This window comes from Rana temporaria, chromosome 8, assembly GCF_905171775.1.
Source record: "Rana temporaria chromosome 8, aRanTem1.1, whole genome shotgun sequence".
Classification (NCBI taxonomy): Eukaryota; Metazoa; Chordata; class Amphibia; order Anura; family Ranidae; genus Rana; species Rana temporaria.
In genome coordinates, this window is record NC_053496.1 from 52,955,976 (window position 1) to 53,244,333 (window position 288,358).

Here is a 288,358-nt window from a genome sequence, read left to right on the forward strand (position 1 = left end):
CCGCCTAATTCAACTTTGGATCAGGGGGGCGTGTTTTATGCAAAACTACTGTGACCCGACGTGATTGACGTTTTTTTGGAATGTGGAATTTCCCAGTGTGCATTGCTCCAAAGTACGCCGCAAGGACGTCATTGGTTTCGACGTGAACGTAAATGACGTCCAGCCCCATTCACGGACGACTTACGCAAACGACGTAACTTTTTCAAATTTTGACGCGGGAACGACGGCCATACTTAACATTGTTGCGCCGCACTTATGCCACCATATAGCCGGGGCAACATTACGCCGGGAAAAGCCTAACGTAAACGTCGTAACTTTACTGCGTCGGCCGAGCGTACATTCGGGAATTCGTGTATCTAGCTAATTTGCATACTCGACGCGGAATTCGACGGAAGCGCCACCTAGCGGTCAAAAAAAAATGCAGTTTAGATCCGACGGCGTAAGAGACTTACGCCTGTCGGATCTAATGGATATCTATGCGTAACTGATTCTAAGAATCAGTCACATAGATACGACGGGTCAGATTAGGACTTACGACGGCGTACATGGCGCTGCGCCGTCGTAAGTCCTTTGAGAATCTGGGCCTATGTGTTTTTCTGGTGAATAGCCATAAAACATTCCAGAAATACAATGGGGAAGATTCAGAAAGAGATACGACGGCGTATCTCCCGATACGCCGTCGTATCTCTGAGATCCGACGGTCGGATCTATGCGACTGATTCATAAGAATCAGTTACGCATAGATCTCCCTTAGATCCGACAGGTGTAAGTGACTTACACCGTCGGATTTTAGGCTGCAATCTCCCGCCGGCCACTAGGTGGCGCTTCGTTTTTTTACGCGACGAATATGCAAATTCCGATTTCCGCCGATTCAGAAACGAACGCCCGCCCGTTGCTTTTTTTTTACGTCGTTTGCGTTCGGCTTTTTCCGGCGTATACTTACCCCTGCTATATGTGGCGTATCCAATGTTAAGTATGGCCGTCGTTCCGGCGCCGAGTTTTGAATTTTTACGTTGTTTGCGTAAGTCGGTCGCGAATACGGATGGACGTAATTTACGTTCACGCCGAAACCAATGACGTCCTAGCGACGTCATTGGGAGCAATGCACGCCGGGAAAATTCACGGACGGCGCATGCGCATTTAAATCGGCGCGGGGACGCGCCTGATTTAAATACTACACTCCCCCTAGCCGCGGAATTTGAATTCCGCCGGGGGAGTTAAGATCTGCCGACGCAAGTTTCGAGGTAAGTGCTTTCTGAATACTGCACTAGCCTCTCAAATTTGCGCCGGCGGATCGTAAATCAGATAGATTACGCGGATCTAAAGATCCGCTAATCTATCTGAATCTAGCCCAATGTGTAATTAACAAAGGACACAACCTCCTTGAGGGGGGGAAACAAAAAAAAAATGTTGTTGTGATAACTTGATGAAAAGAAAAAAAAAAAAAACACAACACCTGAATAAAAAAGGAGATGTGGAGTAAAGAAAATTATTAGGGAGATCTGGCTTTTTAAAAAAAAAAAACATTGTTCATGAGATCACAAGCAAAAAGTACAAGACGTCAATATGTGAGAACTCTGTCTAAATACCATCAGCAAAACAACGTCTTTATTCTAGCAATAGAACGAAGAAAAAAATGCGCTACAATAAACGAGGCACTAATTTTAAAAATGTAGAATGTGCCATCTCCATAACGAACGCTAGTTTTACCAGAACGAGCGCTCCCGTCCCCTAATTTAGTCTGAGCATGCATTGATTTTTAACCGATGGACGTGCCTACAGACAATCGTTTTTTTTCTATCGGTTAGTTAACCATCAGATAATTTCAGAACAAGTTCCTAGTTTTTTAACCGATGGTTAAAAAAGCGATGTGGCCCACACACGATCGGTTAGTCTGATGAAAACGGTCCATCAGTGTTATACTCTTCTAAACTGTGCTACTGTTTTTTTACTGTTTTTAACTTTGGCCTTAGTACATGCCCCCCCATGGCAGTGCCTGACTTCCCATGCCCTTTGTTTGCAAGTAGCCCTGTAAATGGCCCAAATTGAATAATAAAGTTACCCCCTATAGACTTTATTAGGGATCACTGTAAAGTTCTCAAAACTTGCTCGAAGTTTGCAACCTGAACCCAGGCATGTTGGCTCATCCCCAGGTTTGAAGCCATTGGATCAGGATGACAGGCAGGCAACTGCCATTCTAGGCAGGAAAGGTTGCACATTGCAGCCTGCATATTCATTTCATACAATGAAGGAAGTCATAAAGCAGTATGTGCAGGGGACAATTCTACAGCTTGGATAAATGTGGTTGCCACAACCCCCACCCCCCCTTGTTTAGGACCAAAATAAGTTTCATAATTTCTTTAGAAGGCTCCACGTAACAAATTTCCTTTTCTATGTAAAGTTGAGCAAAGTGTAGAAGATGTTTGCAAAGGCTTCTGTGAAAAAAAATACAGTTGGGGATTACGTCAAACCCCAAGGTAGATAACTTTGGAGATATTACACTATATTGTCAAAAGTATTGGGACACCTGCCTTTACACGCACATGAAATTTAATGGCATCCCAGTCTTAGTCCGTAGGGTTCTCAACTTTCCCTCTCGGAAAATGTGGGTCATATGAGATACTCCAAACTGTAGCCACTTGGAGCCATAGGGTAATTTTCCCAGTTCCGGGTAGCAATTGTTATCCCATATGGGACTATACTTAGTGAATCCCTGCACCCCCTGCATAGTTCTGACCTTATTTCAAATTTTTTGCATAAGTACATAGGTAGGGAATAACTTATTAGACTTACTAAAACGCAGGGCCTCAAGACCATCCGCCACCCCCGACCCCGTGTTGAATCGAAGGAGCGCAGGCGTGGAATCCAACAGATTCAGAAGCACCTCCGGCTGGGGATGTACTGCCCTCACAATGTGTTGTAACTGTGCGGCTAAGTAATAAAGCCAGGGATTGGGCAGCGCCAGTCCTCCAGCATCTTTTGGGCGCTGCAACTGCTCCAGTTTTATCCTGGCCGGTTTTGACTGCCAGAGAAGGGACCGAAAAATCGAGTTTATAATGCAAAATTTACACAGGGGGATGACCATCGGGGTGTTGTGAAGGACATAGAGCAATTGTGGCATCATAATCATTTTGATAAGGTTTGCGCGACCCGCAAGGGACAGCTTGAGTTTACTCCAAACTTTAACACTATCCCGACATCGGTTAATCAAGGGGGTCAAATTGAGTCCAATATAATCTAGAGGCCTGGGGGGTCACCTGTATACCCAAATACCTAAAGGAATTTGCAAGCGGAATATCCCATAAGGTCTCAACCGTAGGGTTCAATATTGAGTTGGCCCTCCCTTTGCAGCTATAAAAGTTTTAACTCTTCTGGGAAAGCTGTCCACAAGGTTCTTTCAGAAGCACATTTGTGAGGTCAGGCACTGATGTTGGACGAGAAGGCCTGGCTCACAGTCAACGCTCTAATTCATCCCAAAGGTGTTCTATCGGGTTGAGGTAAGGACTCTGTGCAGGCCAGTCAAGTTCCTCCACCCCAAACTCACTCATTCATGTCTTTATGGACCTTGCTTTGTGCACTGGTGCGCAGTCATGTTGGAACAGGAAAGAGCCACCCCCAAACTGTTCCCACAAAGTCAGAAGCATGAAATTGTCCAAATGTCTTAGTATGCTGACGCCTTAAAAGTTCCCTTCACTGGAACCAAGGGGCCAAGTCCAACCCCTGAAACATAAACCCACACCATAATCCCAAGTAACCCACTATCATCACTGTATTGTTGTAGGAACTGTAAGTCTCAGGAATGGAAGCTTGGCACTTACAGCAGTGTTTGGGATGAACGAAGCATATAGTTTCACCAAATGCAGAACCACCCACACATGGAACACTCATCATTAAAGCTGAAGAAGATTTTGCCTTCCTTGGTTCCTCCCTACCTCCCATCAACCTACAGGCAGGTGCAGTCTATATTCTCCACTGCAGGTGGCGTTCGACTGCAGCGGAAAATCAGATGGGGAAGGAAATTTAGAGGAGCTTAGTTACTCTATGGTTTGCTTAGTCAGAGGGAGGCAGCTATTCATTTGGATGCTGACTCCATGTGACTTTGACCACCATCTTGGGTGAGGGCAGAGCCTAATTCCGGCTCTGGCTCCCTGTTTAAGGGCGCGCATTTCTGCAAGTGGCAGTGTATGGACAGGATACCCTCCTATCAGAGACAGCGATTAGCGTCAGGGAAAGGTTCAGGAGAAGTAGGGAACAGTGGCCGCTGGTGCTCAAATTTTTTGGGGGGCGCAAACAAACTGAAAAAAAAAAATAATCAATTGCAGCCACTGTGCCATCAAACGCAGCTAATGTAACCATCAATTGTTGCCAGTGTGCCCATCAATTGCTGCCACTGTGCTCATCAATTGCTGCCAGTGTGTCCCATCAATTGCTGCCAGTGTGCCCCATCAATTGCTGCCATGTGCCCCATCAATTGCTGCCAGTGTGCCCATCAATTGCTGCCAGTGTGTCCCATCAATTGCTGCCAGTGTGTCCCATCAATTGCTGCCAGTGTGCCCCATCAATTGCTGCCAGTGTGCCCCATTACTGCCAGTGTGCCCCATCAATTGCAGCCAGTGTGCCCCATCAAATGCTGGCACTTACCTGTCTCAGGTCAAGGCGCTGTACTCCACGCTCCCTCCGAGTCCTCAGTGTCTTCTCCTGTCCTGTTCCCATCTTCTGCTATGAGTGGACATCTGATAGGCGTCCAATCACAGCAACTGTCACTTCCGCCAATCAGGTGACAGACCCGGTGCACCTGATTGGCTGAGAGGCGGGTCAGTGTTGGGGAAGCGATTTATTCGCTTCTCTAACACAACACTGTGTAAACAGCGAATTTACAGCATTGCGCCCACTGTTTACCAATTTAGAAGCCTATTACAGCCTACGGCTCTAATCAGGACGCCTATTAGAGCCGACGACTCTAATCAGGCACTTCCAAAAACACCCCCGCTGCTGTAATTCAGATGCCCGATGCCTGACAAGGGGCCGGACACCCGAATAAGGGGCGGCAGCAGCGACAATAGATAGATTTATGCAATGCATGAATCTATCTATTGGTGATAGAGCGGTGCAGGAGAGAGGGGGCGGCGCTCCTGCGTCCTCTATGGACGCACCGCTACTGGTAATGAAAGTGCAGGAACACGCCATCCTTCCTGGAAGCCTCCTATTTGGGTACGGACCGGCCAGGCCACATTCCGCTTTTTGAGATAGATGCTGACAGCACCTCTCAGTCATCAATCTACTACCTCATCGATGGTACAACTTGTGAGTGTTCCCGGTCAGGTTCCCTTCCCGCTGGGTCTGTTGTGCATTGCTGGACTTCTGTTACATTGTATTCCTGTTACTGCTCTTGGAGTGTGTTTTCTGGAAAAGAAATTGCCTCATATTATATAATCTTGTCCAGGCAAACTAACAAAGATTAGTGTACAAAGAAATGTTTTTACCCTACACTGGTAATAATGTGTATTTTACAACAACTTTTACATCTAAATTCTATTTTTGGACAGTGTAAAATGTAAAAATAAATTATCTTAAAAGCTAAACTCCAGTCTTGCACAGTTACATACAGTGATGATAGTGGGGGCCAGGATAAACAGGTACAACTTATGTAGGAGGATTTGTTTAATCTCTGTGCATCACCTGGGGCCACTGAGTATATAAAAGGGTTACAACTATTTTAAATTTGAATTGAAGGGAATTTTTTTTTTAAATGTGAGTATTTAAACACTATTGCAGCCCTCATAAATTCCACTCACGTGCTCATATTTTGCGAGTGGATTATGAGGGCTGGCGAGCGTGGGCTGCCTGGGAGCGAGGGGGGCGAGCACCGCCGGATGGCGAGTTGTATGGGGGTCCTTCTCCCAGTGCTCGCGGCGGGGAAGAGAGAGGAGAAAGCCGGCTGAATGATTCAGAGTGCGGTCACACACAGCCCCGCCCCCTGGTCCCGAAGAATTAGATAGACAGATCACATGTCCAATCCCGGGACGAGTGACGTGTGTCAAAGGGGAGCGGGCTGTATGTGTCGCCGAGCAGTGGGAACACAGCAATTGAAATCAAAGCTGTTCCAGTGATGTCCCTGGGTGCTCTTATCATACGGCCAGCAATGCTCATCCTCTCCTCTGCTCCCCTGCATGATGGACACAGATAGCCAGTATGATGGACACGGGTAGGCAGCATGATGGACACAAACAGGCTGCATTGATGGACATGGGCAGGCTACATTGGTGGACACAGGTAGGTTGCATTGGTGGACACGAGTGAGGCTGCATTGGTGGACAAAGGTGAGGCTGCACTGATGGATACGGGTGAGGCTGCATTGATGAGCACAGATAAAGTTGCTTAATTCTGCAGAAAACATTTAAATGTAATTTCATGAGATAATTTATGAGGGCGTGTTTAGGGTTGGAATTAGGGGCGGAGCAGGGTAGGCAGCATGATGGACATGGGCAGGCTGCAGTGGTGGACACGGGCGAGGCTGCATTGGTGGACACGGGTAGGCTGCATTGGTGGACACGGGTAGGCTGCATTGGTGGACACGGGTAGGCTGCATTGGTGGAAATGGGCAAGGCTGCATTGGTGGAAATGGGCGAGGCTGCATTGGTGGACACAGGTAGGCTGCATTGGTGGACACGTGTAGGCTGCATTGGTGGACACGGGTAGGCTGCATTGGTGGACATGGGTAGGCTGCATTGGTGGACACGGGTAGGCTGCATTGGTGGACACGTGTAGGCTGCATTGGTGGAAATGGGCGAGGCTGCATTGGTGGACACAGGTAGGCTGCATTGGTGGACACGGGTAGGCTGCATTGGTGGACATGGGTAGGCTGCATTGGTGGACACGGGTAGGCTGCATTGGTGGACAGGCTGCATTGGTGGACACGGGTAGGCTGCATTGGTGGAAATGGGCAAGGCTGCATTGGTGGAAATGGGCAAGGCTGCATTGGTGGAAATGGGCGAGGCTGCATTGGTGGACACAGGTAGGCTGCATTGGTGGACACGTGTAGGCTGCATTGGTGGACACGTGTAGGCTGTATTGGTGGACACGGGTAGGCTGCATTGGTGGACAGGCTGCATTGGTGGACACGGGTAGGCTGCATTGGTGGACACAGGTAGGCTGCATTGGTGGACACGGGTAGGCTGCATTGGTGGAAATGGGCAAGGCTGCATTGGTGGAAATGGGCAAGGCTGCATTGGTGGAAATGGGCGAGGCTGCATTGGTGGACACAGGTAGGCTGCATTGGTGGACACGTGTAGGCTGCATTGGTTGACACGGGTAGGCTGCATTGGTGGACACAGGTAGGCTGCATTGGTGGACAGGCTGCATTGGTGGACACGGGCAGGCTGCATTGGTGGACACGGGTAGGCTGCATTGGTGGACACGGGTAGGCTGCATTGGTGGACACGGGTAGGCTGCATTGGTTGACACGGGTAGGCTGCATTGGTTGACACGGGTAGGCTGCATTGGTGGACACGGGTAGGCTGCATTGGTGGACACGGGTAGGCTGCATTGGTGGACACGGGTAGGCTGCATTGGTGGACACGGGTAGGCTGCATTGGTGGACACGGGTAGGCTGCATTGGTGGACACGGGTAGGCTGCATTGGTGGACACAGGTAGGCTGCATTGGTGGACACAGGTAGGCTGCATTGGTGGACACAGGTAGGCTGCATTGGTTGACACGGGTAGGCTGCATTGATGAGCATGGATAAAAATGCTTAACTCTGCGTAAAACATTTAAGTGTAATTTCATGAGATAATTTATGAGGGCGTGTTTAGGGGCGGAATTAAGGGAGGGGCAGGGTAGGGCAACTGGTGGCGAGTAACCCTTGAGGCCTGGCTAGTAGCTCAGGACTTGAAATTTTGAGCCCAGCACTATCGTCTATTATATCTTTTGGTCATGTACCAAGCTCGAAAAAAGTTTGGCAAATTGTACAAAAATGTACGGAACGTTCCATTCCTAACAATCCAGGCTTTTTTCTTCCCCATGCTTCCTATATCCTAAAAAAAAAAAATCAACAAGAAATGCGTTACCCGCCATCTCCTTGACGCTGCCAAAACATGTATTCCTCTCCGTTGGAAAAACCCACAGCTTCCGACCATTGAACTTTGGCTTCAAAAGGCAGAGGAAACAAAATGGAAGACCTTATCCTATCGGCACCAACATGAAAGATACACCAAAACGTGGACCTTGTGGAATAGGTTTGTCTTCTCTGGCGAGGGACAGGCACTCGTTATCCATGACACCGCTGACTGAATCTATCTCAGTTTTCTCATTATGAGATGTATGAAGTCAGACAGAATTGACTACATATCCTTCAGGACATTATCACACTCCAGACTCCACACTCCCTCACCCCCCTCACTCCCTCACCCCCCTCACCCCCCTTACCCCCCTTACCCCCCCTACCCACCTCACTCCCTCACTCCCCTTACCCCCCCTACCCCCTTTACCCACCCTACCCACCCCACTTCCCTTCACCTGCCCTTTCCCCCCACACTTTCTCCTTTCTCTCTTTTACCTTTCTCTCTTTGCACCAAAAAAAAGAAGAGTATTTAACCACTTGCCTACTGGGCACTTTTACCCCCTTCCTGCCCAAGCCAATTTTCAGCACTGTCACATTTGAATGATAATTACACGGCCATGCTACACTGTACCCACACAGATTTTGTATCATTTTTATTCACACAAATAGAGCTTTCTTTTGGTGGTATGCTGGAGTTTTTATTTTTTGCTAAACAAACGAAAAAAGACCGACATTTTGAAAGAAATTCATAGTTTGTTATAAAATTTTGAAAACAGGTCATTTTTCTCCTTCACTGATGGGCACTGATAGGCTGCACTGATGAGGTGGTGCTGATTGGCACAGATCGGTGGCACTGATGAGGCGGCACCGATTGGCACTGATCAGTGGCACTGATAGGTGGCACTGATGGGCACTGATGGACACTGAGTGAGTGAAAAACTTATATAGCGCTGCACATGCGAACTAAATCGCCTCTGGGCGCTCGTTTGTCCATTTCTCCTTTGAACTCAAAAGAGATGGGTGACACTGATGGGCACTGATGAGACTGCACTGATAGGCATCACTGATATGTGGTACTGATGGTCACCGATAAGTAGCACTGAAGGGCACTAATAGGCAGCACTGATGGGTGGCACTAATGGGCACTGATAGGTGGACATGATGAACACAGATAGATTGCACTGATGAGCACTGATAGGCAGCACCGATGAGGAGGCACTGATGGGGACTGATTGGCAGTACTGATGAGCACTGTTGAGGCTGTACTAATAGGCGGCACTGATAGGTGATACTGATGGCCACTGATGAGGCAACACTGTTGGGCACTAATAGGCGACACTGATGGACACTAATAGGTGACACTGATGGGCACTGATGCTGCATTGATAGGCAGCACTGATAGGTGGTACTGATGGTCACTGATAAGCAGCACTGAAGGGCACTAATAGACAGCACTGATGGGTGGCACTGATAGGTGGCACTGATGGCCAATAATAGGTGGACATGATGAACACAGATAGATGGCACTGATAGGCAGCACCAATGAGGAGGCACTGATGGGGACTGATTGGCAGCACTGATGAGCGCTGATTGGCAGCACTGGTGGGCACTGGTGGGACTGCACTGATAATCAGGACACTGAAAATCAGTTCCCTGGTTATCAGTGTCGATGTCCCTTTAATACAAGCAGGTTATTGACCAATAACCAGCTTGTATTGACACCGGTGATCAGCTCTCATTGGACACAGCTGATCACGTAGTAAAGGACCGCTGTGATTGGCCCTTTACCCCGATCTGTGATCACATAAGTGTGATTATGGGAGAACGTCACTAGACGCCCTCCTGGCAAAGTAAGCCCACGCTGTAGCGGTCATTTGGCTATAACGCGGGCGGCAACAGGTTAAAGTAACAAAGGCAACATTCTTTTCTTTACATTTTGGATAGAGTGAAGGTGGATTAGAATCCCTGTCAGCTTTTTATTGCTGTCTGTACCCCTGTTAGGAAGATTCACCCTCTATAATTGTCCTGTTTACCATTATCACTGAAAGTGAAAGAGAAAGTGAAGGAAAATCCCAAATTGTGGGTTGTCACCTGAACATTACCTGTAGAAGGGACACTAGTGCTGGGGACCCTGGTGACAATCAAGGGATTTTCTCGCACGTTCTGCTTTGGCTATAGGGCAGGAAGTGAAGGGATATGGGGGAATATTTTTGTTATATTTTACATTTAAATCACTGCTTTATACACAGACTTTGGGCTAGATTCAGCAAGAAGATACGGCGGCGTATCTCCAGATACGCCAGATACGCCGCCGAAATTTCAAATCTGCGCCGTTTTCGGCATAGAATATGCAAATGATCTAGGTACGCCGATTCACAAACGTACGTACGCCCGGCGCAATGTTTTTACGTCATTTACGTTAGGCTTTTTCAGCGTAAGGTTACTCCTGCTATTAGGAGGCGCAGCCAATGTTAAGTATGGACGTCGTTCCCGCTTCGAAATTTGAATTTTTTACGTAGTTTGCGTAAGTCGTTCGCGAATAGGGCTGGACGTAATTTACATTCACGTCGAAACCAATACGTCGTTGCGGCGTACTTGGGAGCAATGCACACTGGGATATGTACATGGATGGCGCATGCACCATTCGTAAAAAACGTCAATCACGTCAGGTCATCACATATTAACATAAAACACGCCCCCCCTTCCACATTTGAATTAGGTGGGCTTACGCCGGCCCCATTTACGTTACGCCGCCGCAACTTACAGAGCAAGTGCTTTGTGAATACTGCACTTGCTCCTGTAAGTTGCGGCGGCGTAGCGTAAATAACATACGCTACGCCCGCACAATTGTACGTCCCCCTACCTGAATCTAGCCCTTTGTTTTTTTTACACAGACATTCTTTTTAAATATGATACAAGAGCGCTTGATACAAGTGTTGCACATGTTTAAAGATCCTCTGACATTTGTTTGGCTATCCCAGCCATGATTTCCTGTAATGCTGGGATACATAATAGCTAGTGTAATGTTTTCTTACCCACACATAGAAAGCTCTGTTCTTTTATTTCATTTATGGTTTGTTACACAGTGGTTTTCATTCTGTTATTCACACTTTTAGCTTATTTGCAACAACAACTTTTTGTATGGTAGATGTGAGTACTAGTGGTTTTTGGTTTATTATATGCCCTTTTGTCCGCAATTTAACCCTTTACATGCAACAGTTATTTGATCATTTATTATTATTTTTTTTATTATTATTATTGTATACCATATAATATTCAGTATTTATATACACGATGGCCCGGATTCACAAAGCACTTGCGCCGACATATCTCAAGATACGCCGCAAAAGTGCAAATGTGCGCCGTCGTATCTGTGCGCCGGACCCACAAACTAAGATACGCCTAAAAACAGGCTTCATCCCGCCGACGTAACTTGCCTACGCCGGCGTAGCGTGGGCGCATATTTAGGCTGGACGCATGTGGCGCTCCCATTGATTTTCTATTCAAATATGCAAATGAGGGAAATACGGCGATTCACGAACGTACGTGCGCCCGACGCAGGCTACGCGATGTACGTGTAAGTTGTACGTCCGGCGTAAAGTTAAGCCCCATAAAGGAGGTGTAACCCAGCAGCAGACATGCAAAGGTCTGCACCAGGGAACACAAGCCGGCGTATTTTACGGGGTTTACGTTGGACGTGTGTGTGGCTGGGCGTAGGTTACGTTCACGCCGTAGGCAGTGATCCAGCGTATTTTAGGCAGTTGTTCCGACGTGGTTATGAGCATGCGCAGAGGGATGCGTCCTCGTCTCGGCGCATGCGCAGTTGGTGATACTTATCTGTCTGGCGCTCGGCACATCATTTGCATGGGGTCATGCCTCATTTGCATGGCTCACGCCCACTTCCACCTACGCCGACTTTTGCCCACTTACACCGACTTACGCCTTCGAAACCCAGCACAGTTTTGGCATCACTGGCTTTGTGAATTCCATGCTTGCCTCTCTGCGCTGCGTCGGCGTAGCGTATATTATTTGCTCTACGCTGGAGTAATGTGCGCCTGCTGTCTGTGAATCCGGGCCTATGTATTGACACAAGTTTTTTTTTGTTTTTTTTTTATGATCATTTTTGGTTTTAATTTCTATTACTCATTTTGACCCTTTTACATGCAACAGTTCCTTTTATTTCATTTGTTTTATTTAATCTTTTTATTTATTTTTATTTTTACCTATGGTTTGTTTTACATTAGAATACCGTATACTATGAGATTATATATATATATATATATATATATATATATATATATATATATATATATATATACACATATACACACACAAGTTTTATTTATCATTATAATTTTTGTTTTACATTTTTTACTCATGTTGAATTGTGTCTGTTTTGTAGTCCTGATGAACGATGAGTTTTTTGCCCCAGAAATGCGTGGCTGCATAGGTGTGTGCAGCCTATTGCATTAGGGTGTGCACCCCCAAGAAATAGGGCAATGGTCAGTGTCGGTAGAGAAGTGGACAATGTCAAAAGGTGTCAGTTAATTTTTTATATTTTTTTATTATTACTTTTTTACAATTTTATAATTTTTTTACAATATTATTTAAATGTTTAACATTTTTTTTTGGAGACCCATGGGGGCCTAGGTGAAATATCAGGGGTCTAAACAGACCCCTGATGTCTCGCTTTTGAGACAGAGAAAGGGACTGAGGACAGATATTCCCAAGTTCCTTTATCTGCAGCCAAGTAGCAGGGGGAATCTGCCCAGCACAGGGTCATTAGGGTGTGCCCAAGCACACCTGGCACACCCTGTGCGCACGCCTATGGTTGGCTGTTTTCATGTGACGATATTATGACCCAATAAAGTCACTTTGTGTCATTTCATGGTTTGGCGTCCATTTGTATACGACAAGGATTTATTGCTGTCTGTGTCCCACCTAATGAGATTCATGTTCTGTACCTGTCCTAGTAATTCTTGTCACCAGGACTGAGAGTGATCGAATGTCTTAAATTTCAGTTGTCACAAGAACAAGAATACAGAGGAACCATTCCAATGGGGACAGACACCTGTTCCAGTAAGAACTGTCTAAGCGCATATTTCCTAGAGGGAGCATTTCCACAACAGGACACAGTCAGCAAAAGATGATCATAAATATCTAATGCCACGTACACACGACCGTTTTTCGTGTTCTAAAAAATTACGTTTTTTTTTTATGTCATTAAAAAAGATTGTGTGTGGCAGTGGTCATCAGCCTTGTCCTCAGGGCCCACTAACAGGCCAGGTTTGCAAAATAACTGAAATACATGACAGGTGATATAATTTGCTGCTCAGTGATTGCAGTATTCTAGACTGCATCTCCCCAAGGTAATGCAAAAAACCTGGCCTGTGGGTCCTGAGGACAGGGTTGATGACCGCTGGTGTGTGGGTTCCAAAGCATTTTTCACGACGTAAAAAATGGGCATTAAACATTTCAAACATGCTCTTTTTTTTCACTACGTTTTTAACATTGTCATTTTTAAGGTTGTAAAAAATGGTCGTGTGTGGGCTTTAACGACGTGAAAAAAACGTGCATGCTCAGAAGCAAGTTATGAGACGGGAGCGCTCGTTCTGGTAAAACTAGCGTTTGTAATGGAGTAAGCACATTCTTCACGCTGTAACAGACTGAAAAGCGCAAATTGTCTTTTACTAACATGAAATCAGCGGCCCCAAGGGTGGCGCCATCCAAATGGAACTTCCCCTTTATAGTGCCGTCGTACGTGTTGTACATCACCGCGCTTTGCTAGAGCATTTTTTTTCACGATCGTGTGTAGGCAAGACTGTTTTAATGATCGGGTTGAACAAAAATTTCGTTTTTTTCTAGACCCTTAAAAATGTCATTTTTTAGAACCCGGAAAACGGTCGTGTGTACGCGGCATTACTCCAACATTTAAAAAACATTTTTGGCTAATATATATATATATATATATATATATATATATATATATATATAGAGAGAGAGAGAGAGAGAGAGAGAGAGAGAGAGAGAGAGAGAGAGAGAGAGAGAGAGAGAGAGAGAGAGAATGGGCCAGATTCACAGAGGAGATACGACAGCGTATCTCCTGAAACGCCGTCGTATCTCCTGTCGTATCTATGCGGCTGATTCATAGAATCAGTTCCGCATAGATAGCCCTAAGATCCGACAGGTGTAATTGACTTACATCGTCGGATCTTAGGATGCAATACTTCGGCTGCCGCTGGGGGGAGTTTGCGTCGTATTCCAGCGTCGGGTATGCAAATTAGCAGTTACGGCGATCCACAAAGGTTTTTCCCGTCGTTACATCGGCGCAAGTCTTTTTTTCCCGTCGCAAAGTTAGATGTGCTTTAACATGGTGTAAAATTACTCCACCATGTTAAAGTATGCCCGTCGTTCCCACGTCGCTTTTGAATTATTTTTTTTTCCGGTGTAAGTACGTTACGCACGTCGCGATTCACAAACACGTCGGGCCGCCGTAAGTTCGCGCAAAGCACGTCGGAAAAATTGCGAACGGAGCATGCGCAGAATGTCCGGCGCGGGAACGCACCTAATTTAAATGGTACCCGCCCCATTTGGATTGGGCGGGCTTGCGCCGGACGACTTTACGCTACACCGCCGCAAGTTTCCAGGTAAGTGCTTTGAGGATCAGGCACTTACACTGAAAACTTGCGGCGGTGTAACGTAAACGGGTTACGTTACACGGCCGTAAATTTTCGTGAATCTGGCCCACTGCTCTTTATGGCTGATCCCACGTCAAATTAGGTATCTAAATTAGCTACATTCAAGCCTGAACTACCATATTTGTTTTTGATAAGAAACCAGATTGGGATGAAAGCCCCAGATACTGCTTTCATATTTCTGTCCTCAGTTTTCTTTTATGGGAAAGTGGAAATATTGGACATCCTACTGTTGACTTATTTTATAAGCTGCAAGTTCTGAATTAGTCATGGCTGCTGCCTGGTGAGTTACTTAGCCCCCGTTCACACCTAGGCGTATATACGCCTGTAGTGCGACGCCGCTGCAGCCCCAAGACGCCAGAGGGATGATTTAACATGCACCTCTATGGAGATGGTTCACATCTCCACACCGAACGCTGAATGCCGTACGCCTGCCGCCTGAAAAAAAGTCCCGGACCTTTTTTTCAGGCGGCTTTCGGCGTTCGGCATAGGAGATGTAAACCATCTCCATAGAGGGGGTGAAGGCTGCATTCACAATCGCGGCGTTTTGTCGCTGCAAATCGCGGTACAAAACGCCGCTATTTGTCGCCGCAATTCGCGGGACAAAACGCCGCGATTTTGTACGCCGAGGTGTGAATGCAGCCTTACTAATCACTCAGGAAAAATATGCAGCCATTGAGGCATCTGGAAATCTGATATTCACATTTTTGGTAGGTAAATGACCTCAGGTGGACAGCTGGACCTGCTCTTGTTCAGCCCAGGGGCTCATCTCAAAGAAAGTCAATCTATTCCTCCATTCATGCTAACAGCATAGAGGGGGAATCTCCACCGTTGGCTATTGTATTCAAGCACCTGTGGCTATGTAAATACCTGAACAGTAACTACATCTGAGAGGTTGCAGTTGCTGTTCATCTGAAAAATGTTCCACCTGCCTCAGTCAATTTTCAAACTAAGGCTGGCCATACATTATACAATTTTCTTCTATAGATTTCCTTCAGATTTGCCAAAACCATATAATATGAGGTCAAATCTAAGCACTTGCAATGTGTGTGTAATCAGGCAGGCCCTTGTACTACACAGTTGAAGATAAATCTAAAGAAAATTGAATAAGAAAATTGTAGGGTGTATGGCCAGCTTAACTTTTGTCAAGGAGGGTGATTCTTGCAGAGCCATCCATGGCTTGAATTTCAACTGGTTTGGCAAAAAACAGGCATAGGTTGAGCTGTTTATGGCCAGCCTGCATAGCAAAACTAAAGATGCCCATACGCCAGTAGAATTAAATTCAAATGTTCATGTACTTTTTTTTAAACATTCGTCATCTTGCTTCGTCTATTTTGGTTCTAAAAATTTCATCCAGACATATTAAATAGTTTTCTTTTGTGCTTAGAACATGCACATCACAACATGAGTCTTTTCCTCATAAAAAATGAAAATAATTTTCAAAGTTGCATTTTGTTTCTTTGAGAAAAACTTCCATTCTGCTCCTTCGAAATTTCTTATCATAAGGCATACCTTCCAATTTTTTGAGATGGGAATGAGGAACACCTATTAGCAAATGTATGCAGGCATAGGACACACCCTCTGCCACGCCCCCTTAACCACTTAACCCCCAGACCATTTTGTTGCTAAATGACCGGGCCACTTTTTACGATTTGGCACTGTCACTTTAAATGACAATTGCGCGGTTGAGCAATGTGGCTCCCAAACAAAATTGACGTCCTTTTTTTCCCCACAAATAGAGCTTTCTTTTGGTGATATTTGATCACCTCTGCGGTTTTTATTTTTTGCGCTATAAACAAAAATATAGTGACAATTTTGAAAAAAATGCAATAAGCGTTTATTGATTGGTTTGCACAAAAGTTATAGCATCTACAAAATAGGGGATAGTTTTATAGCATTTTTATTAATATATTTTTTTTTTTTACTAGTAATGACGGCGATCAGCGATTTTTATCGTGACTGCGACATTATGGCGGACACATCAGACACTTTGGACACATTTTTGGGACCATTGTAATTTTTACAGCGATCAGCGCTATAAAAATGCACGGATTACTGTGAAAATGGCACCGACTAGGAGCCGTGTAGAGCTGACTGCACAGGCGCCGTATAGAGCCGACTCGCAGTTCGGCTACTTTCGGAAACTCGTGACGCGCCTTATCCGCCGAGGGGAAGTTTTTCTCAAGACGTCAATCATCTGGGCGAAGTCCCACATGACACTGCGCCTCTGCATAGGAACGCCTACTCCCGCGGGAGTGTGTACCCGGAAGCCGGGTGGAAAATAGCAATAATACGGTAGGTACAGCAAAAAAACAAAAAACAAACAGCATACTGTAAATGTTGGAAGTATGCAGAATGTAATGTTATATACATGTTTTTAGGGTGAACCTCCGCTTTAAGATAAACAACGTTGTCTTTTTTAACAATTTTGGCTGAGGTGCTGGAAATTTTTTAACAATTTTTTTGTATTGCTATTTGTAATTTTGTATTAAAGTTCCCTTATCTTAGACCCCTTTCACACTGAGGAGTTTTTCAGGTGGTACAGCGCTAAAAATAGCGCTGCTATACCGCCTGAAAAACTCCTGCCCAGCAACCTCAATGTGAAAGCCGGAGGGAAAAAAATCTCCTGCTAGCAGCATCTTTGGAGTGGTGAGAGGAGCGGTATGTATACCGCTCCTTCCCATTTAAAACTATGGGAAACCGCAGCAATACCGCCCGCAATGCGCCTCTGTAGAGGCGCATTACGGGCGGTATTAACCCTTTATCGGCCTCTAGCGGGGGTGAATACCGCACCGCTAGCGTCCGAATCCCGCGGAAAAATCGACGCTATAGCGCCGCTATACCGTGGCTCCCGCCCCAGTGTGGAAGGGGCCTTAAGCGGCAAGGTTCTTAGTAATCCCTTTTAGGCGAGGTACTTCCCCACCTTGTTCTTTTTAAACATAATTATGATTGCTCTATTGTCCTAGAGCTCACACCTTCAAAAAACAGCAACGGCAGTCCCCATTTCTTGGTCCTTACAAGTAAGGATGAGCTCTGGCGTGTTCGCATAGTACACGTGCAGAGCCCGCCAGGAAGTGTGCACGGCACTGCGCTAATCACAGTCAGGGAGACATTGTCCCTATGCTCAGCTGCAGGGATCGTGAAATGTCTCCCTGGCTGTGATTAGCGCAGCGCCGTGCACACTTCCTGGCGGGCTCTGCACGTGTACTATGCGAACACGCCAGAGCTCATCCTTACTTACAAGTTACATTTACTATATCAATTCCTATCATTTTTCTTTACTAGTTTCATTCCTATCAACTCACCCCCTCTCACCTTTCCATCATGTCTCTGCATCCTTACTGATGTTTAACAAGACAACCTCTTTGTCTGCTGGCGCCGGAGCTTACAAGAGTGTTGACTTTGCACTTTAATTGCTGTTTTATCTCTCTTGCAGAGTAAGCACTTTCCCCATTCCTAGGATGGGCCAAACCATCTACTACCACTATGGACACTCACCACAGTCCGTGCTGGGCAGCATTAAACCTCATCGCCCTTGCTATCTATTCAAATCATCTGCAAAGCTTCACTGTGAATATGTGACAAATATTGCCAGAAAGATCACACATTGCTAATACAATCACTAAAAGCAATTAGATCATTATGCATGACACCTGCTCCATTTTATTAGTGACGTGTAACAGTAATTAGAATACTTATCACACAGTGTAATGAATTGAGAAATACTTCTCCATGTGCAATGATGACTAACAGATTACCTAGCCATCCAGTCTGTGGACTGCAATGTTTTCCTATCAGTTCCTCCGCCTCTTAATGTATCAACATAAATGGATTTCTTATTGCCCCCTGCAGATATACTCAGTGTAATAGCTGTTTCAGATTAGGCTGTAATGACAGCAGGTGTGCCAGACATGGGCAGAGGAGTTGATAGGCTAAGGCCTGGTTTACACCTATGCATTTTTTAGTGCGTTTTCAGTTTTGCAAAAACACACTACAGTCCGTTTAACATGGTTTCCTAAGGGTCATGCTCACATCTATGCATTTTACGGAAACGACCAGGGACTTTGTTCTGGTTTTTGGTTCTATAGACTTCAATGGATCAAAAGCGTGTATTGAGAAACGCAAAATGCACCTGGAATATGCAAACTGCAACCTGCATGGGTGTGAATCAGGCCTTAGGGTAAGACAATGAAGAGGCTCCCAATGGTGCAATCTCTCTCTCTGTTTCTAATAGGGTTGATTAATGAAGTAGTAACTGTTCACTGTGCAATCTGTATGTTCACTAAGCTTAGTGAAGAGGATACATTTGTAAAAAAAAAAAAAAGCTTAGTAAAGAGGAAGCTATGTTCACTTGGATCATCCGATCATGTGCAAACAAAATCTTGTTTTTTTATATCCACGGCACATAACTGCGTATACAATATGAAACTTATCTACTATCATTCATTTTGAAAAGTGAACATAAACCTTTTAAACTGAACATTCAAGCTCATGCCACGTACACACAACCGTTTTCAATGTCATGGAAAAAAACAAAGTTTTTCTTAACGTGATTCTTGTCAAGCCTGCCTTGCATACACACGATCGCGAAAAGAAATCCTCGAGCAAAGCACAGTGACGTACAACACGTACAACGACACTATAAAGGGGAAGTTCCATTTCGGATTGCGCCACCCTTCGGGCTGCTTTTGCTGATTTCGTGTCAGTAAAAGTTTAGTGAGAGACGTACGCCTGACGGATCTAGCCGAGATGCCGTCGTATCTTGTTTTGAGGATTCAAAACAAAGATACGACGCAGGAATTTGGAAATTACGCCGGCGTATCAATAGATACGCCGGCGTAATTTCTTTGTGGATCTGCCCCCATATATTTATATTCTGAAAAAGATGCTTAAAATAACCCTAACTACCAAAGCACCGCCCAGCGCTTCAGGTAAAACAATTCAGGTCTATGAGCAAAAACGTGTATATATATATATATATATATATACACAATGTCCAAAATTCTAATCATGTACAATACTGACTTGTAAAATTATAAAATAGCAGCCACTTAAGAGAATAAAATATATAAAAGACAATATTAAAAACACTCAAAATGTATAGAGTCCTCAATAATAATGTAGCAGCGCTTTAGTCAAACACTAAGTTTGACATAACTTCCATAAATTGTTCATATATAGGGAAATGGGTGATGTAGAGAAGTACAGTAGTGTGGGCTATGGTAATCAGTCTTAATCCGCACACCTTCCACCAAAACTTCACCGCGTGAGGGGGTCTCCCCTCTAGGGGATGCTTTAACCAAAATTCTGAATAAGATGTGCCTTAATCACACTGATCATCCACGGCTGTACTTTCCACTCAGTTAGTAATCACACTTATGCAAAGGGTTCAGCAATCATATGTGGAAAAAATAGATTGTCCGCATAGTATATTATTGCAAACCCCGGAACCCCTTACAAATCAAGCGTACCAAAAGACAATATTTCTCAAGCAAAATGAAGTGTGAGCGTAATCCCCTGGTTACCGCGGTAAACAGGGAAAGCTGTCTGTGTACGTCAGCGGTTGGTGTTACTTCCAGGTTCACCTGCAGCCCGTGGAGCGCACGTGTCACTTTTTCCGGTTAAGCCACCGAGATCACGTTCCTGATGTGTTTCCTCACTTCCTGACTTCACCCTCATGACTAAAGCACTGCTACATTATTACTGAGGACTATACATTTTTTGTGTTTTTAACATTGTCTTTTATATACATATATTTATAGCTGCAAAAAGAGTGCTAGCACTTTCCAGGAAGACCACAATGCTCTCCCTCTAACAATTATTCAATTTTATGTCTCGTAGGATGTTTTTTGAAATATTGGATGCACAACAAATCAAAGTGAATTAATACGACAACATCTGGTCCCCATAGAGGTAGCTTTTCTTTCCACCAACCTTCTATAGAAATTCCTTTACACTGCAAATTGATTATATTATATGACCCTATGTTGTACTGAGGAACGAGGCCTCTGTCCCCTACATTTTCCCTTAATTTCTTCTGCTATAATTTCTTTCAACATTCACTTGCCGAAGTGAACAATCTCCTAGTCCTCCCCTCAACTTGTATGTAGTTAGACCCTAACTAGCTCCAACTTACCTTTCCTTATTCACATTCCAGGCCCATGCACACTCTGTAGCAAATCCACCATTAAGTGTCTCTGACACGTATTGCACGGTGGCCACTTTCCACTCATTTTCCCACCTTCCTTTTCCCCCACTTTCTTTTTTATTTACCCCCCGTTTGTCACGTTTTGTCTTTTTTCTGTTTGGTGCACAGCATTTTTAGTGTGGCGAGTAGGGTGCTGGTCCTCGGGCCTGCTCTGAAAGTCTTGGGAGTGGGTGGACATGGCATTCTGCCTTAGTTCACCTGCTCTCATGGGGTCTCCCTTCGGGGGAGCCTCACCGAGGAGGGTTCTGTTCCGGCAGTCCCTCCAAGGATGTTGGGTCCTTGTGGCTTCAGCTGCTTGGGCCAAGGTGGGTCCAAATGGCTTCGGCTGTATTGATCACAGATTACTCTTTTCCCTGCCAGGAGCCTAACGCCCGGGGGATCAGAGCTGGGTCCTTTTCGGAGGACTATTTGACGATGCACCCGTCACAGTTTTTTGTGTTTCACTCTTTATGTGTGTGCATATTTTTTCCTGCACCGGGTGAAGTTTTTGGGTTGTGTTTTGCACGCCACAGGCTTTTCAATAGAAAAAAAATAATTAAGTGTCTCTGACTGATATCCTTACTGTACTCCCTTCCACCCTGTGACCTGACCAGACAGACTGAACAATCTACTAGTTGGCAACTTTTTTGAGTCAGGTCTAAGAATATGTTGGCTCCGCAACCTATTGTAACCCAAGCTAATGCATTGTAATTTTACTGGTTTGATTGTAACTCTGTTATAATAAAAAAAAAATCTATTGAACACAATAAAAAAAGGTCTGAGCAAAAGTTGGAAATTTGACTTTTACTTTCCTAAGTGAGCAGCCTTTACTAAGTGAACAACTCCATTGTATCAATTATCACGTAACTGGCGTCCGCTTGGAACCTCCAAATCAATATGAAGTTGTCAGCTATCTTGGTGTCTGCTGGTTTATCTGGGGACACCTGCTATACAAATGTACCTAGATGCTCAGGAAACAATTCTATCTATGATTGTATTCTTTGACCCACACGCCAAAGCTTACTAAACACAAGGGACACTGTAGAGGGAAATAAGTTATAGGATTTCCATTGCATTTCCTGATTGAAAAACAACAGGATATTGATTTCCTCACCACAAATAAAATCGCCTGCTGAACTCACTTAATAGATTACCCATTGGCTGAGCTTGTGTTTGCTCTGGGCTTTATAGAAGCCATCTCAATTTAATTATCCTTATCATAGGGAATAATGCACTGTTTTATAAAGCAATGAATATCTCCTGTAAACAGAAAAGCAATCAAAAGTCTCCAATAAAACTAAGGAAAAACAGCTAGCAATAATTGGATTGGCAGCAACCAATAGGGCTGTTTAATTTGACTTTGAGTTTTTATTTTTATCATGCCAGATATATTGAACTACCTAGTGTATCAAACAAAGCCAGTCGTTTTAGTAATCCTTACATGACAGTGGCTTGTAACCCAAACTATATTATATATACATGCACAATATCATTGGCCAAGTCTTGTGCTTGAAGGTAAAACAACTTTTTATTAAAAGATACCTTAATACATATTAATGCATGATATGGGCCATCTCATTTTCAGTCTGTGCACTTATTTCGGTCCTTGGAAGAGGAAGCTAACTTACTGATCCATGTTAAAGTTGTTATCATATACAACAAAGAAAGAAAATTCCACTAAACGTGATTTTTCTGGCTTCACGTTATCCCCTGATTCCAAAAACCTGCTAACCCCCATGAATGCTGACCCAGTGGTTTTGGTAGGAACAAGCCACTCCTAAATATGCTTTGTATATATTTACAGTCTTAACCTAATTGCCTTACCAGATGTGACCTACTTGTTGGGGCCTCCCCTGCTGCAAATTCACTTACCTAAATTACCATATTCCTGGAGCACAGTCCAACACAAAGGGTGTGAACGTGTCACCTACCTGATGGGAGATTGACATGACAAGGTTGGCCTCTCTTGTATCTCCTGCCCAAGCACCCCTAGAAGTGGAACAGATGGTGTTAAGGGACAAGAGGAACACAAGTGCTGGAAGATGTTGATTGTAGAACCTTGCACTGGAGATGCCGACCAGGAAAATCAAGCTGTGTATACAGCCAAAAATGTCAATCAAAGAATGAGCAAAACCATGAGGAAAAGCAGCAGAAGTTAAAGGGGAAATCTGGTTGGGCTGCAGGATCTAGATGGCAGGATCCTCTAGTTGATCCAAACAGACAGGTAGAAGGAATGTGCATAGACAACGGTAGCTAGTTCTAGAGATGTCCAGAACTGGCACTAGATGACTCTGTGTAAAAGAATTAGAGACAGTAGCGAAGTCACAGAACAAGCTGGGGTCAGCAACAAGCAGTGCAGTACAAAGTCACTGAATCAAGGTCATAACAAAAAAATGTACTGCGCTAATTCAACAAATGGTCAAGCGGCAACTAAAATGTTATACATCACTAATAATAATCAAGTAAAAAAAAGCTGCGCTAATGTGAACTTTATGTGAAATTAGTGACCATAGGTGCTAGATAAAATCATAAATATACAAAATTGAAGTGCTAAACTTCTAGGAGACCTCAATCATATAGTGACAAAAAATAAGAAAATTTGATATCTCCAAAAATAAATTGAGAACTTGAAAAGTAAATGGATCTCAGTCCGTGTAAAAAGAATGAAGATGAAGGTAAAAAAGGCAATCCTTGATAATAACACTAACGATGATGTTATAAACAACAAAGAAAAATGTCCGTATAGACTAAAACATCCCCGGTGTACGAATGAATCCACAGCATTCAGAAAGGAGTGATAACAGGAAAGTGCCTCCACCTGAGTAACACACTGCCACTTACCAGATGGATGTGATCTCTTGGTTATAGGAGATCAGTTAGCACATATGGCTATTATCCCAGCCTGGGGTCTCTGTTTAATGAGATATGTGCCTCAACTTGCATGGATGATGTCTCATACAGCGCAACGATTCAGGATACACCACATAGGACAAAATAAACTAGCATAGCATAAAACCCTTTAAAATTCAATGAGTATCATAAAAATGCGCACTTACATTAGAGCAGTAAAATACTGGCATATAAGAACAATCGAGCTGGCCGGCTCATCGATTAGGCAGCCTGTATCTTCCGGGTCTAGCGCACAACGCGGTGACGTCAGAACGTCACTTCTCCCAACGTTTCATCACTAGAGGGACGCGGTCACGGGATACGAATCAAGGTCATGCACGAAGCCAAGGTCAGGAACTAGTCAGCAACAGTATAGAACAGGATCCAAAATTAGGTCAGGGAGATCTAAGTCGGTAGCAGGAATCATGTGCAGGTTACAAGACAGAACTTAAACTTTCTAATATACGTAGTCTGGTGCCAATACTGACAGTGGGCATGCACACTGGTCCACACACACATTGTGAAGCACATTCTATGTGTTTCCATCACCTTTTGTTGCATTCCCTATAATATAAAATGCATTTGAAAAAATCCAACACAGAAAGCTGTTGAGCAGACCAGAGAACTTAAAGTAATACTAAAGCTTTGTTTTTGTATTTATTTTCTAAAATAACAAACATGTTATACTTACCTGCTCTGTGCAATGGTTTTGCACAGAGCAGCCCGGATCTTCCTCTTCATGGGTCCTACGGCAGCGCTTCTGCCTCCGGCTGGGTGCCCCACAGCAAGCAGTTTGCTCTGGGGGCACCCAAGTAGTCGTGCTCCCTAGGCAAGGCTTTGTGTTTCCATTCACACATGTAAAGGAAGTGTCACCAGCACACCAAGATCTCAAAATTTGGGTCCAAAATTGTAATTGCATTGTATCAAAAAATAAAAGTGAAGTTTCGGAGCCACACAGGACCCCTTGATCATGTCACATGCCTGATATAGGGGTCCTGTGTGACTCCAAAACATTGCTTTCTCTGTTTTGACTGGATGTTAGTGATCATAACAGAAATTCAGTGTAAGAAATACACAGGAGAAAATGCAAGTTGACAAGGGGAGTATAGAGGCAGGCAGAGAGTCTACTGACATCATTACTCCACCCACCGAGCTTTGGACAACAGACCCACTCAGCACTGACAGGCTGACCCCCCCCCCCCCCCTTTTCAACCTCTGCATCAATGCTGGCAGCACTCATACGTCTATTTCCCAAAGACAACCTCTGTATATGATGCTGAGCACGTGCATACAACTTCTTTGGTCAATCGTGGCGAGGCCTGTTCTGAGTGGAACCTGTCCTGTTAAACCGTGCTGCAACTCAGATTCATGGCCTTGGCAATCTTCTTATAGCCTAGGCCATCTTTATGTAAGGCAACATTTTTTTTTTTCAAATCCTCAGAGAGTTCTTTGCCATGAGGTGCCATGTCGAATATCCAGTGACCAGTATGAGAGAGTGAGAGGGATAACACCAAATTTAACACACCTGAGACCTTGTAACATGAATGAGTCACAATACACCGGGGAGGGAAATGGCTAAATGGCTAATCAGGCCCAATTTGGACATTTTCACTTCGGGGTGTACTCACTTTTGTTGCCAGCGGTTTAGACAGTAATGGCTGGGTGTTGAGTTATTTTGAGGGGACAGCAAATTTACACTGTTATACAAGCTGTACATTCACTACTGTAGAAAAGCGTAATTTCTTCAGTGCTGTCACATGAAAAGATATAATAAAATATTTACAAAAATGTGAGGGGTGTACTCACTTTTGTGAGACACTGAATATATATATATATATATATATATATATATATATATATATATATATATATATATATATATATATATATATATATATATAGTGATGTTAACACAGGAGAGGCACAGAGCGGCAAGGGGACATAACATATATATACACGTATATATATATATTTATACAGTACTGTGCAAAAGTTTTAGGCAGGTGTGAAGTAAGAATACTTTCAAAAATATTTTTTTTTATTGTTTATCTTTATCAATTTACAAAATGCAGAGTGAGAGAACAGAAGAAAAATCTATATCAAATCTATATTTGGTGTGACTACCCTTTGGTTTCAAACCAGCATCCGTCCCTACACTTGCACATTTTATACACTTGCACAAAGTCAGGGATTTTGTAGGATTGTAGGAGTTTGTAGGAACAGCCAAACTCTGCTATTAAGGTGAGGTTGTGGAAGACAGTTTCATGTCACAGGTCATACCCCATGGAAAGTCTGAGCACAGCAACAAGACACATGTGGCTAGATTCAGGTACAGCGGTGCATCTTTCAGGCGGCGTAGCGTATCGTATTTACGCTATGCTGCCGTAAGTCAGAGAGGCAAGTGCTGTATTCACAAAGCACTTGCCTCCTTAGAAACGGCAGCGTAGCGTAAATGGGGCAGGCGTAAGCGCACCTAATTCAAATGAGAATGAGGGGGCGTGTTTTATGTAAAAGGATGGTGACCCGACGTGATTGATGTTTTTTTACGAACGGCGCATGCGCCGTCCGTGTACATATCCCAGTGTGCATTGCTCCAAAGTACGCCGCAAGGACGTATTGGTTTCGACGTGAACGTAAATTACGTCCAGCCCCATTCACGGACGACTTACGCAAACAATGTAAAATTTTCAAATTTTGACGCGGGAACGACGGCCATACTTAACATTGACTAGGCCAGCTATTTGTTCGACTAATTTCATGCCGGAAAAAGCCATGGGCGCACGTACGTTTCTGAATCGGCGTATCTAGTCATTTGCATATTCTACGCCGAACTCAACGGAAGCGCCACCTAGCGGCCAGCGTAAATATTGCACCCTAAGATACGACGGCGTAGGAGACTTACGCCGCTCGTATCTTAGCCTAATTTAAGCGTATCTGGTTTCCAGAATACGCTTAAATTTAGGACGGCGTAGATTCAGAGTTACGACGGCATATCTACTGATACGCCGGCGTAAAGCTTTCTGAATCCAGCTAATGGTAGTTATACTGCATCAGCAAGGTCTCTCCCAGGCAAAGATTTCAAAGCAGACCGGTGTTTCAAGATGTGTTGTTCAAGCTCTTTTAAAGAAGCACAAAGAAACGGGCAACATTAAGAACCCTAGATGCAGTGGTTGGCCAAGGAAACGGAAAATTGTATACTCACCTTTCCGTAATTTTCCTTTCCTGACGCATCTTCATGGCAGCACACAATGGGGTTGTGACTCCGCCCCCACAACCTGACAGGATTGGTTACCTATAAATTTGAAGAGGGAACACCCCGCACCATTCTCTGTATATATCATCATTAAACAGCAGGGTGGGATCTGTGTGCTGCCATGAAGATGCGTCAGGAAAGGAAAATTACGGAAAGGTGAGTATACAATTTTCCGTTTTCCTGACGCATTCATGGCAGCACACAATGGGAAATAACTCGCCAGTCGGGAGGGTTTAATGCAATAGTATTTATTTCCTAGTGAGCGGAAGAATTGGCCCTGATGATGGATCTACCAAAGTCGGCTGTAGACAAAAGAGCAGCGTCCACTCTATAGTGGGATATAAACGTATGCCTGGAAGACCAGGTTGCTGCCCTGCAGACGGATTCTGATGAGACACCACAATATGCTGCCCAGGATGTTGCCACTGCCCTGGTCGAGTGCGCTCTGATGCCCTCCGGAACTGTAAGTTGTTGAACGGAGTAGGCCTTCTCGATAGTTTTGACTAGCCAGGAGGCGATGGTACGAGAAGTAGCTGCTTGGCCGCGTCTGGCTCCGTGTGGAATGATCAGGAGAGCCTCTGTCTTTCGAAGGTGAGTGGTAGCCGAAAGGTAGCTGGATATAGTAGTCTTAATGTCCAAGGCGTGGGGTTCGCCGTTCTCGTCCGTAAGGTGTGGAAGGACAATATCCTGGTTGTAGTGGAAGGCCGAAGCAACCTTTGGTAGGAAACGGTCTGAAGGCCTTAGTACCACTCTGTCGGATAGGAAGACTAAGTAGGGCTCCTTGGCCATCAGAGCCTGGATCTCTGACACCCTTCTGGCTGAAGAAATAGCGATGAGGAAGGATAATTTCAGAGTCAAGTCCCACAGGGAAATGGAGTCAAACGGAAAAAAGGGTGGTAAGGAGAGAGCTTCTAGAACCACCGAAAGGTCCCATGTAGGAAAGGATGGTCTTCTGGGGGGTCTGATCTTCAGACAAGCTCTCATGAATTGAATAACCAGAGGGTGAATAGCCCATCTAGTGCCTGTTTTGGCGGACAGGGCGGATATCTGTACCTTGAGGGTACTTGAATTAAGTCCCTTATCAACGCCCGACTGCAGGAACTCCAGAATTTGGGATGGAGCTGGAGAGACAGGATCCCAGCCTTTTAATTGTGCCATCAGGAAGAATCTTTCCCAAACCCTAGTGTAGGTGGTATTTGTGGAATTTTTCCTGGCTTGCATCAGTGTCGTTATCACCTCTTGGGAGCAACCTTGTTCTCTCAGCCTAATCCTCTCAACCTCCATGCTGTTAGGTGCAGTCTGTCCGGGGCCGGATGGAGGAACTGGCCTTGATATAGGAGATCTGCTGAGAACGGCAGGTGGATTGGAGGCCGGGTGTTGAGCTGCAAGAGGGTCGTGAACCACGGCCTCCTCGGCCAGAATGGCACCACCATGATTACTGTGACTGAGGATCTCCGGAGCCTGGCTAGGAACCTCGCTATTAGAGGAGTTGGGGGAAAGATGTACCCCAGGTTGAAGTCCCACGGGTGTACTAGGCAGTCCGTCCCCTCGGCTGACCGAAAGGGAGCTCTGGAGAGGAACCTCGGGCATTTGGCATTCGCTGGTGTTGCTGCCAAGTCGACCTCTGGGATGCCCCATGCCTTCGTTAGGAGGGAGAATGCCCGGTGGTTCAGAGACCACTCGTTGTTCGAGAGCGATTCCCGGCTCAGATAGTCGGCTAGCACATTCTGCGCTGCCGGGACATATACTGCATTCAGGTCCAGAAGGTGTACCTGAGCCCACTCCACTATGGGACGAACTTCTTCCGACAGCGTGCGACTCCGGGTACCCCCCTGTCTTCGAATATAGGCCACCGCGACCTTGTTGTCTATCCGGAGAAGGACACTCTTCCCTCGTAGTAGAGGTGCGAAGGCCAAGAGGGCTTGGAAGGCTGCTCGTAGCTCCAATACGTTGGAGACTACACCCTGGGCTGGAAAGTGCCAACCTCTCTGACTGGCGTCCGTAGTCACTATTTCCGGACTTGGAGGGACTATAGGCCTGAATCTTCTGAGGTTGGGGTGGTGAGTCCACCACCAAAGTGAGTGCTTCACCCAGTCGGGAATACGGATGGACTGGGACATTGAGGTCCCGTTCCACTGTCTGAGGAATGCGTTCTGCAACGTTCTCATGTGCCACTGGGACCACTGCACCATGGGTATGGTTGATGCCATGGAGCCCAGCATGCTCAGGCAGGTTCTGGCCGACGGACGTCTGGACGACATTAGGTTTTGTACTTTCTGTACCAAAGGTACCACCTTCTCTGACGGGAGCTGTACCCTGTTCCGCTTGGTATCCAGTTCTGCTCCCAGGAATATCATGACCTGTGAAGGTTGCAGGCTGCTCTTCCGCCAGTTGATCAACCAGCCAAAGTTCTGGAGGGTAGATATTAGGGTCTCCCGCTGGAGGAGCAGAGTCTCCCGATCTTCTGCCAATAGGAGAATGTCGTCTAGGTAGTGGTGCACCCGTAGCCCCTTTTCCCTGAGGAGTGCAATGAGGGGAAGGAGAACCTTCGTGAACGTTCTGGGTGCCGAGGAGATGCCAAATGGTAAACATCGGAACTGGAAGTGGCACTTGTTGATGGAGAAACGGAGAAATTTCTGGAAGGCTGGATGGATTGGCACATGGAGATAGGCGTCCGACAAATCTACGGACAGCATCCAGTCTCCCAGATTCACTGCCAGAAGGATGGACTGGAGGCTCTCCATCTTGAAGGCCTCTATTCTGATGCTTGCGTTGAGCCGCTTGAGGTCCAGAACGGGCCGAAGATCCCCCGACTTCTTTCGCACCAAGAATAGAGGGGAATAAAATCCCCTGCCCCTTAGGTGCGGAGGAACCTCTATGACTGCCTCCTTCTGAATTAACTCCGAGACGTACTGCAGGAGCAGTTTCCTCTTGTCCGGGGAAGAAGGAACCTTGGTAGGACGAAAGAAACTTCCTGGAAATGACATAAAATTCCACTTGTGGCCATATCTGATCGTGGAGAGTGTCCACGGGTCCCTTATGTGCTCTGCCCAAATTCGTGCAAAACTCCTGAGCCTGGCGCCCACCTGAGCTGGGTGGGCAGGCGAGCTTTCAAAAGGACTTCTGCTGGTCTCCGGCGGTGAAGGCCTTGGATTTCTGGACCCTCGCAAAGGAAGGACGAGTCGACCTCCAATCCCTTCTGAAATCCTTGCCCGGGTTCTGCCCCCAGCGGTAGGATCTAGTATCCCTGTACCTGTCCGGCAGATTGCGCCTGAAGGCAGGGCCCTTCTGAGGCTTGGGCTTTCTGTCGGAGGGAATAAGTCCAGACTTTCCTCCAGTGACTTTAGAAATTGCTGAGTCCAGTTTCGCACCGAACAAGAGGGTACAGCTTTGCCAGCTTATTGGACAGGCTGGGCCGCTTGTCCGGCTTTTCCCATTCGTCCTTAATGAGATCCTCCAGTTCCTCAATGAATGGAAATAGCTCAGGATCTTTTCTTAATTCAGGGAAGTATTTCCCAAGTTTTTGGGGCTCTTCTATGGTTTCCTCCCAGCCGATAGCCTCCTTAACAGAGCGGGCAAAGGGCTCCACTAAGCTGAAATCAAATCCTGATGTTGGCTCGCGTTCTCCGAAGTCAGAGTGGGTCTCTGCTAGTTGGGCATACGAGCCGTGCGCAGATGAAGGACCCGGAATAGGGTTAGTAGGCATGGCCGTGGTCTCCATGATTGATTCCCGTACCGACTCTCTTAAGATATCCGTGGCCATTCTGGCGTCAGCTTCCTTCTCTCTGGTTGCCTCGGCAAAACAGGAGCGACAGGCTAATTTTCCTGGCAATGCAGCAGCACCGCACACCCAGCAAGCATTTGCTGCAGGACGGGTCTGAAAATGCTCGCGGTGAACTGACGGTGACCGTCTGCGGTGAGACCGGCTATTAGAGACTGTACAGGAGGGACTTCCAGACAGGAGAGGCCTGAACCTGCTGGGGCGATTGCGGTAAGAGGCAAATCTTCTTGTAACGTCCAGTCTTGTCAGGTGAGGATAAAAAAGAGAATGGTGCGGGGTGTTCCCTCTTCAAATTTATAGGTAACCAATCCTGTCAGGTTGTGGGGGCGGAGTCACAACCCCATTGTGTGCTGCCATGAATGCGTCAGGAAAACATAATGCAGCAGATGAAAGACATGGCATGCTTACTTTCAGAAAAAGTCTAGCAGTGCCATTAGCACAAAACAGGCAGAAACCAATGGGACCCAGGTACACCCATCTACTGTCCAGAGAAGTCTGGCCAGAAGTGGTCTTTGTGGAAAAATTGCGCCCAAAAAGCCATAACTCCAACGTGCAAACAAGGCTAAGCTACTCAACTATGTGTGAAAACATAGGAACTGGGGAGCATAAAAATGTCAGCATGTGCTCTGGACTGATGAATACAAATTTGGCTGTAGCAGGAGGCAATTTGGGTACAATAATCAGTGTCTTCAGGCAACAGTGAAGCAAGGTGGCTTCCCACAAATAGAGCTTTCTTTTGGTGGTATTTGATCACCTCTGCGGTTTTTATTTTTTGCGCTATAAACAAAAAAAGAGTGTAAATTTTGAAAAAAGTTACGTTTTTTACATTTTGCTATAATAAATATCCCCCAAAAATATATAAAAAACAAATGTTTTCCTCAGTTTAAGCCTATATGTATTCTTCTACATATTTTTGGTAAAAAAAATCGAAATACGCGTTTATTGATTGGTTTGCGCAAAAGTTATAGCGTCTACCAAATTGGGTATAAATTTATGGCATTTTTTTTTATAATTTGTTTTATAAGTATCGGCGGTGATCTGCAATTTTTATCGTGACTGCGACATTATGGCGGACACATCGGACACTTTTGATGCTATTTTCGGGACCATTGGGATTTATACAGTGATCAGTGCTATACAAATACACTGATTATTGTGTAAATGACACTGGCAGGGAAGGGGTTAACACTAGGGGGCGATGAAGGGGTTAAGTGTGTCCTAGGTAGTGATTCTAACTGATGACATGACAGAGATCACTGCTCCCAATGACAGGGAGCAGTAGATCTCTGTCCTGTCACTAGGCAGAACAGGGAAATGCCATGTTTATATATGCATCTCCCTGTTCTGCCTCTCCGTGACACAATCGCGGGCCTCCAGCAAACATCGAGTTCGCAGGGCCCACAGGCACGGTCGCAGAGAGCGCGGCTTCTTAAAGGGAACGTACAGGTATGTCCATTTGCTCACCGCTGCTATTGTGCTGACATATATTGGCGTGCAGCGGTCGGCAAGTGGTTAAAAGATTTTTATTGTTTCACTTTAAGCATCATTAACCACTTAACAACCGAGGACGTCATATGACATCCTCGAGTTTGTGCTGTGATATCTGAATGATGCCTGCAGCTACAGGCATCATTCAGATATCACCGTCTTCAGCCGCCGATTCTCTGCACGATAAGAATGATCAAAGCGGCAGTTCCACCGCTTGATCGTTCTTATAGGCAGCGGGAGGGGACGTCCCCCCCTCCCGCCGCCATCCGGTGCTTCTCCGGGCTCTCCCATGCCACGGGAGCCCGGAGAGCGAATCTGCTGGCGCTGGCTGGGAACCATAGAGATGACTGGTGACCAAATGGTCACCAGTCATCTCTATAACTGTTGGAGGCCCGGGTGCGCAGTGTTTTGACGTTACGCCCAGTACCCGGAAGTAAACAAAGCCGCAATCGCGGCTGTCGGCATGAGATCTGTGAATTTTTTTTCACGTTCTCATGCTCGTAAGTCTGGAGGAGAGATGTGGGGTCTTATTGACCCCACATCTCTCCATAAAGAGGACCTGTCACACTTTTTCCTATCACAAGGGATGTTTACATTCCTTGTAATTGGAATAAAAGTGATCAAAAAAAAAAAAAAAAGTGTAAAAAAAAAAAAATGAAGTAAAATAAAAATAAAATAATTTTTTATTTTTTTTTAAACGCCCCTGTCCCCGGTAGCTCACGCGCAGAAGCGAACACGCATGCAAGTCCCGCCCACATATGTAAACGCTGTTCAAACCCCACATGTGAGGTATCGTCGCGTGCGTTAGAGCGTGTGCAACAATTCTAGCACTAGACCTCCTCTATAAGTCTAAAATAGAAACCTGTAAAAAAAATTAAAGCGTCGCCTATGGAGATTTTTAAGTACCGAAGTTTGGCGCCATTCCATGAGTGTGCGCAATTTTAAAGCGTGAGATGTTAGGTATTTACTCTGCGTAACATCATCTTTCACATTATACAAAAAAATTGGGCTAACTTTACTGTTTTGTTATTTTTTAATTCATGAAACCGTTTTTTTTCCCCAAAAAAAGGCGTTTGAAAAATTATTGCGCAAAAACCGTGCAAGAAAAAAAGTTGTAATGACCGCCATTTTATTCCCTAGGGTGTCTGCTAAAAAAAAAATATATAATGTTTGGGGGTTCTGATTAATTTTCTAGCAAAGAAATTGTGATTTTTACATGAAGGAGAGAAGTGACAAAATAGGCCTGGTGGTCAAGTGGTTAAAATCACTGCTCCTGAAAAAACAATTGTTTTTAAAAAAAATGTTTGCAAATGTTTTCCCCCAGGAGAGTACTTGGGCCCCCATATCTCCTTTTTATGGCCAATTACTTGCATTTAAGCCTTCAAAATGGGCACTTTTGATTTTTCCTGTTCGGCTCCCATCATGGGCTTCCGCTCCATAGGGCAAGGGAGGGCGCTTGCCCCCCCCTAGAAACCAGTGCCATGATCCTCGGGGAGAAAAACAGCAGGCAGGAATCAAGGTGGCGGCACGGCGAATCCAATTAGAGCCGCTTTCTCTCTTCTAGCTCCAGCTGACAGAGAGGGTGAGGGGGGCGATCGGGGGAGATATACAGTACAGCCAGCTCGCGGCTCTCCTCTCCCTGTCACAGCTCCGCTGCCGAGTTCTCTGGTAAATGGAGCAGCTGCGCTGTGACAGGGAGAGGAGAGACGCGGGCTGGCTGTACTGTATATCTCCTCCGATCGCCCCCCTCACCCTCTCTGTCAGCTGGAGCTAGAAGAGAGAGAGAGCGGCTCTAATTGGATTTGCCGTGCCGCCGCCTTGCTTCCTGCTTTCCTCGCCATGATTGGCCACAGCAGAGGGCCAATCAGAAGATTCTGGGGACTGGGGGCATCATGGGAAATGTAGTCCCTTAAGAGTGGCGGCCCCAGCGTGTCCACAGACACCATGCTAAGGCCCCCAGCATGCAAGCACTCTGCTGGGGGGGGGGGGGTCACAAGAGGAGAAAACAGAATACTGTGATCATGCTGAGGGAAGCCAGAGAGAGAGCCACGCTGTACCCGCACCAACCAGAGAGCCACGCTGTACCTGCACCAACCAGAGAGCCACGCTGTACCTGCACCAACCAGAGAGCCACGCTGTACCTGCACCAACCAGAGAGCCACGCTGTATCTGCACCAACCAGAGAGCCACGCTGTACCCGTACCAACCAGAGAGCCACGCTGTACCCGTACCAATGACTAAGCCCCTCCCCTTAATGACATTGTCAAAAAGGGACTGAGCATGGATGACCTTAAAATGATTCCCCCCCTGAAAAAAGTTCAGCGGACGCCCATGGCTCCCATAGACTTCAATGGGGTTCGGCGTTCAGAATTAGAACTTTTCCCCTGTTTAGGAGTTCTGCTGGGAATCGAACAGGGCGGTGTTCAGCCCATCGCTAATCCTATCTAATTTGGTCCTAGTATGCTTGCATTTGAGGTAGAATTATTGGACTGTAAGCTCCTTGAGGACAGGGACTGATGTCAATGTGCAGTATGTAAATGCTGTGTAAATTGATAGCGCTATATAAATAAATGTAATAAATAATAACTAAATACATGAGCAGATTTTTTTTTTACTGTACAGTGAAGCCAAGTGTTCTCTATAAGCCCAGATCACAAGCACTGAAGTAGGACAAGCCTGATCCAAATTCTACTCCAATGGCTCCCTCTGGCTCCACTTTTATTTGCTCTGGTAAAACAGCATGGTCCTCATTGCAATAAAATAGGTGGTTTGTTCCATACAATGCTGTTTATGATTTTAATCAAGGCAATGTTTACGTTAAGGTGCTCAGGATTTTATGTACGATTATAAACAGCGCTGTCCCCACATGTTCGTGATTGAGCGGGACATAAAAAAAAACGAGATTTGGCCTTAAATATAAATTGAGATTTATGTGGAAAGTGATCCTCACACAGGCCAACAAATTGCATTTGTCTGGCAAACAAAGCACATTTAAGTTAGTCCAGCTTTACAATACTCACAACTGCTGTGTAAACTAAGAACAAAGCTGTGATTATTCAACATGCGGATAAATAGACGTGGGACAGCAGGACTGCTAATAGCACAGAGTGGGGTAGATTCAGATAGAATTTACGCCGGCGTATCCATAGATACGCCGCGTAAATTCAAATCTGCGCCGGCGTATCTACTTTCTGTATTCAGAAAGCTAGATACGCCGACATTAGCCTAAGATACCACTGGCATAAGTCTCTTACGCCGTCGTATCTTAGGGTGCATTCTCACGCTGGCCGCTAGGTGGCACTCCCGTAGTTTTCAGCGTAGAGTATGCAAATTACCTACTTACGCCGATTCACAAACGTATGTGCGCCCGGCGGTAGTTTTTTACGTCGTTTGCGTAAGCCGTTTTCGTCGTAACGTTGCTCCTGCTATTAGGAGGCGCAGCCAATGTTAAGTATGGACGTCGTTCCCGCGTCGAAATTTGAAAATTTTACGTTGTTTTCGTAACTCGTCCGTGAATGGGGCTGGACGCCATTTACCTTCATGTCGAAACCAATGACGTCCTTGCGACGTCATTTAGCGCAATGCACGTCGGGAAATTTTAGGGACGGCGCATGCGCAGTACGTTCGGCGCGGGAACGCGCCTAATTTAAATGATCCACGCCCCCTACCCGGATCATTTGAATTAGGCAGGCTTGCGCCGGGGGATTTACGCTACGCCGCCGCAACTTTACAGGCAAGTGATTTGTGAATCAAGCACTTGCCCGTAAAACTTGTGGCTGGCGTAACGTAAATGTCATACGTTACGCCACCGTAGATTTGCCCGATTCTACGTGAATCTGGGCCATTGTTATTTAGATGGATTTGAAGGTCCACTCCACTCCAATGCCCCGTACACACGATCGGAATTTACGTCAGGATAAACTCAGACGGATTTTTCTGACGGAATTCCGTTCAAGCCGTCTTGCATACACACTGTCACACCAAATTCCGACCGTCCAAAACGCGGTGTCGTACAACACCAAGAGCCGAGAAAAATGAAGTTCGATGCTTCCGACTTGATTCTGAGCATGCGTGTTTTTTTCTCCGTCGGAGTTCCATACGGACCATAGGAATGTCCTATAGAAATTTCTTTCATCGGAAAAAAAGAGATGTTCTCTTTCTAAGTCCGTCGGAATTTCCGATGAAAAAAACTCAGATGGGGCACACACATGGTCGAAATATCCGATGAAAAAATTCCATCTGACTTTTTCCATCGGAAATTCCAATCGTGTGTACAAGGCATTACTCTACTTTTCATAAGAACACCACAGACTTTGTCCAGATGAACAGTATTCATATTCAAACCTCCAATATCAGTGAAGGCGAACCTTGGCACCCCAGATGTTTTGGAACTACATTTCCCATGATGCTCATGCACTCTGTAGTTTAGTGGAGCATTATGGGAAATGTAGTTCCAAAACATCTGGGGTGCCAAGGTTCGCCATCACTGTCCTATATTTTCCCATATGGGCCAGAATTACTAAGGGCCCATTCTCACTTTTGCATTGCGGTAACGTGCAGAAATGCATCTTATTGTCATTTTGAACGACACTCTGATGCACCTTCCTGGCAGAGCAGTGTGCTGCCACAAATGGTCCATGCATCTTTTTTGGCTCATTTCGGTGTGCTGGACTAGCTTATTCATTTTGAATCAGATACCTTAAAGTGTTATTAAACCCACATCATTAAAAACTATCAACAAATGTTGTATTACATGCTGTTCATGCTCACTCGGTCACTATCCACTTAAGCCCCGGACCAATATGCAGCCTAAAGACCCAAGGGGTTTTTACAGTTCGGGACTGCGTCGATTTAACAGACAATTGCGCGCTCGTGCGACGTGGCTCCCAAACAAAATTGGCGTCCTTTTTTTCCCACAAATAGACCTTTTTTTTGGTGGTATTTGATCACCTCTGCGGTTTTTATTTTTTGCGCTATAAACAAAAATAGAGCGCCAATTTTGAAAAAAATGAAATATTTTTTACTTTTTGCTATAATAAATATCCCCCAAAAACATATATAAAAATTTTTTTTTTCCTCAGTTTAGGCCGATACGTATTCTTCTACCTATTTTTGGTAAAAAAAATCGCAATAATCGTTTATCGGTTGGTTTGCGCAAAATTTATAGCGTTTACAAAATAGGGGATAGTTTTATTGCATTTTTATTTATTTTATTTTTTTTACTACTAATGGCGGCGATCAGCGATTTTTTTCGTGACTGCGACATTATGGCGGACACTTCGGACAATTTTGACACATTTTTGGGACCATTGTCATTTTCACAGCAAAAAATGCATTTAAATTGCATTCTTTATTGTGAAAATGACAGTTGCAGTTTGGGAGTTAAACACAGGGGGCGCTGTAACATTTAGGGTTCACTTTGTGTGTGTTTACAACTGTAGGGGGGTGTGGCTGTAGGACTGACATCATCGATCGAGTCTCCCTAATAAAAGGGATCACACGGCTCTCCCCGTTCTTCAGCTCCGGGGAGCGATCGCGACGAATAGCGAATAAACGAATAGCCGCGCCGTCGTCCCGGATCGCTCCCCAAGGCTTACCGACCGCCGCATGTACTGGGTACGTGCATGTGCCTGTCCGTGCCATTCTGCTGACGTATATTTACATGAGGAGGTCGGCAAGTGGCTATGGCCTTCCTTTTCTGTATTCTGCAAAAACCTGGTTGATCCTACTGTTCCCCATCTCCCCCTTCTGTCCATGTCCCCACTGCAATTGGGGATTTTGCAGAGCAGTGTTTTCAGCTAGTGCACATGCTCAGTTTTGAGTGTATTTTCTACCCTGAGCATTTCCTCCCAAACACATCTGAGCAGCCCATGTGACTATAGAGTCACACATGTGGGTGTGTACACAGTGGTAAATGACAGCTCACTCCCTCCCTCCTCCTTAATGCCCACTAACCAGCTAAACACAATGGAGGCAGGATATTACATGTAGATTGATGGAGGCTTCACCTCCCTCTTATTTTAAGAAACAGGCTGGAGGGGCGTGACACAACCTGTGACTGACAGAAAGCTGCCTGCACCATGTTATTGCCAAAAAATAATTAAGATTTCATTTAAAATAAATATTTGTATGACAACATAAAACAGTTTATTTGGTAATATTTATTTATTTTTACTCTGTATCCCGAAGGCAATTTTTTTTTATTTTGAACATGTGACCAGTAGTAGCAGAAGCTCCTCCTGCTTATGTTTCTCTGCAGACAGGCTGGGAAAGAGCTGGGTCATGTGAGCGCTGTATATCGATTCCGAAAAACGTTCTTAGATTTTTATTATTAAAATAATGACAGTACCATAATCCACATATTGAAAGAGAAGCAACAATGTAAATGAAAGCAGAGTTCCACCCTGAATTTTTTTTTTCAGAATCAGACTCCTCTAAACCTATAAAAATTTTTTGGAGGAAAACATTTTTTTTTACTTACCAGAATCGCCCTGTTGCTAATTGGTGACTCCTAATCTGCCACTTCCTGGTTCGCGGAGCTCTTGGTCACTTCCTCCATCGCCTGTGCTCCTGGGAAATGATGCGTCATCATTTCCCAGGAGTCTGTGGGCAGTACTGTGATCAAAAATCACGTTATTTCCTGACAGGAAATGACGCGATTTAGGGCGGGTCAAGCGATGAGATGTGTTTATCTATGTTGCCATAACAATGGGGCGGGACCTTACTCCGTCGCCGCACCGCTGTTATGGCAACTTTAGAAACAATTGGCACTACGGCCACCGGTGAATCGCGCATGCGCGAGATCAAGAGGTGCATGCTGGTTACCCAGCAATCCAAAGGCACAGCTCAAGGGGCAGTTCCTCCTACGCCTTTTCTCCTGGCAGCTGGGATTTACTGGTAGTGCACAGCATGTGTAACTCCTAAAAACTAAAATTACTTCACACACATTTTACTTTGTTTGCATCTTGAGAATAGGAATTCTGAAGATGTAAGCAATCCCATAATGACTCGGCAACCGGGGCTATAATCTGGTTATTTCCCGCTTGATCACTGCAACTCTCTCCTCACTGGCCTACCCTTACATCAGCTATCCCAACTTCAGTCTATTATGAATGCTGATGCTAGACTGATACACAATTTTCAAGTCTTGCCACAGATTCTCAATTGGATTTAGGTCTGGACTTTGACTGGGCCATTCCAACACATGAAAATGCTTTGATCTAAACCATTTCATTGTATCTCTGGTTATATGTTTAGGGTCGTTGTCCTGCTGGAAGGTGAAACTCCACCCCAGTCTCAAGTCTTTTGCAGACTCTAACGGATTTTCTTCTAAGATTGCCCTGTATTTGGCTCCATCCATCTTCCCATCAACTCTGACCAGCTTCTCTGTCCCTCCTGAAGAAAAGCATCCCTACAACATGATGTTTTATGGTGTGTTCAGGGTGATGTGCAGTGTTAGTTTTCTGCCGCACATAGCGTTTTGCTTTTAGGCCAAAAATTTCCATTTTGGTCTCACCCTCTTCCACATGTTTGCTGTGTCCCCCACATGGCTTCTCACAAACTGAAAACAGAACTTTTTATGGCTTTCTTTCAACAATGGCTTTTTTCTTGTCACTTTTCCATAAAGGCCAGATTTGTGGAGTGCAAGAATAAAGCCCTGTACACACGATCGTTTTGTCTGCTGAAAATGGACTGATGAACCGTTTTCATGTGTGTGGGCCCCATCGGTTTGTTTTCCATCGGTGAAAAAAAAAATAGAACATGTTTTAAAATCTTCCTATGGAGAAAAAAACGATAGAAAAAAACGATCGTCTGTGTGGAAGTCCATCAGTCAAAAATCCACGCATGCTCAGAATCAAGTCGAGGCATGCTCTGAAGCATTGAACTTAATTTTTCTCAGCACGTCATAGTGTTTTACGTCACCGCGTTGGACACCGTCGGATTTTTGACCGATGGTGTGTAGGCAAGGCTGATGAAAGTCAGCTTCATCGGATATACAACGAAAAAATCCATTGGATTAGATTCCATCAGATATCCGATCGTGTGTACAGGGCATAATAGTTGTCCTGTGGACAGATTCTCCCACCTGTGGATCTTTGCAGCTCCACCAAAGTTACCATGGGCCTCTTGGCTGCTTCTCTGAATAATTCTCTCCTTGCCCGGCCTGTGAGTTTTAGTTAAGGGTATCACAGTATAGGGGGCTGAATACAAATGCACGCCACACTTTTCACAAAATTGAAAACCATTTATAATTTTCTTTCCACTTCACAATTATGTGCTACGTTGTGTTGGTCTATCATATAAAATCCCCAAAAAATGTATTTACGTTTTTGGTTGTAACATGACAACATTTGGAAAATTTCAAGGGGTATGAATACTTTTTCAAGGCATCCTGTATAATCCTGTATATTAATAATAATATTTCCGGGTCAACTCCCAAAAGTTCCCAACTATGATGTTGGGTAAACATTGTCATCCTAGGACAGAGAGTGTGTTACTTGTAAGATCACCTAGCAAAAGGCAGAAAAGAGAAAAAGCAATGGAGCCACCGCAGTATAATACTTTTTTGATTAGATATAGGTAGATTCAGAAAGAGTTAGGCCGGCTTATCAGTAGATAAGCCGACCTAACTCAGAATCTACGCCGACTTATGTTTAAGTGTATTCTCAAACAGAGATACGCTTAAACATATCTAAGATAAGACGGCTTGCGCCGTCCTATCTTAGGTTGCAATATTGAGGCTGGCCGCTAGGTGGTGCTTCCATTGCGGTCGGCGTAGAATATGTAAATTAGTAGATACGCCGATTCACGAATGTACGCCCGGCCGCCGCAGTACATTTACGCCGTTTCCTTAGGCATTATCAGGCCTAAAGTTATTCCATCTAATAGATGGAATAGTAATGTTAAAGTATGGCCGCCGTTCCCGCTTCGAAATTCAAAATTTTTACGTTGTTTGTGTAAGTCGTCCGTGAATAGGGATTTACGTCCACGTCGAAATCAATAGGCCCGTGCGGCGTACTTAGCCGCAATGCACACTAGGAAATGTAGGCGCCCGGCGCATGCGCAGTTAAAAAAAAAACTTCAAAAACTTAAGGTCAAGCCCCATTAACATAAAACACGCCCCCTTACACACATTTGAATTAGGCGCCCTTACGCCCGCCCGCTTTAGGCTACGCCGCCGTAACTTAGCAGGCAAGTACTTTGAGAATCAAGTACTTGCCTAGCTGACTTACGGCGGCGTAGCCTAAACACGCTAAGCTACGCCGCCGCAACTTTGCACCATTCTCTCTGAATCTAGCTATTACTCTTTAAGAGATCACTGCAGCAAAACCAAGGTGAGAGAATGGGGAAAAAAGAGGAGGAGTCAGTGGCTTTACGGACAACAGAGAAAAGTCCCCAACGGAAAACATGTTTGTGGTTTAAAAAAAAAAAAAAAACAGAAGACAGACTCCCGAATGAAAGTGAGGATTCTGTTTTCATGAAGCATGTAGTGCAAGCTGTGGAAGCCTTTAGGCAGTTGAAACCTTGGGGCCCCCTTGGCAGGTTTCTGGAGGTTTATTGTACATGCGCTATAGTGGGATACCTTTGAATTAAGAAGTGTGCACACACTAGATGGAGATGACCATAACTACTGTATATTACATGGTCCTAAGTTGCATCAAATTTTTTTTACAAACGAGCACCTGAAAGAAGATGAGCTTTTATGAGACAAACTGTAATGTGAACATGATGTCTGGTTTATGTACTTTAAAGTTGTTTTTGAAAATAGATATTTGCCAGAACACCATGGATCGACACAAAGTAGCGTCCAAATGCATAGTTTATTACATGATCACAACATAAGAACGTTGCAATGTTTCGGAGTCACGCAGGACCCCTTCGTCAGGCATGTCTGACGAAGGGGTCCTGCGTGACTCCAAAACGTTGCACTCTTCTTACGTTGTGATCATGCAATAAACAATCTGTTTGGATGCTACTTTGTGTCGATCCATGGTGTGCTGGCAAATATCTATTTTGTGACTTAAACCAGTATCCAGCTGGTTGTTGCTGCAGATAGAGAAAGGGACTCACCATTCAAGGTCGAAATGATGAACCTCTTCACCGAGTCTGAAGACACGGGTGCTGGCAATGCATGTAGTAATGCAAAAATTAAGGGGGATGTCTGGACAGCCGCACTCCCAAAGAATATTGCTTTATTGTAAAAACAAAATCACAGGATAAATGCCGCAGCAAACAGGATACCATCTGACGCGTTGCTCGATGTCAGTCATAGCTTGATGATTAAGCACTAAGTTTTAGTGTGAAACGCGTGGGCTTGTATCCTGTTTGCTGTGGCACGTATCCTGTGATTTTATTATTACAATAAAGCAATATTCTTTGGGAGTGTGGCTGTCCAGACATCCGCCTTCATTTTTGGTTGTTGCTGCAGCACCAAAACTTTGAGAACTTATCCAGGAACGTGTTCGATGGGAATATGAAGTATTAAGTTGTTTTTGGGTACATTATTTTAATCACCTGCCGACTGCTCACAGTAATTATACATGAACATCAGCTGTGCATGGGATCGCAGCACGCCGCTCCTGTGCCCGCCGTTTCCACCTAACACAGCGGATTAATGTTACCGGTACCCTGCCGCCATGAGTGCCCGGGGTTTCCTTTCATGACTGCTTGCTTAGTGTTGTGAAGCTGTGATTGGCTCACAGCTATCACATGGTACCTGGCCACCTGTACCATGTGATTAGCCAATCACAGCATGTCAACAGTAACTAAGCTGACATTAATTTGAACCCATTCATAACAGCGAAAACAACTGCTTAAATTAGCGAAATTCACTGTAATAAGCAACAACAGTGTAAAAAATATGGGCCAGATCCACAAAGACAAAGAAGTTACGTTGGCATATCTATTGATACGCCGCGTAACTTCCAGGATGCGCCGGCGTATCTTTGTTTTGTATTCACAAAACAAGATACGCCTGAATGTGGGCTAGATCCGACTGACGTACATCTTAGTACGCCGTCGGATCTTAGGTGCATATTTACGCTGGCCGCTAGGTGGCGCTTCCGTTGATTTCCGCGTAGAGTATGAAAATTAGCTAGATACGCCGACTCTCAGAACGTACGTCCGCCCGGCGCATTTTTTTATGTCGTTTACGTAAGGCTTTTTTTGGCGTAACGTTACCCCTGGCTCTATGAGGCGTACGCAATGTTAAGTATGGACGTCGGGACAGCGTAAAATTTTCCGTCGTTTACGTAATTTGCGTAAAACGTTCACGAATAGGGCTTTGCGTAAATTACGTTCACGTCGAAAGCATTGACTATTTGCGACGTGATTTCGAGCATGCGCACTGGGATACCCCCACGGACGGCGCATGCGCCGTTAAAAAAAAACGTAATTTACGTGGGGTCAAGATGAATTAACATAAAACACGCCCACATCTTAGTCATTTGAATTTCGCGCCCTTACGCCGGCACATTTACACTACGCCGCTGTAACTTACCGCGCAAATTCTTTCTGGATATGGAAACTACGCTGTAAGTTACGGCGGCGTAGTGTATCTGAGATACGCTACGCCTGCCTAAAGATAGGCAGATCTTTGTGGATCTGGCCCAATATATCCCTGATAATCGTAGTACAGTGTCATGGTGACACTAAAGTATTCCGATGACAGGATGTAAAACAAAAAAGAAAGTAAAAAAAAAAAAAAATTATTAAATTCTTTTTTGTTTGGCATACTGTCACTATTCTGTATTCTTGATCGCCATTATGGCGGACATATCGGACACTTTTGATGCTATTTTGTGACCATTGTCATTTGTACAGCGATCAGTGCTATAAAAAATCACTGATTACTGTGTAAATGACACTGGCAGGGAAGGGGTTAACCACTAGGGGGCGAGGAAGGGGTTGAGTGTGTCCTAGGGAGTGATTCTAACTGTGGGGGGGCTGGGCTACCAGTGATGCAACAGTGATCACTGCTCCCGATGACAGGGAGAAGTAGATCAGTGTCCTGTCACAAGGCAGAACTGGGAAATGCCTTGTTTACATAGGCATCTACTTGTTCTGCAGCTCCGTGACACGATCACGGGACACCACGGAGCTAGTGGCAGGTACGTTGCTTTGCACAGCCGTGCCATTCTGCCGAAGTATAAGTACAGGCGATGGTCGGCAAGTGGTTAAGAAAGCTGCATTGTAATTTTCTTTCAAGATCAAATCATTATGGGCTCTTAAACGGCGTGGGGTCCATAGGCGGGTGCCTACTCTGCCTATTTGGTAATCTGCCAATGGGAACAAGTAGTTCAAATTTCCTTTTAAAGGTAGAACTAGAAAATAAAGGGTTGGGAAATACTGTACAGCTATATCCAACCAAGCATGGCAGAAACCAATCATGACGTGCAAAGTGCAATTTATATCAACCATAATGTTTCAGCTAACTGCAGACAAATGAGTGAGAGATGATTTCTGATTGGTTGATATGGGTCAATGCACTTCATTTATTGCTTTTGCCTTTATTCAAGTTATTATTCTAAATTCCAAAGGTACTTACAAGCAGAACTATCTGGTAGATCAAGTTATTTCAGAGCCAACCACCTAATAACCGGGACGTTACATGGGATGAAAATAACCCCCCACCGACAAACATCAAGTAGGTGTGCTAAAAACTTAATAGCAATGTGACCTCATCCACCCATACATATACTGACTGTATAGTGATTGTTGTCACTGCAACAACAGATCTTAAAGCGTCCGATGTACACCTACGGCGGTTTGCGCAGCCATGCCAAAATGATGTCCCTTTCCCCCCCACAAATAGAGCTTTCTTTTGGTGGTATTTGATCACCTCTGCGGTTTTTATTTTTTGCGTTATAAACAAAAAATGATCGACAATTTTGAAAAAAATATATATATATTTTTAACTTTGTGCTATAACACATATTCAATGAAATAAATGAAAATATCGAATTTCTTCATCAATTTGGGCCAATATGTATTCTGCTACATGTTTTTGGTAAAAACAAATCTCAATAAGTTGATTTGCACAAAACGTTATCTGGTCTACAAACTATGGGATAGATTTATGGACTTTTCTAGTTCTTTTTACTAGTAATGGTAGTGATCAGGACTGCGACATTGTGGTGGACAAATCGGACACTAAAGCCCTGTACACACGGTAGGACTTTTGGCCAACCAACTTCAAAATCTGCAAGTTTTCTAATTTGTCTGACTGTGTGTACGCTCCATCGGACCAACTTTTTCGGGTTTCATCCAACAAAAAGTTGGGTCTGCAAACGGACCAACTTTTCGGCAACAAAAGTCCGATGGTGCTTTGTGTGACTGTGTGTACAGCAATCCAACCAACTTTTGGACAAAGTGCAAATACAAATGCTGAAAACCAATGTTAAAAGCAACAAACAATAGCAGAAGTTAACCAAAGGGTGGCGGTAAAGAGCAGAAAAGAGCAAAAAAAAACCTGTGATGTTAGGAAACTTTTAGAAAAGTTTGCAGAAAAGTCTGACTGTGTGTATGCTATGGGTGTGGCAGGACAAATCAATTAGGACAAAAATCCAAGGGAAATTTTGTTGGATGTCCTACCGTGTGTATGAGCCTTAAGTGACACTTTTTGAGGACCAGTGACACCAATACAGTGATCAGTGCTTTAAAATCGCATTATCACTGTACTAATGACACTGGCAGGGAAGGGGTTAACATCAGGGGCAATCAAAGTTGTTCCCTGGGAGTGCTTTCTTACTGTGTGGGGGATGGCTTAACTGAAGAAAGACAGAGATCCTTGTTCCTGCTTAGCAGAAACACAAGGGGCCAGATCCACAAAGATCTGCCTATCTTTAGGCAGGCGTAGCGTATCTCAGATACACTACGCCGCCGTAACTTAGAGCGTAGTTTCCGTATCCAAAAAGAATTTGCGCCGTAAGTTACGGAGGAGTAGTGTAAATGTGTTGGCGTAAGGGCGTGAAATTCAAATGACTAAGATGTGGGCGTGTTTTATGTTAATTCATCTTGACCCCACGTAAATGACGTTTTTTTTGAACGGCGCATGCGCCGTCCGTGGGGGTATCCCAGTGTGCATGCTCGAAATCACGTCAATGCTTTTGACGTGAACGTAATTTACGCAAAGCCCTATTCGCGAACGTTTTACGCAAACGACGGAAAATTCGACGCTGTCCCGACGTCCATACTTAAAATTGCGTACGCCTCATAGAGCCAGGGGTAACGTTACGCCGAAAAAAGCCTTACGTAAACGACGTAAAAAAATGCGCCGGGCAGACATACGTTCTGAGAATCGGCGTATCTAGCTAATTTGCATACTCAATGCGGAAATCAACGGAAGCGCCACCTAGCGGCCAGCGTAAATATGCACCTAAGATCCGACGGCGTACTAAGACGTACGTCAGTCGGATCTAGCCCACATTCAGGCGTATCTTGTTTTGTGGATAGAAAACAAAGATACGCCGGCGCATCCTAGAAGTTACGCGGCGTATCAATAGATACGCCAACGTAACTTCTTTGTGGATCTGGCCCATGATCTCCGCCTTTCTTACTAGATAAACGGCGATCTGTCTTGCGAGAGGATCTAGACAATAATGTCAGGATAAACCCAGATTCCTGACCACCCGCTGGCTCAGCCTCTCAGCATGCCAATGAGAGTGTGAGCCAGCCACTCTCGCCCCGTCCACAGTCGAGCGCTCCAGTGAGGGAGGGGCAAAGCAGAGTATTGACAGTCATCACCGCTCTCTGCTCTGATCAGACCCAATAACTAAGCAGTTATGTGATTGCTTGGTCCTTGCGCTTAGAGGCAGCGAGGGAACAGCTGCAGGATCTGACCAATGCTGTATCAGGTAGGTGTGTGTGTGTGTGTGTGTGTGTGTGTGTTTTTTACAACCCCTCCCTTCATTTTAAATAAAAAAAAACTGTTGCTGCAACTTCTCAAACATCTCCCACAGCTTGTATAAGTCCCTGTAACTGTCACTTTCAGTGAACAGTTTGGTATGTATGTAAATATAGGTAAAAATAAATAAAAGGCAGGTGAAAAACCAAAAATATTGTATTCTATATACTACATGTATACAATCAGAGCACAATATTTTTTTGCAAACGGTCCCTTAAAGTGAGCTAAACCTTCCAATACTGACTGTTATCTCTTTTACAATAAAAACCCTTCTCGCTCTGACGTTTTTCATTTCGGGACAAAATTGCATTTTAACAGTGTTGAAACAAAATGTAAATAACTGCCTCTAATTTAATCTGCTGAATTAAACAAACTTCTCTAGAGCAAACGAGTTTACACCTGTGAAAAGCCTCTAATTTCACCACTCTTTAGGTAAATAATGTTTGTCATTATACTAAAGTTACACTAACACAATTAGGAAAGTGTTAATTGCCCAATTAAATGAACAAATCATTTAGTGATTATGCATGATGGTTAAAGAACAAGATGCTGCCACCTACTGGCCATTTGTGAATGCAATAAATCTGGGGGGGGGGGGGGGGGGGGGGGGGAGTACTGCAGTTACTTTAGGCCCAACAGTCAGCCCTCAGGGCCCCTGCAGACATTAATCTGTCTTTCTTATTGCCCTGTTTTATCAGTGATTTCCAGCAGTCTCGTGTAATATGTCTCCAGTGTCTAATAACTCCTATAGCATGTTCAGTCTCCAACAGTCATCTACAGCATGTCCGCAGTCTCTGACCATCTATTGTATCATGTCCGCAGTCTCTGTCCATCTCTTGTATCATATCTGCAGCCTCTGACCATCTCTTGTATCATGTCCGCAGTCTTCGACCATCCCTTGTATCATATCCGCAATCTCTGACCATCCCTTGTATCATATCCGCAATCTCTGACCATCCCTTGTATCATGTCCGCAGTCTCTGACCATCTCTTGTATCATGTCTGCAGTCTCTAACCATCCCTTGTATCATGTCCGCAGTCTCTGACCATCCCTTGTATCATGTCTGTGTCTCTGGCCAGCTCTTGTATCATGCCCGCAGTCTCTGACCATCCCTTGTATCATGACCACCTAAAAGCAAATAGACTGTGCACTTGGAAAGTACAGTTGCATTCATTTTCTTTGCAGAATAAATTAGATGAAGCTACAGTTTGTAAAAAAATACCCAATCGTGATTGGATGCTGGAAATCAACTAAGCTCTAGGGAAAAGGCATGCAACTGCACTAGCAAAGTACACCGTCTCTTTGCCTTTAGTAAATCAATCCCAAAGTGTGGGTAAAATGAATTTGTAAGGCTCGATTCAGATCTTTCCAGTCCCATTTGTTAAAGTGGTTGTAAACCCTGATAGGCTTCAGGTGATACACAGAGTTGAAACAAATTCTACGTGAGTTGTACCTCTATAGCTGTCTTTCCCCTACATCCATTCAAAATGAAGAATTTACACAGGATCTTTCAGTGCTGAAAAGCAGGGGGCACGAGAGCTAAAATTACATCAGTTAGGAGAGCTCTGAGAGCTGATTGGAAGGAAGGGAAACACCCCACCCCCCTTCACACAGCTCACAGGAACAGAGCTGAGGCTGTCAATCTGCTGGAGGTCCCTCCCATGTCACCATTTTTCTCTTGGTGTCAGGAAAACTGGTCAGAAGTGACTCATGCTTATAGCAGAGGAACGAAGTAGCAGACAGAAATTACACTTAGTGTTCTGGATTGAGATAAGCACACAATATAGAGGGATATGCTTTGTTCATATTTCATATCTTAGGTTTACAACTACTTTAACCACTTAACGCCCGCCGCACGCCTATTTACGTCCACAGAATGGCACGTACAGGCAGATGGGCGTATATATACGTCCCTGCCTTCTAGCGGGTCGGGGGTCCGATCGGGACCCCCTCCGCTGCGTGCGGCATACCTTGGGGAGCGATCTGGGACGACGGCGCGGCTATTCGTTTATAGCCGCTCCGTCGCGATCGCTCTTTGGAGCTGAAGAACGGGGAGAGCCGTATGTAAACACGGCTTCCACGTGCTTCACTGTGGCGGCTGCATCGATCGAGTGATCCCTTTTATAGGGAGACTTGATCGATGACGTCAGACCTACAGTCACACCCCCCTACAGTTGTAAACACACACTAGGTGAACCCTAACTCCTACAGCGCCCCCTGTGGTTAACTCCCAAACTGCAACTGTCATTTTCACAATAAACAATGCAATTTAAATGCATTTTTTGCTGTGAAAATGATAATGGGTCCAAAAATGTGTAAAAATTGTCCGAAGTGTCTGCCATAATGTCGCAATCACGGAAAAAAATCGCTGATCGCCGCCAATAGTAGTAAAAAATTTTTTTTTTTATAAAAATGCAATAAAACTATCCCCTATTTTGTAAACGCTATAAATTTTGCGCAAACCAATCAATAAACGCTTATTGCGATTTTTTTTACCAAAAATATGTAGAAGAATACGTATCGGCCTAAACTGAGGGAAAAAAATGTTCTATATGTTTTTGGGGGATATTTATTATAGCAAAAAGTAAAAAATATTGCATTTTTTTCAAAATTGTCGCTCTATTTTTGTTTATAGCGCAAAAAATAAAAACCGCAGACGTGATCAAATACCACCAAAAGAAATCTCTATTTGTGGGGGAAGAAAGGACGCCAATTTTGTTTGGGAGCCACGTCGCACGACCGCGCAAGTGTCTGTTAAAGCGACGCAGTGCCGAATCGCAAAACCTGGCCTGGGCATTTAGCAACAAAATGGTCCGGGGCTTAAGTGGTTAAGGTAGCCTGTTTATTTAAATAGACTGCCAACACACCACAATGGACCAGAAAATGCACAGGCGGCATTTTTTTTCTTGCAGCGCACTAAAACACAAGGTATACATTGTTTTTAAATCAGCGTATATATGAAAGCTGTTATACTGAAAAAAAAAAAAAAATCACATACAGCCAAGCCTACTTTTACTTTTTTTTTTGTATTGTAGTTAAAATGTATGTATATGGAAATCCCCTTTAAGACAGTTGGTATCAAAGGGGTTGGCAAAGGGGATTCCTGTTAGAGGATTTCCCCTCAGCAAAAACTTGACAGTTCTAATTCTTGAAAAAGAAAAAGATTTAACTTGACACACATTTATATGCAATGTGAGCTGGTTTTAGAACAGTAAAAGATAAGCGGCAGGCTCCTGAGATCTTCTATCCACCTATTAGCATGTTCTTTGCTAGCGTACAGTATGCATTTTTTTTATATGAGTGGGTTTCCAGAGTCACACAATTTCCAGTGCAACGTTGGAAGATGACTTTGGTGCGACTTTGGTCTGCATTTACATTCTCTGGATCAAAGTCGCATTAAAAGTCGGCCCCAAGTAGTGCAGGAACCTTTTCTAAAGTCGCAGCGACGTCTGTAATGTCTGTAGGAATGGCGCTTAAGGAACATAGAATATCCTGTAACTTAGGGTCTCACAAGCCGGATCCCAAGTCACAGAAGTGTAAAAAAAAAAAAACTGAATACAGTAGGTGTGTTACCGGCCAGGTCACCAGATAAACACGGGGGGGGGGGCCTAAAGTAAATAAAACTGATGCAGCAACCACATCTAATGACTGGCAAGCTGTAATAAAATACATTTTTGGTTTTGGGTCTAGAACCGCTTTAAAAAAAAAAAAAAAAAAAAGTGTTTGGTCATGTATACCAGTAGGGACTGGCCAGAGAGGGATCACATATATTGCAATGTATGCCAAGAATCCCCATTTCTATAAGCAAGAGTTTGCCATGAATAGGTTAATCTGCATCAGCACCTCTTTAGTATCTCACGTGTTAGTTTTTTTTAATATAAATATAAATATATATATATATATATATATATATATATATATATATATATATATATATATATATATATATATATATATATATATATATATATACATACATATATATATACACACACACACACACACACACACATAAATATATTTCTACTGCATGGTGCAGATTAGAAATTAAAAAGGGCAGGGATGCCTGAGAATGTCTTTGCGGATGCAACGCGTAAGGGGCGGAGCTTCACTGACATAATCATGCTAGTACTGCCATCCTCTGACCGATGATCTCGGCAGGCAGGGTCAGATGGCTTCATAACATTGGGTGGATGAGTATCATACCAAGCTACATGGATGAGATTACCCTTTTAAAAGCCGCTTGTTTATGCTGTCCTGTAATTGTAGCGTTGTGAATATGATTAGTAAATAAAACGAAGGGCACGATTTGGCCGTGTTTTTTTTTTGTTTGTTACAGTTATAGACGCAAGGTTCCTTTTATCCCTTTCTGGCACTGCTCCATCATGATGCCTGATTATATTGAGGAATGTAACTTGTTTTTCTACTAATGCCGCACACACTCAACCGTTTTTCATGTCATGGAAAAAAACAAATTTTTTTCCTCAACGCGATTCCTCTCAAGCCTGCCTTGCATACACACGATCATGATAAAAAATGCTCTAGCAAAGCGCGGTGAAGTACGACGGCACTATAAAGGGGAAGTTCCATTTAAATGACGCTACCCTTTGGGCTGATTATGCAAATTTCCCTTCTCATACTTGCTGAGCATGCGCATTTTTTTGCCCCGTCGTTAAAGCCTAGACACGACCGTTTTTCACGGCGTGAAAAAATAGAGCAGGTTCTTAATTTTTAATGGCCATTTTTCGTGTTGAGAAAAATGCTCCGGAGCCTACACATGACCGTTTTTAACGACCAATTTAAAAAATGGCACTTTTCTCGTCATGAAAAACGGTCGTGTGTACACGGCATAAGACTTCCTGTAATGAAAGCTGTTCCGATTTAAAGCATTTGTTACCCAAACACTTCATATTCCTGATATGTGCCTGCTGTACCATGTACTTGTATGAGAAAGTACTGGGTTAATGCCATGTTTTCGTGCAGGGGGAGACGAGTATGACACTCCACACCAGGGAGAAAGCCTCCCATTACTGTGTGTAGTTACAGACAGAAGAACAGGAAGTGAGGATTTCTCAGAAGAAATAAGGACATTTAAAAGCAAAATGGAAGGATGAGGTAAGTGAAGGAGGACTGCACTAAGGTAAAGGAAGCTTTTTAGGGGAAACAAAATTGTACCTTTACAACTCCTTTAACACCATGTGCTCTGATTTGTTAAAGAATGAATTAAATTGTCCTCCCCAGCCTGCAAATAGCATGATGCAACATGGACTAACTTTGTGTTGCCCAAAGCAAAAGCCAGCATAACATCAGTATAATCAGGTTTGGCGTTAGTGTACTTCTAATGTTGCAGGCTTGTAGCTTTTCACCTTGTACATGTTAAGGCGGTTGGCGTTATAATTTAAAAAAGGAGAATTCCACCTTTTGCAAAAAAAAGGATTTTTGTACTCACCGTAAAATCCATTTCTCCGAGTTCATAGACGGACACAGCCTTCATTGACCTTAGGGTTGCTTCTTCCTACCAGGAGATTTAGAAGCATAACCCTAAGGTCAATGAAGGCTGTGTCCGTCTATGAACGAAAGAGAAATAACCAATTTTGCAAAAAGATGAAAAGGCAAAGATTTAATATTTTGTTTTTGCATTTGAGCCTGCAAAGCATTGCAACTGCAATCAGTTGACCACGGGTGCAATACTCTGGCTCCTGCAGACTCTTCCTCCAGCTTGGCTACAAAGCATTGATGGACTACAAGTGCAGTAATATCACCACACTGGTGCTCCATTGAGAACTGCAGTCCCTCCGTGGTGGTGATGGCACTTGAAGTTTTTCTCATGCAGAGATTCCTGTGAATGAATGGTGTGGCATTGTGGAGCTAGCAGGGGATGACAAAAAAAAATAAATCAAAAAAATCAAACACGCAATCTTGTAAGTGGAGGGGGGGCTGTGCAATTCAGGATATTCATGATGCATCCCAAATAAAAAGGTAGAACATCAAAAATAGCCTAAAAGGTGAAGTAGGCTTTTAAATGTAGACAGTAAACGGTACACACGATAAAAGAAAACCTTGCTATTTATTTATTAAGAACACAAATATTTATCGCTGAACTGTTTGAGCTGCCAAAAGTGAACGAGCTTGTAGGTTTAATGTTAAAACATATATATATAAAAAAATACAGTTATATAAACAAAGTTCTAAAATAACCCGCATATGAAACGACATACGAAGACGGAAATATATAGAACATTCTTCCACGGGAATGTCATACACTATTTACACAGAATGTCCCAATTCTCAGTTCTGGATCCTCAGAGGAAGCTTGGATTTTGGGAGAACTGGTTCTCCATCTTCTGACACTTTGGTTCTTTCCAAGAGGCTCCCATTTGCTTTGTTCTCTTTTTCCTTCCTAGGTCCTTTCTTTTGCTATTTTACAAAGTGATGAAAAAAAAAAAAAGTCAGTTTTTTAATTTTCTTCACATCGCACAAACATATCCTATAGCATTTTAGAGTACTGAACCTCCCACAACAGTCTGGGATGCTGAAAGAGTTAACAGTCCAATAGTTTTTACACATACCGTATTTATCGGCGTATACCGCTCACATTTTTGCCCTAAAAAAATCAGGACAAAATCGTGGTTGCGAGGTATACGCCGATACCCGCGCCGAGTTTTGAATACTGCGCCGACATATACCGAGCGCAGTACACTCGGGCAGTCTCGGCTCCTTCCGCGCTCACGTCCTGGACGTACAGGACGTCAGCGCGGGTAGCCGAGCATTGCCGACAATACACGAGTGTACTGCGCTCTGTATATGTCGGCGCAGTATTCAAAACTCGGCGCGGGAAACGAGCGGGGAGGACGCGAGGACGCCGGACCCGACGAAGAGGACACCCGAAGCCGCAGAAGGACGCCGGACCCGACGAAGAGGACACCCGAAGCCGCAGAAGGACGCCGGACCCGACGAAGAGGACACCCGAAGCCGCAGAAGGACGCCGGACCCGACGAAGAGGACACCCGAAGCCGCAGAAGGACGCCGGACCCGACGAAGAGGACACCCGAAGCCGCAGACGGACGCCGGACCCGACGAAGAGGACACCCGAAGCCGCAGACGAACGCCGGACCCGACGAGGCCGCCGCGCAAGACACCAAAACTGTAAGTACAAAAAAAACGTTTTTCCCCACAGGATTGGGGGCAACTTTAGGGGTGCGCGGTATACGCGGGAGCGCGTTATACCACGATAAATAGGGTATATCATATATATACTGAGCAAATTTATAAACAAACACTTTTGTGTTTTCCCCATTTATCATGTTCACACATCTGTCTAAATAAATCGGTGTTGGTGAGCACTTCTCCTTTGCAAAGATAATCCATCCACCTCATAGGTGTGGCATATAAAGATGCTGATTAGACAGCATGATTATTGTACGTGTGCTTTAGGCTGGCCACAATAAAAGACCACACTCTAAAATATGTATTTGGGGGGGGGGGGGGGGGGCCAAAAACCAATCAGTATCTGGGGCCCATCTCCTTTGCATAGAGTTGATCAGTTTTACCTCTGAGCGGTAAACTTTCTTACTTGAAATCTTTTGTTTAGGCCGACTCTTTCAAATTCTGTTAGAAATTACCAATTGTCTTTACCTGGAAAAAGGGAACACCTCCATTTCGTTGGCAGAGAACATTCACATCAACAATGGATTTCTCACTCACAATGCTGTCATCAATAGTCACTGGTTCTTCTTCCAGGGAATCCTTATCCAAAAAAAAAATAATAATATGGAGAAAGAGTTTAAAAGCGTTACTAAACCCAGTAAGGCTGGGTTCACACTACGGTTTTCCCGTCCGTCAGTCGCATACGATTTATATGAAAAACCGTATGAGGCTGAAACGGACGGGAACGTATGGAACCGCACATATGTGCGTTTTCCATTGACATTAATGTTAAAGGAAAACGTATGCGGTTGCCATACTGTTTTAAAAACGACCGCAAAACCGTGGTTGAACACGGTTTTGCGTACGTTTAAAAAACGTTTTGCCAGCAAATCGTACGCACCCGGATGCATCTGAGTGCATACGATTTGCAATGCATTGTCTATCTATACTTTTTCCCGTCCGTGCCCATACGTTTTCAATACTGAAATCGTATGCGGCTGACGGACGGGAAAACCGTAGTGTGAACCCAGCCTAATACGTCAGCAGAATGGCACAGGCAGGCAAAAAAGCATAGACGTACGTCCCTTTGAAATTCCCGCCTAGCAGGCGCGCGCCCCCAGGTTCTGTAAATTCGATGTTCTCTGGGGGCCCGCGATTGCAGTAAGGAGAGGCAGAATGGGGAGACCATGTAAACAAGGCATTCCCCTGTTCTGCCTAGCAACATGACATGGTTCTACTGCTCCCCGTCATCGGGAGCAGTGATAACTCATGTTGTAGTGAGCCCACCCTCTACAGTTAGAACACATCCAGGGAAGACACTAAGGGCCCTTTCACACAGACGTGTTAGTGTACGGGCTCCGCTTTGCTCAGCAGGGAACACTCCGTTGGGGTACGTCATCGCACAATTGTCAAATAAAGTGGCGCAGTGCCAAATTGCAAAAAATTCTGTGTCGGGAAGGGGGGTAGAACCTTCCGGGGCTGAAGTAGGTAAAAAATTTATTGGCTAACTTTTTTTGTGTGTCTGTTTTACCTGGTTTTCTATTGTTATTCTCACTTCCTATATATCCCGCCGCAGCGATACACGTCACTTAGAGTGATTTGGGCCCTCCTACTTCCCCCTTTTGGGACCGGTGTGTCCCAGAAGACTGCGGGACCACTCAGCAAGCGCAGCGTGACTCATGCAGTAGGAAATCAACCTGAAGGCTTCACTGTCGGTTTCCCTTGGTTGCAATGCCGGCGCTTGCACCCGAAGCTGATGGACAAATGGGCTTGGGGTGCCCACATTATGGGAACCCTGGGACAGGCAAGTGTCCTAATAAAAGTCAGCAGCTATAGCATTTGTAGCTGCTGACTTTTAATATTTTTTGTACAGGCTGGAACTCCGCTTTAACTCAGTAATAACCCAGTTGCATCAATAAAAAAATATTAGAGAACTGCAATAGTACTCATACTGGTCAAGGTGGACAAAATATCCCTACCTAGGAGTTTAAAGCTGTAGTGAACCTTTGAAGAAATAAAAAATAAAATAAAAAAGGCGCAATACTAGCACATTAACCACTTTAATACAGGGCATTTTTACCCCCTTCCTACCCAGGCCAATCAGCGCCGTCACACTTTGAATGGCAACTGTGCGGTCATGTACCCAAATTCAATTTGCTCCCCCCCAATAGAGCTTTCTTTTAGTGGCAATTTATCACCTCTGTGGTTATTTTTTGCGCTAAACAAAAAGGGCAACAAGTTTGAAAAACTTTTTGCTATAGTAAATATCCCAATTTAAAATAAATAAATATAGAATTTTTTTCCCTCAGTTTAGGCCAATATGTATTGTACTTCTTTTTATATTATTACCAAAAATAAGTACATCAGTGCTATAAAAATGCACTGATTACTGTGTAAATGTGACTGGCAGGGAAGGGGTTAAACACTAGGGAGCGATCAAGGGGTGAATTTTGTGTCCTATGGAGTGATTCTAACTGTAGGCGGCAGGGACTCAAGGTGAGGAGACCGATCGGTGTTCCAGTAGGTTACACACCATCGGTCTCCTCTCACCTGACAGGACACAGATCCACGGTCCTGCTGTGTCAATGGGCAATCGTGGGTGCCGGCGGACATTGTGGCCGCTGGGCACGCGCACCGGCTCCCGAGCAACGCGGCGGGCATGCACCCTAGACAGCTGGGAAGCCCAGGACATCATATGACGCCCGCCCAGGATGGTAAGCGGTTAAGAACATACCTTGAAATGAAGCCCTCCAGCGGTGCGCTGACAGCGCTTTCATCCCCCCCCCTCCAGGTTCACAGGCTCCGGCTGCTTGAATGGCTGTGCTGTGATGCCACGGCACAGAGTTTTGAAGGAACAGCATGAGTAAGCTCTTCCTTCATAGCGCATGCGCCAGTGATGTCACCTGCTGTCAAAACAAATATTTCCTAAACGATGCACGTTTAGGAGATATTCGTTCTACATACAGGTAAGCTTTATCACAAAGGCAGAGTTTACTACCACTTTAAATTAGTCAGTCTGATGAGCTTAATATCAGCTTCCAAGAGGCCCTTAGCAGTTATGTAGCTCCTCACCTGATCCACAGGCTCCTCTGCTATGGACAGCACGCTGGTGATTGCATCCTGGATCTCCTCTTGTTTCTTTTTGTGCTGCTCCAGTAGAACCTGCCTGGGTGCCGTCTTTATGAGCACAGACGGGTATATGTATTCCTTTCTCTGGGGTGTTGTACCTGGAATCACATAAATTGGTCACCAGTGCATAAAAACTGCTCAGTCCATTAAACCTCCTATAAGAACGATGATTCAGTGTTTGAAGTCAGATACTGATCAGCTCATTGAACTAGTAGTCTTTAGTATTACACAAGGCCAGGCATCCAAAAGTCTTCACTTTCCTAAAGGCATTGCAGCTCCAGAGGCACTATGTCTAATCTGCACAATGCTTTGTTTTCCTGGCACATTGTCCATTCTAAAATAGGATAGGTGTCTGTAAGATCAGGTGTACAGAACAGAGGTACCTTAACCTACGATTTGCCAGGCCACATCTGACAAGGAGCCCACCTCTTAAGAATGTCTACTGCACCGACTGGGCAGTGCCTTCATAGTTGAAGCATACTTACCGTATTTATCGGCGTATATCGCGCACTATTTTCCCCTTAAAATAAGGGGAAAATCGTGGGTGCGCGATATACGCCGATAGCCGCTTCCCACGCTCAGTTTTAAATCCTGCGCCGACATATACCGAATGCAGTACACTCGGGTACATTCGGCCAGGCTCGGCTTCGCTCGTGCTCACGCATAAACGTCACAGAGCGTGAGTGCGAGCGACGCCGAATGTACCCGAGGCGTTCGAACTGAGCGCGGGAAGCAGGGACTCGACTTGAGGCGCGCGCTGGAGAAGCCGGGAGGACACAATCGAGGCCGCAGACGGACGCCGGACCGGACGATGGATGCTGGGAAGACACCAAACTGTAAGTAATGAAATCATATAACTTTTTTTTACAGGAATTTCGGGGGCAACTTTAGGGGTGCGCGGTATACGAGGGAGCGCGTTATACCGCGATAAATACGGTAAATATAAAAATAAACTTGTGTTTCTAAAAATGTTGGAAAAAGTGACGAGGGATCAGAACTGCCAGGGTGTCAATGTTGTGTATGTCCTCTTTTTGTCTTGGTGACCTCTCACTTGGACTGAAGGGGAGGAGAAATCAACAATGTAAAATTGTCACCAGAACAGAAATCGCAGGGAAATTTACCAAATGGGGACACTTGTGGAAATAACTGTCGAATGCCTTCTGGGCATTCACCGCCTGATGCATGAGGCTCCGGCATTTAACAGTGGTAGGAGGGCCACAACTAAACTGTGTGCATTCCAGACATTTATCCCTGGGCACACGCTGTCCTAAACAGATAGCGCTTGGTGCATCGCCCAGGCCTACCCAGCTGCAGCAGCTGTCAGTCTCAGAGTAGGAGTCTGCCAGCAGCGTGGATGGATGGTGTGCCTGTGCCCTCCAGCTTTAGCTAAAATACCAGAGCCTCGTGCACATTAGACGGGATTGATCTCATTTTTAGGCAAGCTTTACAGAAGGTCCTCATTTATAATCCAACCTGGCCCTGCCAAATATTACAGGCCTACAAGTGGCCTTTGCCATTAAAATCTGGGTTTCAATTTTACACCCAAGACTTACACTATTGCAACACACGGGCAATCTTTTTATTTTACTCCTTATTAACCCCTTAACGCCCGCCACGCAACTATATACGTCCGCAAAATGGCACGGACAGGCAGAAAGGTGTATATATACACGTCCTTGCCTTCTAGCGGGTGGGGGATCCGATCGGGACCCCCCAGCTGCGTGCGGTGGGCGGATTCCCTCGGGGAGCGATCCGGGACGACGGCGCGGCTATTCGTTTATAGCCGCTCCGTCGCGATCGCTCCCCGGAGCTGAAGAACGGGGAGAGCTGTATGTAAACACGGCTTCCCCGTGCTTCACTGTGGCGGCTGCATCGATCGAGTGATCCTTTTTATAAGGGAGACTCGATCGATGACGTCAGTCCTACAGCCACACCCCCCTACAGTTGTAAACACACACTAGGTGAACCCCAACTCCTACAGCGCCCCCTGTGGTTAACTCCCAAACTGCAACTGTCATTTTCACAACAAACAATGCAATTTAAATGCATTTTTTGCTGTGAAAATGCCAATGGTCCCAAAAATGTGTCAAAATTGTCCGAAGTGTCCGCCATAATGTCGCAGTCACGAAAAAAAAAACGCTGATCGCCGCCAATAGTAGTAAAAAAAAAAAAAAAAAAAAAAAATGCAATAAAACTATCCCCTATTTTGTAAACGCTATAAATTTTGCGCAAACCAATCGATAAACGCTTATTGCGATTTTCTTTACCAAAAATAGGTAGAAGAATACGTATCGGCCTAAACTGAGGAAATTTTTTTTTATATATGTTTTTGGGGGATATTTATTATAGCAAAAAGTAAAAAATATTGCATTTTTTTTCAAAATTGTCGCTCTATTTTTGTTTATAGCGCAAAAAATAAAAACCGCAGAGGTGATCAAATACCACCAAAAGAAAGCTCTATTTGTGAGGAAAAAAGGACGCCAATTTTGTTTGGGAGCCACGTCGTACGACCGCGCAATTGTCTGTTAAAGTGACGCAGTGCCAAATCGCAAAACCTGGCCTGGGCATTTAGCTGCAAAATGGTCCGGGGCTTAAGTGGTTAATAGCATCTAATATTTTATCTAGGGGAAGCTGAATCAAATGCTGAACTGGAAAAGCTTCCAAATACTGTACATTTTGGTCAGCCATCAGTAGGATGTCAGAAAAGAGCAAACATGGAGATTCCCAATGGTTACTGTGCCGCTTGCTTAATATTACAAGAATGCTTATGGAGATTTATGACAGAAAAATCTGCAGACACAGAAAAGGTGCAATGTTGTGCTTACACCTTCTATACCAGTGGTCTACAGCCCTTTGCTTGCCTTTATCTGGCCCATGAGGCATGATTCCTGCCACTGACACCAACAATGGGCATCATCATGGGGTGCTATTCCTACCACTGACACCAACTACTTCTCCCTCCAATATCAAAGATGGGTCATTGTTTATTCCCACTGGACACAATCCAGGCCCTCTAGATTCTGAGAGCATGAAAAGCACACTGGCCCTTTGTTTAGAAAACTTAGAGACGCCTGTCCTATACTAGCCTAAATTCTGCCATTATCTAGCTATGGAGTGCTTTGTCTCAGGACAAAATGGTACTGCAAAGATGAACCATAGGGGTTTCAAACAATTCCCGCTCTACACGCCTGCTGTGAGATAGAACTATGCGATCAACCGTATATTCACATCTCAGCTGCTGCAATATACACCCCAGTGGTATTTAAAGCGACTCTAAAGCATTAGAGCCCTTTCACACTGGTGCGTTTTTGCGGTAAAAATAGCGCTATTAAAGTGCTCATAAAACGCCACCTCCATTGAAATTAATTGAAAACGCTGTAAAATCGCAAGTAAAATAGCGGTGTTTTGCCGCTATTTTAACGCTCCGCTATAGGCGTTTCCAGTGTGAAAGTGCTCTTAAGGTTTTTTTTTACCTTAAAGTGGAGTTCCACCCATAAATATAACATTACATCAGTAGTTTTAAAAAAATGTCATTAGTCCTTTACGAATTCTTTTTTTTTTTTTTAGATGTCTTTAAAAAGTGTTGTTGCTAGGCAGAATAGTTAATCTTCCCACTTCCTGCACCTAGGTGCTTAATGCTTCCTAACCTACACCGCACAGACTCCTGGGAATGTAGTGGGTGTAACTTTCCAGGAGTCTGTGCACTCCCCAGTCTCAAAGAATCATGTGACTTGGACAGCACAGGTGCTGAAACCTAATCTGACACTGCTTGTGCAGCACTGAGCATGTGCGAGATCTGCAAGGCTGAAATCCAGGAAGTCATGCAGTCTGGCTTCATGATGCCCACACTTAAGATGGCCCCAGTCAATTTCTATTTTATAAAGTGTCTAAATGCTGTAACAACCTAACAAAACGGACCTAAGTTTACAGACTAACTTTACTAGAATACATTAAGCTTGTGTATTACAGGCGTATTTATATTTAAAAAGTGAAATTGTGGCCGGAACTCCGCTTTAATGCAATTAATTCTAGTGACAAGGGAGCGGGCCAAGTCCCACTGTCTGTTAATGGACGCAGCAGCGGGTCTTTGGAGCGAGACCACATGAGTGCCCCTATGGCTTCCTATTGGGGGCAACAGCAAGAGGTGTGGAAGCGGGAGACCCGTGAAGACAACAGGGCTTCTATGTGCAATTCTATTGCACAAAGCAGGCAATAGACATGTTTGTTATTTAAAAAAGAAAAAAAAAATTGCTTTATAATCACATTAAGCTAATCGGCTACATGTTTTACCACATACCATAACATATGACAAATAGAAATAATCTGCATTAAATGCCACTTGGCAGTGCTATAAATTTGTGCATCAACACAAAAGCATAAAAAAAAAAAAAGTGTGTGTGTGTATATATCCCAAACTCAAAAAAAAAATTCTGTGTTGAAATAAAATACAATTATTGTAATAGTGTGTATGAATTGCAATAATTGTATTTTAACACTGATATCTTTGGGGGAATATATATATATATATATATATATATATATATATATATATATATATATATATATATATATATATATATATATATATATATATAATAAAAATAATAATATCTCTTCCTCTCATTTTTATTTTTGCTAGTGCAAGCACATGAATTTACTTTTATATCGACCTCTTGCTATCCCATATACAGCAGCACTAGGACTTGAAGGTCAGGACAAGGAACATGCCGATAGTTTACAAATATACTTATTTAAGCTACCACCAAATCATGATAGAATAAAAAAATGCATAAAATTCTACCTTGCAGTGCTATAAATTTGTGGATTAACACCAAAGAGAGATAATTATATATATTATATTAGTATCTACACATCAAGTGTAGCTCGCAGTTTATAAAAAGTGCTCAGACAGTACCAGCAGGTCAAGAAAAATAAAGATAAAAAAATAAAAATGCCAAAATATAAAAATGATAATAAATAATCTCACCAGTGGGAATATCGTTCCTGAGCTCTTGTGTAATGTAGGAGTGAACTTTACTTATTCCATCCTGTGCTTGTTCACAGAGTTCCAGCTTCTGCTCCACAATGGTCTGCTTGTCATCATTAACTCGTTCCACCAATTTTAATAAATCCTTCTCCGCCAAGCCGTGCTGCTGGTTCACCATCCCTGTAACACTCTCCGTCGAAGATCCACAGAAGCTTCCCACATCCTACACATTACAAAAACAGTTCTATCTTAGCACAATACCCAGTTTTGAGCAATTCAAAATTATTATTTAAAGGGGTTGTAAAGGTAATTTTTTTTCCTAAAGATCTTCCTTTACCTTAGTGCAGTCCTCCTTCACTTACCTTATCCTTCCATTTTGCTTTTAAATGTCCTTATTTCTTCTGAGAAATCCTCACTTCCTGTTCTTCTGTCTGTAACTACACACAGTAATGCAAGGCTTTCTCCATGGTGTGGAGTGTTGTGCTCGCCCCCTCCCTTGGACTACAGGAGAGTCAGGACGCTCTCCACGTTGCAGATAGAGAAAGGAGCTGTGTGTTAGTGGGCATCCTGACTCTCCTAGTCCAAGGGAGGGGGCGAGCATGACACTCCACCCCAGGGAGAAAGCCTTGCATTACTGTGTGTAGTTACAGACAGAAGAACAGGAAGTGAGGATTTCTCAGAAGAAATAAGGACATTTAAAAGCAAAATGGAAGGATGAGGTAAGTGAAGGAGAACTGCACTAAGGTAAAGGAAGCTGTTTAAGAAAAATAAATTGTACCTTTACAACCCCTTTAAATGTCTGGCTTACTCTTACCATTATAATATAGGAACATTTTGTGTGCCTTACTGTATGACGTGCACTCGATTGTGTCATCAGCTTTGATTGCCAAATTAAGTTTGCATTTGACATCCATTTCAGGCACTACTGAGAACATTCAGAATTCTGACAGGTGCAATCTACCCAGTTTCAGCTGCTTTTGCATCCCCATAGACTTTCAGCCCCCAGTTCACACCGAATCAGACTTTGAAATCGCATTTCAAAGTTACGCGTTAGTGCGACTTAGGCTGACATCTTTGCAACTTCATGCACAGATGTCTATGCAAGTCGCACCTGAAAATAAGCGAAAATAGTGCAGGAAATGTTTTCAAAATGGTGCTACATCGCAAAGTCGGCATCGCACTGATTTGAACAGTTCCATTACCAATAATAGGGTCTGGCTTGTCATGCGATTTGGACCTGTCAAATTGCATGACAAGTCGCATATAAAGATGGAGATGTGTGATCCCACACATCTCATTCAAAGTCCCAAGCCCCTCTTTTTGTTAAATGACAGTTGTGTTCCAGTCAGTGCAAGAACAGATTAATTTTCTTTGGAACCATGCACAGTTGCACCAGCTTTAGTAAAAATGGGCCTTCCGTGTTTTTTTTTCCGCCAACCAGGGTCCAGACTTGTAGGCCACGCCCAACCTGCCCTTCTGCACCCTGTCCAACAGAAGCATGTAAAAGGGACAGGGTATAGGAAAAGCGGGCACATTTTACCCCGATGCACTACATGTAACCAAGGCCCCTTTCACACTGGGGCGGGATGTGCGGTGGCGGTATAGCGGTGCTATACCGTCTGAATTGCTGTCGAATACAGCCGCAATTCCACCGCTAGTGGTGCAGTAATAACCCCACTAACCGCCGAAAAGGGGTTAATACCGCCCGCAATACGACTCTGCAGAGGCGGTATTACTGCAGTGCCCATTGCTTTTAATGGGAAGGAGCGGTAAAACACAACGCTCCAAAGATGCTGCTGGCAGGACTTTTGGAGCGGTCCCCGCCAGCGCATCGCCTCAGTGTGAAAGCTTTCGGCTTTTACATTGAGACTGCAGGGAAGGAGTTTTTCAGGCGGCATTTAGGAGCCATTTTTAGCGCTAAACCGCCTGAAAAACTCCTCAGTGTGCAAGGGGCCTAAATCAGTTGCATTTAAAATAAGTTGGCCATGACTGAACATAGTTCTCAGACATACATCCAGTAAATATTCTATGTTTGATACAAAAACTTACCTTTTGGAAACCTTGAAGCTGTATCTTGGCAAGCTGCAAATAGACTTCCTGTTGTTCAGTGGCAGAAGCGATTTTCTTGGTGGCAACCTCGCACCACTCTTCTGTGTCGTGTGATATGGCATCAATACTCGAGCGGAGCTTCTCACACTGTCTGATGGACTCCTCTACACTGCTTAGGTTTGATCCTGCCTGCTGCCGAATCTCACCTTCTATGTCTGCACACTTATCCACAAATTTATTGTGGTGGGTGGACGTTTTTTCAATGGCGTCAGATGTAACGCTGCAAGAAGAACAATGGTTAACGAACATATGAAAGTAGACCTAGGACGGGTACAGCTCTGGGATGGTTTCCATGTTTCTACAATAAAGTGTCACTAAACCCAGGACCCTGTATTTACTATATCTGGTCTCTCACGGTACACAGATGGAGATGCAATCATTTTAATAAATATAAACTGTCTCAGCCGTATATAGCAGCCTTGTGATTTCTATCAGTGACCAGCCCAGCACCAGGTAAATCTTGTATGACCCCTGACCCTCTGTCTGGACAGTGCTGATTGGCCCTGTGCACCCTCAAAAAAAAACGTACAGTAAAACCTTGGTTTGAGAGTGTTTTGCAAGACAAGCAAAATGTTTTAATACATTTTGCCTTGATATACAAGCGATGTCTTGACATAAGAGTAGCGTCATGTCACAACTGAGTATAAAAAAGACGAGAGGAGCCTCTAAGTATAGCAATATGGTTACATTTAATGAAGGTACAACATTTAGCAACTTATTGCTACACTTAGAGGTGCCTCTCTTTTATACCCTGTAAAAAAATGCTTTGATATACAAGTGCTTTGGATTACAAGCATGTTTCTGGAACCAATTATACCCGCTAACCAAGGTTTTACTATAGGGGGAAAACCTCTCTAGCAATACACACCAAACTGAGTATGTGAAGCTTATACCCCCCCAAAGGCTCTGTTCTATCAGCAGATGGATTGGAAGAAAAATGAAATCAGAGAAGACAGGATCAAACAGCCTTTTTTCACAATGCAGAGGATTAACCCCTTAGGTTTCACAGAGAGTATAACAAACAGGTTTTACTGCATATACAGACTGATTTTTTGGTTGTGGGTTCAGTAACACTTAAAAAAAGAAGAGTAACGTTTAACCACTTGAGATCCGCGCTATAGACAAAAGACGTCCACAGCGCGGCTCTCTTCAGACGTCCTTTTATGTGCATTACCCGCACGCGCCACTGGGGGGCGCGCGGCGGGTAACCACTGTCCCGACGCATCGCCGAAGAGCCGATGCGTGTACCTGGCGGCCGCGATGTCCGCCGGGTACACGCGATCGTCGGTGACACGGCAGGTGACAGCAAGGACGTGAAGCTCTGTGTGTAAACACAGAGCTCCACGTGCTGTCAGAGGAGAGGAGACCGATCTGTGTCCCTTGTACATAGGGACACAACATCGGTTACCTCCCCCAGTCACCCCCCTTCCCCCACACAGTTAGAACACACCCAGGATACACATTTAACCCCCTTCCTAGTGTTAACCCCTTCACTGCCAGTCACATTTATACAGTAATGTATTTTTATCAGGGCTGTGGAGTCGGTAGATAAATGTTCCGACTCCTCAGTTTTATGTACTTCCGACTCCGACTCCGATGTATTAATATGCGAATGTATTTTATACATTCCTTGAGGGAAAGAAACGCAACCTACCACAGGACTACTACTTTTGGTGCACACCGACGCTTCGTTGAGGCTGGTTGTGACGAACACAGTGTGCCTCGTCATTTTCTGGAGCACCACGACCGGTCTACGGAGGGCCTACGGGTATGGGTCATTGAATCCATACCTAGGGGCCTCTCTGAGGCTGAGCGTTTCTCCAGACTGTGCGAACGCGAGACCTTCTGGATATTTACCCTTGATTGTCTCTCTCCTCTCGGCCTCAACGAAGAATTAGATGTCAATGCCATCCTTTAAATATCCAAATATACATATTCCTTACATCTTTACCACATATCTACACGCGTATGTGGATGCATGCATATGTGTGTTTATGTATGCAGCCCTACATACACGCGCATTCTCCTTTTTCTTTCCCCCCCCCCCTCCCTATATTCCCCTATACTCTATTACTTATCAGTTTCCATTTACATCTGGGCCTGATATACTCAATGATTGTTCCTACTTGTCCTTGTATTGTATTTTGATGCGATCAATCCTTATTTCTTTTATTATTATTTTTATTTTTATTTCTATTTTTATCATCTGTATTTTTATATTTACATTCAATATCTGCCTCATCATAGCCTTGTGGTTCTATTGCCACTGCCCGAAGTATCACCCCTTAGTAGTATTCCCATTATAATATCATTTTAAATTAAGGCACCGTTTATATATCCTTACTTTGGTGGCCCTCTAGTGTCCAAAACTTGTAATACGTTTTCCACTTTTTAATCATGTTTCCCCCACTATATGTATACACAGTCACTTTGACTATACATATGTAGATAATCATTTAATATCCACCCTCCTCAGATTATACCTTTCCATTTGTATTATATACACATATATATATATAAGTCTTGTCCCGCTGTCAGTTTTAATCAAGTAATTCGATTCACTTTCGTTTGCTCGGTATCCCTGTATGCCCATTGGTCGGCACTGATCACATGACTGTTTAAAATATGAGCCCTGTCTTCCATTCACTACACTTGAAAAAGGAGCGCGCTGGTCTTTTCCGTGCGCCGGCTCTGAAACGCGTTGTGGTCCCCCTCAGCCACCGTCCGACCTGACGTCACGCAACAGCTGACGAATCCATTGCCCAGCAGCGGCACAACAACCAGGACTCAGCCGTCTCTCTCCCCGGCTCTCTCCGGCTGCCCAGCTCTGACGCTTTGCGGACTGTCTGCTACAGATGCACGCCAGCCTCCACGACTGCACCATATTATTATGATGTAAGTGCTGGATATATATTTTTATGTTTTAAATTAAAAGCAGTATACTCAGAGGCGCTTCCCTCTTTTTGTCTTTCTCTTGCATACACCGAGCTGACTTCGCTCCTGGATAGCAGCCCTGAACTACTGCCTTCAACCACATCAGTTCCTCATTTTTATCAACTACAACCTCTTTAGGCATTTATGCTGGGACTGAACCTATCATGGATTTTTGAATATCACCAGTCACACTGTATATCCCCAATGTGTTTTGTGATTTTTATCTCAAACTAATCAATCAACTTTATTATCATTATTTTTATTATCACTTTTATTTTTATTTATTGTTAACCCTTTAGTTGATTGTTCTGTGCAAGCACCCTGAGCGCTGCACTCCACCCATTTTTTTCTACCACAGGACTACTGGCTGGGAAGCCAACAGTCTACTGTATTGCACAGTTTAAGCAAAAGACAAACACAATGAAAACAATCAAGTGGCTGGATAGTAGCAGCAGGCATAAACATCAGGAACAGGATCTTTACCAGTTCAAAAATACAAACCACATTATTTGGTTGTGTTAGAACAAAAACAAAGCTCATCTATAATGAACCAAAAACAAAATCTGTAAAACCTAGAAATGGTTTATATTAATCTTGAAATGTAGTTCTAGGCTTAGCAAATGCAAATCAATTCAATGTAGAGTTCTAAGGAAGAGAATTGCCTCTGCCAGATCCTCTTTCATAGAGGCTCTTAAGTCAGACTTTATTATTTTTAGGGCTGAAAATAATCTTTCGACACTGACTTGGGTGGGTGGCATTGCAGTAACTATTCTGGCCACATCACTAACGATCTCTGGATAAACAAGGATGGCTTCTTCAACAGTAAGTTTTGATGAGCGATCATACTTTTCAACTTCTTTTAGTGCTTTATAAAACTCCTGTTGGAATTTTTTTATTTGGACACTTACTGGTTCTCTAACATGCGTTCCCTGTAAAAGCAGAACACAACACTATGGAAAGTATAAGTATTGCAGCTCCTAATTGTGCGTTGCGTGCCATATAGTGAAGCACATGAAAAGCATGCTTCGTCACGGTCACTTAACGTGTTCGTTTTGCGGTTACGTGAGGCACTGCATGCATTGGTCTCTATTCTTACAGTAGAGAAGTCATTAATTATAACTTTTTGTGAATTGGGACATTTAAACTTGCTTTTTTTTTTTTATTCCAATCTAAATTTAGTAGGAGTCGGAGCATTGTTTGCCGACTCCGACTCCAGGTACCCAAAATTTCCCCCGACTCCGACTCCACAGCCCTGATTTTTATAGCACCAATCGCTGTATAAAATGTGAATGGTCCCAAATTTGTGTCAAAAGTGTCCGATACGTCCGCGGCAATACCGCAGTCTCAATTAAAAAAAAAAAAAAAAAAAAAAAAAAAATCGCAGATCGCCGCCATTACTAGTAAAAAAAAAAAAAAAAAAATCATAACTCTGTTCCCCATTTTGCAGGCGCTATAACTTTTGCGCAAACCAGTCGCTTATTGCGATTTTTTTTTTATATATACTTTTTAATTTGTCGCTCTTTTTTTGTTTATTGCGCAAAAAATAACCGCAGAGGTGATCAAATACCACCAAAATAAAGCTCTATTTGTGGGGAAAAAAGAACGTCAATTTTGTTTGGGGGCCACGTCGCACGGCCGCGCAAATGTCAGTTAAAGCGACGCAGTGCCGGAAGCTGAAATTTCGCCTGGGCACGAAGGGGGTTTATGTGCCCAGTAAGCAAGTGGTTAAAACTTAGAAGTGCTTCACAGAAGTCAACAAGTTTGGTAAAAAGGCAAAAGCGCTAATGTTTTCCACTAACGAACTACTTCACTGCTGTCCAATCAAAAGTCATCACCACTATGCAGCCTATTCATTAATTAGTCAGCAATAAAGATTGATTTTTAGAAAAGCTACAATCTTACAATTCATTCAGCCTTTCTGTTCTAGTGAGCAGACAAACTTTTTTTCTTGAAAGATTTACATATTCATTATATATTTAATTTAATTGGAGTATGTAAAAACCACACCCCAAAAAAAAACAACACATACTTATCCATATCTTCCCGCAGTAAGCCTGTAGTTCTTCGCAACCTTTCTTCTTTATTCAGAAGTCCTTGGAAGGTGTGAGCAAATAGGTTCAACTGATTTTGCATGGAACTCATAAGCTTATTTACTTCCTGCAAATAATAATAAAAAAAAAATATGATGACATCAACTACAGTACTAGAGTTTCAAAACAGCATAGAGTTTCCTTTCAGACAACCAGACAGAAATGATGGCACTAGTGGAGCGTGCATACTGTCCTGAATAATAAAGAATTTTACCGATCATTTATCTAAAAAACTGTTAGGCCCATTTCACATGTGCGGACCGTATGTCTGCATTTTCATCCATCTGTTTGTGTATGAAAACAGGACATACATTGGTCCCTATGTGATTGCGGGTGTCAGCGGATGAACATCCGCTGACACCCGTAATCAACCGCCTCCGCAAAGATCCGATTTTGCGGACGGAAGAAAATACTATTTTTTCTTCCGTCTGCGGATCGGATCGAACACGGACACACAGTCCGTGTTCATCCGATCCCCCCATAGGGAAGAGCGTTGAAAAGACAGGGCGGTCCCTGCACAGTGTGCGGGGACCGCCCTGTCATCCGCCGGCTCAGCAGGGATATACGGAGCGATCCCCGCCGAGCTGACGGACACACGGAGGCGGATCATTACTGATCCGCCCCGTGTGAAAGGGCCCTTATAGGAGTCGTAAAGTCTCAAGGTTTATCACCTTAATGCATTCTATGGTGCAGCTGCCCCCCAGAGCCCCCCCTTTTACTTACCTGAATCCGATCATTCCAGCAAAGAAAACAAGCCCAGCAGCTCCAGCCGCTGTCTCGGGTCCTCATTGGATAGATTGATAGCAGCAGGAGCCATTGTCTCCAGCATCCATCAAATCTAGTGACACAGGAACCGGGCGGGACCGAGTCCTGCTATCTGTGTCAATGGACGCGGCAGGACTTGGGAGCGCACCTGCACGTGTGCACCCAGGTAAAGCGGCTCTCCATAGGGGCACTTGACGTGGAGGAGGAGCCAGGAGCGCCGCCAGGGGACCCCAGAAACGGAGGATCGAGGCTGCTCTGTAAAAAAAAAAAAAAAAAACTTCCACAGAGCAGGTAAGAATAACATACCGTATTTATCGGCGTATACCGCGCACGTTTTTCCACTTAAAATAAGGGGGAAGTCGTGGGTGCGCGATATACGCCGATAACCGCGCTCAGTTTGAATGCCTGCGCCGACATATACAGAGTGCAGTACACTCGGCTACATTCAGCCAGGCTCGGCTTGGCTTCGTGTTCACGCATAAATGTCACAGAGCGTGAACACGATCGAAGACGAGCCTGGCCGAATGTAGCCGAGTGTACTGCACAACGGTATATGTCGGCGCAGGCATTCAAACTGAGCGCAGGAAGCGGCGATTCGACGGGTAACAGCGTGGGAGGACACCACCGAAGCCGCAGACGGACGCCGGACCCGACACCACCGAAGCCGCAGACGGACGCCAGACCCGACGAATCCGCCGATGGACGCCACGCAAGACACCAAACTGTAAGTACTAAAATGCTTTTTTTTTTTTTAACAGGAATGCGGGTCCACATTAGGGGTGTGTGCTATACGCCGGAGCGCGCAATACCCCAATAAATACGGTAGTTAGAAAGAAAAAAACACCACAACTTTACAATCACTTTAAAGCGGCGTTACGACTTAAATTATTATTTTTAAAGTCAGCAGCTACAAATACTGCAGCTGGTGACTGGGGGAATGCATTAAGGTAAAAATCACGAAGGTTTACAACCCCTTTACTTGACACAATGGTGTTCACTGAAAAAAAAAACAAAAAAAAAACCCATGAGTGAAAACATGTCTGGGGCTTTACCTCGGAATGCATAGTCTGAGCAGACTGGATCTCCTCTCGCAAACACTGAGAATCAGACTGAATACTGGACAGGGCTGATGTGGAATCCAGACGCAACTTGTGCAGCATCATAGAATGGTCAGTGAAAAATTGTCTCATTTCTTCTTTATGGGCACCAACCTAAAAGAAAAAAAAATTCAATATAAGATAAAATATCACACAACACTCAGCAAGATTACAGCACAAATGATTCTTCATGCTATGAACCAAGCATCAATCCTTTACATTGTTGCTCACTCCTGCTGTATCCCACAGCAAACATTTACCAACTTCAAATTTAGAGGAGCTAGACTGAAACAAATGCTTGGGATTGATGGGATACAGTCAATAGAAGCCGATCTCTCTACCAGCACCAAAGAAGGCATTTACAGCCAGTGGGCCAGATTCAGGTACAAACAAGCATATCTGTGCGGCGGCGTAACGTATCCGATTTACGTTACGCCCCCGCTAGTTTTTCAGGCAAGTGCTTTATTCACAAAGCACTTGCCTGTAAAGTTGCGGCGGCGTAGCGTAAATCACCCGGCAGAATTTAAATTCGGCGGGTAGGAGACGTGTATCATTTAAATGAAGCGCGTGCGCCGTCCCTAAAATATCTTAGTGTGCATTGCTCCAAATGACGTCGCAAGGACGTCATTGGTTTCGAAGTGAAAGTAAATGACGTCCAGCCCCATTCACGGACGATTTGCGCAAACGACGTAACTTTTTAAAATTTTGACGCGGGAACGACGGCCATACTTAACATTGGCTGCGCCTCATATAGCAGGGGCAACTTTACGCAGGGAAAAGCCTAACGTAAACGTTGTAACTTTACTGCGTCGGCCGCGCGTACGTTTGGGAATTTGCGTATCTAGCTAATTTGCATACTCAACGGGGAAATCGATGGAAGCGCCACCTAGCGGGCAAAAAAAAAATTGCAGTTTAGATCCGACGGCGTAAGAGACTTACGCCAGTCGGATCTAATGGATATCTATGCGTAACTGATTCTAAGAATCAGTCGCATAGATACAACGGCCCAGATTAGGACTTGCGACGGCATACATGGCGCTGCGCCGTCGTAAGTCCTTTGTGAATCTGGGCCAGTATGAATAACTGGCTGGAATTCACCCTAGAAGAAAATAATAAAAAAATAAAATAAAAGTCAACAGGTACAAATACTGTAGTTGCTGACTTAAAGCGGTGTTCCAGCTTTTTTTTTTAAGCTGCCGAATTTTACCAAGAACACTTACCTGTCCAGGGAGCCCACAATGTCGGCACCCGAGGCCGAACAGTGCCTCGGATGCTGCCGCCACCATCTTCGCTAGCGCTGCTTCACTTCCCAGTTTCCCTACTGCGCATGCGCAAGTGGCGCTGCACAATCCAAATGCTCCCTCCTGTCTTCTTTCTCCCAGAAGACAGCAGGGAGGACAGGAAGTGGCATAGATTATCTGCAGATATCTATGCCCGGAAGTGGGTGCAAATAGCGGTCTTAGACAGGTATCTGCACCCCCTCCCCCCTGGAAGGTGCCAAAAGTGACACCGGAGGGTTCGGAAAAGCAGAGGTTCACTTTTTGTGAGAACCTCAGCTTTAAACGGCAACCAACAGAAATGCATGAAATGGAAACTGAATACAGACTTTTCCCTGTCATTTGTGTGCAGTTTGCCTTTTTATCAAACTGCTACAGTGAAAATTGACTCTTATGATTAGTCAGCATAAAACATTACATCGTTTTATAGTAGGTGAGGTTGGGGGGAGGAAAAAAAAAAAAAAAAAGTCCAACCTATGTGTGTGAATATATGTCAATATTACATTGTATATCCCTGTATGTTGTGGTCGTTCAGGTGCTTATCTAATAATTTCTTGAAGCCATCGATTGTCCCCGCTGAAACCACCGCCTGTGGAAGGGAATTCCACATCCTTGTCACTCTTACAGTAAAGAACCCTCTACGCAGTTGAAGGTTAAACCTCTTTTCTTCTAATTTTAATGAGTGGCCACGTGTTTTGTTAAACTCCCTTCCGCAAAAAGTTTTATCCCCATTGCGGGGTCACTAGTATGGTATTTCACATTTTCAGAAAAGACAAAGTCTGGGAAGAACCTCTGGGGCCAAGCAGTTCCTCAGATGGCGACTAATAAAGACTGTCTATGAACATTTTAAAAAGGAACAAATCTTGTAGTAATACCGTATATACTTGAGTATAAGCCGAGTTTTCAGCCCTTTTTTTAGGGCTGAAAATACCCCGCTCGGCTTATACTCGAGTCAGTGTACCTGAAGGGCCGAGAGCGTCCATTGTTTAAAAGTTGCGGCTTCCTCCTGGTCCCTTCCGTGATAGGCTTTTCCCCGCAGACACTGTGTTCAGTGTTTCGCCAATCACAGATGTCTTCTCATCCTCGTTGCCCAGCAGACACTGTGTTCAGTGTTCCGCCAATCACGGACGTCTTTTCATCCTCGGACAAGAGAACGTCCGTGATAGGCGGAACACTGAACACAGTGTCTGCTGGGAAACAGAGTCCGAGGATGAGAAGACATCTGTGATAGGCTGCTGGGAAACGCCAATCACGGAACGGGACCAAGAGACTGCGACTTTTAAACAATGAATGGATGCCCGCAGCCTGTAAAAATTTCAGGTACACTGACTCGGGCATAGTGAGGTGGCAATGGGCACAGTGAGGCGTGCAAATGGGCATTGTTGACCCTGCTTACAGTGGCTGCTGCATTCTCACCCTAGCCCTAGTAAATACGTTTTCCCAGTTTTTTGGGGTAAAATTAGGTACCTCGGCTTATACGGTAATGGTTAGAGGTGGAAATGAACTTGCCTTGTCTGCAACACCAAAGAAATTTTGCAAGCATTGATTCAAGTTAGAATTGAGATTCAAAACCGAGGTAACAACTGGCAGCAAGTCTGCTGTGAGGGCGTTCTGTAGTGTTGAACGGAGTTCAGCCTGACAGGGGAAACAAAAATAAGTTAAAGAGAAAAAAGGACACCAGCGAGGCAGCAATAAATCACACAATGAAAACAGAGAGAGAGTAACGGATCAATGAATTCTAGTAATACGGCATTAAAGTAGGTTTGGCTTCATTTGAACGGATATCTACTGGAGAACCTTCACATTAGCACAGCTTACATTCTCTATACATGACCAGTAGTAGTATTTTGACTCAAAAGATTGTAGTTGTGTATGCATAGGAAATTACTAAAAAATATGTGTTATCAGAGGAAAACTGAATAAAACATTAACAGCGCTTTTTGGTCACTACCGTGACTCATGAGTTCAAAAAAATCTCATAACCTAAATGGGCTGATAAAAAAGCTCTCAGGGTCAAAACACTTGTTTGGCAGCTCCTATCAGTCTCTTTACATGAACAGCTCAGTCAAAAAACCAAACTGTGTGTGTGATGAAGTGTCAATTCACATATCACTGCTGAAGCAGAAAATGTAGATAAAATCTTCTCCAAGCACTACAGGACTGTATGCTTCACACTGCTATCCTTCCCCTATAGGTAATGTACTCACCAGATATTAGGTGAAAGACAGCATAATAAATACTGGATCTCAGCTCGTCTCCTCAAAGAACTGGATGAATGTCAGCTGTGATGGGATCCTGGTGTTGAATCACTCTGCTACAGCTTGTCTCTCTGCAGTTGTAAAGAGGTGTTTCCCGGGTAGTAACAAACTTTGAATCTGCCCACGATACCAAATTCACACTGACTGTGGATGAGTTTTATGATGAAAATGGGAAGAAGTTGGAGACTATTCAGGGAGACAGTGTCTTTCCGGTCCTCTTATTGCCACTGGGTTGTGATGGTGTGGAGCATACACACTAGTGATTGTAAAGGATGTGGAACCCCATTCTCCATTGAGGAGGTTGGAATGCAGGACAAGCAAGCAGGAAATCCCTGCCCCCCACCTACGGTGCTGGACCACAGCAATATGTACCTATAACAAGGCAGGACAAGTATTATAAAGAATGGAGAATGGGGTTCCACATCCTTTACAATCACTAGTGTGTATGCTCCACACCATCACAACCCAGTGGCAATAAGAGGACCGGAAAGACACTGTCTCCCTGAATAGTCTCCAACTTCTTCCCATTTTCATCATAAAACTCATCCACAGTCAGTGTGAATTTGGTATCGTGGGCAGATTCAAAGTTTGTTACTACCCGGGAAACACCTCTTTACAACTGCAGAGAGACAAGCTGTAGCAGAGTGATTCAACACCAGGATCCCATCACAGCTGACATTCATCCAGTTCTTTGAGGAGACGAGCTGAGATCCAGTATTTATTATGCTGTCTTTCACCTAATATCTGGTGAGTACATTACCTATAGGGGAAGGATAGCAGTGTGAAGCATACAGTCCTGTAGTGCTTGGAGAAGATTTTATCTACATTTTCTGCTTCAGCAGTGATATGTGAATTGACACTTCATCACACACACAGTTTGGTTTTTTGACTGAGCTGTTCATGTAAAGAGACTGATAGGAGCTGCCAAACAAGTGTTTTGACCCTGAGAGCTTTTTTATCAGCCCATTTAGGTTATGAGATTTTTTTGAACTCATGAGTCACGGTAGTGACCAAAAAGCGCTGTTAATGTTTTATTCAGTTTTCCTCTGATAACACATATTTTTTAGTAATTGTTGATTTTATAATAGCTGCTATATACCTTATAAACATTGTTACATTTGATTACACCATTGAGCGCTGGGATTAGAGTGATTTTAGGATTATATCTGATATTTTTTGTATATGCATAGGAAATGTTTTACATTTGGCTAGAGCAGGGGTGGCCAACCAGTGGCCCGGGGGCCACATGTGGCCCGCGGAGCCCTCTGATGTGGCCCGTGACCTCCTGCTCTGGAATGGTGGGTTGGCAAGCCCAGATTGCAGGTTGCCGGCCCGCCATACCACAGCATCCGTGTTGTGAATGAAGCTGGTGGTAGAGGAAGAAAGTGGCTGTGGAGCAGAGTCCAAAGGCTGATGCTTACTCTACAGCGCTGGATTTTGCCATAGGTGGTGTCTATGGCAAAGTTCAGCTAACCCGCAAGATAGACACAGGTGCACTACGCGGTGTGGGTAAACTGCAGCACATCAGTGTGAAAGCAGTATTGGGCCCTTTTCACATGATCAGCCCGACCAAATGGGACCCTCAATTCACCTCTATAAAGAAACAGATGTTTGTTTACGCCCGCCTACCTCCAATCCGAAAAACAGAAGGGAATTTGTCCCCTTTCATCTGGGCGGATCAGAGGGCCTATAGAGTAGCAGTAACCTGTCATCCGCCCGCTCCGCTCATTGTGGCCCTTGACTGGTTACCAAGTTTCTTAAGTGGCCCTCGCTCTATAAAAAAATTGGGCACCCCTGGGCTAGAGTATGGAATACTTTGTAAAAATGTTATTGCATAGTGTACCCATGGGGTAAATCCACCCTCTCATTTTTACTGTAGAGTGTACCCAAAGGGTAGAATCACCCTCTATTTTTTGGTATTGTCTTTAAATCTTCCAAATGAGCACTTGTTCTGGCGACAACTGGTTAAGAGATATTTTCTCTTGCATCTTCAGGTTACAAGAAAAAAAAGAAGAAAAAAAAAAAAAAAAGACAGACCAGATTTTTAAATGCCATCAAAATCCAAAGATCCATTTAGATGGAATGTTTTTGGGTGGCTACGCTTTAAATACCTTCTAGACACATTTTGAAGGAATACCCTTTTGATGCTAGAGTCGGTAAAACTACTTTTCTTCTTCTAACTTACCATTCGTTTTTGCAGATCTTCCCTTGCTTGAGATGACAGACCCTCCTGCTTTAATATTTCTTCGGTACTCTGAGTCACTTGTCTTGACACCGTTTCAGCAATAGTAGCAAAGGATGTGGACACAGCGGAGGTGGTGGCATTTGATGCTGAAGACAGTGCAGCCAAGTGAGTATCTGCCAGAAAACAAATTTAAAGTACAAAAATTATAGAATTTTCTGTTCATCGGAGCAACTGCCATCAATCATCTAAAATGGTTTTTAACCACTTGAGACCCGCGCTATTGACAAAAGACATCAACAGCGCGGTTCTCAGGTGCCAAGTGGACGTCTTTTGAAAGCATTATCCGTGCGCGCCACTGGGGGGCGCGCGGCGGGCAACCACTGTGCCGCCGCATTGCTGGGGAGACGATGCGTGTACCTGACGGCCGCGATGTCCGCCTGGTACACGCGATCGTCGGTGACAGCAGGGACGTGGAGCTCTGTGTGTAAACACAGAGCTCCACGAGCTGTTAGAGAGGAGACCGATCTGTGTCTCTTGTACATAGGGACACAGCATCGGTCACCTCCCCCAGTCACCCCCCTCCCCCCACACAGTTAGAACACACCCAGGCTACACATTTAACCCCTTCCTCACCCCCTAGTGTTAACCCCTTCCCTGCCAGTCACATGTATACAGTAATTAGTGCATTTTTATAGCACTGATCGCTGTATAAATGTGAATGGTCCCAAAATTGTGTCAAAAGTGTCAGATACGTCCGTCGCAATATCGCAGTCCCAATAAAAGTCGCAGATCGCCGCCATTACTAGTAAAAAAAAAAAAAAAAAAAAAAAAAGAAAAAAAAAAAACAATTCTGTTCCCCATTTTCTAGGCGCTATAACTTTTGCGCAAACCAGTCGCTTATTGAGTTTTTTTTTTCACAAATACGTCGAAAAATACGTATCGGCCTTAACTGAGAAAAAAAAAATATATTTTTTTTTTTTAAATGGGATATTTATTATAGCAACAAGTAAAAAAAAATTTTTTTTTTTTTAAATCGTCGCTCTTTTTTTGTTTATAGCGCAAACAATAAAAACCGCAGAGGTGATCAAATACCACCCAAATAAAACTCTATTTGTGGGAAAAAAAGGACGTCAATTTTGTTTGGGAGCCACGTCGCACGACCGCGCAAATGTCAGTTAAAGCGACGCAGTGCCGGAAGCTGAAATTTCGCCTGGGAACGAAGGGGGTTTATGTGCCCAGTAAGCAAGTGGTTAAACAACATTTTAGTTTTGTCATTTTCAATATGCACGACATTTTATTTAAAACACATACACACCTAGGCAGATTCTTACCTACAGAGCAGATATAGAAATCCTGCATCCCCTGATGCTTTACACTGCAATCTTCCACAGATTTCTGAATCCTTTGAAACCTTTTATTCATCTGCTCTGCAAAGCTTTCATGGACCAGAGCATTATGTTGATCTACGGCCTTTTTGCGATCCAATTTGGCATGGAGGCCAGAAACATGTTCAGTGGATTCCTGGACTGTGACCAGCAACTAGAAGACGGAAGAAAAAAAAAAATGTTCCAATAAGTTTTAATGGATTTCAGCCTTGTGTACATTTTAATGTTTTCACTTAGGTTAGACCCCCTGTCACTTTTTATAGCGGTCTGTGCCTCCATTAGGGAAATTCACTCTTTACCTTTTATTGTTATCCATACGGCAATTTTTTTTTAAATTTTCTGTTGCATCTGAAGAACATGAAGGGAAGTTTTCCCAAATAGTAGACAAACTCAAAAAATTTAAAATACTCCATTAAAAAATAAAAATAAAAATAACCCCCACAAAAAAATTAAGTTGCTATACACTAGGGCCAGATCCACAAACCAATTACGCCGGCTTATCTATGGATACGCCGCGTAATTTCAAAGTTACCCCGTCGTATCTTTGTTTTGTATACACAAAACAAGATACGACTGAATGAGGGATCGATCCGACAGGCGTACGTCTTAGTACGCCGTCGGATCGTAGGTGCATATTTACGCTGGCCGCTAGGTGGCGTTTCCGTCGAATTCCGCGTCGAATATGCAAATTAGCTAGATACGGCGATCCACGAACGTACGTCCCAGCGCATTTTTTTACGTCGTTTCCGTAAGGCTTTTTTCGGCGTATAGTTACCCCTGCTATAGGAGGCGTATCCTATGTTAAGTATGGCCGTCGTTCCCGCGTCGAATTTTAAAATTGTTACGTCGTTTGCGTAAGTCGTTTGCAAATAGGGCTTTGCGTAGAATTACGTCACCATCGTAAGCATTGGCTTGTTCCGGTTAAATTTCGAGCATGCGCACTGGGATACCCCCACGGACGGCGCATGCGCAGTTGAAAAAAAACGTCATTTACATCAAGTCAAGTATTTACATAAAACACGCCCCCATCACATACATTTGAATTGCGCGCCCTTACGCCGCCTAAGTTACGCTACGCCGCCGTAAGTTACGGCGGAAATTCTTTCAGGATACAACAAAAAAAAAAAAGTTACGGCGGCGTAGCGTATCAGAGATACGCTACGCCGGACGGAGGAATGCGCCGCGCTACGTGGATCTGCCTCTAAACCTTGTTCCATGTTTGACATTTCAAAAACACATTAGAACTAAAGCGTTAGTAAACTGCTACCAAAAAAATAATCGGGCACCAGGTATTTGAAGTCATAATGTGCTAGTACGCATCGCATACTAGCACCTTACGATGGACTTGCCTGAAAACGAAGCCCTTCAGCGGCACTCTCACCGCTGAAGGAGCTTCTATCTTTGACCGGTCAACTTTGTGGACTTTGCATGGGAGTTGCCGTTAATGGTACTTTATGGTAAGCTTTATTCTAAGCATACAGACAGATAAAAATATATCTCCTGAACGTGCACCGTTTAGGAGAGATTCACGTGTTTTGCAGCCAGTGACGTCACCATTTCATGCGCTCTGCTCTAAATTGGAGTTAAGACTGAATATGCTGTACATCCAAATGCTGTGACGGCGATTCCCATGCGCATGTTTGCAGGCGTCACCGTCATACCTTGTTAGCAGTATTATGAAGATTCTTCTCTGTGGACTCCAGAGCGGTCACCACAAACTCCTCCTCGGAAAGACGCAACTTAGATTCCTGTAGGTTCTTGTGGGTTTCCTCCAGCTCCTTCTCCTTATACTGCAGAACCGTGCTACACTCCTCCAACTCCTTCTTACTCTCTGAGAACAGCTCAGTCGCCTGTCAAAGAATAAAGTCGGTAAATATGCTGTAGGTTAGTTGGAGCATCACACAGAAAAACTTCAACATTCTAAAAATCTCAAAAACTTAAGTCATAGTCATGATTTGTTATTAGAACTAAAATATATATATATATATATATATATATATATATAAATATATATATATATATATATATATATACACACACACACACACACACATTAGGGCTGTGCAAATGAACTTTTAATTAATCGATTAATCTTTAATTTTTTTGATCGATCAAAATCTTTTGATTGGTACTCACCTCTCCGCCGGCTTCTGGGCCTTCAGGGAGTTCCCTCGGAGATCCAGTAACGTCACGGACACCGGTGGGGCTTGCCGTGTCCATCTGAAGGACTCCTTTGCCGTGCCTTCATATCTGCATGCCAGCGGGACCTTACTATCTGCCACACACAAGGGCTGTTACACTTCCCTCTATCAACCTGGGATTCTACAGCCATCCACTGGGAGATGTGATAGTTCCCTTCATGGGACATCTACATGCCTATGGACTGATGTTAACCTCTCCTCATCTGGATTCAGCAGTGGTATCGTTGTACACATTTTTATACCAGTATCATACTTAGCTACATGTTTTTATGACTGCTTTTGGTACCGTTTGGTATAACTCGCACCATTTTTACAGTTTATGTAGCTACATCGATTTTATCTCCAGTGCAATATTTATTTGGTTACCTACTTGAAGACTATAAAAGTTTTAATGCTATTCCCATCGAGCGCTGCCTTTGTGTGTTTTTTGTATCCTGCTATCCATTTTTTCAGTGGTTGGTAGCTGCACTGGCAATCAGCCTGCAAGGAGATCAGCTAAAGGTAGTTGGATCTGTATGTGCATTATAATTAATCGAAATTAGTCGATTAATTGATTAAAAAAAAAACGATTAATCGAACAGAAAAATTTTGATCAGTAACAGCCCTAATATATATATATATAAAAAATTAAAATACACACAGCCTGACTAGCCTTAGAAAGAACAGCGATATTCGTAACTGCGCAGTAGAACTTTGGCAGATAACAAGTTTGTACTTTTTTCAAGTAAATGGATTGCAGCATTTGTCCCGTCTCTTGACCTTATTTTTTTATATATATCAATAATACAGAGCATGTTTCAGTATTGAAATGCTTTCCATAATTATAGTGCAGCTGCAACAACCATATAAAATCAGGTGCTTTAACAAGCTTCATTGAATACAATGGAGACAGACAACCATACCACTCCTACGCGTTTCACCTCACACAGGGACCCAATTGTAGACTTGAGAATAGAGAAGGGTGAATACATTTGTATGCATGCTCTAGCAGCGCCAATGTTTTTTTTTAAGTTATAGAACACATGCACGTTATCAATGAATTTTTGCGGTAGTAATTTTTGGGGGGGGGGGGGTTTAAGAATTGTATTGTCAATATTGAAAATACAAAGGGCCCACAAAAGGCACTTTGAAGTAAACTCATCACGACAAATACAGAGGTGCCGCAAGAGTTGAAGATTTTTCCCAATCTTGTATGTGCGACACCATTGGTAGTGGACATTCTGTTTGGTGTGGGATCACAAGTTGGACTTTTTTCTGGACACATTTATCTACACTTATTTACACTCCAAATGTATGCAGAGTGAACTTTTTTCACTAGTGGGTATTTTCATTGTCTACATCGGGGATATGCAATTAGCGGGCCTCCAGCTGTTGCAGAACTACAATTCCCATGAGGCATAGCAAGACTCTGACAGCCACAAGCATGACACCAGAGTCAGAGGCATGATGGGACTTGTAGTTTTGCAACAGCTGGAGGTCCGCTAATTGCATATCCTTGGTCTACATTAAAGCAGTGTTTCCCAACTCCAGTCCTCAAGGCACACCAACAGGTCATGTTTTCAGGCTTTCCATTATTTTGCACAGGTGATTTGATCAGTTTCACTGCCTTAGTGATTACCACAGCCGTTTCATCTGAGGGAAATCCTGAAAACATGACCTGTTGGTGTGCCTTGAGGACTGGAGTTGGGAAACACTGCATTAAAGGATGTGATTGGTTGTGTATTGGTGCCCGTTTACTAGAGCAACACCTTTATTTACATAAAATTATCAAATTTTTGCAGGGAAATAAGAATAAAAATACCCTCTTCAGCTCCTCCTCCATGGCGGCAATCTTTTCCATATAGTCAGTGATTTGTTCTTCTTGATTTACTATTTTCACTTGAAGCTCTCTGTTAAAAAAAAAAAAAAAAAAATTGTCAGCATATGCATTCTCATTTATATAACCCAAGTATTTTTAAAGCTGAATGCATGGATTCCAAACTCAATCTTTAAAATGGAAGTAAACCCTCCATACACCCAGTGAAGTGAACAGCCTCAGATAATACACAAGGATGAACCAAATTTCCCTACATAGGTTTTATATGTATATCTGCTGTCTTCACATTTATATACGGTTTAGAAAGTTCAGATCTGTTAGGAGATTTTCTCTTCCTGTTTAACACAGAGTGTGATGTCTGGGCATACAGCCAAGATAGCCAAAATTGATGATTGAAGAAAAAGGCACACACCCCCATTTTTCAGATAGGCAGAGACTCTCAGAGGTGTTTTGTTAACAGGGCCAGCTCCCTGCTAATCTATTTTAGCAACCTCCGACAGAAATTTCAGGCTGCTTTGATCTGGTGTGTGTATATGTATATATATGTATATAGATATAGATATATATATATATATATATATATATATATATATATATATATAGATATAGATAGATAGATAGATAGATAGATAGATAGATAGATAGATATATATATAATCTATCTATCTATCTCCATATAAATATTTTTTTCACACTTTTTTTCTGTCACATTTTAAAAAGGTAAAAAATGCTTTAAAACTTATTTACAAATGTCCACAATGAAATGCAGCCACCTAGTGATTACCTAGATGCTGGTCTGGTGGTGGGTTCACATCAATGCACGCTGTTTCAATGATACAAGCAGTTTCTCTGAAATGATTATGAGCAAGCCAGCTCATTCTACACTACATATGAACATTACTTTCCAACAAGGAAAATAGCCTATGTGTGAGCCGAGTGTTAAACGCTTGTAAAATCTAAACACATACTCATAGTTTTCACTGGAGAGGTAGACTCCATTCTTCTCTCTGGCTACAGCAAGGTCCCTCTTTAACCGTTCAATCTCCTCTGTGTATTCCTAAAAAGAAATGCATACGGTCAATACAGCAATGGTCATGGCACAGATGGTTCCAACACGGCAGTATGTCAAATGGGAGACATTACCTTGATCAGTGCCCGTTTGGTCAGTTTCTGGTTAACTTCAGGCTTGTTCATGATGCTCTTCGCTCGGTTGGCATATTCCAAAGTGCTCACCGTTTCCTGCAATAATGCACAATTATTTACATATTGTCCTTTGTGGGGAAATACCAATCTTTTTCGCATTTCTATATTTTACCCAACCCCAATTATAGGCCTGTTTTGGTGTGAAAACCTTGCGAGACACATTTCCTGTGGGCCCCCTGCTCCCCCTTTCCCGTGGGCCCCCTGCTCCCCTGTGGGCTCTTTCCCTGTGGGCCCACTGCTCCCCTTCCCTGTGGGCCCACTGCTCCCCTTCCCTGTGGGCCCACTGCTCCCCTTCCCTATGGGCCCACTGCTCCCCTTCCCTGTGGGCTCTTTCCCTGTGGGCCCCCTGCTCCCCCTTCCCTGTGGGCCCCCTGCTCCCCCTTCCCTGTGGGCCCCCTGCTCCCCCTTCCCTGTGGGCCCCCTGCTCCCCCTTCCCTGTGGGCCCCCTGCTCCCCCTTCCCTGTGGGCCCCCTGCTCCCCCTTCCCTGGATTACATTGTTGGCTGTACATTCACTACTTCCAACTGCGACACGCAGCTCGGGCCCAATTTTCTGACCCTCCAACTTTAGCCATGGACCATTTTGGGGATCTTTTCTCTCAGGAGTCCTTTTCCAAACCTCTATTTCTTCCTCTACCTCAGCCTATTGAGTGTAGACTCCACTAGGATGAATAGACTATGGGAGAGGTATAGAGCGGACCTGCCTGATCTTGACAGAGGACTGTTTAGAAGATCGTACTCGATTTACTATTTCCTCCAGTGGCAGGTTAATTAAAAGAGGAACCGCAGTCTGCTCACATAATTTGTAATGAAAACATCTTTGCCATTTTGAAGCTTCCCTCCAACCACTTTGCATATTTTACATATAATGCGATTCCGTACTTGCCAAATACGCCTTTTTAAAGAGTATTGTTGCAATACTTTGTCACACCGTATTTGCGCAGTGGTCTTACAAGCGCACTTTTTTGGGGAAAAAAAAATTTTTTTAATTAAAAAGATAAAACAGTAAAGTTAGCCCAATTTTTTTTTTATATTTTGAGAGTAAATTGATACCCAATATGTAACGCTTCAAAATTGCGTCTGCTCGTGGAATGGCGACAAACTTTTACCCTTTAAAATCTCCATAAGCGGCGTTTAAAAAAAATTCTACAGGTTGCATGTTTTGATTTAGAGGTTTAGGGCTAGAATTATTGCTCTTGCTCTACCAATCGCGGCGATACCTCACGTGTGGTACTGCTTTCATATGCGGGCGCAACTCACGTATGCATTCGCTTCAGCGCGTGAGCTCGGCGGGACTGGGTGCGTTCCTGGCTTTTAACGCGGAGGTTCCATAAAAAAAAAACTTTTAATAATGACACTTACCTGTCCTAGCCGCCAGCGATGTCAGCCCCCGCCGATCCTGGCAGCTCCTAGCGCCGCCATCCACAGTAAGGTAAACAGGCAGTGAAGCTGCTTTCTGGGACACACACAGTTCCCAGAATGCAGCGCACCCCATTCACAAGAAGACACCGAGTGTAGGAGGAGGAAGAGAATCCACCGGAGGATGAAGAGGCAGATTTGGCACTTCCGCATAGCAACAGCTATTTAGGGCAAGTAAAAAAAAAAATCCCATTTTTTTTTTTTTTGGTGGAAATTTTTTTTTTCAGGTGAAACCTCCACGTTAACTTTTTTAGCTGGATCCTAAATTCCAAGCAAATTTATCAAGCCCTGGTTTGGATGCTCTGGTGTATATTTGATGCATTTAGATCAGAGGTGTCAAACACAAGGCCCGCGGGCCGAATCCGGCCCTCCAGGCCATTTCATGTGGCCCTCGCACCTCTCCTGCAGCTGCAGGAGAGCTTCAGCCCTCCTTTGGTCCTCCTCCAGATCCTTCATTTCTGCATTCAAGCAATGCATCCAGCTTCTTCCCAGCAGCAGCATAAGGAAAGGGGGGTGCATTGTGATGTAAGGGAGAGTGGGGGACTCAACTTCTGGTGGTGGGGTGGCTCTTGACATCTAAGATATGGGGAGAGGAATGCGCTGGACATCTAATCTTACAGATACAACCAGCCCTTTTGAGGGCAATTATAATGTTCATGCGGCCTACGATAAAATTGAGTTTGACACCCCTGATTTAGATGCTCTCTAGTGTATTTGTAATGCATTTAGATGCTCTGTGGCAAATATTCAATGCGTTTAAATTCACTGTGGCGTATATTCGATGCGTTTAGATGCACTCTGGTGTAGATTTGATGCACGCTGGTGTATTTCCAATGTGTTTAGATGTTCTCTAGTATATTTTTGATGCATTTAGATGCACGCTGGTAGGTATTTGAGGCATTAAAAATACACCAGAAAGCATCTAAATGCATCACATACCAGCGTGCATCTAAATGCATCAAAAATACACCAAAGTGCATGTAAATGCATAAAAATACACTAGAGAACATCTAAACACATTAGAAATACACCAGTGTGCATCTAAAGGCATCAAATATATTTCAGTGTGCATCTGAAGGCATCAAATATATACCAGTGTGCATCTAAATGCATCAAAAATACACCAGAGTGCATCTAAAAGCATAAAAGATACAGGAGAGCATCTAAACGCATTAAAAATACACCAGAGTGCATCTAAACGCGTTAAGATGCTCTCCTGTATATTTTATGCGTTTAGATGAATTCTGGTATATTTATTTTGATGCTTTTATATGCACTTTGGTGTATTTTCCAGACTGCCCCCATTGTTTGACAAGCGCTGTTTAAGAGCTGTCCAGGGGTGGCTCGGTTCTGGATAGAGGGGTTCGGGTTTATTAACTTCCATCTGCAGCTAACCCTCCCAATTTCCCCCACTTTGGCTTTGTTGGGCATTTGAAATGATGAAGACCCAGATGTATGAAACTCAAACTTATTTGTTATATTATGCCAAGAGAAAGATCATACCTAAATGGAAAGTGGAAAATGTCAATTAAACGCTGTAATTCTGCTGTACAAGTTGACTTATATTGTTCGGAATTGCCCTAAAACGTTTTTATAGGGTATGGCAGCCATGGGCGGCCTAGTGGTGGAGCTATTTTCCACCTGATTATCTTGCCCATGGGGCCGAGTGGCTGTGCTGCCTATCTTGCTCTTGGGGCCTTGATTTAGCATTAGTATAGGACTGGGTAACTTCTGTACATTCCAAACATTGTACTGTTAATATTGTTATTATATGCACCGTTACTATACTGTTAGATGTATTTTAGCTCTGTTCCAAAAAAGGAACATTCTGATTTGTAAAATAATGCACAATTTGAGACCATATATTGCTTAACAAACACTCCTAAACACAATATAAAAAGTGATCTACCCCAGAGATGTCACGCTACCAGTCAAAATAAAACGGGGGAGGGGGATAAGGGTACATTGGTGCAGTACAGTTGTGCTCATAAGTTTACATACCCCGACAGAATTTATGATTTCTTGGCCCTTTTTTCAGAGAATATGAATGTAAGACAAATTTTTGTGTTATCACTCATGGTTAGTGTTTGGCTGGAGCCATTTATCAATCAACTGTGTTGTTTACTCTTTTTAAAATCATAACAGCAGAAACTACCCAAATGACCCTGATCAAAAGTTTACATACCCTAGCGATTTTGGCCTGATAAAAAGCACACAAGTTGACACAAAGGGGTTGTAAAGGTTGATTTATTTTTAAATGGGTTCCTTTAAGCTAGTGCATTGTTGGTTCACTTACCTTTTCCTTTGATTTCCCTTCTAAATGTTTTTTTCCTTTGTCGGAATTTCTCACTTGCTGTTCCTCCTCAGTAAGCTTTCCCCCATCATTCGAGCCGTTCTGGCTGGGGGTTAGTCAGCCAGAACAGCTTACTGAGGAGGAACAGGGAGTAAGAAATCCGACAAAGGAAAAAAACATTTAGAAGGGAAATCGAAAGAAAAAGGTTAATGCACTAGCTTAAAGGAACCCCCATTTAGAGAAAAAAAAAACTAACCTTTGCAACCCCTTTAAAAAGGTAACCATCGTCACCTGTGATCTGTTTGCATGTAATTAGTGTGTGTAAAAGGTCAGGGAGTTTCTGGACTCCTGACAGACCTTTGCATCTTTCATCCAGTGCTGCACTGATGTTTCTGGATTCTGAGTCTTGAGGAAAGCAAAAAATTGTCAAAGGAGCTGCAGAAAAGAGCAGTTGAACTGTATAAAACACGAAAGAGGGACAAAAAAATATATCCAAGGAAGTGAGAATGCCAATCAGCAGTGTTTAAACTCTAATAAAGAAGTGGAATAATGAGGGGTTCTGTTTAAACCAAACCACGGTCAGGTAGACTAACTAAAATTTCAGCCACAACTACCAAGAAAATTGTTCGGGATACAAAGAAAAGCCCACAAATAACTTCAGGTGAAAAAAAGTTTCAAGATGCACAATAAGGAGGCACTTGAAGAAAGATAAGCTGCATGGCCGAGTCGCCAGAAAAAAAAAAAGCCACTACTATGCAAATGCCACAAAGTATTCCACTTACAATATGCCAAACAGCACAGAGACAAGCCTCAAACCTTCTGGCACAAAGTCATTTGGAGTGATAAGACCAAAATGTAGCTTTTTGGCCACAACCATAAACACTGCATTTGGAGAGGAGTCAACAAGGCCTATGATGAAAGGTATGGAGGTGAAACGCTGATGTTTTGGGGGATGTGTGAACTACAAAGGCACAGGAAATGTGGTCAAAATTGATGGCAAGATGAATGCAGTATGTTATGAAAAAATACTGGAGGAACATTTGCATTCATCAGCCAGGAAGCTGCACATGGGACGTACTTGGACATTCCAACATGACGACAATGATCCAAAACACAAGGCCAAGTCCACCTGTCATTGGCTACAGCAGAATAAAGTGAAGGTTCTGGAGTGTCCATCTCAGTCTCCTGACCTCAATATCATTGAAAGACAGCCCAAGAATTTACAGGAACTGGAGGCTTTTTGCCAAGAGGAATGGGCAGCTTTACCATCTGAGAAGATAAAGAGCCTCATCCACAAATGCCACAAAAGACTTCAGGCTGTCACTGATGTTAAAGGGGGCAATACAAGGTATTAATAACTTGGGTGTGTAAACTTTTGATCAGGGTCATTGGGGTAGTTTATGTTGCCATTATGACTTAAAAAGAATTAACACAGTTGATTTATAATAAATGGCTTTAGGCAAACACTAACCATAAGTGAAAGAAAAGTTTTTGTGTTATCATTCATATTATCTGAAAAATGGCCAAGAAATAAAATTCTGCAAGGGTGTGTAAACTTATGAGCACAACTGTATATCCATGGTAGAATAGAATGGGCAAACCATATTTACCTCCAGGTTAATAGAGGCTGGAGAGACTGTGGCAATGATGGATGTTTTTGTTCTTCCTCCCAGAGAGTCCTGTAGGATCCTTGTGAGTTTAGACTCTCTGTATGGGATATGTGGCGCTCGCTCTACCAGGGCTGTGATCACTCTGCCCAAAGTCAACAAGGACTGATTGATATTGCCAGCTTCACGGGCTCTCTTGTCTACAGCTCCAGAGCGACCGATGTTCTCACTTCCAGCCAAATCGACCTGCAAAGATATGCATACAGAATAAGATGAATGGGTTCTCTTTACTGGTTCTATACAGGGTATCATCGAAGGGTGCAACAGACTGGACTTCTTGCAATAACTGAACAGTAGAGAGGATGCAATTTTTTCTGACGCATTGTCCTGCATCTCTTTGGATAATGAAAAGAAAAAAATTGAACAGATCATTGATCATCTCAACATACAGCACAAGATAACAAAAAAGTAAAGGTTATATATTTGCAAACAAAAAGTTTTCCTGGCTCATCAACAAGCACAATGAACACAAGTGTAAGGAGCATTCTTTCCACACGAATGTATCAGGAGACTAGAAAGTATTTCAAGAAGAGGTAAAGCAAACAATATGACACTCCTAGAAGAGGAAAGGGCTTTGACATAGAAAAGGAGGAAGGGGGCTGTGCCAAGGAGCCGATTTTCTGAATAAAAGGCTAAGTTCACCTTTTGGGGGGGGGGGGGGGGGGGGGTTTTGCAGGTAAAAAAAAATCTAAATGTGCATTTTTTTTTTTAAGGAGCTTCCAGAGAATTGCACCCGAGATCAGCAGGTGGAATGTTAGGTTCCTGCAGACTCTGATGCCTCATACAAACGATCGGTTCATCCGATGAAAATGGTCTGATGGATTTTTTCATCAGATATCCGATGATGCTGACTTTCATCAGTCTTGCCTACACACCATCAGTTAAAAAAACGATCGTGTAAGAAAGCGGTGACTTGAAACACAACGGCGTGCTGAGAAAAATTAAGTTCAATGCATCCGAGCATGCGTCGACTTGATTCTGAGCATGCGTTGAATTTTAACCGATGGATTTCCCCACGGACGCTCGTTTTTTTAACCATCAGATTGTTTTAAAACAGGTTCTACGTTTTTTCACAGATGGGGGGAAAAAAAAACGATGGGGCCCACACACGATCGGTTTGTTTGATGAAAACGGTCAGACCGTTTTCATCAGACGAATCGATCGTGTGTACACGGTATTAGGTTAGCTGTCCATAGCTCCGATACAGGCAGATCAATGCTCACCCACACACAGTTCAATAAAAACTACAAGCCATCAGCCACAATGGAACCTGTAAATGAATGACATGGAGCCCCACACATTTGCATTGTTTACAAATTGTGACAGTGTGGGGGGGGGGGGTCCACAGTTTGTTCTAACAGGGAAGATACAGATTATGAAACAGGTTACACGTTCACCCTAAAAACGAGTGGAACATGAAGAATGTGTCAAAAAGTTGAACTCATCCTTTAATTAAATTTGCTAGTAAAATGATTTATGGAATGGAAAAACAACACAACCAAGCATATAAAAGCATTTGATTTCTATGACAGATAAATGGCTATCCAATATTTCCTCGTAGCGCGGTAAATTGATTAAGAACAACCCCAGTACACAGATTCATCAAAAAAAAAAAGCTTACCAAATTCAGCTTGCCAATTTTGACCAGCTCTTCTCCATCATTAGTGGTTTCTTTCATGTGGATTGTGATTGAAAACACAGAGTGAGAACGACTGAAAAAAAGAAACAATATACATGTGTTTTCTGTAAAATCAAAGTGCAACCAAAAATGACCAGAAATAATCTTAAAATTAAAATAATGACAGCCTAGCGAATATGGAATATGAGGAGAAAAGAGAAGGGTGAACTTGGGCTTTAACAAATGCTTGTATTTACCTGGAGTAGGCATTCATCAGAGTGGATGCAGTGGTCCTCTTGGCTGCGCCCCTCTCCAAGATGTGATAAACTTCATCCTTGTTGTGAACGGTTACTTCCTCCAGGCCTTTGATTATAACTCCTCTCTGTAATACAGAGGACATAAGATTTGCTTCAATACTGGGCACTCAGCACTGATATGCCTTCAAAAGGATTACACAACGCATGCGCAACTTCTCATCAAATCCCCCCCCCCCCCAAAATATATATATATATATAAAAAAAACAAAAAAAAAAACAAACTGTACAGTACACCCTGTCACAATTTTTTCCCAAATTCATTATTCCAAGATGTTACTCTTTAGCATGTGCTGGTTTATGATACAAGACCTGGCTTAAAATGAGAGTAAACGCCCATCTCTAACTTGTACCTATAAGGCAAGCTTATAATAAGGCTTACCTATAGGTATGGTAAATATCTCCTAAACATGCACAGTTTAGAAGATATTTACTGTATATGCAGCTGATGCCATCCCTGGCGCATGCACTCTTAAGAAACGGCCACCCGGTCTTTCCTTCATAGTCCCGTGCCGTAAACTGCGGCTCCCCGCGCATGCACAGGAGTAACGTCATTACGGCTCTGGCCAGTCACACAGCCAGAGTCCGCAGACCCGGAAGGAAGACCAGGTGAAGATGGAAGCGGCCTCCATCCATGACAGTGCATTGGTGGAGGGCTTCGCTTTCAGGTAAGTTTCACACATTGTGCTAGTATGCGATGCATACTAGCACATTATGACATTTCCTTTTAGGTCAGAAAAAAAAAAAAAATGGCCCAGTGGTTTACTACCGCTTTAAAAAGTGCCTAAGGTAATAGTAAGCCGTTTGCCCAGCATCTGTGCTAGCCTTATCAATCCCAGTAACATCTGGAGACTAGGTTAAATATGTAACAATGGAGCTCAGTTTTTCCAGAGGTTGAGATTAGGTCCAAACCCTCCCCCAACACCAAGTCCTGAACCCATTCTTCAGCTGTTAAATGTCACATCTCTAAAGTCAGCAGAGATTCTGACCTTAAACACCTGAATGGCAGGGGAACTTAATCTTGGAGAAATTTGAAGTCCTATGCACAGCCTGGGCAGACGATTCAAGGGAATATACAGGGACCAAGACTGACACAGCTGTGTCAGAAGAACCCCGTGAACCTGTCAGAAGTGCCGATAAAGATTGATATATAAAATGTTGAGAACAAATAGTCTAGGTTGTAAAGAACTCAACGGATGACGTGTACATTGAAAATCACATCACCTTATTTCGAGGATCATCAAACATCTGCAGTCTTTCGGAAACATCTGGTGATGGGCTTAGAAGATCAAAGAGCTCCTCATTGTAGATTTCCAGCAGAGACACTTTCACTGAAAACTCTGTGCCGTTCTCTGAAAGCTTCTCAAAGATCTGATGAAGGGTTCGAGGGATAATGCCTGCCAGAGGGTCCTGGGGAGAAGGAAAGAACAGAGATATTATATATATATATATATATATATATATATAAACAATGCATCAAGTCAACATTTTATGAAGACAGAGTGGCAGGAGAAAATAGATTGTGGCTTTTGTCCAGAGTAAAAAAGACTTATACCAACAATATACAGGATATGTTAGAATGGCAGACAAAGGAGCTGTGGTGGCTCAACGCGATTGGCACTGCGCTGACAAGCCATTCACCTCTGCAGCTAGAGGTTCGGATCCCGGTCTCCGCTTCATGTTAATTGAGTTTGGTGGTCTCAGCCCGGCTCCCGGTGGGTGTGCTATGCAAGGTAAGCCTGTGCTTAGTACGCCCACCCCCCTCCCACAAAAACCACCACACCTACACACGCACTCTAAATTGGGTTAACACACTCACATTGACCACGCGGTCTCTAAAAAAGAGGCGAAGGACTAATGGGGCTGGTTGAGCGGGCTAATCCTCTCACTCCCTTATAGGGAGTCCCTCTGCCCCGTTGGGCTTCAAAGCGGAGCAGGTAGGGCGGGCTGTGTGGGAGGACCCCCTCACACACCCGCCATTGCCACCCGGGGCATGGAGAAAGGTGGCAGATTGCCTCTGGGGGAGGCCTGCCTACTCCCAACTCCTGCAGTCCGGCTCCTCTCTCGAGTACACGCACAAAAATACACTTAAAAAAAAAAAAAGAAGGAAAAAAAAAAAAAAAAATAAAAAAAAAAAGAAGAATGGCAGACAAAGGAAGATCTCACCGAAGGCTGCAACTTCCTTCAAAACTTAAATTTCCCACCTGGGTGGGCACTCTGGCGCGCCACACAGCAACCAAAACCCTTATAGGTCTATTGCCATTTTATGCTCAGAAGGCAATACTTCTAAAATGGATGCAACCTGAGGAACATGCTTTACATTTTGGAAGGCCCTGGTTAATTCCTCTATACAAAGCCACATACCTCTCGTGGATGCCCAGCTAAGTTTGACAAGTGTGGAATATTTGGTTAGAGTCCCTTGCCACTAATGTCACTCAATAGATATAGAGAGCTCCTAGCCTAGTACTCGTATGCCCTCTTCCAGGTTTATCCATCCCTTATCGATTGAGTAGCATTTAAACCGTTTTACTAAGGTATCATTCTTCTTATGTGAATGAGTAGTGCGTGTTCAGGGTTGGATCTGATTGTGTTTGATCACAAACCTGTAATTAGTTATTTTTTCTTAAGTTTTTTATGCTTTGTAGCCTTCTGAGCCGGGGAAAACCCAGAGGCTAGGTTTTGTAAATTGTTCTTTACTTAAAAAAAAGAAAAAAAAAAAAGAAAGAATTTACAAGAAAATAAAATATATTATATATATATATATATATATATATATATATATATATATATATATATATATATATATATATATATTTTCTTGTAAATTCTCTCTTTTTTTTTTTTTTAAGTAAAGAACACAATTTACAAAACCTAGATATATATATATATATATAAATAAAAGAGGTTGTGTAAGGCTCGGTATCAATGTAACACCTTTGTAAATTGATTCTAGCATGTGTAGTGTGCAATACATTGAGACAAGTTTTTTTCGTTTTTGAATATCTCCCTCTAGTGGCCATTTTAAAATATACAGCTGATCAAAACTAAGGAGGCACAGACGTACTAATATATATATATAGTACGTCTGTGCCTCCTTCGTTTTGATCAGCTGTATATTTTAAAATGGCCACTAGAGGGAGATATTCAAAAACGAAAAAAACTTGTCTCAATGTATTGCACACTACACATGCTAGAATCAATTTACAAAGGTGTTACATTGATACCGAGCCTTACACAACCTCTCATTTCTAAAGGCTTCACCACAAATGTGCATAACATGCTTTGCAAGTAGTTTTTTCCCCCCCTTTCCCCTGTTATTTAAACAGCTTTAAAAAGATAACTCACAAAGAATGCACAGGTTAATTTATCACACCTCTTAAATAAAACTAACATTAGCCAGGTGAAAGCTAACCTTCAATAGGTCGCTACTGGTAAATACAGGGAATTGAGCCATTTTAGTATTAATAAAATAAAAACATTTCAGAAACAACTAAAGCCCAACTCCAGGCAACTAAACAAAAATGATCCATTGCAGTGGAGTTGTGCCCACACTGCAAGGGTTAATTGCTCATTTAGGTCTAAAAAAATATATATACTTAACCACTTCCATACAGGGCACTTACACACCTTCCCGCCCAAGCCAATTTTCAGCGCTGTCGCAATTTGAATGACAATTGCGCGGTCATGCTACACGGTATCCAAATGAAATTTTTATCATTCCCTCAAATAGAGCTTTCTTTTGGTGGTATTTGATCACCTCTGCGATTTAATTTTTTTGCGCAACAACTAAAAAACTGACATACATTTTTGAAAAAAAAAAAACATGTTTTTATTTTTTATCTGTACATTTTTTTGTAAATAAGTAAGTTTTCTTCTTCAATTATGGGCACTGATATGGCGGCACTGATGGGCACCCATAGGCGGCACTGATGGGCACCCATAGGCGGCACTGATGGGCACCCATAGGCGGCACTGATGGGCACCCATAGGCGGCACTGATGGGCACCCAAAGGCGGGCACTAAGGTGGCCCCCGGATGGACACTGGGTGGCACTGATGGTATTGCTGGGCACAGTCAGTGCCCATTTGTGGGCACTGATTGGCATGATTGCATTAAAAACATTTTTTTTTTTTTAAATCTATTTGTCCTCTATTGAGCACTGGGGGGGGGGCACTCCCTGGTGGTCCAGTGTGGGGATCCGAGGGGGGGGGGCTGCACTGATAAACAATCAGCGCGAACCCCCCGTCAGGAGAGCCGCTGCTCGGCTCTCCTCTACTCGCGTCTGTCTTCCGGTTTACATCGTGATTGGACATGGCTGATCACGTGGTAAAGAGCCTCCGCCGGAGGCTCTTTACCGAGATCGGAGATGCAGGGTGTCAGACTGACACCCCGCATCACTGATCGCCGCGCTGCGCGCCGGCATGAAATCCTGCAGGACGTCAAGAGACGTCCAGTCAGGATTTCACAACCACTTCCCGGACGTCAATCTCCTATTGACCAGGCGGGAAGTGGTTAACCGATTCTCCGTTTCTCCTCATGGCTAGATCAGTCCCCATAATGTCTCCTCTTGCACATTCCAGCGTTATAGGGTCCTGACATCAAGACCAGTCCTGCATTGGATGCGTTGCTGCCGAGGCACAGACCACCGCCAGAGCAGATCGCCCAATAGTGTTTCTCCTCTACCCTAGAGGAAACAAGCAGATAACCCTTGCAGCCACACTGCAGGGGATAATTTAACATCTTCCCCCAGACCTGAGCTCTAAAAGGCCAATTTTCCAAAGTAATGCACCAAAATTTAAAATCTTGACTAAAACCAAAAATTCAGGATGCAACTGTCTGAAAACCGAAATGGACAGGTTTTTTTTAATAAATATTTTTTTTATAAATAAAAAATGGTATTGTATTCAAACTTTTTAATACCATGAAAAGTTTATTTTTGGCCATTATGGGCACCTTTTCAGCCAAAAGGCCTCTTTCACGCTAAGCAGTTTTTTAAAATCGCTTTTTCATTAAAAAGGTAAAAGAAAAAGGCATGTCTTTAAATTGATCCATTGTGCATCTGTTGCGGCGTTAAAAATCCTGTTTGCCGCATATTTGGTAAAAAAAAAAAAAAAAAGGCACCTCCCCATTAAAATGGCGGCAAAAATGCACTAAACGTGCATGTTGTGTTTAAGTCGCATAACCTATGACAAATGCACAAAAATAATGCAGTAGAATCGCGTGCCATTATCAGCACAAAGCCGATAGCCGTATTTTCAGCTGATAATTTTCATGTTGGTCAAAAGGAGAAAACCCATCATGATTTATGCAGTCAGAATAACTCATCCACCTTGGTGTACTTTTTCATTGCTTCCACCAATCTATAAAATATTACTAGGAATTTTATTATGGACATCCAATATATATTCCAGGGTGCACAGTGCCTACGACTAGAAACCAGCCGAGCATGCAGGGTAAACATACCTGTTCCCATGTAAACTCCCCTTCTGATGACCTCTCCCCTTCCATAGTAAATGTTTTCCCGGTACCAGTTTGACCATAGCTAGAGAAAAGAGGCCATGAATTATTCATCAGTCACAGCGTATCTATTTTTTATTATCAATTAATATTTCATATGAGTTTAGTGCAAGAAAAATAAATACTACATGCCAAAAAGACACTCACGCAAAAATGGTGCAATTATAACCCATTATAACTTCATCCAGGATGGGGCACACAACACTTCTGTACACTTCAATTTGCTTAGCAGATGGACCAAATACCTGTAGAAAATAAAAGGTTTGGGTCAGATCGTTATCTGTGCAATATACCATTTTTTTTTGTTATATTATTTACACACAAAAGAAATTGATAGTATAGGGGTGTGTGTGTAGATAGATAATTACTTACCATATCAAACATGTAGTTCTTTTTCCCCAGTTTGTCATTTATCCCTCCCGTCCGCACCGACACGTCTTTTCTCACAGAATCAAATTCCAGCACAGAATGGGAGTTTGCCTTCCGCTCCATCTGATTGAAAGGTCTGTAGGAGGAATAAAAAAATAAAGGGTTATAATGTTTTTTTTTTTATAGCATTTTATTTCATTTCAAAAGTCACCCAATTGTCCTACTATAAAGTGTATCCCCCACACAGAACTTTAGTAGGGAAACGTTATACCCTCTATCAGATTATATTACTCTCTGTGGCCCTGTTGGAAACTTGACATGTCTCCAGCAGATGTATACACATTAACCACTTCAATATAGGGTATTTTCACCCCGTTCCTGCCCAGGCCAATTTTTAGTTTTCAGCGCTGTCGCACTTTGAATGACAATTGCGCGGTCATGCAACACTGTACCCCACAAATAGAGATTTCTTTTGGTGGTATTTGACCACCTCTGTGGTTCTTTTTTGCACTATAAACAAAAGAAGAGCGGCAAGTTTGAAATAAAAAAAAAATCCTCAGTTAAGGCCGATATGTATTCTACATTGTTAATCTCTCCCGGAGGTAACTTCTGGGTACTGCGGCTCCGGCGCTGTGATTGGCAGGAGCCGCGATGACGTCACTCCGCGCATGTGCACGATAGGGAAGAAACTGCATGGAGTTTCTTTTCTTCCCAGCACATGCACCATTTGTATTAGCGGCGGACTACAAGTGAAATATCTCCTAAACGGTGCACGTTTAGGAGATATTTCTACTACCCTATAGGCAAGCCTTATTCTAGGCTTACCTATAGGTGAAAGTCCAAAAATAGGGTTTACAACCCCTTTAAATCAATTATTGGTCATAATGCAGTTACATTGATTGGAATAGTGGAGCACCAAACCAAAGATACAGGCGAGTCAGCATTTTTTATCCTAATCATTGATCAACTTTGCCAGGTCCTCCATGTTGCAGATAATGTTATTTACATCCGCCTTGGACAGTGGGGGGTGAATGGTTTCCAGACTTTTAGAACTGCCATCATAGCAGCATTAGTCAGATGTAGGAGTAGCGACTTTTTATATTTGTCAGGGTCCTAGGTCACCAATAGAAACCTCTTAGGGCTCATTTACACTTGCTTCAACTTATAAAAACAAACATCAAAGCACCTACGGCTTCAACATCCTTTTTTAATGTGTTTTTGATGCTTCCTGATAAGGTAGAGTAGGGTGTCGCTGCCGACTTCCCTAGGCACATTGCTCCAAGTGGACTTACCCTTTAAGTGGGTTTCATCGTACATTAAAGCGGGAGTTCACCCTAAAAAATTTTTTTTAACATTAGATTCATGCTCATTTTGTCAAGGGGAATCGGGTAGTTTTTTTTTTTTAAAACGAAGCAGTACTTACCGTTTTAGAGAGCGATCTTCTCAGCCGCTTCCGGGTATGGTCTTCGGGACTGGGCGTTCCAATTTGATTGACAGTCTTCCGACGGTCGCGTCTATCGCGTCACGAGTAGCTGAAAGAAGCCGAACGTCGGCGCGGCTCTATACGGCGCCTGCGCACCGACGTTCGGCTACTTTCGGAAAATCGTGACGCGATAGAGGCGACCGTCGGAAGCCCGTCAATCAAATAGGAATGCCCAGTCCCGCATGCTATACCCGGAAGCGGCAGCGAAGATGTATCTCTAAAACGGTAAGTACTGCTTCGATTTTAAAAATACCACCCGATTCCCCTTGACAAAATTAGCATCAATCTAATGTTAAAAATTGTCATTTCTGGGTGAACCTCCACTTTAAGTACTTGGGTATCCTTTTGCCCTGCAGGTTGGAGGAGATCCAAATTTCTCTCCCCTTTTTACAGCTATAAAGAAAGAACTTCAGGACTGGCAGCACGGCCTGTTTTCCTGGTTTGGATGCTGCAGCATAGATAAAATAAACAGCATGCCCTGGTTGCTTTATCACTTTCAGTTGACCCCGCCCCCCCCCCCCCCCCCTGACTAACCCAATCTTTCCAGCGACTTCTGAAATTAATAGGCAGCATGGCTTTGCCGAACGCAAACCCTAGATTCCAGGAATTTAAAGTGGTTGAGCGATCACAGGTGCAACATTCTCTTACTAATGGCCGGTGGAAGACTAGGGCCAGGTCAATTAATGATTTGTTGCCTAGAGGTTCTCCTGTTCTGGCAGAAACTACAGCTAGCTCATTTTATAGGATCTCAGCCTTGGAGGCAATTGACCCCTTTGAATTACTGTGAATACAGTGCGTCATGCGATATCCCAGACTTGCCAACTGTTGCTATCTCAACCTCCAGACTTTAGGTCTCCATACAGATAGATACAAAAATTCCATCTGTGCCAGATATCAAGTTGGGATTTAAGGTGCTAACCCGATGGTACCATACACCGGAGAGGATACATAGGATGTTCCCCCAGAGCTCAGACCATTTGTTTGAGGTGTGGGGAGGACATTGGTTGGTTCATTTCTCCACATCTTCTGGTCCTGTCTCCTTAAATCCTCCTGGAGGGAGGTCCATCACATAGTCCATAAGTTCACCGACAGAAAGCTACCATGGACTCCCGAGTTCTTTCTTCTGCATCACCACAAGATTTATAGGGTATCCATATTGCCTCGCCTGCCTACAGCGGCGAAAAAGCTGCATCCCGCTGTTCTGGAAGCAGACGCCGCCACCATCTGTCGCCGGTTGGTTGAAAAAAGTGTCAGACATTAATGCAATGAAGGACTTGGTGGCCACAGAGAAGGGCCTTTGTGAGAAAATTCTCACAAAATGGTTCTATTGGCACGGATTTATCTATTCCTGAGGAGTACGCGGAACTGGTGGCTAATTTCCCTGGTTGTGAGCCATCTCATAAGGTTTCATCCCGGACATGGTTCGGTGAATGGATGGTGGCATCGGGCAAGATTTACTAAAACTGAGTGCCACATTTGGTGCATCTGTAGCACATTATGAGACTTTGCCTTAGAACGAAGCCCTCTAACGCCATGCTGTCACTGCTGACATTTACCACCGGTCTTCCTTCCGGGTTCACGTCCTCCAGCTACATGAGTGGCCGGGGGCACGATGACGTCACTGCTGCGCATGGGTGCAGGAGTTGTCGTTTACGGCACGACCTCCGACGGTCCAGACCTTTAGGCAAGTATGCGTTGGTAATGTCACTGGCTGTATGCATTCTGAATATCTCCTAAACTGTGCAAGTTTAGGAGATATTCACAGAACCTACAGCTAAGCCTTACTATAGGGCTTGCCTGTAGGTACAAATGGTAGAACAGACTTTTCTACCACTTTTTGAGAAAAAAATCCTGGAAGCTGATTGGTTTCTATGCAGAGCTGCACCAGATTTCGCACCCTCCAGAGTTTTAGTATATTAACCCCATTAGGGGCGAAACAACTAATCGATTATGAAATTAATCGATTGCAATTTTCATAATCGATTAATCGGCCTGTAACATAATGGGGTTAAAAAAACTAAAATTAGCCCTTTATAGTACAAAAAAGCAAATCGCTACTGTAAATATTACTTTCACTGTCCCACAGTAAAAAAAATGAACCCTTACAGTAGCGATTATTTGCTCTTTTTGTACTTATTTTTGTTTTTTTAACCCCATTATGTTACTAAACATCTCAGGCCTGGGTTCAAGCCTCTGTTTTTTTGGTGCTTTTTGCAGAAACACACTACAGTTCATTTACATGTTTTCCTATGGGTCACGTTTACATCCAGGATTTTTTTTCAGCTGCTGCGTATTTGGAAAGGGCAAGGACTTTTTAACGCAAAACGGTGCGATTTTGTTTTTTTTAGTTCAATATACTTCAATGGAGAAGCTGCAGAAAAGCATGCAATGTGTTTTTGCGGCAATTTGTGTTTTGTAATCTGCTCAACAACAAATTGGGCCTTTTTAAGGCCATTATCCGATTAATCAAAACAATAATCGGCCAACTAATCGATTATGAAAATAATCGTTAGTTGCAGCCCTAAACCCTGTTGTTACCATGAGAGAAGCATCAGACCCAGGATAACAGTAAAAACCAGAGAGCGATTCTAATCTCTTCCTACGCTAAGAAGGTCAGGCTTGACGTACACGAAAACTAGTCAGAATATGTGATAGCTAAGGATGAGCCAAGGTTCAGCCTGACCCCCTGCGCAAAACAGTCACTTGATAGCTGCCTGCCAGCCCAATCAGCTGCGGACATGCATGCCATAGAGAACAAAGGATCAATGATGATGGTGACATTGTCCCAATATGGCCCAAACCATAGCCTATCCCTAGATGATCAGCGATTTCTATAACTTACCTGCATCTCACAACCACCTGGATGTTCTTCCCCTTTTCTTCCTTCTTGCTGTACATGGTCGAAGGCTGGGAAGACATTGTCACTCACGTGTGACCTAAAACACAGAAGGGGAAATAAATACATGATGTTTTTTGGACAATTAGACCTTTGTTATGTTCAGAAAACTGATTAGGACATATAATATATATGTATATAAAATAAAATGTAAATCACTAGTTAAAAGCCTCAAATTAAATCAACTTGATTTAAATTCATAATTTTTAAAGAGCAACCGTCATCTCTGTCCTGCAACAGCTCCTCCTCTGACCCGCTATTGATGCACCGACAGTCCCATTCACTTTAATTAAATTAAATGAGTTTACCAAAAATGTAAATCTTGCTAAATATACAGCCTTACGCTACATAACTAAGCTCCATTTCATGCTGAACAAAATGAGTAACGTTACCTATCTTAAAGCGTAGTTCCACCCAAAAAAGGAACTTCTGCTTTTCAGATCCCTCCCCCCCTCCAGAGTCACATTTGGCACCTTTCAGGGAGGGAGGGGGGTGCAGATACCCAAGACAGGTATTTGCACCCACTTCCGGGAATACACTACTGCGGCAGGCACACCCCTACCCGCTGCCTTCTGGGAAACGCACTGTTTCCAGGAGAGAGCCGGACCAGTGACTGCTCGCTGCCCTACTCGCGCAGTAGGGAACCGGGCAGTGAAGCCGCAACGCTTCACTTCCTGATTCCCTCACTGAGGATGGTGGCGGGTGCAGCCGAGGACGTCCTCAGCTGCTGACATTGCGGACGCGCTGTACAGGTAAGTGTCCATATTTTAAAAGTCAGCAGCTGCAGTATTTGTAGCTGCTGGCTTTTAAAAAAAAAAAAAATTGCCGCTTTCAATAGAAAAACTATCTTTAGATAGATTTTTACTCCAAAAGCATTTTATTACAATATATTTGAAAAAATAAACAAAAAATAATTGATTTTTACACATTTTCAACTGCCCATCCAAACCTGACATTTACTCAGCTCTGCCAAACAGGACAGCCCTGTCCAGAAGATGACCTGTTCTTTCCCTGCTGCAGCTTCTCTTTCACTTGCAGGTCTCTTTTCCACCTTGCAACTGGACAGTGAAATGGGAAGCAGCAGACCAATGAGTTTATCTTTGTCACCCTGAACTCTCCGGCCACATGTGGTATTGCATGCAATAAATGTCAATGCGGAACAAATTATCTTAGTTTCCATTGACTTCTACTTCTTCTTCGCTTTGATATGCGAGTGCTTTGGATTACAAGCATTCTCCTGGAATGGATTATGCTTGTAATCCAAGGTTCCACTGTATTAGCTTTTTAGTATGAAGGTTCAGTATTGCCTCTGGGGGTAAGAGAGACCTTAGGACACATGGGGGGTGCTTGGTTTTCAATGGTTCAGCAGACAGACTTGTCTTGTGAGGAGAACAGTAAAGCACAACCACTGTGTAGCAATACAAGAACTGCACCAATACACTTACACCCAACTTAAATTACAAAAGGCATTTTACATCATTTTCTTCTACAAACATGGAAATAGATTTAATTAACACCAGGGGAAGCAATGGCAGCACCTGCTTTCTGTTATATTTAAAGGGCGCATTTTCTAGCAAGTCAATTCCTGAAATGGTTGACCTTTATGGAATGTAAACAGGAGAACGTATACTGGCACAAGATGTATACACAGTAATGTCTTGTATATGAGGCTGAGACTTCTGTGCTCTTTTAGAAAGTTTGACCCAAATGCCAGAATTGAGGTACAGAACATATTGTACATAGTTTCTACACTCTGTTTAGAACAGGGATATGCAATTAGCGGACCTCCAGCTGTTGCAAAACTACAAGTCCCATCATGCCTCTGGCTCCGGGTGTCATGCTTTTGGCTGTCAGAGTCTTGCTATGCCTCATGGGACTTGAAGTTCTGCAACAGCTGGAGGTCCACTAATTGAATATCCCTGGTTTAGAAAATGTATGCATTATCTTTATTTCAATGTATTAAAAGCGTGAACCTGTGCCCAGGGCGTGGACTTAAAGGCTTTGTTCACATGTGAGGCTAGGGGGGTGGTAAAACTAGGTGGTTAAAGGGGTGGTTCCCCTAAAAATAAAGTTTTGACATTGCATTTGCTATAATAATTACAGTTAGAATCGGCTGGTTTTATGTAAAAAATACCTCCGTACGTAGCGTTTGTATTATTCGTTCCCACCGCCACTTCCGGGTACGATGCTGGCGGTGGGCGTTCCTTATTGATGGACAGGCATCCGACCGACGCATCCATCGCGTCACGAGATGCCGAAAGAAGCCGAACGTCGTTGCGCATGCGCCGTATAGAGCCGCACCGACGTTCGGCTTCTTTCGGCATCTCGTGACGCGATGGATGCGTCGGTCGGATGCCTGTCCATCAATTAGGAACGCCCACCGCCAGCATCGTACCCGGAAGTGGCGGTGGGAACGAATAATACAAACGCTACGTACAGAGGTATTATTTACATATAACCAGCCGATTCTAACTAATTATTATAGCAAATGCAATGTCAAAACTTTATTTTTAGGGGAACCACCGCTTTAAGCCAGTTTTACCTCCCCTCAACCACGTGCCTGAACCTGGGCATGCAGTCACCCAGCGCTGTTCACATGCCACACCAAAATTAAACAGCATGCCGCATTTGGCGGGCGTGACCGCCACCGAACAGGGCCAGCGCAAGTCGTAACCAAATGCAAAGCATGCGAGTAGCATTTACAGGGTTAAATCAGGTGGTGAAGAGGGCACACCACCTGTCAAATGCCCTCTGAATAGCGATCCAACACATATTGCTCTTCAGAGGGCACTGCATGTATGAAAGTATCCTCAAGGTGCAAATTACAAGAAAGTCCTTGCCGTGTTCCTTTTGCGCTGCAAGGGTTAAATGCAGTTTACCCGCCTTACAACTGGCCAACACATGTGGGGGGCAAACGAGCGGTACAGCATTAAAGCCCACTGGAAAGTCAATGGTTCTGTACTTGATTGCACTCACTGCACACTCCTAGAATAGAGTCTGAGCTCTGAAAGACTTGGGGCCATATTCTCAGAAGAGTTACGACGGTGTATCTCATGAAACTCCGTCGTATCTCTGTTTTTTGACCCGCGTATCTATGCGAGTGATTCCTAGAATCATTTTCGCATAGATACACTGTCGGATCTTAAATGTAATTCGCCGCCGGCCGCTAGGTGGCGCTTACGTTCAGGTCTCATTTGTTTATGCAAATGAGCCCGATACGCCGATTCCCGAACGAAATCGCGTTGCGTAAGGTTACCCCTGCTATATGAGAGGTAACCTTACGGCAGTCCCATGTATGCCATGTTAAGTATCGCGTCGGGTGCGCGTCGTCTTTTCCCGACGGGTACGTCGTTTTCGTAAGTCGTTCTTGAATACGACTTTACGTCAATGACGCACACGTCGGCGTCATTCACGTTTTCTGCCGAGAACTGGAGCATGCGCACTGGGCTATTTTTAGCCCGGCGCATGCGCAGTTCGATCGGAACGGGGGCGCGCTTAATTTAAATATAAGCCACCCCCTTTGAAATACGCGGGGATACGCCGGGCCTTTTACACTACGCCTCCGCAAACTACGGAGCAAGTGTTTGGGGAATACAGCACTTGCTCCAGTAAGTTGCGGTGGCGTAGTGTACATAGCTTACGCGAGGCCGCCGCAGATTATTGGAGAATCTGGCCCTTGGTCCCTGCTAATGACAAGTAACTGGCTCCCAAATATGTGATCGGTGTGCCAGAACATCATGGTAGTCACGTGATTGGCCGATTTCCTCCCTTGCCCCACCATCGTCCAGAACTGGGTGGATGCTGGGGCAGACAGGAAGGGGTTAAGCGACGGAGAGAGCAAGGCCTAACCCCCTACAACGTGATGGCCAAGTGTACAGTCTCAATGAAGTTTACATTTCAATAAACCTGTATCTGGATTTTTAGTATCACTGGCAGGGAACAACAGGGAGCAGGCCACCCTGCAGCACCGCTTTTCTTCTACAATGCCCTGCAGCTCCCAAACACGGGCCTGTCTACAAAGACCAACCACATTTTATGTATGCCAGACCTGAGCCGCCTACGCTTCCACAAGCCACTTCTGGTTAGTGAGCTCACCTATTAACGATGGGTCAATATTAAGGCATGAAAGGGGTGGGGGGTCTAGAATGAGTGACCATGGAAGCTGGTGCATATCTGAGTCCATAGCGAGGACTCTAGAAGAAGCACAATCCGGTATGTAGGAACCAGGAAGTGATAGTAACTTTCACTGGTCATGTTTTTTGTCTTTGTCTGAATTTCTCACTTCCGGTTTCTACTCAGTAAGTTGTTCTGGCTGACTAACCCCCAGCCAAAACGGCCCGGATGATGGGGGCAAGCTTACTGAGGAGAAACCTGGAAGTGAAAAATTCAGACAAAGAAAAAAATAATTTAGAAGGGAAATCAAAAGAAAAAAGGTACCGTATTTATCGGCGTATAACGCGCACTTTTTTGCCCTGAAAATCAGGGCAAAATCGTAGGTGCGTGATATACACCGATACCCGCGCCAAATTGGAATACTGCGCCGGCATATACCGAGCGCAGTACACTCGTGTATAGTTGGGCAGTCTCGGCTCCTCTCCCGCTGACGTCCTGGACGTACAGGACGTCAGCGCGAGAGTAGCCGAGCCTGCCCAACTATACACGAGTGTACTGCGCTCGGTATATGCCGGCGCAGTATTCAAACTCTGCGCGGGAAAGCGGGAAACGAGCGTGGAGGACGCCGGACCCGACGAAGAGGACACCCGAAGACGCAGACGGACCCGGCGAGGCCGCCGATGGACGCCGTGCAAGACACCAAACTAAGTACAAAAATCTTTTTTCCACAGGAATTTCGGGGCAAATTTAGGGGTGCGAGCTATACGTGGGAGCGCGCTATACCCCAATAAATACCGTAAGTGAACCAACAATGCACTAGGAACCCATTTAGAAAACTAACCGTTACAACCCCTTTAATCTGTGTGTATAAGAGAGATAGATATATAGATATATCTATCTATTCACACACCGTATATGACACATCTAGGTAGGGGTGCAACAGATCAAAAAAACTCGCTGTTCGGATCGTTCCTCGGATCAGAGCCACGGATCGGATAATTTTTCGGATTACCACCATATTTAGTCCCCACTGCAATGGCCACAACTCCCCCACTGCAATGGCCACATCTCTCCAGTCAGCGCCGCTCTGGGAAGCTCACCTAGGCCACCGCCGGGTGTACCAAGATGGCCGCCGCTCCGGAGCTAGGCCGAAACCGCAGCCTTTCCTATGGGCTCAATTTGCGGATCGCGTGGTGTGCCGATCGGCGGAATTGAACCGTTCGGATCAATGACGATCCGTTGCACCCCTACATCTAGGGAGTATACAGAGATAAAACAAAAATTACTTGATCCCCTGCAGATTTTGTAAGTTTGCCCACTTACAAAGAAATGAAGGGTCTATCATTTTTATCATAGGTGTATTTTAAATAATAGAGAAAGAATATCAACCAAAAATCCAGAAAGAAAACAGAACAAATTTTTTTTTATATAAATTGAGTTGCAGTTTAGTGAGTAAAATAAGTATTTGATCGCCAACTAAAACATGACTTAGTACTTGGTGGCGAAATCCCTTGTTGGCAAGCACAGAGGTCCGGCGTTTCTTGTAGTTGGTTTACCAGGTTTGCACACATCTCCGGAGAGATTTGGGTCCACGCTTCTTTTTGGAACTACCATTTCATTCTCTAAGGTTTCTGCTTTGAGAAAATATATATTTTAGGGGTTCAACGTAATCTTGAGGCCCAATTTTTTTTTTTTAAGCATTAGTGCAAAAAAAAAAAAAAAAAAAGCAAAAACGGCTCTGGCAGTGAAAAGGTTAAAGCAAAACTAAACCTTCCTATCCCTTAGAGCAGGGGTCCTCAAACTTTTTAAACAGGGGGCCGGTTCACTGTCCCTCAGACCGTTAGAGGGCCGGACTATAAAAAAAACTATGATCAATTTCCTATGCACACTGCACATATGTTATTTTGAAGTGAAAAAAACAAAATGGGAACAAATACAATATTTAAAATGAATAAGAACAATGCAAGCTCCCCAATCATCATTACATCATCATCATCATTAAAAAATCATCAGCTCCACCATCATCATCATTACAAAATCATCATTACAAAATCATCAGCTCCGCCATCATCATCATTACAAAATCATCATTACAAAATCATCATTACAAAATTATCAGCTCCGCCATCATCATCATTACAAAATCATCAGCTCCATCATCATCATCATTACAAAATCATCAGCTCCGCCATCATCATCATTACAAAATCATCAGCTCCGCCATCATCATCATCATTAAAAAATCACGCGGGCCGTAGTTTGAGGACCCCTGGTTTAAACCCCCCCCCCGCCCACCATCATTATCGTAAGCCAGGCCCCCCCCCCCCTTCATCATCATTAAAAACCCATCAGCTCCCCTCACCATCGCAAGCCAGCCCCCCCACCCCCCATCATCATTATTAAAATAATCTTTAGCTCCCCTCACAATATAGCCACCCCCCCCCCCCCATCATCATTAAAAATAAACTTTAGCTCCCCTCACAATCGCAAGTCACCCCCCCCCCCCATCATCATCATTATCATTAAAAATAAGCCAGCCCCCCCCCCCCATTGTAAGCACCTCACAGCCTCCTTACTGTTTTGTGCTGTGTCAGTCTGGCTGTCACGATGCTCCCCCACTGTTCTGGCACGCTGTGTTAAATGTCCCGCCCTCCTCCTCCTCCTAGACTAGCTTGTGTGACAGACAGCACGCTGGCTCTATCACACGAGCTAGTCTTCTAGGAGGAGGAGGAGGGCGGGACATTTAACACAGCGCGCCGGAACTGTTAACGCTGTGTCACGGAGATCTCCGTGACACAGCGGGATTGCTGTGTAACCGGTCGGCATTGCCTGTCAGGGACGGGCGGGCCGGTTTAAAGTCCCCCGCGGGCCGCATGTGGCCCGCAGTTTGAGGACCCCTGCCTTAGAGCCCTCTCACACTGTGGCAGTAAAGCGCCGTTTTTTTAGCAGCGCTTTACGGCCGATAGTGGGGCACTTTTAACCCCTGCTAGCGGCCGAAAAAGGATTTAAAAGTGCCCACATTTGCCGCTGCCATTGAGTTCAATTTTTTTTTTTAAAGCGGTTCTCCACCCTAAAGTGGAGTCCCGCTGATCGGAACCCTCCCCCCCTCCGGTGTCACATTTGACACCTTTCAGGGGGGAGGGGGTGCAGATACCTGTCTAAAGACAGGTATTTGCACCCACTTCCGGCCAGACGCTACGGGCAAAAGACGGGCATTCCGTCACATCCCGTCTGTCGCCCGTTGTGTGCTGGGAACACTCGGCTCCCAGCACACAGCGGGAGCCAATCGGCTGGCGCGGCGCGACTCGCGCCGTAGGGAACCGGGCAGTGAAGCCGCAGCGCTTCACTTCCTGGTTCCCTGAGCGTGGATGGCGGGGGGAGCAGCAGAGTGACGAGCGATCGCTGCGGACGGCGCTGGACTCCAGGACAGGTAAGTGTCCTAATATTAAAAGTCAGCAGCTGCAGTATTTGTAGCTGCTGGCTTTTAATATTATTTTCCCGTGGCACATCCGCTTTAAGTCCTGCCTGCCCACCACTGCAGTGTGAAAGCCCTCAGGCTTTCACACTGGAGAAACAGGAGAGGCGATTTGCAGGCATTATTTTTAGCGCTGTAGCGCCTGTAAAGCACCTCAGTGTCTCGCAGCCAAGGAAGCTGCCATCTTGGCCTCTGTTTAATCTACAGTTGCCATGGTGCTGCACATGTGATCATCTATAACACCAGCCATTGGATGATTTGCACAGTTCAGTGAGAGCACAAGCAACTGTGACAGTCAATTATAGCAGGATTTGAATGTACCGTATTTATCGGCGTATACCGCGCACTTTTTTGCCCTGAAAATCAGGGCAAAATCGTGGGTGCGCGGTATACGCCGATACCCGCGCCGAGTTTGGAATACTGCGCCGACATATACCGAGCGCAGTACACTCGGGTATAGTCGGGCAGTCTCGGCTCCTTCCGCGCTCACGTCCTGGACGTACAGGACGTCAGCGCGAGAGTTGCCGAGCATTGCCGACAATACACGAGTGTACTGCGCTCTGTATATGTCGGCGCAGTATTCAAACTCGGCGCGGGAAACGAGTGGGGAGGACGCCGGACCCGACGAAGAGGACACCCGAAGCCGCAGACGGACGCCGGACCCGACAAAGAGGACACCCGAAGCCGCAGATGGACGCCGGACCCGACAAAGAGGACACCCGAAGCCGCAGACGGACGCCGGACCTGACGAGGCCGCCGCGCAAGACACCAAAACTGTAAGTACAAAAAAAAACTTTTTTTACCACAGGATTCGGGGCAACTTTAGGGGTGCGCGGTATACGCGGGAGCACGTTATACCGCGATAAATACGGTAACTGTTTTGGGAAACCCTTAGGCTGTCGTCACACTGGTGCGATGATAGACAGCACATGCGATTTGCACTGCTGTGCAGATCACATGCAATGTCTGAGCGATGCAAATTCAGCCATACAGATTGTATGGCTGAATACACATTGCATTTGCACCAAAATGGTGCAGGACCCTCTTTTTGGTCTGCACTGGAATCGGATCGGATCGCATGGGTGTTTATACCCATATAATCCGATTCCTGCATCATTTGACAGTTCGCAGTGCTTTATGCAAACTAATCTGGTCATTAACTTTCCATTGACACCCGCAGTGGTTCACATAGGGCAGTGTGAACTGCCTTTGTGTCCTTTGCGATACGAGAACCAGCACTAGAATAGCGCTGGTTCCCGCATCACGCTAGTGTGAACAGGCACCCTAAAGTGGGAGTAAACTCCCAGACATGACTTATCTATAGGGAAGTAGGCCTACCTATAGGTACAGTAAATATCTTCTAAACTTAGCCCGTTTAGGAGACATTTACTTTTGACGCAGCCAGTGACATCACTCGCGCATGCGCTCAGGAGGAACAGCACACCGTGCTGGTCCCCGAAAAGTGTCATTTGGCGTCAGATATGTCCGCCGCAATCCAGCTAAAAAACTAAAATACATATAGCTAGATTCAGGATGGCGAGCGCATAGTTGCGGCGGCGTAGCGTATGGCATTTACACTACGCCGCCGTAAGTTAGCGAGGCAAGTACATGATTCACAAAGTACTTGCCTGCTAAGTTACGGCGGCGTAGTGTAAATCGGGCGGGCGTAAGCGCGCATAATTCAAATTTAGTTGAGGGGGTGTGTTTTATGGTAATGGGGGGGTGACCTTACGTGATTGACGTAATTTACGAACGGCGCATGCGCCGTCCGTGTACATATCCCAGTGTGCATTGCGGCAAAGTACGCCGCACGGTCCTATTGGTTTCAACGTGGACGTAAATCGCTATTCACGGACGAATTACGCAAACAACGTAAAATTTTCGAATTTCGACGCGGGAACGGCGACCATACTTAACTAATGTTAAGTATGGTCGCCGTTCCCGCGTCGAAATTCGAAAATTTTACGTTGTTTGCGTAAAACTAGGCCTAAAACTATTCCAGCTATTTGATGGAATAATTTTAGGCCTGATAATGCGTTACGTAAACGGCGTATCTGTACGGCGTCGGCCGGGCTTACGTTCGTGAATAGGCGTATCTAGTGATTTACATATTCTACGCCGACCGCAATGGAAGCGCCACCTAGCGGTCTGCCTAAAGATTACACTTTAGGATACGACGGTGTAAGACACTTACGCCGCTCGTATCTGAGCCCAATTTAAGCGTATCTGGTTACCAGAATACGCTTAAATTAGCGCCGGCGCAAATAAAGACTTAGGCTGGCGTATCTACTGATACGCCAGCCTAAGTCTTTCTGAATCTAGCTAATAAAAATCACAGATTGTCAACATTACCAGTAAAAAAAAAAAAAAAAATCAAAGTCCCTAAATTGATCACATAGTTTGTAGACATGATAACTTTTGCGCAATCAATATACGAAGGCTGCATCGTACAAAACCTCTTCAGCAATCCACATTACAGATTTCTTCCCACTTATTTTCTTATCCACCACCATCAGCTGTGGGATCCCAGCACCCCCCCCCCCCCCAAACTTCTGGCTAGATAGCGCTCCTTGTACCCTCCCCATGTACAAGGGCACAGAAGAGGGGGGTCAGCTTTCCAGAATTATGCGTTAATGCAGACATCAGCAATGCCAGCCAGAAGCACGCCACCACACAACGGTGTCACCATGGCGATGAAGCCACCCAAGGAAAGGGGACATTTTTAGACACGCATGGCCCAGCAACTACAGAACTGCAAATACATACATGGTGAACTTCAAGTAGATCTATAGGCAAATGTTCTTTGTCACTTTGGATGGAGTAAGGGAAGGTTATAACACCCATCAGATTTTTGTTTTTTCCGCCATCCATGTCCCATTGCAGAGATTCACTTCCTGTCCCATAGCCAAACAGGAAGTGAGAGAAAATCCCTGCAAATTAAAGGGAATTCCTGGGGGGTGACCAGACAAAGTGTCCCGATTGGAGGATTTCCCCTCTATTACTTTTCAGGGACAATGTGAGATTTTCTCTTGATGATAATGGTGATCAGGAGAAATAGAGAGGGTGAATCTCCCTAATGTGGACACAGACAGCAATAAAAACTGACAGGGGTTCTAATCCACCTAAACACTCAAATAAATAAAGTTTGCCTTGTTATATTTCATGCTTTGCCCGAGTAGGGCCAAACATGACCAGAGAATGGCCCCCCAGCAACTGATGTGCATGGTTACAGATCTCTTTCAGAGGGGAGGAAAGGACAGCTGGAAGGGGGAGCAATCCTTCAATCTCATCATAGGACACAGGCAGCAAAACCTGGCAGAGGGTCTGACCCCCCAATACACACACAACTACAATCACACAGGTGGGTTGTCTTTGGCTACAACAAATGATATCGATATAAAACCCATCAGCACAATAGGGACGGGTGTGATCCATCCGCTGCTGTGTGACCTCAGTCCCGGGACACTCCTCTGTCCCGGTGATCCTCCCTCCCCTTATACGTGATCGTACCCTGGGCCTCCCTTACCTGGTGTCGCTGTGCCGGGATCGGAGCCGCCTGGGTAGCCGGGGACGTTGTACAGATTACAGCAGCGCTCTACACACGGCACATTTGAAAATTGCGCTTCCGATTGGTACAGCCAATCACGTTTCGGGAAAATCCGCGAGCTCTAATTGGCTACACCACTGGAACCTTCTTTGTTATTGGACAAAGCTATGACAGCAGGGCGAGTAGAGGCGGAACAGCAGACAAATAACTGCGGATTGGCTGGACCTTAAAGCACGTGATAACATTTAAAACTCCAGACGCTGCAGCGTATGGGAGGCGGGGTGATGATGTCACACGTAGGGTCTGTGTATGATTGGCTCTGCATTCCTCATATTTACAATGGACCTTTATTTCTTCCGTGTTGGCTCGTTGGGCGTTCTGTCTATTTATGTAGATTGGATACATAGAGAGGAATGTACAGGGGCAGATGTGCATTGCAACCAATCGGCTTTTACCTTTCAAAGCCAAACTGAAGATAGAAGCTGATTGGTTACAATGCACAGACGCTCCAGTTCTGATACATTCCCCATAGAAGAGTCTTATTTCTAAAACTCCTAGATCTACCGTATTTATCGGGGTATTGCGCGCTCCGGCGTATAGCGCGCAGCCCTAAAGTGGACCAGCATTCCTGTAAAAAAACATTTTAGTACTTACAGTTTTGGTGTCTTGCGCGGCATCCATCGGCGGCCTTGTCGGGTCCGGCGTCCGTCTGCGGCTTCGGTGGTGTCCTACTCGTCGGGTCCGGCGTCCTTCTGCAGTGTCCTCCCCGCTCGATCCCCGCGCTGAGTTTGAACCACTGCGCCGGCATATACCGAGCGCAGTACACTTGTGTATAGTCGGGCAGGCTCGGCTCCTCTCGCGGTCACGTCCTGTGTGTCCTGTACTTCCAGGACGTGACGCAAGAGGAGCCGAGCCTGCCCGACCATACCCGAGTGTACTGCGCTCGGTATATGCCGGCGCAGTAGTTCAAACTCGGCGCGGCAAAAATTTCAGGGCAAAAAAGTGCGCGGTATACGCCGATAAATACGGTAATCACCTTAAAGTGAACCCTCCACCCTGACAATACTGTAGCTGCTGACTTTTAAAGCGGAGGTCCACCCGAAATCTTTTTTTTAAAAGCCAGCAGCTACAAATACTGCAGCTGCTGACTTTTTAAAAAATGGACACTTACCTGTCCAGGGTGCCCACGATGTCAGCAGCCAAAGCCAAGCAATCTCTCGTCTCTCGGCTGCCCCCGCCGCCATCCTTGGCGAGGGAATCAGGAAGTGAAGCGTTGCGGCTTCACTGCCCGGTTCCCTACTGCGCATGCCAGAGCCGCGCTGTGCACCCTCACTGGTCCCCGCTGTCTCCTGGGACCAGTGTGTTTCCCAGAAGAGAGCGGGGGGTGACACGAAGGGGCGTGACTCCCGCGGGAGTCTATATCCAGAAGTGGGTGCAAATACCTGTAGGTGGTTAGAGGCTGTGTGGACATAGTATAGGAGGTGGTCAGAGGCTGTGCGGACATAGTATAGGAGGTGGTCAGAGGCTGTGCAGACATAGTATAGGAGGTGGTCAGAGGCTGTGTGGACATAGTATAGGAGGTGGTCAGAGGCTGTGCGGACATAGTATAGGAGGTGGTCAGAGGCTGTGCGGACATAGTATAGGAGGTGGTCAGAGGCTGTGTGGACATAGTATAGGAGGTGGTCAGAGGCTGTGCGGACATAGTATAGGAGGTGGTCAGAGGCTGTGCGGACATAGTATAGGAGGTGGTCAGAGGCTGTGCGGACATGGTATAGGAGGTGGTCAGAGGCTGTTTGGACATAGTATAGGAGGTGGTCAGAGGCTGTGTGGACATGGTATAGGAGGTGGTCAGAGGCTGTGCGGACATAGTATAGGAGGTGGTCAGAGGCTGTGCGGACATAGTATAGGAGGTGGTCAGAGGCTGTGCAGACATAGTATAGGAGGTGGTCAGAGGCTGTGCGGACATAGTATAGGAGGTGGTCAGAGGCTGTGCGGACATAGTATAGGAGGTGGTCAGAGGCTGTGCGGACATAGTATAGGAGGTGGTCGGAGGCTGTGCGGACATAGTATAGGAGGTGGTCAGAGGCTGTGCGGACATGGTATAGGAGGTGGTCAGAGGATGTGCGGACATAGTATAGGAGGTGGTCAGAGGCTGTGCGGACATAGTATAGGAGGTGGTCAGAGGATGTGCGGACATAGTATAGGAGGTGGTCAGAGGCTGTGCGGACATGGTATAGGAGGTGGTCAGAGGCTGTGCGGACATAGTATAGGAGGTGGTCAGAGGATGTGCGGACATGGTATAGGAGGTGGTCAGAGGCTGTGCAGACATAGTATAGGAGGTGGTCAGAGGCTGTGCGGACATAGTATAGGAGGTGGTCACAAGGGCTGTGCGGACATAGTATAGGAGGTGGTCAGAGGCTGTGCGGACATAGTATAGGAGGTGGTCAGAGGCTGTGCGGACATAGTATAGGAGGTGGTCAGAGGCTGTGCGGACATAGTATAGGAGGTGGTCAGAGGATGTGCGGACATAGTATAGGAGGTGGTCAGAGGCTGTGCGGACATAGTATAGGAGGTGGTCAGAGGCTGTGCGGACATAGTATAGGAGGTGGTCAGAGGCTGTGTGGACATGGTATCAGAGATGTCAGAGGCTGTGCGGACATAGTATAGGAGGTGGTCAGAGGCTGTGCGGACATGGTATCAGAGATGTCAGAGGCTGCGTGGACATGCTATCAGAACCATTTTTAAGGCAGGGCAAAGGGGGCAGCTGCGCTGGGCCCCATCATTGTTGTGGGGCCGAGAGCAGCTGCCTCACACATATCCCAGTTTAAATTCCCTTATCCCTTAAAGTTTTAGTCCCATGCTGTGCCCCGATATCTCAGTGTAAAATTCTATGGCTGCTGCCCCGCTCTGCATATCCCTCGTGGTGAACTATAAACATCCCACCCGGGAACTAAGGGGGCTGTATCCATGTGGATCAGATGGTAGACAGCAGGTTGCAATGGGATTGTTAGTCTCCAATGGGTAAGGGGGTCCTAGATGGCCCATAAAAGGTACTAAATGTGTAAATATTGTATCTTTTAACTTAAATGGATTGTAAAGGTAAACGTTTTTTCACCTTAATGCATCCTATGCATTAAAGGAGTTGTAAAGGAAACATTTTTTTTTTTTGCTGAAATGACTGTTTACAGGGTATAGAGACATAATAATTACCTGATTCCTTTTAAAAATAGATAAAAATCAATCATATAATGTACCTGCAGTTTCTAGTTTCATTTTTGCATGTTGTTTCATGCTTCTGTGATGTACAGAGCCACAGAGCCAATACAGGGCAGTGATGGTTTGGAAAATGAAACTGATTGGTGCTGAGGGGTTTTAGACACACAGTAATCACACCTCCTTAATTAGTGACCACAGAGAGAAAGCTCCCAGTACTGTGGTTATCAGGAAACAGACAACCAGGAAGTGTGGAGATCAGAAAAGAATTACAGCAACTTGAGAGCAAAAACGAACAATGAGGACATGAAAACAGCACTGCATTAAGGTAAAGGAAGCTTTTAAGATAAAAAAAATTCCTTTACTAACCCTTTAAGGTGAAAAAACTTTAGGCAATACCACCCCCCCGGCCCCCCGTTATACTTACCTGGCCCCTCGAAAGTCCCGCCCTCGGCCCTGACATCCTCTTCGCTGCTCAGCCTGGCCGTTGATTGGCTACAGCAGATGGATTGAAAGCAGGGCAGCCATCGGCTTGCGCTGCTGTCAATCACATCCAATGACGTGGCGCGTATGAATGTGTGGAGTACTTGCCGGGAGGACCAGAGACAGCCGCCGAGGGACCCCAGAAGATGAGGATCGGGGCCACTCTGTACAAAACGAGCTGCACAGTGGAGGTAAGTATAACATGTTTGTTATTTTTAGAAAAAAATACATTTTCTTTACAAACCCTTTAATTCAAGTATGATGTAATATAAAATGACCTATGTGCAGACAGATTTCCAGTCAGTCCCAAGACCAAAAGAGAGAAACATTAAGGCCGGGTTCACACCTATGCGAATTGGTTGCGGCTTAAACCGCATCCAATTCGCACAATATTATAAAATACATTTGAATGAGGCTGGTTCACATATGTGCGATGCATTCGCACTGCGCATTGCCGAAAAAACGTGTGCGTTTTCTAGGCATTACGGTGCGGCTCAGGTGCAAATTCAGGACCGTTATCTTCTATGGGCATGCATCTGATTCGCATATGTGTTCATTTCTCTTCAGGATTTCTCTTATTCAGCTCAATACACTTCCCCCCTCCCTAACGGAAAAGTTCCTTTAAGGACTGCGCAGGCGCAAACTTGCCGACGGAAATCTCCGAACCTCGGCTGGCATCCAGGGCGACGTGGATTTCGAGGAAAGTGGCCAGTCGGCCTTCGGTCCTCGCTTCGCTCGGCCTCCTGGCTCTTTTTTTAACATCCTCCAATCCACGGGGATGTTAAAGAATGAGCCTGGATGCCGGGCGAGGTCCGAAGATTTCCGTCGGCAAGTTTGCGCCTGCGCAGTCCTTGAAGGAACTTTCCCGTTAGGGGAACCTTAAGGACAAGTCACCGGAACTTCAGCTTTCCTCCTCCTTTCCCCGCACCTGACCCAATCAGAGAAAGCAGTGTGCTTCGCACATAAGGGATCAGGCTGTAAAGGCTTCACTGCCGGTTTCCCTTATTGGAGATGGCGGTATGAATATTGAAAAATCGGCTTGGGTGAAGACACGGCTGGATTCCTGGACAGGTAAGTGTCCTAATATTAAAAGTCAGCTGCACATTTACGTCGGCAGAATGGCATGGCTGGGCATGTACAGGTACTTCCTGTGCTAGTGCCCAGCCGTGGGTGGCGGGCGCACGCCCGCGACCCGGTCCGAAGCTCCGGGACCGCGGGACCCGATCGCCGCTGGAGTCCCGCGATCGGTCCCCGGAGCTGAAGAAGGGGGAGAGCTGTGTGTAAACACAGCTTCCCCGTTCTTCACTGTGGCGGCGTCATCGATCGTGTGATCCCTTTTATAGGGAGACATAATCGATGACGTCACACCCCCCTACAGTTCGAAACACATATTAGGTGATACATAACCCCTTCAGCACCCCCTTGTGGTTAACTCCCAAACTGCAAACTGCAATTTTTTGCTGTGAAAATGACAATGGTCCCAAAAATGTGTCAAAATTGTCCGAAGTGTCCGCCATAATGTTGCAGTCACGAAAAAAAATGCTGATCGCCGCTATTAGTAGTAAAAAAAAAAATTTATAAATATGCAATAAAACTAACCCCTATTTTGTAAACGGTAAACGCTTATTGCGATTTTTTTTACCAAAAATAGTTAGAAGAATACGTATCGGCCTAAACTGAGGAACATTTTTTTTATATATATGTTTTTGGGGGATATTTATTATAGCAAAAAGTAAAAAATATTGCATTTTTTTCAAAATTGTAGCTCTATTTTTGTTTATAGCACAAAAAATTAAAACTGCAGAGGTGCTTAAATACCACCAAAAGAAAGCTCTATTTGTGGGGAAAAAAGGACGCCAATTTTGTTTGGGAGCCACGTCGTACGACCGCGCAATTGTCAGTTAAAGCGACGCAGTGCCGAATCGCAAAAACTGGCCGGGGCCTTTAGCTGCCTAAAGGTCCGGGTCTTAAAGTGGAGGTTCACCCTATAAAAAATTTCTAACAGTACATCCAGCACCGTGCTGCATATAAAATATCACTGACCTTTATTTATTTTTTTCCATAGATATTGTTTAGCCGTGGAATTGGCATTTTAAACGACGGCGCACGCAGCGCGTCACGACTTCCCGAAGGAAGCTCGGCTCTATTCGGCGCCTGCGCACCGGCGCCGAATAGAGCCGAGCCGACCCGAGCTTCTTTCGGGAAGTCGTGACGCGCTGTGTGCGCCGTCGTTTAGCATGCCAATTGATTGGCATGTCAATAGGAACGCCCACTCCCGCGGGATTCCCTACCCGGAAGCCGCGGTGAGTTCTATGGCTAAACGATATCTACAGAGGAAAAAAAAAATAGGTCAGTGTCATTTGATTTGCAGAACTGGGCTGGATATAATGTTAGACATTTTTTTATAGGGTGAACCTCCACTTTAAGTGGTTAAAGACACGTTGGATTGGAGTGCGGCTGTCCTGATCATCTTTTGTTCTTTAGTAAACTCTTCACATTCGATCTGAGATCAGCATGCAAAAATAAAAAAAAGACGATCGTTTGTCTGATAATCTCATTGTATGTACCAGACATTAGCCCAATGTTACCCGAGGCACAGGCTACAGATCCTGCTGCATCCAACCCTTTCAGGATAGTTGGATATCTGGTCGTCCCCCGCTGGACTTAGTGGTTTGATCTGCCAATCCCTACATTACTACTGAGTCCTGTAAGGAGATGGGGTCAAGGGGATGTACCAAATTGTACAGCAGGGGGTGCAGGAGACTGACCCTTCCAGGTGTGTCAGTTTTGGCAATTTGTCTTTAGTTTTTATTTATTTACAACACTGATTTTTATTATAAAAGCTGCGGTTATCCGATGATCACATGCTGGTCTGTGGCTCTGAAAATCCAGAAGCCAGAGAGCACCAGGCACCTAGCATTGTCTGGAGGAGGACAGCGATGACAAGTCCATTTTCCTCAGTTCAGGGTGAAATCAAATCATTCCTCATGCAGAGTGACTAATCAGCAACCAGTTTCTCAAGCTCCATCCACTCTCTGCTTCTTATCAAAGACCCAGGCGTGGGGAGAGGCAGCAGACTGGCAGAATTCCAGCACTGTCATTCAGTATAACCGAGCAGGTACGCTCTAATGTTGGAAAACAGATGCGGCCTACTTTAGGCCTCAAGCGGCGACGTTTCCTGCTGTGCGCTAGCGTGTACCACCTAGGTGTCGCGGGCGGCTTGATAGGAAAGGTCGGGGACTGGGTCGGAGTTGAGTTAGCGGAGCAGGTGACTAAAGGGTGAGTAGAAGTAGTAGGCTAGCTGGAGGCCGGGCCTGTGTGGCGTCTAGGAGGCGGGCTACATAGACCAGGAAGGGAGGGGAGGATTTCCATAGGCCGCTCCCTCCTCGAGTGTTTGCGGTGCCGGGCCATGTTGCAGGGCTCACGCCGTCTCGCCAGCTGCCTTTGGGGGATCCGTTCAGTCTCAGCAGGGTAAGAAGGTGGGTGACCGCGGCCCGCAAGTGTACCCTTCATCTCCTTCCCCCCGACACCACACACCCGGCCCGGTACGTTCCTCCACATCGCCCCGACACTCGGCACAAGTCGTGTGTGAGTCAGCAGCCTGTCTGCTCTGGGGTGGAATGGTCCAAGGACAGCCCGAGCTTCTCCTCCTCTGTCCTTGGAATGTTCCTCTGATGGACAGGCGTACGTTATGTGTGTCTGAGGTGTCATTCCCAGCAGACATATTGTCCTAATGTCCTGGGCCTTCCTCATGGGGAATGGCAGTCTCTGAGGTGATAATAGGGGGCCTGTCGTCTCTTCTCTATAGTAGTTGTTGTTGTTGTGGTATTCTTGCGTTTGCTCATGTATATCGAGGGTAGAGCAACCCATTCATTTCAATTTGCTGGGAAATGCAGGGAAAGAAGTTCCTGGATTGAAAGCGATATATACATACTACACTGAATCACATAGGGGCTGCGGCACCACGCACGTGCGCATATTTACGCTGTAGTTGATAATGCATGGGGTGCGATTAAAGTGCTAGTAAAGTCTTGTTTTTTATTTTGACATACAGGTAAGCTTATAATAAAATGTTACCGTAGGTAAAATAATATTTATCGGTGTATACTGCGCACTCTTTTCCCCTTAAAATCAGGGGGAAATCGTGGGTGCGCGATATACGCCGATTCCCCGCTGTCTCCGACATTGTCCGAGCTGAGTGTACTGCGCGCTCGGCCCGCAGCCATGCGAGACGAGCTGAGTGCGCAGGAAATCCGGCTCTGCACAGCGTGCCAAATTCGAACACCCGACGCTGCAACCCCTTGGACGGACCCCGGGGCAAAGGCCGCAGACGGACCCCATGCAAGGCCGCAGACGGACCCCGTGCAAGGCCGCAGACGGACCCCGTGCAAGGCCGCAGACGGACCCCGTGCAAGGCCGCAGACGGACCCCGTGCAAGGCCGCAGACGGACCCCGTGCAAGGCCGCAGACGGACCCCGGGGCAAAGGCCGCAGACGGACCCCGTGCAAGGCCGCAGACGGACCCCGGGGCAAAGGCTGCAGACGGACGCCGGGCAAGACATCCAAAATGTAAGTTTTTTTTTTTCCCTAAACTTCCCTCCTCAGCTTGGGGTGCGTGCTATACGCCGGCGTGCGGTATATGCCGATAAGTACGGTATATCTCCTAAACACGCGCAGTTTAGGAGATATTTTAGTGGGCAGCAGCCAGTGATGTCACTGGCGCATGCATTCTGAAGGAATGGTATAACCCCGCCGTTCCTTCGGAACCGTGTGCTGGGGGTGAGATTTCTGCTCGGCTAATCAAACGGATGGAGTCCCCTGATCCTGGAAAGACCGGGTGACTATGGAAGACTCTGCCAAGGGGACAGTGCGCTCTCCCGCAAGGAAGACCTGGTGAAGATGGAAGCCTCTGTGGCGGTGACGGCACGCCCTCCTGAAAGGAAGACCAGGTGAAGATGAAAGCCTCTGCGGCGGTGACGGCGCACCGCTGGAGGGATTCATTTTAAGGTAAGTCTTTCATGATGTGCTGGTATGCAAAACATACTAGCACTAGTGGTAGGGTGACCAGACAGACATCCCCAGTTTCAGGGGACAGTCCCCTAATTGAGGACACTGTCCCCGGACCAACTCTGTCCCTGGTTTTGTCCCCAGATTGGATTTAAATGGGGCAGGGGCAATTTCAAAGACAGTCGGTGCAGAATTAAAATAAATAAATTTGAATTCCACCCGCTCCGCTGTGCCTACTAGCTTAGGGGGTGTGTCTTTTCCATTATGTGTGCCCCTTTCTGATGATCATGTGCTGGTCGGAGTGGAGGGAATATTTCTTCAGTTCCGGGCTCATGCTCATTCAGCTTTGCTTGCATGTTGTTCTGCCTTGGCTCAAATCCTGGCCAGCCACCTGCCTATCTCCTTGCCTTCCCTGGCGGAGTGATCTTCCTCTGCTCTCCATCCAGTAGTAGCCGGGGCCCGGTGAGTAAGACTTGAGAGGCTGTGAGGCGGGCGGCGACGGGCAGAGAGTCGCTGATTGCCGTCATTACTAGTAAAGAAAAAATATGTCCCCATATTTCATTTAAAAAATCTGGTTAACTAGTGGTGCACTGAATAGAAATTTTGGTGGCGAAGATAAATTCTAGATGTACTTGGCCGGAACTGAAACCAAAAATGACAGCTTTTATATATAAAAATTAAGGCTGAGCTCAGGCGTATTCGCAAAGTCCATGTGCAGGAAGTCGGCACTGTGCTACGTTAATCACAAGCAGTAAGACATTGTCCCAATGCGTGGCTGCAGAGATCGGGAAATGTCTCGCTGCCTCTGATAGCGCAGCGACGACCTTCTGGCGGGCTCTGCATGTGGACTTTGCGAACACCCTGGAGCTCATCCTTAATAAAAAAAATTTATATATATATATTCCATGCAAGTCTTCACACTGGTCCATTGCGATTCCCTGGTGTTAAAAATGTTGCTGCATTTTTTTGTTTATTTAAAAAAAAATGCACCTCCCTGTTGAAATGCATTGAAAACACATCACTAACGCACTAGTGTTTTTTGATGCATTTTTTTCTTTGAGTCACATGACCTATGAAAAGTGCACCATCAGCACAGTAAAATCGCATGCATTTTCAGCACCATTATCTGCACTTTTTGTCTATCGGCAAAATGCCGAAAACACAATTTTTAACCAATATGTTTTGGCGCATCTCTAACTAGCACATTATGATGTTTTTCTTTTTTTTTTCTCCCCAAACCCCCCCCCCCCGGCTTTCCATTTACTACCACTTTAAGAATGAATGGCCCTCCTGAGCATCTACTATAGTGCAGCTCTTTTCTCTGTGGGTAAGGAATTTTCATAATTTTGCCTGCGTTCTCCACCTGCAGAGATGCAATTTAGCCTTAGGCAAGGTTCTTGCTATACTGGTTTCCTGGCGGCCATGTTTGCATGGGCACATCAGCCTACTTCTTTATAGAGGAAGTAACCTTCCTGTACAATCTTTGACCTATAGGTATGCCTTATTATAGGCTTACCTATAGGTATTGAAAATATCTCCTAAACCTGTACAGTTTAAAAGATATTTCCAGTGCATGCAGCCAGTGGTATCACTGGCGCATGTGCTCTGAAAGAACGACTCGCGCGTGCTGTGCCTTCCGACCCCGTGCTGCGAAACGGTGGCTCCCGCGAGTGACGTCATCGTGGCTTTTGACAATCGCAGCGCCGGAGCCCGTAAAACTCTGGGTAAGCTGATGGCTGTGGAACATGACAGGTTTGTGTAGGGACAGCTACAGTAGCTTCATTTTAAGCTAAGTATTTCATAATCGGCTTGTATGCAATGCATACAAGCTCATTATGCATTTGTGTTTTTTTTATTTTTTTTAGAGCTTTACAACCTCCTTTTTAAATTATATAAACGGGCCTCCTTCTGTCAGCAGATCCACAGCCCAACTACTCCTTCAGTATACAACCTCCTTTTCAGTAAGTGCTGTCACTGGAGATGGCAGTCTCCGTAATCATGGTGTATATACGAGAATAAACACAACCTCATAGCATAACTGTTGGGTATGTTTTTTTTTTTTTGTTTTGTTTTTTTTTTCCCGAAAGATTCCCCCCCCCAAGAGTTATATGAATTTGACTGTTTGTAAGTGTATCTCTTGGGGGGTCCTTTGGGAATAAAAATAACTTGCCCAACAGTTATGCTATGAGATTGTGTTTTTTCTTATATATATATATATATATATATATATTCTCTTCATCATGACCCCACTGATGGTGAGATTGTTTCCCAAATACAGTGGTGAACTCTGGTGTGTTAAGACTAGAATCCAAAAGCACATGTGTGAGCCCACCAGGGAACAGTCATGTGTACATCCTCTACAGCCGGGATGTTCCCCGCCCCGCAGCTGCATATGTATATAGCTAGGGGGAATGCCCCAGCCGCAGACGCTTTGCTCAGCACAAGTTGCCTGGCGGACTCGCACACGGGTTTGGATCCTGCTCCAAGCAGGTAAGCTCTCTTTCTGTTAACAAGAACACTGTAAAGGGAACAAGCCAGATAGAAAGCATTTTTGATGTGATGGATATAAAAGCAATAGTTGATCCTTTCGCATTAGATTAATAAAGTCCTGGGGCCATGTTTATTTGCTGTGTGTATGTACAATATTTATACGCTAATCAGGAACATGACAGATGCTATTTTCCCCCCATTGCTGTATATTGGCAGACACCAGGACTCTGACAGCTAGATATCATTTTACTGACTATGCGATCATTACAAAGACCAAAAGCATTCATTAATATTGCATTATCCAAATATCACGTTTTTTTTTTTTTGTTTTGTTTTGTTTTTCTGTAAAGTATTAAAGGTACGTTTGTTTGGGAATAATGAAACACAAGGACTTGCTCTGTATTGCGTTTGTTGACATTAGAAGTTGTCACTTGTAGTTGTGACTCAACATCACAACATGAACCTGTAGACTGCACACCGCAATGATGAGCAAGCCTGACCTTTGAGATATTGGGTTACATGATCCAGCAGTGCTTCTAGTATTGTATACACTAATCTTTCTGGCCATGAAACGCTGAAGTGCAATTTGTTCTTTCATTACACCTTCGCATATTCCATATTAATGTGTCTCGGTTAAATATTTAAAGGATAATGCCGATAAACCTGAACAAATGCAAAAGTAAATGTAATTTTATTTCGATTTTTGCTCCAGGGGAGTAAAACGCTGCTTAACCACTTAAAGCGGAGGTTCACCCTAAAAACATGTATTTAACATTTCATTCAGCATAATTCCAACATTTACACTATGCTTTTTTTTTTTTTTTTTTTTTTGCTGTCTTATTGTTTTCCACCTGGCTTCCAGGTTCTCACTCCCGCGGGAGTAGGCGTTACTATGCAGAGGCTAGATGATTGACGCCTTGTTAAAAAATCTCCCCCCCCCCCCCCCCCCCCAGCGCATAAGGCGCGTCGCCAGTTTTCTGAAAGTAGCCGAACTGCTAGTCGGCTCTATACAGCGCCTGCCGTGTAATGCTGACTGCGCAGGTGCCGTATAGAGCCGGCTACTTTCAGAAAACTGGTGACGCGCCTTATGCGCCAGAAGGAATTTTTTCACAAGGCGTCAATCATCTAGCTTTCTTTTGGTGGTATTTGATCACCTGCGGTTTTTATTTTTTGCGCTCTAAACAAAAATAGAGCGTCAATTTTGAAAAAAAAACTTTTTTTTTTGCTATAATAAATATCCCCAAAAAAGATATAAAAAAAACACATTTTTTTTCTCAGTTTAGGCCGATACATATTCTTCTTCCTATTTTTGGTAAAAAAAAAAATCACAATAAGCCTTTATTGATTGGTTTGCGCAAAATTTATAGCGTTTACAAAATAGATAGTTTTTTTTTTTTTGGTACTACTAATGGCGCCGATAAGCTTTTTTTTTTTTTTTTTTTTTTTTTTTTTTTTTTTTTTTTTTTTTTTTTTCGTGACCACGACATTATGGCGGACACATCGGACTATTTTGACACATTTTTGGGACCATTGTCATTTTCACAGCAACAAATGCTATAAAAATGCATTGTTTACTGTGAAAATGACAATTGCAGTTTGGGAGTTAACCACTAGGGGGCGCTGAATGGGTTAAGTGTGACCTCATATGTGTTAATAACTGTAGGGGGGCTGAACGTGTGACGTCATTGATCGTGTTTCCCAATAACAGGGAACAGACGATCAATGACAGTGCCACAACGAAGAACAGGGAAGGTGTGTTTACATACGCCTCTCCCCGTTCTTCAGCTCCGGAGGACCGATCGCGGGACACCGGCGGCTATCGGGTCCTGCGGCGCTTCGGAGCTGGTCGCGTGCACACGCCGGCGACCCCATGGCTGGGCTTAAAGGGCCACGTACAGGTACGTGCCCAGCCGTGCCACTCTGCTGACGTATATCGGCGTGAAGGGGTCCTTAAGTGGTTAAAAAATGCTTCTGAGCCGTGGTTCACACTGTTGCGATTTGACATGGCAAATCTGCGTCATTTGCCGGCAATGGCACCATCCTAATCTGCGGCGCTGCACCGACTACTTTTTGCGATTTCTGCCCGCGATTTATATTGACATCTGCACAGATGTCTCTGTAATCGCGGCTGAAATCGGGACCGACAAGCAGGAGTGAACTCGCATGGCTTCATTCCCGCAGCGCAGTGTGAACCTGGGCTAAAGCAGTTTTGAATGCGTGTTTTATGTGGGGTTATGCATGTTTGGCGTTCATGCATTATATTGGGCAGAAAATGATTTTATTCTAGCCATTAGAATGGTTTCATTTGCAAACGTGCCTAAACACATAAGCTAACATAGATGGGTATTTAACGGCAGAAAGAAAAAACTAAAATGAAAAAGATAGGCCTCTTTCACACTAGGTGGACTCTGTCTCCGCGGGAGATCTCTTCGTGGATCTCCGCTGAGCCGGCGGATGACAAGTCCCTCTCTGCTCACTGAGCGGGGAGGGGCTTGTGCAGCGCCGCTGTCTCCTATGGAGAGATCTGATGAAAAACGGACAGCATGTCCGTTTTTCATCAGATCTCATCCGATCCACCATGGACGGATGGCAACGTATTGCCATCCATCTGTGTTTTTATCAGGTCGGATGTCAGTGGACATGTCTCCGCTGACATCCGACACTCCATAGAGATGTATGGAGCAGCCGTTCAGGTCCCACTGTGTGAAAGGGGCCTTAGAGTAGTCAGTCTGCCTGCCTATGTGTGTGTATCTATCTATCTATCTTTGTTTTTCCCAAGCATGATTGAACCTATTTACTGTTGACTGTCTCTACTTCTAATGGTAACTTATTCCAATCCTCAACTAGCCTTTCAGTAAATAATACTTTTTAAGATAGTTTAAGGTCCTCCTGTCCCCGTGTTCGTGATTTTTCAATATGAAAAAAACTGCCCTCCTGAACCTTATTTCATATATATTGATGTATTTAAAGGTTTATCAGGTCTCTCATTTTCCTCCAGACTGTACATATTAAGTTCTTGAAGTTGCTCCTCATATGTTTTTATCCCCCAAACTAGGGTTGTCCAGATACCGATACTCGTACTCGCGCAAATACCCCCGATACCTAAATAGAATACTTCCCCCCCCCCCCCCTTTCCCCCCCGCCGCTGCCGCCGCATCGTGCCTCCGCATCGAGGGACATGGCTGCATATGTGAGGGACATGGCTAGAGGGACATGGCTGCATATGTGAGGGACATGGCTGCATATGTGAGGGACATGGCTGCATATGTGAGGGACATGGCTGCATATGTGAGGGACATGGCTGCATATGTGAGGGACATGGCTGCATATGTGAGGGACATGGCTGCATATGTGAGGGACATGGCTGCATATGTGAGGGACATGGCTGCATATGTGAGGGACATGGCTGCATATGTGAGGGACATGGCTGCATATGTGAGGGACATGGCTGCATATGTGAGGGACATGGCTGCATATGTGAGGGACATGGCTGCATATGTGAGGGACATGGCTAGAGGGACATTGCTGCATATGTGAGGGACATGGTTAGAGGGACATGGCTGCATATGTGAGGGACATGGCTGCATATGTGAGGGACATGGCTAGAGGGACATGGCTGCATATGTGAGGGACATGGCTAGAGGGACATGGCTGCATATGTGAGGGACATGGCTAGAGGGACATTGCTGCATATGTGAGGGACATGGCTAGAGGGACATTGCTGCATATGTGAGGGACATGGCTGCATATGTGAGGGACATGGCTAGAGGGACATTGCTGCATATGTGAGGGACATTGCTGCATATGTGAGGGACATTGCTGCATATGTGAGGGACATTGCTGCATATGTGAGGGACATGGCTGCATATGTGAGGGACATGGCTGCATATGTGAGGGACATGGCTGCATATGTGGGGGACATGGCTGCATATGTGGGGGACATGGCTGCATATGTGGGGGACATGGCTGCATTTGGGGACAGATTTAAAAAAAGTATCGGTATTCGGTATCGGCGACTACTTGAAAAAAAGTATCGGTACTTGTACTCGGTCCTAAAAAAGTGGTATCGGGACAACCCTACCCCAAACTTTTCACCATTTTTGTTACCAGTCTCTGGATTTGTTCTATCAATATCTTCTGTAAGTGAGGTCTCCAGAACTGGGCACAGTATTCTAAATGAGGCCTCCTGCTGGTTATCCCTCTAGTGATGTACCCATTCTATTCTATTCACCCCCACTGCCTGGTCACACCGTTTGCTCATTTTGCAATCATCTGAAATAAGCACCCCCCCCCCATCCTTTTTCTACTGCACCCCCAATATTGCATTTGTAATTCTTTTTCCCTAGGTGCATTATTTTCCATTTAGAAATATTGAGCTGCAGTCTCCACTGCTTTGACCAATCTTCCAGCAATGCCAAGTCATGTTTGCCCATACATCTAAAGAACATGCAGCTGGACTGTACACAAGTAAAGCTTAAATCCCCAGTCAGTCAGTGTGCATTAGTTTTACATGGGGGGGCGGTGCATGAATTTGACCCACAGAGAACTGTCAACTAGCTTGTGTGGCCGGGTTGCAGTTACAAAACCTGTTCTGAGAGAATATTGAGGCCGCAAATCTTCCAAAAATGCTATGTCTTACTGATCCATCACATGCAGTTCTTTGTGTGTCTGACACCTGCTGAATGCTCTTCCCAGGTTACGGACTAATCGCACTAAGCCAAAGGCCTCATTCACATGGGTGGCCAGGCATGGTAAAACCAGGTGGTTGGGCCGAAGTTTGACAGAGGGCTGGCAGGAATCCATGTAAATGAGGCCAAAGTATGACCGTCAACTTGCATTTTTGGGCTTGTTTAAACCAGCAGCTGCTGGTATGTTGTGTCGGGAGCAGTGTTAATGCGCTTAAAATGGTGCATTTCACTATTAACCACTATTAAAGCGGATGTCCGCTCAAAAAAAAAATATTAAAAGCCAGCAGCTACAAATACTGCAGCTGCTGACTTTTAATATTAGGACACTTACCTGTCCTGGAGTCCAGCGCCGATCGCAGCAGAGGACGAGCGATCGCTTGTCACCCTGCTGCTCCCCCCTCCATCCACGGTGAGGGAACCAGGAAGTGAAGCGATCCGGCTTCACTGCCCGGTTCCCTACGGCGCATGCGCGAGTCGCGCTGCACCCGCCGATTGGCTCCCGCTATGTGCTGGGAGCCGAGTGTTCCCAGAGCACAACGGGGGACGGACGGGATGTCAGAAAAAACTCGTCTTTTGCCCATGACATGTGGTCGGAAGTGGGTGCAAATTTTCCTGTCTTTAGACAGGTATCTGCACCCCCCTCCCCCCTGAAAGGTGTCAAATGTGACACCGGAGGGGGGGAGGGTGCCGATAAGCGCAACTTCACTTTAGGGTGGAGATCCGCTTTAAGTGGTTGTGTACACCCCCCCCCCCCTACATATTCGTAGTGAAGTGACTCATCTCTGCATCACATGAGGCCAAAAAAATATAAAAAAATCCTTCTGCATAAGTTGTACCTGTTTATCTACAGTGTTCTTATTTCTAAATCGGTTCAGAATTTATAAACCTTGTCTGAGCTGTCAAGAAAGAGACAGAGAACTGATGTTACTCTTCAGAGCTCAGTGAGGAGAGCTCTAGAAGCTGATAGGAGGGAAGGGGCACACCCTCCTTCACTTGGCACACAGAAACAGAGCTGATGCTGTCAATCAGCTGGAGGGGTCCCTCCCCTGTCACCCTTTTTCTCTTTGTGTCAGAGGACTGGGGCAGCAGACAGAAATGACACTTGGTGCTCTTAATTGAAATGGATGCACACTATAAAGGGATATGCTTTGTTCATATTTCATGTCTGGGGTTTACAACCACTTTAAGTTGTCATCACTAAAACAGTGGTATGAAGCACTGTATCAGAACACTGCTACATCATCGCATGCTGCGGTGAAAAGAATTTATAGCGTGTGTTTTTATATATAAAAAAAAAAATAATCCATTAAACGCTAAAAAAACGTTGTTCACCCGTGTTTTTTTTTTAAACGCTAACACGGTAAAACGCTATTGCAAAAACGTTGAAAAACTCGCTGCAAAGCTACTGCCGTTTTTAAAACGTTATTTTAACATTCAGTGTGCATGAGGCCTAAAGCTCAGCTGTGGGATAAGCAAATATTTTCAAACTAAAAGAGTCATGTGTATGTTTGCTTGAATCATGGTGTGCTTTGTGTACTTTTTCCCCAATTTTTGCAGTAATCTCGTGTGAAACTTTGTGCAGAAAGTTGCTGTAGTAAAGACCAGTCACTGCTGCTCACTCTCCTTTTGTGGGGTGACTGGTCTTGCCCCTGCCCCCCCCTTGTTTTCTGGAGGCAGCCTGTAGTGGGTGGAACCTGCCGTGCCCCTCCCACTGCTCTCAGGTTATGTGCAGCACTGGGATGTGGCTGCAACTTTCGAAAATAATTGGGTTGAAAGCCATCTGGTGTACACCAGTAGTAGTAGTAGGTGTAGAAGCATTAGGTATCCCCCCCCCCCCCCCAAAAGTTGCCAAATGTGGCAGCGGAGGCAGACCTGCATGGCTTTCCCTTTTTGGGTGCAGATTTAAATTAGACTTTTTAAATATCATGAATTTAAATGAATATGAATTTTATTTCTGACACCTTTTTGGCCGACAGACTGCTTTCATACTGGGCAAGAAAAATGTGTCCCTCTTCGAATTCTATGTATGACTTCACACTGGTCTGTTGCGCTTCTGTTGCATTCTTAAAGCGGGAGTTCACCCGAAAATCTATTTTTAACATTAGATTGAGGCTCATTTTTGGAAGCAGAATCGTGTGTTTTTTTTTTTTTTTTTTTTTTTTTTTTTTAAATCGAAGCAGTACTTACCGTTTTAGAGAGCGATCTTCTCCGCCGTTTCCGGGTATGGTCTTCAGGACTGGGCGTTCCTATTTGACAGGCTTCCGACGGTCGCATACATCGCGTCACGAGTAGCCGAAAGTCGGTGCGGCTCTATACGGCGCCTGCGCACCGACGTTCGGCTACTTTGGGAAAATCGTGACGTGCTGTATGCGACCGTCGGAAGCCTGTCAATCAAATAGGAACGCCCATACCCGGAAGCGGCGGAGAACATCGCTCTCTAAAACGGTAAGTACTGCTTTGATTTTTAAAAAAAACACCCGATTCCCCTTGACAAAATGAGCCTCAATCTAAAGTTAAAAATTGAGTTTTTGGGTGAACCTCCACTTTAAAAATCATGCTGGCTGTGTTTTTGTTGCATATTTTTATTCTTTTTTTTTTTTTATTTATTTTTTGCCAAAACACTGATAACCCTTTTTTGTCGATTTTCAGTGAATCCCTAATTTTTTTTAAATAAGTTTGCTCCTGGAGTTCAGCTTTAAATGTGATACTATCCAAGCTAATCAAATGGTTCTTCACATTGACTTGTAGTTTGCAAGATCCCACATAAACTCCCAAATGAACTGCTCCTGTAGGCTTCGTCTTCTAGTTTACTACATCATAACTTTTCTTCTTTTATCACTAACTAAAAATATTCTTGGCGGCACAGCCATGCCATGTTATATACTTGCTATAAACTACATTTTATTTTTCAGTTTGAAATTGATATTATTTAGTTCATAGCTGCCTTCTCGCTTATTGCCCAAACTGAACATCTGATCCTGTGTGTGGATACACGGCTTGTTGACTCTCGTAGTGTCATGCGATACTCCAGGGTGGATTCTGATGTTACTGTTGGACTTGAACTCTGTGTTTGGCGTTTTTCCAGACTATGCTGCAAAGTATTTCTCTCCACTTAGGATGATTATTGTGGTCGGAGATATAAATGCCCTGAAATGACTTATTGCTTTGATTCTGTGGCAGCCTCAGTGTATGCAATCACAGGCAATTGTACAGAAATTAAATTAGAAAGCAGAATTTATTCAGCCTCACCCAGAATGTTTGCCTTTGTTTCTTGGGGTGGAGCAGGGATCGGCTGTGTCCTCCTCCACAGTATCATCTATGCTTTCCAAAAGCTTCTATCCCACCATGACAGGATTAGAAAATCTTAATGTGTGTGTGTGTGTGTGTGTGTGTGTTTGTTTTTTTTTTTTTTTTTTATTTATCGAATCTATCTATCCAAAATGATAAAGGTTTCATTTTAGGCCAAATGATCTTTTAAAGCTAAACTTAAAGCAGAGGTTCACCCTAAAAATCAACTTTCTACCATGCCATCCAGCATACTACCGTCAGCTAAAGTATGCCTTTTTTTTTTGTGCTCTACTCAGTTTAATCCATTAGTTCCGTTTCTGACTCCCGCGGGGAATAGGCGTTCCTATGCAGAGGGGAACATGATTGACGGCCGGCTATGGCGCGTCACGCTTCCCGAAAATAGCCGGAGTAGGACTCGGCGCTATACGGCGCCTGTGCACAGACTAGGAGCTGACTGCACAGGTGCCGTGAAGAGCCAAGTCCTATTCCGGCTATTTTTGGGAAGCGTGACGCGCCATAGCCATCAATCGTGTTCCCCTCTTCATAGGAACGCCTACACCCCGCGGGAGTCTGAATGGATTAAACTGTCAGTACAGCAAAAAAAATAAATAAAGGCATACTGTTGCTAACGCTAGTATGCTGGATGCATTGGTAGACAAAATTATTTATTTATTTTTAGGGTGAACCCCCGCTTTAAGACTAAATACATAGCTGTAATGCGTCTTAGGGGTTGATTTACTTAGGCCGGCCATACACAGTTCGAATCTCCGCCGGTTCAGCAGGAAGAGGCCAAGATTTGAACCATTAATGGGCAGGCTAAATGTACCACGTTGTACCACGTTGCCTGCCTGATTCTCTTGCAATTGGCGCTAACAGCTGCTGTAGCCACTAGCCTTCCCCCATCCTGCATTGTCTGTGTTAATGGGGGGGAATTCATGGCAATTTCTTTCCTGCAACTGCAGAAAAAAAAAAAACTTGCGGTGTAAATAGCCTGCCTAAAACGTGTGAGTGAAAAATCGTATGCAGCTATGCATGGTAGCCAATTGTCTTCTACCTTCAGCTTGTTTGACCCCCCCCCCCCCCCCCCCCCCCCTCCACAGGCTTAGCTGCAAATGGAGTCCACCAGTGCAGCTCTGTCATGGCTGCCCTGGCGCCTCCATCTTCATCTGGTCTACCTTCCAGGTTCGAGGGCTCCGGCTGTTTAAATCACCGGAGCCACGATGATGTTCAACCATGGCAGGGCTCTCTGCATTCTACTGCAGGGCATACTGTATTCCCTGGAATGCAGAGCATCACTGCGCAGGTGACATCAGCTGTTGCCAATGTGACTATCTACTAAATGGTGTATTAGGTGATATTCATTGTACCTATAGGTAAGCGTGATTATAAGCTAACCTAGGGGTACAAGAAGTGCCTTTACTACTACTTTAAGCTTTGACAAACAAACTGGAAGCTGATTGGTTTCTATGCACGGCTGCAGAAGATTTTACTCTCTCCAATTTTAGTAAATCCATCCCATAGCCTTACAGCTTTACCTGGCAATGGAATTTCTCTATTGAGCCAGTATTTTCACATACAGCCAGGACTCATATTCCACGGTACAGATTTTCCACTCTTTGGAGCATTAACCAACCAAGACATCATGCTGACTGTTGGTTGATTAGTCTGGTGGGGCTGAGAGGTGATGAATGTGACATGTCATCTGACTCTTTGCAGAGTGGTAGGGCTAGGGAATCCCAAAACGGGCTGAATACATCCTTTTTGTTGGTGTTGGGGGCTCATTCACATTAATGTGTAGATGTAATGAAGTGTAAGGGCCCGTTCACACTGTGCACAGGTGTATGTTTCGTAGTGCAACGGATCACAGTGCTTCAGTGTTTAAATTTTTATCTATTTAAACTTTAATGTCCATTAAAAGTGTTACTAAACCCACAACCATAAAATCAGTCTGTATATGCATGCTTGTTATACTCATTGTGGAACCTAAGGGGTTAATTCTCTGCATTGAGTAAAATGGCTGTTTATTTGATCCTGTCTTCTCTGATCCTTCCACCGTCCCCAAGTCATTTCTGGATAGTACAAAGGCTTGGGGACAAGCTGTATGTTTGTTTTTTAGGATGGTGCATGTGATCAGCAAAGGGCCAGTAAGCACTTTCCAGACGAACTCCCCTTATGAGCTTTAACCAGACACTGATAGAAGTCGCAAGACTGCTCGAGCTGCTGATGAGAGAGGGCATTTAGCAGTTTATATTTACTAAAACCATTGCGTTTCTGTGTACTGTGGGAGACCAGATATAGTGAATGCAGGGTCTTGGGTTTAACTCTGTGTGGGATCATGTTGCAATGCCACATATCAAATTGCATCATATTGTATTTGCAGGATGGGTTAAAGCGGAGGTTCACCCATGGAGAACACATTTTCCCCTTCGCTTCATGCTCGTTTTGTCTAGGGGAATCGGCTATTTGTTTTAAAATATGATCCGTACTTACCCGTTTATGAGATGCATCTTCTCCGTCGCTTCTGGGTATGGGCTGCGGGACTGGGCGTTCCTTCTTGATTGACAGTCTTCCAAAAGGATTCCGACGGTCGCATCCATCGCGTCACGATTTTCCGAAAGAAGCTGAACGTCGGTGCGCAGGCGCAGCATAGAGCCGCACCGACGTTCGGCTTCTTTCGGCTACGAGTGACGCGATGGATGCGACCGTCGGAAGACTGTCAATCAAGAAGAAACGCCCGCTCCCGAAGACCCATACCCGGAAGCGACGGAGAAGATGCATCTCGAAAACGGGTAAGTACGGATAATATTTTAAAACAAATAGCCGATTCCCCTAGACAAAACGAGCATGAAGCTAAGGGGAAAAGATAAAAAAAAACACAAATGGGTGAACTCCCGCTTTAACTACAGTACATGTAGTTCCATGTGACAAGTTTTGTGAAGAGTTTTGTTGCCTGTAGCAATCCGTCAAGACCAATCTAGATCGATATCCTTTTGTTTATTCATATGAGGAACATCATAATCTTTGGGGAATGTAATTTGTTTTATTTTTTTCAGTTGTGCAATACATACTGTATGTCCATAATAGATTTGTTGACTGTACAGGGAGTTTCCAGTAAACCCAGTTGATCTGTACCACGCTTACCAAAAGTCTTCATCTTCAATCTTCTTGTTAACAAGTATAAATTGGTCATTTTGAGTGTAATTGAGTAGAAACATTTGCTGACTGGAGCAATACTGGGTGTAACATAGTAGTAATAAGAGAGTACTGGTACAGTGGAACCTTGGATTATGAGCATAATCCATTCCAGGAGAATGCTTGTAATCCAAAGCACTCGCACATGAAAGCGAGTTTCCCCATAGTCAATGGAAATGCATTGACTTCTATGGCATGCAATACCACACTTGGCCAGAGGTGGAGGGTGCGGGAGAGCCTCAAATACTCAGACAGCTTGGCTAATCTCGGAAAGGCTTTGAAACGCTCGGGAACAGAGTGTTTCTGAAGAGCTCCAAACCGTACCGGCGGTACTGCACACCCCATTTGCATGAATTCTGCTAGACAACACTCGCAAACTCAGGATTTTTTTTTAAAGTTGCTTGTTTTTCAAAACGTTTGTTAACCGCGTTACTCGTAAACCAAGGTCCCACTGTGTTTACACTTTAAACTTCTGTAGACATGTGCCACTTGGCTCCCTTAGCGTGGTCTCAGGGCATTTCTCCAAGACTTTAGACTTGCAAGCATTTGCTGAGTTGTTTCTTCAAACACCTAAAGATGTGTGTGTGTGTGTGTGTGTCCCAGCTTCTCTCCCAAAGTGTGCTGGCATACAGGAACCCTCCTCCAACTGGGTAAATGGGTTTACATCTGTCCACTTTGGGGGGTGAGCTGCAAAGCTTATAGCGTGGTGCCATATGGGAACCTTATTCCAATTAAGTAGACCGGTGTTCCCTCTGTTCAGCTTGGTGGTAACTTAAGTGGCAAAGCTTTGTATGTTGGTCCCATAGTCTCTAAAATCAGTGGTGGACTTGCATGCTGAAGAAAGTCTCCAGCAAACTGTCATAGAAGAAAATAAATTGTGTAGCGCTACTTAGAATTATGCAAAGAATAAAATGAGTCCATAGAAGAAAATAAAAAATAAATGCAAAAAATCCCAAAAGGCACTGTTCACAGTGAAATGAGAAGTGAAAATGTATCAACAATCCACTGTCTTCCAGTGTGTATTCAATCTTCCAAAGTGCTCAAAGAACCAGCCACCATGTGAAATCGTCACTCGCCAGATCAAAGGACTGTCATTGCAGAAACGCCTGATGCATGTCGACTCTGTCTGGAGTGCGTGCAACGATCTTCAATCATCTGCATTCAATGGCACCTTCAGATGAACTCCAAGTAGAGCAATTAAAGCTCACCATGAGCCTGAAATAATTCCCAATAGTGCAGTATTTTATTAAAATGTATTCAAAACCAGGGTGGAATTTATTTAAATCACTAGTTAAAAGGCTCAATTTATATCCATTGTATTTATTTTTTAAACAGTTAAAAGAATATCTTTATTTTAAAAGCATACAAACCATACATTTGAGGTATCTCTGCGATCGTTGGAGCGAGAGCAATAATTCTAGCCCTATACCAGCTCTGTAACTCAAAATATGCAACATGTAGAATTTTTATAAACGTCGCCTATGGAGATTTTTAAGGGTAAAAGTTTGACGCCATTCCGCAAGCGGGCGCAATTTTGAGGCGTGACATGTTGGGTATCAATTTACTCGGAGGAGTAACATTATCTCATAAGATAAAAAATTGGGCTAACTTTACTGTTTTGCTTTTATTAATTCAAAATAGTGATTTTTTTTCCCCCCAAAAAAGGTGCGCTTATAAGACTGCTGCGCAAATACAGTGTGACAAAGTATTGCAATGACCGCCATTTTATTCTCTATGGTGTTAGAAAAAAAATGTATAATGTTTGGGGGTTCTAAGCAATTTTCTAGCAAAAAAAATAGTTTTTAACTTGTAAACACAGAGTCTGAAAAACAGGCTCAGTCCTTAAAGCGGAGTTCTACCCAAAAGTGGAACTTCCGCTTAATCCACTCCTCGCCCCCTTACATGCCACATTTGGCATGTATTTTTTTTTTTGGGGGGGGGGGGGGGGAGTCGGGGCTTCAGGAGGAGTGGGACTTCCTGTCCCACTTCCTCCTTCCACCGAGGGGCTGCTAAGGCGAATGGCCTTATCGCCTTTCTGCAGCCCCTCCTTGTAGGCGATCGCCTGGGACACATGACAGGTCCCAGGCGATCGCCTGTCCAATTGCATGGTGCAAGCGCAGTGAAGCTTGCGCATGCGCAGTGGGTGCCCGGCCGTGAAACCGAAAACTGTCACGGCTGGGTGCCCACACTTGGAATGGAGACGCCAGCCAGAGAGGGGGGGAGAGGAGCGGAGCCGTGAAGCAGGTGAGTGTCTGTTTATTAAAAGCCAGCAGCTACACTTTTTGTAGCTGCTTACTTTTAATAAACCTAAAAACTGACTGGAACACCCCTTTAAGTGGTTAAAGTGCATCTGTCATCTCTATACTGCAGCAGTAGCTCCTCCTCTGACCTGCTGTTAACTCAGACAGTCCCATTCATTATTATTTATTTTATTTAAAAAAAATTTGTAGCCTCTGTGTGCATGGAGCCTTAAACAGACCTTTTCCCATAATTATTACCCTTTAGCTCCATTTGGATGGCTGCCTTTCCATCAAGAAACAACTTTCCCTCCCCTCGACTCTGTATGTTCCTTTATGCTGATGCCCCATTGGTTGGAATAGCTTGGCTCTTGATTGGAGGGCTTGCTACATAAGTTGGCCCCCTTTAATGCAAATCCTGGTGACTATTCTGGGCAGGAGATTTAATTGGATTTTCCCGGGAAGTTAAGTATTGGTTACGGGTTGGCTTCCCGTCATTGCATATGCCAGCACAGGATCCTTTTGAAGTAAGTATGTTTAAAACAATGAGGTTTGGCTCTCCATTGTTTACAAGCCTAGGCGCCTTTTTGAATGCCTTCCATAGATGCAAGCTAAATTAAATGTATTCATAATTACAATATTTTACAGCTGCCCATAAGGCAACAGGCTCATCGATGGGTTGCTACAAATGTACTGTAGGGTCAGCACTGAACTTGTATTTCCTTCCTATGCCACCTTAAAGCGGGGGTTCACCCTTAGAGGGCACTTTTCCCCCTTAGATTCCTGCTCGTTTTTACTAGGGGAATCGGCTATTTATTTTAAAATATGTGCAGTACTTACCCGTTTACGAGATCCTCTCCGTCGCTTCCGGGTATGGGCTTCGGGAATGGGCGTTCCTTCTTGATTGACAGGCTTCCGAGAGGCTTCCGACGGTCGCATCCATCGCGTCACGATTTTCCGAAAGAAGCCGAACGTCGGTGCGCAGGCGCAGTATAGAGCCGCACCGACGTTCGGCTTCTTTCGGCTACGAGTGACGCGATGGATGCGACCGTCGGAAGCCTCTCGGAAGGCTGTCAATCAAGAAGGAACGCCCGCTCCCGAAGACCCATACCCGGGAAGCGACGGAAGAAGATGCAGCTCGAAAACGGGTAAGTACTGCTCATATTTTAATACAAATAGCCGATTCCCCTAGACCGAACGAGCAGGAAGCTAAGGGGAGAAATTTTTTTTTTTTACAAATGGGTGAACTCCCGCTTTAAGATGGATCAATGCAATGCACGGGCTATTTATGAAAAGACACATTGAGAGCAAATTAATTTATTGTCTATAGTAACCAGTGTTTTTTCATCCCTTATTGTTTGTAAAAGTAAACAAGGAAGGTGACTGGTTATTTGCTTTTACTCTTCTGCCTACTCTTTCGCTACCTTTTCACCAATAGCTTTACATGTCAGCTGTTTTATACAATTGTAGTAGTACTACCACATTCAAAACAAGAGAAATCCCTTTCTAACAGGCTTCTGCTGGCAGCGTTTCATTCACTTTTTTTTCTTATGAATGAGTGGAGCTCGCTGGAAACCTAACAAAGAACGAGCTGATGTGTAATGTAGGCCCTTAATCTGCACTGTAGTCTTGGATTTTTTTTCTAAACTCTTTGGTGTGTGTGTGTGTGTGTGTGTGTGTTGATTTTTTTTTTTTTTTTTTTTTCTTTCCAGATAAGGTATTTTGTTCTATTTTTATCCTTGCCTCATATTTACCAGACCAATTTTATTACAGATTTCACACCTACAACAAGATGAATACTCTTATGGTCCAGCGAGTCACTAATGACATTGTCAAGTCTCATGAAGATAAGCGGGAATATCGGGGCGTTGAATTATCCAACGGAATAAAAGCAGTCCTGATAAGCGATCCCACAACTGACAAATCTTCAGCGGCTCTCGATGTTTACGTTGGTATGTTTGCATTGCAAATGATTTTGGAGGCTCCCACAGGCAGCATTACTAATGTATTTCTCAGCAAATCTTCATTCATTTTTACTCTTGCTGGTTCTTTAGTCTTTGTGATTGTACTTTGTTGTTTAAAGGTTACTGTTTGTATGTGAAAAAAAAAAAAAGATATATTTTAACCCAACAGGACATACGCATCCTACCAGAACTTTCGTAAGCTCCTGTAGTTAGCTGGTAAAGCTGCTTCTGTTGTATTGAAATGCCAAACATTGTCACTTTTCTGCTGGACTACAGAACACACCCAAGTCTCCACACCTTCATATTGTGGTGTTGTTGTCGAGAGGCAACAACACTGCAGTAGAGGCAGTAATTGTCAGCCTTTTGGAAGAAGATGGGCACACAATTGTGTGTGTGTGTGTGTGTGTGTGTGTGTGTGTGTGTATCTCTCTATCTCGGAGGCAATTTTGACACGGATTGGAGTAGTACAGGAACCTTTTCTGAAGTCGGAGCGACTTCAGTAGTGTGTATTAAGATGGCTCCATTCACTTCCATTGATTTTTCTCAACCACACGACTTGGGGCAACTTCAAGTCGGATCCCAGGTCACCCCAGTGTGAACCGGTTCTTACACTTTGAGGGTTATTTAGTGTGCATGTTTATCTTGATTAGATGCTGGCTTTTGAAAGGTTCTAGCCACCTACTAATATTTTACTTATGTCTAGACACTGGTGGGCTAAATCACCATTGTATTCAGGCATCCTCAAAGTCTCCAGAAGGAAGATCTTCCTATTGGGGACCTTGCTTTGGAAACATGTAGCTCAGGGGTCTCCATACTAAAAGAAAAAAAAGGCCCATTTTTTGTTCAGAATTTAGGGGGCTGTTCTGTTCCCACATGAAGGCGATTGAAGGTATAACTGATAATAGCTGTGTGACTTCTTACCTTCGTATCCAAGCAGTGGGGCAGACAGGACCGGCAGATGTTCAGGTTAGATGGATCCAGACTCAGACATGAAGATGAAATCAGCGTGGGTTTATTCAATCCAGATAAGACAACAAACGGTGATACAATACTGTTCTGTAGTAGTGGTATCAATGCTGACTTGTTAGAATATGTCCTGAGGCTAGCTGCTGTGGCTGCAGAGCTGCTGCTGAGCTGCTGCTAACTACTGCTGACTTCTGCTGACTTCTGCGTGTGGTCAAAAACTGATGCCTTCTCTAGCCCAAAAATGTGGAGTGTCTAGTCACACAGCCATGAGGAGATACTGAAAATGGCTGCTCCCAGTGAAGAGACCTGCCCAGCAAGAGTCCACGCCTCTGAATACAAAAAACTTTACTAACAAGAACAGGGACGTGTGGCATGCAAATTCTGGCCAGCAGATGGCAGCAGTGAAAGAAATGCATGAAAACAAACATGGAGAAATAAAAATTAAGAATGCAATGTACAAATAACTATAAGGGGAACAGCACACTCCCCGTCTGAAATTTACGTAAGGAGATTTCACTATGACGAATGTCCATAAAAATATAATACAACCTGTAACAAAGAACATGTGAAATTCAATAAACATGACATAGTGGGTTGGCTGACCCATAGCGGGTAAAACTGTGAAGTTCGAGTTCAGTCCTTTTTCATCCTTCAGGAACGTTCTCGATGGGTAATATTAGAATGAGTTCGTTAATCGGCCTTGCAAAAGTTTTAAGCTCACCCTTCCTGAAGATCTTCAGCTCCACCTTTCGGACCTTGCCATCCTTGCTAGGAAGAACCTTTGTAATTAGTCCCATAGGCCAGGTGATCCTTTCGGTTTGTTGCTCCTTCATTAATACGAGGTCTCCTTCTTTCAAGTTTGGTTTTTGATGTTGCCATTTCCTCCTTCCTTGAAGAATATTGAGATACTCTTTACGCCATCTGTTCCAGAAGTAATCTGCCAGGTGTTGTACACGTTTCCAGTGTTTTTGGTAGATATTCCCATGGGTAAATTCTCCACTAGGCGTGAGCATATTGTCCGTTTTTTGGGTAAGTAGAATAGCCGGAGACAGTATGGCTGGTGTTTCAGGATCCATAGATACTGGCACAAGGGGTCTTGAATTGATGATAGCTGAAACTTCAGCGAGAAGAGTGACGAGAGTCTCGTGCGTAAGTCTTGAAGAGTTTACATCCATCAACATAGAATTTAAGATGTTGCGTGAGATCCCGATCATTCTCTCCCAGGAACCCCCCATGTGGGAACTATGAGGAGGATTAAAAATCCAGGTGCAACCTTTCTCCGCCAACTGATCTTGGATAGGCTTAGTGTCGATGTTCAGTTCTCTACAGGCGCCGATGAAGTTACTTCCCTGGTCTGACCTCAACTGTTTCACTGGTCCTCTGATGGCGAAGAACCGTCTTAAGGCATTAATGAGGCTGGATGTGTCCATAGATTCTATCACCTCTATATGAACGGCTCGCACACTCATGCAAGTAAATAGCACGGCCCAACGTTTACTGTTTGCGTGACCACCACGGGTTCTACGTGCGGACACCATCCATGTTCCAAAGACGTCTAGGCCAGTGTGGGTGAAGGGCGGCTCTGTGCATAGTCTATCCGCGGGCAAGTCGGCCATTTGTTGGTGTAGCTGTTTTCCTCTGGCTTTACGACAGTGCACACAGTCATGCAGTAGTTGGGCTACACGTTTCTTCATACCTATAATCCAAAGACCCGCAGACCTTAACTTGCCCTCAGTGATTTGTCTGCCCTGGTGTTCAGTCTTTTTGTGGTAATGTCTGATCAGCAACGTGGTGATATGATGTTTGCTGGGAATAATGACAGGATTTTGCTCCGCAACTCCTAGGTGGGCTTGATTCAAACGACCACCGACTCTGAGCAGGCCAAAACTGTCCATAATTGGGTTTAAGTTTGCAAGGGGACTTTTTATAGGAATTTGCTGTCTGTTGTTCAAGCACTTCCATTCTACGTTAAATTCCTGCTGCTGGACATGACGTATTATGAGAGACTCGCTATGAGAAATGTCCTCAGCAGAGAATGGTTTATGACAGACGTGCCAACCGTGACAATCTTTATCTTCTTGAGTGTTGTGATAACATCTGGCGATGTGCACTAACCTTGCAATGGTTCTGACAAGTCTCATCCAACTGGAGAAATGTTCAAAACGATGACAGTCAAGCCTGGAGGTCTGCTTTGTTTCAGTGACTAATGCGCTAACTTCGGCGCGGATTTCTGGATCATTATCCGGATCCTGGATGCTGTAAACTTCCTGTTCACATTTGTCTGCCCGTCCTAGCAGAAACTCTGGGCCTGTAAGCCAAGTAGATTTAGCAAAGGAACCCACAGACGTAGGCCTGGTGGCGCGATCTTCTGGATTAAGTTCGGATGGTACGACAATGTGTTCTCTCATCTCAGGCTTGCTGTTCATGGTACGCTGAAGATAGTTAGATCTGGATAGCGCTTGCTCCTGATTGTCTGGGAGTCTTACCCTGGTGGTTCCGTAGGGTAATGGAGAAACGCAGTGATTGGTTTCGTCTTTAAAAAACTCTCTGTCTTCTACCGATAAGGCTACCTTATCATCATCCTTGGTTGTGCGAAAGACTGATCTCCCCAAGTCGTCAGCAAAGAGGGGAGAAATGATGTCAGGTGGTTGTACGGGGTCTGGAGACTTCTCTTTCACTTCATAGTGATGAGGACACGGCTTAATGCAAGTTGTGCGTCCGTCTCCACGCACGTACGTTTTGAAGGAGTCGATTTCTGGTTGATCCAGGTATACATTTCCTATGACTACCCATCCCAGGTCCAGCCTCTGGGCAAATGGCGCGTAGTCAGGACCATTACACTGTTGGCGCACCTTGTGCACCCTTAGATTGTCTCTGCCAAGCAGGAGTAGAATCTCAGCATTGTTGTCCATAGGTGGGATAACGTTGGCTAGGTGCCTTAGGTGCGGTTGGTGAAACGCAGCTTCTGGGGTAGGAATCTCATCCCTATGGTTGGGTATTTGATCGCATTCAATCAGTGTTGGTAGGGGTATTTCGGTATTCCCACTGATGGGGGAAGCAATGAATCCTTGCGCCCTCCTGCCGCTAGTCTCAATGCGGCCTGAGTAGGTGTTTAAGATGTAGGGTTCTGATGGTCCCTTTATCCCAAAGGCTTCAAAGAATTTAGGTCCTGCTAGGGACCGGTTGCTTTGGTCATCGATGATGGCATACATTTTTACTGCCTTTTCTGGTAGTCCCTCTGGATAGACCTTGATTAGGCATATTCGGGCACAACATTTCTCACCCTGGCCCTCGCCACATACTTCCAAACATGAGCAGGAAACAGCGGCGGCTGCGTTAGCGTGGTTCTGGGGCTCCCCGCCATGACTTGGAGCGGGACTGGTGGCGACGGCAGCTGGTGAGTCTCTGGGCAGTGGAACTGGGTGCATAGCCGAGGCATGTCTTTCACTATGACACTCCTCACACTTGATGATGGATTTACAGTCCTTAGCCATGTGCTCCAATGAAGCGCAGCATCTGAAACATACCCCAAGCTCGCTGAGGAACTTTTTGCGCTCCTGTATGGGTTTGGATCTAAACCCTCTGCATTTGTTCAGTGAGTGTGGTTCTTTATGAATGGGACATTCACGATTGAAGGACTTGTCTCCTGATGAGGTATTGTACTGTTTACCCGTGGGTGCTGCAGAAGATGGTAGGTTAGTCTTTCTAACACTCACGCTGCTCTTAAAGTCTCTGTGTTTATGCATGGCACTCTCATACCTTGGTGATGGTGTCGCTGGAGCTGTAGTGTTGAACTCCAGGAAATCGAGGCTGGGGTCATTCCTCATCTGGGACTGTTCTTCAATGAATCTGCAGAAATGAATAAATGGGGGAAAGGTGATGTCATGCACCCTTTTGTACCTTGAGACTGATGCTGCCCACTTTTCTTGCAGACTGTATGGTAGTTTCACAACAATTGGGTTCACTCCATGGGCTGTATCCAGGTAGCATAGCCCGATCAGACGAGGGTCTCTTTTGGCAAGCTCTAGTTCCATGAGCAGGTCACTCAAATCCTGAAGCTTATGGACGTCCTTAAGATTGATCTTTGGAATGTTCTGCAATCTCTTAAATAGGGCCTTCTCTATTGCTTCTGCACTGCCGAAGGTACGTTCGAGTCTCTGCCAGGCGGCAGCGAGACCTGCTTCTGCTTGTCCCACATAGACAGTTCTGAGGCTCTTGATGCGATTTGTGGAGCTTGGACCCAGCCATGAGATCATGAGGTTGAGCTCCTTCTCTGCGTCTAGTTTGAGGTTGGCAATGGTGGCCTTGAAAGTTGCCTTCCAAGCTCTGTAGCTCTCTGCACGGTCATCAAATTTTGAGAGACTTGTGTTAATTAGCTCTCTGATCGCCATAATCCTGGCCAACTCAGACATATCTGATTTCTCACTGCTTGTTGCCACGACAACCTGTGGTGCCGCCGGGGCGTGTAGGCTTTGCGGCGTGAAAGGGTGAGATGCATCCAGGTAGAATGATTCTGCTGCAGGGTTGAGCTGTGATCTAGTCTCTGTAGATCGTGAGGACTGCTGCTTGAGCTGTGGAGGTAGGCCAGGAAACGCCTGATGACCCTTTTTGTAGTTTTGTAATAACTGTCCTTGAGAAGGCACATCTGGGTGAACACCATCAGGTTGCTCGGGTGCTGTAAATGGCACTGTAGGTGGAGATGACTTTGAGGTTTCGGCGTTGTCGGCTTGGACAGTACTGCATACTGGGGTTGATGCAGATAATTGTTTCAGTACATAGTCGCTGGTGCGGTCAGCTGAATCTTCTACCTCCTGTGGTAGCGAGCAGACTGGATCAAGACCTTGGCTTAATGCTTGCTCAAGTAGTCTTACTTTAGCTAATGCAACTTCCTCTTCCATCTCTGATTCAAGAATCTTTATTCGAGCCTCTGCTTCTGCGTCTGCCCTCTTGGCCTCTGCTTCTGCCCTCTTGGCCTCTGATTCTGCTTTTGCCAGAGCTTCTTTTTCAGTGAAGGAACGTCTGGCTTTGGATTGCTCTGCATTTATGCGGGCCTCTAGTAGTCTGTCGCTTAGGGTTGAGCTTCTTGAGCACGATGATCTGTATGACCGAGAGGAATGTTTGGATGAATTTGATCTGTGTGATCTAGTTTCTTGCAAATGGGAGATGCGGAGTTCCGCTTTATCTTTAGCAAGCAGCACCATGGTGTCTCTTTGTCTATAGATTCTGCCTTGCTCAGTTCTGAAAGGGCTTCATCATTATTAACGTTTTTTAGAAAGGTTATATACCTTGTGAACAGTCTCTTGTATCCTTCATGAGCTGTGTTCAGCCGCCTGATGCCAACTTGTAAGCTTGAGGTATCACCAGAGGATTTAAGTCCTGACATGAGGGAGGAAACTCGCTCCCATAGCTCTTCCAGGTTATCGCATAGCTCATCTTTTGTGGTTTGATAGTTTTCCCTGACCTTTATTGTCGGTTTGAGGGAGCGTCTTGGTCGCACGACTTGGTCTGCTGGAAGTGTGGGTTCTGCTTCCTGTACTTCTTGGTGATCAGTATCAGGCTGCATTAGCTCTGTTTCATCACTGGGGAACTGTGCAAGGTCCTTTTTGTCCATTTTGATTTAAGGTGCGCTGTCTCTTTAAGAAAATAAACTTTTGAATTGAGGGCTGAAAATTGCAGTGCGGCTGTGCTGGGGCACTCTGGCAAGGATCCTCAGGTGTTTTAAGTGATTTGCGGGGGTTTAGGTTAGAGTGGGACCCCGTGTGCGTTAACAGTTCTGCTATGCGAGCAAAGGTTGATATGGGATATAGAAAACGGCTTGATGAGTTGTGGAGGGCTTTCAGGCAACAGTAAAGATACTGTGGACATGCGGTGCTTGCCCTTAGACTTGTGAAACATGCACTGTAGCCGGGCAGATTCGCTGCAGATAGGCCTGTTGCAGGGCGATTCCTTAGTGTGGTAACTCTGAGGGAATCTGTGACTGGGGTGTGGACATTAAGGCAGTTTTTGACTGTTCTGTTCCCACATGAAGGCGATTGAAGGTATAACTGATAATAGCTGTGTGACTTCTTACCTTCGTATCCAAGCAGTGGGGCAGACAGGATCGGCAGATGTTCAGGTTAGATGGATCCAGACTCAGACATGAAGATGAAATCAGCGTGGGTTTATTCAATCCAGATAAGACAACAAACGGTGATACAATACTGTTCTGTAGTAGTGGTATCAATGCTGACTTGTTAGAATATGTCCTGAGGCTAGCTGCTGTGGCTGCAGAGCTGCTGCTGAGCTGCTGCTAACTACTGCTGACTTCTGCTGACTTCTGCGTGTGGTCAAAAACTGATGCCTTCTCTAGCCCAAAAATGTGGAGTGTCTAGTCACACAGCCATGAGGAGATACTGAAAATGGCTGCTCCCAGTGAAGAGACCTGCCCAGCAAGAGTCCACGCCTCTGAATACAAAAAACTTTACTAACAAGAACAGGGACGTGTGGCATGCAAATTCTGGCCAGCAGATGGCAGCAGTGAAAGAAATGCATGAAAACAAACATGGAGAAATAAAAATTAAGAATGCAATGTACAAATAACTATAAGGGGAACAGCACAGGGGCTGTATTGTGACCAGTGGAAGTAGAAAATGACCCCAAATCAGTGGGAGTGAATAATACATCAGGCTTGATGGTCGGTGGAAGTAAAAAAAAAAATATTTTGCACCTGTGGTCAACAGGAGGAGCAATAGTTCTGCACCATTAGTATTGGTGAGAAGATTAATGTCCCATTGTTGGTGTCAATGGGAGAAATGGTGCCCCTGTCATTTGTGTCCGTGGGAGAAGTGGTGCGGCGCGAGGAGGGGTGCCCCTTTCGTCGGTACTGGCGCAAGGAGGGGTGCCCTAAGAGCCGGATAAGGGCAAGCAACGAGATGCATCCAGCCCAGTATGAAGACCACTGATATATCTCAAACATTCACAAGCTCCATAAGTCCTGAGACACTCTAATATGGAAGCTCTATCAACTTTCTAGTGATGTTGAAAACCCCCTGCTACCAGTCATGGAAAAAAGATAAATAATTTTAACTTTGATACATTTCTCCCTTTTTACTAGTAGTAGAAGTAGTGCTGTGTTAAAAATACCTCTGGACAGATCTTGCATGTCTGTTTTTTAAGACAAAGAAAAACCCTGTAGCAGGTGTTCTATTACATTTTAAGCAAATGTATGCAAAACTCAGTTGGCTGGGTGAAATCTATACCAATGTAAGCAGTTGCAAACGGATACTGACAGAAGGCAGCAGAGTTTACAACAACCAGATTTTAAAATAAATTAAATACTTTGCCAATAAAACCTAGCACTGTTGTGTTTAAGTGACTGTTATGTAACTGCTCATTAAGATGTTTGCACATCCAGTCTGATCTTAAACCAATGATGGACAGCTTCAGCTGTTGTGGAATCTAAGTCCCATACTCATTCAAGACTGACAGCCACATGCATGACTCCCAGAGTCATGATGGTATTTGTAGTCTCACCATGGCTGGGATACTGAGGTTGCTTACCCCTGCCTTTATAAGCATGGCTGTCTGATAAGTAAAAAGATGCCATGGTCTCAGATGTGTAAAACGCTACAATGGTATTTGGACTCTGTTCCCACTTCTTGACCCTTACCATTAACGTGCCACTTTGATGGGCAGCCTCTTTAACCAATACCAAGGCACAGTTGGTGTCCATTTTTATAGGGCAATAAGCACAGGTCTGCTTTAAACCAATGATGGATTTTTACATGCCCCTAGTGCAAGTACCCGGGGTTTGACTTAAAACCAGCCCGTTGTAACCAACTGTAAAGTTAGAACCTGAACTGAGAAAGAGAGGGGCAGCACTTGGAATCGGTTAGATGTTTTGTATGCTTATGTGCGGAGAGATGAACACACACTTGTGCGACTTGGACCCCAAAACCACATGGCAAGTCGCACCCCGTGTTTCCTAATGAGTACTGTTTATACCATTTCATATTTGTGCGACCTAAAGTAGTTTCTGCACTTTGGTTCAACTTTGATGTGACTGAAAAGTAAATGAAACCAACATTAAGGTGTCCACCCTTGTCCATACCAGGCCCTTCGAGTCTTGCATGAATTTTTAAGGGAAACCCCATACCTAATGCATTGAGACCCCCCCACGAAGCATCTTGGCCGGTGGTTGCGTGGGTCTGCGGATCCACCATCCGACCCTTCTTAAATAACCAAGGGGCCGGGCCACCCACTGAGGTAACAACTGAGGCCCTTCCACAAGGTGACAAGGTGTGTGTTTTTTTTTGGGGGTGGTGAGCAGAGCTCGCTCGTCTTAAACAAACCCGGGGTACCCTTTTTCCTAATCGATATACAGCGGTCGCATGACCTAGCTCTTTCCCAGCCTGTCTACAGGGAAACATAAGCAGGAGGAGCTTCTTAGTTCTCTGCTGCTGGTCACATTTTCAAAATATATAAAAAATAAAACATTTGAAATAGAGCCTGAATAACAGGTAGGTGAATCGACCATTACTCTACATGTAATATTTTGCCCCTTTTGTGTTTAGCTGGTTTGTGTGATGCACTATCGTTTACCACTGTGTATACACACATATGTATTACTCAATAGACACAGGGGCTGCTCAGATGTGATGGGTAAGCATGTGTAGAGTTGTCACCACAGCTGCAAAATCTGTAGCTGACTTGGGGATATGAACAGAAGACAGAGATTAGCAACATCAACCAGGTGTTTTGCAGAATACAGAAAACAAATCTCAGTGAGCATAAACCGCATGTAATGCACCATTTATTGATGGTTATAATTTTTTATTATGTTATGTTGATGTTTAGTGACATATTAACCACATCTGTATTATTTGACAGAGCTGTGGAAATCTCATTAGATGGAGGAAAAAAAAAACTGTTCAAATGTATATAGTTTTTTTTTGCTTGGAGTTCAACCTTAAGCTGTAAATGGACAACATCCATGATCTTATGTATTTTATTCAACAGGGTACTTGTCTGATCCTGACAACATCCCGGGTCTTGCCCACTTCTGTGAACACATGCTGTTCTTGGGTACAGAGAAGTACCCCAAAGAAAATGAGTATACCCAGTTCCTCAGTGAGCATGCAGGGAGTGCCAATGCCTTTACTAGCGGAGAACATACAAACTACTATTTTGATGTGTCTCATGAGCACCTTGAGGGAGCCTTAGACAGGTAAGTGACTGCAGACTAAACTTCTTTTTGCTAGACTTTTTTTTAAAGACATTCCTGGTATAACTTGTCTCTATGTGACTGTCGAAACAACAGTCTTCCAATGTACTGGGTGTCCCCAGCTCACACTTATTATGGGCCCATATCTGCTTCCAGCGCACCTACTGATAATGGAAATGTGCAGCCCAGAATCATGTTGCCATCTGCTCCTTGAGTCTATCCTGTCATTGAAGTCATCTTTAGCTTTGTTAAAGTACACACACACACACACACCAACCACAGCTTATAAATCATATCTATACATTTAAAATATTGCTACTATATACCTTTTTGGATGATCTGTATACCACGGTTACATGATCAACTGCACAGTTTCTCCAGTGCTGAGAGTACAGGAAGGAGATTTTCACTACTGCTTGTATAAGTGCCCACATGTGTGATGTCAATATCATGTGACCTGGCTAGCTCGGAGCACAAGAAACTGTTCTCTCCAGCATAAAAGACATAACTGAGCAGGTGCAGGTTAGCTACTCTGCCTGTGTAAGCTGGCTTTCCCCAAATTGACAGTGCAGGAGGGGGAGGATCTATGCATATAGGATAAAACTGCCTTTTTACACAATGAGGATTAACCCCTTAAGAAGGGGGGAGACTTACCTAAGTTTGCATATTCATACTTGGGTGGATGCAGCATCAGACACCAATGCTGCATTTGTCCCCCAGCATCTCTGCACTGAGAACCGAGCCACCGATGGCTCGGTTCTCTCACCTCGCCAAGTGGAGAGCTACTGACTGTAGGTCAGCATCTCTCCTGCTCTGCTCCTCTGCGCTCATTGGAGCGTTGAGCTGTGGATGGGCGGGGAGCAGCCATCTCAGCAGGGAGTTGAGAGTCTGAGACTGCCATCATTCCAGGCAGCTGGCAGATCCAGACTTCTTAAGTCGGAAGAACGCGCTGCCTGGACTGATCCTGGTGACGTCTGCGTACTACAGACCTGTGACCCATAGGAGAAGCCCAGCCTAAAAAGCTCAGGCTGGACTTCTCTAAGTTCCACAGGGACTTTGACCAAAAGCACCCAGATATTTTCTGAGGGATTGCAGAGGCCACAAGCCCACTCTTGCATCCTCTTTAACAGGATCTGAGCCATCAGTCTCCTAGCCACTAGTGTAATCTTTAAAAATTGCTGTCACTGATCTTCAGTAAAATTGGTGACCTAATTGTTGTATGTTGGGTGACTGGATTCAGTTATCTTGGTTATATTTACATCTATAGTCCTACTCTACAGGTTTTCTCAGTTTTTCCAGACTCCTTTGTTTGATGAGAACTGTAAGGATCGTGAAGTAAACGCTGTGGATTCTGAACATGAGAAGAACGTGATGAATGATGCCTGGAGGCTTGCCCAGCTGGAGAAAGTCACAGGGAACCCCAAACATCCCTTCAGTAAATTTGGAACAGGTAGGTAGTGTCCTGATGGCCTCTCATTGCTTTCTCATCCTAACCTGCTGTAGCTTCTTGTGCAAACAATCCAGTAACCTAGAAGGATGTGCATTGGGGATATACTGTATACACATTTGTTTTCAGGGGATTGTAATTTTAAAAGGGGTGGAGCAAAAACGACAACAGGTCTTTATCGCTTTTGGTGATGGTTTGTAAGTAGTTTTTTATTTTTTTATTTTTTGGGGGTTGTAAAAGGACACAGTTGCCCTATGGTAGTAAAGCTGGGTACAAGGAACTGATTGCAACGGCACAGGATAATCCCTTCAAATATAAGTGCACCTGGTCCTGTTGGAGCCATTTCCAAACTACTCCAGAATATCAGACTTGTGGTAGACCTTCCCTAACTGACTACTTGAATGAGAGCTCTTGATCTTGGAATAATTCGTCTGTCCACCCACTGTCTTTTCAACTCCCCAAGCTTTACCACCTTTCTGGTGCCATATTTTAACACCCATGTTGCATTTTAACAAAAATATAAAAGCCATTTGGTACACATTTCTAATGCAGGTTTTAATGCAGTCTCGTGCTTTTTGGTACAATTTTTATATACAAAAAACATGTGAGAACATAAACATGTGAGAACATATAAAGTAACCTTGTAAAGCTGTATGTTGGCGACACCATCAAGTAACAAAATACCTGGAGAACTCCAACTAGCTTACCACTCTTTCTTTTCAATTCTGCAGTCCTACCTATGTACTGGAAATCAAGGGGAGGGACTGTCTTGTTCTGACTGGGATGTAGATATGTCATTTGGAAAGTATAAAACTTGACAGTCCTGTTGTATAGACATGCCCAATACTACAGTCGTGGGTATTTTTGTAGTGATCTGTGCTTTAACTTTTTCAGCACATTTTTCCTCTAAATCTTTCTTTCTATTGCGTTCATGGACGGACACAGCAGCATATTGACCTTAGGGTATTATCCTCTTCCTAGGAGATTGACTAGGCAGAAAAACAGCATGTTAAGTGTTAAACACTCCTCACAGTACAGTACCTCCCAGGGGGCAGTTCCCCCGGGTACATCCCCCACTCTCTGCATTGCAGCCTCAGTTTTTTTTTTCTGCCTGGCAAAGGAGAATGACATGGCTCCTCTGGGCCCATGTGGTCTGGGGATTTTTTTGCAGTTTTCTTGCTTTTTCTTTTTTGCTTTTTTCTGCATTTTTGGATCCTGAGATCTTCGATCAACTGCCGACTGGGTGACAGGCTGGATCCTTGATCCTTGTAGTCCCCCAGTTCGGCCATTGAGCGTGTGCCGGCCTATTGGCTATGCACTGGGCCATCCACGACATACCCCATTGCTCCAGGGGTGGCCGGTGAGCTATACGCTACAGGGCACACATATGACTGGGCTCTATGTCCGTGTCGCAGTGTACCGGGCCGACAGCCAGGCCGTAACTGCGCGGACATTGGTTCTGTCCGGGATGCCTCAAGCCGGTGGTCGCAGGACGGGTGAGTAACAGTCCCCTTGCTTTGACAGGGTGGTGCAGCTGGGCAATCCTGGGGAGGTCGATTTGGGGGTCCGCTTTGCTTTCCTCTCCCTCCTTTCCCCATGCTCTGGGTGGTGGGGTCGGCTGTGAGGTGAGGGTCCGCCTGGGGGGCTCCATCCTGTGGCTGGGGGCTGTGTCTGCTTCTGGGGGTGCTGTTTTGCTGCCGTATGTGCAGTGGGGGCCTGCCGCTGTGTATGGTGTTTTTTTTATTACAATCGCGGCCGCCATTTTGGTAGTGCTGGGCCCTTTATTGAAGATCGGCGGCCATTTTCTTGTAGCCCACATGCTCCGTTTGCATGTCGGTGGCCATTTTCGAATTTGTTTTTTGCCTCGCTCTGGGGCAGACAGCAGCGGTACAGGCCTGGTCAGGTGGTGAGTCCTATGGGGGGTCCCCTGTTCTCTGCTGCGGCCGAAAGGGTGGCCTGTTGGTCTTGCCTTCCAATGGTGGCAAAAGGGTGGGTCAACATGGCGTCCGAACCGGATGCTTCTCCCCAGACATGCCGGAGTTAACCCTTAGTGCCCCTGTACCTGCTGCCTCTGTGGATGCTATGACGGCAGTCCTAGAGGTGTTTGTTGCCAGAATAGAAGCGGTGCATGGTCAGAGGGGGGGTAAAAAGCACCCCCGCCTTCTGGGGATGCCTCTGACACGGAATTGGGCCCAGCTACTGCTCCCGGCCCTGGTTCCGAGGTGTCAAAGGATGCAGGCCCAGTCCACACGGACAGTGAGGATGACTCTGCATCAGGGTCGGTGCATGATAGGGCGCTGGTGGGAGCTCTTATCACTGCGGTGCGGGATACTCAGAAAATGGAGGATTCGGCGGAGATATCAAAGATGTCGGTCCCTTTTGGGTTCCGCAAGCCGGCCCGCACTGCAAAAGTGTGTCCTTGTGTTCCTTATCTGGAAACATTTTTGTACAAGGAATGGGATCGGCCGCAAAATATTTTTTCTGTTCCAAAATGCTTTGCGGTCCGTTAATCTTTTTGAGGAGGATTTCCTGAAGAAATGGACCTCTCCTCAGTCAGTGGACCCCCCCTGTGTCCAGACAGAACAAAGCTACCACGTTACCTGTGGAGGGGGCTCCCGCTTTGAAGGACCCCGCAGGTAGGAGAGCTGAGGCTGTGGCCCGCTCCATGTTCACGGTGGTGGGGTCGGCGGTGAGACCGGTCTTGGCCGGGGCTCTCGTGTCTCAGACACTTACTGAACGGGTGAAGTTGTTGCTTCAGGAGTTGGAGGAGCATCAAGTCCCTCCGGACTGTGTGGCGCTGGCCGACCAGTTGGTGCAGGGCCTAAAATGCGTCTGTGAGTCAGCCCTGGATACGCTTCCCTTGCTCTCCAGGGCCTCGGCCTACGCGGTGGTGTTGCGCCGCCTTATCTGGCTGAAGTGTTGGTCCGCGGACCAGTCTTCTAAGAAGGCCTTGGTGGACTTGCCCTTTACGGGTGAAAGGCTTTTTGGGGCTTCTCTAGATGACATTATAAAAGATGCCACGGGAGGTAAGAGCACTCTGCTACCACAATCTGGTAAAGGTAAGGAGCCTCGTCGTAGGCAGGGGCCCTCCTTTACCGCCCCAAGCGTTTTTTTTTTTGTCCGCTCGGGGCTGCAGGTAAACGTTCCCAGGGCGCGAAGGCGCCCGCTAAGGGCAGAAGCGCTCCCAGTTACGCAAGCCCAACAAGCCTGTGGAAAAACCTGCTTCCGCAAGACCAAGAATACATAATTTCTCTTATCGTCCATGGACGGACACGGCTCCTTAAATCTTGACAAGTGGGTTATGTTCCTGTTCACAGGAGAGGACTAGGCAGAAACATGTTGGATAATACATATTACTTTTAGCAGAGTTGAACAGCCCTGCCCAGAGGGCGGTCCCTCCGGACACAACCCTCCTCCCTGCAGTATGCAGCCTCAGTTTTTCTGCCTAGCAAAGGAGAAGGACATATGGCTCCCTTTTTGGGCCCAGCGCCCTGAGGAAATTTAAATTTTATTTTCTTCTGAAGAATTTTCTATCAACTGTCGGCTGAGAGACAGGCTGGATGTTCTAGATCCTTGTAGTCTCCTCAGTCTGGCCAGCGAGCGTGAGCACACCTTTGCAAAGAGGCTGGGTCTGCCACGACATACCCCAGCCGGTGAGCTTTGGCTCCAGGGTCCACATATGACTGGGCTGTGGTGTTGTCTCCGTCACAGTGGACTGGGCCGACAGCTACTCCTACGTGGTGTAGGTCTGTCAGGAATGCGTCGGTGGGTCCTCGCATGGACGGGTAAGTACAATCCTTCCCGCTTCGGCAGGTCGGTATGGCTGGGCATTCCTGGGGTTCGAGGGTTCTCCTGTCCTCCCTTCCCTGCTCTCTGTAATTTTTTTTACCTCTGCTGTTCATTGCTGCCGGGGTGGACCTGTGGGGCGGCTTGTCGGTCTGTCCTGCTGGGGCAGTGTGGGACTTGCTAAGCTGTGGGGTAATTTTACCTTGGTGCTGAGATCCCGACTCTTCGGTCCTGGAAGTCGTTTCTTCCCTTCAAGTGGACGGTGATTACAGCGGACACCAGCCTCACGGGTTGAGGGGGGCGTCTGGGGGGGGGTCCAGACGGCCCAGGGTCGCTGGACTCGTGCGGAATCCTGTCTACCAATCGATGTCCTAGAATTCTGTGCGATCTGGCTATGCCTCTCCTCATGGTCGAGGAGGTTGCAAGGTCGCCCGATCTGTATTCAGCCGGACAGCGCCACGGCCGTGGCTTAGGTCTACCATCAGGTAAACTGGCAGGCAGACTACCTGAGTCGCTAGATGCTGGACCAGGGCGACTGTTTTTTTCACTCAGAGATGTTTCAACTCCCTTGCAGGAGGTGAGGTTTACAGGGCATGGATCTCCTGGCCGCTCGTCTCAACCGCATGGTGCCGAAGTTTGTGGCCAGGTCTGGTATTCCTGTTAAGACGCGTCGGTGGCCCTGTGGGGTCAGTATCGGCTACTTTATGTCTTTCTTCCATTGTAGTTGCTTGGTAGTGTCCTTGGTACGCCATCTCGGGCGCCTGTTGGCGGATGTACCCTGGTGGTTGCCAAGGCGGGAGGTCCTTCTGTCTCAAGGTCCCATACTTCATTCTGTTGTACAGTCGCTAGCTTGCATGGCTTTTGGTGACCAGGTTTTTAGAGGACCGGGGTCTGTCCGACTCGGTCATCTCAACCATGCTGAGGGCACGGTAGTCTTCCAGAAAGATCTACCATCGTACCTGGAAGGTCTAGATCTTTTTGTGCGAAAAGATGGGGTGACGTCCACGGACGTACTGTGTCCAGGGTCCTGCTGTTTTTCCAACTTGGAGTGGATCTGTAAACTGTCTTATGCACCGTTAGGGGGCAGTTTTCAGCCTTGGCTGTGCTTTTTTTTAGTGACCATTCTCTGGTGGGTACCTTTTGTGCAGGGGGGTTCGTCATATACAGAATGAAAAAAATATGTAAGTGCAGCGCAATGAAAGTCCATATAAAAGTAACTGAAGATGACACCCAGTGATACAGCAAAAACTCTTCAAACGAAAGTGATGTAACCTCCACCAACAAGAGAAATTCTTCCTAACCAGATGGGATGGACCATTGCGTTAACTGGTCAAAACAGCTTGGTCTCAGCATAGGAGAGAAGATGCGGATGGATCCAGCAGAGTGGTAAGTAATCCGATCTGATATGAAAAAACAGAAAACACGATCTCAGTGTAGACTGTTGGTATTTTATTCCAAGGGTCAAAAAGTTCACTATACAGCAAAAATCCTGGACTGGACAATAGGCACAGGGAAATCCACTGGAGGACAACCGTCTGGTATAGCGAATGAGAATAAAACCATGAAAAGCATGGCATGTAGCCGTGGTGTACAGCCGCAAACGGCAATGGAAAGGACGTGGGTGACATCACAAAGCAGGGGAGGAGCTTTGTGACATCACCCACGTCCTTTCCATTGCATTTGCGGCTGTACACCACGGCTGGATTGTCCAGTCCAGGATTTTTGCTGTATAGTGAACTTTTTGACCCTTGGAATAAAATACCAACAGTCTACACTGAGATCGTGTTTTCTGTTTTTTCATATCTGATCGGATTATTTACCACTCTGCTGGATCCATCCGCATCTTCTCTCCTATGCTGTGACCAAGCAGTTTTGACCAGTTAACGCAATGGTCCATCCCATCTGGTAAGGAATCCTTTCTCTTGTTGGTGGAGGTTACATCACTTTCATTTGAAGAGTTTTTGCTGTATCACTGGGTGTCATTTTCAGTCACTTTTATATGGACTTTCATTGCGCTGCACTTACATATTTTTTACATTTGAGGTCGTGATTACCTTTTTTTTTTTTTTTTTTTTTTTTTTTTTTTGTGTTCAGCTTGCAATATTTTTAGTTTAACTGTATTATTTGTGCGCTGATTGTTGCTTTTATTGTTAGTCATATACTGATCCACCTCCCCCCCCCCCCCCCCATGAGTTTTGACTCTGTTCCTTTTGGTTCTTCAGGGACCTTCCTTTTGAAAACATCGGAGAGATTCCTCTCTTGGCATTATCTCAGTAGGTGGCCATTACTTCTGTCAGAAGTCTTTCTGGGTTGGCGGCCTTGTCTTGCAAATCGCCATACTGGATCCTCCATAAGGATTGGGCGGTGTCCTGGATGAGGACATTGTACTTCCATCCTTATGTACTCTGCCAACATCCTAGAGAGGTTTGCGCTTTGCGGGTGTACCTGCCTACTACGGCTCGGTTTCGGAGATCTGACGCACTTTTTGTGTCGGTGTCTGGTCTGCAAAAGGGCCTGGCGGTCTCATCAGCCACCATTTCTCGGTGGATCAGGCAGACTGTCGTACAGGCCCATGCTCTTAGGGGGCGGGCGCCCCCTTTTCCGGTCATGGCACTTTCGACCAGGGCAAATGGTGCTTCCTGGGCTTTCCGACATCTTGCGTTTTTATCTGTCTCACAGGTGTGCAAGGCTGCTACTTGGTCGTCCGTTAAATTTTTTATTTTTTTTCCAAGTTTTACAAGGTTGATGTGCACCTTATGATGCTTCTTTCGGCCGCAAGGTTTTGCAGGCGGCTGGTTTAAGTTGCAACTCCTCTGTTGAGGAGCTCTGCTAGTTTGGGGTGAAGTTAAAATTGGTTTTACTAATACTGTTCCCACCCCTCGTTTTTGACACTGCTTGGGGACGTCCTACTTGTGAAGATTTAAGGAGCTGTGTCCATCCATGGACGATAAGAGAAAATAGGATTTTTTTTTTACTCTGCAGGGAGGAGGGTTATGTCCGGAGGGACCGACCCCTGGGCGGGGCTGTTCAACTCTGTTAAAGTAACATGTATTATCTAATGTTTCTTGCCTAGTCCTCTCCTGTGAACAGGAACATAACCCACTTGTCAAGATTTAAGGAGCTGTCTCTGTCCATGGACGACAGAGAAAATGATTTTTCGTTGAGTACAAAAAATCGTATGTTTTGTTTTTTGTCTTTTTTTTTTTTTTTTGTCTATTTAACTATTTTTGTTTCTTTCCAGGTAATAAGATCACTCTTGAAACAAGGCCTACACAGGATGGCATGGATGTCCGTGAAGAACTGCTAAAATTTCACTCTTCTAATTACTCATCAAACCTCATGTCTATCTGTGTGCTGGGCAGAGGTAAGAGTTTCCTTTCACACATGTTTGCGTTTTGAAATTCTATTGACTGTATTTATTGCAATTATGTCTTGAAGCAGAGGTCCACCCCAAAAAAAATAAAAAATTAAAAGCCAGCAGCTACACATACTACAGCTGCTGGCTTTTAATAATGGGAAATTTACCTGTCCTGGAGTCCAGCGATGTCGGCACCACAGCTGATGTTTTCATCAGCTGTCAGATGCTGCCGCCGCCATTGCAGGTAAGGGGACCCGACAGTGTAGCCTTGCGGCTTCACACCGGGAACCCTACTGCATGTGCGCAAGGCTCCGCTCCTCTCTCCTACTGGCGATGATGTCATAGGCTGCAGCACGGACTCCCAGAAGTGGGAACAGGGTACCTGTCCCCCCCACAATGGGTCGTGGATGGGTATTTCAGCATGACAATGACCCAAAACACATGGCCAAGGCAACAAAAGTGGCTCAAGAAGCACATTGAGGTCCTAGAGTGGCCTAGACAGTCTCCAGATCTTAATCTCATAGAAAATATGTGGAGGGAGATAAAGGTTTGCGTTTCCAAATGTCAGCCTAGAAACCTTAAAGTGGTTGTAAACCCTTTCAAACCACTTTTCACTACAGATAAGCCTATAATGAGGCTTAACTGTAGCTACCATGTTTATTTCCTAAACCTGCAAGGTTTAGGACATATCCCCTGTATCGGCATGTTCCAACATCATCGGCACATGCGCACTGAAGCAACGGCGATCAGGCTGATAACAGAGCTGCTAAGTAGGAGAAAGCTATAAAACTCGTACGTTGAAGAGAGATGAGAAAACACTGCAGAGGTATGTGCCCAGCTCAAATTTCATGAATCGGGTTTAAATCCCCTTTAAAGTGGTTGTATACCCTCATGGTATACTTGCACCTACAGGTAAGCCTACATTAAGGCTTGCCTGTAGGTCTTTGCAATATCTCCTTGGATATCTATCTCCAATATCTCTTATTTGCAGAAAAGCGGGCGCCGATGTCTACGGCACATGCGCGCTATAGACAACGGTGCAGGCGCACTGAGCGCGGCGGCTCCTGAATGGGAGCCTGCCAGAAATGTGCGCAAATGCGCGGGGATCGTGCTGCTCCGCGCACATGCGCGGAAGTGATGTCATCGCAGCTCCGGCCAATCACAGAGCCGTAGCGACGGAGGATGTGTCCGAGGACCGCTGCGGGGGCTTCGATCTAAGGTAAGTAATTGATTATGAGCTAGTATACTAGTCCTACTAGCTCATTATGCCTTTGCCGTGGAGGTTTTTATTTTTTTAAGGGTATACAACCGCTTTAAGTGATCTGAAAGTACAGGTTTTGGCCTTATCCATTCTTTAAGAGCTTTGGCTTCGCTCTTCCTTTTTTGTTTTCTTGTTTCTCACTGCCCTGCAGAAACCAATCTTTGAACCCACCAGTGATGTTCCATTAGATGGCCTTTCCTGCAAAGCGACCTTTTGTTTTCACATCTGTCATATGTCTCTGAGATGGTGGCTTTTTAATGTAAAGAGTCTTGCCTCATATTTCACAAAACAAAGGTGGTCTTTCACCTAAGACCGTCCTTCCTTCCCAAGGTGGCGGTATCTGTCTTCCACCCTTAAAGGGGTTGTAAAGGTTCATTTTTTATTTTCTAAATAGGTTCCTTTAAGCTAGTGCATGGTTGGTTCACTTACATTTTCCTTAAATTTCCCTTCTAAATGTTTTTTTTCTTTGTTTTCTTTGTCTGAATTTCTCACTTCCTGTTCCTCCTCAGTAAGGTGTTCAGTAAGCTGTTCTAAATGACTTTCCACCGTTTGGATAATGGTGGAAAGCTTACCGAGGAGAAACAGGAAGTGAGAAATTCAAACAAGGAAAAAAAACATTTAGAAGGAAAATCTAAGGTAAAGGTAAGTGAACCAACAGTGCACTAGCTTAAAGGAACCTATTTAGAAAATTAAAGACGAACCTTTACAACCCCTTTTAAATAAGGGCATAGTCCTACCATCCTTATGCTCTTGCTACAAAGAGTCTCTTGTCATTGCCTAGACATAGTCGGAGCCATTAGTCTGCCTCAAAGCTACAGCTTCGATGAGACAGATGGATTACGCATTTGTCTGGTCATTAGGACCTCACAATGGACACCCTGCTTCTAATTTGTCTATTGCAGGAGTATTGAATTAAAATACATGGAGGTCCGATTAGTAAAATTTTCTTGCAGCCGAGGTCCGCATCGCAGTTTTGTGCAATTACTCTGATTCTTTACATCACAGCCCAGGTGTGCAGACACGACACACCATTCGTTTGAATGGACTGCTGTGCCTGCGTTTTCTGCTGGGAAAAGGTCCTGGCATCTTTTTAAAAATGCAGCCACATGGAAACTGCAATATGCGTTTGTAACATGCAATTTCCATGTGCAGAGAATTGCACCTTGCATTTTAGTGCATTTAAGGCCCCTTTCAGACAGACGGCAGTTTTACCGCAATTAAAAGCATGTACTTTTTCAGTGAAATTCCACGCTCTGGGCACGGCGATTAGCTGCATTTGTACTTTTTTTTTTTTTTTTTTTTTTTCTCACGCTGCTATCCGCAGTTGACACAAAAGACTGCCATTATCTGCGGTTAAGTGCATATAGCTGCGCTAAATCGCACCTGGACGCATTCAATTCTATTTTTTCTATTCGCACCAAACCGCATGCAACGAAATGGCAGCTAAACGTTGTGTGTGAATGGGGCCATAGGAAAGCATTGTGTGCTTTTAGCTGCGGTAGAAAACTAGAAAATCCGCAGCTAAAAGCACCATTCTATCCGTCCATGTGAAAGGGACCTAAGAGTCAATGGTACCCCTTCACGGTTTCTGTGCAGCACCTCATTTTGTGCGCAGCTGCTTGTCCCCTTCACATCTTCCTCACCACACCCCACACAGTATTACCCCCCCTTCACATATCCCCCCCTCCCCCCCACACACAGTATTGCTCCATCACATATTCCCCCACACAATATTGCCCCTTTTACATGACCCCCATCACATATCTCCCCACACACTATTGCCCTATCACATATCCCCCCTCACAGTATTGCCCCATCACATATCTCCCCCCCCCCCCCCCTCACATTATTGCCCCATCTCACACACACACACACACACACACACACACACACACACACACAGTATTGATCCCTTTACATGACCCCCCTCACACACACACAGCACTGCCCCCGCTCCCCATCCTTAACATTTCCATCCACGTTCCTCCCTTCCCTCTCCACTCCTACCAGCAGGAGGCGGGACAATCATGAACTAAAAGCGTGGGAGCTGCCGGGTTGACTTTTCGTCGAACTGGTGATTGGCTGCTAGGACCGCCTCCTATCAGCCAATCACCTCCCGTCTAACATGACAGGCAGCTACCTCTCTGGTCCCGCCCCCAGTCCAGAATTATTCCACCTCCCGCCGTCCGCTCCTCTACTCTGATAATAATTGGAGGAGGCTGGGGACGAAAGCGGCGACTAAATGGCGCGGTCCGGAAAGAGCAGCAGCTTGGGCCGGACGCCGACCGCGGGCCGCCATTTAGTGATGCCCGGTCTATTGCAAGGTAGATAATACATTAGATTGCTAGAGTTTGCACGCTTCAGGACCAATCTCCCCCCACACACATTTTAAAGCCAAGCTTAATGATGGTGGCTTTTCTGCACATAGAAGTAGTTGTCCTCTTGGCATTTGGAACAGTTCCATAAGACACATGATGCCAAATAGCGAATGGCTTTTTTTAGCGTGTTGGGTACATGTTATTGTTGCTGGGACACATCCACTTGAAGTGTTTCGTTTTTATCCAGTTCATCTGTTAAAGAGCTGCAGGAATATGGATAAATGCTTCAATATACTTGTGCCCAATTGGCATCACAAAAAAATTTTTTTTTTTAGTCTGACACTACTTATTAGGTCTTATGCCCACAGACGTTTTTACAACCACTTTTATGAGAGTTTTTTGTAGCTTAAAAATGGCTCTCCATGTTGGCCTATGCCCTCATGTCCACCATGACGTTTTTGAGCTGTAAATGACATAGCTGTTTTTGAGCTGCAAAAAAGAAAAACGGTACCAGTGCGTTCTGAAGCTCCAGCGTTAGAGCTGTAAAGACGTCGGATGTCGGCGAAGGGTGTTTTAAATACAATTTAACAAGGCTTAACGCTGTGTTAAGCCTCATCCGGCGTTTCTTTCTCTATTCAAAACCAATGGTTTTCCCCCCAGGATCCATACCAGACCCTTATCCGAGCACACAGCCCGGCAGGTCAGGAAAGGGAGCGAGCATCCCCCCTCCTAGACAAGCCACGTGCCCTCAACATGGAGGGGGGGGGTTGGGGCATGGGGGGCACTGCACCCACCCCAAAGCACCTTGTCCCCATGTTGATGAGGACAAGGTCCTCTTCCCGACAACACTGGTCGTTGGTTGTCGGGGTCTGCCAGCGGGGCAAAGCAGAGGAGCCCGGCAGAAGATGCCGGAAAAGTCGGAAGAAGACCCCCCGGAGCTGCCTAATAAATTACTTTAAAAACCTGTCTAGTGTGTGTGTGTTTTTTTATTTACACTTTTTTACGCTTTTTTTGTTAAGGGCACTTGGCTTGGTATGGTCTAGGAGGGGGGGGGGGCGCTCGCGCTCCCCCTTTCCTGAGCTGCGTGCTCGGATAAGGGTCTGGTGTGGATCCTGGGGGAACCCCACACTTTATTTTTATTTTTTTAATTTTTTTTTTTTGTGGGGGGTTCCTCTTAAGATCCATACCAGACCGAAGGGTCTGGTATCATCCTGGGTGGGGGGGGGGGGGGGGACCTCACGCTTTTTTTTTTTTTTTTTTTCTTCCCCCCCGCGAGCTTCCCCCTCAAGACTCTCGGCACACGAGTCGCCCCGCATGTCGGATCATCTTGATCCGACTTCTAGTGCGACCTCTATTCTAATCAATGGGCTCCCATAGGGAACCATTGATTTTGAATAGAGCAAAAAATACGCAGCTGAAAGCTAGCGCGGCGAAACGTGCATTGAATTCAATGCAAAACGCGGAAAAAATTGTGTTGCTTTTTTCCCGCCGTTTGTGCTAGCTTTACAGATCGTGTTTTTTTTTTTTTTTTTTTTTTTTTTTTAAACGTCTGTGGGCATGTAGCCTTATAGTCGCGCTTCCTTTTTCTGTTAAATATGCCTATGCACCAGAATTGGACCCAGTGCACCTGTGAACCTACAGACCTTGTCTATCGCAACACTTCCTCTGCAATGTACTGTAAGTCTGGGTGAGGACAGTTGTGATGGGGGTGGCTGTTTATCAGTATTACCAGCATTAGGACAGGTAGCATTATTCACAAAACAAAAAATTGTATTTTGAAAGGCTTTCAAAAACTGTTAATCATAAGGTAAGTTGTAGGACAAAAATAGAATTGTGTAAATGTAATATTTATTGGTTTTAACACTGTAAAATGTAAAACCAAGGAATAGCCGAGAGCCATAAGTGAGAACACTTTGGGACTGTTTTGCATCTCAATGATGGCAGGGAGGGCTGACAAAGTTCACATCCCATAGTAAGTATGTAATGGAGTGATCCACCTAGCACTTCCTGTGCAGTTCTGGTGCCCAAATGGAAGGGACGTCACGCAGTCTGCCTTCTTTGGAAAATTTTAGAAATGGTTCAAACCTGTCTGCTGAGGCTCACTGGCATTTATTATTATTATGTGACTTCCTGTAATATATATATATATATATATATATATATATATGTATGTATGTATGTATATGTATATATATATATATATATATATATATATATATATATATATATATATATATATATATATATACACAGAGCTTTTTTTTCTCAGAAAATAGGTGCAGGAACTCAACCACGACCCTGTTCAGATTTCACAAACAGTAGAAGGGTCTTAAAGGGGCATTAAATACCAGGATTGCATTACATACATAGTGCAGAGTTCAGGGGGGTTACACACAGAGTGCAGAGCTGTCACTTATAAACACAGAAACCAGACTTCTATGTTTACAAGTGATTGTGGTGAGAAGGCACCAAAGGGTCTGAGCCAGAGGTGGTGGAACTGAGTTCCCCCTGGAAAAAAAGCCGTGTGTGTGTGTGTGTGTGTGTGTGTGTGTGTGTATATAATTAAAAAAAAAGTATGAGTCGACAGCTTACACAGTCTGCAGGAGTCCTGCAAGGCACCCACAATCTGCTGATCAGTGGTGCAATGCTTTTTAGTCTCCTAGTTAAAATATATATATATGGGGCTGGTGGGGAGACGTCACGCACCCTCTATTGTGATGTCCAGGGGAGCCAGACTGTCGTACTTTTTCAGGGGTAACCCTGGTTCGTGAAAGTTAGCTTATACAAAGGTAGGACCTAATCCACCATGACTTTCCATCAGGACACCGCAAGAAGAACAGTGGAAGTTTGTTTACAATTTCTTTCTTCACATAAGAGGTAAGATATGAGCAATTTAGTATGGTGTGGTTGTTGAGCATTGTTATGTATTCCCAAAAGGGCTAATTCAGAAACCGGCTTAGACTTTTAAAGCCTAAGATTAATCGTATCAAAGACATCCTACCAGAAGGCAGTGAGTCTAGGGCAATACCAGAAAATGTGAAGATAGGAACCCAGGCGAAGGCAACATTGTAGTTCCAGATACGTGCACTTTATCCTTTTATTAAGTTACTGCCCTGTTACAAAAAGTCTTTTTTTATGCTTGTCTTCATAAGGTATTTGCGTTTCTATCAAAGGAAAACATTCGTTAGCAGTTCTATTAAAATTAAATCATGTTTATCTTCTGCTTCATAGAAACTCTGGATGAATTGACCGATTTGCTGGTAAAGCTGTTTGCAGAAGTAAAGAATAAAAATGTTCCTGTCCCAGAGTTTCCTGAAAATCCCTTCACACAGCAATACCTCAAGGTAAGAGACCTCGCTACTAATATGGTGTTAAAGTGATTGTAAAGTCTAGTTTAAAAAAAAAACGTTATACTTGCCGCCTCTGTTGCAGTGGTTTTGCACAGAACAGCACCTCCTCTATCTTGATGGGCTAACTGACTTTGACAGAAGCAGGAGCCAATGGCGCCACTGCTGTGTCTCGGCCAATCGGGAGCGAGAATGCCAGGCAGCTGGGGGACTCGTAGACAGCGCTGGATAGAGAATGGGGTTTAGGCAAGTATTAGGGAGTGCTGAAGAGGCTGCTACACACAAGGATTTTTATCTGAATGCATAGACTGCATTCAGATAAAAAAAACTTTTGCCATTACAACTCCTATAAAGATGGGAAGGAAAATTCAGCATATAAGAAACTATATATAAAAAATGGTAAAATACTGCTGAGTTTTGTTTAGCTCATACCAATGGTCAGTTTTTTTTTTTAGTACAGTACAATATCTCAATGTAGCCTATACCTTTTTATTATCTAAAATGTTAATTCTATTTAGCCAGCTAATGGTGGAGGAATCTGCAGATCTTTTATAATTCATTAACAAAGTAATGCAAATGTACTAGATGCAATACATCTTTTTGATATTTTTTTTGTATGGGTGTTCAGGAATAACTAGTTAAACTTAAATTAAAGTAACAGGTCACTAAGGCTACTTTCACACTGAGTCGCTTTACACGTGCTAAAAATGATGCCTGTAAAGCGCCTCATCACTCCAGTGTGAAAGACAGAGGGCGGTGTGCTGGCAGGTCGCTAAAAAAAGTTCTGCAAGCAGCATCTTTGAGGCACCTTTTACCCTTCTTTTTTGCCCGCTAGCGGGGATAAAAAGTGCCACATAAACGACGGTTTAATAGTGACGCTTCATCGCTGACGCCCCCAGCACCCTAGTGTGAAAGTGCCCTAACTGGAAGTTGTTGGATGAGAATTACCCTACAAGTCTACTACAGCAGACACCAATGAAAGAGCCATGTTTGCCTGCATGGGGATGCAGAAGTGTTCCAGGCAGTCCTATTCATGTAATTTGGGATGCAGCTGCTGCACATACACAGCTGCTTCTCCCAATTTGACAGCTGATGAAATTTTCCCCCCTGCTCGCTGGAGAATAAAGAATTTGTGTCTGCCTGATCTTTAGGCTACATTCACACCTGAGCGTAGCGGTTTTGTCGCGCGTATTCAGACGTGTTCGCGCGTATGCATACAGCATTGTCCGATGTTTTTGAGCTTCGACGTTTTTTATTTTAGCCAATAGGATCATATTTTTCATCATTTGTTGCTATGGTTTTTAGATTTTTTTTTTTTTTTTTTTTATATACATCTTCTTCCTGGATGAATATTCTATTTCACAGAACAGATTAAAGCGACAAAACGCCTGTAGAAACGCTCGTTGTTGCGCTTGAATCGAGCGTTTCCATTAGTTTCTATGGGAATACAAACGTTCAAAAATGCCCAAATCGGCCCGATTTCGCGCGAAAAAGGGGTCTAGAACTTGTTTGAGCTTCAGGTGTTCGGCTTCAGACGTTTTGGAGTGGAGATGTGAACCATCTCTATTGAGAATAATGGATTTTTTCCCCTCTAGTGTTTTGGAGCTTCAGGCTACAAAACGCTCAGGTGTGAATGCACACTTAAAGTATATAAACCCTCATCTTGTAAAACAATTTTGTGTGTATGTGTCATTGTGTGAAACAGCTGTAGAACATTGTGTTTCACTGCCTGAGGTCCATCCGCCACTGTGCTTCATTGTCGCGGCTGGTTTTGTAAGTCTATTTCAGCAGCTTTCTTTATTTTTATTACACGTGAGTTTACTATGGCTGTCCGCCCGCCATTTTTTCTGTGACGATCAGATATGTTATAATGTCTAGTGTTTTTCATTATTCTTGCCTGATAGCATGGTGTTTTTAACAAATCATAAATACTACTCTATGGTCGCTATCCTATTTTAACTTTTGCGCTTGAGGTAATAATCATGGTGGCGGACATTTGATTCATACTTTTGAACAAAGATTGTCTATCCGTTTGGTGGAAAATGTATGGAGTGTGAGGTCTTTGAGGGCGCTTTTCAGGTGCTATTTTTTGTGTTATAGCGCTTGCAAAGCGCCTCAGTGTGAAAGGGGTCCAAGGATCGCAAACTGCGGTAAAGATCAACTGTCGATCTGTTTAATGTCCTCCCTCATTTTGCAAAAAGGTGGTGCTCCATTTTAATTAATGGAAATACAATTTCCCATTTTTTATTTATCTTGTAGAAAATGTACAAAATCGTGCCTATTAAGGATATCAGAAACCTCTACGTTACATTCCCAATTCCTGACCTCCAGAAATATTACAAATCCAATCCTGGTCACTACCTCGGACATCTCATTGGCCATGAAGGGCCTGGAAGTCTTCTTTCTGAATTGAAATCTAAAGGTAAGTTTTTGTTTAGAGTATATGCAATAATTGGGTAGCACTGGCTTTGCACATACAATAGCGAACTCCTAAAGCTTCCATTAGTGCATGTGATGTGCTGTCAGTCTGACACACCACATCTCTGATCGAGGTAAGGAGCCTCTTTACCATGTGATCAGCTGTGTCCAATCACAGCTGATAACAGTGTAAATGGGAAGAGCCATTTATTGGCTTTTCCTCCACTAGTACTTGCCAAAAGTGTCTAAAGGAGTGCCAATCGGCTCTCCTGACGGGGGTCTGTGCTGATTATCAGTGCAGCCTGCCCACCCAGGACCACCAGCGATGCCAATCAATGCCCAATATGGAGGGCACGAAGTGGGGAAAGTGCCCTGTATTAAAGTGGGTAAAATGGTGCATGCACTATTTTTGCTGCAGTTTTATTTCAGCCCATTGAAAATTAATGGGCTCAAATTGTACTGCATAGAAACGCAGAGTGCGATTTCAGGTGTGAACCGGCCCGAAGAACAAAGAGGTAAAAGGGAAAAGCCAAGGTGAGGAAGAGATCACAAAGAGTGATATACACTATTTTTGCATTCTACTATATTATTTATTTTAGACAGTTTCAGCCATGTTTGTATCGTCTTTCTCTTGATCACCTGTATTGGCCACATTTTGATCATTCTGTTTGCTTCCAGGATGGGTTAACACTTTGGTTGGAGGCCAGAAGGAAGGTGCTAAGGGATTCATGTTCTTCATTGTAAATGTGGATCTGACTGAAGAGGGCTTGTGTGAGTATCAGTTGTTAATTGGTGAGATGACAAATGTACATTTGGGATAGTTGGTAAAGCTTTTTTTTTTTTCCTTACATTTTTTAGGCAGTTTTAGATTGTGTTCTTCTTGTATCAAAAAACTACATAACTATACTTTGCTGGTAATTCGATCTGTATGCCACACATTCTACAACTCCATTGAAAATGACTGAACATTTCACAGTCTGATCACTTATTTATCAGTTTGACCTCGGCAGAATTGATAAAAAATTATAACACGTTTTGTCCCTTCAGTTCAAAGTCAGATTGAAGCATATAGAGACCTTCACTCTTATGTTTTTTAAAAAAACGGTTATCATGGCCTAAGCATGGGCTGATTATGAAGGCAATAATGGAAGAAGGGGGTGGATTTGCTGAAGTTGATGATATGGGGAAGAAGAGGTAAATTAGCCATATATTTTACACTTCTACCTTCCTTCCTTTTTTTTTTTTTTTTAAGATTTGCCTTCAACTTTGTAGTGCAAGGGCCTGCCTAATTGCATACAAATTGAAAGTGTTTTAGGTTTGACCTCCATTTTATATAGTTTTGGTAAAGGCAAATGAAAATTGTACAAGATAATTGTATAATTTATGGTCAACCTTAATGTTGATTGAATATTAACGGTGGGAATTGAGAACTGATAGTAGAAAAAGAAAAAAAACTCTTGGTGTGGAAGGAATTGCAGAAAATGGATACTAAAACAGATTTTAGGTGCTTATGTTGGTGGCATTTTAAGTAAACGTACATCTACAAAAAGTGTGTGTGTATCTATCTATCTATCTATCTATCTTGGACTGGTTTTATATTTGTGTTTTTAATATACTGAAACAGTTATTGTTGTGTTTTTTTTTCCCAGTACACGTTGAAGACATTATTTTGCACATGTTTCAGTACATGCATATGCTGAGATCCTCAGGACCCCAAGAATGGGTATTTCAGGAATGCAAGGTGAGCACTGCCCCCCTCTATATTTGTTGGCCATTTATTGACTTTCTTGTCGGAATAGAATAGATACAGGAGACACTGTCTACCTTTTTTGTAGTCCCTGTCTTCATAATAGTATTGATTTTGTGTACCAGGACTTAAGTGTTGTGTGTTTGTTTTTTTCTTCTTTTTTTTTTTTTATTGGTAATGGGAATTGGGCTTGTTACCAACTGCATGCTCACTCAGAATAGCTAGGATCAGGTTAAAAACACATTTTTAAAAGAAAAAAAAATCAAATCTGGAGGCTTCCATATTTTCCTCTCTGGTTCACTTGCAAGATTATTTCAGTATTTGGTATTTGCTTAAAATGTTGTTGTAATGTTTTTATATAAATTCATAGTTCAGTTCAGGGTATTGTGACACAAATGTCCTTAATGACCTTTCCCTGTGCAAATCTGTTTCTATAGATAAGACTGAAAAACAATTGTTGCAGTGTTTGCTTTGGACTTTGCTGATCCACCTGTTTTATAAATTAAAAAAATACGATTTCTCTTCCATTCATGGATGGACACAGCAGCCTTTGACTGTAGGGTTATATCCGCTTCCTTCCAGGAGAGTTAGGCAGAAATAAAGCACTTAAAGTGTTAACAACTTTTCTTCAGTGCAGCTCCTCCCAGGGGTCATGGTTCCCCAGGTATAACCCACACCCTGCTCTAGCGGCCTCAGTTTTTCTCTGCCTAACGTCAGGAGATGACAGGCCCTCTAGAGTCCTGTACTCTGGAGATTTTTGTTTTGTTCCTGCATTTTTGAATCCTGAGATTCTTCTATCAACTGCCGACTGTGTCTTGACTCTTGTAGTCCCCCCATGTTCGGCCATCGAGCGTGTGCCGGCCCTCAGCTCAGCTTTGGGTCATCTACGACAGGCCCTATTGCTCCAGGGGCGGCCGGGGAAACTTCTTGTTCCAGGGCACACATATGACCAGTCTCTATGGCTTTGGTACAGTGTGTCTGGCCAACACCCATGCCGTTAGTGGACGTTTAGTTCTGTCTGGGATACCTCCAGCCGGTGGTCGCAGGACGGGTAAGTATGGCCCCTTGCTCAGGTAAGGTGGTATGGCTGGAATTTTCCCCTGGGAGGTCGACTGAGGGTTCACCCTGCTTTCCTCTCTCCCTTATTTCCTCTCCCTCCTTCCCCTTTTGGGTAATTGGCTGTGAGGGGGGGCCTTCTGGGGTTCTTAATTACCACAAGACAGGTGTGTGTATAGCGGGGTGTGTGTGTGTGTGTTTTACTTACAGGTTGTGTGGCCTGCGCTGGGTGCTGTGTCACTGGGTGTTTTAAACTGCGCAACGGCCGCCATTTTGCCGTGGTCGCGGTTTATATGGCTCGGCGGCCATTTTCTTGTAGTCCTACAAGGACCGATCTTCCGACTCAGGGTCCGATATTCCACCCTGCTTTACAGTCGCTGGCTTTAACGGCGTGGCTGTTGAAAGCCAGGTGTTGAAGGACTATCAGGCTCGGTGGTTTCTACCATGCTGCGTGCACGGAAGCCTACTTCTAGGAGAATTTACCATTGTACGTGGAAGGCCTACATCTCTGTGTGAGGAGATGAAGTGGCACCCCCGTACATACGTGGTGTCCCTAATTCTGCTGTTTCTACAGCGGGGAGTGGAACAGGCTCTCGCCTTGAGTACGGTCAAGAGTCAGATTTCTGCTCTGGCTGTTTACTTTCAGCGTCCCTTGGCAGCACACTCCTCGATACGCACGTTTGTGCAGGGGGTCTGGCATGTGGCCCCTCCGGTGCTCCCTCCACTGCCCCCATTACAGGTAGTGCATAATTATTAGGCAAGTTGTATTTTTGAGGATTAATTTTATTATTGAACAACAACCATGTTCTCAATGAACCCAAAAAACTCATTAATATCAAAGCTGAATATTTTTGGAAGTAGTTTTTAGTTTGTTTTTAGTTTTAGCTATTTTAGGGGGATATCTGTGTGTGCAGGTGACTATTACTGTGCATAATTATTAGGCAACTTAACAAAAAACAAATATATACCCATTTCAATTATTTATTTTTACCAGTGAAACCAATATAACATCTCAACATTCACAAATATACATTTCTGACATTCAAAAACAAAACAAAAACAAATCGGTGACCAATATAGCCACCTTTCTTTGCAAGGACACTCAAAAGCCTGCCATCCATGGATTCTGTCAGTGTTTTGATCTGTTCACCATCAACATTGCGTGCAGCAGCAACCACAGCCTCCCAGACACTGTTCAGAGAGGTGTACTGTTTTCCCTCCTTGTAAATCTCACATTTGATGATGGACCACAGGTTCTCAATGCGGTTCAGATCAGGTGAACAAGGAGGCCATGTCATTAGTTTTTCTTCTTTTATACCCTTTCTTGCCAGCCACGCTGTGGAGTACTTGGACGCGTGTGATGGAGCATTGTCCTGCATGAAAATCATGTTTTTCTTGAAGGATGCAGACTTCTTCCTGTACCACTGCTTGAAGAAGGTGTCTTCCAGAAACTGGCAGTAGGACTGGGAGTTGAGCTTGACTCCATCCTCAACCCGAAAAGGCCCCACAAGCTCATCTTTGATGATACCAGCCCAAACCAGTACTCCACCTCCACCTTGCTGGCGTCTGAGTCGGACTGGAGCTCTCTGCCCTTTACCAATCCAGCCACGGGCCCATCCATCTGGCCCATCAAGACTCGCTCTCATTTCATCAGTCCATAAAACCTCAGAGAAATCAGTCTTGAGATATTTCTTGGCCCAGTCTTGACGTTTCAGCTTGTGTGTCTTGTTCAGTGGTGGTCGTGTTTCAGCCTTTCTTACCTTGGCCATGTCTCTGAGTATTGCACACCTTGTGCTTTTGGGCACTCCAGTGATGTTGCAGCTCTGAAATATGGCCAAACTGGTGGCAAGTGGCATCTTGGCAGCTGCACGCTTGACTTTTCTCAGTTCATGGGCAGTTATTTTGCGCCTTGGTTTTTCCACACGCTTCTTGCGACCCTGTTGACTTTTTTGAATGAAACGCTTGATTGTTCGATGATCACGCTTCAGAAGCTTTGCAATTTTAAGAGTGCTGCATCCCTCTGCAAGATATCTCACTATTTTTGACTTTTCTGAGCCTGTCAAGTCCTTCTTTTGACCCATTTTGCCAAAGGAAAGGAAGTTGCCTAATAATTATGCACACCTGATATAGGGTGTTGATGTCATTAGACCACACCCCTTCTCATTACAGAGATGCACATCACCTAATATGCTTAATTGGTAGTGGGCTTTCGAGCCTATACAGCTTGGAGTAAGACAACATGCATAAAGAGGATGATGTGGTCAAAATACTCATTTGCCTAATAATTCTGCACTCCCTGTAGACTTGAATTTGGTCCTCTCAGTGCTTCAACAGGCTCCTTTTTGAGGACATTCGGAAGATCCCCTTGTTGACTCTGTCACAGAAGGTGTTTTTTCTGGTAGCAATTACCTCGATCAGACAGGTGTCTGAACTGGCGGCCTTGTCCTGCAAGGCCCCCTACTTGGTCATCCATAAGGATAAGGTGGTGCTGTGTCCGCAGCCTTCTTTTCTCCCAAAGGTCGTTTCGGCTTTTCACATTAATGAGGACATTGTTCTTCCATCCTTCTGTCCTCAGCCGAAGAACCAGAAGGAGGCCACTTTACATTCCCTGGATGTGGTTCGGGCCCTTTGAGTGTACTTATCGGCGACGGCTCCGTTCCGGAAGTCGGACTCACTGTTCGTGTCGGCTGGTCCTAAGAAAGGTCTGGCAGTATCGTCGGCCACCATTTCTAGGTGGATCCAACAGGTTGTGCTTCAGGCCTATGCCCTGAAGGGGCGGGCGCCTCCTTTTCGGGTCACGGTGCGTTCGACCAGGGCGATCGGTGCCTCTTGGGCTTTCCGACATCAAGCCTCTGTGTTGCAGGTGTGTTAGGCGGAGACCTGGTCGTCGGTCCACACTTTTTCAAAGTTTTACAAGGTGGATGTGAGTGCATCTTCTGATGCCTCCTTCAGCCGCAGGGTGTTACAGGCGGCAATTTAAGGTTGGAGTTCCTCCGTTGAGTAACTCCGGTTTTGTTTGGGGTGAAGCTTGGTTTGCTGTGTTGTTTTCCCACCCCTCAAATTTTTTGACACTGCTTAGGGACGTCCCTACAGTCAAAGGATGCTGTGTCCGTCTATGAACGGAAGAGAAAATAGGATTTTTGTACTCACCGTAAAATCCATTTCTCTAAGTTCATGGGCGGACACAGCACCCACCCCTCCTTTGTTTGTACTGCTTGTTACAAACTGAGGCTGCTAGAGCAGGGTGTGGGTTATACCCGGGGGAACCACGCCCCCTGGGAGGAGCTGTACTGAAGAAAAGTTGTTTACACTTTAAGTGCTGTATTTTTGCCCAACTCTCCTGGAAGGAAGCAGATATAACCCTACAGTCCAAGGCTGCTGTATCCGTCCATGAACTTAGAGAAAATGGATTTTACGGTGAGTACAAAAATCCTATTTTATCATGGATGGATAGTGGTTCAGTAGACAGAACTGAGGCCTTTGGTGCAGATATTTCATTTTCAGATTGAGAAAAATGTACTACATTTTCCTAAAAGCACTAAAAACTGCTTTTAAATCTAGTCCTGGTTCTTGTTAATATGGCATTATAGTTGTTTTGTTGTTCAACTAGTCTAATGAATGTTCACCCCTGCCATTTAAAGGGACCCCAACCATTTCCAGGCTGCAATCTGTAGGTTAACGTTGCACAGTGCAGAAGAAATATTAATGGACAGCTGTACCCCTCTACTTGTAAAAAAAAAAAAAAAAAAAAAGATTTTAATGAATGGAACACCTGGTCTTATACACTTTTTTATTTTTTTTTTTTTTTCTTTCGATTAATTTTTCTTAACTGTTTCCAGCATTTTTCACCTTGCTGGGTTGTCTTCGGCATGGGTTCTGCGGCCTGTTTCCTTTTCAAACTGCGTCGCTGTCATTTTCTGTAAAGTACATTGCAATATGGCTACCTGGAAGTGTTCTGTAAACTGTGTACAGAACGTATTGGTGCATAGAATGCATGAAGGTTAAACCTTGAGCCTTTACAACCACTCTATAGATTTGTTTGTTTGCAGCAGGGGAGGGGTGTGAGTAAAAACAGACAGCCAGCATCAAAAAGCCAGGAATTTTATGTAATCCTTTTTTTTTTTTTTTTTCTTAGGACTTAAATGCAGTTGCCTTTCGGTTTAAAGACAAGGAGCCTCCACGTGGGTACACATCAAAGCTTGCTGGATTGTTGCATGTAAGTGTATACACGCGGTGTGTTTTGTGTTGGCATTAAAGTAATCCTATATTGAGAAGCCCTCACTAGCTGCAGTTGCTGTCCCGCTCTTGAAAATGCTAATGCTCATCCACTGACTACCAACAAATCTGCAGATCAGCAAGGAGTTCTAACTTCATTGACTGCATTTTTCATTACTTGTAAAACTCCAAAGAGACACTTTTTTTTGTTACCGAATTCCAATAAGTGGTGCCTTTATTCTCACTGTTCTTTGGTCCCTAAGGCCTCATTTGCACTGGTGTATGGGAACTTTTTATCCACAGAATTGTTTTCTATGTGCCCTGTCCACACCACAATGCTGGTATTTCTGAGTTTTTCTGCACTCGATAGCACCACATGCCATGGCATAGAAGCACAACTTACAATGGTGCTGTGCAGTGATATGAAGTGTCACTATATGACACTTTCGGTAAAGTTGGGGGGGGGGGGAAACGAGTTTCAGTGCATTCCACTGCTCATATTGCACTGCTCCCTGCCGCCACTAGCCTGCATGGTAAAATGCTATGTTTTTGTGTACAGGCTAGTAGTGGTAATATAGCCTAAATCAATTTTGTCAACTTGCATAAAATTAAAACCAAAAACTTCCTGCCTGTTGAAAATATTTCATACTTGCACATTAGCACTGCCTCTGATCTTAAATGTCTGAAAGATACTGCTGCTGAAGAATCGTCTTTACCTGCACCCTTCCAGGCAGCTTATACTTTCAGATTTTTTTGGCAGTGGTATTTCTTCAAGACATTCTAGGTCAATTACAATGGTAAGTACATTGAATATAAAAAGTCTTCACACCCCTGTTTAAAATGTCAGGTTGCTGTGATGTAAAATAATGACGCAGATGAATAATTTTTAGAACTTTTTCCACCTTTTTAATGTGACCTATAAACTGTAACTCCGTTGAACAACAAACTAAAATCTTTTAGGTGGAGAAAGGAAAAATGAAAAACTAAAATATGGTTGTAAAGTGTGCACACCCTTAACCAGCCTGCCCGCCACCCACGAGTGGGTGCAATTTTTGAAGAATGACATATTTGCTATCAATTTACTTGGCGTAACAAATTGGGCTAACTTTACTGTTTTCTTATACTTATTTTTTTTTTATTTAATTTACCATGTCCTGCCACTCAAATCAAATATAAGGTTTAGGTCCTTTTCGCATTGGTTTATATAAGAAAGTTTTGCGTTCGGCTCAGTGAAAGAGGTATACGCTGCAGATATGTCCCCTTAGAAGACCCCTAGTTTGGCATGATATTTCAAAATTCGTAACTGTAAGGTGCACTACTAGTAAATTTGAGTTTAGATCTGGCAAAGGGTGCAATTTGATTGTATTCCTAAAGTGTTGTAAGGAGTCTCCATTGGTCTCTTTTTAAGATAGCCAATTCTCAACAGCCCCTTTTTTTAAGCCACCACTGAAATGATCTCGATACCAGGCCAGATGGGTTACAAAAGATGGAAGCTAATGGTGTGCGTAATGATGATAAAGAGTTGCTGTGACGTGCTCTATCCTCAACTGCTAAAGAATGTTAAAGAGGGACAAAGTATAGGAGGACGTAGTGGGCTAGGAAGCCATATCCTATGGCAAAAGGATGGCAAAGTGCCTCAATAGAAACCCAAAGGGGAGTCGTGCCTTGGCAGTAGTGAATTGGGCAATATAAGCTGCTTGAAAATTAGCCTGTAGGTTGTGAAGACCAAGCCCATCCCTTGGTTTTGGAGTACATAATGTCCGTTTCTGCATCTGGGGTCTCTTGTTACCCCATATGGTGTCCAGTTCTTGGTAATGTCATGTTTGTGTTAAAAAAATTTCACTTGATGACTGGCTTCACTTTGTTCCATGGTATATCTAATGCCTTGGAAATTCTTTTGTAACCTCTCCTGACTGATATATTTTTTTTAACAATGAGATCCCTCTGATTCTTTTGTAAGTTCTCTGTGGACCATGGCTTTTGTTGTAGGATGCGACTAAGAAAATGTCAGGAAAGACCTACTAGAACAGCTGAACTTTATTTTGGGTTCTTCAGAGGCACTTTAAATGACAGGTGTGTACTGACTCTTGTGATTGCTTAGTTCTGAGCACATCACACAGCTACATCTCCAGTTATAAGAAGATGTGCACACGTATATGCAACCTTATTATTATTATTATTATTATTATTATTATTATTAATAAAATAAAAAATGTATTTCCCTCACCTAAAAGATTTCAATTGATTTGTAGTTTATAGGTTACATTAAAATAGAACAAATTCTCAAATGATCTTTGTTTTGGGGCCCTTTCACACCAGTGGACTGTATGTCTGTCTGTATTTCATCGATCCGTTTTTGGATGAAATGCATGCATGCATACATACAAACATACATACATACATCCCTATGGGATAGCGGTTGTCAGCGATCTCATCGGTGTCCGCTATGCTCCAATTCTGCAGAAGGAGGAAAATCCTATTTTTTCCCATCGGTCTGCAGAGCGGATCGGATGAACACGGACAGACCGTCTGTGTTCATCCGATTTCCTGTGTGCAGGTACCACCCTGTCATCTGTCGGATCAGTGGGGATCGATGGAGTGATCCCCGCTGAGCATTACATTAAAGAAATATAGAAACCGTGCAGCGCAAAACTATAAATGAATAATACACTAGTATTATAAATATGAATAAATGTTTGTGGAGTCCAATAAAACAAAGTCCAACGTGCCAAAATTTGGAGAATCTTCACCACGTGATATCAAACACCAAACTTGGTGATCCCTCCACCGATTAAAGATGGGTACTCTCACCTTCGCATATGGACCACTGAACTAACAAATGGTCAAATGAGCAGGTATCGCAAAATAACCAGGAAACAGGCTGATGACTCAGATCCTCATAAGGCAACCAAAACTCGTGGACCGGAACATGAAAAAAAAGTAATCACAAAACTAAGTGCTCTCTGTTAACTTAGGTGATTTATTACAGGCTTAAAATAGTCAGGCTACTCACATTTAGCCAGACCAAAAACGGCATTAGGAAGTACAATCATAAAGATGTCAAGGACGGCAGGCGAGCGACGTAGTAATATTAGTTACATTAAAGAAACCTGACATTTTAGGGGTGTGAAGACTTTTTATAACCATTGTATTGGGTCACATTCACACCTTCCATTTGGCCCAAGGGCCTGAACAGACGAGAACCCCACCTGGAGGTCTTGGTGATTAACTGCAGGAGGTAGCCCCATTGAAAGCGGTGGGGGCTGCCACCACTAACTGCAGTTGCTAGCATGTAATCGCTATGCAAGAATCTCCAGCAAGTGATCGGCTGTCGCCTGCAGGTAATTAATGGGACTGCTCAATGGGGTTGTCGCATGCACACACTGTCATGCCAAAATGCAGGTGTGAATGTAGTCTCAAGAAAGGGCAACGTCTTTGAAATGTTGCAACCCAGACTGGATTATAAAATTGTTTACTTTTATCAGTCTTGTGGCCAACACTGCCCTCTTGTGTACTTGTAATGCTTCTACAGTGTCGCGCAGAGCGAGAGTGAATGGTCTTGAAAAGTTTTTTTTATACATTTGTCATCGCCCACAATATTTTACATTTTGGAAAAACATATGGGCATGAGATATTTCAGGTATACCGATCAATGTGCAGATCAGGAGCAGTGTAAAATAATTTCAGGTAGACTTAAGCTGGCCATACACTGATAGAAATTTGACCAATTTGGAAAGGACCGCACAAATTTCAATCTGTGTTTTGATGGTTTGATCGATTTTCTAATGAAGGGACAAGCTGGGAAACTTTTCTTGAGCTACAAATGCGGCCACTGAATTGCTGTATTCTGACAGCTGCAGGTGCCACTTGTCTCAGAATACAGTGTCCTTGTAGGTGGATTCCTCCTAATTGTGTATGGCCACCTTTTACTACAAGATTGTTTCCTGATTCTGAAATCAATCCTGCCTTTTTGTGAATGACAAAATCAGACGCAATTGTTCATAAGTCCCAAATTACATTTTTTTTTTTTTTTTTTTTCCCCATACAAACCAGCCTTTCCTTGATCAAGATCTTGCTCTAACACAATACATTTTGCGAAACATTTAAATGAATACGCTTACACAGCATGTAATATGCCATATTAAAATTCACATAAGCACAGTTTACGGTTAAAATTACCACTTTATTTGCAGCCTTTGTAAATTCTTAGTGGGACTCAGTAGTTGGCAGGCTACAGGTCTAAAAACCTTTGAGATTCAAAATATTTGGTATAATTTTTGGCTTATTTTTTATAAAAAATTTGCCTAAACAGACATTTGTTAAAAAAAAAAAAAGCAAGAATTTAACCCAAACCTCATTAGCATTTTTACTATTTTGATCTTTGCTTTATTTTCTTTTTGAAGTATTACCCCATAGAAGAGGTTCTGGCAGCGGAGTATCTACTGGAAGAATTTCGGCCAGATTTAATACAAATGGTGCTTGATAAGCTTACGCCAGACAATGTCAGGTAAGGTCACTTCTTTGATGTTTACAATGGTTTACAATGCTGTATGCAAAATCTTTGATGGGATGCTTTCCTGAAAGATCTGCCAAATATTTCACACCATCTTCTTGGTGTACACAATCTGTTAAACATTGGTATGAAAAAAGGGAGGTCGTTTAAAACTTTCTTTAAAAATAATGAAATAAAATCTTTGCAGAGCTTATGCACATAACTGTAAGAAGTGTACAAATGTAAAAGAATGTACTTTCTTGAACCTTTTTATAAAAGCTCATAGAAAGCTATCTCTACACCACCACATTGGCCCATAATTTTACTTTATAAGTCTGATGTGATTATGCATTTTAGGAATGGCTCTTTCATGAATTATGTAGTTCAATAAAAATATATACATTTTTAATTATTGGGTGCCTACAAAGTCCATGCTTTTTCTGCGTTCCCTTTTCCAGTCTGTCACCTAATAGTACCACCCTGCAGAATTGTAATGTTCATATTTCTTCTTATAACTGATATGAAGAGTTCCGTAGGATTTAAAGACTTGCATTTTTTCTAACTGAAAAAAAAAACTGGTGTGAAAGTGTCCTTATGCTGAATTCCAAGCATATTTAAAAGACTAAAATTATTGCAGCTGCCAATTCATTGCTAATGTAGTTTTTTAGTTCAAGGAGTGTGAATACCCGAATTTGACCTGGTATCCTGCAATCCTCCTTAAGACAAGTTCAGTATGTATTTATTTTTTTAAGAATCATACTTATCTAGGTGGATACAGCATCAGTCCCATGTCAGTTCTAAGACTGAGAACTGAGCGATCAAACACTGCTGATTTCTAATTTCTCAGAGCTCTGTTAGCAGAGAGCTGGTGACTGTCAGACACCAGCTCTCTGCGCACCCCCCACACTCACTGGAGCACTGGGCTTGTGGAGGGGGCAGGAGCGGCTGGCTCAGGCTCTACCAAGTGCCTGTACAGTGGTGTTGGCGGATCCCGACTATATTGCAATCTTGCCCCAGCCTGAACTGGCTGTGACGTTGGCTGATTGCGTGCTTTAGCCCACTGTCTGCTGAAAAGAAATTGCATGAATGCAGAACGACCTGCACTCCTGTGATTCACAGGAGCAGAACATCCACACAAGCTTTGTCTGTACTTTGCCTTTAAAGCTGAGCTCATACTGGGAAAAGGAGACCCAGCTTAAAGAGCAATATGCTGACAGAGAGGAGAGAGCAATGCATTGATATCATTAGTCTGCTGCTTTTTTCTCTGTCCAGTAAGAGGCTAGGGGAATGGGGGGATAAGGCCTGCATTTGTTTACCTACAGCAAATAAATATTAGATCTACCCTGCCAGACAGGACGGTGCTGTGTGACAGATGTAAATCTAAAACTGAATGACGCCACAGTCCTTAACCAGGGTGATGGGTTAAGGATTAATGGAAAGTTTAGTAAATTACTACTAAAAAAGTTTCTTGCTGATTTAATTTTCTGAACCTTAAAGACTCCACATTACCCCTATACCCAGTCCATTTTTCCTAGTTACTAATGCCTTGTACACACAATGAGATTATCGGACAAATGATCATCCCCCCTTTTTTTTTTTTTTTTTTTGCATGCTAATCTCGTGTTGAAAAGTGTGTTTTTTTTTTTTTTTTTTACTAAAAATGCAGTTGTTGTTTTTAGCGAAGCGTGACACAATCCACCGTTCTAACGCTGCTAATGTGAATGAGCCCCAGTAGTGTGGTTTCATTGCAGGAATACTGGGACAAAACATACATATGATGCAAATAATGTGACATATGGTAGCTGCGCTGTGGGGGAGGGAATGGGAAGGTGGAAGTGAAAAGGGAATGCAAAGTAAAGGGATTGTGGGTGAACTTAAACAGTGAAATAAAAAACATTAAGGTATCTGATGATACTACAAGGAACAATACAGATGAAAGTGAACAAACACCTATAATCCTGTAAAGATTTAACAGTGAAAATACTAAATAAAATGGCTACTACATATACAAACACCAAAAATGGCATAAAATAAGTGGGGGGGGGGGGGGGGGGGGGGAGAGAAAAAATGTGCAAAAACTATCAAAAATCACACATGGGATAAAGTCCTGTCCATAAATAATGATCAAATCTAGCAGTCCAGTAATACCTCCACAGAACAGTGTCTAGATAAAACACCTCCACCAAAATTGCAATGTGCACAAATGAAATCTTCGATGGAGATTGTATCCAGCATGTCCGTCCAGGTATGCAGGGACCACGGTGTGACAGCGAAGGAAGCTGGGCAGATCCGTGCCGTGGCAGGAGTGGATGATGGAGAGCAGCGTGAGGTGCAGCACCATGGCTGGCATGTGACGTCACTGGAAAGCAGGGCACACAATGGGGTTTATTTACAAAAGGCAAATCCACATTGCACTACAAGTTTCCCTCTGTTATTTAATAAATTATTCGTATATTTGTTGCTAATCTGGGCTATCATTAAGTAAGCTGTGTCTGGTCTTCGGTATCATGGCGGTGGCGCCATTTTGTTGTGGAACATTATAGCCAATGATGTAGACCCCTAGATGTTATAAAGACTCCGGTGTCATGGCATCGGTGACATTTTACTGATGACGCGTTGCTCGCGAAATGCATAGAAATTGACACATCACGTCTAAACACTGGAGCTGTGTGTTCACAAGTTGGAAAAGCTGAGACGCATGCCGGGTATCGTATCGCTCTTGGTGACGAGCCCGGCCGCTGCCTCCTCTTAAGCTGCGTGTGTACCTGCCTGGCTCATTGTAGTGGAGCCGTTTTGAACTTTCCAGATTGAAGAACCTGTATTGGAACATACATATTTATTATGAAGAGCAGTTTCTATTGAATTCACCGGGAATTGATCCTGTTTTGGGAGAGGTCGCAATTGAAAGGATTCTTAAAGAACCCTTTACATGCCTGATGGTCATTTATGGGAAGAGAAAAAAAGGGGTGTTGCCTGCGCGTATGTAAAGTAGGTATAAGGAAGGAAAAAAGTGAATAGCAGACTGCTGCCCCCCCTAAAACATGTTGTCCGAGGAAAACATAAAAGGTGTGTAAGGAGAGCAGCCTACTCTGTTTGACCCGCTGTGGAATTTAAAGAAAACGTTGGGATAATCGAGTGCCTGGAGATCTAAGCTGAGGAGCGCCTGGTGGAAAGTCTTACCCACGCTTGTTACCCCTGCAGGGGTGTTCAACTCTGGTGAGTGGGGACACATAAGGGGGAGCACCGGAGCCACAGCGACTGCACTCTAAAGTATTTGTCTGTTCACCCAGCAAGTCACCATGATGACACCCACCGAATGAACTTTATACCTGCTACCGTATATTTTTAATTTTATTTTTATATATATATATCTATCTTTTTATTAATTCACAGCTGCAAGTTGGAAGGACTATTTTTCCTACCTTATTTGAATTTATGTCAGATTATGCACATTTGATTGATTTATTACACGTTTGCATCCAGTGTGGATGATAGAAGTATTTTTACTATGTATAACATATCTTTACCTCACTGAATGGTTTATGTATACACTTAATACACCACTGCTTACGGCTTGCCACTAGCCAACTGGTCACACTTTGAGTGCACTTATATATATATATTTTTTATTTTAATACTTTTGGCATCACATTTATTTAGGTATTTTTAATACCGCTATCTAGTGGACAGAAAGTACTACTACACTACTAGGCAATTCGTTTGGTCATTTACTTTGTTTATTTTGCTGACCCTCGCTATCTAGCGTAGGATTGTCCACATGATGGTCATTTATGGCCTTATATATTCGGTGAGCGCATTTGATTTGGGTGAAGCACTTTAATATGCACGTTGCACTTTCTGAAAGCACGGTGGTTGGAGAATATACTTTTGGAACACGGCACCTTTATTGCTAATTGTATATCTGCATTTATTTGGACTTTTTGTTTATCAATTACTTGGTTATTATATGGACATTATTTTACACTTGTTGCTAGTGGTGCAACGGATCACCGTTGATCTGTGATCCGAACGGGGAACACACTGTGATCTGCGGATTGACGCCGCGGTCATAACATAAGGAAAGGCCGTGGCTTCGGCCTAGCTCCGGAGCCGTGTCCATCTTGGTACCCCCGGCGGCGGCCCTCCTCTCTGTTTACACCCACAGAGGAGGAGGAGCCCGCACTCCTGGGACGCACACACCGCTGGGAGTCATACTGATGGGGGGGGGGGGTGTCTGTACTACTAGGGGCTGCCTGTGCTACTGGAGGGTGTCTGTACTACTGCAGGGGTTACTGTCTGTACTACATGGGTGTCTGTAGTGAGAGAGGGGGTGTATGTACTACTGGGGGGTGTCTGCACTGAGAGGGGGGTGTCTGTACTGAGAGGGGGTGTACTGTTGGGGAGGGTCTGCACTGATGCAGTGTCTGCACCTAGGGAGGGGGGACTATAGTTGGTGGGGGGGAGTGTCGTGTTTATTTTTTTTTTGCACCAGGTGACACCAACCCTAGTGACACCACTGCAGTGGGGGAGATGTGGATATTAGTGGGGAGATGCGGATATTACAGTGGGGGGGGGGGGGGGGGGTGAATATTACAGTGGGGGAGAATTTTTTTATTTTTTTGCGTATCTGAAAAATAATCCGATCTGACTCTGATCTGAGGAACGATCCGAACCGTGAGTTTTTTGATCCGTTGCACCCCTACTTGTTGCGCTCTTTTCATTATTTATTCAATGTAGAGCTTTTGACTAGTGGATCAAACCTGTCTAAACGTATATCATTATTGACAGGCTAGTGTTGGCTATGTCTGGAGTGCTTTCATATTAATAGAATGCACAATTCAATGATTGTAGGAAAAATAAAGAAACGCATATTAAAACAAAAACAATGAATTTTTGTTTTTGTCTCTAGTGCTCTTTACTTTACTAGGTGCCACTTTTATTTTTGAGGGTTGGAGCTCTCCTATAAGTGACTTTGGGTTTGTCACAGGGTAGATTTTATTTACATTAAGTCGATTATTAATCATGATTTTAAATGGCTAGTAAAAAGTCTTGAATTAAATCAACTTGATTTAAATCATAATTTGTAAAGAGCAACTGTCATCTCTGCTCCTCCTCTGACTTGCTGTTGGCTCACCGACCATCACGGTTCACTTTAATGGGACAGCTGGTGAGGGACGTGGATGCCCGCTAATAGGTGCTGCTTTGATGGATCTGAAATGACAGGTGCTCTTTAAGTGTATGGACTCATAATTGCTGGTAGTTAGAATCTTTAATATTTGCAAACAAAATTAAGATTTCCTATTTATAATAAACTGTCAGGTTATTAAATATTCCCTATCTGGGTCTCTATTGCAGCCTGCTGCCATTTTGCTCCTCATGGGAGGAATAAAGCACTTTAAGCTGAGTGCAGAATGATCACAAGGTTTATAAGCTGCTTAAAAGATTTCACTTTCATTTTTACTACTTGCCCTTCCTCCTCACACTTGGAGCCTGGTACAGATGTATTTCTCTTCAAACAATCATACAGACTGTAGTGTATGTATATTTGCAAATCAATGGGATAAAGGAATGTTCCTGAACTTTCTTTACTCAAGGTTACCGGTAAAGTGTGTGTGTGTGTGTGTGTGTGTGTGTGTGTTTTTGTGACTGCATCAATTTGTTGAATGAGTTTACCAAAAATTTCAATATTGCAGAATATACCGCCTCATGCTACATCACTAGGCTCAATTTCATGCTGTATAAACTAAATTATTAATGTATCTTAAATGGAAAACTATCTTTTTAAAATACATTTGATAAAAATCAAAAACTCAGATTAAAAAATAAAATAAAAATCTTATTAAAAAAAAAAAAAAATTGTACCCATCCTGGTTTGTCACAAATAACTGGATTTGAGTGTGGATGATCCTTTTGGAGCATATTCCAATGTTTATATGTTTTTTTTTTTTTTTTTCTTCTTGACAACGATACCTAGTAATCGGCCAAATGGATCTTGTGTTTTTTTGGGGTTGTTTACCAGGAAGGAAAGCAGTATAGGCCAGATCTGTTAAATTTTTGGGGGATTCCTTGTGCAAAAATGTATTCTTTTAAATGCCTGCTTTTGAGAGACCTAATCGGTCCCTCTTGTGCAGTTCTGTCTTAGATGACAAAATATGTGTGTGGTGTGTTTTTTACCCACTGCGGTTGATGGCGGCAGTTTATAATGTAGATGAGAACTTTCCGAACGAGGGATGTTGGGTGGAAGGCACTTGACAAGTCGGTCCACTGACCAAATTTTGGGTGGTTTTTCAGGAAACTGATAAAATTCAGTGTATCGCCAGCGTTGCTGTGGGCTGTGCATTTTTGAGACGCCTACAATAGAGAATGGACATGCCTATGCGATGGCATACCTGACGCCCTAACATTTAAAAGGTCTTTAAATTTCCTATTTTGAACTCCTCTTTAATGCATTTGGCATCTTTACAAGGCAAACACTTTGAGCAGCCGTTAAATGCGGATAAAGTATAAATCAGCGGTTCCTTCAGAACAGTCTCAGAATGTATCTTTTAAAATGAGTCTTTAGAATTTGCACTGATGAATATGCACAGGATGGAGACAAATGAGGAATGATCACAGTTTGGAAAATGCTTTTAATAAGTGCATCCAGTGGCTGTGAGGATTTTTCTCCTGCGCTCCTTTGATAAACGGCTCCTGCAAACTTCTCAGCTGTTTGGTTATTGAATGTTTGTTCAGCTCCTCACCAGCTGGTACAGAAATTCTGTGAAGCAGTGATGTATGAAAAGCTCTGCATTTCATGCCTTTGTCACAAATTTGCAATGGACAGAAAAACATCTAAAGCTATATAGACTGACAGCTGTGTTATGCAGAGTTAATGTGACTAGGCAGATTTGTACTGTTCCAAAGCTAAAGTGAGTATTAAAAGGTACAGCCCACTCATCGTTTTCAGATAAACTTCCGCAGGGAACATGGCCTGTAATTAAGAGGTCATTTTTATGCAGATTCAGTTTAAGACTTTGGAGACGCTGCAAGTCATTGTGAAGATGCAATGCAAGTAAAAAGGAGCAAAATAAGGCTTGAACGCACCCTCCTTCACTCGGCTCACACAGGTCTGTTCTCCACCCATTACCTACGTGCCGATCAACAGTTTCCATCACTCCTTGGGATGCAAAACGGATGGCTGGGGGACATCCTGGATCTTGCCTTTTGAAAATTGACAAGAATTATTTAGTGCACAATCTGGTAGTTCTCTCTGCCCTGACGAAAAACGTGTCTGTCTATGCCATCTGCATAGGGTATACTATACACAATCTAGTTTGAATTGTATGCGTGGTATACCCACCCCTACCAGTCATAAATGTGAATGCGGGAGGGGTGATTTCTTACATATGGTTTAGAGCTGTAATAGGATCCATCCCTTTTTGGTTACAGGTTACAGCATTTGTAGCACACTTTTTTTTTTTTGATCTCCCCAACGTCTGCTGTCCTGAGTGGTTCCTTCTTGGTATCATTTTGAAGATCTGGAAGCCTCCACTGTAACCAAATATTTCCTCCGCCTGTTTTACTATGCCAGGAAAACTATTGTTCTACACTGGACCCATACAACGATCTTGCATATTGATTAATGGAAAAAGCTTAAAGTGGAGGTTCACCCTAAAAACTATTTTTTAAGGTTGGAGGCATATAGCACGTAGTAAGGGCATATACTTTTTGGCAGTTTTTTTTTTTTTTTTTTTTCTCCGTACTTACCTTTATCTTCTGATTTGGTCCAGGGCTTCCGCATTCTGATGACTCCGGGACTGGGCGTTCCTATCTCTGCCTCAGGGTTCCGATTACTGCAGGACTGGGCGTTCCTATCCTTCGGTTCGATGATTGACCGCTTGTGAAACAGGTGACCTGTCGCACAACGCGCCTCACCAGATTTCCCGAAATAGCCGAGCTGCGAGTCGGCACTATACGGCGCCTGCGCCCGCCGTGTAGAGCTGACTGCGCAGGCGCGGTATAGTCCCAACTTGCAGCTCGGCTATTTCCCGACATCTGGTGACTCGCGTTGTGCGACAGGTCACCTGTTTCACAAGCCGTCAATCATCCAACGGAAGGATAGGAACGCCCAGTCCTGCAGTCATCGGAACCCGGACGCCCTGGACAAAAACAGAATATAAAGGTATGTACAGAGGAAAAACAACGCCGAATGTAAATGCCCTTACTATGCTGGCTCTAAATTTTTTTTTTTTTTTTTTTTTTTTTTTTTTTTTTGGTGAACCCCCGCTTTAATATTCAGGCCCTGCCTCTTAGCATATGAAGCAAGGTCCATGGCTTGATACTGAGGATACCAGCAACCCTATATTGGCTTTTGATTTTTCAGTGAAGATAATGTTTCATGGAGTGTTGAGTATAATTTATCCCAGAGACTGAATTTGTATAAGCTGTAGTATCCAAGTAGGGTTATACCTGTTTGTGATTCTGAACATGCAGGTGGGTTTCTGCATTGTTTAAAGTTCTGTTGTGATTTTTTATTTATTTTTTCCTAAAAGTTTTGTTCTTTTCCGTTGTGCTTCAAAAATCAGACAAGGTATTTAGGATCCTAACATGGGTCAGGTCCCGTCTGACATGTACTGTATTGTTCAGTGGGGGTACATTCCCTTGGGTACTCTCTGTATCATTCTCCTAACTTTGTATTGTTGTAACTACATTATATAATTGTACACTTGCTTATGTTTGCATATATTCAATAAAGAACCATTTAAAAAAAAAAGCAAGATTGAACAAACCCTCTTAAAGAGTTTGTAAAGTCAGAAGTTTTTTTATCTTGATGCATCAAGATAAAAAGCCCTCTGTGCAGCAGCCACCCTAATACTTACCCGAGTCCTGTTTCTGTCCAGCAATGTCCACGTGTGTCTCGGAGGGACGAGACACTCGTGGACATTGCTGGACAGAGACAGGGCTCAGACACTGGCTGAACCATGGCAGGGTGCCGCTGGCTGGCTGACTGACAGTAGCTGGAGCCAATCAGAAAGGGGGTGGGACCAAACTGTAGCTCCACATCTGAATGGACACAAGGAAGCTGCAGCTTGGTTTAGGTGCCCCCATAGCAGGTTGCTTGCTGTGGCGGCACTCAACAAGAGGGAGGGGCCAGGAGCGTTGGTGTCACCTGGTTCGGTAAAACCTGGTGTCACACTTCCCCCGCACTAGCCTGCTACAGTGATCTGTCCTGCTGCTGCAGGACAGTCGGTACATGGCTGGCTTTAGTAGTATTTCAGCTGCTCCTGGGAGTTCAGTGCAGCGGCCGGACAGGAGCCCTTTCACTTCTAAATACAGAAGCCTGGCTTCTTTGTGCTAAAGTTATGATTCTGCTCAATCAGCCTTGTATTATAAAATTTGTTTTCTGACCAGACACTGCTAGACATGGAACTCTCTCATCCTTTTGATCCTCAAGTAGTACCATATGCAAAACACATTTTTACCCTTTTTAATACTTTCACATCTTCAGCCGGTTGGTCAACTGTTTGCTTGATTGATTTAAGATTGTGGGGTTCCTCCCATGTGGGGTTTATCCACATGGGAGGAATTGTCCGTGGAGTTATCCACAAGCAGTGATTCTCTTCCAGGCCTTAAGCATCAGATTGATTCTCTAGTTCCTTCCTTTGGTCATTGTCTGCTCTTTTTGAATTTTTGGGCTTGACCTCATCAGATCTCCATTTTGGAGTTCATCCTTTTAGATGGCCCCAAGGGGCAGTTCCCCTGTTCTGTCTTATCAGACCTCTGGGAGTTTTGCTCTCCGCTGCTCTGCATTTAGATGTCTCAACAGTATCTGAATCCATGTGCCCTTTAATGAACGTACAAAAAGACTTTTACCATAAAATCCTATTTTGTTGCTTTTGCGTTTCTACATTGTGCACCGTTTTTTTTGGATTGCTATATTGGTTTACAATAAACATTTGATGAAAGAAATTAAATGCTTCATTTGTCAGCCTAAACCATTTCCCATTTGCCTTCCATGTATTTTTAAACCTACCAGAAGGCTTGCGCAAAGATTACATCTCCATGCTGTACTCTTCCAGCTTTGTACGCCTCTTTCTGTAGATTTGTGTTTAGTAAGCAGCGAACATCAGCTGAAAAGACAGCACTAAGTGCCCATATGCTGCGTTATTTCCACCTTGCACCATAAAAAGGAGTTTTATGCTCTCTCCTGTGCTTGCTGCAAGCAGAAGCTTGTTTACGATTGCAGAAAAACGGCCCCAGAGACAGAAGGAGCACTATTATCTGTAAAGTCATTTTGGATTGGGTTCTGCCTGCCATCTGTAGAGGCACAGGCCGAATGCTGATGAGACACACTGCAGAATTGTGCTGAGAAGTGTCTCATTTACACACATACATACTTTCTGTTCCTCGTCTTTCCTGACATCCTTAACCTTGATGCTTTGCTTTTTGACAAAAACAGGGAAATGTGCACTGGTTTTTATGGAGAATGGTGGGAGGGGGCACTCAAGACTATTCTGCATTCTAGTAACACATGCTGAAACGTTAATGACTTGTTTACACCAAGCTAATTTTTGTTAAGCCAAAGATAGCAATAAACATGATTGCTAGCAGAATGACTGTGCTGAAACATATTGCATGGTACACCTGTTTAGTAGATGGGGCGGGGGGAGCTGAGCGTTTTGATAAAACTAGTCCTGCTACAGTGCCATGTACTTTAACTCCGACATTAAGTTCCTGTCTAAAATTCTAGCTTTGAGGCTACAAGATCACATTGTTAAATTGATTCATCCGGATCAAACTGGATTTATGAAAGGCTGAGAGGCCAGAGATAATACAATACGGGCCCTTCATGTGTTTCATTGGATACATAAAGGCCCAAATCAAACTCCGGCAGTGGTGATCTCAATAGACGCTGAAAGAGCTTTTGATGGGGTAGGATGGGGATTTATGGTCTGAGTTCTGAGGGAGAGAATGATGGGATGGGTGATGGCATTGTATGCAGAACCCAGAGCAAGGGTCGAAGTTAATGGTAGATTATCAGACCATTTCGAAATAAGGAATGGGACTAGGCAGGGGTGCCCACTGTCCCCATTATTGTTTGCTATGGTATTGGAACCATTTCTGTGTATGATTAGAGGGAATAGGGGGATTAAAGGGATAGCTATAGGATCAATGGAACCTAAGATATCTGCATATGCGGACGATCTATTGTATCTTTCCTCACCTCAAGAGTCTGACAGAGTTGATGAGAGAGATGGACAGGTTTGGTTGTATCTCTAATTTTAAAATAAATATAGAGAAATCGGTGTTGATGCCGAATCAGGTGCCCTTGGATGAGGAAAAAGCTGCAAAGATCCTTTCCCTTCGTGTGGCGTTCAGACTCTATATTTTATCTGGGAACACATATAGCCCCAGATGTCAAACGCCTATACGAGTTGAATTATGTACCCCTGCTCTCATCAATACTAAGAGATTTACAGAAATGGAGAAGCCATACATTGGACGTGGTTTGGGACAGTAAGTGCCCTTAAAATGAGTGTAATTCCAAGGCTTATCTATGTCCTGTATGCTATCCCTATAACTCTCCCACAAATATTTTTCAAACAAATAAGGAAAGCTTTTAGGACTTTTGTCTGGGGGGGGATAAACATCCCAGGCTGGCATATGATATCTTGAAAAGATCAAAGAGGGGAGGGGGGGGGGTAGGTCTCCCAGATAAGGCACTTTATTATAGAGCCATGGCCCTGGTCCGCATTATGAATTGGCGACACGATTCGAAGGGTAAAATATGGGTATCCCTGGAGAAAACGTTGGCAGGAAGGGACTTGGCGGAAGCACCTTGGGTTCCCCGACTGCATATACGGGGTTGTCGGAATATGTTTCACCATTAACTATAACAACGGCGCCGAATAGAGCCGAGCCGACCTGAGCTTCTTTCAGGAAGTCGTGACGCACTGTGTGCGCCGTCGTTTAACATGTCAATCAATTGGCATGACAATAGGAATGCCCACTCCCGCGGGATTCCCTACCCCGAAGCCGCGGTGAATTCCACGGCTAAACGATGTCTACGGCAAAGAAAAAAAAAAGGTCTGTGTCATTTTATATGCAGGACTGGGCTGGATGTAGTGTTAGAAATTTTTTATAGGGTGAACCTCCACTTTAAATGCATTTTTCGCTGTGAAAATGGTCCCAAAAATGTGTCAATTGTCCGAAGTGTCCGCCATAATGTCGCAGTCACGAAAAAAATCGCTGATCGCCGCCATTAGTAGTAAAAAAATGTTTTTTTATAAAAATGCAATAGAACTATCCTCTATTTTGTAAATGCTATAAATTTTGCGTAAACCAACCGATAAACGCTTATTGCGATGATTTTTTTTTTTTTTTTTTTTACCAAAAATAGGTAGAATACGTATCGGCCTAAACTGGGGACATTTTTTTTTTATATATATATTTTTGGGGGATATTTATCGAAAAAAGTTTTTTCAAAACTGTCGCTCTATTTATTTTTGTTTTATAGCGCAAAAAATAAAACCGCAGAGGTGATCAAATATCACCAAAAGAAAGCTCTATTTGTAGGGAAAAAAGGACGTCAATTTTGTTTGGGAGCCACGTCGCACGACCGCGCAATTGTCAGTTAAAGCGACGCAGTGCCAAATCGCAAAGCCTGGTCTTTTAGCTGCATTTTGGTCCGGGGCTTAAGTGGTTAAAATCGGATACAGCAAACAAAAGCTGTTGACAATTTATGTTTTTTTTTGGGGTTTTTTTTCTCACTCCCGTGCGCTGCCATATTTGCTGTGATATTAACCACTTGAGATCCGCGCTATAGACGAAATACGTCCGCAGCGCGGCTCTCAAGTGCCAAGTGGCCGTTTAAAAACGGCCTTTATGTGCTTTACCCGCGCGCGCCACTGGGTGGCGCGCGGCGGGTAAAAACTGTCCCGACGCATCGCCGAAGACCCGATGCGTGTACCTGGCGGCCGCGATGTCCGCCGGGTACACGCGATCGTCGGTGACACGGCAGGTGACAGCAGGGACGTGGAGCTCTGTGTGTAAACACAGAGCTCCACGTGCTGTCAGAGGAGAGGAGACCGATCTGTGTCTCTTGTACATAGAGACACAGCATCGGTCCCCTCCCCCAGTCACCCCCCTCCCCCCACACAGTTATAACACACCCAGGCTACACATTTAACCCCTTCCTCACCCCCTAGTGTTAACCCCTTCACTGCCAGTCACATTTATACAGTAATTCGTGCATTTTTATAGCACCGATCGCCGTATAAATGTGAATGGCGCCAAATTTGTGTCAAAAGTGTCCGATACGTCCGCCGCAATATCCCAGTCCCAATAAAAATCGCAGATCGCCGCCATTACTAGTAAAAAAAAAAAATAATAAAAAAAATCATAATTCTGTTCCCCATTTTGTAGGCGCTATAACTTTTGCGCAAACCAGTCACTTATTGCGATTTTTTTTTTTTTTTTTTTTTACAAAAATACGTCAAAATACGTATCGGCCTTAACTGAGAAAAAAAATAGTTTTTTAAAAAAAAATTGGGATATTTATTATAGCAACAAGTAAAAAAAATATATATTTTTTTTAAATTGTTGCTCTTTTTTTGTTTATAGCGCAAAAAATAAAAACCGCAGAGGTGATCAAATACCACCAAAAGAAAGCTCTATTTGTGGGGAAAAAAGGACGCCAATTTTGTTTGGGAGCCACGTTGCACGACCGCGCAATTGTCAGTTAAAGCGACGCAGTGCCGGACGCTGAGATTTCGCCTGGGAACGAAGGGGGTTTATGTGCCCAGTAAGCAAATGGTTAAGAGGCTGCCCAATGTTCAGGCTCTCAGTGACGCCCCACTAGATGCTCCCCTTACTCTTTTACTGAATGAAATGCTTTGCCTCCTAGGCTGTGTGTGTATATTCTAGGAGACAAAGGGAGGCATTCGCCAATCCTAATTATGTGCAAGGCAGGATAATTTTATAAAAAAAAGTAACCCAAGAATGAAACTAGACCCCCTAATCTAGCCAGAGGACGGGTGGAGAAGAACTTTGATGAATTGGAGAGAGAAGATCTGCTTTAAGCACCCAGAATCCATCTCTAACTGAAATTCATTTTAGGTGGACTTGCCCTTTTTGAAACTGCATTAGAGTGCAAAGAATCCTTTTATCTTAATCTTTTATAGCATCCAAGTCTAAAGGCATCTTTGCTAATATCTGATAAATATGTCTAGATATTTTTACAGCTGATATAATTTCTACCTTCTGCGGACAGTTGACTTTATGTGAAAAATGACAAAGTGTGTGGGTAGTGTGTGTGTGTTTTTTTTTTTTTTTTTTTTTTTTACACTTTAGTTATTAGTTTCTGCAAGTTTTGACATTTTGTGCTAATGACTATTTTGCTATAAAAGTACCACTGTGAATTGCAGAGTTTGTTAAAATTAATGATGTGACCTTTCTGAATCGTAAGCCTGCGTTTAGGAGCCTCATTAAAAGGAGCCGGTTTAATGGCAACTTGTATTCCAGTTACGTAGCGGAACCATTTTAAGAAGAGAATACTCCAGAGGTGGTGTGGATACACAAAGCAAATAATGCATACTACATTTAATTGCCAAATATTATTTAACTTGTTTCACTCTATACTTTTTGTTCCTGATATATCTTTAATATGGTCACCTTTTTCATGTTTTTTTTTTTTTTCTCTCCATGGACCTTCTTTTTTTTTTTTAGCAGTTACAATGCTAAAGTCCAGCCATTAAGAGACCATGGCTGTCATAGTGAATCATATTTTTCATGTGCTGCCATACCAAATTTCAATAGCGGGCAACTTTACAGATGATATTCAGCCTTTAGTGCCAGTTAAATTCCAGATTTGTAGATGGGGCACCCAGTTGGAGGTATTGTGTGGGAAAAGTCTCTGACAAATAGAATTTCTTGAAAATTCCAATATTGTTTCTTTTAATGGTTTAGTTTCAGCTCGTGTTTGTTGCTGCCGATTTTAAATAGTTCACTCTCACCTAATTCTACTAATGTTGTGCTTTTCAGGGTGGCAGTTGTATCCAAGTCTTATGCCAGCCAGACTGACAAGACAGAAGAGTGGTACGGTACACAGTACAAAGATGAGGACATCCCTGCAGACGTTATTGATGTAAGAAGATTCAATTGCTTACAAAAACAGCAAGTAGTGGAAACTGGCTGATTCAAAGTAAAACAAATTTGTATTTGTGCTTAAGTCGGAAATCGCCAAACTATAATGCGCACAGATATAGATACACATATATATATATATATATATATATATATATATATATATATATCTATATATCTATCTATCTCTATGTATATATTCTATATTTTTTAAATAAATTATATGTGTGTCTATTAGGGCCAAAGGGTGACAAAGAAAATGATGTTAAGAATGTGGCTTGGAATACTTAAAATGAAACCGTAATATTTATCCACAAGAAATATACAAAAACTATTCCCAGTTTGTTTGATTCTGAGCTATACATGTTGATTCAAAGAACTGGTCACCTTGGCCACTGGAGCCGGACAGTCTGCTTCTGTGAATTCCTGCTATTGTCAGTTTTTTAATAAGGTGCCCTGTGTTTATACTTATGATAATGTGGCTTGTGTCTTCTGAGCTAGAAGACAGCAAGGCTGACCTGAAAGCTCAAACCTCAGCTGCTTTAAGTGACTAGTTTAATTTTAGCTAGTGTACTGATGGAAGCACTATAGCAGGGTGCGACGGGGTTCCGTGGCAAAAAAATGTCTCCACCTCTCTCTCTCTGTCTCCACCTCTCTCTCTCTGTCTCCACCTCTCTCTCTCTGTCTCCACCTCTCTCTCTCTGTCTCCACCTCTCTGTGTCTCTCTCCCTCTCTCTGTCTCCACCTCTCTGTGTCTCTCTCTCTCTCTCTCTCTCTCTCTCTCTGTCTCTGTCTCTGTCTCTGTCTCTGTCTCTGTCTCTGTCTCTGTCTCTGTCTCTCTCTCTCTCCGTCTCTCTCTCTCTCTCTCTCCGTCTCTCTCTCTCTCTCTCTCCGTCTCTCTCTCTCTCTCTCTCCGTCTCTCTCTCTCTCTCTCTCTCCGTCTCTCTCTCTCTCTCTCTCCGTCTCTCTCTCTCTCTCTCTCTGTCTCTGTCTCTGTCTCTCTCTGTCTCCAACTCATTCTAGCTTATGGTAGATGCTATATCATTAAAGGAGCTGAACTGGGAAAACGTTGGTGATTATGGCTTGCAGCTAGTCAAAACACAACATCCAACATTAGAATATTGTGAAACGGTTTAGTATTTTAGACTCATGGTGTCACACTCCTAGTTGGCTAATTGACTCAAACACCCGTAAAGGTTTACTGAGCCTTTAAAAGGTCTCTGTTTGGTTCTGTAGGTTACACAATCGTGGGGGAAGACTGCTGACTTTTCAGTTGTCCAGAAGACAGTCATTGACATCCTCCACAAGGAGGGTAGGTCAAAAAAAGTCATTGCTAAAGAAGTTGGCTGTTTAGAATGCTGTATCCAAGCATATTAATAGAAAGTTGAGTTGAACGAAAAAGTGTGGTAGAACAAGGTGCACAAGCAACAGGGATAACCACAGCCTTGAGATGACTGTGACGCAAAGGCCATTCAAGAATTTGGGGGAGATTCACAAGGAGTGGACTACGGCTGGTTTCAGCGCTTCAAAAGCCACCACACATAGACTTATCCAGGCTACATCTTTCACATTCCTTGTGTCAAGCCACTTCTGAACCAGAGACCACGCCAGAAGCGTCTTACCTGGGCTATGGAGAAAAGGGACTGGACTGTTGCGCATTGGACCAAAGTTCTCCAAGTACATTTTTGCCTTTTAATTTGGAATTCAAGGTCCCGGAGTCTGGATAAAGAGTGGAGAGGCACAGAATCCAAGTTGTGTGAGGTCCAGTGTGAAGTTTACATTCAGTGATGATTTGGGGAGCCATGTCATCTGCTGGTGTTGAGTCACTGTGTTTTATCAAGTCCAAAGTCAGCGCAGCCCTCTACCAGGAGATTGTAGAGCACATCATGCTTCCCTCTGCTGACCAGTTTATGGAGATGCTGATTTTATTTTTCAGCTGGACTTGGCACCTGCCCACACTGCCAAAAGTACCAATACCTGGTTTAATGATCATGGCCACCTGTGTTGAGGCAGCCATTTGGTTGAAAATCAGTCTTTGCTTCCTAATGTCAGAGCTTGTCCCCTGATCACTGGTGATCTGATAAACGCAAGGGGAATAGTGAGAAGCAGAATCGCAGAATGAATAAATCAGAATTTGGGATATCTTGTACTGCTGTTTCCCCTCCAGTAAGAAGTAATTTTGTGTAGCCTCACCAAATGAAACTCCAAATCCCTTGGCTCAAGCAGTAGCAGCAGTTAATTAGATTCTCTCACAAAGCAGATATACAAGAAGGAATTCTAGTCACAAGGTAGATTTTTGTCACTGGCTGTGATTGATAGCAGCAGTAGCCAATGAGGAGAGCCTCTGCTCTTGTGCACACCGCAGGATCGAGATCAGGCTCAGGTAAGTATGAGCAGGGATTATCGGTGGAACTACATACAGAAGGCTTTTATATCTTGATGCATACTTTTTTATAGAATGCATTAAGGAAAAAAAAGACTTCTGCCTTTTTAGAACCCATTTAAAGGGGTTGTAAAGGAAACACATTTTTCCCCCTAAATAGCTTCCTTTACCTTAGTGCAGTCCTCCTTCACTTACCTCATCATTTGATTTTGCTTTTAAATGTCCTTATTTCTTCTGAGAAATTCTCACTTCCTGTTCTGTCTATAACTCCACACAGTAATGCGAGGCTTTCTCCCCGGTGTGCAGAAAGCCTCTTGAGGGGGAGGGGGCAAGCAGGAGTGTCAGGACGCCCACTAACACACAGCTCCTTTCTCTATCTGCAAAGTAGAGAGTGTCCTGACTTGCCTGCTTGCCCCCTCCCCCCTCAAGAGGCTTTCTCCACACCAGGAAGAAAGCCTTGCATTACAGTGTGGAGTCAGACAGAAGAACAGGAAGTGAGGTAAGTGGAAGGATGAGGTAAAGGAAGCCATTTAGGGGGGAAAAATCCTTTACAACCCCTTTAAGCACAATATATACTTCTCTAGATGTTCCCTGTAAACCAGCAAACCTTTTACTTTTGAGTTCAGGTCCACTTTAACTCCTGTTACATTTTTAAAACTCTCAGGGTGAGTTTTCTGCCCTTAGGTACCCAGGTAAGCAGCCCTACTGCTGCGATTACAAGGGTCTCTCTCTCTCTCTTTCTCTCTTTCTCTCTTTCTCTCTTTCTCTCTTTCTCTCTTTCTCTCTTTCTCTCTTTCTCTCTTTCTCTCTTTCTCTCTCTCTCTCTTTCTCTCTCTTTCTCTTTTTCTCTCTTTCTTTCTCTTTCTCTCTTTCTTTCTCTCTTTCTCTCTTTCTCTCTTTCTCTCTCTTAGAAAATGGCAAAGCTTGTTCCTAGGGGCTGTCAAAAATTAAAAGGTAATGACTTGTTCCCAGGATCCCGTAGCTGTCATGGAAATTTAAAGGTACACTTGCCAGTATATATAGTAGAGTGGTGCATGGGATGAGTGTGAGATAATTATAACCCCACAAAGGTACCATCCCATAAAGAACATATACCAAACTAGAACAAAATTGAGTGGGGTCTAATACATGCACAAATCAAGGAGATTTAAAAGAACAGGTAAGCACAATTTTTTTCTATACATTTAAGTAGTTGGGTTAAAAACATTTGAGACAAAATTGGTTAAAATCACAGTGGCAATCAGGTTGTCCTGGCCGAACAATCTCAAAAAATTACCCCCCCCCCCTGCCCCCTTCTTTCTTCCTCGGATTCTTCAGCCTGGACAACCTGATTTTAACCAGTTTTGTCTCTAACTTTTTTTTTAACCTAACAACTGCTACATTTTGCTTACTTTTTCTTTTTTAAATCTCCTTGATTTGTGCATTTATTAAACCCTGCACAGCAGGTATTTTATAGTTTAAAAAAGTAATGCACATTGATGGAATCTAATTTCTGATTGGTTGCTATGGGATACTACTAGCACATTGTTGCTTCTCAGTCCGTGTTAATAAATAAGACTGGTGTATTGCGATCTATCCATCTATCGTCTCTCTGCATTAACATAACCTGCTTACAATTCATTTGTGTTTTTTTTTTTTTTTTTTTTTTTTTGACTGTTCTTGGTCTTCACTCCATGTTGGAACACACATGTGCATTGCCTGTCTGTCCCCAAGCCTGCCGCACATAAAAAAGATTAACTGTAATCCATCAATTATTTGTGACGTTTCTGAGTCAGATTTTAAAACGCATGCAAAATAAAGTTGTTTGCATGTAGCAGCAACCTGCTAGGTTTTGTTTTCTATTCTCTGTGTAACTTGCACTGTGAGTAGAAACCCAGAGTTTTTTTAATTCTTTGGGACACATCCACTCTTCGCAATTCATCACCACTGTAGCTTGTATTAAGCACAGGACCTTAAGGGCCCTTTCAGACGTGAGGACCGTATGTCTGCGTTTTCATCCATCCGCTGCGGATGAAAACGGGACATACATTGGTCCCTATGTGATTGCCGTAATCACCCGCCTCCGCACTGATCCGATTTTTCGGACAGATTTTTCTTCCATCTGCGGATCGGATGAACACGGGACACACGGTCCGTGTTCATCCGATCCCCCATAGGGGAGAGCGGAGAAAAGACAGGGCGGTCCCTGCACAGTGTGCGGGGACCGCCCTGTTGGCTGCCAGCTCAGCGGGGATTTTACGGAGGATCCCCATTGAGCTTTTGCGGACACACGAAGCAGATCATTACTGATCCACCCGTGTGAAAGGGCCTTATTATGTGTCTAAACAAAATTAAAAAAAAGGCCCTAGGCTGCTTTGTTATTCCATAGTAATCGGTGGTCAGGGCTCAAGTTAATGTTCATTGTCAGTCTGTGTCCAAGCAAGAGCCCATAAATATTTTATTTTTTTGACTTGCCAAATAATCCTAACCTTTAACTTTTTTTCCTCTTTTTTTTAGAAATGGCAAAAAGCAGAAATAAATGGAAAATTGCACCTCCCCATGAAAAATGAATTTATTCCCACAAATTTTGAGATCTTCCCTATGGAGAAGGATGCCACCCCATTTCCTGCCCTCATCAAGGTAGGAGGATTCTAGCAACCAATTGTTTGTTTGTATTAATGCATTTATATGTTAAAGCTGTATTGCTTGAGATTTAATGTTGTGTCCCAATTTCTGTAGTAAATTATATTATTGTGTTGTGGCATTGTTGGGCAGATAACACAAGTGACTCTGCCACCTGCGATTCTGCAGCTGACGATTTTTTGAAATTGCCAGTGGCAGAATAGCTAAGAAGCTGCCTGTTTGGCATGCTAGTGAGTTTCAGCAGTGTTCTCACTGTGTTCGACTACAAAGTTGCCCGTTCCATAGGGACACGCTGACAGCCTCTTTAGCGATACTCCCCCTAGCGATTTTGTGTAAGGAGATTTTCCCAACTTCATTCACAATATTTGGTCAAACTGAGAATTTAAGGGCAGTGAAGAGTAGAACAGGATCGGAAATGGTATATTGCATACAGCCGAATGGAGGGCAGAGAAGTGTTAAAGCAAAGATCCACCTCCATCCTGCTGCTACATTTGGCACCTTTTCGGGGAGGAAGCGAGTACCTGGTTTTGACAGGTACACGCTCCCACTTCCAGCTGATTTTGCCACGGCCCCCCTTCTCCTTCCAACAAGCTATTCACAAAGCCCAGCACACTTCACGCTTGCCCAGTAGGGAACCAGCTGTGAAGCCGCAAGACTTCACTGCTGTTTTCCCTTAACAAAGATGGCAGCAGCGTCTGACATCCGATTGAAAAATCAGCTGAGGGTGAAGACACTACTGAATTTGTGGGACAGGGAAGTGTCCTAATATTAAAAGTCAGCAGCTACAGTGTTTATAACTGACATATATATATATATATATATATATATATATATATATATATATATATATATATATATATATATATATATATATATATATATATATATATATATATATATATATATATATATATATATATATATATATATATATATATATATATATATATATATATATATATAATGTTTTGTTTTTTTTTATGAAGGAGCCAGGAGCTCCACTTTAAGTGCCTTGTTTAGCAATTTTTCTCTGCCGTTACTATAAAAACTGGTCAGATTGTTTTTGTTTGATCTTTTAAAACCTGGAGGTGAAATGTTTCAAAAGACATCCTTAAACCGGAGGGCCTGTTCACACTGTACCACTTTTAAACCTGTACATCTTCATATATATCTTATTAGCAATTTTGCAGTTCGTTTAGGTGCCTTTTTAGTGTTTTATATATGCTAAAACATACCATAAACAAACAAAAATGCATGCAGCGTATTAAATCAGAATGCACTAAAACTCCATATGGACTGTGGTTCTGACTCCTTTTAACATACCTGCATCCTCTTCCCCCTACAGTTCTTTGGGCACAAATATTTAGGAGTGTAAAGATGCTTGGTGCTGCTACCTGTATCCCTGCTGCTTTAGACACTGGCCCATGAGTGCCATTATTGTAAATAAAGCCTCTGAAGAGAACCAGACTAAGTCGGGGTCCTGCTAGGGGAGGGTTACAGTTTTGGACAAGGTTTTAAAATGATCTATAAGCCTTTTGTTTAATTTTGTATTTCTGTACAAGCATGTGACTATTCCACAGTCATGACTGTTTAAGTGTACTTACTCCTGTGACACGAGGCCAGTTTTTAGTGCTTTGTGTTTTGTAAGCTGTGCTGTCAGTTGGCATGCTTGAGGGAGTAGATTGGTCATGTTGGGCACATTATTATGATGAATGTCCATTACTGGGCAGCATATTAACTTTTAATTCTATTGCATTGAAAAGAGGGGAAATTGGATGAATTTACTGACAAAAAAAATGTATTATAGTGTTTTAAGTAGATTGCAATTCTTTGTAAGAGGGCTAAATTTAGATGCCAGAAATATAAGATGGGTAGTTAAAACCAAGCTCCACCCTTTCTTTTTTGATGGAGAGGGATCCTCTGCTGATTATATAGCTTTTTTGGAAACATTTGCCCCACTACATGGGGGGGGGGGGCTGAATAAACGGAACAACCCCCCCCCCCCCTGTTCATATTTAAAATCCTTGTGTGGGGGGGCCATGCTACGCGGAGAATATTGCAGAAGGAGGTGGCGATGTGATGCGTGTCCTGTAATTTTTCCCACTAGGAAGATTGGGGACAGGAAGGGAGTGATATATCTCATGTAAGTACAATTCGCACTAAAAAAGCAGATTGCGGTCCTCATCCTTCCAGATTTTATCCAAAGCTAAACATGTGACAGGGGTTTGTCTGTGAGCACAATGCTAACCTTTTCCAGTTCTGTGCTTTTTATATAAATTTCTTGTTTTGTAGGACACTGCAATGAGCAAATTATGGTTCAAGCAGGACGATAAATACTTCCTCCCTAAAGCCTGTCTCAACTTTGAATTTTTCAGGTATGTAGCAGCTATCATGTCATTAGATTTTATGCAGCCACAATTACAAGTTATGTACATTGTGAGCAAACGCCTCTGTCAGCATTTGTGTACTAATTTCCAGCAACTATTTTCCAAGCATGGATAATAAACACTCACTTTATGTAACAGGCTATAATCGGCAAAGTCATCTAATGTGCTGACACCAAGAACTTTTTATATATAAATATATATATATTTATTGTTATTGCTTGGTCTGCAGTAAAATGTTCATAATCTGTGCTGACCAGAACTATAGACAGTTTATCTTGTATTTATAGATAATGTCCATATATTAGCCGTTAAGCAGCTCTTGTTGGAAATGTTTCATCTTGTAGCTTTTTGCTCCAAGGATTAAATGTTTCTTTTGACACTGCTTCCTTTGTTTAGTGTATTTTTGTACATTTTTATTTGGTCAGTATCACTGTTTTCAGTTGGTCATGTACATGAAAGAGATCAGATGAATTCTGGGAATGTTATCGTTTTGTTGGCCCAGCCTTGGATCAATGTTGCTATACAGGTACCATACCTGGCCGATGCCCCTGGAAGCTGGAAATCACTGAAGATACTCCATTGATCTTCACTTGCTTCTGCTGCTGCTTTGCTGCATTTTGAACACAGGGGGTCGGCTGCCCTGCATGGACACCATTCGAGAATACTTAAAATGTTCTAAATTAATGCAAAGAATTCTGTGAGGGATGTCACTGTCCTGCCTCTCCACCACATCCAATCAGAATGATTTGCATTCATTCACAATGCAGCAGGCCAGTTGCTCTGCAAGGGTCCCAGAAGCAAATGGAGATCAGTGGAGTAGCAGTGTCTACTTCAGCAATTTCCAGCTTTCAAGGGAATCGGCCAGATATGATATAGTATTTACATAATTACATTGGTCCAAGCTGGACCAATGTAACTATGTATACAATTTCCATACCTGGAATTCAGATTTAAACATTAAACCAAGCACACACCTGTAAAAAAGAAACAAAATACTTCACTCTTTTGCCACCCATGCCACTGAATGCTTGTTCATTGCCAAATCCCCCCCCCCCCCCCCCCAAAGTATACCGGGAAACTGACACTCCATGAATTTTGATCTCCTCCTATGCAAAGAGCTTGCAATTTTCTCTTTCCTGCTTTCTCCTTCCTTGCTAATTGAATTGGTGACCTAGAACGAGAACAGAGGATGGACGTTCAGACTTTTAGCTATTCTTATTGCACTTCAGGACCTCACTAGGTAGTGAAGCTTCAGTCAGCAGCATCTGCTGATCCCAGCGCTGCAGGAGAGTGGAATTAACCAATGTCCGCATATTGAAGGGCTTCTTATAGCGTCAAGTGTTTAGCAGGGATGTTTAGGCATAACGGTGTTTTGGTATTGTCAAAATGTCATATAAACAGTTATTAAGATGGACCAGATGGATCTAAATTATTATTATGCTTCAGGAAATTTGCAGTGTCAGCAGTTTGCGTAGTGCTTTTCAAAGAAAATTGACTGTAGCTTTACAATGCAATTGAATACAAGTGGAATAAAAGGGCTCGGCATAAAAGGGCTCGGCTCGTGAGCTTAAAATTTAAGCGTGAAGGGGGGAAATTGATCAAAAGCTGATAACGGTGAGGGGGATAAGCTGATGGTGGAGGGAGAAGTGCAGTTTTTAGGTGATTTGGTAGCTTTGTGGTGATGTTGGAGACCTGAGTCCAGTATAACACCCTGGTATAGAGACTGATAGTTTGATGGAAACGCTGGTGGGGGAAAGAGACAGAACTGGGTGGGAGGAAATATTATGAGCTGTCCTGGGCCATATCTTTAAAGCTGAGTTCCACCTAAAAATCGAACTTCCGCTTAATCCACTCCTTCCCCCCCTTACATGCCACATTTGGCATGTAATTTTTTTGTGGGGGGGGGGTCAGGAGGAGTGGGACTTCCTGTCCCACTTCCGCCGAGGGGCTGGTAAGGCGAATAGCTTAATTGCCTTATTGCAGTCCTCCTGTAGGCGAGCATCTGTCCAATCGGACGGCGCCGCTCATGCGTGCGCTGTGGGTGCCCGGTCGTGAAGCCAAAAGCTGTCACTGCCGGGTGCCCACACTAGGAATGAAGACGCCGGCCGGCGAGGGGGGGCGAGGAGCGGAGCCCCGGCCGGCGCGTCGCTGGAACCGTGGAGCGGAGCCCCGGCCGGCGCGTCGCTGGAACCGTGAAGCAAGTGAGTGTCTGTTTATTAAAAGCCAGCAGCTACACTTTTTGTAGCTGCTGTCTTTTAATAAACTTAAAGTCTGGAACACCCCTTTAATATTAGGGTAAGTAAGTCTTCTGCGCTGACCAAGTGAATAAGAGAAAATTTTTAAATACACAAGATGGTGATATTGGTGGTGTGCAAATGGGGTGAGACCGCTGCTCTAATCTAGAAGTGTACAAGTCACTATGATCAGAATGCTGCCATCACATTTTTAGGACAATTTACAATATTCTGATTACGTTCAGGGAATAACTTGGGTGTTTTTTAATTCTCTTTAGATTGGTCTGTTTTTGTCTTAAAACGGTTTGTTCATTCACGTTTTCATTTTGTGTTTACTACTGTAGACTCCAGATTCACTTTGGGTTTGCAGGTCTTGGTTTTGCCAGTGGTCATATAATGCACTTGTAGGGGACATGAGATTATAGAGCCTTTTGATGCCTTGGCCCAAGTGACTTGTTTTTTTTAAACTGCTGGATTAATTATGAAGTGAAAGGTTTAGGCAGGATTATACAGTGATACCTCGGTTCACGAACGCTTCTGTTCACGAACAACTCGGTTCACGAACAGAAAAGTTCATAGAAATATGCTCCGGTTCACGAACTCCGCCTCGGTTCACGAACAGGAGCCGCGGCCATTTTAATGCTATTTCCAGGCTCTCACATGGTCGTGACTTCCTGTAGGAAGACCGTGGAGAGAAGAAGACACACAGAAAGAAGTACTGTGAGTACTCTGCAAACATTTTAAGTGATGTTTGGATTTTTGGTGTGCTTTTTAGCACATACAGTACTGTACTGTACTATAGTACTGTAAGTGCGGAGCAGCAATGAAGGTGACAAGAACAGCAATGCAGGTGACAATGTGCAAAGTGGAAATGCAAGTGATAATGTGCAAAGTGGAAATGCAAGTGATAATGTGCAAAGTGGAAATGCAAGTGACAATGTGCAAAGTGGAAATGCAGGTGACAAGAATGTGCAGCACAAGCATGGTGGCAAAAAGAAAGTGCAGAGCAGTAGTAAAGGTGACAGCAAGGTTGTGAAGAAAATATACATTACTATACTGTACTAATGTGTATTGTAATTTGTTTCATATTTTTGTGCTTCAAAAACCCCCAAAAAAAGGTCAGCACAGATTAATCGGATTTACATTGAACCCTATGGGAAAATGTGCCTCGGTTCACAACCAATTCGGTTCGCGACCAGAGTCAGTTCACGAATTAAGTTCGTGAACCGAGGTATCACTGTAGTGGTATACTATATATTTCTACCTTTTTAAATATAATGCTCCTTGATCTGTCTTTGTTGCTCTTTTCATTATAGATTTAATGTTTGCAGAGTGATAGTATTGTTGGTGTCTGGAATTTGACAGGTTGATTAAACTTGTGTTGTTGATTGACGCGGGCTATGTAATGTATGGCTGGGCTTAATTAACATGTAGTGCTGATGGTGCATTTTTTTTCTCCGCTGGACTATTTTTATGTTCTGGTCTATAATCCACACAATTCAAGACTTAATAAAGGTTGGTCTATTTTTAATTACATTTTTGCTTCTCTGAATTGTTTCAAGTCTTAAGTTCCACTGATATGCTATAGTCTTTAATAACAAATCTGTAGAAGAAAAAGATCAAATTCATGTTATTTGGCATTGTGCCGTTTTTTTTTTTTTTTTTTTTTTTTTTGTGTAATTAGGAAATTTTATTCAAGTCCTAAACCTGCTGGCATTGTAAACTGCTAGTATGAAGAGTATCAGATTCAGCAAGTATTAACACATTATTTACTAAGTGTACAGTAGACTTATTGAAGCCCTTAAATCACCTTTTCTGCAGGTGTTGGTCTGTGTTGGAACTTTTTTCAGACTTTTGATATGAGAAAGTGGATAGGGGTGTGCCGGGATTTCTTTGTTTTTATATGGTCATTGTCCTTCAATAATATGGCAGTGGTGTAAATGTAGAGAATATGAATATTGGTATGGCAGATTCTGCACATGGAAGGACTTCCACGACCACCTTGGGCTGTGAGGAGAACAAATGAATTTGAAATTGAAGCACTGCTTTGCAAACAATCTATCATTGGAATCAACTTGTATTTGGACTTGAATATTACAAAAATGTGACACAATATACAGTAGTTAGAACACATGTAAGGTTTTGTTGTCTGTTTCCATTTAGAAGAACTCTACTAACTTTGTGTGCCCTCTGAATCAAGTCTCCAGGAAATAAAGAAATCTTCCCAACAGTGACGGAGCGATAATGTGACCTGAAATTCTAACCCTATACATTTATGTAACAGTATTTCTGAAATGTTTTGGCAGGATTTAGTTTTAAGTTTTTTATTTTTTTTATGTAATGTTCAAGTTAAAGGGCAGTTTCATAGTCCACTCTTGCTGTAGGTTGTTCCAATTCCATTATTGCACTGTGGGGGTTGGAGAGCTTTGGCTGTATGTTTAAAGGGCAGTGAGTGGCAATTTAAACCTAACCCTTCCCCTTGCCCATCTCCATGCACCCCAAAACCCTTCCTCCTCTTCATGTACCCCAAAAGCCTTAGAACAGGACAAAGCTGCTTGTGGTAGTCTCCTCATGGAATTGGTTCTGCAGGTTGTATTTTCCTAAATTTAAAAAAGGAAATTGGACTAGAAATGAATGAAGCCAGACTTAATTTTAATGTTCTCTTTCAGCCCATTTGCTTATGTGGATCCTTTGCATTGTAACATGGCCTATTTGTACATTGAACTGCTTAAAGATTCTCTCAACGAGTATGCATATGCAGCAGAGCTAGCCGGCCTGAACTATGACCTCCAAAATACCGTCTATGGGATGTATGTAAGTACCCAAATCCAAGGCTGATACTGGACCATCTTGACTGCCTCCTCCCTGTACAGCCTGCCTCTTCAGGGAAGAGGTCAACCCAATACGTTTTTTCCCATCTCTATATTTTCATAAAGTAGTATTTGTTCAGCCTCTGTCAACCCAGCCTTTACATGTAAAAATGAGAGAGACTGATCTCTGTTCAGATAGTCTGATCCCAGAGACTACCAAAACCCAGATGCTGCATATCCATACTCTTTTTGTCAAGGTCCTCCATCCACATCATATCATTGCTTGCGGTATCAAGCTTAATTTCCTCATCTGTTTTTTTTTTATATTTTTATTTTTTCCCTGTTGTTTTTTTTTCTTCCTGTTAGTCGTTACCTTTATGCTGACCCCCTCCATTGCAACATGACATACCTGTTTCTAAGGTTATTGAAGGATGATTTAAAAGAGTATACATATGCAGCGCGTCTCGCAGGTGTCACCTATGGCATTGCATCAGCTATGAATGCAATTCTTGTAAGTAAGAGTCACATGGAAGCTTAGACTTCCAGATAAGGCATGGAAAGAAAGGCATATTTATATACAGAATAGTGTGGGTGTTTGTGGCTTTTATATGTACCTCTTCTATAAGCTAAAGCTTTGTGCTTCTATTTATGTGCTTTTGTCTTTTACAGGCTTATTTTTTTATCATGTAGATGACCTTATTTATAAAAACTGATAGAAGGAAATGTGAATTGTCCTGAAATGGATAATCGGGTTTCCCCTTTTGGGTTTTTTTTTTTTGGGCTCTCCAGCGTGCTCAGAACTTGTAATCATGAATAGCCAATCAAATATCTGGTTGGTAAAAGTGCATTTAGTAAGCCCCTTTGGTCTTGTGTGTTGCTTTTGCTGTTCACCAAGTTCTGTGCTGCTTGCTGTACTAATTCACTGAAACTATGGTTAGCAGTTAGATGCTTACTGTGTGATCTGTATGCTTTCTGACTATAATCTTGTCTGTGATGTACTTTTGCCTGACATCACTTCATTGCATGGGGGTGTTATACATGGGAAGCTCTGCCAAGGAGAAACATGAGGGACACATGTTTAGCGATGCTCTACTTTTACCAGAAAAAGGCCAGAAATTAGGGGTACTTAAGTGAGCTTGTGGAAAATCCTATAGATGTTCCCGTATTTGCATACTCGTCATGCGCCAGGCAAGCTTTAAAACAGGCTTTTACCGACTTCTTTAGCTGCGGACACTTTGAAGCATCCATCCTTGAAATTCAGAATAGCAGCACTGAAGTCATTCAAGTTTTATATTCTGAGCAGCTGAGAGATCCTGCCCTTTCCATTAAGTTAGGAGGCTGGCAGGTGGGCGCAAGACTAGCAAAGCTGGCTTAGAAAATTACTTTAGTGCTTCTACTGTGAACTTTCGAGGTCCGTTTGCGCCACAGCGATTGCAACTACAGAGGTTAGCATGAGCTTATTTTAGTCGTTTTATGGCTTGTTTAAATTATGTTTAAAAAAAATAAATAGAAATTGAATGTCCATAGCCTGGTCACAGGTTCACTTTAAGCTCATCATTCAAAATGTCAGTACACAGATTTCACCGAGTATCATCAGGGATGTTTGTTTCCACTATGTTGGGAGATTCTTATGGTTTTTGTATGTTAAGGCAGTGGTGCAATGCATGTTCCTCTTTGGGAGAGTTTATCTCAGGTCACTACCAGGTGGATGTCAGCGTAGGATGAATAAACACTAGAAGGTCTGATTGTTTTGATGCTGTCATGTACGGTTACTAATGAGGACCGCTATACACCTACGTAAATGGCCTGATCCAGAATAAGGGCGTTCAGGAAAGATTATTTTGCTAGTGCATGGACATTATGCTGCTAAAAACTGCAAGCTCCTTTTTACTAATACCATAAAGAGGTGTTCTCATAGCTTTAGATTTTCCATTATTTTTAGTGATGCATCCCTGCTTGTTTAATAAGAATAATGGTGTGCAGTAAATCATATAAACCAATAGAGGTTTACCTTGCATTTCAGTGTAAAGTGGGCAAAATGACTCGTGTGGATTACTGCGACCATTAATGGTTTTATTAAAGAGCTATATTCTTTACTGGTGTGCAGGTTTCTTCCTGGAACGTGTGTGTGTGTGTGTGTGTGTGTGTGTGTGTGTGTGTGTGTGTGTGTGTGTGTGTGTGTGTGTGTGTGTGTGTGTGTGTGTGTGTGTGTGTGTAAACTTATCAAATATGACGACAAAGTACTTGGTCTTAACCTGTTTTTAATAGACTAAGGATTGGTGTACTTTGGCTCTTGAGATGCATTTGCCATACGTTTGTTGTGCATTCACTTATGAATGTGAAGGCATAAAAGCAATGCATAAACCTATCTAAAACTAACTTTTACTTTTCGCGAAAGCCTGTGTACACCAGCCCTAAAGCCTTTGTAATTGCTTCATGTATGTTTTGAGAATGCATTCTTGGTGATGGGCGATGTATGCAACTGTTTTGAACTTTGAACCTCCTTGACTGTTTTTAGAGTTCTAAAAATGAAAGTTCTGTCTGCTTTCACCTTTGTCTGAGAAGTCCTACTGTACCCTTATCTGATCCTGATTTTACATTTGTCTCCAAAAAGAAATAGTATTTTTTTTTTTTAGTGTATGTGAATTGTCTTGGATTTTCAACCCTCTTGCAATTCCCATAACAGAATCTCCCAGACTGGGAGATGGAAGGATCAGCTTTAGGAGGCAATTGGGGCTGTTGCCTAAACACCTAAAAAAAAAATCAAAAATAATGATTTATTGTTATCTACGCCTGCACCCCCATTAAGGGTGAGACAGAGCCGTTCTAAAACGAAAACTCCCTATACCCTAGTGGTGCACCACTTTTTTTTTTTGTTCAGTTAACAAAATTGGTGACCAGACAGAAGCGCAGAAGGATAATCTTAATCTGCTGCTACTTCTTCGATGCCTTCCTGTCACCAAGATACGTTGCTGCTTCTTCAACATGCATTGATGAACTGGCTGCATATACTGGCTGGTCTGCCAAAATTGCAAATTCTTAAACCGTGTGAAACAGTTCCCATATATGCATTTTGTTGTGTATTTGACATCTTGCCTGGAGTTCAGTCTGAAGTTAATTAAGCACAGCTTTCCATGGCTTAAAATATATGTGACCCTTGAAAACAAGAGAAACGGTACACAGATTCTCCTGGTAAATGGCTGTGCAAGGAAGCATGTCGGCATGACTCTGACCATTGGAGGACAGGCAGGCTGTTTTCCCAGCACAGACAGAAAACGGACAACTCTGGGAAGGATCTCCTCTCATGCCTAGTGTGGTCATTTTGAAATAGGAAAGCAGGGGAGGACTGGCAGGAACATCAGGTATTTAATATAAAGGAAGCAATACTAATAGAACAGGATACTCTTTAACACAAGTACATAGTACAGCAGGCATATATCAAGAATATGAATGTTGAGGTAACATACTTTTTAAAACCCTGCTCTTTGCCAGTCTTTTACAATGAAAGCCTCACTATACATGGAAATGGTCGGGGGCTGCGTTCCAAGGACAGGTTTTATCCCTGAAGTTGAAGAAATGCAGCCCTCAGCACTAAAGTGAAGCCAGGATCAGAGGGGTGCAGAAAAAGGGCTTTTCTTGCTTTTGAAGGAAACCAGTACCTTAGGCAGAGCTTTTATTTTTTAATTCTAGAGATGATTGACAGGCTCATTTTTAGAAGTATACTTTGTCCACACTTATTGGAGGCAGACATTTTATGGGCTGAACTGGTACGAATTTGCCAAGAAATTTGTAAAGAAAAGTATGTATTGCACAGTGCGAGTTTTTTATTTTATTTTGTGAGCAGTTATAAAATGAAAGGAAGCTGAATATTTCCTGTGGATAATACAGGCACTTTTCCTTTTGAACATTCTTGACAAATGAGGCCTATAGTCAGGTTTTGTTTTTTTGAGAACCTGCACTTTATTTTTCTTGGATCCATTACATTTTTAAAAAATGTCTGCTTCCTATGCGTTGAGCTTTAATTGTATGTTTAAAGTGTGTGACACAAAAGATTGAGTGTGTTGTTTTTTCTCTCTCCAGACTCATAGCGGCTCATAGTTGTAGTTATGTCAGTTGAAAGACACATGTTAGAAATGTACAGATTAGACTCTGGAGACAAGTTACTGGTGATATACTAACCTAAATGGCTTACTTTCCAGCTCTCTGTAAAAGGTTATAATGACAAACAGCACATCTTGCTAAAGAAGATCATTGAAAAAATGGCCACTTTTGAAATAGATGAAAGGCGATTTGAGATTATAAAGGAAGCGGTAAGTTATTTCAAGGATTCGTCCGTGTCTAAAATGTTATGAATATAAAGGTATGAGTTTTATTTATATACTTTCAGCTTTTATAGTGGGGAATGTTTTTTGTTCCTTTTTTTTTATGTATATTTTTTTTTTCTGCACCCCTGTCTGGGGTTTCTCTTCAAGCAAGCAGTGTTTTTCACCTGTCCTATTCACACCAACAAACGCCTCTGTATTGAAGATAATGCTGCTGAAAGATCTTTATCATCCTGTAAACTTATGGGTGTGTTGCAAAAATTGATTAGGTGCTTGTTGAAGGGAATCAATAAGAGTGTTCATTTAAATGTCAGTCTTATGGATGCTAGCTGCTGGGAATAAACTCCTGGGAAAGAGTACTCAAACAAGCTGCACATTTTTTTCAAATGGCACTTGGATCCAGATTATGTGGTCTTTTGGATAGATACGATGTGATGGATACAGAACCTGATGACACAACTTCTATAAAACCCATAAATTAATTCCAATGTATACATGTTAAAAAGCTTCATCCAGGATAAGTGTCAGATGTATAAGAAAAACCACAGTGGCTAAGCCTGCTTAGAGGAGGTCCAAGATGTGTCAAGTTGGTGAACCAGTACTAGTTCTAGGGCAAAGGATCGATGCCATGGAGCCACCCAGCGGACAGGGGGATGCTGTTGTGCGGACTACAGTGCCGATGGATGTGACCAGGAGGCTGTGCCGCCTGCGTGTGGTGACTTGAGATTACCTCAATTGCGGCGCCGGATGAACTGCGGGTGGAAGTCGCTGGTGTGTGGGGCCAGTGGGTTAAGTCCCGTCACAATGACTACATGTTTTGCGTGCATGCACTATGTCAGTGTCATCTTGTCAAAGGCTGATATATACGTTGGAATAAACTTTTTTTAGTTTTTTTTTAAAAGTTGATGTGTCATCAGGTTATGTATCCATCACATTCTAGCTTTCCAACGACCACATAATCTGGAACGAAGTGCTATTTGGAACAATTTATTGCAGCTTTTTAGGAGTGTGTTGCATACCTGGTACTGATGTACTTTGCAGTTCCTTTCATTGACTCTTGTGTCCTGCAGTGAAATAAGGTTCAGCGCATGGAATCAGACTGCATAGCATGGGCCTTGGCATCCAACACATTCAGAAGTGTGTGATTATAGATACTCTTTCTGCAATATTATCTCCAGCACTGAGGTGAAAGGTGGTGCAGGCAAGAAAGAGTTCCTTGCTTTGCCTGTAAAATCACTGTTAAACTTTTTAAAAAGTTTTAAACATTTGGCTCCCCTTCTTTTGCAGCTGGAAGAAATAAAAATTGTGGAATAGTTTGGTGACTGATTTTAGAAGAGCGGAAAACCAGCTGTGCTCCTAGCGCCAAATTGTTCCACAGGCTATACTAGTAGAACTGGCATTATGTGCAGACATGCTGGACTAGAGTTCATCTTCATATGACACTGAAAAAGACAATCTGTAGACAATGTTTGTACTGCTTTAATTACAGTGCAGTATTAACTCATCTTATCACCCTAATTCATATATGAAAAAATTGTGTAGAAATCTGAGTTTTAATATTATATCGGGTCGGGTCTTGTTTTGCAGTACATGCGGTCTCTAAACAATTTCCGGGCAGAGCAACCTCATCAGCATGCCATGTATTACCTGAGAGTACTGATGACTGAAGTGGCCTGGACCAAAGATGAGCTTAGAGATGCTCTAGAGGGTAAGATATATAGACACAAGTCTGAAATATCCTCCTTTTTTTTCTTTTTGGTAGTTGTGTAGGAAAAATACGGGCTTATGTGCCGGAGTACAGTAACCCATAGCACTGAAGTTTGTATTTAAAATGAAATGGGTTTCCTTTTCCGCTATCTTTTTTAGGTTTGTATAAAAGATGTAATAAAGATAGAAAACTATTCAGCGCTGGAAAATAAAAATAATAATAAACAAAATATGCAAGCCAGCACTAAGGATAAATTCAAATAAAAATTCCCAAAATGACATATATAGTGAAACAGTGCAGCGCAAACAATAAATTACAACATAAAATAAGTCCATAAGTGATCATAAGAATAAGTGAATCAGAAAAATGAACAGAAAGTCCATCAGTGATAAAGTGAACGAGGAATCCAAATGAATTTCCATAAAAACGGTGCAGATTCTAAACTAGTGGAAGTCGCTTGTCCTCTCATCTGCCTGTGTACCTGCACTCTGTTGTAAGTGCTCAACCATGCGAGTGTTTTTTACTTGTTTTAATAAATACCCCTTGTTGCTACTGAGAGCATTAGATCTCTCCCTTTCTTTTATATGTCCACACATGCTGATTTCTGAATCTGATTGACATCCGAAGTTGTCCATGAGCTGCTGTTTGCCATATATCTGGATCCCTGATTATATATCGCGCTGTGCGACTCCTCGAGGGTCGAATGATTGAGGTGAGAGGCCATCTGTTTTCTTTGGTGGAGGATCTCTCTTTGGTCACTAGTTTGGCATCTGCACCGTTTTTATGGAAATTCATTTGGATTCCTCGTTCACTTTATCACTGATGGACTTTCTGTTCATTTTTCTGATTCACTTATTCTTATGATCACTTATGGACTTATTTTATTTGTGTTGTAATTTATTGTTTGCGCTGCACTGTTTCACTATTTGTATAAAAGATGGCAGGACTTTGCTGACATCACTGACCAAAAATGGCCAGGTCACCACCACCTGTCGCTTCATGGCCAGGTCACCACCACCTGTCGCTTCATGGCCAGGTCACCACCACCTGTCGCTTCGCCTGTAAGTGAATAGGACCAGTGACATTGGTGGTTTTAGACTTGGCAGTGCCTGCACCTTTCGTGTCCATAACAACCATTGACAACTGGAAACTGATGTGTAGAATAGCCGTAGCAAGACCTCCATTATACATGATGACCAGGTTCCATTTCTCTGTTTGGAATAAACCTTTTGCTTGCGTACAGGGCACAGGTTAAATATTCATTCAGCCTGTACTGTACTCCCAAGTTATGCAATTTACAGGCAAGTCAAAATTCCTTTCTTTTTTGTATTTTGTCTTTTTTTTTTTTTTTCAAGCAGCCCCTTTTATATAAACTAGATTTGTTTATTTCAAGTTTGACTCTAGTAATTAATGAACTTTAAAACCCATATTGTATTTAAATAGAATTTGAGACCACATCAATATCCACTCAGTTGCTCAAAGTTTGAATTTGGTCTCCCGCACCAAGTTTCATTTCAAACTATTCTGATATTCTCCTCTTTAACTGGCCTCAGATTTGAGCCTGAAAAGATTGTTGGCCACATGTTTCCTGTTTCCAAGCACCACTTTTCTCTTTGCCCTCTTCTGCCCCCTTTGCCAGGATTATTATTATTATACAGGATTTATATAGCGCCAACAGTTTGCGCAGCACTTTACAACATCAGGGAAGATAGTACTGTTACAATACAATTTAATACAGGAGGGATCAGAGGGCCCTGCTTGTTAGAGCTTACAGTCTAGAAGGATACACTGGAACATGAAAGGAGGTTGGAAGAATTCTATGGCAAAAGGTTGCACAAATTCCTGTGACAATCCTGATCAATTTGGCTGCAGTAGATTACCTATAAAATTTGTGGGCTTTTAACATCAGCACAGTAGCCGTATTTTCCAACAGCATTAGCTGCTCATTTAATTTGTTGACCGGAATGTCACCTTAAAGTGTTACTAAACCCACAACAGTAAAATCAGACTGACTGTATATGCAGTAAAGCATGCTGTACATGCTGGTTATACTCACTGTGGAACCTAAGGGGTTAATCCTCTGCATTGTGTAAAAAAGCTCTGTTGATCCTGTATGCACAGATCCTCCCCTTCTTGCATTGTCCGGATAAAACAGAGTTAGTTGAGTCAGTCTGCACATGCTCGGTTTGGTGTGTGTATTGCTAGAGTTTTTTTATGGGATTGCGCATGTGATTAGCACAAGGCCAATCGGCACTGTCCAGACAGAGGCAGGGGTCCTGCATCCTGATGGGACAGCCTGTGCAGTATGAAATTTCCTCCTCCTACACGCTTTAGCCAGGCACTGATAGAAGTCACAGTACTGCTGATGAGAAAGGGTATTTAGAAGTTTGTTTTACTAAAATGATTGCATTTTCATGTTCTGTGTAATGTGGGAGACCAGATATAGTGAATGCAGGGTCCTGGGTTTAGTAGCACCCTAAATGTAGCTCCAGCATGGTGAATTTTAGTTTGGATGACAGGGAAAAGGGTTGGAATCTATACAATATATTTTTATTGCAGTCTAATTCCATCTGTTTAAGAGCTTTCCTGTCACCTCTGTCGTGCCAACAGTGTTGTATTTGGGAGTGGAAATTTTATGGTTGTCTGTATACCATCTAGAGCTGCACGGTTAATCGTCAAGAATCGTTATCGCGATCTTTTTCCCCTTGCAATTCTTGACACAGGGTTTCCCAATCTTTGACATGAAAATAATTTTCTCTCTGCACTTTGGTATGCAAAGAATTTCCTCTACTCTCAGCCAAAAGTCAAAGTCTGGGCAGCCTGCCAAGTTTTGAACACATTCTTTATCAGTGGAAAGTTAAGTCTACACATTGTATCACATCAAAGGAATAAACTTCTGTATGTAAATTTATTGAACGTTTAACCACGTAAACACCAAACCTTTTTCTGACAGCTCTTCAAGTTAAAATCATTATTTATTTTGCTAGAAAATTACTTAGAACCCCCAAACATTATATATTTTTTTAGTAGAGACCCTAGAGAATAAAATGGCGGTTGTTGCAATATTTTATGTTGCACTGTATTTGCACAGCAGTCTTTTTAAATGCAACTTTTTTTTTGGAAAAAATTACTTTAATAAAAAAAAAACTAGCCAGTAAAGTTAGCCCATTTTTAATTTTTTTTTGTATAACATTTAAAAGATTTTACGCCGTAAGAATCGTGATCTTCATTCTAAGCAAATAAATCGTGATTATCATTTTGGCCAGAATCGTGCAGCTCGAATACCATCACCAGTGGAGATGAGTAAATTTCCCCAGTGTGGTCACAATCCACATGAAAAATCTGAATGAGGTTTTAACCTTAATCAAAACAAAATTTTTGAAGTACTCTGTTATTGCAGTCAGACTTCGGGTGCACCCACATATTAGAATCCTAACTTTGCTTTACTTTATACAGTGAAACCTCGGATTGCGAGTAACGCTGTTAACAAACGTTTCGCGCATCTGCTTTATAAACGCTTTGTTTGGCTATGCTACCAGTAGAAGGTCATTTAGGATGTAGCCTCGGTGATAAATGGCGCTGTGTTTTTTTCTTGATTTTTGTATGGGACTTGCATGTACTGTGTTGCCCGTTCACATGCAGATAAACAGTTTCGTCCTTTTTATCCCCCTTTTAAACATTTTTGTCTCTGCATTTCCTCAGCTATTTTTGTGCGGTGGGTGATGGTAACCGCTGTTCTAATAGAGCATTTTCCAGTTCTATAATACTTAATTTGCCTTCCCAGTAGCCCCATAAATCATATTCTGTGCTCTGCAGAGAGCCTAGCTTTATCTCTGAACAGCACCTGAACAAGCGCAGCTATTAGCTGTGGAGCGTGAAGACATGTGTTGGAAGATTGCAAAGCGCTAGTGTGGAAACTGGGTCACACAGCCAGTGGATTAGAAGCATACACTCTGCTCATGTCATTTAATGCAGAATAGAAACATTCTGCTCATCTGCTTATCACTAATATATGTTCTAGCACTGGAACCATATTGCAGGGCTGCTGCTCCATCTTTACCTTTTTGAAGTCCTATTCTCTGATGTTTCTTTATAGTAAAAATGTAGCTGTATTTTATTTTTATTTTTTTCTCATCCCTTTGAAGGACACAGGAGTTCAAAGACAATCGGGTTGTACTGCTAGCTGGGGGAGGTTGGGACACTTGAAAACACAATTTGTAAGCCGGCCCCATATATAACCCCTTCTCTACCCTGCATGTGTCAGTTTTTTGCTAGTTCTTCAGGAGGTTGGACATCTTTTCTTCACCGCTGCTGGAAAATGCTAAAAGTTTTGCAAACCACCTCACTTTGTGATATTTCTCCTTGGTGATTTCATTCAATATTCCTTGCTGGTCTCTACATAGCAACAATGCAGATAATTTTTTTTACAGCACTAGATTAGGAGGCAAGCCCTGCTGGATTGGAGGTGTGGGGCTAGCCTGGAATGTGATTCTTGAGCACTGGTTGTTGCAAACACTCCAGTCTTTTTCCCATCATTCAGCCTGAAGTAAACATTATCCCACTGTTGCTCCTGAAGTTCTATGTGGATCCTCTATTCTGTTTACACTAGTGTCTTGGTGACCTTTTGCCCGCTTGAAACCCTCATCCGCCCTAGTTACGCAGGTTTGTGAATTTCTGAGGCTGTACTTTACATTTTGGCTTGCTTACATTGCCTTTGTGCAGACGCAACAGGTCTTCGCTAAGATGCACCGAGGACCCGCTGTCATGGGTGCCCGCAGCTTATACTAGTGATTCTAGGGGTGTTTACATGGTATCCCATTGAAGAAACTGGTGCACATAAATTGGTGGTCCAATACTACCATTAATACCATTAAAGTGGTTATTGAGCCATTTTGTTATGTTTATATTATTATCTCTGTTAGATAACGTGTCCTAGTGTCTGTGCTTTATTAAAAAAATACCATTTTATACCTGAGTTCACATCGCTTCCTGGTGCTCACGTGACTCCTTGACGCTTTCCTCTCTCCATCTGACAGCTCCAGCAAGCGGGGCCGAGAACTCCCACTGACTTCTGCTGGATTTCAGGAGAAAGCTGAGGAGTCACTTAAGTGCCGTGAGATGCTGTGAAATCTGGTAGTAATCGGCATTTTAAAAAAGCACAGACACTAGGACACATGTTATCGAACAGAGGGGATGGTATAAGCATAACATAGTTTTATAGCGGTGCGGAGGGGAGCAGAGCGGCGCTGGTAAGAGCTGACAGGCAGGGAGGTATGGGGGGGTGCGCGGAGCGTAGAGGACAGGAGAGCTGCGGATGCTGGAGGCAGGTAAACTGACCATGGTGTTGGGGCTCACCAGCCATGACAAACCGTAGTCAGTTTACAGAGGGGAGGGAAGAACCAGGCAGGATCAGACAGGTATTTCGGGTAATTCAGGGGGTTCAATTACACACAGCACAAGCACTGTAGGGGCATCTGACTTGGTTATACTTCGAGAAACATTTTCTTTTTGGATCTGCTTTTGACCTCCTCATTATTGGCAATGCCATGGGTGAACATGCGTGTGCTCCTTCTGCAGCACAGGTTGTCTGTGGATGGGTCGAAGTAATCTCACCTTCTCCTTCAAGGCTGTATGTACATCCAAATAGATCTTTGGTTAGTTTGCTTCCTTAGCATTTGGGTGCTCAGGTCACCCTCTGTAGCTGAAAGGCTAAACCCTTGTGTCTGGCATCTTTCTGCTGCCCCTTACCATTTTTATGGTGTTACTCTACTAAGCATGGTATCTTACCAGGTCTGTCTGGGTTCCACCGCACCCTGAAACCCCCTGTTCCTCTACCCCACCCGGACTTCCATTTTTTTTTCTTTGATTGTTTTTTTGTTCTTCTCAGATACTGTAGAGCCCACCATGGTACTTGGTACCCCTCTATTTTACTCATAACAGCTGCCTCCGGAGGACATCAATGGGTCCGGTCCTTACTATGAAAGGAAACGGTAGGAACTGGTCTCTGCTGACCTAGTAATATCTGAGGGCTGCTTGGCAGAGACCAGTTCCTACTGTTTCCTTTTATAGTAAGGACCCATTGGTGTCCTCCGGAGGCAGCTGTTATTTTTTTTAAATACTGGACCATGTGTACATCCTAGTGCCCCGTCTTGACATTACCATTGTGCAATGTTCAAACAACATTCCCTAAACTGAGTCGGCTTTCTGGAGTCTTGCAGCCTAACCTCTTCTGAAGGGCCCAACATCTGTCAGGAAAATTCTCCCTCCTTCCCTTCTCAGGGCTTAGAGTGTTTGTTTAGAGAATGCCCTTCCAAAGTAATTTCCCCTTGACTTATTGACTTTCGGTTATTTTCAGCATCCCACTTTGTGTTTGGGAGCCTGGATTTGTGGAGAGACATGCAGATGATCTCTTTAAACCAAAAAAGTTATGACGCAACCCATCAGTATTTTGAGGTGAATGGGGGTTGTTTCTCTTTCTGCCCTGCCCTGCCCTGGGTAGACTGCTAGGCAAGTGTGTACCCATATCTGTTGCTTCATTTTGGTCCCCCACAACAGACCGCTCCTATTTCATCAGAGGGCACTTCTGTGAGTCTGTGTTCTGACTTGGTCACTGCTGGATACCACTTAAATGTTGTGGAACCTTAACCTCTTCAAAGGTTTGAAAGCTTTCCTTCTGACAGGTCAAGCGGTCTGGTTCTTAATCTCAATTACCCCAATTGTGCTACTTTATGACCACACTAGTCTGCAGAGACAAAGCTTCATCTTCTTGATCTCTAAAACTTGTGGTCTCCACACTGAGAGTGAGGGTTCTGCACTTGTGTGATCCTCTTATGCTACATGGCACAATGTATTCATCACTAGAGGGCCCTTTGCTACTGTGCATTGTTAACATGCTGTGGTCCTTCTGTAAGTAACCCCTGTAGGAGATGGCATACATCTAGAGGCCTTCATAGGACCTGATACCGAGACATGGGTCCCCCTATCTTTTGAGGAAGTTCTCTCAGATTCCTTTCTTTCTTGTCCCTAATGAGGTTAATGTTCTTAGCAGTGTGATTACATTTACTATCCCTCCCTTGAGGATGCTTCGCTTGATTAGGGCAGGTCCAGTCTTTGCAGAATTTCTCCCAGATTTGGACAATTCTGTTGGTCTTGTTTTTCCCTTTCAGGAAAATATGGGTTCCCCCTGTTTTGGTGGATTTTGGGTTGATTCTCTTAGCTTCTCAGACTTGGGCTCTGTGTTCTTCAGGTAGTGTCACCCCACTAGGCAGTTATTTCTGTCATTGTCTAAAACACCAGATTGATCCTCCATTGCTTGCCCTCGGTTGGGGTGTCTCCCCTGTCTGCGTAGGGCTTTACCTCACCTGATTCAGATTTGAGCATTATCCTTCCAATACTCCTACAGTTCCAAACATTTTCATGGCTCTGTCAGTAGCTTTTGCCCATCCCTCAGTTGATCTGTTTTTTAAATGTCCTGACTGTGTCTGTCTGAATTCTTGGCCGAAACAAGATTTTGTGTTTTTTACTGTAAATATTTTTCTGGGAGTCCATTTAGAGACACGGGTTTTGCCCTCCTTTTATTTATTTTTGCAAGTCCTTGGTACTGTCTCACAAATGAGACTAAAGTGTTTTTACCCCAACATTTCATAGTCCTGATATGTCATGTCATGTACTTGTATGAAAGTCTCTTATATATAAACTGGGTTGTTTTACAAGGTGATCATTTACAATTACTTTAAACATGTACCAGGAATATTGTTTTTAGATTTGCAACCTCATGCCCATCTACCGCCATCCCTAATCATGGTCTTTTATTTCACTGGCAGACCACAGATTGTTTATTGCTGATGTTTTAGAGGACATCAAAATCAGTGAAGTGTCTGCCGTTAAATTCAGCAGTTACACAAATTAAAGCAGCAGCTCGTCTGCCTTGGATGTAAGTACCATGGAGTAGTCAATGTCCTGATCATAAAAAGCTGTCTACTGTAGGATTTAGGATATATATTTTTCAATTATTAGGGATTTAAGAGGAGATTAGATGCATCTACAAGTAAAGTAAAAATCCAATTGAGAAAATTACTTTTAATGATGCAGTTTCCAACCGTTACAATCCTGTTTTTTTTTTTTTTTGTTTTTTTTTTTTCTTCCTGTCCTAGAATAGCAGTGAAGGACATTACAATCCAAATGTTCTCGTGCTGAAACATCAGATAACATAAATGGTAAAATTTGCTTGAATAGTCAGCAAATGTTAATATTGTAGGGAATAACTAATTCTTCTGTGATGTGAGAATAGTTGTATGAAAACCTACCTTGTAGAAACATTGGGTTAGGTTGATCAGCCTTTCTGAGGGAAGAATCTGGTCATGATTTCACCTAAAAAAATGAATCGTGTATGGTTGGCCTTTATATGGGGCTATATGCACCAATCTTCACAAACTAACCACCCACCCCCAGTGAGATCTGTATATATCTGTAGTATTTACTTATCTCTATCCAAAGCCCTAAGTCCCATGTCTTTCTGCGCCGTTCCTCTGTTATCCGTATGATAACTTCTGACAAGTACTCCAACGGCGATAAATGGTTGAAATGTGTGAGGTATGGAGTCTGCTACCTTTATTGATGGCAGGAAGGTGTAATTTAATTAAAATGATTTGGATGCCTCAATTGCTGTATGCATTGCATAATTCCTCAATCTGGATAAATAGACAATGGTTCCAGAAGCTAGACATTATATTTGGAGAGTTAATTTGGGAGAAAAAACAGTCAAGGATACAGTTATGTACACTACAACTGCCAAAGGATCAAAGACAGTTGGCCAATCAGGAGAGAGAGGGGGACTGAGGCAGAACAGCAGCGCCGTGTCTGAATGGATACACAAAGCTGAAGCTTAGCTCTGGTGCCCCCATAGCAAGCTGCTTGCTGTGGGGGCACTCGACAGGAGCAGCGAAGAGGAGGATCTGGGCTGCCCTGCGCAAAACCACCTGCAACAGGGCAGGTAAGTATAACATGTTTTATATATATATATTTATATATTAAAAAAAAAACAGACTTTACAATCACTTTAAAGCGGTGTCCCAGACCTGTGTGTGTGTGTGTGTGTGTGTGTGTGTGTGTGTGTGTTTTTGTATTATTTAAAGATAAGACACAGATATAAACATAAAGACAACTTCGCATTGCATATAGACTGTAATAAACACAGGAAGTCTAACCACCATAAAAAAACAATTGCATGTGAGTGGTGGTCGCTATTCAGTCAGACTCGTACCACTTGCTGAAGTCCAATATACGATAAACCTAAACCTCTGTGCCCATCACTTTTTTATTACTTTTTTATGAGGGAGAGAACCCCTAAGGGGGGGTGGTTGGCTTAAGGGAAGGGGCAGTTACCCCCAGGGAGCCCAGATTGGTAATGCTGAACTGACAATGGGGATCCTAAACAGTGGATCCTGCCATGTATTGGTGGAATTCTGAAGAGAGGCAAAAGAGGTTCCAGTGAATCCATCTGGACTTATGTTCCTCCGACTTCTCGCAACGCAGAGGGTCAGATCTTCCATCTGCTCAATATTTCTCACTCTTGCAAACCATTGTTGGCTCAGACTGTGTGGGATGCTGGCCCAAGCAGCGTTAAGGAGGTGCTTGAGAAGGGATTTATGATAACGTTTCCTTGAAAGGGGAGCAAGGTTAAGGAGAACTGCAGCTGGGTTATCCTGAAGGGGGATGTCTGAGTTTCTGTATGAGCTTCAGCACTGGTTGCCAAAAAGTTTGGCGCACAGGGCAGTCCCAAAAAATATGTAATGGGGTGCCTGAGTGTAAGCCGCGACGCCAATATCGGTCAGTTTGTGGTCTCTATTTACTGCATAGAGAGGATTTCTTTGAGAAAGAGTATGCAGTCTTTTTGGGGTTCTGTAAAGGTGACTTGCAAGTCTCTCCCATTTTGCGAAGAATGAGGGGTCTTCAACTGATTAGTTTTTGACAGGTGTTAATGTAGGGCACTGATAGGCAATGTGATGGGCACTGTGGGTACTAATTTGCACCGATTGGCACTGATAGGTGATCCTGAGGGGGCACTGACTTTGGCACAACTGATGAGGCTGTGCTGATTATCAGCACAGACCCCCCCTCTGACAAGAGCCGCCGATTGGCTCCGATAGGCTCTCCCTGTCAGCGCGAACCTAGGAATGCACTTCCTGGTTCACGCGATGATCAGCTGTGATTTATCACATGGTAAGAAGCCTCTGACAGAGGCTTCTTATCGCAATCGGAGATGCGGCGCAGTGCTGCTCGCTCTTGCGCTGGCATGTTATCCCATTAGACGTCAATAGATGTCCAGTCAGGATAACAGAACCACTTCCCGGACGTCACCGGGCGAGAAGTGGTTAAAGGAGCAGGATCTTTTTTATTTATTTTATTTATTTTTTAAACACGCTTTAAGATAAAGTTGTAAAAGTGGGTGGAACTCTGCTTTAACCACTTGCTTTCCAGCCTATTGTCAAAATACGTCCTGTTTTTAAAGATGGATATCTCAGTAACGGCAGCAGCTGCTGCCACAACTGAGGTATCCATCTTTAGTGCCGACGGTCCTGTACACGATAACGGCGGTCTCCGCGGCGGATTCGCCGCGAGATCGCCGTTATCGGTGGCGGGAGAGGGCCCCCCCCTCCCGCCGCTGTCCCGCGCCCTCCGCCGCTTACCGGAGCCGTCGGTAGCGGCGGAGGGGATCGTGACCATCCGGCAGCTGAGCGGGGATGAGACTGAAGGAAAAATCTCCTTCGCCCGTCCCCCATAGCTCTGCTGGGCGGAAGTGACGTCAAAACGTCAGTCCCGCCCAGCCTCTTAAAGAGACATTTTTTTTTTTTTTTTTTGCATTTAAGCCCAAATATGAGATCTGAGGTTTTTTTGACCCCAGATCTCATATTTAAGAGGACCTGTCATGCTTTTTTCTATTACAAGGGATGTTTACATTCCTTGTAATAGGAATAAAAGTGATAATTTATTTTTTTTTTTTTTTTTCAGTGTTAAAAATTCTAAAATAAATAAAAATAAATGCGAAAAGCAAAAAAAAAATTTTTTAAAGCGCACCGTCCCGACGAGCTCGCGCGTAGAAGCGAACGTATATGCGAGTAGCGCCGACATATGAAAACGGTATTCAAACCACACAAGTGAGGTATTGCAACGATCGTTAGAGCGAGAGCAATAATTTTAGCCTTAGGCCTACTCTGTAACTCAAAAAATGCAACCTGTAGAATTTTTTAAACGTCGCCTATCAAGATTTTTAAGGGTAAAAGTTTGACGCCATGCCACGAGCGGGCGCAATTTTTAAGCGTGACATGTTGGGTATCATTTTACTCGGCGTAACATTATCTTTCACAATATATAAAAAAATTGGGCCAAATTTATTGTTGTCTTATTTTTTAATTTAAAAAAGTGAATTTTTTCCAAAAAAAAGTGCGCTTGTAAGACCGCTGCGCAAATACGGTGTGACAAAAAGTATTGCAATGACTGCCATTTTATTCTCTAGGGTGTTAGAAAAAAATATATATATAATATTTGGGGGTTTTAAGTAATATTCTAGCAAAAAAAACTGTTTTAGTCTCGTAAACACTGAATCTGAAAAACAGGCTCAGTAGCGAAGTGGTTAACACAAGCAGTAACTCTTTGCACCATAGATTACCATACTGTTGCGCTCTTCATATTCACTTCTTACATTGTTTAGCTAATAATTCCCTCCAGGTAGCAGTAGCATATTCATTCAGATTGTCCTAATGTTTCATTTTGAAAAATACAATAGTTAACCGCATTCCTGGTCTCTTTTTAGATGTTACACTTCCCCGCCTGAAGGCTTTCATTCCTCAACTTCTTTCCCGGCTACATGTAGAAGCTCTTCTCCATGGAAATATCCAGAAAAAGGTAAGTTCTGTCATCTGTATTAAGAAAACAGAGCTCTAGTTTTCAGTCCACCAGTCTCTATGAAGCTATGCCCCCCTATAGACTTCATGTGTAAAAGTTTTTGAAAGCATTTTGTTTTTTCACATAGAAACCGATAAAAACCCCAATATTGAACTTTTGTGTTTTTTTTATTTTTTTTTTATTTTATTTTTTTCACATTTGGTCTGTTAAATACAGTGCTGAATTAATTTTGTCATATATGAGTGCAAACAAATTGGCTGAGCCTTTGTTTGGATTTATCAAACAGATATGACAAAATTAATCCAGTACTGTATTTAACAGACCAAAAGTGGGAAAATCAGAAAAGTTCAATATTGGGGTTTACATATGCTTTTAGTAGATTTTGTTCTCCTTTATTGTAGTAGGAGCTAGCGGAAAAAACTCGTTGGTCTTGTGACCTTGAGTTGGGTTAGATGTAGACATCATATATCATCCTAAAAAGACCACCATGTACTAAGGCACATCCCTGTTTCTACTTAACTTGCTGGACCGACTGAAGCGGCACACATGGGGGTTACTATCTTTTCATACCATGAAATTAAGGAAGAATTGAACAGGGCTGTACAGGGTTTTTCCAACAAGTTTGAAACACTGTGTGATGAGTAGCACTTCTTAACTGCACTAATCATTATTTCGAGTATCCATGAAAACATTCTCTTCCAAACATCACTTTTGGCTGCCTGAGTGGTCTTGAATGGAGAAGTTTATGGCCAGCCGCGTCTTGAGCTGGGTAGAAAGAGATGACTGGTAATGTTAACACCTACTATAGGTCAAGCTAATTTTCAATTGTTTTTGTTTTCTCAGGCTGCGCAATCCATTATGCAAATGGTGGAGGACACACTGATTGAGCATGCTCACACAAAGCCTCTTCTCCCAAGCCAGCTGGTCAGATACAGAGAAGTACAGCTCCCTGATAGTAAGACTCGTATCTGGATAGACATCTGTAGCCTGTATACCATTGCTGTTTCTTTTATAACACTTGGGTTTTCTGTCATTTACAGAGGGATGGTTCGTATATCAACAGCGTAATGAAGTGCACAACAATTGCGGTATTGAGATATATTACCAGACCAACATGCAGAGCACATCGGAGAATATGTTTCTTGAGCTGTTCTGTCAGATTATTTCAGAGCCCTTCTTCAACACGCTGCGCACCAAGGAGCAACTAGGTGAGGAGTATGTAGTGGAGGCCTGGCAAGTGAGCGAATGGCTGCTAGGCTGCACTTGTTTTGATTTGTAGACACTGAGAACATGACAGACTCTCGCAGTGCTCTTAAAACATGATCAAAAGAAGTTCTCCAGAAATGTTCATGACTACTATAAAGCTGTCCAATGGAACAGTCTACCCAGCATGGTCTGTTAACCTTAGATGTCAGTAGGATGATTTCACCTACTAGTGTTTTTTTATCTTTTGATTAATCTGATGTGAGATCTTTACCTTCATATTTTCACCCACATACAACAGCAACTACTATGAGGTCCCATCCTCCCTGTGTAGGATTTTTCACTTTAGTTATTCCAAAGGGTTCCATCTGTCTTTGGTTTATTGAATGTACCTATATAGCCACTTTTTTTCTGGTGTGTAGCTTTTTTTTCTTTGTAATGTATCTAGACTGTGATAATATGCTTGTGTAAGTGAAAGAATCATTTTTGAGAATTTTTTCATACACTGGACATTATATTTTGTCTTTTTTTTTTTTTTGAAGGTTACATTGTGTTCAGTGGCCCTCGAAGAGCAAATGGTATCCAAGGTCTGAGGTTTATTATACAGTCAGAGAAGCCACCTCATTACCTAGAAAGCCGGGTGGAGGCCTTCCTGAAGACAATGGAGAAATCTCTGGAGGAGATGTCCGATGAGGCTTTCCAGAAACATGTCCAGGCTCTGGCTCTGCGACGCTTGGACAAGCCAAAGAAACTGTCAGCTGAGTGCGCAAAGTACTGGGGGGAAATCATCTCTCAGCAGTATCACTTTGACAGAGGTGAGCAACACTGGACAGACCAAGTGTTCTTTTTGTATCGAGTACAGAAAGCAAGATAATCGCCGTTTTATATCCAGAGCATTAAAAGTTATGAAGAATGCTAATGTGAGAACAGTGGACTATTGTGGCCACCAGCACACCCAACTGGTGTCTTAAGTTGCATTTATGAAATGGCTGTGATATAGTAAATATGACAAGACCGAGTAGATGCATTTTGGTGTGCTGATAACTGTCACTCTCAGCCCTTAACAGTTCTTGTGAGTTATATCAAACCTTAACTGCAACCCAAATTTACCCCATTATTTAATTTCTAACATTAACTCTTAACCTGAACCATAACACTAAACCTATCGCAAAGCATTAAATATTCCTTAACGCTTAACATCAGTGTGCACCTAAAGTACAATCTTGCTTTATTTGACACCAAAGGATCAGCTGTGAAACCAATGGGACCTGCACTGAAAATTAAAGAGGTTGTAAACCTTGTGTTTTTTCATCCTATGCATTAATGTGAAACACCTGGTAGTGACCGGCCCCCTAGCAACCCCCCGTTTTACTTGCCTGAGCCCTGGAATTTCACACGACAGGGACGCGCTGTCCCTCTGCCCAGGGTTCCCCGCTTTTGGTTAGATAGCAGCACAGCCATTGGCTCCTGCTGCTGTCAATCAAATCAATGATGCGGCACCCGAGGGTGGGGCCGGCCGAGTCATACATTCGGCGGCTATGGAGGCTGAATCATGGACTCGGACGCACCTGCAAGGTAACCCCCCCGGCAGAGTGCTTCTCCTAGGGCGGTTATCTGATGCGGGAAGGAACCACCGAGAGACCCCAGAAGACGTGGTTCGGAAGCCACTCTGTTCAAAACGAACTGCACAGTGGGGTTTTTTTTTTTTTTTTTAAATATTCGAAGCTTTACAATCCCGGATCTACTCGACCAGGCATTCTAGAATGCAAAGCTTTGAAAAACTAATGCGAGCCCTAAAAATTGCCAGGCAGATAGTGGTGGTGGGGGCAGGGGGGACTATGAAGCGATTTTGGCAACTTCTTCCTGGTCTAAAGACAAACGTTATGGTCTTTCAGTGCTGCCTTGTGTTTTTTTTTTTTTTTTTTTTTTTTTTTTTTGAAGATTACCAGCACTTGTATGTTCCAGTGATATCCTAAATCACTTGTATCTTAGAAATTTATAGCCGGATTCAGTAAGACTTACGACGGTGTATCAGTAGATACGCCGCCTTAAGTCCGAATGCGCGCCGTCTTATATTTAAGTGTATTCTGGAAACCAGATACGCTTAAATTTGGCCAAGATACGACCAGCGTAAGTTTCCTACACCGTCGTATCTTGGCTGCATATTTACGCTGGCCGCTAGGGGCGTGTACGTGGATTTACGCCTTGAATATGCAAATGACCTAGATACGCCGATTCACGAACATACTTGCGCCCGATATGCTGTTTATGTAAGGCGTTTTTCCGGCGTAAAGATAAACCACCAAAAAGATGGCGCAGCCCATGCAAGGTATTGATGACGGAACAGACGTCGGATTTTACGTCGTTTGCGTAAGCGTACATGAATGGGGCGATGTGATAATGAGCATGCGCGCGCATGCGCCGTACCAATGGCCCTCGTTTACATGGGGTCTTGGTTAATTTAAATGAAGCCCGCCCACTACATGCCTACTTTGAATTAGGCGGGGTTACGCCGGGCCATTTGCGCTACGCCGACGTAACTTAGGGAGCAAGTGCTTTGTGAATACAGTACTTGCCTCACTATGTTGCGTCGGCGTAGTGCAAATGGGATGCGCTACACCGGCATAAAGATACGCCGCAATACGTGAATCTGGCTATTACTTTGTACAACGTTGTTTCCATCTTTAACTGATTTTGTTTTGTTGCAGACAATGTTGAAGTGGCATATCTGAAAACCCTGACCAAGGATGACATCATAAACTTTTACAAGGTATTGTGAACTCCTCTTCTGCATGGTGTATCGATTCCAATAGAAATATCTCTGTGGTCTCATCACTTATTAAGCAGAGCAGTCAGGAAGGGGCTGTGTTGTGCAAATCTCTTTCCAGCTGATGACTGTGCAATGGATGTCTTGTTTAAAGCTGAACTCCAGGATTAAATATTATTCTAATTACACAAGTCAAGCATATTCTTCCTTGAATCTTTGTGTGATTTGTATTTTTCGATCAGATCTGTGCAGTAATCCAGTGTGAAATTTCACTTTCTGTGCAGGAGCTTCCTATATTGGACTGCTCACTGGTGCTCAATCACTTTGTGAAGGGTGACGGGTCTCGCCTCCCTTCACCTACTCCTGTAGTTTTCTGTAGTGGTTGGCCTGCTGGATCCCTCCCATAGCTCTCCTCTCTGCACATGCTGTGTATAGCATAGTGATGATTTCACTGCTTCTTTTACAAGTAATATATTTATATCAAAATGTTTTGTGATTAAAAGGTGGTACTTGTGAGCATGCAGCAGATCATTTTATAAGCAACCAAATTTATATAAGCTTTTGAGGATATGGAGATCATACCTGGGCAAAAAAGTCCCAAAAGTAGCTAAAGTGCAAGTTGTTGTGGGTATGTGTTCTATGACCTTCTTAAAGCGGAGTTTCACCCAAAAATGGAACTTCCGCTTTTCAGAATCCCTCCTTCTTCCGCTGTCACATTTGGCACCTTTCAGGGGGGAGGAGGGAGCAGATACCTGTGTAATACAGGTATTTGCTCCCACTTCCGGGAATAGATCATCGTGGTGACCTACGCCACGTCTGGCGCCTACTCCTCTTTCTGGTGGAGACAGGTCCCAGAAGGCAGCAGGCCCAGTTGGCTCGCACAGCGCGACTCGCTCATGCGCAGTAGGGAACTAGGAAGTGAAGCCGCAAGGCGGTGGCTTTAAGACAGTGGTCAAATCTGAACAAATGTAAAGCCGGACACATCAATTTCTTCAAATTCTGCAAAAATACTACTTTATATAAAAAAAAAAAAAAAACTCCCACTGCTTGCATTTAGAAGACTGAAATGTTTTAAAAATAAAAAATGTATTAAAATGTAAAAAACTGTCTATCACATTTGAAAATTTATTTCTAGTGCCCACACATTGCTTCCCTGTGTATATTGTGTTCTGGGGGTAGCCTATGGGTTTATTTGCGGATGGTGAAAAAGCTTGCTTTTTGGTTTTAGGTTTTCCTCGTTGCCTCTGAAGTCTTGCATGTCCTTGAATGAACATGGGTACCTTTTAGAAGAAACCTAAACACACTTGTATCATAAGACTAGTAGGCAAGGCTGTCTCAATCTGGCTTTCCCATTGATGTGAAAATGAAACTGGCAGTATATCATAGGGAGGATCATGCACTTTACCTGAGAGAAACCCCGATCTTGTTTTTATACATTGCCAAACATGAAGCAGCAATTTAAGCTACGCTGTTAAAATTTTATTTTGCTTTTAAAGATTCCACTTGCCACTGTTCTTCATATAATTGTAATTCCAAATTCATATTTCTGCTGGCAAAGCACAGGCTTTGTATATCATTTTCTTGTAGACTTATTATTTCAAGACAGGTCAGTGACAGCCAAGACTTGCGTCACCGTTTAAAAAAAAATTAAATCTAGTAATGGATGTTCTATATTTACGCTCTATTGTTTGTCCCTAAAATGCTGGTTAGCAGCACTTTGAAACTGCTGTGAGATTTGTTTCCTGGCAACCTGATTTGCATTGGGCTTGCGCTGGGGAATTAATTTTGTGACTAATCTTAGCTACCAGCAAAATACGTGTCGTCGTCTTGCAAAAGAAAAGTTCAAGGTCATGTTTGTTGAGGGGGGAACTTGTAAGTTGCTTTAGAACTACTGGATGTAAAATTTGGTGATGAGATGAAACTAGTTGAGTTGATAATACATGCTGTAATTAAATGAAGTAATTTTAAATAGTTTTTTTTATTTTAAGCAGAATCTAATTTGAGGTGTTTTGCAGGGCTTGCTATCACTGGAAGCTCCAAGAAGACATAAAGTCTCTGTACATGTGCTCGCCAGAGAGATGGATTCATGTAAGTTCTTTTTTAGACTATTGCCTAACAATTAAAATATGCTGTGTCAAGGTGGTGCTTGGCGTTTTAATGGGCAGAAGCAAACTTCCTTGTTTTGCGCTATGCACTACCAGAACTAACCACAAACTTTCCTTCCTCATTCAACAATAACAGTGCTACACATACATTAGGACAGGTCTGTTTTGTCGCCAGTCAGTCTTTTAGTGTGGGCGTTAAGAAAATGAAAAGTAGCTAAAAAAGCCAAATGTGGCTCCTCCCTGTGAAAGGAAAAATACGGTTAAGACCTCTTTCACACCGAGGGCATATTGCAGGCACTATAGCGTTAAAAATAGCGCCTGCAATCCGCTCTCAAACAGCTGCTCTATTGTCTCCAGTGTGAAGCCTGAGGGCTTTCACACTAGACCGTTGTGCTAGCAGGACGTTAAAGGCCTGCTAGCCTCATCTTTTGGAGCGGTGTGTTTACCGCTCCTGCCCATTGAAATCAATGGAACAGCACGGCTATACCGCCTGCAACGCGATGCTTCAGCAGTGCGTTGCGGGCGGTTTTAACCCTTGGCCGCTAGCAGGAGTTGCTAGCGGCCGAAATGCGCAGCAAATCCACCCATAGTGTCGGTGCTAACAATAGCGGCGTTTTACCACCATAGCTATGACGGCTCAGTGTGAAAGGGGTCTAAAAGTGACCCTGTCAGTTGCCTAAAACATTCAAGATGAAACTCCCCTGCAATAGAAGAGCTATTATAGCCCCCTCTCTGGTGGGCCATGTATTATTCCTTTACTCTGTCTTAGTCTCTCTCACGCTACAGCAGGGATGTCAAACTCTGTTTCTTCGTGGGCTGCAACAGCCCTCAAAGGGTCGGTTGTGTCTGTAGCACTAGATCTACAGAGCCCCCCCCCTCTTCCATTACATCAGATGTCAAGAATCCCCACTATCTTAAATTGCAGTGCACATCCCTTACCTTTTTTTTCTGCTGGGAAGAAGCTAGGTGTGGAGCTGGGAAGCAGAAAGTGCGAGTCTGGAAGAGGACCAGAGGAGGGTATGAATCTGTTGAATTCCGAGGCCAGGGGGTGCTGTGGCTGCACAGAGAAGCGCAGGATCTGATGGAGGAGATCTGTCGTCCTCTCTGCTGGTGGGGGCGGAGAGGAGGGGGGAGCCGTAGGTGAGGTGCAAGGGCCACATGAAATGGCCTGGTGTTTGACACATACTCTACAACATTCAAATCTTCTGAGTGCCAAGGGGCCTGTGTCTCCCTGCCATGCATACTGGCTTCCAACCATTCTGTCACTTTAAAACACACAAGTGATCTAGGGATTGGAGGATGGAATTCTAGTAAGGGGGGAACACAAGCATCTGACTATCTTAACTTAATCTTATCTGAACCTAAATGAAGAAGAGGTCACAAGCAGCAAAGGGAAGTATAATTGCTCTTTCGTTGCAGACAACTTCTATCAGGATTATTTTTGGGGGGTTGACAGTTGCTTTTAATGAGAATAGGTTGGACAGCCACCACATCGGTGCTCACGTATTATAGATTATAGTAAAGCAGCTGACGGGATGCTCAAAAGCTTAATGGCTAAGGTGTGATAGTCGGTAGGTCAATGCATACAGTGCCATGGCCCGGCTCAGCTTTGTAGCCCTATTCAGATGTGGGAAATCTTTTTGGTTCTAGACAAATGAAGGGCACGCCTGCCTAGTGCAGTACATTAGACACCATTCAATGGAATGCATGATTTTATATACTCATCAGACATAAACTAGTCATAAGACAAGGTCTCTCTGTGCCTCCAAAGCCTGGATAACTGATGTCGAAGGCCTTTTCAGTACTTTACAAAGAAATTAAACTGACGTGTTTCAATGGATAGACCTGCTTCATTTGATCTAGAAGCTCAGATAAAGAGGGTTTATCCTTTGAAACTAACTTGCTTCTGCCATCTTTGGAGGCACCAAGAGACCCTGTCTGATACAGTTTTGTGAGTATATAAATCTTTTATTATATTCACCAGGCTGGTATGCCTTTCTTGCTGTTTTTAGTTTTAGAATGGGTTAGAATTTAAATATGGGAGCTGCTAATGTTTAACTCCATTCATGGTGATGATTGTTCCAGGTTTGTTGTATGGATCCTTGTTTTATTACTTAGTGTGAACCACTAACTTCAGGCAAGTATGCCCCTTTGCCTGATCTCTGCATGCTTTTTGCATGGCCATGTCTCGCCAGGTATAAAGCAAGAAGGCAGCCCTGTAGCACACACCTACATAAACAATTTAGCAATGGTTTTTTCACGTTTTGTTTTCCATACAGATAAGCGACTCAGTCTTGTGTAGGTGCCAAATTACATGCTGAATATTTTTTTTATGCACAGTGGTTTTCATCCTTCTTCAGAATTCTCTATTCTGCCTAACTGCCTTGACCATTATAAATGCAAATGCTTTAGGAAGTGTGGGGAATCTCCTGGGTAAATGTTTTGAGTCCAGGGGCCAGTGGATGGCAGGTTATTTTATCTCGCTGTATTTTTATAACTTTGAGTGCCAACTTCTTTAATTTTATTATTCTCAGGCCCTGTTGTTGGGGAGTTTCCAAGTCAAAACGATGTCAACCTTGCACCTGCACCAGCCCTCCCTCAGGTAATCAACATGTCTACTTTAAATCCCAGATGTACTCCCTCCCCCCCCCCCCCCCCCCCCCAAATTGCCCCAGCAGAAAACTGCTATGTTCCTCTTGAGGCTGTAACTTAGGCCCCATTCACACCCGAGCATATAGTTTTCAGGCAGAAAGTCACGCAATTTTGCCGCAATTTTTGCGGTGTTTTTTGCCACGATTTTGAACAGGTCAAAAGGTCACCAATGTAAAAAGCAGAAAAATGCCCAAATCTGCCTAAAATAAGGTCCCCGAACTTGTTTGAGCTTCAGGCGTTTTAGAGCTTCTGGCTTCAAGCGTTTTGCAGTGGAGATGTGAACCATCTCCATAGAGAATAATAGATTTTTTCCCCTCCAGCATTTTGTAGCTTCAAGCTACAAAACGCTCAGGTGTGAATGGGGTCTTAAGGGGGTTGTAAAGGCAGTGCTCACAATCACTGCCAGCCCCTTTGCTAGGACACGTGTACTATACAGTGTATGTGCTTTTTAAAAGTTCTTCTTCCAAATACCTTTTTTGTTCTTGCCGCTGATCGGCAGTCCTGTGACCGCCCGCCTTTTTCTCCAATGTTTGCACTACAGAGGGAGTGGCTAGGATCTTCCTCTGACGTCTACCAGGCGACATGACCACAGTGATGTGAGATGAGGCATTTAGGAGAATTTTAAAGCACATACACTGTATGGTACATTTTGTCCTAGCGGAGGGGCTGACAGTAATTGTGAGCAGTAGCTTTAATAGCATTGGGAACAGCAATAGAGGGGGACGGCTCATACACAGGAGCTCACAGGCAGGGAGGAGAGCAGCGGGATGATGGAGGTACGTCCACTGACCACTGTAATCGGGGCTCAGCAGCCATGATTACCATGGTCAGGAGACACAAGAAATTAATTTCATCATCGGGATAAAAGAGTACAGCTTTTTTTGCAATCGCGCACACCACCATGTTCTGTGGTACATTACTGTTCATTACAGCTGGGTTGTCTGTGCATTGGGCTGTCATTCAAAATAAATAGCACCACGTTGTGCAGTAATGCACACATTAGCACACCGCATTGCAAAAGTGTGAGTCTGCCGTTACTGTCTGGTCTACAGATATAGCAATGTGTTATGATTCTAACTAGTATTTCCCACTGTTGTAGCGACACATTGAGGTTTCCCTACTCTTCATACCTTCGTTTAAAACTAGTAAAATTTTAAAGACCTCCAAACTGTGTAACCTGATGGCCGTGTATCTAATGCTGTATTTCTTCAGTGTATAGAGATGTTCCCGTGTATAGAAGCTTTTTGCAAAGACATTACAAAGTTTATTATAGACAAAGTAGGATTCATTGACCCCTCTCCCTCTTATTTCCAAAATATATTTATGCCAGTATTGAAAACCCACTGCATTCTCATAACATTTCCCATAAATTGACTGCCAAGAGATGTTTGAAAGCAATCCTTGGTGCAAATGCTTAATAAATATTAAATGGTGTTTATCTGCTAATGTGAATGCTAATTATTCATCGACGGGATCAAAAATGTTTTATATGGTGTGTGCATGACGCTCTCATAACTAATATGCAATTCTGTGTTTGCATTCAGCCCGAAGTCATCAGCAACATGCCAGAATTCAAGCGGGGTCTACCTCTGTTCCCTCTCGTTAAGCCTCACGTCAACTTCATGGCTGCAAAATTATGATCCTTGTAAGATCAGCAAAATTCAGAAACGTACTGACGCATCTGTTTCCCAGTGGGGTTAGAAATGAGTGAAAATTGTGATGAATATATTAGGATTTTGCAAACAGATCTTCAATAGAAACAAATACAAACAGTAGTCAAAACCTCTTAACTTAATTTTTCATTGTGGCATGTAAAACAGGCGGAATCTGAATTGCATCTGTCCTATTAAGAAACTTAGTGATTTTTTTTCAAATGTGTGCATATGTAAACTATTGACTTTCAGTGGCTAGGAGGAGTCTTCTCATTAAGGCTTGCCAGGAGTAACTTTATCTGGTGTCCCTGTGATGAAGGTACAGTGTAGATATAGGCTTATTTTTCTTATGCAGATGTAGCAATTTCATTGGATTATGCTTTAAAGGCTAAGTCCCGCCTTCTCTGCTTTTCATGGGCAGTCTAGTGTAGGCTTGGCATCCTCAAAAGGACTGGCTGGAGAAGGGTTCAAATGGGAACTTGGCAGAAATGTAGCCACTGAAGTCAACAAGAGCAGTAAGAAGCCCAAAGGGTTAATGATCTTGCCAACAGTCTTCAAAATCTGAGTTGGCAGTTTTGGGTGGACATAACCTTTAAATTGCAGAGTTACATTTTTGTACTTTGGTCTGTTTTTTTTTCTTTACACAGTAAGGACACGATGGGGTTAAAAAAAAGAATGGCCACCTGCAGACATTTGTATTGCTTTACATTATGCTGTGGGAGCCTTCACTGTCTGTGGGTGGATGGTTTAGCATCAATACATAAATGACAATATTATAAAAGTCATGTAGACTTAAGGTGCTTCTGACTCATCCAAACATAGGCTGGGTTGTACAAGATATATCATAGCTGGGATAATAAAACTGCCACCTTTTTTATTTTTCACTTGTCTGTTCCTGTTGTATGACCTGTTGAGTCCATTTTGAAAACTGGAACATCCCATGTGCCTTGTGCAAAACAGGGTAGTGACCCAAAACATCTGCTAGTAGGGCACCATTGTTTAAACTATATGTCAACAGTGTTCCTTTATAATCTGATTTGTTGCAGGGTTAGCTTTGCTAAAGCTTTCAGACATCAGCCTATGACCCTTCTGCTTGTTCAGAAGCCACAAATCAGTGTAAGCATGCTGGGCCTTGTGGTACTTTAACAGCAGTTGTGCTACAACCTGACCTAGCTGGATCTTGGTATAAACTGCAATAGGACATTGTGAAAACTGTTCCATACATTCTCATCACCCATTACAAAACCTCATTGTGTAAGATAAAATTCAGAAAATGTACAGAAATTGATAAAAGTACCCACCAGGTGTCAATATTTGTCCTGCCTAAGTAATGACTAAAATAATTCACCCCGACAGCGCGGCCACGTTTGCGATAAAGCGGCGCTTTATCAACGTGTTTTTAACAATTTAACCCCCCCGCTAGCGGCCAAATTATTTAAAATGCCTGCAAAGTGCCGCTGCTGAGGCATTGCAGGGGCTCTTTAGGAGCGGTGTATACACCGCTTCTAAAGCACTTCAAAGATGCTGCTTGCAGGAAGTTTATTTAATGTCCTGCCAGCGCAGCATCCCAGTGGGAAAACTCAGGCTTTCACACTGGGACTGCAGGGGAGGCATTTTACAGGCGCTATTTTTAGCGCTAAAGCGCCTGAAAAACACCTCCCTGTGTGAAAGGGGTCTAAAGGAAATCTTATTGGTCGCTCATTCCTGTCTTAATCTCATGGAGTACAGTAGAGTATCCAGTTGTGCTTCACCCCTCTGAAGCCTGAAGCCTCATAGACACCACCAATTTCTTTTTTTTCCGTTCAGCCTAGTGGGTTGAACGAAAAAAAAAAAAACTGACCGCGCAGGTCAGAGCCGCTGTACTAACAATCCAATGTTGGTACAGCCATCTCCCCTGCTGTGCGATTGTATTCTGACGGGGAGGGCCCCCCTGCCGGAACACTTCGGTCAGCACTCGCAGCAATTGGCTGAGTGTGCTGATCGGGAGCCTATCGGCAGACCTTTTTCAGTCAGCTGCCTTTTGTCGGACCGACTGCCATACACACGGGCCGGATGTCGTCCGGTTTCTATTGAACTGCCCGAAGCCAGCCGACATTCGGCCCGTGTACATTAGGCTTTACACTTAAGCTGCATCAAGCAGTATTCCTTGGTCATATACATTCTAAACCGATTTGTAAAGAGATAATGAGTCCTAGTTTTAGGTTCGGAGTGAGGGGTAGGTTATAGCGCTAAGTATTATAACAAAAAATGAATAAATTACAACATGCTGCGCAAGCTTTTAATCATTTATAAAGGTGAAATTGCAGTTTTATAATTCAACCAATGACATGCTGAAACACTATACGGAGCCGATTTTTATTTATTATCTTTTTTCCATATTTTTTTATTTTTAAATCTGGCATACTTTGCATCTGTTGTCTCAGGGTTTCTCTGATTTGTTGCCCATTTAGACTTTATAAATAAAGCTGTTTTATTTAAATTAGAAATATCAGTTTCTTTGTCTTTGCCTTGAAAACTTATTGCATTTTGATATCATACTGGTGGTGGTATTACCAAAAAATGTTTTTAAAGATTTAAAATATCTTTTAATAAAAATAAAACACTTTTGGTGCACGAAACTTTTTCCAAAAAATGTATCACAAAACAAACAATAGGCAACAGTAAAATAAACACAAAGTGAAACCTGATTGTAAAAATTTTTCCTGGCCATTGGTTCTGTGCAGAGTAAGTCCAATCCAAGATATCGGAGTCGCTGGCTCAGCCAAATGCCTTTTACAATTCCTTTTGTGTTTTTGCTGGTAGGCAAGAGCCGGTGAGCTGCAAAAGCAGCCATCTGTTTTTGGTTCCTGAAGAGATGGAATTAACATCTTGGCAATTAAATGTTGGAGGAGTGTGCTAAAGGAGTGTTTTTATTATGCTCCAGCGGACATTTCCTCAATGCCTATTCTAGGTAGATCTATATCTTTATTTACAGATGACAACAATCTGTTTTTTTTTTTTTGTTTTTGTTTTTTGTTTTTTTTAAGTGCATCTCTGACCGATCCGACCATTTTGGCACTGTGCGCAATATGACTTTGTCATTCTCTCCCAACAGTTTGGGGGTCATTAAACCTTTTTATCGGAGTTTCATTTCTACTTTTGTCCCCTGCAACAAAACTAAAAATTGGGGGTGGGGGGGGATCAAGTGTGACGGTATCAAATTGTGCAGTAACTGCAGCAGATGGCAGGAAATTGTTAGCGAATGTCTCATTGTTGATAAAGGACCAGCATGGAATACAATCTACTAGCTACAGTACTACTGGAAATAAGGCTTTAGGGAAAAAAGGTAAAAATTCTTGTACACAGTTATCCATTCCTGTTGTAGACCGTGCTACTTCGAGCTGCAAAAATGGTCACGATTTCGAGGACCTGTCCCATCAAACACATGTCACCCCTCCATTGTCTGTTTTCATGACATTTCAGTCCTGGCATCCAGCTATTGGTTTAAATTGAAGAAATTGTTTATTAGCACACACCTCATAAAACCTCAACTTTGATCCAATGTCTATTACTGTGCAAGAATAGTTTTTCGGAGCAATAATTTTAAAAATATGCCATTCACCTGGGATATTAAAGTGGTATTTAAACCCAACACCGGTGTGGTATCTGCACTCATTTTTTTTTTCACCTGGTGATCCGGCCTGTAACAAGTCTTAAGCCCTGTACACACGGTACGATTGTTGGAAGAGGATTGTCTGACACACCTTTGTCCTAAATTCTTACCGTTGGTACGCTCCTTTTGACAATTGTTGTCCAATTTTTGGCCAACAAATGTTGGAGGACATGCTGGTATATTTTCATCAGACAACGGCTCCACGTCAGATTTTCGTATGATCGGTACACAAGTCCGTCGCACAAAAGTCGAAAGTACAAACACGTATGCTCGGAATCAATGCTCATGAAACACAAAATTGGCAGAAGGGGCCCAAAAAGGTGGCGCTCAAGAGCTGAAATTCCTTGTAGTATGTCACTACGTTCGTGTTTGTTGCACGACAATTGTGTAATGTTGGTATGCAAGACAAGATCCTGGCACACGCCCTTTTGACAAAAATCAGGTGCTCGGTTGGCCAACAATTGTGCCCCGTGTATGAAGCTACAGAGTGTCTCCACCCTGGATGGAGGAGCAACAGAGACGCCCGTGGACAGCAGCATTGTTAATCTGGGGAGACGGGATTGTTGGATGTACCAGCAGATTTAAATGAACTTCACTAACTAAAGCGGAGATCCAGATTACACTTTCTATGCACACACAGTGACAGTTTTACTTTTGGGATAATGATTTTATTTTTTGTTTGTTTTTTCATAAAACTATTCTGAGCTCTCACCAGTGCTAAATGGCTTGTCTCAATCCTCTGCCACCTAGTCTGGATAGTTTGATCTGTTAAAGGAACACTAAAGGTTCATTTTCTTTATCGTACATCACGGGACACAGAGCGGCATTCATTACTATATGGGTTATATGGAGTACCTTCAGGTGTAGACACTGGCAATCTCAAACAGGAAATGCCCCTCCCTATATAACCCCCTCCCATAGGAGGAGTACCTCAGTTTTTCCGCCAGTGTCTTAGGTGTTAGTCATGGTTTAGCTTGCCTCCACATCCTTGGGATTAGGTGAGCTAACCGGTTCTGTCCAAAAAAGCCTCAGCGCTAAAGTGGTCAGTAACCGGACCCCAAACCCTTGGGGTATAGCCCATAATGCTTTTCTTTTTAGAGAGCTGGACCCTGGGCCCAGAACTTAGAAACCTTTGGGTGCCTAATGTTTCTGTTGCCAGAGTGCTATATGGGCCCAGGACAGTGGATCCTTCATAGGAACCCAGGGCCTGAAGGTCTAGACATCCCCACCGAGATGGGGGAAGATTGGGCCTCTTGCTTGGCAAAGTCCTGCGGCATGGAGCAGGTAAGTGAGGGGAAAACTTGCGGAACTTGGTTCTTAGCAGGTTTTTTCTGGGGGGTCACAGGGGACATGCCTAAAGTTATGCACTGCATCTGGCAAACTAGTCACATATCATAAAGATAGGATGGCTCTATATGTATTATTCCCCATAAGATGTGACCTCCCTTGTAGTGTTGGAAAAGCATTGAGTGGGGCCTGTGTGATATAAAAGTATATGTGTGTGTCAGAGAGCTGTGCTTACCTGCAAGCCTCCAGGCGATGCTCCATTCAGTCTTCCTCCTCACGGCCTGCAAAGCAGGCAAAACGCCGACCTCTGGAGCAGAGAGGTCCCTTCCTCCCAAACCCACCCCCCCCCTGTCGGGAGGGGCATTTCCTGTTTGAGATTGCTGGGGGGGAAGGGCGGGTCAGTGGCTTAAGGAAGGGGCGGCCCTTCCTTGTTTGTTCCATATAGCTCATTCAATACTTTGGAACTGAGGAGGAAAGACCAGAACGGCAAGCACGGGGCGCCGAGGACACACAGTGGCCAGAAAGAATATTGCAGTCTTCAGAAAGACTGTTTTCAAGCCTAGAAATAGGCTGTTTCTTTTCCATCTCATAGTTTTTCTTGCAATACTACTCAGGGGGACAGAATGTTTTTTCTTTCCTAGATTTGAAAAAAAAAAAAAAAAAAAAAAAAAGTGTCATCTAGGGGAGAGGAAGCATTTTTTATCCCCCAAACAGGTGTTTGGGCATTTAACTATTTATAAGTCCCAGGTACCAATAAGTAGCAGGTGTACCTCGGTATTGTACCATGGCATCAAAAAACAAGGGTACAAGAGGTGGGGATTCCCCCAGAGAGTCTGAGGTCTCGGACAATGCTATGCCGCTGCTTTCCCCACAGGGAGCCTTGGGGCCATCGGGATCTGGGGCTGGAGCTGACGCGGGTCAGTCCAACCCTAAGATGGTCACGGAGGAGGTATTACTCACCTCTTTAAAAGAGATGCAGAAAAACATGGGTAAAATGATAGCCGCAGCTATGCGGGGCAGTAAGCGGAATAGATCTCCGTCGCCCGAGCGCGGACCCTCAGAAGAGGAGGTCCTTTCCTCAGGGGAATTGGACGACCTCTTGGACAAGGACCAAGTAGGTTCAGGGATCGAAGATCCGGATACAGAGGAGTCTGGGGCAGTCTCCCTGAGGGAGAGCTGGTGGATTCAAGGATTGTCGGACTTGGTCCATAGGGCATTCAACTTGCCAGTACCAGATCTCCAGGTATCGACGGTTTCAGCTTTGGGCTCACTGAGGGCGCCTCAAAGCAATGCTGTGTTTCCGATCCATCCTCTATTAGAGGGAGTTTTGTTCCAAGATTGGAACAAGCCAGATAAGATCTTCTTACCACCTAAGAAGTTCTCTGTCCTATATCCTATGGAAGAAAAATTTTCCAAAAGATGGGCTACTCCTGCAGTGGACGCAGCCATCTCATGTGTTAACAAATCGTTAACATGCCCTGTAGAAAACATACAGGTGTTCAAGGATCCAGTTGATAAGCGCTTGGAAGCACTACTTAAGAACTCCTTCACTACTGCAGGCGCAGTAGTACAGCCAGCTGTGGCTGCGATTGGGGTCGCTCAAGCATTATCGGATCAATTTAAGCAGATGCTTAAACTTATTCCTGCCCAGCAGGCAGAAGAATTTTCGGATGTCCCTAAGGCCATATGTTTTACGGTAGACGCAATCAAGGATTCTATCCAGCAAGCGTCACGTTTATCGTTATCCCTTATCCATATGAGAAGACTCTTATGGTTAAAAAGCTGGGAGGCTGAGCCCCCATGCAAGAAGCTCCTGGTAGGGTTCCCCTTCCATGGAGGACGACTCTTCGGAGAAGACCTAGATAAATACATTCAGACCATTTCAAACGGCAAGAGTACTCTCTTGCCAACTAAGAAGAAGGTTCAGGGGCCTGCGTTTAAACGACAGTATTCCCCTGGGCAGGGGCCCTCTAATGCCAAGCAGTATCGACGGCCTCCTGCAAAAGCAAACTTCGGCTTCAACAGCAAATCACAAGGACAGGCTGTTAGAGGCAAAAGGCAGTGGTTTCGCAAACCAGCAAAACCAGCCCCCAAGCCAACCTTATGAAGGGGCGCCCCCACCCACGAAGGTGGGGGGAAGGCTGCGACTCTTTTCAGAGATTTGGGAAGCCAGCATTCCCGACGAGTGGGTACGGTCTTCCGTGGCCACAGGCTACAAATTAGATTTCCTAAGGTTTCCTCCTCCTCATTTCCAGGAGTCGAGGATTCCAAACGATCCGCCTCGGATTCCGGCCAGTCCTGGAACAGGGGCTGGGTTTCTACTCCAACCTATTCATCATCCCCAATGGAGATGTCGGGCCAATTTTGGACCTAAAGACGGTAAATGCATATCTAAAGATCCGCTCATTTCGGATGGAATCCGTGCGGTCAGCAGCTGCCACACTCCAGAAGGACGACTTCATGGCGTCCATAGACATAAAGGATGCCTACCTTCATGTTCCAATTTATCAGCCACATCAAAGATATCTACGCTTCATGGTGGCTTCGCGTCACTTCCAATTCGTGGCGCTTCCCTTCGGGTTGGCTACGGCCCCCCGGGTGTTCACGAAGGTCCTAGCTCCGATCCTAGCCAAGCTAAGGATCCAAGGGGTCACGATCCTAGCATACCTGGACGACCTCCTAGTCATAGACCACTCGTCTCCCGGCTTGGAGCGAGCAGTGGCCCTCACGGTCCAATACCTCGAGAGGTTCGGCTGGGTCCTAAATCGAGAAAAGTCAGCTTTCCAGCCCACAAGGCAGTTGGAATATCTCGGCATGAGATTAGACACAGAACAACAAGGAGTGTTCCTACCTCTGAGGAAGGTAAAAGCCATCAAGGAATTAATCCTACTGGTTCTAAGCAAGAAAGAACCGACTATTCGCCTATGTATGAGGTTACTAGGCAAGATGGTGGCCACGTTCGAGGCGGTACCATACGCCCAGAGCCACACTCGCATCCTACAGGCAGCCATCCTGTCAGCATGGAGCAGAAGGCCACAGGCCTTGGATATCCCGTTGCCGCTCTTATCAAGAGTCCGACAAAGTCTGTGTTGGTGGTTAGACCCTCAGAATCTACTGAAGGGGAAGTCTTTCAGCCCAGTGGCTTGGAAGATAGTGACCACAGACGCCAGCCTGACGGGCTGGGGAGCAATTTTGGATGGTTGCACTCGCCAAGGTACTTGGGCAAAGCCAGAGAAGCAGTTGCCCATCAACATCTTGGAGCTCAGAGCTGCTCGACTAGCCCTCAGGGCTTGGACGTCAAAATTGCAGGGGTTCCCGGTGAGAATTCAATCAGACAATGCCACGGCCGTGGCATACATAAATCACCAAGGGGGAACCAGGAGTCAAGCCGCTCAGAGAGAGGTGAGCTTGATTCTCCTATGGGCAGAGGCGCATGTGCCCTGCATATCGGCAATATTCATTCCAGGAGTGGACAACTTTCAGGCGGACTTCTTAAGCCGCCAGACTCTATGGCCGGGGGAATGGTCTCTGCATCCACAAGTCTTTCAAGCACTCTGCCAAAGATGGGGAGTGCCGGACGTGGATATCATGGCATCGAGACTCAACAAGAAACTAGACAGGTTCATATCCCGCTCAAGGGATCCGATGGCCTGCGGAACCGATGCGTTGGTTTGCCCTTGGCATCAGTTCAAACTTCTTTATGCGTTTCCCCCGCTCCAGTTACTACCCCGCCTGCTGCGCAGGATCCGGGTGGAACACATACCAGTCATCCTGGTAGCTCCAGCATGGCCCAGAAGGGCATGGTACTCACTCATCCTAAAGATGGTAGTGGGAGACCCTTGGACTCCTCCTCTACGGCCAGACCTGCTATCGCAAGGTCCGATCCTCCACCCTGCCTTACGGCATCTAAATTTGACGGCCTGGAAGCTGAATCCCTGATTCTCAGGGGTAGAGGTCTGTCTCAGAAAGTAGTCTCTACCCTAATCAGAGCCAGGAAACCGGTCTCTAGGGTGATTTATTACAGGGTCTGGAAGGCCTATGTAGGCTGGTGTGAGTCCAAGCGATGGCTTTTCTCGCAAATTTACCATCGATAGAGTATTAAGTTTTCTCCAGCTAGGAGTGGATAAAGGATTGGCATTAAGCACAATCAAAGGACAGATTTCTGCTCTGTCAGTGTGGTTTCAGCGGCCGCTGGCCACCCACTCGCTGGTTAAGACCTTCCTTCAAGGGGTCTTACGTATTAGACCTCCAGTTAAATCCCCGCTTTGTCCGTGGGATTTAAATCTTGTTCTGTCAAGTTTACAGAAACAACCGTTTGAGCCGTTGGCTGAAATTCCTTTGGTTCTACTGACAAGGAAGTTAGTATTTTTGGTTGCCATAGTTTCCGCAAGAAGAGTTTCGGAGCTAGCGGCCTTATCCTGTAAGGAACCATATCTTGTTTTTCATAAGGACAGGGTCGTTCTCCGCCCTCATCCTTCCTTCCTACCGAAGGTCATATCCAGTTTTCATTTGAACCAGGATTTGGTATTACCATCCTTCTTCCCTAAACCTACTTCCAGAAAGGAAGGGTTGCTGCATACCTTGGATATTGTCAGGGCCATGAAGGCCTATCTTAAAGCTACAAAGAAGATCCGGAAAACAGATGTGCTGTTCATTCTACCGGATGGGCCCAAGAAGGGGCAGGCAGCTGCAAAGTCCACCATTTCTAGGTGGATTAAGCAATTAATCACTCAGGCCTACGGCTTGAAAGGGTTGCCTCCTCCAGTATCATTAAAGGCTCATTCTACTAGAGCCATGGGCGCCTCCTGGGCAGCACACCACCAGATCTCTATGGCTCAAGTTTGCAAGGCGGCAACCTGGTCTTCTGTCCACACGTTTACAAAATTCTACAAGTTGGACGTAAGAAGGAATACTGATACTGCCTTCGGGCAGGCAGTGCTGCAGGCTGCAGTTTGAGACCCTCGGATTCCGGGGGCTCCTCTTTTTTGAGTTAAATTTAAAATTTAAAATTATTTTTCTCAACTAAGTTGGATTTATTATGATTTGAGTATATCTCTAAATTAAATCCTTTTGTCTTGGAGATGTTCTCCCTCCCCTCATTGTAAGCATTGCTTTGGGACATCCCATATAGTAATGAATGCCGCTCTGTGTCCCGTGATGTACGATAAAGAAAAAGAGATTTTTAATACAGCTTACCTGTAAAATCTTTTTCTTGGAGTACATCACGGGACACAGAGCTCCCACCCCTCTTTTTTGAGGACCATTTTGGGAGGCATACTGCTTGCTACAAAACTGAGGTACTCCTCCTATGGGAGGGGGTTATATAGGGAGGGGCATTTCCTGTTTGAGATTGCCAGTGTCTACACCTGAAGGTACTCCATATAACCCATATAGTAATGAATGCCGCTCTGTGTCCCGTGATGTACTCCAAGAAAAAGATTTTACAGGTAAGCTGTATTAAAAATCTCTTTTTTTATTAGATCAATTGATTGCTGTAAGCTAGAGCATTTAAATATTCCCTCATTTTTCCTTTTGACCTCCAAAATACAGTAATCCAGGTTTGAAAATGCCATTTCCTGTCTCTCCTCTTCTTGCTTCCCACCAGCATCTGAGCAGTATTGCATGGTGGAAAGCAGAATGTGCTCACCCCCTCCCTATGACTACAGCCCTGTGTGAAGATGCTCTCTTATCCCTCACAGGCATGGAGGCTAAGCCTAATGGGAACTGTAGTTCCCATTAGGCCATGATGAAGCAAGAATGAATGCGCACCGCAAACCAGGAAGTCAGTGAGAATAACGATTCAGGAGTGCTGGAGGTGAATAAAACGGCTCAATTTCAACAGGTATCAAACTAGTTATAATGCAAAACATTACTTTTTACTTTATCAGCTACTGTCAGACTTTAAATTAAGAGGAAATTATTTTTGTCTTTACAACCCCTTTAAATGAAGATGTAAAAAAACACTTGCTCTAAAAAATTGGTAAGCTGTAATGTTTTATTTTTGGTTTTAATACCACTTTAAGTTTTTAGGCTTGCTTGTTACAATGTCTAAAGTTAGGATATGTCTTTGTTGCCTGTAGCAACCAATCAGACTTTTATTGTCGGACCTTCCCAGGAAAAAGGACAATTCAAATCTGATTGTTTCACTATGCACCGTGTACTTCAATCAACAAAACGGCAACCAGCAGCAATGTCCCATTAGCCCAGTGTTTCTCAATTCCAGTCCTCAGGCCCCCCCAACAGGTCAGGTTTTCAGGATTTCCATTATTTTGCACAGGTGATTTGATCAGTTTCACTGCCTTAGTAATCGCCACAGCCTTTTCATCTGAGGGAAATCCTGAAAACCTGACCTGTTGGGGGGGCCTGAGGACTGGAATTGAGAAACACTGCATTAGCCTAATCACTCAATCAGAAATCGGCCCTCATTACTTCACTTTGTTGCTGAAAGCCGGTCTCTGGATGTAATGGGTTATTGCATATCACCCCCTTTTGCTCTGAGTTGTCATGTCAGATCAGCTGGTTGTCTTTCTTTTGAAGACCTATTTTAATTCAGTATTTATTACTGAGGATTACAAAGTTATCTCAAAAGGGTACTTTACTAAATATTGGTGCTGCCTTTTTTATGTTTAAAATACACAATGGAGGTGTTTATTTTTTATTGCAGAAGAGACATGCTATGGTGTAATTAAAAAGCAACTCCACTTTTGTGAGAAAAAAATGGCAAATTAAAAAAATATATATAATGTGTTCAATTGCATCTATTGTAATTGAATGTTATTAAAACATTTTCCTTTTCAATCTGCAGCTCTGTAATTATCTGTAAAATGTAATGCAGTGTGGCTACCTGGAGACGGTTCTGTACACAGATTGTGTACAGGATGTCCCTCAGAAACATAATTTCCTGCTTGTGTGGTTGGCTCACTGATTTTCCCAGAAGTCTACACTAAGATAGAAGTCGTATTTTTGGCATCCCCTGTAACAAAAATGTCATACTCCCAAAGAGAAGTCTCATCTAAAGGGATGCAGGCCCAGCCACTTTCTCATAAGGGCCCTGGAGGTGCCGCAGCCAATTATAAAGCCACTCCCATACAGATTCACTCAGGTCATTAACACAGACAAAAAGTTTTCCTTCAAAATAACAAAATTTAGGAATCCGCAGCAACGTTTGGTACATCCTTGCAATGTGCATAAATCGCCCAGAGGGGAATACATTTTTCTCAACAAGTGGTGTTGCTCTTTATTAAACTTTGTCTCAACTGGAGTGCAACTAACCGCCTAGTTGCTTTGTTTAGATTGACGCCCCTCCCCCAACATCTCTACTATAATAAAGGCTTTTCACTTTCTGAATTGTGCATGCATGGGAGTTTTGTCATTTTGATCTGACCTAGCATGATGGCCGAAGATGCCAAACCCAGAACATGACATGTAGAAGTTTTCGGCACCAGTGAAGGGAAGCGCATGGACCTCCTATAGCTGGAGGGGTGGTAAGTATAGTCCTGCTTTTAAAGTGTATGTAAAGGTAAACCTTTCCTTTTTTTTCTTTTTGCCTTGCATAGAATGAAGGAATGGTTTTACCCTCTGACATGATTTTATAGATGTCTGTTGCCACAAATGAGACTTGACCCCCCCCCATTTTTTCTGCACCGTTATCTGATCGAAAAATTCCACTGGGTACAAATATTTCCGTGACCACTTATATTTTAATTCCAGTTGTATTGAGATGTATTCTCACTTCCTGTTGCATCCTTAAAGGACAAGTCCACCCTAACACTAAAATCCTTGCATCTACAGAAAGCCACAATCGCTAACACTAATCTATCTAACCCTATAAAGAAGAAATCGGTATAAATACATATTTTTTAAGCCAACCCGATTCCACGCTGAGCTGTCAGCTGCGGCTTCGCTGTGTAGGGGAAACAATGGACAACGGAAGACCCATCGTAAGTCTATGGGTGACTTCCCATTAATTTCACAGCCATTTTGGTTGTGGCTTCTGCCGCTGGAGATCGAGTCTGGTCGGATTCAAAAAAGATGTGTTTACTGATTTCTTCTTTACAGGGCTAGATAGATTAGTGTTAGATCGTGGATGTCTAGACGCAGGGCTTTTTTTTGTTAGTCTGGGCTTGCACTTTAAGATGGAAAGTAAAGGGAAATCTCCCCAATAGAGACCAGAGACAGTAATGCAATTAAATCCTGATAGAGCAAGCGTGGGCTACCTCGGTACTCCAGTTGTAGTAATGACTTTGAAATGTATGTTTGTAGCTGTTAGTCTTGCAATGCTTCATGATATTTGTATTTCTTTAGCAGCTGAAATGCTGAGGTTGCATATCCACTGTCCAAATTTAAAATTAAAAAAAAACTTTAGGCTTTACATCTCCTCCTGAAAGTGCCAATTCCGTGGCTGTCATACTGAATTGGTGGCTTCAGTACTTGCTGACTTGGAACAACTATGCAAATCAGAATCTTGCAGCCCTCTGACTTTCCTGTTTTGCATGCTTGCTCTGAGCCTAGTGCATCTCTAGCCAAAACTTTTCAAAGTTTTAGTAGGGAATGGTTGAACCCCTCTTCAGTTTTCTTTTTTGATGTGTCCCATCAGTGGAATTTCCCTGCTTTAGAGACCGAACAGGCAGTACAAAGACGTCTCTCAAAAGTAAGGGGGAAATTCCTTTTGAGGCAGTTATCGCATGAACGGGTATCTCCACTGAAAGATTTCCCATCACCCTCTCTTGCAGTGACGACAACAATCATCTGGGCTTCCATCACTAACTGCATTCAAATGCTACAGTCTCCATTCTAGTCTTCAGCATTTGACACCAGCGTCCCCTGCTGCACTCATTGGTTCCTTCCACCAACCCCTCCTCACCTCCGAGTACTGTAGTGACATAAGGGCTGGTGGAAGGAACCACAGCAGACGCCAGGGGTGCACAAGCATTCTACACCCCTGGAAGTGTTGTATGTTAAAGCTCTGTCTGGAGATTGTACCCTCTTGAACACAATGGAGTTTAAACTTTTCAGCCCACTGGATAGGCAAGCAAAAGGGCGCGGGACCCCTACCTAGTCCTATTCTCTGCCTTAGGCTGGATTCACACTGTCGTGCAGAGCGGCTCACAGCAGGAGTCCGGTGCGTCCCTGTTCACCTTTTCAGGTCCAAATTTTGGGCTGAATTCGGACCTGAAATTGACCAGAAGATGCAAAGGTCTTTTAAAAAAAAAAAAATGGACGTCTGCTTCCGGCACATAAGACGACCCCCGATTTTTGAGACATTTTTAAGTGTAAAAGGTGGTCTTGTACGCCTGCAAATACGGTAAGTGAGTGAGTCAGTCTCACTATACCTGCCTGCTTAGTCTCAGTGCTGTAATAATAAAAACGACAGCCACAACATCCTTTTACACCTAAGCATGTCTCTGACAGTATCTCACTATAGCTGAAATGACTTATGCCTGCAATTTAAATGCAAGCTTTGCGCAGATTTCTAAATTTAACCAATGAGGCCCTTTCCACACTGCTATGACTTTACCACAATTTCAGGGAATGCCTGTGTAAACTTTAAGTCTATGGACCTTTAAGTCACATTAAAGTTGGACCAAAGTAGTCCAGGGGCTACTTTGAAGTAGGTGTGACTTGAATTTGCACATATATGAATGGTTATCATTGGGAATAATGGGGTATGACTTGTCATGCGACTCTGATGTCCAAAGCTGGACAAGTGTGAAAGGGGCCTGAGTCAGTCACATGAGGATGAGAAATTTGGTAATTCTGTATATAGCTGTTTTACGATGGTTACTTGGGAAAAAAATAGATGGCTGTAAATTAAAATACAGAGGTCATTTCCAATATTGAATTACAGAATGGCTAGTGTTGCATGTACTGATGCATAAAAAAAAAATATCAACATTTTTATTTCAGTAATTCAATTCAAAAAGGGAAACTCTATATTATATAGATTCATTACACACACCCTGCTATATTTCAAGCATTTCTTTCTTTTAATGATTATGGCTTACATCTAGTGGGAACCCCAAATTCTGTATCTCAGAGAATTAGAATATTGTGAAAAAGTTCAGTATTGTAGACGCATCACACTCTAATCAACTCAAAACACCTGTAAAGGTTTCCTGAGCCTTTAAATGGTCTCTCGGTCTGGTTCAGTAGGTTACACAAGCATGGAAGAAGATTGCTGATTTGACAGTTGTTTAGAAGCAAATTAATGGACAGTTGAGTGGAAGGAAAAAGTGTGATAGAAAAAGGTGCACAAGTAACAGGGATAACCGCAGCCTTGAGAGAATTGTAAAGCAAATGCCATTCAAGAATTTGGTGGAGATTCACAAGGAGGCACTACGTCTGGTGTCAGTGCTTCAAGAGCCACCACAGGCCAGGACATGGGCTACAACTGTCACATTCCTTGTGTCAAGCCACTCTTGAACCAGAGACAACGTCAGAAGCGTCCTACCCAGGCTAAGGAGAAAAAGGACTCGACTGTTGCTCAGTGGTCCAAAGTCCTCAAATAAAATTTTGCATTTCGTTTGGAAATCCAAGGTCCTAGAGCAGTGATGGCGAACCTTGGCACCCCAGATGTTTTGGAACTACATTTCCCATGATGCACCACTACACTGCAGAGTGCATGAGCATCATGGGAAATGTAGTTTCAAAACATCTGGGGTGCCAAGGTTCGCCATCACTGTCCTAGAGACTGGAGGAAGAGTGGGGAGGCACAGAATCCAAGTTGCATGAGGTCCAGTGTGAAGTTTCCACAGTCAGTTATGATTTGAGGAAACATGTCATCTGCTGGTGTTGGTCCAAAGTCAGCGCAGCCGTCTACCAGGAGATTGTAGAGCACTTCATGCTTCCCGCTGCTGACCAGCTTTATGGAGATGCTGATTACATTTTCTAGCAGGACTTGGCTCCTGCCCACAATGCCAAAAAGTACCAATACCTGGTTTAATTATCATGGTATCGCTGTACTTGATTGACCAGCAAACTCGCCTGACCTAAACCCCCATAGAGAATCTGGGGGGTATTGTCAAGAGGAAGATGAGACACCAGACCCAACAATGCAGGCCGCTACCAAAGCAACCTGGGCTTCCATAACACCGAAGCAGTGCCACAGGCTTATTGCCCCCATGCCACGCAGCATTGATGCAGTAATTCATGCAAAAGGAGCCCCGACCAAGTATTGAGTGCATACTATGCTGTACATGGACATGCTTTTCATTAAGTCAACATTTCTGTATTAAAAATCTGTTTTTTTTTTATTGGTCTTATGTAATATTCTAGTTTTCTGAGATACTGAATATTTGGGTTTTTATTAACTGTTGGTCATAATCATCATTCAAAGAAAGAAATGCTTGAAATATATCACTCTGTGTGTAACACATCTATATAACATAAGTTTAACTTTTGAATTTTATTACTGAAATAAATGAACTTTTTGATGATATTCAGATTTTTTGAGATGCACCTCTATATTGTAACAAATATTTAGGGCCAGATCCACATATAATTGTATAGGCGCAGCGTATCTTACCTGGCTTTAAGTCAAATCCAGGAAGATTTTGCGCCGTAAGTTACGGCAGCGTAGTGTATTTCTGGTGGCAGAATTCAAATCGGCGGGTGGGGGGCGTGATTCATTTAAATGAAGCGCGTCCCCGCGCCGATTGAACTGCACATGCTCAGTTTCTAAATTTCCCGCCGTGCTTTGCGCGAAATGACGTCGCAACAACGTCATTTTTTGAACTTGGACGTGAATTACGTCCATCCCTACTCCACCCAGCGGGCGCCAAAGTATTGCACCTACGATCCGAAGGCGTACGAAACCGTACGCCTGTCAGATCGAACCCAGAAGCCGTTGTATCTTGGTTTGAGGATTCAAACTAAAGATACGACGCGGGTAATTTGAAAGTACGCCGGCGTATCGGTAGATACGCCGGCGTACTCGCTATGTGGATCTGGCCCTTATTTTTTAAGAATAGCATTCTTCTAAAGAAACTGCAATAGAAAGGCAAGAAACGATGCCCATCTGAAATGTGTCAACCCTTCCCCGCTATGGCTGAAAACCCAGAAACATCTGTATAAATTTGGAAATATTTAACCACTTGCCGACCGCGCTATAGCAAAAATACTGCTACAGCACGGTTGAGTTGCTGTGACACGACGTCCCTGGGACGTCCTCGTGCACTTCCGCGTTTGCGCGTCCCCTGGGGCGCGCTCGCGGAAGTGTCCGTGCTCGCCGGGTCTAAAAGACCCGGCGCATCACGGATCACGGTAAATTGCCGCTGAGAGCGATCACTTGTAAACAAACCAGCGTCATTTAATGACGCCGGTTCCTCCCTCTCCTCTCTGTACCGTTCGGTACAGCGTGAGAGGAGAGGGGGGAGCGGGTGTCAGCAGCAGCGCTGTGGCTGGATCTGTGACAACTGCAGTCACAGATCCAGCAATACCCTGCGCAATACTCTGCAATACCCCAATACTCTGCGCAATACTCTGCAATACCCTGCGCGATACTCTGCAATACCCCAATACCCTGCGCCATACTCTGCAATACCCTGCGCAATACTCTGCAATACCCCAATATTCTGCAATACCCTGCGCCATACTCTGCAATACCCCAATACCCTGCGCGATACTCTGCAATACCCCAATACCCTGCGCGATACTCTGCAATACCCCAATAGTCTACAATACCCCCAGTACTCTGCAATACCCCCAGTACTCTGCAATACCCCAATACCCCAATACTCTGCAATACCCCAATACTCTGCAATATTTACCCCCCCTCCTGCCACCCTCCGGTGCTTTTACAGACTCACCGCTACGATCAAAGCCAGGATATATTTTTTTTCAGTCTTCCCAGCCTAGAGGTGAGATGTGGGGTCTTATTGACCCCACGTCTCACTGTAAAGAGGACCTGTCATGCTATATTCCTATTACAAGGGATGTTTACATGGCCCTTTGATACCATTGTGCACCCCTTTAACCCCTGCAGTCGATAGTGGGAAAGGGAGCATTGATTTGAAAATGGGTAATCTGTACTAGCCATATTGTAATATGGCCCTAGTCCCCAACGCCCGCAACATGTCCAGAATATGAACCGTTGTTATAACTTTTATGTGATTTAATTTTACTTTCTGTCCGGGAGATGGAAGAGAAAATGTAAGAAATGTGAGGGGAAAATCCCCTCTTACACAACTGTCAATGGAAAAGAAACTCCTACTGGAAGATTTTCCTTCTATTCTTGTTCTGGTGACAACTGTGAAAGGTGGGATTTCTCATCACCTTCTGTCCCAATGACCACAGAGAGGGTAAATCTCTCCAATGGAGACACACATTGCAATATAATCCTGACAGGGGTCGCGACACTTTGCACTCCATAATAATAATAAAAAAACTCTGTTTTTATCTTCAGTTTTACAGTCTGTTCTTGGAATTTGCTGAAATGAGGCAAACTGTTATGTGGTAAAGCCTTTGTAGTACAGATGGTCAGTGCCAAGCTTACAGAGGTCTAGAGACTGCCACATAAATGATCTTTAACCCACTTGCTCTCAGCTGACTTTCATATCTACACATAGCAATGTCAATGAACACGATGACCTGCTCATGTGCTTGTCACTGTGATCTGATGGCTCTGGGACTCCTTTTGAACTATTAATGTGGTATTTATAGTGATACGATGCTTTATTGAGATGAACAAATAGATTATAGAGATACAAGACCACATATTTTACTCTGCAATGAAATAAAATGAAACTGCTTCTGAAGTGACAGATTCTTTTGAACTTTAAGGCTGCATTCACACCTGAGCGATTTGTCGCCTGAAGCGCGACGCTCAAATACGCTAGAGGGGGGAAAAAATACATTATTCCCTATAGAGATGGTTCACATCTGCACGCCAATACGCCTGACGCCCAACGATTGAAGCTCAAACAAGTTCCGGACCCTTTTTTGTCGCGCGTATCGGGCGGTTTGGTAATTTTTGAGCGTTTCCATTTCCCATAGAAAGTAATGGAAACGCTCGATTCAAGCGACTTGCGCGACAACGAGCGTTTGCTACGGGCGTTTCGTCGCTTTAATCAATAGAACATTTCACCCAGGCAGAAGACTAAAAAAATCTACCAACATAGCAACAAGTGATGAAAAGATGATCATTTTTCCTATTGGCTAAAATAAAAAAAGGCGCAGTACAAAAACGCAAATAAGCATGAATACGCGTGACAAAACGCCGGAAAAAACGACCGAACGACCGACGCTCAGGTGTGAATGCAGCCTTAGCCTCACACATCAGTTGGTCAATCTAGCTTCCCTTCAGCTCAAGGCCAGTCATTAGAACATTTGATCATTTATGTTCCAAATCTCAGATGACAGTCCGCACCTGGTGGCAAATTTATATTAAAGTGGCAGCCACCTCAACACAGAATGGTGTGTACGATGTTCAATATCTTTAAAAGTACTTTATTTTCCACTCAAGTCCAGGCCTGTGTGTATTGCCCTAAATGAACAAATCAACATTTTATTCTCCAAATAGTAATGTTCCAGGCCAGGTTTGAATCTGATTAGCTACCATAAGGCAAGCAACACTTCTTACATTTTACAGTATATAAAATAAGAATTGAGCACATATTGACAATTTCTACAATATAGCTAAAAGGCAAAACTTAATTTAATATTTTTTTAGTTCTGGATAGAATGCAGAGGGATTTTTTAACAAAGGTCAATATCAAGTCCTAGGAGTCACATATATTCAATTATATCAAATGTCCATAAGCACATATAAACAAAGTCTCTGAATGAGAACTGCAAGGGTGTCAACACTTTGAAGCAGCCAGTTCAATAGAGCTAGAAGTGACTCTATGGACAACAAATTCAAGCGGGGGTTCACCCAAAAAAGAAATTGTTAACATTACATTCAGCCGAGTTGTCATAATGACAATTGGCTGTTTTTTTTTATCTTATCCCCGTACATACCGTATTTTCACCGCCGCTTCCGGGTATGTCTTCTGCGGGACTGGGCGTTCCTAATTGATTGACAGGCTTCCGACCGTCGCATACAGCGCATCACGAGTTGCCGAAAGAAGCCGAACGTCGGTGCGCAGGCGCCGTATAGAGCCGCACCGACGTTCGGCTTCTTTCGGCAACTCGTGATGCGCTGTATGCGACGGTCGGAAGCCTGTCAATCAATTAGGAACGCCCAGTCCCGCAGAAGACATACCCGGAAGCGGCGGTGAAAATACGGTATGTATGGGGATAAAATAAAAAAAAAAACAGCCGATTACATTCAGCCGAGTTGTCATAATGACAATGTTAAATTTTGTTTTTTGGGTGAACCCCCGCTTTAAGAGGAAACAGCTCTTAAAGCCCCGTACACGGACAAGCATGGAGGAAAACCAGCAGCCAACGTCTCCTGGTCAGTGCTCTCTGCCAATATCGGAGAGCGCTGATCTTAATTTTCTGGCAGGAGGGCAGGGCTGTTCATCTGTCAGAACACAACAGCTCAGTGGGGGGAGATTGCTGTACTAACGTTGGATGGTTAGTACAGCAGCTTAGATTGGAGCGGACAGTTTTTGTTCATTAAACCAGGCTCTAGTGTAGTATCAGCAATTTAATGGTTAAAAAGTAAGCAACTCACATAAGAAAGAAAAGATCACGCTTGTAGAAGCATGTAAGCTCCGCTGGTCATACAGCCCCAGGTGATCCCACTGGGTGTCTCTAGTCTCAGGCCTGATGAAGGAGCATGCATGCTCTTGAACACGTACCACCTCTTCCACCCGTAAAACCAGTAGTGACATCATCCTCTCCATCACCAGCGTTACACAGGCACTGCAGGAAGCTTGTTTCCTAGTTTCAGAGACACCCAGTAGGATCACCAGGGACTGCATGACCAGTGGAGCTTACATGCCTCTACAAGCACGATCTTTCTTATGCATTGAGCTGCCTACTTTTTTACCATTAAAGTGTTACCACTTATTACACTAAAGCCTCATACATACGTTCGGACTTCCAACAGACTTTTCCGTGGATTTTGCTCCGAAGGGCGTTGTCCGTGAACTTGGTATGCACACGGTAGGACTTTTTCAGCCAAACATGAACATAGTAACACAATAGACCTTCTACGTGATTTTTCTGCTTTTTACTGCCACCCTTTGGGCAACTTCTGCTATTGTTGTCTGATCTTTAGCATTGGTTTTGAGCATGCGTGTTTGGACTTTAGTTCGATGGACTTGTGTACACACAATCGGATTAACCGACGTAAGACATTTGTTGCCAGAAAGTTTGTTTACATAGCGAACATTTGTCCAATGGAGCGTACACATGGTCGGATTGTCTGCAAAAACAGATCCGTCTTGTGTACGAGCCTTTAGAAGAACTGTTCCCTCTTCTTTTGGTGTCCAGGGAGGGATTTTAACACTTATTAAAGTTTCTACCGCTATCTCTGCCCCCATTAGGGAGATTTGCCATCTCTATTAATCCTGTTTACCATTATCACTGAAAATGCAAGTAAAAGAAAATCACACATTTTGGATTGTCTCCAGAAAAGTAACAGAGGAGAAATCGTCCAATGAGTACACTAGTTCTGGGGACCCAAGGGATTCCTTTAATTTGCAAGGGTTTCATCTCACTTCCTGGCTGTGGGGAAAGTGAAGGTAAATCTGCCCAATGGTACAAATACCTAACATGATTGGAAAAAAAAATAAAGTTTTGCCTATAGTTCTACCATTTGCAGTGGTGCAGCAAAATAAATCTAGGCAGCTACTTAACAACACTAAGGCTGACCATAGATATAGAAAATGGCCAGTTCAGCAGAGAGCAATGACATTTCAATCTATGGCCATTCTCGTTCGGAAGAAGTCAATCTTAACCACTTGCCGACCAGCCGCCGGCTGCCCGCAGGTCAGCTCCCCTGCGCGAGATCACGTAATATTACGTCATCTCGCGTGTCAGCCAATAGGGGCGGGCGCGCGTCCCCGCTCGCTCCTGGTCCCAGCGGGCACAATCACCGCCGGGCACCCACGATCGCTCGTTACAGAGCGAGAACCGGGAGCTGTGTGTGTAAATAAAAGTAAATAAATCAATCAATCATACCATCCCATATACACAATCCTTTACCCACAGTTAATCCAAAGGAAGGTGAAGAACCCCAGCAAAGCATGATCCAATTTGCTACAGCAAAAATTCCTTCCTGATCCCCCGAGAGGCAATTGGATATTCCCTGGATAAACTACATATAAATGTTAGTATCCCGTTATATTATGTTGTGACGGTATTGGTATGATATCCCCGTCAACGTTCCCTTCTTCCCATAACGAAAATCACCCCAATATTCCACGAGAAGGAATATCCCTGGAGTCGCCCAGAAAGCCACACATGCCAAGCTTACTGCTGGAACAACACAGAGTTTAATGTTATAACACACACAGCTTATATGTCATTTCCAAAACTGTTACAATGACAAATCTCCGCCCCCCCTCTTACACAGTGGGGGGTCTTCAATACAGCTCCTTTGAAATAAAGATATTTCTTTGAACTAATCAGTATCTAGCCGGTTCGGCACCGCATATAGAGAGATAATTACCACAATGAAGCAATCAGCATAATTAACACAAGCCACTTAAACACAGATCTCCTTCACACAACACAATAGATCAATTAACCTTTAGAAATAGTAAGGGGACATTAGCTTCAATAACCGGATGGTAATCACAATGGCAAGCAGGGAGAATTAAACTGAGACATGTAGGCAAATGTATCACAATGGCCCCCCTTTTTCTCCCTGCTCCGGAAAACCCGGTTGGACCTTCCCTGGTCCAGTAGGGTTGACGGGTTCAGAGCTTTTAGTCCGAGGTTAACTCCGTTTGGCATGACTGACCTCCCTTGGCAACTGCTTCAGACTCAGGTATGCCACCGGGTCGTCAGATCACACGCCGGTCAGTCCCCAAGTCTTTGTGCGATCTGCAAAGTCACCAGAAGTCAGTGTGAAGACGGCGAATGGGTCTGTGCGCCGCCATCTAGGTGTCCCGCTATGGGAGGGGCAGGTTATGGCTCTGAAGTGACAGTCAGGAGATTCATAAAAAGAAAAAGTTATATTTGTTGAAATGCTGTAGCACTGGTGCTCAGAGTCCGGGGGGGGGGAGGGGACTCAGAGCCCCATAAGGTCAGCCACCCCCTGCTCCCTCCGCAGCCACCGGTTCTCCTCTTTGAGCTTCTCCAGCTCCATCTCCAGTTCATGGAGCCTGGGGGGGTCAGCCCGCTGTGACCTCAGGTGGTTGTTCTCCTCCTCCATGCGGCTTATGCACTCCTCCAGCTCTATGTACTCACGGATCAGATCCTGCTTGCTCATGTCCTGCAGGCTTTCCACGTGGTCCTTCATCATCAGGAACTGGGTGGTGTAAGGGGCCACCGGTGGGCCCTTGGCGAACATCTCGGACCGCATCTGGGGCGCCCGCTGCGATTCCATCTCCTCCAGTCGCTTCTTCTCCTCCCAGGTCCGCTGGTTATATGACTTCCAGGACCTCTTCTTCTTGGAGGGTAGCTGGCGGTGCCTCTTTCTGCCCAGCTCCCTCCAAGGCCCCTCCGGCTCATGGCTGTCGCCCATGACCAGCTGACAATGGTGTTCCCTGTTGTCCGTAATAACAGATTGTACCATGAGGGCTTCGTAAGGGGTGCCCAATGGTTCTTCCTGACCCAGCTCCTGGGGATCCCAAGCCGAGTCTACACAATGGGCTGCTGCTGGTGGGCGGTACCCAGGTTGAGACCAATTTGACCTGGTGTTGTCATTCATGGGGCAATTCTGCTTGAAGTGACCCAACTGTTTGCACCGGAAGCAGCGTTGTTCGTTGTCCTCCTGGCGTGGGTAGCGAGGGCTAGATGTCATCGGTCTGTTAGGCGGTTGGTATCTAGCGGCTGGTGGGTGTGAGGGCGCCGTTGGTTGTGGAGGTTGTACCCGTGGTGTGACCTGGTTTGTCTTGCGAGTATCCGCATATTCATCCGCCAACTTCGCGGCCTCTGGTAGAGTCATGGGCCTGCGATCTCTCACCCAATCCTTGACGTCCGTCTGGATGTGATTGTAAAATTGCTCCAGGAGCATTAGTTGCAAAATGTCCTCTGCGGTGGTGGCCTAGCTGCTGTTAACCCAGTTAGAGGCCGACAGGGACAACTGGCATGCCCATTCCGCGTAAGAGTCTTTCGTGGTTTTGCGTGAGTCCCTGAACTTCTGTCGGTGGGACTCTGGGGTTACTGCATAACGAGCCAGGAGCACTTCTTTAACCCTGGCGTAGCTATGGATATCCTGATCTGGCACGGTCCGGAAAGCATCAGAAGCTTTGCCTGACAGTTTGCCTGACAATATTGCAACCCACTCTCTTCTAGCTATTCGGTGCAGGTTACATTGTCGCTCAAAATCCGCCAGGTAGTTATCAATTTCACAGTCCTTTTCATCAAAAGCTTTAAAAGCGCTAAACGGAATCTTCCTTGTGTCTGCTGTGCTGTACTCACAGGACGTACCTGTACGTGGATGTGGCCAGCCGTGGCATTCTGCCGACGTATATGTGGTTGAGTGGTTAAAGCAATCTACTGAGCTGGCCAGAACCACCTCTGGAGGAAGGCTATTCCACATTTTCACAGCTCTTACTGTAAAGAAACCTTTCCATATTTGGAGATGAAATCTCTTTTCCTCTAGATGTAAAGAGTGCCCCCGTTACTGTAGATGGTATTGGCCAAGGGATGGGCAGTGCCTGGTTTCCTCCAGACATGACATCTGAGGTGGTTCCAAAAGTCTTCTATTTACAGATGATGGAGGCCACTATGCTCAATGGGACCTTCAATGCTGCAGAAAGTTTTCTGTGCCCTTCCCCAGATCTGTGCCTCAATACAATCCTGTCTCGGAGGTCTACAGACAATTCATTGTACTTCATGGTTTGTGCTCTGACATGCACTGTTAACTGTGGGACCTTCTATAGACAGGTGTGTGCCTTTCCAAATCATGTCCAATTAACCACTTCCCAACCGCCGCATGTATATGTACGTCCACAGAATGGCACGTACAGGCAAATGGGCGTACATGTACATCCTTGCCTTTCCGCGGGTCGGGGGTCCCCCCCCCCGCCGCCGCATGTATATGTACGTCCACAGAATGGCACGTACAGGCAAATGGGCGTACATGTACATCCTTGCCTTTCCGCGGGTCGGGGGACCCCCCCCCCGCTACATGCGGCAGTCGGATTCCCGCGGGGAGCGATCCAGGACGACGGCGCGGCTATTCGTTTATAGCCGCTCCATCGCGAACGCTCCCCGGAGCTGAAGAACGGGGAGAGCCGTATGTAAACACGGCTTCCCCGTGCTTCACTATGGCGGCTGCATCGATCGAGTCATCCCTTTCATAGGGAGCCACACCCCCCTACAGTTGTAAACACACACTAGGTGAACCCTTACTCCTACAGCGCCCCCCTGTGGTTAACTCCCAAACTGCAACTGTCATTTTCACAATAAACAATGCAATTTAAATGCATTTTTTGCTGTGAAAATGACAATGGTCCCAAAAATGTGTCAAAATTGTCTGAAGTGTCCGCCATAATGTCGCAGTCACAAAAAAAAATCGATGATCGCCGCCAATAGTAGTAAAAAAAAAAATTTATAAAAATGCAATAAAACTATCCCCTATTTTGTAAACGCTATAAATTTTGCGCAAACCAACCGATAAACGCTTATTGCGATTTTATTTACCAAAAATAGGTAGAAGAATACGTATCGGCCTAAACTGAGGAAAAAAAAAATTGTATATGTTTTTGGGGGATATTTATTACAGCAAAAAATAAAAAAATATTGAATTTTTTTCAACATTAACGCTCTATTTTTGTTAATAGCGCAAAAAATAAAAACCGCAGAGGTGATCAAATACCACCAAAAGAAAGCTCTATTTGTGGGGAAAAAAGGACGCCAACTTTGTTTGGGAGCCACGTCGCACGACCGCGCAATTGTCTGTTAAAGCGACGCAGTGCCGAATTGTAAAAACGCCTTTAGGCATTTAGCAGCCTGAAAGTCCGGGGCTTAAGTGGTTAACTGAATGTACCACAGGTGGACTCCAATCAAGTTGTAGAAACATCTCAAGGATGATCAGTGGAAACAGGAGATGCACCTGAGCTCAATTTTGAGTGTCATGGCAAAGGCTGTGAATACCTTTATTTTTAATAAATTTGCAAAGATTTCAAACAAACTTATTTCACGTTGTCATTATGAGGTATTGTTTGTAGAATTTTGAGGAAAACAACAAATGTAATCCATTTTGGAATAGGGCTGTAACAAAACAAAATGTGGAAAAAGTGAAGCGCTGTGAATACTTTCCGGATGCACTGTTTTTCCTCTAATGAAACTACTTCAAAAGCAGGCAAGTTCTGTACATGATTTTCACAACAAAAGGTATTTAATAAAATAAAACGTAAATTTATACTGAATCCTACATCCGTTGAAGAATTTGGTCAAAGATGCTAATTTTTTCTTGGAAATATATATTTTATTAATATTTAACATTGAAAGAAAATCATGTTTACAGCAGAATGTGTTATTCCAACAGAAGCCAAAAATCGGCAAAAGCCAATTAAATCAACAAATGTGAATAATGACTCTTGGCTCACGTACACAATGATTCAGGTTCCAGAAAAGTGGAGACACAGAACACACTGTAAAAGATAATGGCATATTGTCACAACTGAACAGGACTGATACTAGATGGGGGAGGATGAATGGGGATACGACCACTGAATTTAACAGAAGACAAGACTTCGGTACAACACTCCACACGGCACCTCATTCTACTCAAAGCTTAAAACACAGAAGGAGGCCGAATAGGCATTTTCAATTGGCCTGATGAGGTTGGGTAGTGTGTAAACAGTACATCTAAGCCTAATCCAGTGCCCCACACCCTAAACTGGGCATGTAGCTGCCACTTAGATCTCATTGGTTGTTTCCACCCAAATTTCTGTGTCTATGTACTAGCAGAAAGGAGCAGTTTAACCACTTGCCTATAGGGCACCTTCACCCCCCTTCCTGCCCAGACAAATTTTCAGCGCTGTCACACTTTGAATGACAATTATGCGGTCATGCAACACTGTAACCCAAATGAAATTAATTTTTTCCCCACAAATAGAGCTTTCTTTTGGTGGTATTTGATCACCTCTGCAGTTTTTATTTCTTGCGCTATAAACAAAAGGACAAGTTTTAAAAAAAAAAACACAATAAATATCCATTTTTTTTTTAATACATTTTTTCCTCAGTTTAGGCCAATATGTATTGTTCTACATATTTTTGGTAAAAAAAATAAAAATCGCAATAAGCGTATATTGATTGGTTTGCATAAAAGTTATAGCGTCTACAAAATAGGGGATAGATTTATAGCATTTTTATTATAATTTTTTTTTTTTTTTTTACTTGTAATGGCGGCGATCGGCGATAGTAGTGGCGGACACATCGGACACTTTTGACACATTTTTGGGACCATTCACATTTATACAGCGATCCCTGCTATAAAATTGCATCGATTACTGTATAAAGGTGACTGGCTGGGAAGGGGTTAATGTATTCCCTAATTAGTGATTCTTACTGTGGGGGGAGGGGGGGACTGGGGGAGGTGACCGATGGTTGTCCCTATATACAAGGGACACACCATTGGTCCCCTCTCCCTGACAGGACGTGGATCTGTGTGTTTACACACACAGATCCACTTTCCTGCGCGCACCCCCTAGTGGTTTTTAAAGGCGCAACGTCATATGACGTCCACCCAGGATAACAGAGACTTCCTCCCGCCGTCTTGACGGCGGGCGGTTGACAAGTGGTTAAAGTAAAACTATTTTAACCCATTTAATCACCGCCCCATAGCCGAGCTACAACTACAAGGCGGTTCCTGAACTCTGGGAGGACGTCCATGGGCATCCTCCCAGAATCGCGCTCCCCCTTTACCCGGCGCATCATGGATCGCGGTAAATTGCCGCTGATAGCGGCCGTTTACCACGTGATCGCTCCGTCCAATGACGGAGTGATCACATGTAAACAAACCAGCGTCATTTGATGACGCCGGTTCCTCCCTCCTCTCTCTGTACCAATCGGTACAGTGCGAGAGGAGAGAGCGGGTGACAGCAGCGCTGTGGGCTGGATCTGTGACTATTGCAGTCACAAATCCAGCCATCCCTGCTCATCCATCCCTGCAATACCCTCTGCAATACTCCCTGCGCAATACTCTGCAATATCCCCAAACAATACTCTGCAATACCCCAAACAATTTTCAGATATTGGCACCATAGCTTGTGGACGCTATAACTTTCACAAAGACCAAATAATATTCACCAATTTGTACTTATTTTTACCAAAGATATGTAGCAGTATTCATTTTGGCCAAAATGTATGAATTTTTTTTTACAAATTTGCTAAATTTTATAACAGAAACAAAGAAAATTTTATTTTTTTACAGAATTTTCTGTCATTTTTCTTTTATAGCGCAAAAAATAAAAAACCCAACGGTGATTAAATACCACCAAAAGAAAGCTCCATTTGTGGGAAAGAAAAAGGACAAAAATTTCATTTGGGTACAGTGTTGTATGACTGAGTAATTGTCATTCAAAATGTGAGAGCACCGAAAGCTGAAAATTTGTCTGGTTATTAACCGGTTAACGCCCGCCGCATGTACATATACGTCCACAGAATGGCACGTACAGGCATATGGGCGTACATGTACGTCCCTGCCTTTCCGCGGGTCGGGGGTTCGATCGGGACCCTCCCCCCCCCCGGTACATGCGGCGGTCGGTAACCTGCGGGGAGCGATCCGGGACGAGGGCGCGGCTATTCGTTTCTAGCCGCCCCCTCGCGATCGCTCCCCGGAGCTGAAGAACGGGGAGAGCCGTATGTAAACACGGCTTCCCCGTGCTTCACTGTGGCGGCATATCGATCGTGTCATCCCTTTTATAGTGAGACTCGATCGATGACGTCGTACCTACATCCATACCCCCCTACAGTTGTAAACACACACTAGGTGAACCCTAACTCCTACAGCGCCCCCTGTGGTTAACTCTCAAACTGCAACGGTCATTTTCACACTAAACAATGCAATTTAAATGCATTTTTTGCTGTGAAAATGACAATGGTCCCAAAAATGTGTCAAAATTGTCAAGTGTCCGCCATAATGTCGCAGTCACGAAAAAAAAAAAATCGCTGATCGCCGCCATTAGTAGTAAAAAATAAATAATAAAACTATGCCCTATTTTGTAAACGCTATAAATTTTGCGCAAACCAATCGATAAACGCTTATTGCGTTTTTTTTACCAAAAATAGGTAGAAGAATACATATCGGCCTAAACTGAGGAAAAAAAATATATTTATATATGTTTTTGGGGAATATTTATTATAGCATAAAGTAAAAAAATATTGAATTTTTTTCAAAATTGTCGCTCTATTTTTGTTTATAGCGCGAAAAATTTGCCTTCGGTACTCGGTGCGCCTACGGCTCCATCGCTCGCATAAGCACAAAATTACTCTCTAGAAGACATTACTCTCAAAGCAAATTCCTTTCTTTTAATAACCGTCATCGCTGACTGAATAGTCTTGGAAACCCAGACCCTAAGGGAAATGGACTCCAGTATTACGTTCTTCCAAGCAGGGTACTCCTCCAATCGTTTTCACCAGTTTGTATCTAGAATTTCCTCTACAAAACACCTTGGCCCGGGATGGGTGCTTCCAGCTTTTAGGGAAAGATTCAGCATCCCCGGAGCGGCACAAGCTGGATATGACAAAGGACTCTCAGACATTGTAGTAGTCTGACACAAGACTTCTCGTAAGATCAGCAGGCTTCCTCTTGGATCCCTAAACCAGTGTTTCCCAACTCCAGTCCTCAAGGCACACCAACAGGTCATGTTTTCAGGATTTCCCTCAGATGAAACGGCTGTGGTAATTACTAAGGCAGTGAAACTGATCAAATCACCTGTGCAAAATAATGGAAATCCTGAAAACATGACCTGTTGGTGTGCCTTGAGGAGTTGGGAAACACTGATCTAAACGATATATCTCAACACGAAGGACAACTTTGGCAAGTTGGATCAGTCATCTCATTCGGTGGACATATCAAGCTAGCGGTGCTCCGGTTCAAAAATCAATGAGTATTCACTCTACGCAGCGAATGGCTTTTCCTGGGCAACTGTAGTGCATTTTTCCCCCAGAAACTCTGTCAAGCGGCAAAATGGTCATCTTACTTCATTCATGCCCTGCTATGGCCTAATCCTGGTTGCACTTGCTCCCCATAAAAAAAAAAAAAAAAATCGAAAGGAAAAATATTTTGGCAGCTACCCTCCCTGTGAGCAAGTTATTAACCATATGTATGCTGCCATGGAAGGCACCAGGGAAACTGAAAATGTAATACTTACCTTTCCGTAATTTTCCTTTCCTGGTGCCTGATCATGGCAGCATACGCCCTCCCTTGCCATAATCCTTAAATGTTTGAGTCTAGTTACAAGAATGGTGCATGGGGGAGGCTGACACTCTTTTAAAGAGTTGTAATTGGTCCTGTGGGTTGGTTGGGGGCGGAGTAACCAACCATATGTATGCCGCCATGGTCAGGCACCAGGAAAGGAAAATTACAGAAAGGCAAGTATTCAATTCTCCATTTTATCTGAATGGAGAATATCTCTATTTTGGATTTATATACACTGGGGTTTTTTGATGTAGCAGTTTACATGTCTGGCTTTGGATGTTGCCATTTAACCACTTAAGAACCGACCTCCTGCACATTTACGTCGGCAGAATGGAACGGCTGGGCACATGCACATACAGGTGCGTCCTGTGCTAGTGCCCAGCCGTGGGTCGCGGGCGCGCGACCCGGTCCAAAGCCACCCCCCTACAGTTAGAAACACATATTAGGTCATACATAACCCCTTCAGCGCCCCCTTGTGGTTAACTTCCAAACTGCAATTGTCATTTTCACAGTAAACAATGCATTTTAAATGCATTTTTTCTGTGAAAATTACAATGGTCCCAAAAATGTGTCAAAATTGTCTGAAGTGTCCGCCATAATGTCGTAGTCACGAAAAGAAAAAATCGCTGATCGCCGCCATTAGTAGTAAAAAAAAGAATTATTAATAAAATATGCAATAAAACTATCCCCTATTTTGTAAACGCTATAAATTTTGTGCAAACCAACCGATAAATGCTTATTGCGATTTTTTTTTACCAAAAAAAGGTAGAATATGTATCGGCCTAAACTGAGGAAAAAAACGTTTTTTTATATATTTTTGAGCGATATTTATTATAGCAAAAAGTCAAAAATATTGAATTTTTTTCAAAATTGTCGCTCTATTTTTGTTTATAGCGCAAAAAATAAAAACCGCAGAGATAATCAAATACCACCAAAAGAAAGCTCTATTTATAGGGAAAAAAGGACGTCAATTTTGTATGAGGAGCCACGTCGCACGACCGCGCAATTGTCTGTTAAAGCGATGCAGTGCCGAATCACGAAACCTGGCCGGGTCCTTTAGCTGCGTGGTTAAGGATCCAAAGAAGGCCTTTCGTCAAATATTAGAGAGAAAGCCTATTACCAATGTGGACCTTCATCAACCTGTATTGGAGTCATTCATTTTGAACACTAAATACTCGTAGATCTGTGGTGCTCAACTCTTAATGCTTAGTCACAATTTTGAAATTAAAAATGCAAGATGTCCCCCCTGGTTGATTTATGGCTTTCATAAATGATACCTGCTCTGGCTGAGCAGCATTATGGTTTCCACTCAGTGTAGTCCTTACCAATGTACAGGCATCAGAAGCCGTCATACCCACCTTCCTATATACATAACAAGCAGGTAGGTCATCATACCCTAATGGGACCTTCTAACCCTTATATAGAAGTCCAAAGGACTCATGCTGCACCACAGCTTACCATGAAAATCCAAAAGCTGCTGGCACGATCAGCACAAGGACTCCGTCTTCATTTAAAGTCTGCTCCTTTTTATTATTTTACTATAAAGGGACAGAGATAATAAAACATCAAAATAACACTCAGCAGTTGCTAATGGTCATGTTATTTAGTTTTCCTTTTGATTCACAGGTGTGATTAATTTTCATACTGAAAATGTATTAAATGAGAGAATTATAAAACAATTCTTGGAAAACTACACCGAGTCCATGAGAAGTAAAACGTTACATAAACTGCAAATCTTCTGTAATTTTCTTTAATTCATAAAACATGTATTTAGCACAACTTTATGACACAAATGATCATATCGATCTGAAATGGGCTATAAAAAAATCCTTCCAAGTTCTAGCCTTGGTGACAGTTCTGGGAAGTGCCAATTCAGAGATTGATGAGCAACAATTACCTCCTAAATAGCAGAATATACAAGGCATTGTTCCCTGTTTCTAGTAGTTCTATGCTGCTTTGGGGTGCGTTCATACTATGAGATTATGAAAAGCATGTATTTATGTTCATGTATTTTTCTCATTTCCTTTTTATAATTTGAAACTTTATGATTTTTTATCTTTTTTTTGTATTTTCTGACCACAAGTTTTATACAAAAAAAAAAAAAGTACAGTAATGATATTTGCCTACATACACTGCTGCCACTTATTTAACAAGAAAAAAAAAAGTTGTCTTGTGGTCATGCACAACCTCAAAATAAAGAATAATCATTTAAATGCAAATGTATCCAAAAGCATAGCAAAACTTTTTCTGTGCAAGTGGACTTCCGAACCAGCAAAATGATGAAATTCCATATTTGCAAGGAATGAGTAGAATTTGTCAGATTTACTAAACTGAGATTAAAAGTCTAGAAAGTCACCATCACTGGGCCCATGCAGGTCCAGGAGACAGCCTCTCAGCAAAGGACACTCCCCTGACTCCTTAAGGGCCTTTGTTGATAAGCTTTTGTTTGTTTCAGCCTAGGTTCACACTGCTGCGAATTCAAAATCGCGGTAAAATGCGCGATTTTACGGCTGCGATTTTGGCCGCAATTTAATGTAAATCGCGTCCCGAAATCGCAAAAAGTAGTACAGGAACTACTTTTTGAAATCGCAGATGCGGCGTCGCACTGATTAGGACAGTGCCATTGCCGACAATTACCGCCGATTTGAGATGCGATTTGACATGTCAAATCGCATCTCAAATTGTTCCAAATCGTACCCAGTGTGAACCAGGGCTCAAGCAGATTTTGAATTCCCACACAAGTCGTTGTGAATCCAAAACCCAGATGACACATAATAACGCGTACAGCAAAACATTTTATATATACATTTTGAACCACTTTCTTACTGGGCACATATACCCCCCTCCTGCCCAGGTGAAATTTCAGCTTCCGGCACTGCGTCGTTTTAACTGACAATTGCGCAGTCGTGCGACGTGGCTCCCAAACAAGATTGACGTCCTTTTTTCCCCCACAAACAGAGCTTTCTTTTGGTGGTATTTGATTACCTCTGCAGTTATTATTTTTTGCGCTATAAACAAAAAAAAGAGCGAAATTTTGAAAAAAAAAATCAATATTTTTTACTTGTTGCTATAATAAATAGCCCAATTTAAAAAAAAACAAAAAACTTTTTTTTTCTCAGTCTAGGCTGATACGTATTCTTCTACATATTTTTGGTAAAAAAAAAATAAAAAATAAAAAGATCGCAATAAGCGACTGGTTTGCGCAAAAGTTATAGCGCCTACAAAATAGGGGACAGAATTATTATTATTTTTTTTTACTAGTAATGGCGGCGATCTGCGATTTTTATTGGGACTGCGACATTATGTCGGACACATCTGACACTTTTGACACCATTCACAATTATACTGCGATCAGTGCTATAAATATGCACTAATTACTGTATAAATGTGACTGGCAGGGAAGGGGTTAACACTAGGGGTGAGGAAGGGGTTAAATGTGTTCCCTGCATAGTGTTTCTAACTGTGGGGGAAGGGGACTGACTGGGGGAGGTGACCGATCTGTGTCCCTATATACAAGGGACACAGCATCGGTCTCCTCTCTCCCTGACAGGATGTGGATCTCTGTGTTTACACACACAGATCCAAGTTCTTGTCTGTGTAACCGCCGATCGCGGGTGCCTGGTAGACATCGCGGCCACCAGGCATGCGCATTGGCATCTCAGTGATGCGGCGGGCATGCGCGCGCCGCTGCCGGTGCTCGCGCCCCCCCCCCCAGTGGCTGGAGGCCGTAAATAGACGGCCTCCCGGCAATTGGGATCCACACTGTGGCCATAGAAAGTTGTACGGCCGGCAACAAGTGGTTAATATTTAAAGCAAACTCATCCGACCATGTCTTTATGCTTTATTTTTGTTGAGAAAACTCTTTGAAAAAGACCCTCCTAGCGTTTCTGACCGTGGCCATCTTGGTTTGGGGGCAGATGATTCATGTAGTATTTACGTCCTTAAAAATCGATCTGCCCTTAGCTCAGGCATGCACATAGGAGGGTGTGCTTAGCTGAGAAAGCCCCTCCTCCCCTCCTGAAGACTCCTGGGCTGTATAAAATTAACATGGGCCTGGCACCAGGGAAGGAACTGACAAAATGAGAAAAAAAAAGGAAGAGAGTTTTAAAACAAGTAAATGTATAATTTATTTTCCCATCTATTTTTTACCACTAGCAGCATGAGGACCCTTTTTCACAAGGGCTATCCGATCAGGTTCACCGGTCAGTTTTTCAGACTTGATCAGACCCTCTATTCATCTGCTAACATCCACCCCTATCGGATCCTTTCTGCTAAATCTAGATGGATGGTGGTCCTAATTTCCATCCATCTGGTGGATTGGATGAAAACAGACAGGCGGTCTCTGACAGGTCTGTCTCTGCACAGTAAGCCGAGACGGACCCGTCACTCGTCTGCTCAGGGGAGCAATCCCCTCCTGAAAAAGCATAATATGTATAACGGAGGCGTCCATGTGAAAAAAACCTTAGGATTAAAAATAGCCAATGTTGATTAGGAATGGGACGTTTCTCTTTAAATGCACTTCAGAAGATGGTCAACTGCACGTTCCATTCATCAGACAAAATTCTGAACAATCTCGCAAGCGTCTCTAATGGAGGACACAAGCCCAGATTCAATAACACAGGCTCTTTTACTCACCTTGGCAGCAATTACTTGTCAATTTCTCGACCGCAGCCAGTGCTAAACAGAGCAGTGTTGGTGACCCAATATACAAAGAAAAAGAGCCGCTGCTCCATGTGTATGATGATAACCTGAGGTGGAATGTCTCGTAGAGTGCCGGCCCCGGCCCGCCTGGGAAACTTGTAAGAAAAGAAATGGCTGCACATCCAGGAATTCCGATTGTCTTTTATTGTTCAAAGTGAGAACACCAACACAAGGTCACGTAGATGCGTTTCACACAAACATCTTGTGCTTAATCATTACTTGTGTTGGTGACCCAGGAGAGCTGTGACATGACTCTCTTTGTCATAGGGTGCAGGTCTAGCAATTGAATGTTGGAGCACCAACACAGGGAAGCATGACATACCCAGAAGTGATGGGTAGCACCGCCATCTTCTTTGGAGGAGAAAGCAGCAAGGGAGTGCTGATAAGGCAAGTAAAAACAGTGCAAGGGAAACCCTGGTAAAGACACAATGCCACTTTGCCTTGCAAAGGGCAAGGTGGGTGTCTTTGCATGCATCAAATCATACACAAAGGAATTTGAAACAAAAATAAAAAAACAAACAGTCTTGATAACAAAACTGGAATATTAAAGGATACGTTCACTTTTGGAAAAAAATAATAATAAATGCAGGTCAAAAATAAGAAGTGAATTTATTCAATTTTTGGAACCTGTAAAAGCATTGTACCAAAGATCAGCAGATCGCCGATGCCATTCCGTACGGGTAAACATGTACAATCTGACAGGGGGCACAAATGAAAGGCTGCTGGACCTTGTAGTTTTCCATTTCCAGAGCCCTCTTAATCAGGGACGCAGCTGAATTCCTGTGTGGCCACTTTTTTTTTTATTGTGACAGCTAGCGGGGAGGGAGAAGAACTCCCAAGCTAGAAGTAGATATAGATAGATCAGATGTGTCAAACGTGTCTAAGTGACTAACACCTGGTGTCCCTGGTGTATTTTGACAGTCTGTAATAAAAAAGACACTTTTTGGATGTCATTTCTTCTTTTTCTCAAGTTTATACGAAGGCGGGCCGGGGCTAGCACTTCTACTTGGTTCCAATCCGGGTATTGCATACACCTCGAGTGGCGGATTCCTTTTCTTTTGACCTCTGCACAGGAGTTCATGCCATATATTTATTTTATTGCTATAGACCAGTGTTTCCCAACTCCAGTCCTCAAGGCACACCAACAGGTCATGTTTTCAGGCTTTCCATTATTTTGCACAGGTGATTTGATCAGTTTCACTGCCTTAGTAATTATTACCACAGCTGTTTCATCTGAGGGAAATCCTGAAAACATGACCTGTTGGTGCGCCTTGAGGACTGGAGTTGGGAAACACTGCATTGACGATGTATAGTCGTGGCATGAACAACTGTGCATAGACTATCTGGCATCCGGACGATTGTTTAGGTTTTCATGTGTTATTGTTGTTTTCTGTCTATGTGTACTGTGGTGTGTGTTGCCATATCCATTGACTGGTGCATTAGTCACTGGATACATGTCTTCTTTATGTGCTCTAATTGCTACTTCCAATGGAGGAGTTTGTTGAACTTTTAACAATGTAAATAATCGTTTCCATTATCCCTACATTGCATGCTGTGTTGCTCATTTGGTCTTCTGGATTCCCCCCCACTGCTATAGTGGGGACAATCTCTCTCTCTCTATATAGATAGAGAGAGAGATTGCGCGCGTGTGTGTGTGTGTGTGTATATATATATATATATTTATATATACACACACATATATATACACACACATATATATACACACACACACACACAGTTTATTGACTAGAGCAAAGCTATCTATACCAGGTAAACACAGTGTCTTATGGGATAATCATTGTGTGTTTCTCACATATTTTATGCCCTTCAAAATTCACCTTTTTTTTTTGGGTTGATATGATCACATGGGACGAGAAGATTTCATTACAACAAGAGACGTCTAGACTGATTTGGCAGGTGCAGCGACAATGCGGTGAGATAGTGTCAGTTTGACAAGTCACCCCCAATCCCGGTAGAGCTCTGGTTGACATTTTAAGCTGAAACTTTTCTTTGTTATTTCTCCACATCTGATTGCACCTAATCATCCATTGTGTAGAGAGGAACATATTGTTGGCTTAACCCTTTGTGGGTAATGCACTACTGCTGAACATGAGACTGAACCAATATTTTTTGGTGAGTCTAAAGCCTCGTACACACGATTTAATTTCCAAATGATCCTTTTTCAGCCAACATACACGAAACTACGTGTGTTTTTCAGCTCTTTAGCGCCACCCTTTGGGCAACTTCTGCCAATGTTGTGCTATAGTTAGCATTGGTTCGGAGCATGCGTGTTTGTACTTTGGATTTTTTTTCCTCAATGGACTTGTGTACACACAATCGGATAATCCAACAAGACACATTTGTTATCAGAAAATGTAAAAGCATGCTATAAAAAACATTTGTCGTCGGAAATTCCTACAACAATTGTCCGATGGAGCATACAAACGGTCGGATTATCTGATAAAACCCTTCCAGCACACATTTGTTGTCAGAAAATCAGATAGTGGGTACAAGGCTTAATACTGACAGGGAGTGGGCTACAAGACACATGGGGGGTTATTTACTAAGGCACATCCACTTTGCACTAGAGGTGCAAAGTGTGCTTGAAAGTGCACTTGCTGTAGATCTGAGGGGGACATGCAAGGAAAATAAAAAACAGCATTTTAGCTAGCACATGATTGGATGATAAAATCAGCAGAGCTTCCCCTCGTTTCAGATCTACCCCTCAGATTTACAGCGACTGCACTTCCAGTGCAATTTGAAGTGCACTTTGTAGTGCAAAGTGGATTTCCCTTTCGTAAATAACCTTTTTTGTATTTTATTTGCTGTTATTTAAGCGCCGCTGATCACCTTTATTATATATTAGAAACATTTTTGAGGTGATAATTTTATATTTTTAGCTGCTGTTTTTATTCAATTGTGAGGGTGTTTATCTTGAGCGCAACGTTGAACAATTGATAGTTATCATTGGTTCTTATTTTTTATATATTACATGGTCACATGCCTGATGAAGGGGTCCCGTGTGGCTCCGAAACCTTGCACTACACTGCTTTGCAATGTGATATTTCTTTAATAAAAGACTGTTTGGACGCAATTGATGCTCTTTGGTGTGCTGGTGAATATGTACATATCGTATAGGTTCCAATATCCAGCTGGTGATCGCTTATTCTAGGAACGTGTGCGATGGGAATATGGACTGAGAACCCCCAAGCTATCATGGTACAGAAGGTGAAAAATGTGCACTTCTCTGCTCATCCTTAGCCTGGGTTTACCTCACATTACTAAACCAGGTCCTGTTTTTCACAATTGGGTAAAGAAAACTCTTTCAAGGACATGGCAGGTTTACTGCAAATGAATCCAAAATGGAGACCACCTCTACAGACCACTCCCCAAACAGACGTGAAGGAAAACCTACTAGAGAGGGAGCTGCGGCACTACAGCAACAATTTTCGTTAAATATGTAGAGAGACTAGATGTGAAATACAAATTTACCTGTGTGTATAATTCTTTTATTTATAGTACATCATCTTCAGCACAAATACATTTCTCAGACAGTAAATTATCTTGCTTCCCAAAGATGTCACAAATGCTTGGATCCAATAAGTGTTTTCTGTACAAGAGACATGTCTGCGCTACATTCTCCTCCAAGTGTGAATTGTACACACCTCAGTGGCAGTCATACCTCAGCCAGAATTTGGGGCACTGTCCACTGTCCGAAGACCAATGGCAATCCGTTATAGTTTGTGTGGCTAAAAAATGCAGTACAGTCTTTTTCTGCATGTGTACTGAAATGGCGGGAAGTTCCTATGTTCAGGACTGAGAGAAAATGGTGAATTCAGGCATTCTATCATTCCTGGATAGCCAAATAAAAATTTGTGCTGAAAGAACAGCTGCCAATGCTAAACACGTCTCCTGAAAATACTAGCTGGCTGGCTTTCACGGAGATCCAATAGGTTTTAAAGGGATATTGAGACTGGGTTCACACTAGATGTGGTGCGAATTTGCTGCGGATTCCGTACCGCATCAACATCACAACCCGATCATGCAAACCGATTGCTGAGCGTATGTCAAGTTAAAGTGGAGGTTCACCCAAATAACATTTATATAATACCAAATTCTTTATACTACCAGCATGTACAGACGGCACTTTTTTTTTAGGCTGTACATACCTTATAATCTATATTTGCAATCCAGCTTCCAGGTACTTCTCCCGCGGGAGTAGGCATTTCCAAGCTGAGCCGCAATGTAATCTGGGCGTTCGCCCAGATGATTGATGTCTATCAGAAAATGTTCCCCCCGGCGGACAAGTCCCCGCCCCCTGTATTGCGCAGGCGTGTCACGGAGTCGAACATGTAAAGGGGCGAGTCGGCTCTACACGGCACCTGCGCACCGAATAGGAGCCGTGTAGAGCTGACTGCGCAGGTGCTGTATAGAGCCGACTCGCAGTTTTACCTGTTCGGCTCCTTCCGGAAAATCCGTGACACGCCTACGCAATACAGGGGGCGGGGTCTTATCCGCCGGGGGGAACATTTTCTGATAAACATCAATCATTTGGGCGAACGCCCAGAATACATTGCGGCTCAGCTTGGAAACGCCTACTCACACGGGAGAAGTACCCGGAAGCCGGATTGCAAATATAGATTATAAGGTATGTACAGCTTAAAAAAAAAAAAAAAAAGTGCCGACTGTACATGCTGGTAGTATAAAGAATTTGGTCTTATATAAATGTTATTTGGGTGAACCTTCGCTTTAAAGACATCCCAAAAAAATAAAAATCGGTGTGCGAAATACCGTTCAATTAGCAGAATCGGATCGCAGAAGAAGAAAAAAAATGCACGAATGCGGTGGGATTTGGGCCATAAAAAAACTTGGCTCATATCGCACCCCATACACACCGAGTATGTAATTCGCACAGGCTTCGAGTGGTATATATTAGAAATGTTTTTGTGTGTTCAATAGCTATGATTAAACACTAAACACTGTGTGAAACGCGTCAGCTCTGCCGGTGTGCTGTGACATGTAGTGCTGTTTTTCTATTTTTTGGATTTTACAATAAAGGCAATTTTTATTCAGAGTGCGGCTGTCTAGAAGAATTTGTTCTTTTGTTTTATAGTTCTCACAGTACAGGTCTCCTAAAAAAGGGAAGTGGGGGCATGAAATTATTCCCATCCCTACAAAAGAACCACCATCTTCCTTCTGGGGAGATCTTTTGTTACCTCCATATTAAACTACTCATTGCTTTAATAGCTTAGGCAATAAACCCAGACATCCTATTTAGAGCACCATATGTGATGCAAAACGCCAGGAACAATCCCTTTCCTATATTCTCAATTATTGCAATCCATACTCACCCCTACCCCTCCTTGTACATCTAAGTGGGAGGAGGACCTAGGGAGGTGCAATACCAGAAGCGGACTAGGATCAAATCTGGGTCTCCACCTTCTAACCTGGAAACAAATTACAAACTCCCTGTGAAAGGGAATTCAAATCCATCCAGGATATATAGAGCCATACCAAACTATGTTCATATTGATATAGGGGATGTGAAGCAGAAGGTATTCCCTAGGCTGAAAAGTGTTAAGTCAGGGCAGTTACAGAGTAGGTTACAGTTGGCAGAACCACTGGAGCCCCGAAGAATCTTTCACTGATCGCTAGAGGAATTTTTCTATTATTTCAGGAAATAAAACCCTTTTAGGTGACCGATAATAAAAATTCAGACTCAGTTTTTGTACGCTTTAGTTTGACAAAGTGCATGCATCGTAAAGCTAAAAAAACAAACAGACCATCCTTGGAAAAGTAAAATGAATAACTTTAAACCCAAATCAGAGTAATCAAAAAAGGATGCAGTAAAATAGGTGAGAAAACGGTCTAGAATGACAATGGCGCACCACCAAAAAAATCTTTGTACATTCTTTAGATATTCGCTTTTGGCAGCAACTGAACTGAAAATTATGATTAAAAAAAAAAATAATCATCTTAAACTCTTAGCTTATGCCATTGTGCAAGGGTTAAAAATATAAAAATGGCAACCCAATGCTTCGGTTTCTTCCTTGGTGTCACCGACAGTCTCCCATTCACATATATGCTGTGTTACATGGGATGTATTACCACCATGTGAAATGCAAAACTGATACGACACAATATTAAAGATGGTGTAAAGCAGTGTAGACAGATGACGTGTCCTGCAACCTGTTTACAGTACTTATTCTGCCATACATAAGTGCTTTATTGCGTCTTGTGAAAAAAAAAAAAGAAGGAAAACCAAGGGCAGCAGCATGTGGTAAATTCCCAGAACTGTGCAATGGCGAGGAGTCACTACGATACAGTAGAACCTTGTGCACGAGATTGTACAACACACACAGATGGTCGAAAAAATTATACTTCCTCTGCTTCTGGGTTGTTGAGGATTTTTCGGTGAGCCTGGCGCAAGTACTGCTGCTGCTTGAAATATACCTTGAAAGCTCCTTTTATGGCGACAAAAGCAATTCCACCCTATAAAAACAAAACGACAGGACCGCATTAAAACCTGGCATCAGGCACAATATTTCAAATGCAAAAACGGTTTCTGTTGTACCATCATAACCTTGGCCAGGTTCTGGACATTTAAGGTTTTACATAATCTTCACAAACAAATAAGGTTTAAGGTCCTTACCAATCTTTACCAAATTATATCAAATCCTAGACCCCACCTCATTTAGAGGCTGTTAAAATGTAGACACAGGGCCATCTCCTGCTCTTCCTTGATCAGGTACATGATTTGTCTGCTACCTTTCCATGGGAAACCCGTCCCCTACCTGCACTGGGGCACCAGGACGAAGTCAGTTTTGATGAAACGCCGTAGAGAGAGGCTCGTACTGTATTCACAAAGCACTTGCTCCCTTTCTTGCGCCGGCGTAACGTAAAATGGCCGGCATAAGCCCGCCTAATTCAAAGTAGCAAGGCAGTGGGCGTGTTGTATTAAAATTAACCGTGACCCCATGTAAATGCATGGCCGAACGAACGGCGCATGTGCGTGCATGCTCACAATCACGTTGAATTTACTCCCAAAGATACGCCGGCTCAATGCCTGTGACATGAACGTAACCTACGCCCAACCCGATTCACGTACGACTTACGTAAACAACGTAAAATTCGACGCTTGTTCCGACATCCATACCTTTGCATTACTTGCGCCTCATATAGCAGGGGTAACTTTACGCCGGACGTACGCCTTATGTAAATGGCGTAGCTTACTGCGACGGGCGCAAGTACGTTTGTGAATCGGCGTACCTAGCTCATTTACATATTCGACGCGTAAATCAACAGAAGCGCCCCTAGCGGCCAGCGTAAATATGCACCCAAGATACAACGGCGTAGGAGACTCACGTCGGTCGTATCTTGGCAAAATTCAGGCGTATCTTGTTTCCGGAATACAGCGCATAGATACAACGGCACATCCTTGAACTTACGCCGCGTATCAACAGATACGTCGGCGTAAGTTGTCTGTGATTCCAGGCCTAAATGTTTACTGGATTACGCTATGTTGGCCTTTCTTTCCTTCCTCACCTGGCCGTGATCATACATGACTGCTTGCGAGTGGTTGGGAATCGATTTATTGCCGAAGAAACGACATCCAGTTGCATAGACCCCCAGGCTGGGTTATAGGCCCCATACATCCACAGAAGATCTCTAGTTGGGATATTCATCTTCGGTAAGAGGCAGTCATTTAGAAGGTGGAGGATTTCTTTCCTATTACATCACTTTTCCTTGGTTTACTCTGGTTTGAAGTCACCAACTTACCTATAGGAGGACTGTACATCTTTAGCCTTTTCCGACCATCATCTGAGGTGTTTTTTTTGAAAAACTGAACATTCACTTGCTCATTTCATATTGGGACACATTAGAATTTATTGCAAATAGGGCAACCTGTTTGTGTTGTGATACCAGAAATATTGACAACATATGTATTCACTTAGTTATATTGGTTTTCTTGGATATTTTCACGTTCATTGCGCAGCTTGTTTTTATATATGTCTATTTTTTTGTGCGTCTCACATTTTAAGTTGCAGCATTATTGGTAATTTGTTCACATTTAATGTAAACAGACAGCGCAGTATCACATTTCCATGCATATACATTACAAAATAGCTTGAGTAGCAACTTTATATGATATTGTTTATTTTTTTTAAATAAAAGTGGAATTTTTCCTTTAGGCCAAGCTCTTGTAAGCTTTGCATTTGTAAGTTCACAAAACACTCACCAGAATTGTCCTCTGTAGATTGGAGTTAACACTGCTAAACATCAGTTTGCCAACAATAGTAGCGATGGTGGGAAAGACCAGAGCTCCACACAGTATGCGAGTAGCAGAGACATGATCTGCTAGAGGGTTGGCCTCAGCTGGTACGCGAGGGACAGGACATCCAATACCTGAAAGAACAGGCAGAACGCATGGATAGTACATAATAAAAACAAGTGTCACAAAAAAGGTGTACTTGTAAATAATGGATAGAATCCTATCCTAGAATAACCACTTGACCTTCAGAAGATTTATCCCTCCTTCATGACCAGGCCATTTTTTTGCGATACGGCACTTGCATTACTCGGTCATGCAACGCTGTACCCAAATAAAATTGATATCAACTTTTTCTCACAAATTGAGCTTTCTTTTGGTGAAATGTGATCACCACAGTGGCACTATAAAAAAAAAAAAAAAAAAAAAAAAAAAAAAAAAAAAAAAGAACAGACAACTTTGGGGAAAAAAAAAAAGAAATAAAAATATTTTTTTTTTACTTTCCGCTATAAAACCCTATGCCAAAATTATATATATATATATATATATATATATATATATATATATATATATATATATATATATATATATATATATATATATATATATATATATATATATATATATATATATATATATATTTTTTTTTATTTATTTATTACAGACCAAAAGTTTGGACACAACTTGTCATGCAAAGAGTTTTCTTTATTTCCATGACTATGAAAATTGTAGATTCACACTGAAGGCATCAAAACTATGAATGAACACATGTGGAATTATACATAACAAAAAAGTGTGAAACAACTGGAAATATATTTCATATTCTAGGTTCTTCAAAGTAGCCACCTTCTGCTTTGATTACTGCTTGGCACACTCTTGGCATTCTCTTCATGAGCTTCAAGAGGTAGTCACCTGGCGCAGCACCCCATCACTCTCCTTCTTGGTCAAATAGCCCTTACACAGCCTGGAGGTGTGTTTGGGGTCATTGTCCTGTTGAAAAATAAATGATGGTCCAACTAAACGCAAACCGGATGGAATAGCATGCCTGCTCCAAGATGCTGTGGTAGCCATGCTGGTTCAGTATGCCTTCAATTTTGAATAAACCCCCAACAGTGTCACCAGCAAAGCACCCCCACACCATCACACCTCCTCCTCCATGCTTCACGGTGGGAACCAGGCATGTAGAGTCCATCCGTTCACCTTTTCTGCGTCGCACAAAGACACAGGGGTTGGAACCAAAGATCTCAAGTTTGGACTCATCAGACCAAAGCACAGATTTCCACTGGTCTAATGTCCATTCCTTGTGTTCTTTAGCCCAAACAAGTCTCTTCTGCTTGTTGTCTTTCTTTAGCAGTGGTTTCCTAGCAGATATTCTACCATGAAGGTCTGATTCACACAGTCTCCTCTTATCAGTTCTAGAGATGTGTCTGCTGCAAAAGGTGGCTACTTTGAAGAACCTAGAATATGAAATATATTTTCAGTTGTTTCACACTTTTTTGTTATGTATAATTCCACATGTGTTCATTCATAGTTTTGATGCCTTCAGTGTGAATCTACAATTTTCATAGTCATGAAAATAAAGAAAAGTCTTTGAATGAGAAGGTGTGTCCAAACTTTTGGTCTGTACTGTGTGTATGTATAATATATATATATATAAAACAAAAAATCCTTCATATAATTTAGGCCAATTTGTATTCTGCTACATAGGTTTGGTAAAAAAATAAATAAAAAAATCCCAATAAGCGTATATGGATTAATTTGCACAAAATGTATAGCATCTACAAACTATGGTATATATACTGGACTTTTTATTTATTTTTATACTAGTAATGGTGGCAAATAAGTGATTTATAGCGGGCCTGCAATTATCTGGTGGACAGACGGACACTGACTGACACTTTGTGGGAACCAGTGACACTAAGGAGTTTTCAGTGCTAAAAATATGCACTGTCATTGTACTAAAGACACTGGCAGGGAAGTGGGTTAACATTTAAGGGGGTTATTTTTGTGTGCCTAGCCAGTGTTTTACTGTACTATGTGTGCTGCTTTTACACAGGGAAATTATGGATTTTATCCCATGCTATGCCCAGGGACACAAAATCTATCCCTTTCCCCATGTCAGAATGGAGATCTGCCTTGTTTACATAGGCAGATGTTTGTTCTGAGTCTCTACCCGACGATCGGCGGGTATCCAGTGCTCAGCAACTGGAGATCACCCTCTGCTGCAGAAGCGATGCACGAGCCCCCTAGGTGAAAGTGGCGAACTACTTTATATATATATATATATATATATATATATATATATATATATATATATACACACATATATACACACATATATACACACACATATACACATATACACATATATACATACACACACACATACGCACACACACCATTTCTTAATATGTATATGGTCGCCAATCTTAACTTACCTGGAAATATGCTGTTAAGAATCTGCAATTTGTTTGAGTATTTACGCCACAATCGGAGCACATAGTCCTCCCAGCGAATCATTTTACCCAGAATTAGCATGACAGGAATGGTGGGTAGACCAATTAGCAAGAAGAGAGGATCTGCCCGCTCCATCACATCTAGACCTTCCTTGTGGCCCACAACCTGCAGAATGTGAAAACAGCTCAGATCAGATCCTAACAACTTATATCTTTATATACCATAAATATCATTAATCAAATATCACCATGGCATCATTTCAGAGTGTAACTGCCAGAACAATTACCCAGTCAAATGACAAGCATATTATGCAAATACATACACCAGCACTGTTTTCATTATAACAATAAGGCTATCAATAACTTATCAGCTCTTATCAGCAGAAAGGAGTCCTTCAAGTGGTTGTAAACCCTGTACAACCACGTTTACCTACAAGTAAGCCTAGATTAAAGGGGTTGTAAAGGTTTGTTTTTTATTTTCTAAATAGGTTCCTTTAAGCTTGTGCATTGTTGGTTCACTCACCTTTTCCTTCGATTTCCCTTCTAAATATTTTTTTTCTTTGTCTGAATTTCTCACTTCCTGTTTCTCCTCCGTAAGCTTGCCCCTATCATCCTGGCTGGGGTTAGTCAGCCAGAACAGCTTACGGAGGAGAAACAGGAAGTGAGAAATTCAGACAAAGAAAAAAACATTTAGAAGGGAAATTGAAGGAAAAGGTAAGGGAACCAACAATGCACTAGCTTAAATGCCCTCCTTGTGGAGGTTGTCAATATCGGTCTTCTGGACAACTGTCAAGTCAGAACCCATTTAGAAAATAAAAAACAAACCTTTACAACCTCTTTAAGGCTTACATTTAGGTGCTCAAAATATCTCATAAACCTCCACAGTTTAGGAGATATTTACAATAATGACGGGCACCAATGTCTATGGGCACATGCGCCGTAGATAACGGTGCAGGTGCACTTTAGAAATGGCGATTGTGCCGTTTCTAAAAGGAGGTCATGGCGCGATTCTCATTTTGGCCAGATTCATGCAGCTCTACTACCAATATGTGGTAAAAAAAAAAAAAAAAAATAGACCACCATCAAAAAGTTTACGCATGTCTAATTCATTACAAAAAGAGAAACTCCTATTTTATATAGATGCGTTACACAGAATGATAGGTTTCAAGCATTTCTTTCTTAAAATTTTGATTATGGCTTACAGCTAGTGAAAACCCCAAAATCAGCATCTCAGATAATTAGAATATTGTGAAAAAGTTCAGCATTGTAGACTACTCACACTCCAATCGGCTAATTAACTCAAAACACCAGTTAAAAGTTTCCTGCGCCTTTAAATGGTCTCTCATTCTGGTTCAGGTTACACAATCATGGGGAAGACTTCTGACTTGACAGTTGTCCAGAAGACAGATATAGACAACCTCCACAAGGAGGGCATGTCACAAAAATATCATTGCTAAAGAAGCTGGCTGTAAACAGAGTGCTGAATGCAAGCATATTTACCACTTAACGCCCGCCGCACGCCTATTTACGTCCACAGAATGGCACGTACAGGCAGATGGGCGTATATATACACATCCCTGCCTAGACGCGGGTGGGGGTCCGATCGGGACCCCCTCCGCTGCGTGCGGCGGGCGGATTCCCGCGGGGAGCCATCCGGGACGACGGCGCGGCTATTCGTTTATAGCCGCGATCGCTCCCCGGAGCTGAAGAACGGGGAGAGCCATATGTAAACACGGCTTCCCCGTGCTTCACTGTGGCGGCGTCATCGATCGAGTGATCCCTTTTATAGGGAGACTCGATCGATGACGTCAGTCCTACAGCCACACCCCCCTACAGTTGTAAACACACACTAGGTGAACCCTAACTCCTACAGCGCCGCCTGTGGTTAACTCCCAAACTGCAACTGTCATTTTCACAATAAAGAATGCAATTTAAATGCATTTTTTGCTGTGAAAATGACAATGGTCCCAAAATGTGTCAAAATTGTCTGAAGTGTCCGCCATAATGTCGCAGTCACGAAAAAAATCGCTGATCGCCGCCATTAGTAGTAAAAAAAAAAAAAATTAAATAAAAATGCAATAAAACTATCCCCTATTTTGTAAACGCTATAAATTTTGCGCAAACCAATCGATAAACGCTTATTGCGATTTTTTTTACTAAAAATAGGTCGAAGAATACGTATCGGCCTAAACTGAGGAAAAAAATGTTTTTATATATGTTTTTGGGGGATATTTATTATAACAAAAAGTAAAAAATATTGCATTTTTTTCAAAATTGTCGCTTTATTTTTGTTTATAGCGCAAAAAATAAAAACCGCAGGTGATCAAATACCACCAAAAGAAAGCTCTATTTGTGGGGAAAAAAAGGACGCCAATTTTGTTTGGGGGCCACGTCGCATGACCGCGCAATTGTCTGTTAAAGCGACGCAGTCCCGAACTGTAAAAACACCTTGGGTCTTTAGGCGGCATTTTGGTCCGGGGCTTAAGTGGTTAAGAGGACCTGTCATGCTTTTTTCTATTACAAGGGATGTTTACATTCCTTGTAATAGGAATAAAAGTGATACTTTTTTTTTTTATTATTTCAGTGTAAATAATTATAAAATCAATAATAATATATAAGAAAACAAAACATTTTTTTTAAAGTGCCCCGTCCCAACGAGCTCGCACGTAGAAGCGAACGTATACGTGAGCAGCGCCCGCATATGAAAACGGTGTTCAAACCACACAAGTGAGGTATCGCCGCGATCGTTAGAGCGAGAGCAATAATTCTAGCCCAAGACCTACTCTGTAGCTCAAAAAATGCTACCTATAGAATTTTTTAAACATCGCCTATTGAGATTTTTATGGGTAAAAGTTTGACGCCATGCCACAAGCGGGCGCAATTTTTAAGTGTGACATGTTGGGTATCATTTTACTCGGCATAACATTATCTTTCACAATATATAAAAAAATTGGGTCAAATTTATTGTTGTCTTATTTTTTAATTAAAAAAAGTGATTTTTTTTTCCAAAAAAAGAGTGCGCTTGTAAGACCGCTGCGCAAATACGGTGTGACAAAAAGTATTGCGATGACCGTCTAGGGTGTTAGAAAAAAATATATATATAATTTTTGGGGGTTTTAAGTAATTTTCTAGCAAAAAAAAAACTGTTTTAGTCTTGAAAAAGGCCGAATCTGAATAACACCTTCGGTCCTTAAGTGGTTAAATACACATATACATATAATAATAATAATAATGTTTGGGGGTTCCAAGTAATTTTCTAGCAAAAATAAATGTTTTTAACTTTTAATTACCAAATCTCAAAACAAAGCTCGGGTCTGAAGTGGTTAACACCTCAGGCCAGTGTAAATGCATGAAAAAGTTTCTGTGATAATTTAATCATCAAGAGTCTAAGATGGAATTTTTTTTGAAGTCTACAGGTAAGCTTCAAAATCAATTTAAGCAGAGCTACATAAAAGCACTTTGAAAATACAGAAGCTAATAGCTGAATAATGACCCGTGGAGCTTCTCAAAACTTGTGACAGAACCTGAAACGTGTCGTACATCCGCAGTACAGCACATATGGCGCTTCACCAAGATGTATAATGAAGCACTGGAGAGCCTTAAACACTTAATGGGCTGCCAGAACCTAACAAAGCATCAGGAAAACAACCATCCCGCCTCCGTTCTCCTCCACGCCGTCTCTCTGAGTAATCAGTTATATATTTGGTATGCAAATACACACAACAGGAGCCCACAGAAATTGGCAGAAAATCAAAGTCAACATTGACATAATTAGCACAGATGTTAATTAACAATGATAATCACGGTTAGCATTTTCTTTTTTTATATTTTGATTACTCATTAGTGGGAAGAAGGAGGTTTTATTTTTTAAACAAAGGAAATTTATGGTTTTTATGGTTCAGTGGCGAACGCAGTTATTATTTATCAACGGCTGTATAAACACAAGCACGCTCATTAGATGGAGCTCCCTTGTGGGGACGGTGTAAAGGATCTCAGGTGATGGTGCTGGGACTGTCCGCTGTCCTTTGCGGACTGGAAGATTAAAACAAAGTGCAGACGCCGAATCGTTCTGCTCCCGCGGCGGAAAATACATGTGCTGACAGACAGGTATTCCCCCGTGCTTCAGTCTGCATTTACCTGAATGTTTAATAGATTGCAGGCCCAAGAAAAGTGCAATAACCTTCAGCACAATCAGCTGTTCTAGGGTTTAGGTATTTGCAATACGGCTTCCACCAACCAGACAAGTGAACACACACTGATGCTGTACTATTTTGCAGGCAGCCTTAAAGTAAATCTTAACTGAATGACTTTAAAGGCTTGTTTACACCAGTTTGGCCCTCTGAAGAGCGATCTGCAGTGGAGCACTTTCCAGAGAGTGTTTGACTTGGATTGAGAAGGCATTATGTTGCCTCCTTACTGCCTGTTTTAACCCACCGCGCTGCGGCCCCATTCAGTTGAATGGGCTACAATTGACAAGCAGTACCAGCCGCCAAATGAGAGACAGGATCCTTTTTGGCATGCGGCAGCATGTGTAGGCTCCCCATTCACTACTTAAGGATAAGCAATTGGGGGGGGGGGGGGGGGGGGTGGTATGGATACAACTATGTTGACCATGCCTGTGTAATGTGTGTTGGCACAGCCGCCGGCAAAAAAAAAAAAAACAAACACACATGCTGCTGTTCCCTTAAGGAATGATTTCCATGCCAATTCTCCCTCTACATGTACAATACCTGGCTGATCCTGCCTGTTCCTGTCTTCCCCTGTTTAAACTGACCACATTTATCATGGCTTCTATTCGCTGATAGCGTGGTCAGTTTACATGCCTCCATCATCTAGCTCTCTCCCCAGTGTTTTCTGCAATCCCCCCCACTGTCAGTTCCATAGTCTGTGTGAGAGCAAATCTCATCCCCGCCCCTCTCCTACCTGTATAATTATATTCCCTGCTGCTGCTCTGCTGCTTGTAAAGTAAAGAAACAGGTATTACTTTGATTTTCTCAGTTTAAGGTCCCTGTTTAGTACATTGTGTGTATCCCTAAAATGATAATGCTAAATACCTTCTTTGCAAAGCCCTGCTGTGTAGTCATGTGACCTCCCTCTGCTGGTTTGCATGCATCAGAGGGGTATCACAGCCCCATCCCACTTTAGGAGAGGGAGGTCACATGACAGCACAGCAGGGCTCTGCAAAGGTATTTAGCGTTATAATTTTAGGAAAACATGCACACTGTACTGAACAGGGACCTAAAACTGAGAGAAACAAAATTAATGCATGCGACTTCACAACTGCTTTAAATCAAATCTGCAGTGTCTCACAACAGGTCCTTTCAGGCACGAATTCATTTGAATTAGATTGAGTCAACTAATTATTCAATTTAAATTCAGTAACTTTTTATTTATTTTTTGTATAAAAAACCCTTATTTTAAAAATAGATTTTATTTATTGAATCAAATGTCATGTCTGTTCAAAGAATATAAAGACATACTTGGGGGGCACACCCAAAAAAAATGCTATAGATCTAAGATGGTGCTGCTAGAAGACCAAAGACAGTACAAAACAGATTATAGCGCACACATGCAAAAATGACATTTATCCTGCAAGGCTAGTTAAAAGCCATATAGAGGAGTTTATCTCCCAAGGTTGAGAAACTAGGGACTAGATTCAGCAAGAATTTACGCCGGCGTATCTATAGATACGCCGCGTAAATTCAAAGCTGCGCCGGCGTATCTTCTTTCTGTATTCAGAAAGCAAGATACGTCGAAATTAGGCTAAGATCCAACTGGCGTAAGTCTCTTACGCCGTCGTATCTTAGGGTTCATATTTACGCTGGCCGCTAGGTGGCGCTTCCGTCGTTTTCGGGTAGAATATGCAAATGACCTAGATATGCCGATTCACAAACGTACGTACGCCCGGCGGAATTTTTTACGTCGTTTGCGTAAGGCTTTTTCCGGCATAACTTTGCTCCTGCTTCTATGAGGCGCACGCAATGTTAAGTATGGACGTCGTTCCCGCGTCGAATTTAGAATTTTTTGCGTAAGTCGTTCGCGAATAGGGCTGGACATAATTTACGTTCACGTCGAAAGCAATGACGATTTGTGGCGGAATTTCGAGCATGCACACTGGGATTCTTTCACAAGCGGCGCATGCGCCGTTCGTAAAAAACTTAAAATACGCGGTGTCAACAATAATTAAAATAAAACACGCCCACATCATCCCCATTTGAATTAGGCGGGCTTACACCGGCCCACATACGTTACGCCACCGTAACTTAGGGCGCAAGTTCTTTATGAATACGGAACTTGCGCCCTAATTTACGGCGGCGTAACGTATCGGAGATACGTTGCGCCCGCACAATGTTACGCAGGGCTACCTGAATCTAGCCCTAGGTTCTTTCATTCTATTAACAGGTTAGGACCCACTAATCCGGGGTACTTTGTCGCAGTATATGACCATACCCCCATATTTTTGAATATGTTCGGGTGTTTTTAACTAGCCTTGCAGGATAAATGTCATTTTTGCATGTGTGCGCTAAAATCTGTTTTGTACTGTTCAAAGAATATGGCACCGTTTCCAATAAGTACAATATTGTACATCTCCAGAATTCACACGATTCCAGATCTCTATGTGTTTCTTAGATCAAACCGTTCTAATTCATCAGGAGAAATAGAGATAATGAGATATCCTGCGTGCTTGTGGCAAAGCAAGTTTTTCCTTTTAATTAAAACATGCTTTACTTGCTTGCTCGGTGTAAGACCCCTTTCACACTGGGGCAAGAGGCACGGTGGCAGTATAGCGGCGGTAAAAGTAGTGTTGCGCTATACCGTCGGATTTGCCACGGGATTCGGCCGCTAGCGGTGCGGTATCAACCCCCGCTAGCGGCCGATAAAGGGTTAATACTTCCCGCAATGCGCCTTTGCATAGGCGCATTGCGGGCGGTATTGCTGCGGTTTCCCATTGTTTGAAGCGGTAAAGGAGCGGTATACATACCGCTCCTCCCACCGCTCCAAAGATGCTGCCGACAGGAGATTTTTTTCTCTCCTGCCAGCACATCGCCTCAGTGTAAAAAGCCCTCCAGCTTTTACATTGAGGTTGCTGGGCAGGAGTTTTTCAGGCGGTATAGCAGCGCTATTTTTAGCGCTGTACCACCTGAAAAACTCCTCAGTGTGAAAGGGGTCTAACTGTTTTGCAAAAAACAGCCCCGACCCTCCTCTTCCTGGGTCCCCTGCCGGCGCTCCTAGCTCCTCCTGCTGAGTGCCCCTATAGCAAGCCGCTAGCAATGGGGAACTCGTGTGTTCTCCTGAGCCGCCTGTGTGTCCATAAGACACACAGAGCGGTGCTTGGCCCATCACCAGCTCCCTTGTCACTGACTCTGATTGACAGCAGTGGGAGCCAATGGCTCCTGTTGCTGTATCAGAGCCAATGAGGAGCAAGAAAGCTGAAAGCCCCACAGCGTTCGTGCACATTGCTGGATCAAGATCGGGCTCACGGATGTATTTGGTGGGAGCTGCATACAGAACGTTTACCTTGGTAATTTATTCCTGACCTGTCTGGTGTGTTGTGTTCCTTGCCCTTCATGATGCCGTTTGTTCACTCAGGTTCTCTAGCAAACCTCTGAGGGAATCACAGAACAGCTGTATTTATACTGAGATTAAATTACACACAGGTGGATTCTATTTACCAATTAGGTGACTACTGAAAGCAATTGGTTCTACTAGATTTTAGTTAGTGGTATCAGAGTAATGGGGGCTGAATACAAATGCACGCTACATTTTTTTTTAGTTATTTATTTGTAAATATTATTTCAGTTATTTATATGTAAAAAAATTGGAAAACCATTTATCATCATCCTTCCACTTCACAATTATGTGCCACTTTGTGTTGGTCTATCACATTGTCAGTTAAACAAGCATGACTCCCAAAGGCAGAGGCATGATGGGACTTTTAGTACTGCAACAGCTGGAGGGCC

General features: G+C 43.7%; 3 protein-coding genes across 7 annotated transcripts in view; 1 reads left to right on the plus strand and 2 right to left on the minus strand.

Moving 5' to 3' along the window:
- Nucleotides 1-53,308: 53,308 nt before the first annotated feature.
- Nucleotides 53,309-112,667, minus strand: KIF11 (kinesin family member 11). Its single transcript, XM_040361796.1, has 23 exons — nucleotides 112,531-112,667; nucleotides 101,363-101,456; nucleotides 97,041-97,173; nucleotides 96,816-96,913; nucleotides 96,615-96,693; nucleotides 92,376-92,561; nucleotides 91,095-91,219; nucleotides 90,841-90,931; nucleotides 89,163-89,405; nucleotides 83,783-83,878; nucleotides 83,608-83,696; nucleotides 82,625-82,712; nucleotides 80,284-80,472; nucleotides 78,569-78,776; nucleotides 77,238-77,410; nucleotides 74,304-74,429; nucleotides 71,473-71,631; nucleotides 69,595-69,722; nucleotides 64,572-64,851; nucleotides 62,523-62,745; nucleotides 57,479-57,633; nucleotides 54,896-55,006; nucleotides 53,309-53,677 (listed from the first exon to the last, which is right to left on the minus strand). Exons 2-23 carry the CDS (start codon nucleotides 101,437-101,439, stop codon nucleotides 53,549-53,551), a joined length of 3,186 nt encoding a protein of 1,061 aa, XP_040217730.1. The 5' UTR covers nucleotides 101,440-101,456; nucleotides 112,531-112,667; the 3' UTR covers nucleotides 53,309-53,548.
- Nucleotides 112,668-119,215: 6,548 nt separating this feature from the next.
- Nucleotides 119,216-235,908, plus strand: IDE (insulin degrading enzyme). Of its 5 annotated transcripts, none has more exons than XM_040361800.1 (25): nucleotides 119,216-119,365; nucleotides 138,922-139,100; nucleotides 149,076-149,283; nucleotides 150,561-150,730; nucleotides 157,755-157,877; nucleotides 164,682-164,794; nucleotides 167,057-167,219; nucleotides 167,894-167,986; nucleotides 168,865-168,956; nucleotides 174,154-174,234; nucleotides 178,637-178,740; nucleotides 193,747-193,849; nucleotides 198,728-198,850; nucleotides 201,146-201,228; nucleotides 206,144-206,288; nucleotides 210,484-210,594; nucleotides 212,194-212,314; nucleotides 224,127-224,218; nucleotides 225,062-225,173; nucleotides 225,259-225,426; nucleotides 225,964-226,236; nucleotides 228,130-228,191; nucleotides 230,204-230,276; nucleotides 232,828-232,895; nucleotides 234,490-235,908. In XM_040361800.1, the coding sequence occupies exons 2-25, from the start codon at nucleotides 138,941-138,943 to the stop codon at nucleotides 234,583-234,585; spliced, it is 2,937 nt and encodes a 978-aa protein (XP_040217734.1). In that variant the 5' UTR covers nucleotides 119,216-119,365; nucleotides 138,922-138,940; the 3' UTR covers nucleotides 234,586-235,908. The 5 variants fall into 5 exon arrangements, with proteins under 5 accessions (XP_040217734.1, XP_040217732.1, XP_040217735.1 ...); XM_040361798.1 differs by lacking the exon at nucleotides 119,216-119,365 and adding an exon at nucleotides 119,611-119,718; XM_040361801.1 differs by lacking the exon at nucleotides 119,216-119,365 and adding an exon at nucleotides 119,613-119,792.
- Nucleotides 235,909-275,460: 39,552 nt separating this feature from the next.
- The window catches only part of MARCHF5 (membrane associated ring-CH-type finger 5), a 50,846-nt gene continuing 37,948 nt past the window's right edge, over nucleotides 275,461-288,358 (minus strand). The window contains exons 4-6 of the mRNA XM_040361802.1: nucleotides 280,380-280,563; nucleotides 277,912-278,078; nucleotides 275,461-276,164 (exon numbers count right to left, since the gene is read on the minus strand). Coding sequence (XP_040217736.1) covers nucleotides 276,048-276,164; nucleotides 277,912-278,078; nucleotides 280,380-280,563 — 468 coding nt within the window. The 3' untranslated portion in view covers nucleotides 275,461-276,047. The remainder of the gene's footprint in view (nucleotides 276,165-277,911; nucleotides 278,079-280,379; nucleotides 280,564-288,358) is intronic.

Bases quoted from the DNA above. Each gene is read 5' to 3' on its own strand.
- KIF11 (XM_040361796.1), bottom strand. From the start codon at position 101,439: ATGTCTTCCCAGCCTTCGACCATGTACAGCAAGAAGGAAGAAAAGGGG. The intron at 82,713-83,607 runs GTATGTGTTTAG...TTTTTTTAACAG, and splicing joins CTCTCCAGTGAAAACTATGA to AGAGCTTCAAGTGAAAATAG. The intron at 64,852-69,594 runs GTATGTGTTGTT...TTCTTCTTGCAG, and splicing joins CTGCGGGAAGATATGGATAA to CGTTACATCTGACGCCATTG.
- IDE (XM_040361798.1), top strand. From the start codon at position 119,657: ATGTTGCAGGGCTCACGCCGTCTCGCCAGCTGCCTTTGGGGGATCCGT. The intron at 193,850-198,727 runs GTAAGAAGATTC...TCTTTTTTTTAG, and splicing joins TCCCTGCAGACGTTATTGAT to AAATGGCAAAAAGCAGAAAT. The intron at 206,289-210,483 runs GTAAGTACCCAA...CTTACTTTCCAG, and splicing joins ATACCGTCTATGGGATGTAT to CTCTCTGTAAAAGGTTATAA.